The 282,624-nt window shown below is 36.2% G+C and overlaps 1 protein-coding gene across 1 annotated transcript; it reads right to left on the reverse strand.

The window, feature by feature from the left end:
- Nucleotides 1–2,499: 2,499 nt before the first annotated feature.
- On the reverse strand, nucleotides 2,500–230,507 carry TRDN (triadin; the record flags this gene model as incomplete). The annotated part of the gene is made up of 37 exons (XM_079781157.1): nucleotides 2,500–2,639; nucleotides 5,553–5,591; nucleotides 7,712–7,750; nucleotides 12,764–12,787; nucleotides 15,144–15,170; nucleotides 18,182–18,202; nucleotides 19,224–19,268; nucleotides 21,271–21,288; nucleotides 23,004–23,051; nucleotides 24,786–24,833; nucleotides 26,474–26,503; nucleotides 29,588–29,617; nucleotides 30,198–30,224; nucleotides 40,818–40,856; nucleotides 51,116–51,166; nucleotides 55,740–55,790; nucleotides 68,737–68,784; nucleotides 75,640–75,687; nucleotides 78,471–78,497; nucleotides 80,754–80,780; nucleotides 80,905–80,937; nucleotides 82,834–82,851; nucleotides 83,573–83,602; nucleotides 93,967–93,996; nucleotides 96,130–96,183; nucleotides 139,616–139,675; nucleotides 140,490–140,549; nucleotides 155,315–155,392; nucleotides 176,330–176,389; nucleotides 183,291–183,473; nucleotides 188,409–188,468; nucleotides 190,571–190,624; nucleotides 201,717–201,776; nucleotides 214,933–214,965; nucleotides 216,015–216,179; nucleotides 230,082–230,291; nucleotides 230,489–230,507. 37 exons carry the CDS (start codon nucleotides 230,505–230,507, stop codon nucleotides 2,500–2,502), a joined length of 2,034 nt encoding a protein of 677 aa, XP_079637283.1.
- Between the last annotated feature and the right edge of the window lie 52,117 nt (nucleotides 230,508–282,624).

Consider the following 282,624-nt stretch of genomic DNA (forward strand, 5'->3'; position numbering starts at 1 on the left):
TTCAGCCTGGAGATGCTGGCCTATGGTCATGTTTGGATTCTGATCCAACAAACACTTGTGGATAGTTGATCAAATCATCCCCCTCTCTTCCCCGCCCCCCGGCACCTTCTGTCTTGATAACTGAATATAACTAACACAATTATTAAATGCTTACATATTCATGAGCAATGTGACATGAATTATGAGAGTTTTGACCAACCATTTATCTTTTTCTTTTAAAAAATGTAAACCACGAACTTGAAAGAACCAATAATAGTTTATTGGGTGGAACCATACAAACAGATGAGAATTTAGTGAATATTTTTCAAGTGCTATCATCATTGTAACTCTAAGCAGATAAGCCTTAACAATTATTATTAACAATTAATCCTAATTGGTTTGTCTCAATTCTAGTTGCAATAAGTTATCATATTTTACTTTTATCAAATAGTTCTCATAATGAAAGTGAAAGAAACAATAATATAATGTAGAAAAGCTCATTTCACTCAAAGGGAAAACATCCAAAATATTATTTTAGAAATTAATTTTGATGTCATATTCATTATAAGATATTTTATCAGTGTCCACAGTACGTCTGTGTATCAGGTTGGTTGTCCTGAAATCCTTACTTTACACATTGGAAAACAAGAGTAGTGTGTTTCATAAATTTCCAAGTTCACACCTTGTGTCAGGATAACACCGGTAATAGAATTCATATCTGATATTTTTCTTATACAGCCCAGTGTTCGAGACACTAAGTACTCAATAAAAAAAAAATAGTCATTGAATAGAAGAACTAATGAACAAATCATTATGTTCTATAAAATAAAATAAACTATCATATGTGCTATTTCTTTTACTCACTAAATCAGAGAAGCTGGAGGAGCAGTTGAGCAATAAACTCTATGCATTGTCCTACCACAAGTGTTTACTGCTACATGTAGGGGCTTTGTGAGCTGGTACCGTCTGGTCAGTCCTGACAGGACACCTTTCCAGGCCCCCGTAAGGAGTGTCATTAATCTTGGTTCATTGTAATCAGCTTTTGTGGTGTGAGTTAGGTCCACCAGCATGTGGCCAAGACCAACTTCTTTCACAAAAGTCACTGAAAATCCATTACTAATAATGAAGATGTTATTGATGTCCTAGCCTAATGATATTTTAGTAAGACGGTGTTCTAAATCTTGGAATTAAAGAACTTAGTTTGTTGCAGTCCTTGAAAAGAAATCATTTGGCTAGTATCGGCTCTGGCTCCCTCACCATACGGTAAGTAGAATGCTAGAAAAAATAACTCAATTTATTTCCTGAGTTAATTTGCCATAAGTTGAGTTGCAACTGTAAACATGAAAAGATCACAGTAGCATGACTTCTATCATTATTAGAAAAATGTGATAAAGAACACAACTGCGTATATCACTGGGAGACAAAAGATGGCAAAGCCACAGCAGTCATGCCCAATGATGTGTCGTCAAGTAAGTTAAAGACTGTCATTCATTTCATTGGCACTGATAACCAATCCCCTAAAAAGCAAGTAAGACATCTCATGAGGCACTTATGTTTAAAATGTATTCCTTCAACTTTGATGACATTCATAGTTTTCCTTCTGGAGAAAGGAAAGCTATTTAACTCCACAGAAGGATCCTATTCAAGTGCAATGAAAAGACTTTTGCATCTGTCATCCAAATGTAGTGATTGATGTAAAATTTCACCCAGGTGATATTTTTCATTAGAGCACAGTCTGGAGAAATCTGAAAATTCTACATCTCATTTGCTTGTATTTTACACAAATCATTCACCAGACCTGCCTGTATTTCCACTAGAGTGAATGTCCTAAATACAATTCAAGATAAAGAATGTCCTAATTACAATCTTAGAGATAAAGATTTATCAAACATCTATATTCCTTCTTGTCGTGTCTAAACTTCAGAGATATTCTGAGCTCGAAAAGAGCGTCACAAGAAACTGATAGTACTCTTTGGTGCAACTGTAACCCGGTCTTAGAGCATAGTTACAACTAAAATAGAAACAGACATAAATACAGAGAAACTATTACACATCAACTTCTTGGTAAATTGAGTTTAGATACCCATGATGCAAAGGAGTAGCTTTTATATAAGTTCCTGTACTCCTTAAACTTAAAGCATTGTCTGTGTTTTCATGTAAAAATACCTGCCTAACTGAAGTCAGAAATTTCATTTTTTAATGGTGTCAATTACATTTAAAAGACCATTATTAAGTAAACCTTACATTAATTTGTGAACAACCCTGGGTGATGGAAGTAGAAACATATAAGCACCCAGGCCAACAAGAAACACGAATGGCCGATTTTTGAGTGCCAGATTTCAACATGTGTGCTGATTATGCAATCCTTTCACCCATTTATTTTTCTACACCAGGCAGAACAGTAAAATAGTTTCAAAGAAATTCCCCGAAATTCCTTTATTTCAGTCGCCTGTGCCAGTGTGGACAAATGGAAATTGCTATTCTCAGTCTTAAAGCACTTGCACTGGCCGCGCATGGGGCCTACTGTCCTTGTGGCTTCTGTGCCGGAGAACCCGGGGGCGCCGAGCTCTCTGCAGGGCGCTGGGCAGGAGTGACCGGAAACTGAAATCCATAGCCATTGTAACCATTCAGGTACACACACTGGAAGAAACTGATGGGGCCTGACGAACAGAGCATGATAATTAGTTAAAACAAACAGAGCGAAGGTGAGCACAACAAGGCACTGTACCACAATGTGTGTGGACATGGGTTGTGTAGCCAGGTAGCCTTGACCATGACTGGCAAGTTACCAAAACTTGGTGTCTTGGATTCCTCATGTGTCGAATTGAGACAGCAACAAAAACCTCCCAAAAAAAATATGTGGAAGTGAATAAGTAATATACATGAAGCACTTGAAATACTTCCTGGCACATAATAAGCCCTTACTGAATGGATAATAAAAATGGTCTAGCATAAACGTCTAAGTGCTTACTTCATAGACCTCTACTGATGTGTACAGCATTCAGAAAGATTGTTATGTAGGTTTCAAAACACGAGCTTATCAGTATGCAAAGTAACCGCCTTTCAAAAAGTGTTTTAATAATACCACAGAGAGCCTTGTGGCTCCTCATGTTAGATATTCCACTTGCCTGTACTCATTAGGCAATGCCTCCAGGTAGCAGCTCTGTTGTCAGAGCAGAAAGCAACCCAGGAAAGGAGTGAAAGCCGGGTGAGGCAGTGCAGATACAAGCCTGAGCTCTGGCCCAGGAGGCTGGGGCTCCCAGGCAGCAGCTTGTTCAGAGATGGCGAGGTTCGCCTCTCTTCACAGTCATGCACACCTACGGACTCCCCAGTGTTTTCCATCCTGTCCATTTGCAGGCTGTCACACAATGACAGACTTTTTTGCAGATGGCCAGGGAAGAGAATGACAATGCAAGCTAGTAGTATGGGGAATACAAGGAAGCTGGCCAAATAAAGCAAGTAGAGAATAAAGAAAAGCCTGGGTTGAAAAAAAAAAAACCTGAGGGAAGCAGCAAGAGATTATTCAAGAGATTATTATTCAGGGATTGGTGTCAACTGGCTTCAATCCTGGGTTTTCAATAATGAAAAGAGTTTGGTGAAATCTTGGAAGGAAAAAAAAAATCTGTTTCTTTCCACTTCATCTCATGCAGAATTATTTCTCATTTTGTTCTAGTACCAAACAGATGCAGTATCATACCTCATCCCCTCCCCCAAGGTTGTTGCAGCTTGGGAGAGAGACAGGTTTCTGAGAGGGATGGCATGACAGCTAGGCCTGTGTTAAGGAGGAATACGAGTACCATTGCTAAAAGTAGAAGAGTCCATCAAAGACAGTCTACCTTACAGATGAACCTTATCAGAGGTAGGTTCTATTCTAACATGTTTATTTAATCAGTGTTGAATAGGCCATTAATGAAAATATCACTATAGCTTGGCCAGTGTTGCTCAGTGGTTGAGCATCAATCTATGACCAGGAGGTCACGGTTAGATTCCTGGTTAGGGCACATGCCCGGGTTGCAGGCTTGATTCCCAGTGTGAGACTTGCGGGAGGCAGCCTATTGATGATTCGCTCATTATTGATGTTTCTAGCTCTCTCTCCCTCTCCCTTCCTCTCTGAAATAAATAAAAATATATTTAAAAAAAGAAAAAAACATCACTGTAGTTGCAAATTTTAGAGCTTATGTAAGTTGCATGAGTATCAGACTATAGGACTACTTCATAGTAAGTTGAAAATAGAAAATATTGTTTGGCTATAGTAAGTCTGCCAATTGAATTAAAATATGTAATATCATTTTACTAAAATATTGAATTGTTTATTTATTTATTTTTCATTAAATATTTTATTTTGAAATAAAAAATAAAAATAATGCAGAGGGATCCCATGTACTCTTCACCTGGTTTCCCCCAATGGTAACATCTTTGAAAAATTGTAGTGCAATATCCCAAGCAGGAAATTGACATTGATACCATCCACCTATCTTATTAAATTATGTTTTGAAATTTATTTATGAAATAAGAGATTTTAAGTGTTTATGTGATATAGCCACAAATTGTTACTAGTAGATAAACAATTAGGAAAGTGTTGCTAAATAAATCAGAAACATGCCCAGATTGACTTTATGGATTTTGCAACAATATCTAAACATATTATTAGGATTGCTTGTTTTCTTGTATTTCTCATGTCCTGATCATTTGAGGGCTTATAATGAGCATCTCTAATAGCTAAACAGAGTTTGGGACACAGTAGGCATTTAATATTTGTTCAATGAATCACATACTAACACAGAGTAGGAGGCATTTGCTAATGCAGAGGGCATTTTTATAATTTCCTGCAGAAATACATTTAAAAAGCATTGTAGACCCAGAGAACATTGACATCATTTCCTCAGATAAATGTCTATTCTTTACTTTAAAAACATTATGTAGAACAAATTCCAGTTATACCTATTTTAAAAATTGCTTCTTTTATTCTGCTCAGCAACAATTTTAATACTATATGAATCCAAAATTGCTATTCAGATGGTATTGCTTTACCAACTGAAGAAAAATGTCTAATTTGGAAGTAGAGGAATAATGAGGATCATGGGCATTGAATTTTGTAACTGCATATGAATATTGATTGCATTCTAAAATCAACGATCTCCAAAATTGAATATTAAGAGCCTATCATGTACCTAGAAAAATAAAAAAAACTTTCCATCAATGACTTATACCTACATTTTTTTGATATAAAAATGTTCAGCTTATCACTTCAGCTGTCTTTTTTTATAAAGCAGACAGTAACATATCTAAGCACAGATTCAGCCGAAGTGCTCAGGATCAGAGCTGTGGAGAAGGGTTGGCGACTAATGCCACTTTAGTCATTATTTTGTAATTCCTCCAAATCCGTGCATCTTGCCTGACACAAAAAGTAATGAGCTACTCTTTGAAGTATAAATGATCCACTCTAATGTTATTCTTCATGTACTAAAAACCTTTTTATTCTCACACTGGTCTTCAGAGAATTTAGTTTTAATTTATATGTACCATCTTTACTATAGATCCACATAACAGTTTTAATCTAATTATAAACTTACTTTTTTGCTTCTTTGTGGAAGACACATCTTCAGCTTCTTCTAGTGGATACAAAAAATAAGAACATAAATCACTTTTACGTTCACAGCTGTTATACAACAAATAAGTAGGGTTCTGAAAATGTCTAAACAGGTACATGATATGAAAGGAACTGGAATTACTTGTCCTCCTCACAATACACTCTAGGTTCTTTTTCAGATTCTGTTCAATCTTTCACTATAAAACTTAATAGGTAATAGCCAGCGATAGAAGAGGAGCTGATGAAGGAAAATAATGTAGCATGCCACAAGAAATTGTTCAAGTAGAAAACTTCCTGCCCTAGCCAGTTTGGCTCAGTGGATAGAGCGTTGGCCTGCAGACTACAGGGTCGCAGGTTCTGTTCTAGTCAAGAGCACATACCTCCTTTGCAGGCTCACTCCCCTGCCCCTGGTCCGTCGGAAGCAACCAATTGATGTGTCTCTCTCATATCTATGTTTCTCTCTCTGTGTGTCTTTCCCCCTCCCTTCCACTTTCTCTAAAAATCAATGAAAAAAAATGTCCTTGGGTGAGGATTAACAACAACAACAACAACAACAAAAATACAAATAGTAAACCTCCTGATGTGTTGGATTTTGGTGGGTGAGGGCTAGCAGACATACATTACATTCTTAAAAGAAAACATTGATGCTCAGTGTTAAAATAACACGGCCAGGGTAGAATCTGGCTATAAGATGACAATTTCAGTGAAAATAATTCTAAATTTGAGAAGGCCATAAGTTTTCAGTGATCATCCTCGCTGTGAAATAATAGCAGCAGGCCTGTATTCTGGGTCCTATCCTTTTCTTATCTGACACAAGGACTTCTTTTGCTGTTGTGACATGCATCACGTGTTTTCCTAGTGATGGATAATTTGAAGCCATTCATTTGAACCCCTTTCTCCACGTTAGAAGTTCTTAACTGGTCTCCATAGATGGGCTTTGGAGGTGGGGTTCCTGTAAAACCCTTAAAATGTTAAAATGTTAAGGTGTGAGTATATGTGTGAATGTGTGTGTTTCATCAAAAGTTAGGTTTTAGATTTTATCAAATTCTAAATGAGTTCAAGAACCTTCCTTTTCAAGGTGTGATCCGTGTACCAGTACTTGCACCATTATTTGGGAAATGGATATAAATGTAGTTCTTAGGCACCAACCCAGACTTATTTGATTTTGATAAGATTGTCAAGTGTTTCATATATAAAATAGTTTGAGAAGCAATGGTTTAGAAGTCAAAAACATATTGGGTTGTTCTTAATAATTAATTTGTTTAAAAAATCTAAAAATTCAGTACTCAAAAATATATCTTAAGACAAGTAAAAATCAGATTTCAAAATACTCAGGTATCTAATTCTCTGTGATTTTTCTCAAGGCGTTATTTTCTACACTGTTAATTCTGGGCACTGCCACAGAACTTACATTTTCATGGGAAGAACAACTCTTAGGCAAACTCTTATTGTCCACAGGCAAGTTTAAAGAAGTAGAAGAGAAAATATCTGTTCTATACAAGCCAAATTAAGAAGCCAGGAAACCCTTCAGGGAAAAAAATGCATCAAATTACTTGAAACCCTTGCAATAAAGATGAACTTTAGTCCTCAGAAGACTCCCTCAGGATCATGCATCTCGTACCAGATTTTTCTGAGGTTTGAGGCCTCCCTCCCTCCTTCCTTCCTTCCTTCCTTCCTTCCTTCCTTCCTTCCTTCCTTCCTTCCTTCCTTCCTTCCTTCCTTCCTTCCTTCTCTCCTTCCTTCACTTTTTCCTGTATGCCATTGCTGCTAGTATAGGCAAGTTATCTTAATTTTTCTTAATAAAAATATGTTAAGCTAAGATTTCAACATTTATGTGCTTTTCCTTGATAACAGCTCCTTAATCCTTGGTTATATGATAATTTTTGACATATTGCTCTTGCATCTAATAATTACTTGTAAATAAATCAGTGTCCAACTAGTAACTTCAATACATAAAGATACACACACACACACACACTCATACAATTAATAGAAAAAATGTTTTTGAAAAAACACATCCACCATATAAACATTGCTTAGGAAAAGTTAAGGGCTAGGCCAAAATTGTTAAATAAAATAGGCAGTTGAAATATTATGGTCTTGAGAAAAAACTCATAAGTGAACTTAAGATAATAAACTCACCTTCAGCTTTCTTTGAAGCTGGAACATCTTCAGAATCTTCTAGGGAGTAAACAAACCAACAAAAAAGTTTATTTTCCAGCTTTCCCAAAGAGAAAGTATTGTATTTAATGGGTTTTAAGAGTCACAGGATCTCTTAACTTATAAACTCAGCATCTAGTGTCTCTACAATCAAGAGCCTCTAGAGAAATAAGGCCACTTCTCCAACTTGGAGAACATGGGGAGAAACGAATGCCATGATGCCAGGATATGGGCAGCAGCAGCAAAGGCTGGCCAAAGCAAGGAGGGCCTGCAGTGACCCTCCCAAATGGGTCCCCCCTCCTCTGACTCCTAAATTGTCGTTCAAAATCACAGTCACTTTCGGAATCTAGAGGATTTGAGGTAAATGGATTCTCATACACAATGTAGATCAAGAGGAAAATATCCATCCATATATTTTACTAACAAACTGATATTTGATAATTGTAAAGGCAATTAAAAGACATTAGATGTTGAACTAAAGCCTAAATATATAAAGAATGAATCTTAAGATGCATTATCTATATTGCTTGGTTTTTGTGTACTCTCCTTAAAAGTACATAGTAGAATAATGTGGAAATAATTTTGGCACAGATAATTCTAACGCCATATAATTAAATGATCTTTAAATTTCCATATCAACTTTTAGCACTTGTAATGAGCTGAAAGAAGGTCAATTTTGTATTATTTACTCATGTTTTGCATACCAGCAGTTCACAAATAAATAGAAAAGAGGTCAAATAGGTCATTATGCAAATTGTCTCAAATGGGAAAGAAAGGTGACCTTTTGGAAGAAATGTTTTTATGTAAAAGAAAAAATGGGAAGTAGAAACATAATTACTAGCCTTTTTCTTCATAGCAAATTAGTAGAGTTTTAACCTGATTAGTTTTCTAAAAGACTTAAATGTAGACTTAACTCACCCAAACACTGGATTAAATGCCCAGGGGCTTAAACTGTCCAATCAGTAGATATAAATAAAGGTACAGTATAAATGGTTTTAGGATATTTTGAAGTAACTGGTACCTATATTTAAAGAATGATGTGAGAGTTGTTAGATAAGTCCAATAATATTTTAACTGTGAAATAAAAATCTGGTAATGTCTATGGAAGATGTTTACAAAATTAAAATGATGCATGGTCCTTGTACACAAGAAATGTACACTATTTTGTAGATTATAGCACACTTAAAACTAAGACACCTATCCTCTGGATCTATTTGTTACACCTGGGGAAATAAATGTGGAGAATAAAAACCTTAGCTTCTTCTCTATCCCAAATTCTAGTTGTACAGTCAAAGTGAAAATTACCCTGAAGTTTTCCTGTAATTTGCTCATATAAGAAACAGTTACTTTTCAGCTATAATAATTACAATGAGCTCTCTTTCTGGGCCATGTACTCTTTTGGGTATTTTACATATGTTTCCACTTAAGCCTCACAATAGACCTATAAAGCAGGTAGAATAATCTCCATTTTTTTTTTTAGAAAACAATGAGGTTAAAATAATTTTCTTTCAAGCAACACATTTTAAAAAGTGCTAGGAGATAGGAAGCGAATTTTCCTCAATTTCTAGACTTTTGTGATTTTAACTAAACTCTTCTATCTCTACATGCAAAGCACTTTGCTATGTGCCCTGAAAGAACCAAAATGAAACATAATGCTACCTGGAAGTAATTGGCAGTCAAGGGGAGAAAATGGGCATATACTCAAACAGATATAAGATTCTATGGACTTCAAGGTAGTATGTGACAATTGACAAAATACTAGTAAATGAGAGATGTTTTCAAGGGTGGAATAGTCACTTCCTCCTATGGAGATCAAATAAGTGTTTCTGGAATTTATACCATTGGAGATAGACTTTGAAAGTTCATTTAATTAGAGGTCATGACCCACAGGTTGAGAACCACTGCTGTAGACCCTCAGGTAAGAAATGTAAAATGTATTCTAAATTCACCAAGAATAAATATTGAACATTTATTATATAAATGGTATAATCAGTTTGAAATACTGGAAAACTTTATCAATAGAAATGAAAAGGAAGGATGAGAGATATTATTGAGAAGGTAGGCTTCAGAACAATTTGAGGTCTTATCCATAAAGGGATAGTTAGCAAGTTTGGATGAGCCCACTGAGGAAGTGCAGAAGGGTAGGAAAGAGAGCTGAGAATGGAAGGACTCAGCCTCTGGGAAAAAAGTAGCAGAATCCTAGTACTGAAAACAACAACAACAACAAAAAAAATGTCCTACATTATGGGAATCAAGAGAGGAAAACAATTCAAAAAGTGTGGGAGACAAGCAATGTTTAGCACATCCTAGTGATTGCAAACGGAGGAGAAGTGAGAAAAGGTAATTATGTTTTGTGCTTCAGAGGTCTGGGTTGAGTTTGAAGTGCCCTATTGGAGGAAAGTGTCAGGGCATAATGTTCAGGTTGCATAAAGTTGAAGCCTGAAGAGGTGAAGGCTGGTGGGAGACTTGTTTCAGAGTTGTGATTGTAGGTGAAAGCAGAGCAACAGCACAATAGCTTCAGGAAGCAAAAAGGGTCCGAAAAATTTTACATGTGAAAGTGATCTGAAGATTTTGTAGGCAAAAAAAAGGAGGAGGATTTCTCAGAGTAATAGCTTAAGGTACATGATTGAGGATCAAGGATTAGGGGAGGCAAGAAGGACTGGAGTCAAGAAAAACATGATTTTTGAAGCAGCAATGCTTCTTCTTAACATGGGAGGATAATGTTAGGTAAAATAATGGGAAAAAATAAAAAGAAATTGTAATGTGGAGAGAAGGAACATTTTAAAGAATACACATTGATGGCATAGACTGTTAATTCTATTATTATTTTATTTTTAAGATAAAATGTTCTGTGTAATGCCCAGTCTGCTCTGAATATTCTTAGCAAACATGAAAACTAAATAAAAACTTCCTAAATAATGCATGTGTATGTACCAGAAGTTGCTCTATATTTATTTCCATTAGCAGCCTATTCGGATTTGTGCAGAGTTTCAAGAAATACTCATAGGTAAACATCTGGAGCTCTGATGCACGGACAAAACGGTAACAGCATGAAGTTTGTATTCTCCGTCATTCCTCTTTCTTTAATTCCCTGCATCACTTTGTCTTTGCAGAAATACCAACAACTCCAAATTATTTTCTCAACTAATTTGCTGGGTTATGTGTAAATAATATGAGATTTTACATTCTAAGAGTTTACGTGTTTTCTCTTTTCCAAGAAGTCCTAAGGATCCACAGTAGTTCAAAACAGCAGTTGACAGCCAGATTATTTTAGCTATTAGTTATGAAAGTCATCTATGCATGCTAGGATTTAAAATAATCATGAATTTTAAAGAAAATTAACTGGTACACTGAGCAATATCCACAGAATTCTGTACCCCAGGGAATAATAAAGTATGCAGAGACCGTCCACCTTGGGAATATTGCACACAGTGAAGCAATGGTGTTCATTAAACATGTGCAATCCTTCCTGAGTGTCCTGTCACTCTGAGGATAAGACACAACTGTCTTGAGGGCAATGTCAGAGCAACTTAACATCACCCATAAATGAATGAGGACACAATGCTGAAATGAATGAGGACACAGCGCTGGTATCCAAAGACTAATAATTACACCAGTCATTTCCGCATATCAATACTCCCCCTTCCTGATCCAAATGACCTATTGTTGGTAGAGGACCTAGTCCTTCCAAAAAAACCCCCACAAGAAATGCAGGCACTAGAGTCTCGCTAGAGAATGTGGGTAGAAGGGATCAATGGCTTCAAAGCAGGAGCTATTTCGTAAACTTCCTTTAGTAAGAGACAAATAAATGACCAAAAAAATAAATAAGAAGTCTAACCCCCCAAATTATACATGTATAGAATGTTGAAAAGAGGGTTCAGAAAAATAACAATGAGGTCTGTGCTAAATTTATCTTTTTCCAGTAAACAACCCTAACCATAGTTCAAGGTACAAATTCTAGAATTACTTCCTTCATGAAGTCTGCCCCCGACTAATTTGGCGATAGGGGAAAGGTGTGGTGGAGGATAGTTTCAGAGGGCTTTACTGAGGATCAACTCTAAGTTTTGCCCTTGCATTAGTGAGACAAGTTTGTATCCTTTTAATTATTATCCTTTTTTAAAATTCCTAAAGCAAGTTCATATGGATTTTTATTTTTTGCAGAAAAAACATTTTTAGTGATATATGTAGCTTTGGGGAATTGAAATGTGACCAGTAGAAACTGAAATGTTCTGTAAATACAAAATACACACACAATTTAATACATGTCTGTATAGATACATGTGGACTTAGTATTTGTATGTATAGAGTTAAATAACATGATTAAACTTATTTATATTTTTTACTTTTAATGTGTCTAGAAAATTTTAGTTGGCTTACATGATATTGCATTAAACAATACTGACTTAAAATGATTTGTTTTTCTTAATCTGGATACATGGAAATAAAAATGATTATTTCCTGAAGTTTTGGGAACTTATAGAAAAATGTTCAGTTGTATCCTAAACATTAAGAGCCCTATCTGTATCTTAATATTTTAGAGAGTGTTTTTGAAGCTTTGTATGTTTATGCTATACAAGATTAGATCCATTCCTATGTTATTCGCAGATATACAATTATACTTAAGTTCATGAAGATTAGGAAACAACAAAACTAAACCATAATTACTTGACCTTCCATGCTGTATAGCAAATTTTTAATGATGAAAGGTTTAAAACAGAAACAAGATTATTTTCTTTCTTTCTACTTCAACCACTGAGAACATTTATATATTTGAATGCAGGTCATTAATCTTCAGACTCAAGTACATGATAAAGTATTTCTGTTACAAGCTGTCATTTCAAATGATGTAGTTTTGTGTGTGTTTTTAAGTTTTGGCATAAGTAAGATTAAAAGTTAACAAATTCTTGTCAGAGGCTTCAATATAAAATGACTCAAATTTGAAATACATTAAGAATATAAATATGTTATGAATTTCAGTTTGAAATTCATGCGGTGTACCAAAGAGAATTTTTCATCAATAGAAGTGGTACTTACTTGATACTCTTGCAGGTTTTTCTGCTAAAAAAACAAACAAAAAGGAAACAAGTTAATGCAAAGAAATTATATATCTATGAACTATGTGAAAGTTTCTAATATCTTTTTACTTTCTCCTTATTGTTAATGAAGAAATATAACTCTATTGCCTGAGAACAAAGATCTGTGAATCTCTTAATTGCTTTTATGTGAGAAATTAAAAAAAGCTATCATTGTAGGTGTCACAACATGTTTATGCTTTTTAAACACTCCTCTAAAATCAGCAGAATCTTTTTTAAATTAAATGTTTTGGCTCAACTATAATTATACCTGACTTGAGAAAATTACTTTGGATGATATAATTAATCTAAATATTTGCTTTTAAGTTTCCAAATTTCATAAAAATATATCATTGAAAATTATTTTCCTTTCAAAGGTGAATAAAGACAAATAACTACCAATTGAACTATAAAATCAAATCTTAAAAACAATATGCAAAATCAGTTTAATTTTCCATAACTATCTACTTATTAGTTTCAATGAGAGATCATAATTCTTCAAAGTAATATGGTTTTCCATTAAACTGCATGTATGTAGGACAAATATATAAAGTGAGATGATTGTCTCAAATACTATAGCAGACATTCTAAATTCTTGAAAAAGAAGAGGATTGGTAACACCTGTATTCTACCAACATTAGTCTAATTTAAAATACTGGGCTTAGAAATATTCATTTTTAAAGGAATCTGCGTTATAGAATTTACTTTGAGACTTGTAGAGTTTCTTTTAAAAAATATAATTTTATTGATTTCAGAGAGGGAGGGAGAGGGCTTGAGAGATAGAAACATCAATGATGAGAGAGACACATTGATCGGCTGCCTCCTGCACGCCCCAACTGGGGATCCAGCTGCAATCTGGGCATGTGCCCTGACCAGGAATTAAATCTTGACCTCCTGGTTCACAGGTCGACGCTCACCCACTGAGCCACCCTGGCTGGGCAAGTCTTGTAGAGTTTCTAATATAGATGTAATTCTGAAGTTTCTAAGAATTACAAATTTATAAAAATTAAGGTAATGCCAAGAGAAAGTGTTTTTAAAAACATTTCACTTGGATCCTATGTTTTCAGTGCTATTACAGCAACACACCTCATACATAAATAGCAAAATAAATAAAATAATGCAGGAAAATACTTCTGTAAAGCTAACATTTTTTTTCCTTAAAAATACTAGGTTTGGCTAAAAAGAAGGGAACTTAGAAAGGAATCAAACATTATTGAGATATAAAAACTATCTGTTGAATGAAGGAATGAATAGAAAAGTGGCCACACTCTCAAATAGTTGGGCTTGTGCTCTCTAATGTAACAATTCTTTTCTACCGTGTGTATTCATAATATAAAGGTCTTAGAAATGATGCACTCAAAGAGTGTAGTCAGAAAGGAGTATCCATCCAATGTCTGAATCCCTTGCTCAGCCCTTGAATCATAGCTTTAATGGACCACCTCCTTGGGAACAATGTGAGATCCATTTTATCTTTAGGCTGCTCTGATTGGTACAAAGCTCCCCCTTTTATTGTCACAGTGTAATAGGAGAATAAAATATGATTGAGTAGGCTTAACTGTTAAGTCTTTGGCATCATACTGACTTAGAACCAATTCCTGAGTCTACTATGTAAACACTCTGAGACATTAGTCTTCTTTTCATCACACTTGCATCACCTTTAAACTGGGCATGGTAATTGGTCCTGTACTAAGGTTTAAATGAACTTATAATAGGAAAGGATATGGCTATGTGTTTTTTATTTTTTTAAGTAATTCCTTTCTTCTCATTCTTCTTGCTGATTATCTTAAAAGATATTCACATTTTGGGAAAAGTTCCAATATGCAAATTGTGCTCCTATATCTTTCTACAAATTTGTTTTGCTCTCTTATTCTAATTTTACCCCTTAATATTACTGATAATTATATGTCTAAATTATTAATAATTTTATGTCTAAGTTATATGTCTAGAAATTTGCTGCCATTTCAAGTACACATTCTACAACCCAGCAACAGAGAACCAGTGAAAAATAAGACCCCACCTGCCACCCCATCCCAACACACACATTAGATAGAGATCTATGTTTTACTATGAATGAGAATACTTGTTCAATCAGACAGGAGTGAGATGGAAACCAATACTTAATGAGTGGCAACCAAGTATGCAATGGAAATGTTACATATGTTATTTCATTTAATACTTACAACAAGCCTTTGGGGAAGCCATTATGCCTATTCTATAGATGAGGAAACTGGGAATCTGGCAGTTAAGGAATTTTCCCAAATGTTACAGTTAGATAGAGACTCAAATTTACATACTGTTTCTACAGATCTGTAATTACCTCCCATGGAAAAGTAAATATTTACCTGCTTCTCTGACTTCTGATGTTTCCTCTTTAGAAAAGAAAAATACAATAGGGAAAAAGAGAAGAAAAAGAAAAAGAAAGAATAGTTTTTTTAATTTAAGTACCAATTTACCATCAATTGCAGATATTACTGATTGAATTCTAATAGTAATGGCAATAGAGGCATATACTCAAAATGGTAAAGAAACAAACTAATAGCTAATATTTCTAGAAACTGTAACTAGAAATCTATTTTGGAAATAGAACCATTTTATGAACAATCTTAAAGAGTCTCTTCACATATGGTAGAATTAATCTATAATAATAAAAGCGTAATATGCAAATTGACCGAATGACCAAACAGCAGAATGACCGTCTGGATGATCTTCCAAACGACCACTCTATGACACGCACTGGCGCCAGGCCAGCCAAAGCAGATGTGATGCGATTGGTCAGGGGGCCCCGCCATCGCTCCACGATTGCTCCAAAGAGGCTACCTGGCCAGCGGCACTGCAGCGGGTGGGTGGGGCCTCCCTCTGCAGGGCGATCTATCTGGGGGCCCCGTGATCGATCGCCCCACCAAGGGAGGCTCAGGCCACCAGCTAGCGACACTGTGGCGGGTGTGCAGGGCTGGCCAGCGATCACGCCCAATACCTGTTGCCTGCAGAGGGAGGCAACCGGTGGTGGGGAAGATGGGGGGCAGCACCGCACAGATGGCAAGCCGTGACAGCGGCAGGAACAGCTGCTGGCAGCCAGGGGAAGGAAAGCCCCCAATAGGCCCTGATCGCCAGCCAGGCCTAGGGACCCTACCCAAGCGTTCCGGGATTGTGAGAGGGCGCAGGCCAGGCTTAGGGACACCCCATTCTCTGCACGAATTTTGTGCACTGGGCCTTTGGTTTAAATGACTTAATTATAAATAATTACAAATTATAAATCTCTACATTACATAAACTTTTAACTTGATTTTCATATATCCATGCAAGCATACATTCATTGAATATATTTATAAAGCAACTTCATGTATAATATTTACAAAGTGCAATGGGTGGAATTGTGGGATGAAGTTGGAAAATATCACAGAAATAAAATCAGCTTATGGTGACTACAATTGAAGTAGTGAGACAGAATATAAAATGTTAGTTTTCCTTACCCTATGATATTGCAGAATCAGTCTTTCATTTTGTTTCTTATGAAAATTTATAGACTAATATTTAAAAAGTATTATGTCAGATTTTTCAAAATATCTTTCCTCACAAATCAGCTGAAGTGATAACACTTTCTGTAAACCTGATACATTTATTATCAATCTTTTTTGAATCTATTTTTAAAATTCAAGAAGAAATGATTAAAATATTTTATAATAATGAAGATAGAGAATAGTTTAATAAATAAAACAGTATTAGCAAATTATTATATTTCATATTAGCATTCTAGTTTTGACTTTCAACCTTTAATTATTATTATACTCTTCACATTAGTAGCAATAACCCAAACTAAGTAGACTAGAGATTTTCTCCAACTCAAAGGCAACATTTAATGTTTTACATTGGCATAGAATCTATTCAGAAGGAAATTGTAGCTGTATTTTTAAGAATATCTAATAACATTAAAGTTATTGTTAGTCCTTGTCATTTAAAAACTTTAGATACAACTTCTAGATACACTCTTGATTGAAATGCACATGTTTTTACCCCAGGGAAAAGTCTGGGTCACAATTTCACAGTATTAAATAAACATTTCATTTTTATAACATTGCATGACATTCAAACATTTTAAAGATTTCATAAATTGTTGCATTTTTATTGTTTGAAACCAAAATAAAACAGTAATTCTGAAATATTAAAAACAACTCACCTTTCAATTTTGAAAAAAATAAGAAAATAAAAGCTAATGTGTTAAAATTAGATAATTGAAGACAGATAATGAGTTCTGCATTTTTCTTAACCCAGTGGTGACTAGTAGAGGGAACTCCATACTGTGTTTCCTCAATACATCCTAACAAACAACTGAAAGTACATAAAAAAGAGATGTAACCACTTTTTTTCCTGCACAGGTATTATTATAGGCACCTCTCAACAATACCAGAGAGGTGTTACCCGACAGGACAGCCCCCTGAACCAATGGGAGAGGGCTGTTCCCAACCTCAATTCTTGTCTTCTCATATAAATGAATTTATACGAGAGACCTTGACTGTGTTGTGAAAAGCCAATTTATTAAAGCATGTATCTTTATTGAAGAAAAAAAGCAAAAGCAAAGCAAGCAAACCTATACATTTGGTTTTTGAAGCACAGACGAGCTCTCAGCTAATCTGAAGAGCAGGTTGGGTGGGAGGTCTGAGACGTTATACACCCTCCTGTTTAAAGGCTTCAAAATTCCTCTGCTGATTATTTGGGTGCAGATTCATTCTCAAGGTCCCTTTTTTTACTTTGTTGTGTCCTTCCCAGAATTCATGAGAGGCACCTGGCAACTTTACCTTGCTTAGCCCGGAGACTGCGGGCTTCTCTGCTTAGTAAAATGGCCCTATTTCCTTTCCCCATTCCCCCTTCCCTTCCTGCATTCTCTCACTAGGGAGGTATTTGCCTGGGTGTCCGTGCCTGGGGAAGATAATGGTTTGTTAGTTACAAGCTGGCTGCAGATTGCCCACACTGTTTGGCCTTGTTTTAACTTTCCTGTCTCAGTTTCCCTATTTGTCCGGCCTGGAATCCTGTAACAGTTTTAGCTGGCTCCAACTGTCACGTCCATATTTCCTCCTCCCTTTCACCCCTTACTCTATATGCCTAATCCTGTTTCTAACTCCTCTCAGTATAAAACAAAAATCTTTTTAGGCACTCTTTATATATCCTTGTATGGTATAATACATCTAATAAGTGCTCAATAAATACATGTTCAAGGGTTAATAAATACAATACATACAATATTATTTCTCAATCAAAATCATTTATATTGTTAATATCATAATAGCCATGGCCATTATGTACTTTTTGACTGCATGTACAACTCAAATAAATTACACATTCAAAATAATAGCAAGTTCTTACAATTCTAAAATGGTACACTTACTTAAAGTTGGTTTGGGTTTGTCTAAAAAGTAAAAAGAAAAGAAAATTAGTGATAATTTTCTACCTGTAAAATAATTTTCAGCCAGTTTTGTTTCCTATTTCTGTTTGTTCAAGTTAAAATAGGCAAAGGCTAAACTTATAATTAAAATGAGCAATAAGTAATGCATTTTTAATAATTTGTAAGTCATATTCCCAGTGAATTCCCCAAACAAGAAGTTGTAAAGCTTCAAAATATAGATTCTTCATGGTCTCTTCTTTTTTTTAAAAGTATATTTTTATTGATTTCAGAGAAAAGAGAGAGAAAGAGGGAGAAATCAGCTGCCTCCTGCACGCCCCCCCCCACTGGGGATCAAGCCCACAACCTGGGCATGTGCCCTTGACTTGAATCGAACCCAGGACCCTTCAGTCTGCAGGCCAATGCTCTATCCACTGAGCCAAACCAGCTAGGGCCATGGTCTCTTTTTTATTTTTGTAAAACCTCATCTTTGGTTTGATACAAGATGAATGCTCATTGTAATCTGAATTCCTGTTTCTGAATGGCATAAAGTGCATCTTTTATCATTGCCTTTACAGAATACATATTAATTAATATAAACTAAACTCTCCCAATCTAGTTTTTAAATAAAGATGCTGACTTTATAAAATTGTAGGAAGACTAAATAAGAGGTAGGTGAAAAATGCAAAGCTTGACCTCTTTCTCCAATATAGCTTGTCTTCTGAAGTTATTAATCAAAAGCTTTAATTATTCAGTCTTATAACTCAAGATCTATTTATTCATTAAAAAGTAGCCAACATTTGTTCATGATTGTGAAGAACTTGAAGCTTTTAAAATTAGGCCAACTAATTCATTGACATTAGGCAATACAATTGATACAACTTTTTTAGAGAGCAATGAAAAATCTATATAAATTACATTGAATATACCACTTTACTAAAAAAAATGTTACTTTAAGAAATTTTACACCAAAGATAAATTCACAAAACTAGACAAGTAGTAATAAAAGTAATGAATTAAGACAATGTAAACCAAAAGACAAAAACACCTGTTTTTATATGTGGAGATTCTTTTTCTTGATGTTCAGCTTTTTCTAGAGAGAAAGAAATAAAAATTAACTGATAATCAGTGGATTGTTTGTGTAGCAAGCTTTTATTATTTATATATTTGCAGGCTATCATTGACATGGGAAGCATGCCCCCAAAGTCATTTGCATGTAACTTGGAACACAGAAAGCATATTGCCATAGAAACACATTAAAAACAAGGTCAGGTTCATTCTCAGGGCATCCTGAAAGACAGTTGCAAAGATACTAGCCTCTTGGGGCCAGGTGGTATAAAAAGAAGAAGATAGACTATGACAAAGAGGGGAGCAAGAGGATTTTTCTTTCTTTGCTGAAGGTTGAGGCGTTCCTTGGGGATATTTTAAAGTAGATAACATTTGCTCTTGGCATATTACAAACTCCCTTTTTACCTCTCTGACTTCTTCTAGTTCCCTTCTCTCTGGGTCAGAAGCAATTTGGTGCTGGACAGATGTTTCTTGTAGAAAAGTTGACCTACACCTGCCCTATTCCAGAAAGTACCACATTTATATTTGTATTTTCCTGGACCACACATACTCTCTTCACAGGTCCAGTTAGAGGTCTCACAGATAAATGTAAAGTAAGTCTAGGGCATGACAAACTGAATCAAAATGTGTAACTGATATATCCCTCTTTGTCCTCTGAAAAATATTCGAATAAAAGAAAAAAAGAGGTCTCTCTCTTACATCAAAAGTAGAATTCCAAATGAAGCCAAGTAGGGTAAGGTATTTTGAATAAAACATAATATTCAGAAATAGAGACCATTGCCAAACATTAATTCTTTTTAATTCTTTCTTTCTAATCAGCTCCAGGATTAGTCTTCATGATATATTATTGATATTTACCCATTCTTTGCTTATCTCACTCCTGCGTTTGGAGACTCTCTAAAAGTACTGCTATTTATCCCCGACATGGATTCACCAACAGTGAAGGAAGTGGGGAGGTGTGGGACCGACATTGTCATAAGACTAAATTGGATATATGTAAATTAGGGATTGGCAGAATGATCTTCAATGAGCTTAGTTTGCAGAAATATTAATATTAAATAAGCATGCAAAATAAAAGAAAATTAAGAAGTTAATATTCAAGACTGTCATACTAATAACAACACAATAATGTAATAAATTATAGTAACAATACTATAAAATGTTCTTTCAAAATGTAAGAGGTTCTAGGATGGGAATATTTAGGCTCCATATGTTTGTAGCATATCTCCTGAACAATTTATACAGCCTCCTAACGGGCTTTACCAAATTCATCTTTGGACCTTGTTGATCCATTTTCATACAGGAGCTAGATAATATTTGACTAACTTATGCCTTCACCTAAGCTTCTGTTTCACAAATATATATAATTCAAGAACCATCATCACAATTTGATACAATCTTGGACTTATTCATGATTTTTGTAATAATAGGTAAATGTTCACGCCTTCCTGAGTCCAATAGTCAGCTTTTAAACTCCTACAACTGTATTAACCTCTGTATCACTCCTGAACAATAAAATTATTGATCATTGAAGTCCACACTCATGAGAAAATTCCATGATTTTAATATATCACATAATGTTTATAATCTTACGAATTTCTAAATACCAATGAATACCTACGATTTAATGAATGCTTCTTAAAACAAACAAATTAAAACTGTATGTGGTTCATAATACTAACAATTATATAGCATTTCCTATTTTTTGTTATTTATTTTGTATGTTTGAAAGGTGCTCATCTATCCTAACTTCTTAGTGTTATTTTATAGCCGATATGGACTCACTATTTTAATATTAATAATATCAATACAATTTCCAGATATTTCTTCTGAATAATATAGTTAACTATTAATTAGTAGTGAAAGAGAAGGATGTTAAATCAAAGCCATAACAATTACATTAATTTGTCACCTATACAGGTGTTTTAGTCTGGGGCAATGTTAAAAATATTTTTTTTAAAAAGCACATGGTTAAACTTGAAATAATCAAGCAATACTTTTCAGGTTTTATTCTTTTCATCTCTTACTTGCTGATTTAGGCTTGACTGTGGAGAATGGAGAAAAATAAATGCCATATGGATGAGTATAAACCATGGAAAAATAATTCTTTAGCATTATAGTTTTTAGATTTTCTTCTTAATCTATTCACCCTGCTAATAAAAAACTAAGACACACAAAATGTATGTAAAATTTAAAACAATCCATGCATTTGGAACACAAATACTTTGGGCTACTTTCTTTTTAATCCCCAAATACCATATACCAATAACTAAATAAGATATTCAGGAGGCAATATTAACACCTTTTGGTGAAAACTAGGGGCACATTAACTGAAATTATGAGCTTAGGCAATGATCTGAATAGAGTACAATTGTCATAAGAGGAATATGAAGTGGCCTTATGCATTTTTTTTCATGTGATAATAGCCTGTAATTTCTCTTAGTAGTTCTTTCCTCAGTTCTATTATATTTTCACTGAGAGACTGTATTTAAATCTTTATTATCATAATTATCTCAGTTGAAAGAAATTACTTCACAGACTTTTTCCTTTGGAATTGTTTTTAATAAGAGATGGGACTCTATTGATGTGTAGGATTTCTGTTTTTGGAATCAAATGGAGGAGATTCCATGTTTCAAGTTATCAGTAGGACTGAAGACACAGTTTGTTCATCCTTACAGAAAAGACTTCTAGAACTGCAAGAGTGTGTGCACTTTATTTTTCTCACATGAAAGATAAAAGGATGGACAGTCTTTCCTTTAATATTACATATTCTGCTTATCATTGTTTAGGGCAGATTTTAAAAGTTATACAACAATGTAGCTTTCTGTGGAGTTCTAATGAGAGGAAATTATTCTATATAGTGCATAAATAACAGACAATTTTTTGTGTCTTTATATTTTGAGAAAATGTGGTTTGAAGATAAGATTAAACACTTACTAATACACAATAATCAATGCATTACATGGATTTCTGCAATAATTATATGTAAACTTAGGTCAATAACATTTAAAAAAATAAAATTATGTTATTCCAGTTTTCCAGTGTTAATTTTTATTGAGTACTAGTAGCCCGTTTGCACGAAGATTCGTGCAATAGACCTTCATTCACCTGGCTGCCTGCACCAGTTTTCTGTGGGCACCAGGGACCCAGGCCTCGGCTGTGGCCACCGCCTTCTGCCTTTTTCAGGGTGGGGGCTTGGCCCCGGGCGGTGGCCTTGGGCTCGGCGCACCCAGCATCCCTGCTACCGATCGCAGGAGCCGACCCCCAGTGGTTTCCTGCGATGGTGCAGGCTCCTCGCTGGTGCCCAAGGCCGGGAAAGCCTCCGCCCCAGGCTTTCCCGGCCTTGGGCTCGGCTGCACCCAGCGTCCCTGCTAGGGATTGTAGGAGCCGACCCCCTGGTCGTTGCCTGCGAACCATGCAGGCTCCCTGCTGGTACCCAAGGCCGGGAAAGCCTCCACCCCGAGGCTTTCCCGGCCTTGGGCTCCGCCACACCCCAACGTCCCTGCAACGGTTTCCTGGTGGGCGTGGTTAGTGGGTGTGGCTTGGTTGGTGGGCGTGGCTTGGGCGTAGTGAAGGTGCGGTCAATTTGCATATTTGTCTATTATAAGGTAAGATAACTTTAGTTATTTACAAGAATTTAGAATCTTAGAATTTATGGCACTAAAAGCATACAAACGTCAGTGAAGATGTGTGTGTGTGTGTGTGTATACTCATATAACAAAAAACTGATATAGAAGAAAAATATAAAATACCTATTTACCTGTTTTTTCTATCGTGGTGGCTTTTACCTGCTTGACACCTTTTTCTTCTGTGATGGGAAAAATTTTAAATGTGTCAGTACAAATAATGACATACTTCAACCTTGATATTTTGTATTCTCTTTGAAATAACACCAATACTGAGAAAAACATAGCTGTTTCCTTAACAAAATAGAAAGTGATGTCTTTTATTTAAGTTGGATGAAAGCACAAAGAAAACTTGTCCATCTGCAGATGTCCTTAGCATCTATTTTGCCATAAGTTTTCCTATTTCAATCACCCCTCAACCTGCCCACACACTCCTTATTCCTTGTCTTTACTGTACTTCACTGTATTTGTCTATAAAAACGTATTGTTTTATAAAACATGTATCCCCTTTTCATTATTGATTTGGAATGGAAATAAGCAATTTTTTAATCTTTGTCAGGCAAGAGGCCTCCCTAGGAATCCAGGATTAGCTTGGGAACTCAAGTTTTTTTATGGTGTAGAGCTGGGACCGGACAAAAGTGGTATATTTATAGGATGTCTTCTGTTCTCTCTGTTTTCATCAACATAGTTAAATATTTGGGTCAAAGTAGAGTGATTATTACAATGATCTTATATAAAATTAAACTTTTCAAGTATTTAACATGGGGGTCAATCAGCTGGTCAAATATCCAAAAGGGAAAGCTTTATTGGGAAATAGAATTTAAAGAGTATTATTGTTGTTACTGAAATAAAAGGGGCGAGTTAGAGGATAATGCACTTGCTCACTCAAAGCCTAAAATCTCCCATTCTCTCTGTAATAACACCTCAAAATGACTGACATCAGAAACAGCGAAGAAAATAACAGATTTTCATTATTCTTTAAAAATTGTTTCTAAGGTTTTGCTTATGTTGATATACAAAGCTATTCTCTCCTTCCCACACTCCAATCCTGCTTTCTTTATTCCTATGGGTTCTGTTGTTGATGTCTCATATTTTTATAAACGTAAGCAAATAAAAGCATTCTAACTCAAACCCATTGTAAATAGATGCTTTAAAGTAAAATTTGAAAAATGTAAGCAAAAGGTTTCCTAAGATATGTTTAGAGAAAGTATGTTTTTAACTTTTAAAAGTTTCTGGACAAACCATATTCATAACATTTGGTAAATATTTTAGCATGGAATGCAGCAAAAAATTCTACAGAATAACAGGCTTAGGGCTGCCTCAAGATGAAATTATTATTTAATTAGCTTAAATTAAAACAAAGTTTCTCTTCTTAAGCAAGAACTAATTAATAAACTCATCTTGGTAACTTCTATATTTATCTTTCTGAGCAGAACACTTTGGATCTACTTTGTCCAAAATGTGAGACCAGGAATAAAAAGAAAGGAAGGGAGACGAAGATGGAGTAAGGAAGAAAGGAGGAAAGGAAGCAGGGAGAAATGTCGATTTCCTTTTCTTATTTTGGAGTCTGAGATGATCACGTTTGAAAAAGCCAATCTGAATTGCAAACATTTCCTAAGGGATGCCTTTCCCCAAACAGAAGAAATAAAAGATAATATAATGTCTAAAGCCCATTCACCTGAGTGCTGGCTATGGTGTGTTGGTGCTTAGCTAATTCTCTGATGATAAGAAAGATTAACTGGGACTGGTCAAGTCTTCAGTACAAAACACATTGTGATGATGACTAAAATGGAATGTTCCAGAATCTGGATGGCCTGAAACATGGATCCTACCTAATCACTTTAGAATTGACTCTGAGCTCTTCATTCTGCTAGAATGAAAACAATTCGATACTGCAAATACCACCTGCAAAATACCTGGTTTACCATGAGAAACAGTCTTTTCTGGTTTCACTATGTCTTGTTCTAAAAATAATTAAAAGAAAATATTTTCAGGTGTTTAGCTTTATAAACCAACATAAAGTGAATTTTCTCTGTGACTTAAACAACTGTGCCCAGGGAGAAAAACTCTTCCTAAATTTTCATTCTAGTTTACATGAAAACCTTAAAGATTTTAGCTTTAAAAAAACCATATACCAAGAATTATTATTTACACTTAAGCATCCGTAATACCCAAAGATCAGGCCATAATAAAGCATCAATACTAAAACAGAGAGTTTAAGCAATGGTTGGAATAGAGTACAATGGTAAAGTGAAGTAATGTGAAAATATATATTAGTAAACATGTTTTAAAAATGTCTTATAAAAGATTCTATAGGAGTATTATAGATAAAATTCATATATACACTGTGTATTTAAGATTTTTCAGATAAAGCTAAAAAACTTTTATTTATAAAAATAAATAATATTAAATGCAAAACTACATTATTTAACAATAATAAATAAAAATTTTAAATGGTATTAGGCCTAACTAGAAGTTTTAAATGGCTTTAGGCTTCTGGTTTTAAAAAAGGGAGGGAGGGGGAATATGCAAAATATTTCTATCTGATAATACATATTCATCTGCATAATAAATATAGTCAGAAAAATAAATCAGAAAACAATAGCTAGGCATCTATGAGCCTTGTTACATTAAATATATGTTGTTTATAAGAGCAACTAGATTCAAGCTTATAATGAGTTGCTAGGTTAAGAGCTGGTAAGAATTAAATGCGTAATAATAGTATTGTGTACATATGAGAGAGAGAGACTTAGATTCTTGAATTTGTTGATATTAAAGAATCCTGCTGTGTAATTTTTTTATAATGAAAAAATCACTTCCATAGAGCCTGAGGGTTTTTGCAACGTGCCTCAGGTAAATAGCTAGTTGGTACCAGAGCTAGGACATAACACTAAATAGCAAGGTAAACTTGGAAAGGTCACCCTGATTTTAGGTCAACGTTACTTCTAATAAAATGATTGTCAGTCTGAGACAATCTCTTTCTGTGATTTTGAGTAAATCAGGCATGGGCAGAATCCTAACTCCAACATTTATTAACTTGAAAATCTGGGAAGAATAACAATTTCTGAACTTGGTCTAATTGAATTGTTTCCACAGATGATAAATATGAGCGGTGATTGTCATGTTTCATGTCTCTCACAGTTATACGATAAATATAAAAATTATATGCTATTCCTTGACTCGTAGGAGGTATTTAATAATAATAATATATGTAATAATATTTATATAATAATAACTCTTGTGCTCTTTCCCTTTAAATCTCAGTTGTCTACCACTTTGTAATTTTATGAGTGTGGTGTGTTATCAGAAAAAGCCCACAAATTAAACATTATCATACTTAGTTTTGAAGAACACCCCCAAAAAATACCTTCTAAAAACTGGAGTCTCTGCTGAAATCCATTTAAAGCCTTATATTTTATATTTTTGCCAATGGGATATCCCCATTCTCAACTAATCCAGTGCTATAAAACCATATTGATCAATGGAGCAGAAAAAATGAGGATCAGGGAGAATGTGTAAATCTCTACTGGTAGGTGATAAGCCTCTTGTAGTTCTAAAATGAAGACAATAGCAACTCTATCAATTAAACAATAAAAAATGTTACCTGGTTTTGTTTCCTTTTTTACTTGTGGCTCTGAAGGAAAAACAAAATGCAGAAATTAAAAAAATTGAAAAAACAAACTAGAGAACAAATTCATTTTTGGAAAATTATTTTGTTTACCATAACTGAAAAAGCAAAATTGCTCTAAAAATTATTCCAGTTTCATGATAGTTTCTCAATGCTAGACTATTAAACACACAGAAGTTAGAATCATGCCATATACTAAGTTGTTGTTACTGCTAATTGATTTTAACCTGAATTTTGTTTTCTCAAGATGATTGTTGTGAAGAATAGTTCCAATGTCAGCATAAGATAAATGATTAGAGAGTTGGAAGAGTATTTTTGAAATAGATATAATTGGATACTTATGTGATTTAGAAGTTTGACAAATAGTATTATGGCTTGAATTGTGTCCTGTCAAAAGATATGTTGAGGTTCTAACCCTAGTACCCCAGAACACGACCTTATCTGGAAATAGGATTGTTGTGGATGTGATAAGTTTAGGTAAGTCAAAGTCATACTGGAGAAGCATGGACCATTAACCCAATCTGACTGATGTCCTTAAAAAGAAAAAAGAAAAGAGAAACAGGGATAGAAACACACAGAAAGAAGATGTCTAAGTCCTGATGGAGGCAGAGATTGGAGGATACTTGTACAAGCCAGGGGACAGCGAGGGTTTCTGGCAAAGATTCTCCTCTATAAGCCTCAAAAAAAGGTGGTTCTGCTGACATTTTGATTTTGGACTTGTGGCCTCTGGAACTATGTGAGAATAAAGTTTCATTGTTTTAACCTTCGCAGTTTGTGGTACTTTATTCCAGCCTTCCAAAGAAACATGATTTTAGTACCGAGAAGTGGGGTCACAAATAGCTATAAATACAGAAGTAGCTTTGAAGTTGGATAATGGGTTGAGGCTTAAAAAATTTTGAGGCACTTGATATAAAAAGCCAGCTATATTGATGTTAAAGTCTATTCTGCTGAGGACTCAGAAAGAGTTGAGTGGGGTGGGGGGGTGCGGGGGGGGGGGCGGGGCGCGGAGCTATAGAGCAAGCTTCTGTTGCTTTGAGAATGCATACCTCATCATGAACAGAATCTTGTTAGAAATAAGAATGTTAAATATACTTCTGCTGAGATCTCAGAAGGAAATGAGGAACATGTTAGTGAATACTAGAGGAAGGGTGATGTTGGTGACAAAAAACTTGCCTGAATTGTGTTCTTCTGTTGGCTAGAAGGTAGAATTTGTAAATGAAGAACATGGATATTTAGTTGAGGAAGGTTCCAAGCAAAGTGTGAAACAGTAAGCCTGATTTCTCCTTGCTGCTCAGAATAAAATGTGAAAGGGAAGATAAGTTGAGGAAGGAACTGTTAAGCAAAAAGAACTAGCATATGAAGATCTGGACAATTTTCAACCTATCTAAATTAGCGTGCATGGGGGACAGGGCCACGGGTGTGGATGGACAACATTTTGCTAAAATGGGTAAAGAATAAATGTGTGACTCATGGATCCAATCCACCATCTCATCAGAAGGCAGTGATAGCCATGTGGTGATCCAGGAAAGATCTGTGGAGGGCCTTCCTGTCCAATGGCTTGGGCCCCCCATTAACTGAAAGCAAGACTGGTCATGTTTGTGGGAATATTACATGCAGAGGCAACACAGCATGGATATAAAGGGACAGAAATGGGTTGAAATAAAGGAATAACAACTTGAAGGTCAGAACAATGGATTCAAACCTGGGCTGATGGAACCCCCTCATGCAGTGAGGGCAACCTGCCACTTAGGTGGCAAAAGAGGGAAGAGCCACTCCCCACCTGGCCCAGAGGATACAGTAGTGAGCCAAAGAGGATTTTCTCAGGCTTTGAAATCTAATGGAATTTTTCCTGTTATGTTTTGAATTTACTTGGAACCCGTGACTCCTTTTTTTTCTTTCCAATTTCTCCCTTTAGAAATGGAAATGTCTATCCTATTCCTGTCCCACTGTTTTATTTTGGAGGCAGTAATTTGTTTTCTGGTTTTATAGGTTCACATACGGAGAGGAATTGTCTGCAGGAAGAATCATACCCCGAGTTTCATGCATAACTGGTTTACATAATGAGATTTGGGACTTTGAATTGATGAAATTTTGGACTTAGAGTTGATGCTAAAATGGATGAGACTTAAGGACTGTGGAATGGGATGCATGTATTTTGCATGTGGAAGGCATACATTTGGGGAGGGCAGTGAGCAGACCTCTATGCATTGAATTGTGTCTCTCAAAAAATATGCTGGAATCCTAACACCCACTACCTCAGAATGTGACCTTATTAGGAAGTAGGGTCATTGTAAATATAATGAATTAAGAGTTTGTCATATGGGAGTGGGGTGTGACTGGTGTCATCAGAAGAAGAAAAAAGGTACAAAGATAGAGACACAAAGAGAGACGATGTCCAAGTGGTGACAGAAGCTGAGATGGGAGTGATGCTTCTTCTACAAGCCAAGGAACACCAAGGATTGCAGGCAAACACCAGAAGCCAGAAGATGCAAGGACTGATTCTTCCCCACAGGTTTCAAGAAAAACAGGGCCCTGTTGACACCTTGATTTCAGACTTCTAGCTTCTAGAACTATGAGAAAATAAGCTTCTGTTGTTTTGAGCTACCTAGTTTGTATATTTTATGATAGCGGCCATATAACCCTAATCCAGTTATAAACATGAACCAAAATTTTAACTGTTATGAGGATCTGAATTCCCTTTGTTCATTTAAAATGGTTTCTGCTGCCCGCTACAGCCCTCAGAAATGTTTATCTCACTCAGGAGCCCCCAGGAAGAGGAGAGCGAGAGCAGCTGTGTTTCTGATGAAATATTTATGATGCCTATGTCAGCACATAAAATCAGCAAAAATAGTGGTTGTGTAGGATTGAACCCAATTAGTCAACTGTTTATTTCTGAACCATATACATTTCTCAGGAGTTTTCTTTTTCCCTCTAGAAACAAGTACTATGTTTGTTTCATTTTAAAAAGTTGGTCAAAGATAAAATGTTGGTATAATATTTACCCTAGGACACAACATTTGCAAAAACATGTTATGCTATTCATTATAAACATAGAATGCAAGTATGAATTTATACATAAAATATACATACCTGGCTTCCCTTCTTTTTTTACTTGTGGCTCTGAAAATGTAGATGTACAGTAGTAACGATGGTTATATAAAATATTTATTTCCTGTACTCATGCATACAGGGGCGGGCAAAAGTGGGTTTATAGTTGTTCATATGGAAAATAATACAATAATAAATTAAAAATAAAGAATAATAAAAGAATACATTTTTGTGTACTCACAACTGTAAACCTACTTTTGTCCACCCTATTTCATTTACATATTATTCAGTTTTTTAGTATGCCATATTAATTTCCTTTTTCTTATAATAGTAGCAAATTAATACAAACACAAATAAAGGTTCTTCATTATCAATAACAAGAGTTTTTTTGAGAAAAAATAAAATGTAAGCTAAAAATTTTAATGAGGTTAATTAGGGTACTGGTTTGTACCTCCAGTGAATAAATGATGAAGGAAAATTTTAGCATAGCATATTCTCAGAAGAACACTTAGGATAATAGGCACATTTTCTTCACAAAATAATTAAGTTTTGGATTTAAGCAAAATATTCAACAATGGAATCAGAAGATGATTAAAAGCATGCATTTAAGATTTAGTTAGTTAGTTACTATTTAGTCATGCACATAACATACGTGGAGGCTTAGGCTTGACTTCTTTGCCTAGACAAAGTTAAAAAAATATTAAAGACTGAGTCACTCAATATTGAATCGTCACTGAATATGATGGAACACTATACATTTGAAAATCAAAATTAAACAAAAATCAAAATTTTGTTGTTATTCAGGACCCCAGCTATTCTTCTTTATTGAAATTTTATAAGCTATGTAATTTAATGTTCATGCCAAGTTACTATTTAAAAAATCATTTAAAAAATAAAACTCTTAGCTTAATTTTATTTCACCATTAAAAAATAATTTGTTCACAAACTCTTATGTGCAATGTAAAATTTTAATTTTATATTAAGGTAAGACAATTTTTGAGACATTATTTTTAACCCTTAATTATTCAAGATGAAAAATACCTAAGACAATTTTTAAAAAATTCTATTAATATTATCTATGTTATCTATCCCAGTATAATACATTGAAAAATAATTGCTATTGAATTTGCAATTCTTATAACTAGAAATATCATTTGCTTTTATAGCATGAGGAACCATAGTGCAGGGGTTGATAAATTTATTGTGAAAAGTCATACAGTATATATTTTTGGATTTGGGGCCTTATGATCTCTGTTGCAACTATTCAACTCTGCTGTTGTAGCATGGAAGCAGTCATAAGCAATATGTTACTGAATAGGAATGGCTGTGTTACAATAAAACTTTATTTACAGAAACTGGTGGTCAGTGCATAGGCCATTGTTTGCCAACAATTTCGCTATCCATAATCAGTTTTAATTTTTTTAAATGTCAACAAAGATTGTGACAATAAAACACACACAATCCTCCTTTGATTTTGTATTGTTTTATACTTGCCATCCCATCACTGCTCAACTCAGCATCTTAAAATTGCCATCTTTACTTGCTTTTTGTTCATTTCTTGCCCCCCATTTCATTATTAATTCACCATACTCTAGCTTCTATTCCCACCATTCTATTTATCAGTTCTCTCTGATCACCAATACTCCCCGACTTACCAACACCATATGTAAACAGAGGGATTAAGATGTACAATTGTCAGTTATAAAAACAGCCATGGGAATGTATAGTCAATAATATTGTAATAATCATGTATGGTGCCAAGTGGATACTACAATTATTGGGGTGATCACTTTATAAGTATTATATATATATACATATACATATATATGTATATATATGTGTGTATATATATATATATATATATATATATATATATATGATGAAAGAAAAGAAATGGAGGAAGTTAGATTAAATGATTTCTAAAATCTCATCCAGGTCTAAAATTATATAGTTATGTTAAATATTAATTTAAATTTAAATAGTAAATAATTTATTAGGGAGACAACATTTAAATAGGAATCAACCTGAAATATTGCAGCATTCTTTTTGGCTTTATTGCTCTTTAGTAATTCTCTTTACCAAACTCTAGATAAATATTCTGCTGTGGGGGCATGTTTAAGTCTAAAGACAGATTAACAAACCTTGTTTTTATGGCCAGTGAGTATGTTCCAAATATATCTATTTAGTACAGAGCAGATGTTGGCTGTGCTGTAGCTATACACCTTAGCCAGAAAAAAACCTATCAGGCACTTTACTTTTTAAATTGACTTGAAGATTAATGTCTAAACTTTGTGCTATGTATACTGAATAAGCAAACCATTTGGAGGAGGCAAAAAAATATGATAAGGACTTTTATAGGATGCTTGAATCAGTTACAACATCTTATTGCATTTTTCTAGATGCCATCATTATTCAGCTACATATTTTATGAGTTTTTCTAATATTTTAATTAAAATTAAAATGGACGAAATAGAAATATATGGAATACATTATAAAACTTTAAAAGAAATGTTTTTTGATCTGTATATGAATTTATGTAAACAAATGTTTCTTTTTCTCCCTTTTTTCTACAGAGGGTAGTCTCATTTAGGGACAGTCTAATTTATCAAATGTACAGTGTAAAGTCACTTGTTTAAAACAATAATGTAGTGTTATCTAATATTCAGAAATATATTTTTAGAGATTTAATAAAAATTCTGTGAAGTTTAGCATTATCTATGTAGTGCTGAAAATCAGAGAAAGAAATTACAATTAATGCTTGCAAATTACCCCTTAGTATTCTGAAAGCCATTTAGTAAGCAAAACGTGCCTCTGACAATTGGAATTAAATTTCTGGAAAACTTTTTATTTCGTGTTAAGATAGAAATGCTGTCTAGTAGATAAGAAGTAAAAGCATTGTTCACATTTTTCTTTAATTTTAAAAGCAATCGCACTCGGCAGAATGATAAGATCATTTTGGGGACGTTCTTTAATATTGAGGTCTGTGGCTAATGTGGCCGCCTACAAACATAAACCCAGTGAAACTTCTATACAGAAAGGAATTTTTCATCCTCATCGGCTTTGTATTGTGCTAAGTTTTCTAGTCACCAAACATTTTGTTAAATTTATTGAAGCTGAACTCTAATAAATTACAATGGAATTGTTTTAGTTGTTATTCAAGCATCCTTTGACCATTCTGTTCTAACAATTCCTCTGGTGCAATTATTTTACCTTTTGTCTCAAATGAATGTGGGTCTTACCCTTTGATATTCAAATGGATTACAAGTGATGTATATGAAACTGTTTAACAGTAAATGTTTGTTTTTACCATAATCAGGTATGAGATACTGAAAGATTTTATATATATACTAGAGGCCAGAAGCATGAAATTCGTGCAAGGGGGCTCGGCCCTCGCAGCCCCAGCTTTGTCCAGAAGGTCATGCGGAAGGACATCCATAAGTTTGTTCCGCTGTCTGGACCAATTAGCATATTACGCTTTTATTATTATAGAAATAGATTTCAGAGAGGAAGGGAAAGGGAGAAAGAGATAGAAACATCATGATGAGAGGGAATCATTGATCAGCTGCCTCCAGCACACCCCACACTGGGGATCGAGCCTGCAACCTGGGCATGTGCCCTGACCAGGTATCAAACTGTGACCTCCTGGTTCATAGGTTGATGCTCAATCACTGAGCCATACCAACTGGGCGAGACTGGAAGATTTTAATAGTGAACCAACAGAAAAATAGAGGAGGTTAATCTGAACCATTGCTTTAAATCCCTTTTTTATATAGAACTTGATATAGCATTGACATCACACTGTGATTATTAAACTATTCAATTATTTATTCAACAAGCATTTACTCAGCACTTAGTTATGCTAAGCACTTCAGTCCCTCAAGAGTAGTTAGCCTATAAGGTTGACCTACTATTGAAACAATTGCTATGGACGAGTTTAATTCTGGTAACAGTCATAGAAATTAGATTTGGTTGAAATGCTGTGCTAGGTGCATCTCCTTCAAAGAGCATAGGAAAGGACGTGAGTTCCAGATACCACACATATCCTTTGAAAAGTTGGGGAAGAATGGAATATAGAGATATATGGGTTTATCTCACTATTGACCTACATATTTAACTTCCTATAGAAAAATAAATACACCACAGGAAATTTAAACTTCATAAATTCCAAATTTAACCCATGACCTACTATTCTCTCCTCCAAACACATGCCCTGTGCTGGTAAATGTTATCTCAGTCCACCTATGGTTCCATCAGGGAGGCTGGTCGTCATCCCACAGTATTCTCCATGCTCTGCCATCCCTGTAACCAGAGTCCTGCTGATTATATGTCCTTAAGGAATCTGGAATACTTGACTTTTTCACTTGTACTTGATTTCCTCCTCAGTTTCTAGCTCCATTATTCAGTAAACATTAGTCTGTGATAGACATGGTGATTGACCTGTGCCTTATAGGTATACATGGCTGTCTATAGGGATACTTATGAAGTCTTTATCACCATTGCTACTTGCTAGCAATTAATCAATTTTCCATACTTCCTTTAATCCTGAAAAAGAATGAACACCTTCTTCCCTAAGAATATATAGTAGAATTTTCTAGGGATTTTTTTTGTTTGTTTGTTTCTATGGGGAGAAAAATAAAATGAAATTTTGAGATAGCAATGCCAGAGTATAAATTTATTTTATATGTTAGCTTAACTTCATTGTTCTACTTGCAACACAATTGAACATTATTTCCTGTCATTCTCATTTAGATTTTTAAAATATATGTCACTAGTTTTTTTAAAAACTCTATTATCTTTGCTCTACTGCTTCCCAAGATCTTTTAAGTAAATGTAAGACAATTTCTCTGTGTGTTCAGCTGAACACTGCTATTATATTACAAAAGAAAGAATATATCATGGTTGAATAACTTTAAGAAATATCGAGTAAAAAAATGTTTAGCTGGTTTTCTTACTATCAAACTTCCCAAATGTGTGCACATATGTGATGAACTCCAAGAGCTTTTCCCAAACTTATGTAACCTTAAAATCTTTCATGTAGCAATTATATAACTAGTCTTCTGTGCAAAACACTTTGCAAAATACAAGTGTAAGAAATGACTTACTTATACATAGGACATTCCTCCCTTTTACAGTAAGAAATAAAAACTATATTAATAATACTGCTATTGATTTATACTTATAGTTGAACTATGTAAGATTATGTGGTTTTTAAAGGAAGGACTTAGTTCAAGATTAAGTAGTATCATATGAACCACTGGAGAAATATTACTCAAGTCAACTGAAATAACAAACAAGGAGATCTATTTTTAGAAAGGAAATGGTTTGCTCTCAGTGGTAATTAAAGAGACTGAAATAATTTTAGGTGCTATAAACATAAATCCCTTATCTCTCATGTCTTTAAAATGGAATTAGTGTATGCCTACGTTTTTAGCACTTTCCCATGTATTGTTGCCTGTTAGAGATACTGTAACTCTGTAAACTGGTAAAGACAATTGCTGTTATGTCTCTGTTTGACAGACTAGAAATCATTCAACCTACAGTTTCATGAGGAGGCCAAGAACTGAGGAATGACACATCTCCCTCTCTTTACTCTGCCAAGCTGTTTTCCTAACTAAATGCATTTTCTTTTCCCTTTCAGACAAGATTTAAAATAGTCTCCAGTGTATATGAAGTATATAAGGTTTATTTTCTGGCCCCAATTCCTGAGCTCCAATCAAATACCTCAAACTATAGTAAGCATAAAACTAAGTGGGTCTTCAAACCACTAGGCTTCATTAAACTGCTCATAAGATCATCAATGACTCCATATTATACATCCCAATGAATACTTTTCAGTCTTAATCTTACTGTAAATTTATGCTAAATTTGACACTTTAACCAGCTTCCTCCTCCTTGATATTCTTTTCTCCCTAGTTTCTCTAACTTCTAAAAGAATCCCACCCCCCTTTTTTTAATTTCTGTTTTTGTTTGTTCTTTGGCTGCTCGCTTTTTAATTCCTTCAGGGTCTTCTTCTCCTCTATCCACTCCTTCAACATTAGTGTTCTTGGTTTGCTTCCTCAGTTCTTGGCTTTCTCCTTCGTCACACTCCCCTTGGCAAATGTCAATAACTCTCATCGTTTAAGCCAGAAAACCTTTGCTGGGAACTTCCAAATCTGCTACTATGTTTTCTTTCTGGGTGCCTGATAAACATACCTAAATGCATAACCTACAGGTACTTCTAATCCCAAATATCTTTCCCCACCCCACCCTAACTAGATTATAAACTCTAAGAGGGCTGGAACTTGACTGTGTTCACCAAAGTGTTTTGTACTCAGCATATAATAACTGCTCAACAAAAATATATATAAAATATATAAAAATTTACATAATGAATATAGATTTCTTTTCCTAAATGCCACCTTTTTTGAAATTCCAATCCTAATATATGACACTACTATCCACATACTTACTATTCCAAGACAGAAGCCTGGGAGTTATCTGAATGTTTATCATCCTCCCCCCAAATTATGGCAATTTTGCTCCTTAGATACTTCTTTAACAGCTCTCTTTCTTTTCTTCCTAGTAATGTTCTATAAAGATCTTCTAATAGCTAGAGTTTCAGTGCAATAGTCTCATCCTCCGGAAAACTGATTTCCTGAAGCTATTAGCATCCTTTTCATTTTCAATCTCGGTGATTAACCAAAATGAACAATTTATAATTCTAATGGAAGCTGTTATTTCATTTTGCTTAAAGACTTTCAATTGTTCCCAATTTCCTTTAGGAAAGGAAACAGCCCTTACTCAGGAAGCCATGTTTTTTTTGTTGTTGTTGCTGTTGCCCTCCAGCCTCACCTACTCCAATCCTCCGCTCACGCTCACACCCTATGCTGCAGTGGAGGTGAAATCCTTGTAGCTCCCAGTGCTCCTCTCGGTTTCCCACCTCCAGCTGTGGCTTGTGCTTTCTCTCTCTCTCCAGAACGCCCACCTGGGCTTTCTTCACCTGGCTAATCTTGACCCATTCTCTAAGACTACTCCTGCAACTTCTCCCTTGGCATTTTTCCCTGAACCAAAAGCCCAGAGAAATATAACTTTCCTCTGTGTTTGCAAACCACAATCTGTACAACTTTTCTTTTTTTGTTTGACTCATCCCTTAGCTATTTACTTAATGACCTCCACCTTGATACAATATATTTCCTGAGAGTTTAAGTTCATTATCCTTATACCCCTAAAATCCAATAGACAGCAATCATTCAAAAACATGTGTCCACTTAATTAGCCAAGTTTGTGGTAAGAGAGTAGCTTGATATTTTTCTTTCCTGAAGATAAGGGCTATAGTAGATGTCTGTGAATTCTATAGTAGTAGTTCTCAAATTTTAGTGAGCAAATTAATAACTTGGTGATCTTGCCTAGCCGGTGTGGCTCAGTGGTTGAGAGTTCCTATGAACCAGGAGGTCATAATTCAATTCCCTGTGAGGGCACATATCTGAGTTGTGCTCAATCACCAGTAGGGGGTGTGCAGGAGATATAATATAGGAGTTTAGACACTAAGTTGTTCAACAAACATGGACACTATATGATACGCTAGAGGCAAAGATCTGCAAAGACACCACGGCAGGAGAACTCATGGTGTGTGTTTATAACTAAAGAAGAGTAGTTGAAAGAGTAAGTTGCCAAGATTGGAGGCAAGGTAAATAGCTAAGATGTTTTTGTTGTGTACCTAGAGTAACAGGAAAAATACTATTAGAAAGACACCAGATAGACAAAAAATGCATAGAACTGATGATCTTATTAAAATGTTTATAAGGGGAAGGAGTAATGGTGGAAGATTGGACAATGGGAACCATGTGAAGAAATAAATCAGGGATAGTGAACCTACCACTGTTCCCTATAGATACACATTTAGGAAAAAAAAAATTTTGCAAGAAGGAAGGTAGTTGATTAGGTCATGAGTTTGTATATTTATTCAGGCAAGAGATAATGAGAACTAGAACTGGGGTCTTACCAGGAGAGAAAATAAAAGGAGAGAACAAATTTGGGAGACACATACTTGGCACCTACTTGGCCCCTGGGTTGTGAAAGAGAAGGAAAAGCTGTGAATGACTCAGAAGTTTAAGTCAATGTAACTGAATGTTGAGTCATGAATTCTATTTTTTGAGATAAGGAACAAAAGAAAAAAAAAGCAATGGAAGAGATGTTGAGTTCAATTTTAAACAAAGTGAGGTGTTGGCATTTAACCTTGTGAAGATGTTGACTAGGCAGTTAGAAAGGCAAGTATAGAACTCTGAAGAGTTTGTTTATAATTATAAATTTTTATAAATAAAAAACAAATTATTGCTTATTAGTTACTGTGTCTATTTTTGTTTTAAATTATAGTACTTCTTATAATTAAAGTCATTTGCTTCCCAAAAAGAGCACTTAGCTATTCTCCAATTACTTAATGAAATGTGTATCCTACTTATCATTTTCTTTGGGGGTTGGGGGTGTAACAAAACCACACACACAAAGGAATTTAGTGGCTAATATGCTATGTAATAAATAAATAATTATTGTAATGTTGCTCCAGTATTTAAAAACATAGTCACCTTTAGTTGTTTTATTTTTAACAGTGTGGATTTACATGATTTAGGTTTTGCCAAAAACAAAAAAGAATTTTAATTTTGAGAAATACGAGATGGTGAATGTGTCAAATATTGCCTAAGAGTCAGCATAATTTGAGCAAAAAAAAGCATCCCCGGAAAATGGCAACAATCATGCTAGTGGTCACCTTTGCAGAAAAGAATTTAGAAGACCACTCAGCAGGAGCCTCCTATTATACACTCAGCTTTAATTTAACCTACCCTCTCATTATGCCTTCAAAGCTCCGGGGAAATTTTTTCTTCATCATAATTAAGCTAATTCCCTCCATCTATAATGTGTATCCCAACACTCTCTCCTAATTAATATCTCCCTCTGGATTCCTTGCTCCTCCTCTCCCTGGACAACTCCACCCTATCACAACCACGAAAGCAGCCAACATCTCTCATTGGTTCTACTTGCTGGGATAGAATATGTTGCCGTCCTTTAACAACAAACTTCTAAAAAGTTAGTTTCCGCTGATTATGAGTAAACTCTCTTGTTAATTTCTATAAACTGGTTTCCACTTCCACCACTCTACTGGAAATGCTCCCCAAAAGGTCACAGAAAAACAGGTTTTTGTCAAATATAATGGCTTTTTCTCAGTCACCATGTCCCTTGACCTTTCTGCGACATTGTTACTGCTAACTTTTCCACTTTTTCTCCAAAGTGTTCTGCTTTGGGATGCTGATACACTGTACTTCCTGATCTTCCAGGCAACACACTTCCCTTCTCCTCACTGCTTCTTTATCTTTTCCAAGAAGCTGAATTGAACCAAATGGCAGGTATCAACTCTATTTCTTGTAACAACCCCACATGATGAATATGATGATCTTCATTCAATAAATGAGAATCCTGAAGTTCAGAAATGTGAAGTAATGTAAGGAAAGTCACATTCCTACATGTAGCAAAGAGAGTCAAATGAATGTCTTTCTAGTCTAAAGCTCGCACTGCTTCCATCACTCTTTATAATGCTCTCCCTGACGGAGTTGCTCTTACATATTCCTTAAATCCTTCTCCTGGAAGTTTTCACTGATGGCCACAGACTAGAGGAATGGCTCCTCTCTAGAATTCTAATATAATGAATTACCTTACAGACATCTTTTAGTAGTTCATGTCTACGTCCTTGATTATACTCTCTTGGATGGAAACAATCTCTTATAACTTGTTTGTAAATTTTGTAATACTAAGCACAATTCTAGACATATAGCAGTGATATTAGCATAATATATGTTTTCAATAAATTGTTGATTGATTATATCTTGTAATAAAATGTTTTATTAATGCTGAGTTTTCTCTGAGGAAGTTAGAGATCATTATAATCTCAAAATATACATAAATATTTAATATAAATGAATAATAGGAAATTTATAGCACATGTGTCACTTTTCCCATTGTATACCAGCGGTAAAATAAAGCATACACAAGGATATGCTTACTGTAAGGAGCAACGTAACGCATCTCTTATCTGATCAGCCAACTTTTACTGAGCCCAGAAAGTGTGCCAAGGACGGAGCAAGTTTTTCTATGCAGTTTTCCCATTTCTGCAGATGTATCTAAAGCTCAATTATAACTTTTGATGTAAAGTCTCAATATGTCATTTTATCTCTATCATGCATTATTTTTACAGTTTAAAATTGCTGATTTTCCCATTTATTTTTCATAAAATGCATGCTTTCAGATGATGTAAAGTCACTTAAAATGATTGTTTATTCACTCAAAATAAGAAAACACAAACAATTTCTTTTGGTATGTTGGCAGACCTTGAAGAGAAGTGATGGTAATAATCCAGGTTAATATTTAATAATATATACATGGAAAGGTGAAATAAGAGTCACTTAAATATAGGTTAAAATTTGTGGAAATGAGTATATGCAAATATTTTAAGACCAATATTAAGAATGTCTACATGTATGTAATATCACTTTTACTGTATAGGAAGATAGAGATATAGCTTTCTCTTACATATATAGATATAGACACATAAGTATCTTTCTAAAGATATAAAATATTTGGAATAGGGTTAACCCTAGAAAGATTTAGATTAATTAAATATTTTCATAATATTTTTAGTCTTCTTTTTTTTGCATTTTCCTATATTTATGATGTTTCTTCTTCTAACTTTTAACACCTATTTTAAGAGTACCCAGCTAATCTCTTGACTTCCTCACAGAGCCTGTTTTTAGAAAATCTTTAAAAAAAGTATTCCAATTTTCAAAGGAATGAACAATAGGCAAGGAATTACCTTTCCAAAAATCTGCATACTTAATTAATGGAAAAGAAATGGTTGAATCTTTTAGGTTAAACAATTTGAAACTACTGTTTTTGTGGTAAAAATAGTTGAATATAGGGGATTTCATGAGATTTGATCAATCCTAAGTTTTAGGCATTTGCCATGATCTGGCTAGAGCCTCTGAAATTTATATTATCCCCAGTAAATAAATAAGGAACACCATATGCTAACAGTTCCAGCACATTGATAAAATTATCCAAAATCTACCAGCAGAAAACATAGCATATATTTTAATTTAACCTACATGGCAGCTTATTGCTGATTACATTTAAAATATATGTGAGGGTACACCAGTATTTTTTCAATGTTTTAGGCTTCTCAAAGCTTTACCCTAATTATAAAACCAGCCTTGTTCCTAACCTTGTAAAGCTTACAAAGTGTCCTTACCTGCTTTTGATGGCTTTTCATCTTTTTTAGTTTCAGGTTCTGGGATAAAATATAACACACACACACATACAAATAAACAAACAAGGGAAAAAATAAGCATTCTATAAAAATAGTACTAAGCAGTTTAATAAGTCGATTTTATAGATTTTTCTCATCTGTTCTCAATTTCAATTACATTTACATAGTTCCATCAATATAGAATGAACATGTATTATTAGTAAATTATAAAGTAACTTAAGCGAAAGAACTTTGATTTTAAAATCCAGTTTCCCAAAAGTCTCATACTAATCAAGTAATTTGACATCTTGTCTTTAATAAGAGTCTGTTCCTTATGATTCATAAGCTATCTATGTATTTCAATTAAGAAAAGTAATAAAAACTACGCAGGAAAAAAGTATAACTTTTCTTAATTTAATCAATTTTCTATTTTCAACTGCATGCACTCAATTCATGGAGCTCCACCTGGTGGTTTATTTTATAATTTCAAACTGGTATAATTACTATTGTTTTATTAATATTTGTTATTATTAATTTTATAAAATAAATTGGCTTACATTGATTATAATGATATAAAAATTAATAAAATGAAGTACTTTTATCATTATAAGAATAATTTTTTACCTAGAAATTCTGCATTTTAACTTAATATCAATATAGGTTAAGTGCATACTTTTATAATCTATACAGATAATGCTATGACACCATCCCAACCAATGTGATAGCTGACTATGTTTCTATGTTTTCTAATCCTTCCTCTTATTTCACAACTTGCCTGGGCCTTATAATTCTATTTTATAAGAATTATAAAATGTTGTTTTGATTAATGGAAGGGTTCTGGTACATTATAATATTTCTTCCCATCAAATAGCAGAAAAACTGATCTCATGGTTGGGATATTTATTGAGTATAGACTCTGTATCAGGGATTTGGGTTTTAGCCTAATAGTCTCATTTTCTGGAGTTACAAAAATAAAACACTGTAATTAGTTTAACTGCAGAATTTCATGTAATAGAGAATTACATAGCCACTCACACCCTATTTCTTATAATACTTCAATGTGCACCCTGCAGAAAGTGACATTAGTACTGTTATTGCACTTCAGTACTCTCTGGCATATATACCTCTTGTGTTTTTATTGTATTATTTTCTAAAATATATTTGTATTGATTTCAGATAGGAAGGGAAAGGAAGAGAGAGATAGAAACATCACTGATGAGAGAGACTCATTGATTGGCTGCCTTCTGCACGCCCCACCATGGGGATAGAGCCCACAACCCGGGCATGTGCCCTGACCTTTCATATGCAGCACTGACTTTTCCGAGTTGTTGATTTTATCTGAAAACTATATTGCTGATGAGCCTCGGGAGGGTGCTTTATTAATGATAATTCAATGTCATCAACACTCTGTTATCAAGTACAACAAGCTGACCCAAACTTCAGCATGCTTGTGCTTGAGTCAGAGAGGACTATTTAATATTCCTTCCCTTTTTAAACCATGTGCATATGTTTTTGAATCTTTATGCATTCTCTATGCTTCCCTTCTTCCTACTTGACTTTCTAAATCAGAATCATCAGTATTATTTATAAACTGAGGGATCCTTCCATGCATACTAAAGGAGCAGGGTGATGGTATTTTTATGTGATTAAGCAACCTTATCCAAATTAAGGAGATGTGTTGTTGTTTGTTTTTTGTTTGTTTTTGCACTGCAGTTGGAGAAAAACAGACACAAACCAACCCAACAAAATATCCCTCAGTTCAAAATTTATTTCCTTTATTTATTAGCTAGATGTTCTAATGTGAGGCATTTGAAAGTCTAAATTTCAATTTTCCACCTTATGACATGGGGACAATGATGACTATCTAATGTATCTGTGGCTAATATTAGATTAAATAATTTCACAAGTAATTTCTGAACATTCATGTACTGATCTATATATATAAAAGCCTAAGCGACCTTTACAAACCGGTCGACTGGTCGCTATGATGATGCACTGACCACCAGGTGACAGACACTCAATGCAGGAGCTGCCCCCTGGGGGTCAGTGTGCTCCCACAGCCAGCCAACCTCCATGGGCCGGCCTGATTGGCCCCGATTGCTGGTCAGGCCAAGGGACCCCACCTGTGCATGAATTTGTGCACTGGGCCACTAGTATATAAATAATAGATATCCACTTATTGGATAAAAAATCTGGTATGCCTGGTCTAAGGAAGTGTGGGGGGCCACTTTGCTGTTCCTCCTTCCCAGCTCTTTTTCCAAGTCCAGGGAGATTTGGGAAAATAGGATTTTTGTCTTGTTTATCTTTGGAGTCTTAGTAACTAAAATATCCACAGAATATTCTACCAACACTTAAACTCATATTTGATGCAAAACAATTTAAATTGTGGTTTCAAAATGCCAGGAAAATCAAATTTATAAACTTCATGTTTAGGTGGTTTAGACCAAAATGTCAGGTGAAATTCCTGTTCCATTAAGAGTAAAACCTTACACAAGTGGAAAAGTGCATTAGAACTTACCAGACATTCAACATTGCTGTACATTATCTTCAGGTTTTTATATTTATTGTTGGGGCTATCAATTTAACTTCAGATACAAATATCCAGAGTAGCTAGGTGAATTAACTGGGTTGTAGCTGATTATTTTAAAGCGGAAGCTAGAGTCTCTAGCTACGGAGCTCAGTGCTTTTTCCATAACACATATGCACATGAGCAAACACTCCCCACACGTGTGTTCTGTGTCTGTCCCTGTCTCTTCACCTCTGATTCCCATTAGATCAACAAGGACAAATAAGTACGCTGTGTAAGCTTCTATAGCTGTAGTTCTAAAATGCCTTTGGTCTGTAAGGCAAGAGCTTCGTTTGTGACTCAGTCTTTATGCCTAAGTCCTGATTCTGCAGTCCTTCCTTGGCAAGATTCCCGTAGGAGTGTGAGGCTCCCAAAGAAAGTCTGCTGAGTGGACAATAAAAACACCAAATGAGCCAGAGGGCACTCTCACTTTGCAGCACAGAATAAATGCATACATACATTTTCCCTGCCCCATTCTGCCATCATTTCATTTTCGTGATCCTTTGTTTTTTGCATATGCTAAATACAAGGTACCATGGATCTGAGAGTGTCACTCGCCTTTATCTACTCTTTCTTTTAAGAATCGCTACATGTGCCTCATTATTCTCTCCTTCCCTGAAGCATCCAACACGAAGAGCACCCATGGAAATAAGTAAGAAATAATTGGAGGAGGCTGAACATATTGTAGGTCGCACAAAGAATAGTCAGTCAGAACAAGGTCCTGTGATGTTGTTTGAAGATGGTAAGATAGCTGGTTGGGCATATTTCAGGTAATGAGCCAGTTGACTTTAAACCATTCAATGGGTTCAGAAAGCTGTGCAAAAATCATTTGCCAAGGTTAGTAAGCACACTTTCTTTGTTGTTGTTTTTTCCTTATCAAGGGAGAGGCACTCTTTAACTAGATTCTTACCCCTTTGCCTGCACATCAGCATTCAGTTTCTTTAACTTGAAGTGAAAATAGTCAATTAAATTAATAAAGGGTCATTGGTTTAAGTATGGATAATCCTATATCAGTTTCAAAGATGTGAAAAAAGAATAAATGATTTTACATGACAAATAATACATTGACATTTTTTAAGTGAATAGAAACAATAGAAAGGCTTTTTACAACATTAAAAAAAAAAATCCCCGCAAGAAGAGAAGCCTATTAGAACAGCTGCACAAGGTATCTTGGAGTGACAAGAAAAGTGAACATCCAGGTGCCAGTGGCTCATTTTCTCCCTCTACTCTGTCTTTTTTAAATGAGAGCTTACCTGGAAAGGGTACCAACGAAGGAAGATGGGGCTTTGTACTTATCACTGTCCATGTATTTCAAATACATATTGTTGTGCATATATTATCATTGTACATTTTTTTTTGGAGAAAGGAAATAAAAACCCTCAGTGCTTGAGTACATTAATTTTTTAAAGCTAATAATTATAGAGAAAATTCTGGCAAGCTGAACTACTCTTCTTACCAACACACAACCCCTTTTTATACTGTCAACTTTGCATTTTGGCATGAGGGACACAAAAAAATGTTTTAGGCTGTAAGTTGCTGCTTAGAAGGAAAGTGCTGCTGTTACTGATACAATTTTCACTTAAACAATTATTTCAGGAAATAAGTAACCATGGATTTGTAAAGGCACATACGAACATTGTATGCTTTTGAACACTAATCTTTTTCATCGACAAATTATCTGTAACTTTCCTTCATTCCTACCAAATATAATGAAATTGTTATGAAAAAATCCTTTGATGTTAGGGTAAGTTTTGTTAATATATTCCAGTACTAAAGGAAAGTAAGATTATTTTTTGGTACTTTTAAATCTGATACTGAGTATCTAATCAAGCATAGGAACTTGGATAATCATTTCATCTTTGTGCATCAATTTCTTCATTGATAACATGATAATCATAATATTTTCTCCTTAAAATACCTCAAAGCAGAATTAAATCATGTCAAATAACTAGAAACAGGGCATACACCAAAAAAACTCCAGAAAAGTTATACAAAACTTAAAAAAACACTAATGTTGATTCTTAAATCAAGTATTCTAGATAAATATTAGATTTTAAAAACAACGTTGTGGCAAATCTGAATATTTCTTAGAGGATGACAATGTCATAAACAAAGATGATAAATGTGATTTTCAATGTTATTAAGAAAATGTAAAATATTCAGGATGGTAAATAAATATATATAAATTAACTGGGTTTGCTTATAGGAATTCTCAGTTACAAAAGACAAAATAAATCTCTGTAATATTAGTTTAGAAAATTAGAACACTACATAACATTAAAAATGAAATGTTTTAGAAACCAAAACCTTGATTGTTCTCATGTCAATCATTGGACACCAGAATATTTGTGATCACTAGTTATAGCAGCATAGGAACATTGGTTAAGTTCAGACATTAATTTTTCTCATACGATTTAGAATTTGGGGTTATATTTTACCTGTGGGTTGTATTACCATGGTTGTTGCTTTTTCTTTTTGTTCTTTCTTTCCTTTGAATTATGATTGTGTCGTTACTTTACTTCACCCCATTCTCCCTCTCGACCTCTAGTCCAGTTTTTACTTTGGTCACTCAAGTTATCTCCTCAGTGTAAGTGGGGATATTCCTGAACAAGTCACCCACCCAGCAGGGACTTCTCTCAGGTCCCTGATGAGCAGTTGAGCCTATTTCCTCCAGTTCTCCTTGTGTATGCAGTTTCCCAGTTCATTGTAGCCCAGAGAATTGCTGGCAGTAACTCTTTTTTAGTGTCTTTTCTTGAATGGGAGCTCCACTTCAGTGCGTGATTAATTGCATTGAGACTTGCTTAAAATCTCTGCTTATTGGAATGTGCATTATTGTCTTAACTAAACTCCTCATAAGCTCTGCTGCTTAAACACTTACAGCCCAGCATCCATGCAGCTTCATTCTGGCTAATTGCTTTGTGTTTCTTTTCTGTTTTTCATATACACACACATATACTGTATATGTTCCCTTTGTTTGCACTACCTATGCATTTTTAACATATCCATCTATATTTTATCTTTCATTCTAAGGATTTGGAGAAAAGATGAGGCATCTTTTGAACTATATGAATCTATAGTTCTATTTTCCCTGCAGAATGAGACTTTGAAAAGCCGTTTCTTTCCCTACCACATGATTACTGAATGAGATTTTTTGGTCATGGGACCTGACTAACATTTTTTATTTTAACTTAATATGAGATTTTAGTGTATAACCAGATTTAAGAATATAAATTTGAATATGTGTCTACTTTTATTCAATGCACTATAGATATTTGAACACACAATTTCATACAAAATGAATGAATTTAAGAGTTTTTTTAATTGAAAAGACTGATTAATTAACCAGATCATTTTTAATGTGGTGAAAAAATACATGAGATTCACTCTCATAAAAATGTTTAGATGTACATTATTTGTATCTTTAAGCACAATAATGTACAACAAATCTCTAGAATTTCATCTTGAATAATAGAAACTTTCTATCAATTGAACAGCTCTCCATTTACCCCTCTCCTATCACTTGGCAAGCATCACTACTTTCTTTTTTCTTTTTCTTTTTTTTAATTTATCTTTGTTCAACTGGTGTGGCTCAGTAGCTGAACATCGACCTATGAACCAGGAGGCCACAGTTCGATTCCCAGTCAGAACATATGCCTCGGTTGTACGCTCAATCCTCATAAGGGGGCATGCAGAAGAGGAAGGGAGGGAGAAAGAGATAGAAACATCAATGATGAGAGAGAATCATTGATCAGCTGCCTCCTGCATAGGTTGTTCTGTTGATTGTTTACTCTGCTGTGCAGAGGCTTTTCAGTTTCATGTGCCTCATAAGTCTATTCTTCTTTTTGTTATCTACACTTTCGGTGTTATATTCAAGACATCATTGCTGATGTCAATGTCATGAAGATGTTCTCCTATGTTTTCTCTGGGAATTTTACAGTTTCAGGTCTTATGTTTAAGCTATTGAGTTATGTTTTGTGTACAATGTACAATAGGGATCCAATTTTATTCTTTTGCATGTAGACATCCAATTCTCCCTATTGCATTTGTTAAAGAAACTAGGCCTTATCCATTATGTATTGGTATCCATGTAAACAATCAGTTAGCCATATATGTGTGGGCTTATTTCTGAGCTCTCTATTCTGTTCCATTTGTCTATCTGTCTTCATGCCATTACCATACTGTTTTAACTATAGCATATAATATGCTTTGAAATCAGCAAGTATGACTCCTCCAAATTTATTCTTTTTTCCAGTATTGTTTTGGCTATTTGGGGTCCTTTGTGGTTTATTATGAATTTTATTATTGTTTTTTCTCTTTCTGCAAAAAACGCCATTGGAATTTTGATAGAGATTACATTGAAAATGTAAATCACTTAGAGTGGTATGGACATTTTAATAATATTAACTTTTCTGATCCATTAACATAGGATGTCTTTCTATGTATTTGTGTCTTCTTTAATTTCTTTCATCAATGTTTTGTAATTTTCAATTTACTAGTCTTTTGTATCCTTAGTTAAGTTTATCCCTAAGTATTTCATTATTTATGATGCTATTGTAAATAAAATTGTCTTAATTTTCTTTCCAGATTGTTCATTGTTAGTGTTTAGAAATTCAACTGATTTTTGTATGTTGATTTCGTATCAATGAACTTTACTGAATTCATTTATTAATTCTAACAGTTTTTGTGTGTGGAGTCATTAGGGTTTTTTACATATGAGGTAATGTCATTTACAAACAGGGATAATTTTACTTCCTGCTTTTTTATTTGGTTGTTTTTTATTTCCTAATTTGATTTGTTTGTATTGTAACTGTTCTAATATATATTATGACATTGACCCCCTTAAAGTAAAGAAAGCCTAATGTGACAATATCTCTGATAGGTGAAAGTGAAAGTCATATTATGATTACAGTTGTTTTTTTTTTGTCAGAATAATCAAGTACTGTAATTCTTATTTAGTATTACAGACCTGAATTTGGCTTGCTTGTTTGGGGAAAAAACAATGATATTCAATTAATAAAATTTCAAGGTACATTACTAAGAGAGATCATTGTCACTTTAAATGGTAAAAATAAAAAGACTAATTAAATATCTTTATTCAATCATTTGAAGCCTCAATTTCTAAGAAAATAATAAGACAACATTAAAAATAATAGTTCTGGTCATTGCATTTAATTGAAATTTTATACAAACCATTGTCCACATATACTTTTCATTAAAAATTAGGGAGAGAATGGTACAATTATGTAAAAGTTATATAATAGTGAAATAAAATATAACTGTTAAAAATATATCTTTCAAAGTGCTCCCTTCTCCACCACCATTATCTGTGGCCATGAACTGACTGATACTAGACTTACCATCTGTTGTGCAATAACAGAAAGATAAAAGAAGAGAGAGGGAAATCTTAGTTTGATATTTTAGTGATCAAAAATTAAAATGAACACGAAGTGTTTTTAATGAAAACTTGAATTGTTTTTCATTTATATATATAGTTCAGATGCATTTCTGCTGGGGAATTTTGTTTTAACTAAACTTCCTTAATGAAAAATGTGGATGTTTATAATATTCATATCTGTTCCTTATATTTTATACTTCTGTCTTAGATTGGCAAAGGAATGATAACAACATAGTGTGATTAAATTAGTTAATGGTATCAAATGATTTCAATTTAGATTGTTATGTAAACATCCATTCCAATCAACAATTATATCCTATTGAAGTAATTTAGAGTTTCTTCAAAATAAATTAATGTATAGTCTTCACCATTAATTAATTCTTTGAATAATATAGCAACATTTCGCTACCTATTGGACATTTAACATAACATGTAATAATCCCTTTGTAAGGCAAAACATCCTAATTCACGTAACAGGATAACATAAAATTGCCCATAGCACCAAAAAACCGACTATCATTGGTGATTGTAAAAGTTAAGTTTTAAATATGATAAAACATTTCTCAAATAAAATATAGATGTAAACAGGAGACATCTGTAATACTATCAACAATAATAAAAAATAAAAATGTCTTAATATGTTTGGAGTGCACGTTGCTTTTTAAAAATTCAAGCACATATGTGGGCTTGGAAAAAAATTCATGTTGTGCATCATTAAGTGGCACTTTTGTTTAACTCAAAATTAACTGCAAAGTTAGGAAAATATGACTTCAGGGTATGGCTTTTACACATTGCTACATGAACTAATGGGGACTCTCCATACATCCTTCATTTCTATGGCTGATTCCCTGTCAGCTTTCTCATTTCCCCCATATCTCTTGAAACTCCAACATGTTTATGCAGGTTTACCAGAAGTCTAATAAAACAATGCCAATAAGTTGCCATTTTTACCACTAAAGTCCCTTTGCATTAGTGTAGGGAAAAGTCATCAAGATGTCACCACTGGTTTGACCCTTGAGATCCCCCAGAACAACTGGAAGCTCCCCATTCTCTCTCCTGTGCGTAGGAATGTGTTCCCCACTTGCCTTCCCCCAGCTAGGAGCTGTCCAAGGACACAGCCTTAGAATAATAATGTACTGATGAGACATTCTGAACTGGGTTTCTGATTAAAACTTACGAAGGCCTGCTGTGCATGTGACTGACCCCAGTTAAGGCTTCTTGTGTACATGACTGAACCTAGTTAAGGACTCTATATAGACTTTTAATATTCTGGCAGGTGGGTGGGGAAATCTACTCGTTTTGTGGTCAGCAAAGACAAGCCTTTTAAGTGAGTTCTCTTATTTACTAAACCTGCCACCTACTGATCTGGAGTGGTCTGCCTTTCTTCAGTCTCCCAGGCCCTCCAGTTACAGAGGGCCGATTTCATATCTGGTCCAGGAAGCTCCCAGCCAGGCTTGTGAAGCAACGATAATTCGTGCAGATTTCTTTTTAGAGTAAATGTAGAAACAGGCTCTATTTCTGACATTCAATGTGGTACATTTTATGGTTTCATTGGTTCACAAATATGTTCAATTTGACAACAAGGAAAATTAGGCAGTTCTGAGTATGATACTAGGCCCATAGAATGCACTGGGATTAATCTGAAACCAATTCTATGACATTGAACTTAGCATATTTACTTATGTTTTAGGGGACATAACTTTATGTATGGCATATCAGATCCACATCACTCAGAGACTAGTATAATGGGGAGACAAGAGATGCAATAAGATTCAAGAGAGCAGTATTTGATTTAGAAGATCAGAATTCTAATGTTGCCTCTGCTGGAAATTACAATAACTTTAAAAGCTTCTTTACTATTCATTTTATGTATTTATAAGATGAGAATATTGGACTACAGTTTATCTCTAAGTTTTTCCTAGCCATAAAATGTATGATTTTACTCTATTTGAACTTAAAGAATGGCAAAATATCACTGAGAAATTTTAAGTATTACTTTTCATATTAAACCCTTGGTTTCCATGGCTATTCTTAATAAGAGTCACCTTGGGATTATAAAATGTTGATCTCCTACCAGAGACAAAATCAGAAGAGCATATGCATTTTTAAAAGCTTTTCAATATTTCTGACATAGTTACTCTTCCCTTTGTTATTTCATAGTACAGTTTAGAATTTTATGATAGGAAATAAGTCTTTTGTTCTTCACTCAAAAACATACACAGGCATATGAAAGTTATAGTTTGAGAGCATTAAAAATAAATGATATATTACTGTGTTGTAAGTAACTGAATATTCAGTGGGCAGATCAATGTGTTTTCACATTTCATTATACAGTATTACCTTTTTCCTTTAGGGAAGCTGCCAACTTCACTTCTTTCCCCTTAATAGGCTCTGGAAAGAAACATTGAGCATTTATTTTCAGCCAAGATAAAAAATAATTGAGAACACATATATGATGAATTCAGTGAGCTATCATTAAAGTGAACTGTATGGCAATAATATAATGTTTTCTTTAAAAATTATTTGAATCATAAAGACACAAAGATAGAACAGTATAGAGTACAACAAGCCACTCCTTGATTATTTTTATTTAAAGTTATAGCACATGATCTCGCTCATCTAGTGGAAATAATGAACAGCATGGACTGATGAATGGGAACAGACCTGGAAACAAGGAGGCACGGATCAGACTGTCGGGCCTCGGTGGGAGGGTAGGGGAGGGTGGGGGTGGAGGGGAGAGATCAACCAAAGGACTTGTGTGCAAGCATATGAGCCTAACCAGCGGTTGGGGACAACGGGGGGGGGGGGGGGGGGGTAGGGGCATGTGTGGGGAGGGGTGTGGGATGGGAATGGGGGCATGAGGACAAGTATGTGATACCTTAATCAATAAAGAAATTTAAAAAAAGTAAATGTAAAATTTTGAATGAGTTACAATCTATTTGTTCATTAAGAGTGTAGGCATTTGGATGGATTAGAAATTATTTTATCTATAATTTTTAAAAACAGATAGCTTCAGCATCCAAAATCTCCTCTATCTGTTATAATTAGCACTCTATTAGTATATTTTTATCAGGCTATGTTTGTTTGTGTTTTTTGTTAAAATAAACAAACAATCAAATGAAAAACTCTGCATATATCATGTAAATGTGGTGTTTTAGTCATCAGACTCAAGTCAAATAAATTTCAAGAATAAGACTAAAATAAAATGAGAGATAATTTATTCTATAAACTTCCAACATCTTAAAAACATGGTCCTTGATTAAAGTAAATAAAATAAAATTTCATTTATTCTACCATGTTCAAAAACAAAGTAATTCTGATCATACCATGGGTTCCAGACATATATGTGGGCAATGTCTTAAAGAACATTATCCATCCTCAACAACCTATAGAAAAAACATAAACCCATTTTTTGCCTCCTCTCAGTATCCATTTTATTGATAAAAGTAGCTTTTAATACAGTGGGAAAGAAAGGAAGAAAAAATATATACCTTCAGCCCTTCTTTCCATTCTCACCTTATGTTTTTGGGTGGGAATTCTGGAATAGGGTGGTAGTACCGGTATGGATGTGCCACTCAATCACTTCAAATTAATTGAGTCCAGGTGATCTTGGATGGTGTCAAGAATGAATTTAGGGGTTCTATTGAAAGGGCTGTGTCCCACAAAGCAAGATTTTCTTGGTAGATAAGCTACAGCCTTAAGTATCCATGTTTGTACAATTTTTAAAAATGGCTTTGATGGAAAATAAATGTTTATGTTGCTATTTATTGTGCAAAGTATAAATAAGGCTGTTTCCCCCCTATATTCTAGCATACAAAGATGAAATCAAGAGCTATGGATTGGTTAAACACAAAAAGAAGCTTCATTAACTTTTTTTTTTTCAAGTCAATGGGGGTCATTTACTGCTTTTACATTTCCCAGCTAAACCAAAAGAATTAATAATGTATTGTGAAATGAGAAGAGGTGGTTGGGACAGATTCCCAGTGGGGTGGGAGAGGGCAATCCCTGACACTTCAGGATTCAATATTAAGCATCTATATATATAAAAGTCTAGGTGACCATTCTACCATTTGATTGGTAGCTATGATGTGCACTGACCACAAGCAGGCAGATGCTCAACGCACAGGCATGGAAACATGGAACAGACTGATGAATCTCAGAGGGAAGTGGGGAGGGGGAAGGGAAAGAAGAGTTTAACCAAAGATCTTATATGCTTACTAGAGGCCCAGTGCACAGATTCGTGCACCGGTGGGGTCCCTCGGCCTGGCCTGTGGGAATCGGGCTGAAAGTGGCAGTCCAACATCCCCTGAGGGGTCCTAGATTGTGAGAGGGCACAGGCCAGGCCAAGGGACCCCACCCATGCATGAATCCGTGCACCGGGCCTCTATGTTTATATAAATGAGTGTTTGTGTTGTGAGATGAACGCAGTTATAAAATACAAGACATATGAAGAGGAAACACCAAGAAGATTTGATTTTCTGGAGAAAGAGGAAGGGGTAAAATAACAGCTGTACTTTTACAGGGTATTTGAAGGTCATAAAACCCATCACCTTAAACTTGGCAAAAGTTCTCAGAAAATGGAAGTGACTTTTATTTCCACGTTTGCTAGTAGGAAGATGGCATCTGCTCCGGGCTGGGCCATCTCCTGCATTGACTCTCTCAGTCTCCTTTTTGACTTCAAGGGGTTTTGACCTGATTTAGCATGTCCACAGGCAGATCTGAGCAGTCTCTAATTAGCCAAGCAAGTGAGTGGATATCAAATCTGACAAAAACTGTGGAGAGAATGTTATATAAAAATTCTGCACTTCTGTATTAGAAAATCCAATGGATATATCATTGGTTTGGGTCATTTTAAAGCATTTTTAAAAATTCATCTGTCTTGTTTGTTAGGAAATAAGTTTTGGAGAACATATTTTTGCATATGTTGCTTTTACAAATATGATAGTTTCTTTGGTAGATAAGCTACAGCCTTAAGTATCCATGTCTAAGAGCCTACAGGAAGTCTTTTGAATCTTGATTATCAGAATCTGGAACATATTTATTTATTTTTTTAAAATATTTTTATAGATTTTAGAGAGAGAGAGAGAGAGAGAGAGAGACAGAGAGAGAGAGACAGAGAGAGAGAGAGGGAAAGGGAGATAGAAACATTTAGATTTTTGATAATCATAGTTGCCTGAAAGGTAGTTTTGAATTTATGCCCCAACTTTTTTTTAGATGCTTTCATATTGAATAGTAATTATACTATAGTGGAAAGAGGGGAGGCTTATATTTGAAAACTATATATATATATATATATATATATATATATATATATATATATATATGGATTTTTCTGGTAGTATGTTTCAATGACACCTTTAGTTCTCACACAATCAAGGACAATGTTTTTGTTAATTTGTCAGATAAAATGAGAGTGAAGGATGAAGAGTCTCTTACAAAGTACAGATAACCACTGCAGAAAAATAAACTAAACTCCTCTGTGGCGATTAAGGGAGGTCATCCCAATAGGACTAAGGTTATTTTTTTATATTGCATAGCCAATGTGTCTCTATCAAATAGCTTTTCAAAGTTATGTAATGATGTCTACATTCAAAAAAAAGGTTCTTTGAAGAATACAAGTACAAGAACCCTATTTTAAGGAGCAAGCAGTATCTGTGTGAAAATTAAAAGATGGACTTTAAAATCCAATAGACTTGACTTTCATTCTTGCCTTTGCCTCTCACTTCACAGTGTAACTGAGTAACTTACTTGGTCTATGCCTCAGCTTCCACATTTATAAAATTTGAGATATCCAGCACAACTTGCTGAAACAAAATGTGTAAAGTAGATTTTACCGTGCCTGGCAAAGAGCAGAGGCCCGGCTTCTGTACTTCTCCCAAACAATTCCCATTTTTTTGCCTGGCTAACTCCTCATCCTCCTCACTTGACTTTAATATAACTCCTTCAGGAAAGCCTTTTCCGAGTCCCCAGACTTAATTAGAAGATTGATTACAATCGTTTAGAGCACATTGCATATCTCCTCTGTGATTCTTATAATTTTAATGAATTATGTCATTAATACTATAAATATCAAAAGGACACAGACTATGTTTTCCTTATAATCCCAGTATCTAGGGAATATGTGTTCTTATTTCTGTGCATTAGATTTACAAAAAATAATTATTGAATGTGGTACTGATTAGTTCACATAAAAATAAGATGACTAACATAGGTCTTGATGCTTAAATAAGTAGCATTTCAATTAACTAATTAGATAAATAAGATTTTACATAAGTGTATGAATTCAGAAGAGAGGTTTAAGAGAACACTGAGAAAAATTGATGGTTTATATGGACATTATTCTTAGAAAGAGGCCTGAGATTTAGATGGACAGAGAGGAAAGTCAGTCCATTCAGAAGAGAAAATCTCAAAATTTAAATGAGAACATCATGCCTTTTCGTAGCAATAAGGAGCCTGACAAGACTAAAGCAGACAGAACATGACTAAGAGAGATTTTGGAAATAGCAGAACTTACAACTCCAATTCCCCAATTTTCCTCCCTATTCCTAGCTTTATAAACTTTGTTTCTCCAATAGTTAGCAAGTACTTGGAAGGATTGTGCACTAAATATATATTTTACGAGTGGACAGAAAGGAGAGAACCAGAGTGCATAAAGCTAAGTCCTTTCTTCGTTCTTTACTTCCCTTCTAACTTTTTTTAAAACCTTTTTATTCTTTAAGAAAAATCCTTTCTCTGTCTTTTTTCCTTAATTTTTGAAATTGTAATCAGAGCACTTTTTAGGTCATGGTGAACTATAGGAAAATATTTGAGGGACAGGTAAATAAACACAAAATTTTAAATATATAGGGGTGACGTATGGAATTTTGTCTTCCACATCTGCAAAGATGATGACTAATGTATCATGGGCCCATTCAAATATTTTTGCTAATAAATTTCTAGTGTTATGTTACATTGACTCTATTACCTTTATCTTTCAGAACTGAGGAAGTCTTCTCAGATTTTTCTTTTCTAATTTCTGCAAGAAGAATCATGAAAAGAAAATGTTACAAGGAATAATAGGGATAAAATGGTAAGTTTCTTGATGTGTTTTGCTTATTGAGGCCTAAAAATCAAAGGGGTTCTGAGTTGATATTCAAATTACAGATATATACTGGGATAGGTTGCCCATAGAAAATAAGCCCATGGATTATTATCACAAGGGGCAAATTATGATAGACACAAACAAGGTACAAATAAAATGCTATGGGCTTTGGGGAAAGAAGGTAGGGTAACAATAATAGCTAACATTGTCTATTTCCTATGTGTTATAGAAAATGTTCTCTACTGTTTTGTCATTCAACATTTACAACAACCCTGTAAGGTAGGCAGATCCTGACATTATTCTTGCTTTCCACATAAAGGAATTAATAACTTTCCCAGGTTGTGTAGCTCTTAAATAGGAGACCTGGGATTTAAACTGATGTCTCTCTCAACTCAATCACAAAGGTACTGGCTCTGGTAACTGACTGATGGGATCAGAAAGGCTTTGGCCGGTGGTACTGAGGCAGACCTTGAAAGATAGAAAGGAATTAGACCAACAGAGGTGGAGTGGAAAGGAAGACACATTTTAGAAGGACAGAAGAGAGAATAAGGAGGCCTGGGCTGGGCAGTCTGTCCATTCGGCTTTGTGAGTCACTTGTAGGCAACAGACTTCAGGGGAAGTGATGTGTGTGACTTCCTATGCTAAAAAGGCAGGAAAGGCCATGAGGCTCCCACCTGCTCCTCTGGGAACACTAGCTCCGGGGGAAGCTGGTGGTGTGTAAGTACTCTGACACCACCATGCAGCAAAGGATACAGATAGGCAGACCAGTCAACAGCCCAAGCTGAACTCCCTCCTAAGAGCTAGCATCAACTGGCAGCCATCTAGGTGAGCCAACCTGGCCATCCAGAAGTTGGTTGCTTTAGATGACTACAGCTCAAGCCAACATTTGACTGCAATCATGTGAGATTGTGCCTTTGGTGTAGTATCTAAAAAGTCATTGCCAAACCCAAGACCACCTAGATTTTCTGTTATGTTATCTTCTAGAAGTTTTATAGCTTTATGTTTAAATTATGTCTATGATCCACTTTGAGTTAATTTTTTTAGAAGAATGCAGGATCTGTGTCTAGATTCTTTTTTTTAATTATTATTTTTGCTTGTTGATGTCCACTTGATTTAGTACCACTTGTTGATAAGACTATTCTTTCTCCATTCAATTGCTTTTGCTCTTCTGTCAAAGATAAGTTGACTATATTTTGTGGGTCTATTTCTGAGCTATTTGTTCTGTCCCATCGATCTATTTATTTGTCTACTAGAGGCCCAGCACGCACAAAATCGTGTGCAAGTAGCTCGCTTCTGCTTGCCTCAGTTGACCACCCCACCCATCAACGCTAGTAGCTCGTGCTGCCCTGCCACGCCCACTGTGAGAGCCGCTGCTTGTTTGGTTGTGAGGGCATTATGGCGTGATGGCTACGGGCCTTTTATATAAGAGATTCTTTTACCAATATAACACTGTTTTGATTGTGTTGATTGCCATAGTTTTGTAGTCTTGAAGTCCAGCAGTATCAGTTTTCCGACTTCATTTTTCTCCTTTAATATTGTCTTGGCTATTTGAGTCTTTTATTTTTTCATAAAAACTTAAACTCAGTTTGTTGATATGTTTGTTGATATTCACAATATCAGTTTTCCAATATCCACTGGGATTTTTATTGTGATTGCACTGAATCTGAAAATCAATTTGGGAAGAAATGACATCTTAAATATTGTGAGTCTACCTACCCATGAACATGGAATATTTCTCAATTATTCAATTCTTTTATTTATTTCACCAGAGTTTTATAGTTTTCCTAATGTAAGTTGTATACATATTTTATTAGGTTTATATATAAATATTTCCTTCTTTTGGTGTTAATGTAAATTATATTATAATTTTAATTTTGTTCATTCTAATTTTTCATTGCTGGCATAGAGCAAAGCAATTGGCTTTTGCATATTAACCTTGTATCTTACAACCTTGCTGTAAACACCGATTAGTTCTAGGCTTTTCTTGATTCCTTAAGATTTTCTACATAGACAACCACATCATTTGTGAACAAAGACAAAGTTTTATTTCCTCCTTCAAAATTGATATAACCTTTCTTTTCTTTTCTTGTGTTAACTTGTACTTCCAGTATAATGATGATTAAATGGGATTAGAAGGGATACTCTTGCCTTGTTCTTTATCTTAGTAGAGAAGCTTCTAGTTTCTCTTTATTAAGTATGATGCTAGTTGTAGATTTTACTGTAGATATTCTTTGTCAAGTTGAGAAAGGTCCCCTCTATTCCTAGTTTGCTAAAAGATTTTATCTTGAATGGATGTTGCATTTTGTCAAATGATATTCTGTATCTACTGACATAGCTTTCATAGTTTTTCTGTGTTTCTTCCTTAGCTTGTTGATGGGATAGATTACATTAAATTTTTTTTCAAATGTTGAACCAACCTTGCATAATTAACATTAACCCCACTTGGTCAGGATGTGTAATTTTTTATACATTGTTTGAGTTGCTAATATTTTAGATTTCTGTGAACTTTTTTAGCAGTCTCTCTAACAGTACTTTTAACTTTCTGATGGAAAAGTAGATGTAAAAGAAATTTGAAATCTGAGACTCTCAGAAAGGTTTTGACTCAAGTAAAATGAAAGCTAATGCCCTTTCAACAAAACAGAGTAATTATTGATGCCAAGGAAGCATCAGCTGCACACAGGGCCCGCTATTTCCGGGCGAACCTCCCCGGTATGAACAGGCCGTTGACATCCACTGTGAGTGATAAGCTGGAGCCTCAGGAGTGTCTGTGGCATGGCAGAATAGCCACGTTCAGCAAAGTGAGCACCATCACCACGAGGTCGAACTCCACGAAGGAGGGCAAAGACCACCATTCCCCCATCTTCATGAATGAGAAAGAAGACATCTGACGTTGCATTGAAACTGAAAGGGTGTTCTGCTTCCCTGTCCACTATACCAACGTCTCCAAAATGAGCCACTTGGGGAGGCAGAGACTCTGGCCCGGTGGTGGAGCGGACAGGTCACCCACCACCTCTCGGCTCTGCTGAAGGAATACTTTGCTTGTGTGTAAGGGACATGAGGGCAACCTGAGGTGGTGACACAAAGTTAAACAAACAAACAAACAAAAAATACAACACAACACAAAGAACATGAGGATGGAGAGAAGTATCCAGAAGAGAAACAGGAATTTAAGACAAAAACCAGAGGCGGAAATACCGGAGGGCTTTGCCTTGTGAAAAGGGTGGACATCATCTCCTCATTTTTCAATGTTAATCTTTAGTCCTTTTTAAAAACAACATCAAGTTCCCTCTCCCCCTACCCTTTTGTTTTCTACTTCTTTTCAGAGGGGCTTTCTCTCTGGGGTTTTGTTTCTTGCTGTGACTGAAACAAGAGGGTTTATTGCAGCAAAAATCAATTCACAAAACATAGTAACAATACCTTGCAGAGGAAAGATAAGAGAGAAGGGAAATTCTATAGAAATGTACATATTGGTATTGGATTTTTTTTTTTTTTAAAGAAAAAGTATGTATCTTTTTGTTGTTGTCTCCAGCCTGATCAGATAGGAGCACAAGCAGGGGATGGAAAGTAGAGAGACACTCAGGAGGCAGAAACCCCTCCCAGACACTGAGTTGTCTTGCCAGCACCATTCCTGGTCACACAAAACAGAACCCAACTAGCAGCAGGGAGACCAGGACACCACACAAGACCCTTTTATACAGTATTTCAGGTGCCTACCACACAGGAAACAGTGAAGAAAACCAGTCTCTAGAAGCTGCTGTTACCTCTTGTTTATACAGTATTTCAGGTGCCTACCACACAGGAAATATGAGCTATATTTATAAAAGGTACTGTTAACTATTCTAAAACAAAAACAAAAAACTAAATAGTGTTCTTCCCATCTTTTTAAAAAAAAAACTCGATCTATTCAATAAATATTCAGTGTCTCATTTGTCCTTGGAGCTGGAAGACCAAGGTGGTTGCATGAAGTTCAGTCTTGGATGGAATGCATCTGCACCGACAGATTAAGAACAGGGATTGAGACAGGTACACAGGCTCTGGGGCCACAGCAGAAGGATTGACAAACTCTGCCTGTGGGGATGAGAAAAGACCTCACAGAAGCACTGGCATTTGTGTTGTATTCTGAAACTGGATATAAAATTTTCCATCAACGAAGACTTGAAAAGATGTCTCCAATATTAGAAACTATAAGAGCAAACCACGGAGTGTGGAATTCATGTGGCTGGGTTGCTGAGTACACAAACTGGGAGAGCAGGGAGCCAAGGGTGTCATGTCACAATGAGATCAGTGGTGAGGGAACCTGAAGTACCCTCCCAATTTTTAAACAATTGATTTTAGAGAGAGAGGGGAAGAGAGAGAACCATCAATGTAAGAGAGAAACATCGATGGGTTGCCTCTTCTATGCACCCTGATGGGAAATAGACCTTCTAACCTTTTGGTGTAGGGGAGGACACTCCAACCGACCCAACCGACTGAGCCACACAGGCTAGGGCCTAAGTTTTTAAATTTATATCCTTCCAGTGACAAGTAGTCTTTAGACGCTAAAGGTAATTTTTTTTCTGTCAATGTGTTAATTAAGAAAAGTTTGCTCATAAGGGAATATGATACATACTGAATTGACTGACAATACATAGAAAGTCATTGTCCTTTTGTTTGGAAATAGTCCAAAATTGAAACCACTAGCCCCCCACAGTGGTGTTATCACATTCTCCTGCTTCCAAAGATAATATGTTATTTTATTTTTTATAGTTTTTTTCTGTGTGGGTGTCATGGGTATAAGTTCTATATATTGTGTGTCATTATTACTGATTCTTATAATTAAATTACTATTTAGAGAATTTTCATGTCATGTAAATGGACATCCAATAGTATGCTTTATTCCAGAGATGTGCTTTTTGAAATTTAAGAAAATGCTTTAAATATTATAATTAAGTAGATTTAAATAATATTTTAAAAGATTTTTATTTTAGAATCTGAATCTTACTTTCCTGCTTATATTTCTGTACAGATTGTACTTGCAATCAGAAAAATAAGTATATTCTTCAGCATTTGGGGCAAAGTAGAAATGTTGCAGGCATGGGAGACATTTATGACAAATGAGAATTAGACAATATTAAGAATCAAAATTCCTTTAGAGATTGCTTAGCCAAATAATCTTGGTTTATAAAAGAGGCTTTTCCAGGCAAGAAACGAGCCTAATTTCACAGAATAAGTTTCTGGAAGGGTTAGATCACACCCTAAGTTTTATTTTGAAAAAACTTTATACTCTATGGTTCAAGCAGGTTAATATTTCTAATCATCATTGGCTTTCATCAGTTATTTCTTGTTCAAGTACCAACAATACAAATGCTAACTGCAAGTTAAAAAGTGTTCACCAGAATTTTCATTGCCAAGACTCTTGATAAGAATATAGATGCTTTGTATAGGTTGTCTGACCCACTATCTCTTTTTCTCACATATAAGTCAACTGAAATTAAATCCAGACTTTGCAAATGATAATGATCAAGATATTTTTAAATTTATACTTTGCTATTTCATAATTCTAAGGAAAGATATGAATTGAATTTTCATTTTTTTAAAGAATTGCTTTTCAATTAGCATATAATACATCATTCTATGAAAAATTGGGGAAGTAATTGTCAATAAGATACAATCAAATTTTATGTATAATGTTGATAAAATTTTCATGTTTATTCCTGAAATTATTTCACCTACAATTTTTAATTTTTTTTTACAACAGTAAGAAAGCAACAATGCTTTTTTTAATGCAGAGCTGGTGATTTCAATGATTTCTGTAATTTGATTTCTGGAGAATGGAGCTTCAACTCCAGTAATTTGCTCCAGAATATGACATCAAAATTGATTTTAATTAATTTTATTCAATATAGTGTATGCCAAATCTTTCTTTTTTCCTAAACAGGCCTTTGGTAGAAAATCAATTTAAAGGAAAATCAAATTAAACAAAATCAAATGAGAGGGAAACATCAATAAAAATTTTTCACGGAAAACAATCTTTATTCTGGCTACTCAGCTTTGTAACCTAGCAGCTTATAATACACTTTCTATTAAACATTTTTATTTTATTATTATTATTATTTTTTTAATATATTTTATTGATTTTTTACAGAGAGGGATAGAGAGTTAGAAACATCGATGAGAGAGAAACATCGATCAGCTGCCTCTTGCACACCCCCCACTGCGGATGTGCCCGCAACCAAGGTACATGCCCTTGACCGGAATCGAACCTGGGACCCTTCAGTCCGCAGGCCGACGCTCTATCCACTGAGCCAAACCGGTTTCGGCAATCTATTAAACATTTTTAAATGATAAAAGAGAACAAACCCAAATGTGTCTTCAGGATAATAATAGGGATGAAAGTAAATAATATAGAAAAAAGAGGCATAATTAACACCTTAATCTTGAGTTTGTGAGGAGGTGTTTTCTTGGTGAGTTCGATGATAAACACTAAAATGCGTTTCCACAGTCTTTTATATAATGTAGTGTAAAGTTGATTTCTTCTCTACAGAACAACATTTTAATCTTCAAATATCTATATCATATAATTAAAAATTATATTCACATTTCAAATTCTGGTGATAGTGATCAAAATTTTATAGGAGGAAAAGTAAGAATTGTAAGTGAATTTTCATTATGTAGAGAATGTAAATGGCCTATTACAGATTTAAGTATGTGTTAAAGAGCCATCACCTAATATTAAGATGTAGATAATAATCAAGAATACACACTTTTCATTGTTTAAAAATTATTAAATTATTTAAGGTATTGCCAAAGAAGTGTGAAGATCACATGGTAACTTTCTTCATATTGACAATTAGATTTGACTGAGCTTTAAGAAGTGGTTTATAATTGCATTCTATTAGCTTTACGTGAAGAATTTTAGAAGTTAAATCAAGACAGTTTCAGAATTATAAGACAGGTGAAGCAACAAAGCACATTTGATGTAAAGAAAGTTTGTTGCTTTTAAGAACCTTAAAGATGGGTAAACTTTCCATTAAGAAACTACTTCAATGAATCACAGATGTGAAAGAAGGCAAGCAGAGTAGGAATGACACATTGCTCCTAGGCCTGCTGTCTGTTCCAGAAATATAAGGACGCTTAAGTTAGCCCATGTGCCAATCGGTTCCTCTGACCTGAGAGTTAGTAAGGTAAATTTAGTGGTAAGAAAAGTGATCCCAGTACGAAGTGCAGGGTGAGGTTCCTGGGGTAATCTTACAGATTTAGTGTGCCATTTTTTTTTGGTCCTATAAAATGCCCAGAGTCTCTAAGAAAAGGAAGGAAAAAGAGGTCACATTAGACAGAGTAGTTATTCATTTTCATGATAATTGAAAGACAATATTTTTATGGAAACAAGGATTTGGACATTACAATTATCTCTCTGTGTGACCTGTATTTGCCTATAGCATATTTTGCATAAAATAAGAGTGATCAAGTTGCATATTAGCTTATTAGAGAAAATGGATCATTAATAACAATGAACTTTTTTAACTTTTGAATAATGGTACAATATGATTGTAGATCTCATTGCATTGCTTCCAAATCTTATCAACATCATTGGCATACATTGCTCCTTTACTAGGCTGAAATTCTCTTTAGCATTAAATGACATTCCTACCTATAAATGTTTGAAGCACATGAACCAAATGTTGCATAGCGGGAGGCAGCACACTGCACATCAATCTAACAACACAAACTTTTTTTTTTACTATGTTGCTCTGCTGTGATAGATAGGATTTAGACCTGTCTCTGTTGGGATGAGGGGAAGGGGAGAAACATGGTGAGGAAGAGGGGACTAGGAAGACATTTCCCATGCATGAGATAAATAACTGTGAGAACATTCTAAAAGTATTACGTAAAATAAGAGGAAGAAGTGAAATGTGTTAAGTGATCAAATGAGACAGTGGAGTACTGGAAAGGTTCTCTTGAGGATAGAGATCAACCAAAGGACTTATATGCATACATATAAGCCTAACCAATTGACACAGACAACAGGGCGGTGAGGGCATGAGTGGGGGATGGGGGTGGGTGGGTAATGGGGCAATAAGGACACATATGTAATACCTTAAAAGAAAACAAAAGTAAAAAACAACATATAAATAAGCAGAGTACACTCGTGTGTACAGGTGTTGCATGGGCTCCTTATGTAGACCATCTTCTCTCTGAAGCTCACTCCATGCTCTTCACACCCATTCCCCAGCGCCTAGTCTGTTGTGAGCGCTCAATAAATATTAAACAACTAAAGTGCAAACGATTGTTAAGAAGTTTGGAATTCACAGGAATCAATAGTAAATTGTTATCATTTAACATTTATTGAGAGTCAACAGCATGACTTAGTCCACATGTGCAAATAGGTTATTTTATAATCACATATTAAGCAAATGATTTAATACAACTTGTATTAACTAGATGTTCAGTTTTACTCCATTGATATTAATTATAATTTTTTTAAAAAATAATGTTGACACACCATGAAATAAGAACATTCAGCATTTAAATAAGTAAGTTTCTCTCAGGGAAACCATTACTCTTAGATATTAACACTCACTTGAAAGTATGAGCTAAAATTGCAATAGGTACACATCACAGATTCTACATAGACCAGTACAGATACAAAGAATAGAAGAATCTGGAAAAGTGGATGAGAACAAATTTACAAATCATAGAATAGCATTTGAGTTTCACCTGCTGCTGTGACAATTTAAAACACTAATACAATTATATAAGGTACTGTTGCTTACAAAATAGCATCAGAGGCAAAGAAAGACAGAAACTCTTCAGATGGACACAAATTAGCAAATTGATGAATTTAGAAACAGTTCTTAATTTAAAGCAAAATTGATGTTTTTATTACAGGAAATCACTGCATTCGATACATTTATGATCCACATTCTCCAATTTTACTCCTTACAAAATGATTACTAATTTGTTTAAATTTATTTTTTGGGGGTGTTAATAGGCACTCAATTCTATTAATGTTTTTGTTTTTTCACAAACATTTTTGTCATGCTTCCACTTAATTGAATCTGAAGTGATTTTTTAATTAAGAGGATGGAAACTATACTTAATATTTCTGTAATGAAACTTTCAGTTTAGTTTTGGGATAATGAAGTATCGGTAAGAATTCAAGTTTAGAAACTGTGTTTTTCCCTAACATCTTAGAAATGGAAGCCTTTCTAGACCAGTCTTCCCTTAAAGAAGCAAAAGCTTCTATATTCTGTTATAAGAAACATACTACTTAAAACCTCAGTTGACTAGATAATTTTGAGCTTTGGAAGGAGTAAAAGATAATCTAGGCTCAGCTTCATAATTGTAGAAATAATAAAAGTAAGGATAAGGCTTAATGTTTCTATATTTAGACTCAAATATTGCCTTCATTGGACAATTGTTTTATTTTCTCTTCCACTTTCAGCTTCAAAAAATAGTTTACAATATAATAATTGCAATTACTAAAATTTAATATTTTCTATATCTTTAACCAGATGATGACTGCACATGCAGTTTTATTTATGTAAGAGAACTATCTACAAAAATCATAACATTAATAACGTAATTAACAATGCATATATATTAATTTTTCTCTACTATTTCCACTTTCAAATAGGAGTAGTTGAAGGATCTCATCATTTGTCTTCTGGTTTCTAAAATATTGGAAATCACATTTTGATTTATTAAAACATTCTAAGTGCACAGTATTTATAGAGGCACAGTTCACTAAAGTCTGGATCACCTAATATTTCTTCCTTCAACAATTCCGCTCTCATTCACCCCACAACTATTTTTTAAACACTTACTATATGCCAGCACTGTTATTAGCTCTTAGAACAGATTCTCATAGAAGACCTAAAGTGATGTCATACACAGGCATGAATAAAAGAAAAGGAAAGATGATTTGAGAGTGATTTAATTCATTACTATTTACTTCACCTTTTCACTGTTGAACATAAGTCACTTGGAAGGAAAACATTAAAAGCAAAGAGACTCTGGGATTCCAATCTTTTAAAGTCAATTATCCTGACGGGTCTCCTTCCTTGCCCTAGTAAGTAGCAAGCCACTTCTTTAGAGTGATTATTTTGCTCCTCTGGCTCGTAACTAGCAAATATTATTAAAGATTTATTTTTCTCAGAAAAAGTGAGATTGAAAAAGCGATTTAGGAGGGCAGGTTGATTTTGAAAAGGAATATCAAATGTACATTAAATATAAGAAATTAAATAATAAGCTGAGCTTAATAAATATGATGTACTCTTTGTAGATATGCAAATATATAATGGTGAATCCTCATACAGTAACGTGTTAAAATGTTTTATCTTTGGCAGTCCTTAGTTCTTACTAAAAGGATAGTAACATTTATTGTGGAAAACATTTGCTTCTCCTGATGCTTCTAGGTAACTGCTTTCCAAATAAGGAGAAACAAGAAGAAATAAGGTGTACGTGTGTGACTATTCGGGTGTACCCCTTTAAGGTGAAGGAACTTAGAGTTTCTTAATACTCAAAAATCTATTCTCATCAATGTATGATCTTTATGAGAAAAGTAACTAAACAATGATTCATCATGAGTTAAAGATAAAATAGTTTTTTTGACTTTTGCAGAAGTTATACTAATCAAATTTCTACTTCTTATATGATATGTCTAGTTTGCTAAGTTACATAACATTAAAGTTTGTTTCATCTTTCACTATCTGAATTTCCTATAAAGTTTAATTTAATCAATATTTCACAAGTTTTTTCCAATTATAATGCAGACTAAGTCCAGAAGTTCAATGTATACAATTTTACATAGATCCCAAAGTGTAGTTGACATCCATAAAGAATTATGAAAACCGTATAGTTTTTCCCTTGCACAAGTCCATAAGTTCAGACTTAAATGAAGTAAAGTAACTCTTTATAGTGAATTTAATAGCACTTCACTGCATTGAGAACTAGTTTGAGATTATGCATACTTAGGAAGATAGCTGAAAACTACACAAGGAAAAAAGTACACAACAGTCTGAAAGCACCATCTTATGAATAAATATCAGAATACTATGATGAAATCTATAGAATGTCATTGATTTATTCTCATATAAACTCTCTCCTTTATTAAAATCACAAATATATATTTTTATACTTATTGCTAGTCATAGATATTCCATCAAAAAGTATGCAAGTTATTCAAATACTCTACTTATGATTTTTATAGTTGGAAAACATGAGGCCATTGCTTGACAATATTTAAAACTGAAATGATTTACTAAATCAATATAAAAAGCCGTTGAAATAACCTCTTAGACTTTTTACATAAGTCAAGAGCTTAAGGTCTTCATAAAATAAAAGGTATTGTTATTTAAAAATGTGAATTATGAAATCATATGAAGGAGTAAGTTCACTAAATCTCTAAAAGCCATTTTTAGTCTCCTATCAACTTGAGAAAACATGATAGAATTAATGAAAATGACACTAACTTGAAGGTTAGGAGAAATAAACAACCTGTGCTTAAATCAGTTACCTTTCAGGCACTAGCTTAATGAAAGCAATTTGATAGTTGATCTCACCTATATTAAAGCTGATATTATAAGAAAAATATACTTAAGCAAATACTGCATGTTTATCTAGGAATTTATAATTTTTCAAATCCTTTAATGTATGTTTTCTTATTTGGGCTCTACATCTTGCCAGGTAAGCAGGTCAGATATAATGAACATCAGTTTTAAAGAAGAAGTTTATGCATCAGAACCTTGTCTAAGTGAACAAGTTGAAATTCGGAGTTACTACGCATACTCCTCCACTTTATATTTCAGAGAATAAAATACTCACTTCAAAAAGAAGTTGACAGAAACATTCTCTGACATTCCTGGTAGTTCCCAGAAGCCAAAATTAATTTGAAAACATTTTCCTAATGTGATTTTTATTTAAAAAAGACCAAAGAAATAAATCCTTGAATAATTGTCTTAACTGAATCCTTAACCTTAGTTTATTTGTCTAAAATGTGAGGAATTGAAGGATATTAGAATATATTTATATATAAAATATTAAATTTCTGATATTAGAAATTTAACTGCATCTCAAATTTAAGAGGAGAAATTATTTTTACTTTACTTGACAAAAGTATTGCTAGTTGTTATTTTATTTATTAATTATAGTAAATGATAAATAATATGATATTATAACATATAAAATATGAAAGAGTTGGGGACAACTATTAAAATTAGTAGAACTCTGATATCTAACAGAAGACCTAACATCATTTTAAATGTTTTAACTCTCTCTACTATAGCATTTTTCTCAAGCATATCCTGGAGTGACATATGTATTATATAGCTGCATAAACAAAAATTAAAATGCATTATTTATAGCATTATGACAGATAAAATTAAAAATCCAAACCTCTTGGGGGAATCAGTAGCTGAAGTCATAATAGAAACTCAAATAACTTACTTCTATTGCTGCTTTTTTATCTTTGCTTTAACTGTTCTATGTTCTTTAAGCAGTAGAAATTGTTTTTGCATAAATGGAATTGTTTCATCTTTATTCTTTGAACTGGTTTTGGTGAGGTGTTGTTAAAACCACAAATCAAACTGAAAAATGTCTACCAGTTGCCCCAGAGGATCATTTCCTTATTCCCAACAATCTTCGGTGTTTTTCCTGATGTAATTAAGCAGTCTGCAGAGTTTTCCTGTTCTGAACTTATATTCCAAGTTTAATTATACAAAAGAGCAAAACCCAGATCGCTGCCCCACATTCTCCCTGGCACAGAAAAACATGGAGGACAGTGATAGGGAGCAATAGATTTAAAGCTTATTGTCTTCCGCCTGTCTGAATCCAGGGCTTTCCTCCTCATGTTGTTGTCTTTCTAAAGAAGATAATGTCAACCTCCTTCATTTTTTTTTACCTTGCTCCACTGCCTTCGTTGTTTTCTCTTCCTTCTTTCCAGGTACACCTGCAAAGCAGAGATAAAGTTTAAGTAAAAGTTCCTGATAGAAATGCTGCTTCTGCTAAAAACAAAAACAAAAACAAAACACAAAAAACCCCACATTTTTACCTATTCAGTGCCAACTATTTCTCCCAAACATGCTAGTTTTCAAAGCTTTTTCAACATTTCTTATTTCCCAATAATCCAATTGAAACCTATATTAAATCTAATCTTGTAGAATTAGAGGAGAAAAATCACTTGACTTTTTCTGACTAGCTTTTCCACACTACTTTCTACTTTATTCTTTTATACTCAGCTTTGATAAACACTAAACATGCTCTACAAAGAATTCCACTTGACAGGACAATGAGCTATTGACTTACATTCCAGGTTATTGCTGGAGTTATTTAGCATCTTAAAAATGTCAATTAGATGCGGCTTTAAATTCAAGTGTAATATAGCTGCATCAACTGACAAGACAGTGTAGTCATCCTTGAGATTTATTTAAACCTTAACTGAAGATGCAAGGAACCAAAAGAGAAATAATATTGCCATTGTAGGTGCCATTTCCTCTGAACTATGCTTTCTCTGAGACTTGTTGGTCTCAGTGGAGTAGTCACTACTTATTTATTTATACATCGAAATAGTAAAAATGATTCACACAAAATCAGTGTACCACACTGAAATAATTGATTCAAGTAAAGATCTTCAGAGGATATTACCAACTTTTAGATGAAAGATGAGTGGGGAACTGAATATTGTCATTACAGCCAAGTATCACCACACAGAGTTGCAAAGGGGAAATATGCAATTTTGAAATAAAGAAATGTGCTTGTCACCAGCCTAACTCATTGATGAAACTTGGAACCATCTTATATAATAAAAGGCCAATATGCAAATCGACCAAATGGAGGAATGACCAGTCACTATGACGCACACTGACCACCAGGGGGCAGGTGCTCAATGCAGAAACTGCCCCCTGGTGGTCAGTGCACTCCCACAGGGGGAGCATCACTGAGCCAGAAGCCCTGAGCTGGGCTCACAGCTGGTGAGAGCAGTGGCAGTAGCGGAAGCCTCTCTGGCCTCTGCAGCAGCGCTAAGGATGTCTGACTGATGGCTTAGGACATCCTCTGAGGGCTCCCGGACTGCGAGAGGGTGCAGCTGGGCTAAAGGACACCCCCCCTCCCCAAGTGCATAAATTTCATGCACCGGGCCTCTAGTCTATAATAATAAAAGTGTAATATGCTAATTAGACCAGACAGCAGAATGACCTTCTGGACAAAGCCGCGGTGGCCTGGGCCGAGGCAGAGGTGGTTAGGGGCGATCAGGCAGCCAGGCGAGCAGTTAGGGGTGATCAGGCAGGCAGGCAGAGTCATTAGGGGCGATCATGCATGCAGGCAGGGAAGTGGTTAGAAGCCTGGGGTCCCAGATTGTGAAAGGGATGTCCAACTGCTAGTGTAGGCCTGATCCTGGATAGGGGCTAAACCAACAGTTGGACATCCCCCGCGCGGTCCCGGATTGCAAGAGGGCGCAGGCCAGGCTGAGGGACCCCACCCCCCATGCACGAATTTCATGCACTGGGCCTCTAGTTTATTCATAATAGGACATACTATTTGCTTCCTAATGAAATGAACTGTGATGTATATAGTATAACCTATGAAATATTCTTGACAAAACAACTGGAATATAGGTAAGCCAAATATTTAACTTTCTTAATCAAATACAGGATATTCAGAACATTTTAAACAGCATTCTGAAGAAATAATCAGAACAATAAAAGATGTCTACAGTGTAAGTGGCCATGATCTTTTCAAAAATTTAATATGAAGAACCAGATAGATAGAGAATTGCTTTTTACAGAAAACTTGTTAAAATCACTCATTAGTTATAATAGTTCATCTGCACATTCTTTTGAATTTTTCAAGTAGATAATTTCATCTGTGAGTAATGAGTTTTATTCTTACTTTTCTATTCTTGTACCTATTATTTCTTCTTCTCATCTATTGCACTGCTGCAATAGCCAGTACAATTTGTAATAGTGGTGATAGCATACACCTTTGTCTTGTTCTAATTCTTAGGAGAAAACCTTTCCACTTTTCTCCAGTGGGTATGATATTTATTAATGGTTTTTTAAAAAATATATCTTAACAGATTAAGGAAGCTTCTTTCTACTCTAGTGATGAATTATATCAAATGCATCTACTATGATGCATTTATTTATTCCTGTGATTTTATTATTCTGGTTAATTACATTGATTTTTTTTTTTAAAGTTGCATTCCTGAAGCATGGCCAGCATGGCTCAGTGGTTGAGCATCAACCTATGAACCGGGAGATCATGATTCAATTCCCAGTCAAGGGCACATGCCCGGGTTAGAGGCTCAGTCCTCAGTGTGGGGCATTCAGGAGGCAACCAATCAATGATTCTCATCATTGATGTTTCTCTCTCTCCCTCTTCCTTCCTCTCTGAAATCAATAAAAATATATTTTAAAAATAATAAATAAATAAATTGCATTCCTAAAATAAAACCAAATTGCTTGCATTTTATCTTGCACATATATTATCTGACTTGATCTGCTCAAGTCTATGCCTTCATATTCACAAGATAAGTTAGTCTTTATATTTTGTTTCTTTTTCAGCTTCTGTTAGGTTTTAATATTAAGGTTCGAATGAGTAAATGTTTCTTATTTTCTATATCTGGAAGGTTTGGTGCAGATTGTTAATATTTCCTTAAATGTTTGAAAGAATTCACCACTGAAGCCATCGGGCTAAAATTTTCTTTGTAGAATTATAATTATGGATTCAAAATATCAGTTAAATTAAAAATTTTCAAATTTATTGAAAAAAAAAAATGTTTCCAAAAAAAGTAATGGAGAGAACCAAGATGGTGGCATAGGAAAATGCCTGTACTCCTGCCTCCCACAACCACATCAAAATTACAACTAAAATACAGAACAACCATCACCCAGAACCACCAGAAAGCTGGCTGAATGGAAGTCCTACAACTAGAGAAGTAAAGAAGAAAGCACACTGAGACTGGTAGGAGGTGTGGAGGCGCAGAATGGGCTGGCCCGGCACCCACAAGGCCGCTTTTTTAACCGGGAGGGAGATGTCTCTGCAGAGGCCACCTGGGAGGAGCAAGGGGTCCCAGCCCCACACCAGGGGTCCCATAGCTGGGAAAAGAAGTCCCCATGGCAGTAAGAACTACAGCTGTAAAAATCAGTGCAGATTGGGGCTCCGTGACACACAGGCTGATGGAGACCCAGCGGCTCCTCTTAAAAGGCCGGCACCACAAACTGAACTTACAAGCTCCCGCTTCCTCTGAGCTCCAGCACCAGGGCGAGGCTCTGGGGAATCCAGACACATACGAGGAGAAATTTGACTGTCTGGCATCGAGACAGGAACTCAGGGGTGGCTTTCTTCCAGACAGAGGTGCTAGCAGTGGTCATTATTCCCATGCTGGGACTTCCCGGTCACAGGGCTGACTGGCAGCCGTTTCTGTTTGTTCCGTCCTGGTGATTCTCTGAGATCCTGCCCCACCCAATTTACAATCCCACCCAAGCTGTGCACAGCGGCTTTTGCATATGAATGGTATGTCCTTGCTCAGGCTAAAATCCTGTCAAACAAGCTGCAGCTGGGTCTGGGAGCCCCAAACCTATCAATAAAAGGCCCAAGACCTACATCAGCAGCAGCCTGCCTTGCTTCACAGCTGGGCCTAGTCTGGGCACCTCCAAACCCGATACAAAGAGGAGGAATCTGCAGATCTCTCTGTAGCTCCTGCTGGGTAGCCCCAGCCAGTGGCTGACTTTACACCTCCCTGGAGCCCCAAGAGCCAGTGTACCAAGTGGTCAGTGTCAGACCATACCAGATTACAACTCTTCATCTCTGTAAATGACATACTCAAGGGGCAGACTCAGTGAGCACCAAAACCCCACTGAAGCAAGTCCTGCTCCAAAAGAGGAAGTTTGAAAGTGATCTAAGAAACAGATCTTAGGAGACTCTTACATCATTTTAACAAGCTTGAACTTGATTTTATGGACAACTGTGGAAAAGAAAGTTTTTGTTGTTTATGTTTTTTTTTCTCTCTCTCTTTTAAAAATATTTTTATTGATTTAGGAGAGAAAGGGAGAGGGAGAGAGAGATAGTAGCATCAATGAAGAGAGAGAATCATTTATTGGCTGCCTCTTGCACATTCCCTACTGGGGATTGAGCCCGCAACCTGGGCATGTGCCCTTGACTGGAATTGAACCGGGAACCCTTCAGTCTGTACACCAATACTCTATCTACTGAGCCAAACCAGCTAGGGAGAGAGTTTTAAATTAAGTGTGATTTATTCTGTTTTAAGACTTTGATAATTTACTTTTACTGTACTGGGAATTCTGGTAAGATGAATATTACTGAAATAAAAATAAGGAGATGAGGAAAGTGGTGAAATTGTTATAATGGTTAAAAATAAGACAATGAAGATTTGAATGCAAATTAAAGGCATGGTTATGAATAGGAGGAAATATATTCAAGGAATATTTAAGGAATAAAATCAGCAGAACTTGAAGATTCTTTGAATATTAAGTGAAGAAAAGAAAAAGAAGAATCAGTCACCCCCAGATTTCTAGTAAGGTGGAGAATGGATTGTGGTTTCACCAGTGATAATGAGTTGCAAATTGAGAAGAGAAAATTAGTTTATCCACTCATTTATGGGAGAGCATTATGCTAAGTGAAATCAGCCAGTCAGAGAAAGACAAATACCATATGTTTTCACTCATATGTGGAATTGAATGAACTAACTGAACTACCAAGCAAAATAGAGATAGATTCATAGATAGAGAGAAGGCAGATAGTGAAGGGATTGAGCAAAAAAAAGAAAAGGAAAGGAAAGGAAAGGAAAGAAAAGGAAAGAAAAGAAAAGGAAAGGAAAGGAAAGGAAAGGAAAGGAAAGGAAAGGAAAGGAAAGGAAAGGAAAGAAAAGGAAAGGAAAGGAAAGGAAAGGAAAGGAAAGAAAAGGAAAGAAAAGGAAAGGAAAGGAAAGGAAAGGAAAGGAAAGGAAAGGAAAGGAAAGGAAAGAAAAGAAAAGAAAAGAAAAGAAAAGAAAAGAAAAGAAAAGAAAAGAAAAGAAAAGAAAAGAGAGAGAGCTCATGGACATGGACAGCAGATTAAGGGAGGGGGAGGGGATTGGGTGGAAGTGGAACAGGGCATAGAGGGGATTAATGGTGATGGAAAAATAAAATAAAATGAGGCATTTAGGTTAAGAAAGGTTGAATTTGCCCTGTTGATGTGGCTCAGTGGTTGAGCATCGACCTATGAACCAGGAGGTCATGGTTCGATTCCTGATCAGGCACATGCCCTGGTTGGGGGCTCAGTCCCCAGTGGGGCGGGGGGAAGGGCATGAGGGAAGTGGTTGATCAATGATTCTCTCTCATCATTGATGTTTCTATCTGTCTCTCCCTCTCTAAAATCAATAAAATATATTTTTAAATGGTTGAATTTAAAGCTGCTTATTGGGCATTTGGACATACAAGGCTGAACTTCTCTGGGAAAAGCATTTTCATGAAGTCCTGAAATGACAACATAGAATTGGGAACAGAGTTTCAACCTTGAGAGGGGACATATTTCACAAAGAGAGGTTGCAGAATGAGAAATTCAGAGGATTAATAATGGAATCTGGGAGCATCCTACCTAATAAAATGGTAATATGCAAATTACCATCACTCTGCTATGCCCACGATTGGGCCATTGGGAGGCTGGGGGCGGGACTCAGGGTGGCCGATTGGGCTGGCAGGGGGCGGGGACTCGTGAGTCCCTGCCTCCTGGTGAGTCCCCGCCCCCCGTTCCTCCTGCCAGCCCCTAAGGCCAGCGCTGCGGGTCCTGGAAGGCATCAGTGGAGGAACTCGGTTTTCCGCCAGCACCAGTTTTCCTCTGGCCACCCGCCGATCGGAGTGCCTGCTGCCAGCGCTGGAGGAACTCAGGGTGGCCGATCGCGCTGGCAGGAGGCGCTCCGATCAGCGGGTGGCCAGAGGAAAACTGGTGCCAGCAGCCAGGTGAAGGAAGGTCTTTTGCACGAAACTTTGTGCAACGGGCTTCTAGTCAATGATAAAGGTGTAGAAAAGGGCAAAACATAAAGAAGTCAGAAAGAAATATCAGGGAATATTAGGAGAACTCAGAGACTATGTTGGCATGATAACCCAAAAGGGAGAGAAGAAACAAAATGGTAAGTGCAACTGAAAAATCTAGTAATGTGAGTGCTAGAATGGTTTTATTGGTTTAGTAAAGATAACGTCATCAGCATTAGTAAGAGCATTAATGACACAGTAGGGACAGAAGTCTCAACCTAATGGGAAATGAGAAGGGATGCTGACAAGAGAAATACATTTGAAAACTTAAATTCCAAATTTTCCAATATGTCTCTTAAATCAAAGTGTTTCCAAGTGAGCATTCCAAGGAACACATTTTAAAATCTGATATTATTCTTCCCCCAAATGTCTATTGTTCATGTAAGTTCTTCTAGTCAAAGTTTCATTTGTTTGGGCTCTAACCACCTCAGGCAGTATTTTGTAGTTGAATGCTCTCTCCAGGTGATTGGGATCCCACTGAACTTGAACAGCTACATTTCTTCAATTTTTTCAGAAACTAACTTGAAATTGAGCTGCAATTACTAGTTTTAGTTTATGGCCCCAAGGAATGAAACTATTGGCATCAGAACACTGAAGACAAAACCTTGTTAATATAGACACTATAAATCTTGTGCAAAGTGAGTTTGTTTCCACATCAAGAAATAGTGAAATCAATAAAGAGAGCTCTTTAATAAGCACTAAATGAAACATTAAGTTAGAAACCTGCACAGAAATAAGTTTTAGTCATGACACCTTTTTATTTAGGTTGTATTCACCTTTTTTAGTGGAGGCAGCACCAGCCTCTTCCTTGGCTCGATCAGTTTCTGCAAAATTCAGATATTAAAGAATGAGAAATACACCTCAGAGATGTCAGGTGGATATCTATAGTATTGCAAATCAAACAAGACTAAATTGTCCAAAAGATAAAATGTATGTGGCACCTAAGAGCAAAGCAAGCAACAGAGGGAGTCAAACTATGGAGCACGTGTATTTTTATAAACTTGTGAACTTCTTTAAGTAGCAATACAGACACTCTCTTCCAGGATTTCACAATGCAATATCAAAATTTTAGCTTATATAAGTAGTGACAATAAAGCAGGTAGCTTATTCCACAAAATACACTGGAATACTAATTTATTAGTTTATACTTACATCTAAAATGATATGAGTTATAGGAAAGAGGACTTGAAAGGCCTTCTTTGTTTGGCCTTTAATTATGGTATATCAAGAAGTATTTGACATCAATCAATTAGCTTTGCATTATAAGAGATTAGCCATAATATAACACAAATTTTATTTGAATATTGATTGCTTTGAGAGAGAGAGAGAGAGAAAAAATAGAATAAAAAAGGCCAAAATACTTTCTTGGAGCTTCTCTGAATATCTCGTGTGGAAGATAGGAAAGCTGCCTATAAGACATAATCTAAAATGCTGGTCCCAGTACAAAATGTTGTACCTCAAATCAAGGCTAATTAAAGTTGAAGTTTTCTGTCATCCATAGGAAAATAAGATATAGATCTCAAGCTTGTCTGTGTTCTTCAGTATTTTCCCTACACTGATTTTGGCTTCCTCAGGGCCTAAACAATTTCACACCACAAACTCAATCACCATTCTAGTTATTCCATTTAAGTGAGTGCTAATAATATATGACCTCTTACTCTTTCCATGGACTTGCTCTAACCCAGTCAATCTTACCTATCTTTTAAAATTCAATACCATGGAAATGCATCACAGACACACTTCATGTTCACTAAACTATGTATCGTACTTTCTCGATTGCTCTCATAATTTAAGATGATGAAATTAATATCCTGCATGTTAAAGTTATATACGCAAAACTTTGTATACCATAATATATGGGTGATTTAAGGAATTTTAAAAGTATTTGTAATGATATGCAATTTTTACCTTAGGCATTAACTTTACACACAACCTATTGTATATAGTAGCATGTAAAAATAAAAATTCCATTGTATGGTTTTTAAGGCCAAACAAATGTTTTTCCCAGAGAGGAAATGGCTGGCTACTTTGTTAGTAGAGAATTTAAACAATTATGAATTATCCCTAATTAATTTTTATCTTGAGAAATAATACTCATGTAAAGTCCAAATCTCTCAACAATATAAGGAATTGAATATGAATTCTTTTGCAACTTTTATATTGGGTTGAAGATGATTTGGCAACCTAATTTTGTGGAAACGATGCTGATCTCTTCAAAACTTGATCTGATAGTGTGTTTCGTGGATAGCAGAACTTATAAGGGTTTTTTATTGAAAATGAATATTTTTATCTACATGTTACATTTTTTATGAAGAAAATGTTCATTTCAGAGTAATCAATCTAAAGTTTTCTACTAACATTGCAAAGTTATCAGTTTTATTTTATATATATTTCTGGTAATGCATTTCTACAGACCAAGTATTAGCATCCTAAAGACTTCATAATATAAAGTTCCAATCAGATTTATATTAACTAAAATTTTTCATGAAATATAAATGGAATTTAAAGTTCATATAAACCTTCTCTTTTAAAGTCTACTATGACTATATATATATATATATATATATGAACACTTCCATGTGTAATTTTTAAAAGAAATTTTCAATAAGTTATTCAACATTACATTTTCAAATTTTCTCTGATAGATTCATAAATTATATACTATTTCAAAAACCCAGCACTAAATAAAAAAATGAATTTGTTTTATGTATCAGTACTATTTTTAATACTGAAGGAGCTCTTACTGAAAAGAAAAATATATAAACACATTATGCATACAATCCAGGTTTAACTATAAATTCCTATATAAAAAGCTTAGAGAATCTAAAAGTATATTTTTTCTAAAATTATTTTTCCCCAATTTTCTTTATTGATTAAGGTATTACATATGTGTCCATATCCCCCCATTGCCTCCCACCCCACTCCCATACATGCCCTCACCCCCCAGTGTCTTGCTTCCATTGGTTATGCTCATATGCAATTATGCCAAAATTATTTTTATTAATGACAGTCTGTTAGTTAGGTATTGAATTAAGAAATACTGACAAAATAATTAGCATTTCTCCCTAAGAGTATTTGCTACTATTGAAGCAGAAGCCATAGTATATTATAGTTTTCAGTCAATATTTACAACGCGAGGATACAGACATTAAAAGGAAAACTATGACATTACAACAGTAGTAATTAATAAAATTTGGAGGGCTTCATTTTATTAAAGACAAAATGACTTCACTGGTAGACAAATTACGTTGCCTACTGGTTTGATCAAGTGATTAATCGTTAGAAATATTAAGTCTGATGTGTTTAAGAGGCTGAAGAGATCAATTAACATTCTGCAGAAGGGGAAACAAAAATACAAAAAGGGATTATGATCTGGACAAATTAACATTTACAAATGAAAATCTATAGAGAAGTTTTAATAAGAATGAATTCACAGAAAATATAAGGTTAACTATTTATGCATGTCATTTCAACAAATTAAATGAACATAGCAAGAAATATTTGGTAAGCCAGCTTTAAAAATCAGCATTAGCATTGTCTATAACAGAAAACTTAAATGAGTAAGCTGCTAAAATAAGCTTATTTTTTAATGTTTTATTCAACATACTTGCTTTTACTTCTTTTTCACTTGGAGCTGATAAAGACAAGAAATAATGTCTAAATTAATTACACATCTACTTGTCTCTAACATATTTTTAAGGTTATTTTCATTTTTTAAATGGAAGCTAATAAAAATAGGTTTGAGGAGGAGAAAATGCAACACTGTGCCATTTCTTTGATGTACTTTATTTAAATATATGCTGCAGACCATAATTCTTTTTTTAAATTTGTATACCTTCTCCCAACACAGAATGCTCATTCATAACTTATTCATTCTGTTTTCCATTCTAAAATATCTAAGAATCTTATTGTTTTCATATACAAGCCAGTTCATTTTTCTTGAAGCCTATAAAATGGTATAAAAAACAAAGTGAATTGATAAATTAGCCAATGGTTTAAAATTTTAAAATAAAGCTAATTATTGTTAAGCTTCTACATTATCATGAACGCCTAGACTGAGCAGGTAATGATTTTAAAGAATTTGAATTATTGTATTTTGTCGGGTTCAGTATGAGACAATAATGTTTAGCTATTAAAACTCTTGAAACTGAGTCCACTCATAGTCATTCTGTTGCTTCTATATGCTTCTGTGTTGTTGCTTTGTTTTAGCTTTCTGCGTATGGGTGAATAAGTGAGAATATGTGTTATGGCCCACTTGTGGAAATGTTACCCCTGAACAAATAGTATGTTTTCTGTGAGATAAACATAAATATTCCTTTTGAAAGGATAAGTAATACCAATGTTAATATGAAGTGGTTAAATGAGCGATTATTTCATATGGTAAATTATTTGAAATTCACTCATATTTAAATGCTTTAAATAAATGTACTTATCCTACTTGATATTTCTCTTTCCAATCAATCAACCATTATCAAATGTCCACTATATGCTGACTTCAGAATGAACACTGTGGGAATTGAGATATAAAAGGCAATCCTTAACCTCTAAATTATGGTTATTTAAAGTGAAAAAAAGAAAAGGTAATATGATTATATCAGTATATTAAGTGTTTTTATAAAAGAAAGAAAATGATACTATGAGAACTAGTTTGAGAGACACATAAATGGATTTGTGTTGTCTGAGGAATATTATGAAGTTGAAGAAGATTAAGAAATATGATTTCAAATCTGTGGCAGTTTGTGGTCTATGGGACAGGTAAGAATATAGTCAAGCTATATTTGCATGGTTATTTACATAATATTAAGTAAATGCTATTTTAATTGAAATACAATAAAATAGCAGTAGTGACTAGTAGACACACAAGAAAAATCAGTGAAGTTCCTTGAGTAGAAGTTTGCCAGGCAAAATCAACAGGTTATGTTTTAAAATGAGGTCAATAAAAATTTTCAGAAATTTGCATTTATTTTCATCTGAAACCACTAGTAGGGCAAGTTCAATGCTAGAACTTTTTAGAAAAACATTCGATATCTATACTAATTGCATTTTTAGTTTGTTTTTATGTTTATTTTTCTGGTTGTCTGATTCCCAATTCAATTTTCCACTATTAGACTATAAATACATTGAGGGAAAAATCTACTCTACTCTCATTGAAATGCCAGAGTACTTAAGCAATGCCATTAAGTAACATTTGGAATAGGGAGAGAATATTTGCTTAAATGAAATATTTCATATATTTTTTAAAAAAATATTTTTACTTATTTCAGAAAGTAAGGGAGAGGGAGAGAGAGATAGAAACATCAATGATGAGAGAGAGTCATTGATTGGCTGCCTCCTGCATGCCCTACACTGGGGATTGAGCTTGCAACCCGGGCATGTGTCCTGGCTGGGAATCGAACTGAGACCTCCTGGTTCATAGGTCGATGCTCAACCACAGAGCTACACCGGTTGGGCTCAATATTTCATATTTTAAAAGCAAAGCAATACCAGACACAATCACAGACAGCATTTGGTCTTATTTTGTTTTTAGGTTTTTTTACACTAAACTGTAAAACAGTGCTTCTCAGACACTGGGGATCTTAGGAGGTCGCAGATTCTAATTCAGTCCTGGAGTGGGACCAGAGATTCTGCTTTGCTTGCAGGGTTTCAGATGGTTCTGATGCTGCAGGTTCACAGCATACATTGAGTAGCAGGAGTGTCATGTAATATTTGTCTTTCATTGTCTAAACCTTTGGTAGTGTTAACTCTATGTGAAGAAGTCGGGGTGGAGGGGAGTGAGATAGAAGAATTTCCTGCCCTTTCCTGTCATGGCCCTCACCGCCCGTCTGAGCTGCAGCATTAATAAACATTGGGCATCTGGTAGAAAGAACCCAGCAACACTGGCCTGACTCACCTGAATGTTCCTTCTTTGGTGGCTTTGCTGTATCAAACAAGACAAGAAAAAAAAGTCAACATTTCATGTTATTAGATCACAATTCAGCATTTAACTGCAAATTAAATAATATCTTGAAATTAAAAAGATAGAGGCAATTGAGAACAGTTACCTGGTTCTGTATGTTTTTCTTTCTTTTCCTGTTCTGAAACATATTATAATTATCATTATTATTATTATTCCAATGTTGTGCATCCACACTTAATTGTTTTAACACAAAGAAACATGTATGTGCTAATGCAGGACTGTGGCAAGGAATAACTGTTGTAAAAAGATGAATATTGTATATTCAGAACAAGTATTTCCTTCTACTTCCCTTCACAGAGTTCTGTCACAGAACAGCATGAAAATATTTTTGAGTTCTTTTCTTTCTTCTTTTGTTTTTTGAAAAAATTATAAGTCACAGGAATTTATAAAAATATGTACAGGAAGGTCTCACGTGCTCTTCACCCTGTGTCCCCTACCATGACATGATTTATTTTTAAACTAAGACAAAATACAGCCTCTTAAGCTGTGTTAACTAGAAAAGTAGGAACAAAATAAGAATATAGGGTTGGAGATGTATAATTGAAGTAATCTTAAAGACAAAAAAACAACACCCTAAATCAAACAAATTTAAAAATGCAACAACAATAATAAACACGTTTTGATGATAAACCAGAACAAATATGTTAATTTGAAAAGAATTAATAGTTGTTTAGAGGACAAATCTTTTTTTTTTCCTTATTACTGCCCAATTCAAAATCCATAGATCTTTCCAAAGAGGAAAGCAGTTGAGATGTAAATGAACTTCTAAGAAGGCTTCTCTATTTATTTACATCAGTGCCCTAAATGAAGATGGCCAAGAATCCTCAGCAAATCTGCAAGAAGTTTTAAATCATATAGACTGCGATGAAGTGAGGACTTTAAGAATATATATATATATATATATATATATATATATATATATATATATGTATGTATGTATAACCCTACATATAAAAATATATACGCATAATTTAATACCATTTTTTAAATCCCCAGTTATGTCTCATTTCCTGTTGGTGCAATGGCTTATAGAGTGGTTTCTGTATTCCTGTGCCAGCGCTCCTCAGCCGCTTTGCACACACATAAATCACAACCTTCTTTATAGAGAGATTGCTCCCCCTGGCTGAGCTGTAGTATAATTCCATGATTCTCTCCACAGGATATTTGTGAGCATTTTTATGACAGAGACTTTCTCAGCGTCCTGACCTTTTGCAGAACCAAGTCATGCATACATATTTTTTAAATTTGGTGTACATTTTAAACCATGCCTTGCATATTATTGGGATCTTTAAAACCTTTATATACCTAGAAATGTGATGATTTCTAATGCTAATTGAATATGGTTAAGGTAAGGTTATTTCTATTTCTTAATTATGTCCTGTTTTCTGTAGAGGAGAGTGTATGTTTGCAAAGGACATGACCTCAAGGCTTTACTGAATTGTTAGCAAACAGCTTTAGTACGGTGTGTTAAAGCAACTGCAGGTGCTGCCTAAGATATGGATCCCAAGAAATGGTATTCCACAGAGCCCAGAGTAGCACTTGTAGGAGGAAAATTCATGTTATGGACAAAATGTTATAAATCATGGGAACATGCCAAGGTATTTTAGATTACAAGAAGAAATAAATAGAAGAGAAGTTGTAAAACTGGTCTGTAAAAGAATTTCTATTCAGTCTTTGCTAAGGACAGAACTAACCAGATTATAGGGACTAAATTACACCCACAGTTTTGGTTAATGGATGTAGTTGTATTTTAGGTTAGGAGGCTATGGATGATATTATTAGATGATTACATGAGTTTTAAAAGGAATTCTAAGAATATAACATGCTTTGCAGTTCACACTTTCCCTCCCCAATCCCAGGTTGTGTATTTTTTCATCTTGATAAAAAAACAGCAAATAATTCACATGCATAAAATGTAGAAAAGGGAGACTGAAAACAGCAAGTCTACATGTGTCAGCAGGTAGTTATAGTAGTTCAGATAAAAAAACAAACGTATTTTCATGCATTTTCTTACTTTTTCCCTTGGGTTGTTCTGTTGAAAGAAAACCATTGCTCTTAAAAACTTTAAAGATAGAGTTTACTTCTCTGACACACTGACTAGACTATAATGTTGTCAACCCCTCCCTCATCCTCTTCCCTTAAATTTCACAGTGAGTGCTGCTCTGAGGTATTGCTGCTTATCATAGGTTTTTCCTTAATTTGATTGTAATATACTCTTCGACAATGAACTAACCTAGGACCAAATGCATAACCACTTTAAATAATTTATACCTTGCAGTCTTCATAACTACATGTGAACACAAAAACACATATGAATAAATACAGAAGAAACTGGTGTACTTGCTATGAGTTATGATTCGGTTCAACACAAAGAAACTATTTAGTTTCCTATTTAATGCTGGTGTATCAAAGATTAATTGAATTTATACTTTCCAGTGAAATAAATGCTTGGTACTAAGCATTGTTCAATTTTTTTTTTGTCAAGCAAATATATCTTTGAAAACAATTACTGTGAAAGGTAAACATATACAGTTTTATTTTTTTATTACTGCCAAATATTTCTCAGAGCAGTATTATCAGAAAAGACTCGACTCTTGTTTTTGTTTTTTTTTCTTTCTTTTTTTCAACCTCAGTATTTTTCCTCTCTCCTCTTTCCCATATGTATAGTTTTTTTTCTATGTTAATCCTTTAAAAAGTAAGGCTATTTGGGGGTTCATCAAATATAAGACAGAATCAGAAAATATTTCCAATACCTTGTGCAGATGTTTTTGTTTTCTTGGAATCTGAAAACACAAAGATAAATTATTGGTAAAGCAAATAAGTTCAATCAACAACTGATTAGCTCACAACAAAATGTTCATTCACCTTTAAATCATTTTCAACAAAATGGATTGATTACATGATATATTTTTAGAACTTAGGGCTTAAAGAGAAATTTTTTAAGAGGGTGAGTCTGAGAATGAGATAGGAAGTGAGAAACTTTTTGAAGTATAAAATATAAAAAAAAATAAGAAAAAATATCCATATATAATTTCCATAGAGATTACAGTGTATCTATAAAAGAAGTTAATAATATTTTCCTAGAAAGACAATAATATTTTCCTAGAAAGAAACAATATATGGTCTGTTCCCATAAAAATTAGCTGGAGTCCATGATTTTAATTTGCAATTTTTTTCATTTGTTCAATCTCAAGCAGTCCAGGTGAAATATGTTGTATTCTCTTTGAATAATCAATACATTTTCGATATAAACATTCAATTATTCCTATTGTAATAAAAAAGAACTGGTGGATGTTGGCTCACGGGTTACTAATGAACACATCATTATACTTAGTAACTGCTATTTAGTAAAGTGTATTCAGTGATCAGTAGACATCTATTTTATTTTTAGTCTTTTGGTTATTCTGCTTAGATCTGAGAAATATGTTGTTTCCAGAATATAGGCCATGAAACTACCTGTTCCTATCACTTTAAAATAAAGAGGTTTTTGAGGTCATTTAATTTAGGATGGAGGCATCTTACCTCAGATTTTTGCTTAGAATATTTTATTTCTTATACTCTGTATTCTTTCTTTTACCTCTTCTGTAACTGAATTTTGAAATTCTCCAATATTAGTGAAATTAGAATCATTACAATGAACTACAAATTGCTATTTGCAAAAAGTAAATAAACTCTTTTCTGGTTGACAATTGTATGGCTTAGAACCTAGAACAGTAGATATCCACTAACAGTTTGCAAGTTAATGGATTTGTGTGCCTTATGGTGAGATAGGTTCATAGCATGATTTTACTTCCACAAAGAAGTAATAGACCTAAAATATTGGAAGAGGACAATGAACAGCAGTCTGCTCACAAAAACTGTTAGATGGGCAACTGAGCTGTTATGTAAAAAAATGTGGCAGTATAATGAAAGTATCAACCTTCTTCCATAGAATTATAAGCTGAAAGCACATTTTAGGAAAGCAACTTGAAAAGAATCTAGAAAGCAATAAAACTGAGCATGCTTTTCATGTAATAATTCTACTTCTATATTTCCCCCCTCCAAGCCTGCATGCGTGCTGCCCAGAGGCCGGGAGCGGCTTGGGTGCCAGGCCGCCGTCAGTTTTGTTGGATTGATTTGCATACTCACTCCTGATTGGCTGGTGTGCATTGCAAAGTGACAGTCAATTTTCATGTTTTTCTTTTATTAGTGTAGATATACATGTATATAGATAGATATCAATATATACATATATGTATATATATTTTTTAATATATTTTTATTGATTTCAGGGAGAAAGGGAGAGGGATAGAGAGATAGAAACATCAATGATAAGAACCATTGGTAGGCTGCCTCCTGCACGTTTACTGGGGATTGAGCCTGCAACCTGGTCATATGCCCCAATTGGGAATCAAACTGTGACCTCCTGGTTCATAGGTTGATACTCAACCACTGAGCTACACCATGATTTTTTTAATGTCACTGTTTTACATCTCTAAATGTTTGGAATATTAAACAGTAGGGGGACTATAAAGGATACACTGTCATTAAAACGATGTTTCTTCTTTCTGAATTTCTAATTTTTCTGTAATAAGGATATGTTTCACATAAGGATAAAACAAACAAGCCTTATTTTTCAAAATGATAGGTCCTTGGAACAAAACACTTATTTATTCAGTAAACATTTCTAAACACTATTGTGTCTAAAAGTAAACACATTTTAGGCTAGACTTTATTAATATTCACCACCTTCCTTGCCAAGAAATCAATCTTTTTCTCACTATTAAGTTTCTCATCAGAAACTAATGGATTAGGCTAAATGTGCTATCTAAAACACAAGTGTTTTGCAAGCACTTTCGCATTCATTTCCTTCATGAATAATTATTCTAATCAAGTGAGTACTTTAAACATATAGAAAAATATCATATTAAATATTTTTATGTAAGAACATAATAAATATCATCTTTGTCTTATACCTAACTATATATTAACAATATATAGCCTCCACTTCTGTTTAAAGACATGAATTTCTATAGCACAGCAGCTGAAAGTCTGAAGTGGATAGTTCATTGGCCATCATGACTTTTCAATGTGTTTGGCCCCTGTATAGTGGAGCAGGATTTCTGGCTGCCCAAGAGGTCATGTGATCCTCACTGAGTATTTTTTGAGCCCAAAATGCTGCCAACATGGAAAACGCAAGCAGATCATGATGAGCCCATAGTTATTCAGGAATACAATAGAAATAAAGCTTGGGAGTAATGTTGAAACAGACAGAGAATAAGTGTGGCAGATTAGGGCAAGGTTTTTTACAAAAGCCCCATTCTCCAACTAGATGCTGGCATGAGATAGGTGTGGAAAGCTAAATACAATGTGCATATCTGTAAAATGTCTGTTGTTTTAAATTTGTTCACTTTCTTCCTACTAATAAGAATTGGTAATATATTGTACTAAATAGCAATTGTACTAAAATGAAAGAAAAAATAATATGGAGTTCAGGGTCAGGTAGGGTATAACACTTATTGAGATAAAAAGTATTTCATAAAGTTGAAATGTAAAAAATAACAAGCCATGATCTATCGAACTAGACCTTTAGAAAGTTTGCTATATTTGCATGTAAGAACAGGAAAACATAGTTAAATTAACTTAAAGTGATGTCATTAAAAAATCATCTTTTGGAGCCAACAGAGCAGCAGACTTACACAGTAAAATACTCAAGCAACCAAAAAAAAAAAATAATAATAATGCTTGCAATTGAAAGATCACATTCTGACTCTGAAGAGCTATAAGTACCAGCCTTTAATACTCATGCTATTAAACTTCATTATGCCCTCTCAGCACTCTGCCAAAACAGCTTAAAAATATCATAAAGGCTTACTTGGTGACTACACTTTCCTAAAAACCATCTGCCCAATAATCTGAACAAGCCTTTTATTAAGAACATCGAGGCCTGCAGCAGCTGTTATTCAAAAGTAGTGATGTGTTTGCAATCTGTTCAATTCATCACTCACTCAACTTTAGTAATGTACCAGGTATGGTCTATTATGTTTCATAAGTGATGCCAGAAGGAAGTGAAATACCAATTGACATTGAAGGGAAAAGTTAGCTCTCTGGTAGTCTAATAATGTTGGTAATGAAGTACCCATCTACTCTGTGAAACTTACCCAACTGACATATATGTCCAATTACAAAACCTGATATTTTGCATTGTTTTTCAGCATGATTCCTCTAGTTTGGAAGCCCTGGAACTTGAGACTAATTCTCACATGAATTTTTGCATTTTACTCTACTTCCTCTTGTTCCGGTTATGGGAAACAATAAATCTACTCTGGCTAGTTCTCAATGGAGCTGTATCTTTCAGAAGATAACCTGTGTGGGAATTCATCAAGAAGCTGAAGTTCACTGAATGAGATCGACTGAGATCTGCTAGTGCAACCTAAATAGCAGCTAGTGATCAAATACATCAGAGATGAAATTGCCAACAATTGACTATAATTTTCCAGCTTAAAATGCTCACTGGACAATAACTCCCAATAATAAAAAGGAATTTTCTTTGCCTGGATATGAAAAAATTAAGTGCCTGCTCATAATTCTTCTGGCTATTATATTTATCTTTAGTCCTACATTATTGCTTCACTCACAGAATGAATGTTTGTTGAGTGATGTGTGAAGTGAGGAAATGTTTTAATCCCTGTAGGGGATAAAAGTGAATTAAACATGGTCCCTTTACTCAAAAGCCTTAAAGTCAATCAGAATAGAAAGAAAATGAATACAAGTAATATGATGTACAAGGTGGCAAGCCATGAGTGACTGTAGGGAGTTATAGATCAACTCTGATGGGAGATTATAAGTGAAAGAGAAAGTATATGTAATTGGGAGGGTCAGACAAAAGTCTTAGAAGAAGGAGAATTTGTTTTAGACCATGTAAACATTGAATATTTACAGAGGAAAAGGAAAGGGTAAGCTCTGTTATGATAATAGCAGAAACAAAGGCAAGCTAGCACATTTTATGTGTAAAATTGAGAATGGCTTAGAATAGATGAAGTATCCATATATATAAAAGACTAAGTGACTATCTGACCCTCCAACCAGTAGCTATGACACACAATGACCACCACGGGGCAGACACTCAGCGCAGGAGCTGCCAAGCTGCAGTGACTTGGCAGCAGCGGTTCTTGGGTTCTTGGGTGAAGCACCCCAGTACCAGAGAGGGGGGAGCCTGATTCCAGGGTGCGTCAGCCAAGAACCACCCTCTCGCAATCCAGGACCCCTCGTGGGATGTTGGAGATCTGGTTTCGGCCCAATTTCCACAGGCCAGGCTGAGGGTCCCCACCTGCCAGAGGGACCCCTGCTCACTCTGCAGGTGCCCTTCTAGCTGAGGCACCACCCCAGGTGCTGCTGGCTGGGGAGGAACTGCGGGAGGTTGCCTCCAGGGCATGTCCAGCCCGTCTCACTCAGTGCCACCCTGCCGGCCACCTTCTAATTAATATCCTTTCAATGTGCATGAATCTGTGCACCGGGGCACTAGTATGATACATAAAGGAAGAAATTGGATGGGAATATAAGGTAAAAGGTGCTGTGATGGTCTTGCACATAATCCATATAGGACAAGCAGGCAAAGGTTGAATCACAGTTAAATTGAGTCTTGACAGGTAGCTTGTGATCCTTCAGGAACATAAGAGGATGGGTGGAGGGGGGGCGCGTGATGTGAGGAACTGCTGTGAGGCCATCTCCCACATGCCTCCCTATCTCTCCTGGGAGGCGGTCATGAGAGTTTTCTTCTCATCACCTCCAGGGTTCTCCTTCCTAGATCTGTTTGTAACAGAGCTGCAGACCTTAAAATCATTTGGCTGTAATATGGAATTGCCTCCTCCACAATGAAGTGTTCCTGATTTGTGTTGCATTATCTACCCTCTTTTCTATAGGTATCATCCTTTGTGGTGTGTGGAACAAGGACCATGAAGATCTGGTGTTGGAAGCCGCCCATAGTCTTCACTAGCAGAGAGGTGTTGACAAGGAACCGGAAGGCTGGAGACCTTGAGCTCTGAAAGGTCAGAGCTCTGCACCCACTGTTTAGTTGAGACAATGGTAGCTGAAGCAACTTCCACCTTTTAGTTTTATGTAAATCCTTGCTGATTGGCTATTGTTGGAATTGCCTGCCTAAGGGCTATGGGTGTATCCCAAAACCTGAATAAAAGGGATAGCAAGGCCAGAGCAAAGCGGAGTCCTTCCTCTTGAGCTGGGCTCCGGCCTGGCCCCCAATTCCCAAATTTATTTTTTCTTGTCTAGTCTCTTTCATTTGTGTGCGGCCTCCTCCAGAACCCAAACCTGAACCTGAAAACGGAACCACGCGGGACGTGCGGGGGACACTCACAATCTGGCACCTTTGGCTACTCTTGCTTTGGCTGACCAAGATTCTCTCAATCTCAGAAGGGCTCACTGTATCTTTACAGGTGGAACTATTCAGGCATGTGCATGACAGGAGGTCAAGAAGCAGACTGTAGGGAGTTGAATTGCAGGTTAAAGCCTTTGACTATCTTCTGTGGTCCGTGTGGAGTCACTGAATATTTTAAATAGATAGTGACAAAAAAAAGCAGCCAATTCAATATTTTGGAAGAAGATTTATAGGCAGTATAATTATTTAGGTCAGAGATTCCAAATTTTTTCATCTCAGGACTTCTTTAATTTCTTAACAATTTTAGAACCCCAAAGAGCTTTTATTCATGTAGGTTCTATCAATTTATGTTTATAATTTTAAAACTTAAAGATTAAAAAAGTAGATATTTATTTTTAAAATAATACACCTGTTATAACATCAATAATATTTTTAGGACAAATACACTTTCAAATATAAAAAATAATGAGATGAGTGACTTTGCTTCACAATTTTGTGACTCTCATTAATATATGGCTTACTGAGAAGTCAGTTGGATTTACATAACTGCTTTTATATTGAATCTGTTGCAATATCACACATTATGTAATCTCTGTAATAATCCAGTGCACACTCATGGGAGGATGAAACGTAAAAGGGAAATGATGACTTCATGATTTTCATAAAAATAATTTTAACTTTGCAGAACCACTGAGAGGGTCTCAGTGACCCTCAGAAGTCCTTGACCACACACATTGAGAACCCCTGATTTCAGGCATCATTTCCTTGGTTCACATGAGAAGTCTAATATCAGTGAGAGGTCACAATTAGAGGGCTGAAGGTTGTGAGTGAAGATTAGCTTTCCTAATTATTTTAGGAAGGATTAAACATAGGAGAGTTCAGGTCATTTAAAAATTCCGGAGGACTAATTGTCAGAGGCAAAGGTAAAACAGAGGTTAAAGTTTACGCCAGAATTTAAGTCTCGGTGTCTATAAGGACAGCAGGACCGTTACATAAGAGGTGATAGAGAATAAGCACATTTTAGAGAGAAAAACACAATTTTATTGGGGCAGACTTCGAGAGCCTAACGGAGAGTAAGGATAAGGTTTGCTAATCGATCATGAGGAAAGTGTCTGAATGGGGAGAAGGAGTGGTATCCAGGGGAAACCTCGATAGAGACAGGCTTGTCAAAGCAGGACCTCAGTTGAACATTTATTCAATAACGCCATTCCACTCAGGCTAAGATATAATAGTTCTGAGGCCAAAATTCCCAAGAACAGGAACATTGAGGGCAAAGCTCATGGAGCCAAGGGTCGCTCTTGTTAAGGTTTCTGCAAGAGACGCGATGAGCCAGGCTTGGGATAAAATCTGCACATGAAATTCAAATTTTCAGAGTTCACTAATGCAAGAAACCCTTTGCGGCCCGATGCACAGATCGTCTTTGATATTATGAAAGTTGTTATGCAAGTTTGTTTCTGTATTTTAAAATTCACCAGCAAAAGAACTTCTCAAGTGCATTCTAATTCAATTCTTAAAATCTTCTCGTTTTTCTCTTTCTCCAGGAAAGTTGTCAGTAATTAGTATCGTTGAACAATGTCCAAAAAGTCTGAATGTGAATAGAAATAAACTTGGTGTAAAATAAACTTAGTGTAATGTTGAAAATCCAAATTGTATCTGGTATTTGTTATAAATGTGCCTCATTTGAACAGACATATGTTCCCTGTCCCTGTGGGAAATATATCTGTGATCTTTACTGAGATGATAGAAAGGAAGAAACAGGAGCTGAGAAGCTGTTGTCTATATATTGTTGTGGAGCAAAAGCGAGTAAATGACCACTGGAGTCCAGACCAAATTAAAATTTAGGGAACCTTTTTTTAATAACCGGCCTGCTGACTGCTCTCTCCACGTAGCCCCTAGAGCAGCCCCGATCCTTGTGTCCGACCATATTTACACCCATTCACTACCTCCTGTTTTTGCAGAGCAAACAATTTTAAAACAAAGTAGTTTTTCTTAGGTAATGTCAACATGTCATTTAAACAGTCCTGGCGCCTGGTGGAGTAAGTAACTGCATCCCGTTATCAGGAAAGTTGACAGTGATCTATTTTGTAAGGCTATTTTGTTAGTTGCAGCTGGAATTTATGGCCAAGTGGACTAGGAGAAAGCATGCTCAAAGATTCCCACTCTCTAACATTGTTTCTTCTCTGCTTAACAGGAGACACATAAATAGAAATAGGAACTCACGAAACAAAATCCAATGACTGCCTAGAGTAGCTGAACATTAAGCCTATTCTCCTATTATATATTGGAAACAATAAAAATTATTGTAGATAGCTATTTTTTTCTCAAATATAATCATTTCTTGAATGATAATATTAATAAATACTCAGGGACACATGTTTTATATGTTTCACTAGATCACATGACTCTCTATAGGCAAATATTCCCAAACTCTTCCAAATATTGCATATTGAATATGGACAACTTCTAAAAAAAAAAAGATGTACATAATCCAGGAAAAATATAACAAGAAACGCTGAGCATAGCAATGAGAAATATATATAAAAAGACTAAAACTATGCAATTGTACTTTGACTATGGTTTTATATACCCCAAAGTTTTTTAATCACATATTTGAATGCCAATGAATAACAAAATAACTGTTAATATTACTCCTTTAGCTAAATAAAAAGGTAAATTCTTTTTTATTCCTAAGAAGAAGTGATGGAGGAAAGATGAACATATTTGAGGATTTACGGTGTGTCCAAAACTGTGGCAGGAACTTACTACTTCTTTTTTCTTGTAATGTCTCTGAACACTCACCACAACAGTCATCATATAAATTATATCATTTCCAAAATACACTGAAGTATTTGCTATGTGTTTATGGGGGAATTAATACTGATTTCAATCTCTTGATAACAAACACCTTAATGTGTCTTAGTTAACCTTATTATGATATTATTAGAGGCCCAATGCACGAAATTTGTGCAAGAGTAGGCTTTTCATCCCACAGCTGCTGGCACTGGCTTTCCTCCGGCACCCAGGACTCGAGCTTCCCTCACAGCCCCTGCTTCGTCTAGAAGGTCCTCTGGAAGGATGTCCAGTCTAATTAGCATATTAGGCTTTTATTATTATAAACTAGTGGCCCAGTGCATAAAATTCGTGCATATGGGTTGTGTTCCTCAGCCCAGCCTGCACCCTCTCCAATCTGGGACCCCTCGGAGGATGTCCTACCGTCGGTTGAACATCCCTCTCGCAATCCGGGACTGCTGGCTCCTAACCGCTCACCTGCCTGCCTGCTGATCTCCCCTAACCACTCTGCCTGCTGGCCTGATCACCCTCAACTGTGACCCCCTTGCAGCCTGATCACCCATAAATGCCCCCCGCCAGCCTGCTTGCCCCCAACTGCCCTCCCCTCCTGGCCTGATCATCCCTAACCGCCTCTGCCTTGGCCCCGCCACCATGGCTTTGTCCAAAAGGGCATCCGGAAGGCCTCCTGGAAGGTCTCCCAGTCTAATTAGCATATTTCCCTTTTATTAGTATAGATGGTTTTGTTCTCTTTAAACAAATGATGATCAACTAAAATATTTTCTCCCTCCCATGACTATTGACTCTTAGATCCATGTTTAACAGAAACAGAATGTGACTCCTAAGCCATGATGATTATGTAAAACTCTAATGTCACTAAATATAACACTTGCTTTCTTATTTTTTTCTCAGATTATATAAACACTAATCCTGTATAATAAAAGGGTAATATGCAAATTGACCCTAAGGGCAGAATGACTGGTTGCTATGATACGCACTGACCACCAGGGGGCAGATGCTCAATGAAGGAGCTGCCCCCTGGTGGTCAGTGCGCTCCCACAGGGGGAGCTTCGTTCAGCCACAAGCCGGGCTGACGGCTGCAAACGCAGTGGCAGTGGCGGGAGCCACTCCTGCCTCCTCGGCAGCACTAAGGATGTCTGACTGATGGGGAGCAGGCCTAAGCCGCAGTCAGACATCCCCCGAGGAATCCCGGGCTGCCAGAGGGATGTCTGACTGCAAGCTTAAGCCAGATACCCTAGGGAGAGGGTTTAAGCCAGCAGGTGGACATCCCCTAAGGGTTCCCAGACTGCAAGAGGGTGTAGGCCGGGCTGAGGGAACGACCCCCCTCCCTGCAACCCCGAGTGCACAAATTTTTGTGCACTGGGCTTCTAGTTAGAATATAATTGTCATTTTCAAAGTTAGAAATGATTGCTTATATCTACAGGTTATTTTTACTGAGAACATAAGCTTAGATTTATAAACAGTGGTGATAACTAGAGACCTTGCCTAAGTGCTGCCAGGGTGCATTAGAAACATCTCTCTAACCAGAATCCCAGTGGCTGAGATGACCTTAACATTCCCATTAGCTTGACTAAACTTAAATGGGCTTCTTCTTGACTATAGGCCCCAGACCTCCCTTTTGTTAGTGCATTTACTTTAGAAAGCTTGTATTATAAATTCTTTCTCCGTCCCTTTGAAATATAAATCTTCTACAACCAGAAATATCTTGCTCAAGACCTATGAGACATCCCCTTGAAATGTAATCATCAAAGGAGATAGTGCCCCTCTATCCCCATCTCTGTGGGAGGGTAAAAAACTTAACTTCAATAAGCAACCATCAGCAGACACAGGCTGCCTAATCACATTGGCCACCCACCCCCTACCTCGCCAACATCCTCCTTTATAGTACCTTTATACTAGCTCACCCCAGAGCTTAAACTGTTAAACTGTTCACACAAAAGGCATAGTGGAACTTTTCATAAAACATACCTTCCTTCTTTTCATCTTTTTTAGCTGCTGCTGAAATAATAGAAAGAAACTAGTATTAAACATATTAAATGACCATTCCTCAGAATATTCCTGGGAATAAGAGAATCTATTCCACGTATTCATAAATTCAGTGGATTTAACCCATACAAATCTGAAATAAGAAAATAACCTTAAAATATTATGTTATAAGTTGGTTTTTTTTATTGAGATAAAAACATAAGGCAAATATAAAATATATTGTCACATAGATAAGAAGTCAAATTAATAAGTAGGTGTTTAGCCCTACCTCTTGCCTGTACACTGTGCTTAATCGACACTTTCATCTAATTTTCTTAAAAGGACTATTCTAATAAGCTTTTGAAACGCTAGGTTACTATTCATTCAACAATAAATCATTAATTCTGAAAATAATAAGTTGAGCCTGCCTTGTCCGATGTATTTGAAATATAAAAGTGAAGAGGCTATGGTCCAAACTCAAATTTGAAATCAGTTGCCAGATTATCTCTTCAATTTCTTCCCATTGAGCTCCTCTATTATGAGGCTGAAATAATACTAACTTCCTGCCTCAAGCTATAGTTCCATTTCCACCGTGACCCTCAGAAGCCTCAGTGCAAACAGGTGGTTGTGCTTTTTATAAGAACTATATACCTCAACTGCAATGATTCCTTGAACTAGTGGTCATTTGCTTGAGGAATGCACTCTGAGCTGCATTTTCATGAATATAAAACACAAAAGTGATAATATTTGCCCTGCCTTTCTACCTTTCATAACATTTGCTACATTCTCTATCAGAACTCCTGTAAAGAAAAATCAGTTTTCTTCAACTACCTGATTATCAAAAAAAAACTAAAATCCTACATCTTTGCTCTTAACCATTTTATCAAATACTAGAGGCCCAATGCATGAAATTCGTGCAAGAGTAGGCCTTCCTTCCCCCGGCTGCCAGCACCAGCTTCCCTCTGGCACCCAGAACCAGGGCTTCCCTCTCAGCCCAGGCTTCATCCAGAAAGATGTCCGGTCTAATTAGCATATTACGCTTTTATTACTATAGATTGCTTATAAAAACATTGTTGTGTCAAGTGCCAATTAGCCAACCCATTTTGCCAATATTTACTAGGGTGATTTTGCATGTAGTTGTGTCCAGGATTAAATATGACAGCAAAATTTTGGCCAGATGCAATCAAGTCATCTGGTAAGCAGTCTGCTACGAGGGTCTTCTGCCCAGAAACGAATGTGCCATCACCTAAATGTATTTCCTTAAATGTTCGACATTGTATAATGTAGCAAAGAAGAGAAAAATAAAGATTTTTCTCCAATAAATATTTTCCCTATTTTCCCTAGGTGTGTTCTGTGAAGTTTTCAAAGATGACAAAGACAGACACTTGTACCCATTCCTTGTACTTGCATAATATCACTACTCTTGGTTTGAGCATCAAGGTCGCATAATTCATTGCATTCCATTCTCTTGAGTTGGGACACTGGAGTTAGAATAGCTTTCTCAAAGAATGTGATTGTAGATGATAGCTAAAAAATATAACAAAATTATTTTAAAGAAGTACTTTTCCCAAACTGCTGAATTGAAGCATCAATATTTTCCTGAAGGTCTCTTTAAAAACACCACTCTTATACCCCAAATATATTTGTAAATAGATTTTCTCAGGTGGGTACTAAAAACTAGGGTGATTTCTTTGTAATCATATCTGGAATCTGATTTTGCAACAGATGAAGTAATACTAATTTTTTAAAAATTCTGACAGATTTTTCTAATATGACACAAATTAGAAGGTATATTTGAAAACATTGGACACTTGTATATCATTTATAAACCTCTATATATCATATATCTGTCTACCTATCTATCAATCAACCTATGGTTCATTTTTGAAAATATAAGTAAAAGCTCAATGACTGAAACTTGGAGTCAAGATACTAATTCCTGGGCCCTTCAATGCTTCCCCTGCAAATTTGGCATTTGTCTTAGTCATGCTTTCTCCAGTTACTAAATAAATACTTGAAATGTGTACCTTCATGCAACAATGCAAAGTTTTCTATAAGAACCCAGCAGATGGTGCTGTTCGACAATAAACAGCTTTTACTTCTGTCAATAAAATGGTATGTAAGTGAAAAAAAAAAAAAAGAATTTTAAAGTGTTTTATTGCTTACCTTGTGCTGCAACTTTTATAGTCCCTTGTTTGGTTTCAGGGGCTTTCCCAGGGTCTTAGAAAGAGAAGGGGTAAATAAGTTAACAGGGAGTACTGTCAGAAATATATACAACAAAATTTTATAAAGGAAAAATTACAAAAACAAAATCAAAAATTGAAAATATCTCCCTTAGCACTCAGAATTGTTAAGAATTAAACACAATTATTAGTGGGATCACTGAGACTTAAGCTTACTGAGGCAAAAATAAAATTACTGAACCAAAGAAAAGCATAAAATAAAGTTTCCTCAAACTTTTTCACTTCCCTGTGAACTGACCATAGAACGCCTTGCATTTGTTTAGAACCTAAATTCGAAAATCTTAGAATTCTTTGTAAATTATTTTTGTATTATAAACCCTTTGAAATGCATGAAACCTTTAAGCATAAAGTGACTTTTTGAAGGTTCCTGAGTGACTAATAAGAAAATAAAGCACAGTACAACCAATTTCCAGCCTGATTCTTTGACTTAAGATGCCATTCCCTCTACTGCTATGTGGTCAGGGGCAACAAAATGTATTGCGAGAGAATGGGCAAGTTCATTTTTAATCTTTTTTCCCTCTTGTCTTAGCTTTTTCATTTTCCCCCCTTTGTTCAAAATTTTCTCTTTAAAGAAACAGAATACAAAAACAGTTGACAAGCATTTAAATATGTTATTTAATTCGCATAAGCAAAAAAATGGGAAATAAAGACTTCCAAAGCAATGGCTTGTTTCACATTTCATTAAGTAGTGATTCCTGATTGTCTTTCTTATGTTTTCAATAATTGAATTATTATTTAATATGGGAAGGAAGATTTGGTCATTTGTCTTAGATATTGACCTTGACTCATTCATTCATCACATACTTATTTAGGAGCTATTATGTGTATGTACTGGCTAGGTATAAATGTAGCAGTTGATACACATATATTCAATCTTATTTGTCATCAAATATTGATTTCAGTTAGTTTAATACAAGGTGGGGCAAAATAGGTTTACAGTTGTTTGTATGGAAAAACAAAACAATAATCTATATATATAAAAGGCTAATATGCAAAGTGTCCCTTCAGGAGTTCGAACGGGAGACCATGAGTTTGATTGCTCACTGTAACATGCACTGACCACCAGGGGGTGATGTGGAATGGAGGAAGGCCCTGACTGGCAGCTGGCAGCTGGCAGCTGGGGAAGGAAGGCCCTGGCCAGCCCTGATTGCTGGCCAGGTCTAGGGACCCTACCCATGCACAGATTTTGTGCACTGGGCCTCTAGTAAATAATAATTCAAGAATAAACTCTGTATTTCACATACTCACAACTGTAAACCTACTTTTTCCAAACTCTGTATTACAGTTCTAATTAAAGTTATAAAATAACAAGATCTCATTAGAATAATTTGGCAAAGAATCATAAGCAAAGATTCCATCTTCTTTTTGGCCTAAGAGATTCAATTTGGAACTCATTCTTTACTGTTTGTTGGTGAGAGAATTCTTCATTTGTGTCTTGACTATGATTATGAAAATGCTAATTTTTATTTAGTTTTTATATAAAAATATTATTAGATTCACATATATGATTTCTACTATTACTATGTTTATTTTCCAGATAAAATGTATTTTGCCAAAATTAAGTTTTTAGAATCCATTTTATCTATGATCTCTTTATTATTAATTTTTTTTTCTGGAGGAAAATTCCATGTCAACTATCATTCTAGTGTTTCATTTGTCACACCTAATAGATGGTCTCAATAATTAGTCAATGTTTACCTATAGATATTGAATTCATAACTAATCTATTTCTAAGCATTGCTTTAACTTTACAAGTACATGGCTAGCACTTAGTAGGTACTTAATAAATAATTGGTGAATAAAAAAGTGGATTAAAGGATAGATCTGAAATATCACCAAAACTGCCCTAAACTATTCAGGCGTTTTACTCCTTAATATCTCAATATATCAGAGAAATGTAGGGTACTTCTTTATTTAAAAAAAGATTTTACAATTAAAATCAATAAAGTGTCATAGAATTTTTATACTTGATTTTCCTCCTATCTTTTCTTTTTCCTTAATGTCTTTTTGATCACTTATCTTAACTGATTCCTCCACACCTAAGATTCTATTGGACCTCCCAGTACACACAATTGTGAATTATGGAGAGCTTTTCTGAAGGTCTTCTTACATCAATCATTTGGTTTCTCTGTCAGTTGCTTTCTCCCTCAGTGATCAGGATTCAGATCATGCCCTTGACTGATCAGCATTCCCTATTTTAGTATCTGGACAGATGACAGATGAGTCATCTCTCAGCAGAGTCAAAACTTCACTTCTCTCATCTGTATCCGTTTAGCTGTGTGCACATTGAGTGGGTATGTGGACTATTCTATTATTCTATCTGCTATGGCTTAGATTCCAGCCCTCCAAACAAAAACAAACTGACAAAAAAGCAAACAAACAAAAAACACACCACCAATCCACTAATACATACTGTTCCAGGTAAATGGTGCTATTTTAAAGGGTTGGTTCTATAGATAATGTCTACACAAAGGAATGAATTTAATGGAGATAAATCTCAGGATCATAGCAGTAAGATGTTGTTTGTCCCTCAAAATTTCATTTATTCTTTCTCTGATCTCAAGCTTTTAAGTCAGTTTATATTAATTCACAATGGCATTTTACATGGCATATTATATTTCTCAGTAGAAATGAACAATTTAAAGCCAAATGCTTTTTAAAAAATAATTCTTTATTGTTTTAAGTATTACATATAGTATTGCATATGTCTTCTCCCCGCCCCCCCCCAATTGACCTCTCCCCGACCACCCCCACCCCCCACTCCCCAGCACATGCCCTCACCCCCCTAGTGTCTGTGTCCATTGGTTATGCTTATATGCATGCATACAAGTCCTTTGGTTGATCTCCTACACCCTCCTCCCCCGATCCCCAACACCCTCCCCTGCATTCCCTCTGAAGTTTGATGGATTGTTCAATGCTTTTCTTTCTCTGGATCTATTTTTGTTCATCAGTTTATGTTGTTCATTATATTCCACAAATGAGTGAGATCATGAGATACTTATCTTTCTCTGACTGGCTTATTTCACTGAGCATAATGCTCTTCATGTGCATCCATGCTGTTGCGAATGGTAAGAGTTCCTTCTTTTTTATAGCAGTGTAGTATTCCATTGTGTATCAGGGGTCCTCAAACTTTTTAAACAGGGGGTCAGTTCACTGTCCCTCAGATTGTTGGAGGGCCGAACTATAGTTTAAAAAAAAACTATGAACAAATTCCTATGCACCCTGCACATAACTTACTTTGAAGTAAAAAAACAAAACGGCAAAAACACCCGCGTGTGGCCGGTGGGCCGTAGTTTGAGGACGCCTGGGTAGATGTACCTCAGTTTTTTAATCCATTCATCTGCTGATGGGCACTTAGTCTGTTTCCAAATCTTAGCTAATGTAAATTGTGCTGCTATGAACATAGGGGTGCATATGTCATTTCTGATTGGTGTTTCTGATTTCTTGGGATATAGTCCTAGATGTGGGATTACTGGGTCAAATGGGAGTTCCATTTTTAGTTTTTTGAGGAAACTCCATACTGTTTTCCACAGTGGCTGCACCAGTCTACATTCCCACCAGCAGTGTACGAGGGTTCCTTTTTCTCTACATCCTCTCCAGCATTTGTCCTTTGTCAATTTGTTGATGATAGCCATTCTGGCATCTCATTCTCAAAATGACAATGATTTATTTGCATCTCTTGGATGATTAGTGACTTTGAGCATGTTTTCATATGTCTCTTGACCTTCTGTATGTCCACTTTCAAAAAGTGTCTGTGCCCATTTTTTGATTGGATTGTTTATCTTCCTTTTGTTAAGATGTATGAGTTCCCTATAAATTTTGGAGATTAGGCCCTTATCGGATATAACATTGGCAAATATGTTCTCCCATGCCTTGGAATTTCTTGTTGTTTTGTTGATGGTTTCTTTTGCTGTGCAGAAACTTTTTATTTTGATGTAGTCCCATTTGTTTATTTTCTCCTTAGTTTCCATTGCCCTAGGAGCTATATTGGTAAAGATATTGTTATGACATATGTCTGATATTTTGCTGCCTATGGATTCGTCTAAAATTTTCATGGTTTCCCATCTTACATTTAAGTCCTTTATCCATCTTGAGTTTATTTTTGTGTATGGTGTAAATTGGTGGTCTAGTTTCATTTTTTTGCATATATATGTCCAATTTTCCCAACACCATTTATTGAAGAGACTGTCTTGATTCCATTGTATGCTCCTGCCTCTTGGTCAAATATTAATTGAGCATAATGGCTTGGGTCGATTTCTGGGTTCTCTGTTCTGTTCCATTGGTCTACATGTCTGTTCTTGTGCCAGTACCAGGCAGTTTTGAGAACAGTGGCTTTGTAATATAGCTTGATATCTGGTATTGTGATCCCTCCAACTTTGTTCTTCTTTCTCAAGATTGCTGCAGCTATTTGGGATGTTTTTTTATTACATATGAATTTTTTGGAGAGTTTGTTCTAGGTCTGTGAAATATGCCGTTGGTATTTTAATGGCAATTGCATTAAATCTATATATTGTCTTGGGTAGAATGGACATTTAAATGAAGTTGATTCTACCAATCCATGAACACGGTATATTCTTCAATTTGTTTGTCTTCCTCTATCTCTTTTTTCAATGTTCTATAGTTTTCTGAGTACTGGTCTTTTACCTCAAGTTTACTCCTAGGTATCTTAATTTTTTTTGTTGCAGTGGTAAATGGGATTGCTTTTTTTCTTTTAACTTTCTGTGAGTTAATTATTGGTATATACCAGTAAAAAAGTCATAGATTTCTGGGTGTTAATTTTGTATCCTGTTGCATTGTCGAATTCATTTATTAAATCTAGTAGTTTTTTCATGGAGTCTTTAGGGTTTTCTATGTACAATATCATGTCACCTGTGAATAATGGTACTTTTAATTCTTCTTTTTCCAATTTGGATGCCTTTTATTTCTTCTTGTCTGATCACTATGGCTAGCACTTCCAGTACTATGTTGAACAGGAGTGGTGAGAGTGGGCATCCCTGTCTTATTTCTATTCTTAGGGGAAATGGGTTTAGTTTTTGCCCATTGAGTATGATGTTGGCTGTAGGTTTGTCATATAGGGCTTTTATTATGTTACGGTATGATACCTCTATTCCCACTTTGCTGAGAGTTTTTATCAAGAAAGGGTGTAGGATTTTGTCAAATGTTTTTTCTGCATCCATTGATATGATTATGTGATTTTTGTCTCTCAGTTTGTTTATGTGATATATCATGTTTATTGATTTATGGATGTTGTACCATCCTTGCATCCCTGAAATATATCCCACTTGGTCATGGTTTATGATTTTTCTAATGTAATGCTGGATCTGATTTGCTAGAATTTTGTTAAGGATTTTAGCATCTATGTTCATCAGAGATATTGGCCTGTAATTCTATTTCTTTGTGGTGTCTTTATCTGTTTCTGGGATTATGGTAATGCTGGCTTCACAAAAAGACCTTGGAAGTGTTCCTTCCTCTTGAATTTTTTGGAATAGTCTGAAGAGGATAGGTTTTAGTTCTTCTTTGGATGTTTGGTAAAACTCCCCTGTGAAGATGTCTGGTCCCAGGCTTTTGTTTGCTGGAAGTTTTTTTTTTTAATTACTGCTTCAATTTCCTCCATAGCTATCGGCCTATTCAGATTTTTTGATTCTGCTTGATTGAGTTTTGGAAGCTCGTATTTTTCTAGAAATATGTCCATTCTTTCTAGGTTGACCAGTTTGTTGAATAGAGTTGCTCGTAGTATTTTTTTTACAATCCTTTGTATTTCTGTGGAGTCTGTTATTTCACCTCTTTCATTTTTTATTTTATTTGGGTCCTCTCTCTTTGCTTCTTAGTGAGCCTGGCTAGAGGTTCATCAATCTTGTTTATCCTTTCAAAGAACAAGCTCTTGGTTTTATTCATGTTTTATATTGTTTTTTTGTTGTTGGTGGTGGTTTTGTTTTTTTGTTGCTGTTGTTGTTGTTGTTTTGGTCTCTATGTTATTTATTTCTGTTCTGATCTTTATTATTTTCTTCCTTCTGCTCACTCTGGGCTTTTCTTGTTGCTCTCTTTTTAATTCTCTAAGTTGTAGAGTTAGATAATCTATTATCAGTTTTTCTTGTTTTTTGAGATAGGCCTGTAGAGCTATAAACTCCCTCTCAGCACTGCTTTCAATGTGTCCCATAGATTTTGTATTATTGTGTTTTCATTGTCATTTGTTTCCAGGATGTTTTTTATTTCTTCTTTGATCTCTTTGGTAACCCAATCATTGTTTAATAACATGCTATTTAGCCTCCAAGTGTTTGAATTCTTTTGATTGTTTTTATTGTAGTTTATTTCCAATATTATACCATTGTGGTCTGAGAAGACGCTTGATATGATTTCAATCTTCTGAATTTGAAGAGACTTTACCTGTGTCTCAATATGTGGTCTATATTGGAAAATGTGCCATGTGCACATAAGAAGAATGTATATTCTGTAGCTTTGGGGTGAAATGTTCCGAAGATGTTGATTAAGTCCATCTGACCTAAAGAGTTGTTTAGTATTGCTGTTTCTTTGCTGATTTTTTTGTCTAGAGGATTTATCCAGTGATGTCAATGGGCTATCAAAGTCCCCTACTATGATTGTTTTGCTGACAATCTCTCCCTTGATATCTGCCAGAAGTTGTTTTATGTATTTGGGTGCTTCTGCATTGGGTGTATATATGTTTACCAGTTATATCCTCTTGTTGCATAACAAGTGGCCTTCCTTATCTCTTATTATGGCCTTCACTTTGAGGTCTATTTTGTCAGATATAGTAATTGCTACCCCAGATTTTTTTTTTTTCATTTCCATTTGCCTGAAAAATATTTTTCCAACTCTTCACTTTCAGTCTGTGGGAGTCCCTTGGTCTGTGGTGGATCTCTTGTAGAAAGCATATATATGGGTCACATTTTCTTATCCGTTCAGCCACTCGATGCCTTTTGATTGGAGCATTTAGTCTATTTACATTTAAGGTTATTATTGATAGGTACTTGTTTGTAGCTATTTTTATTATTTATGCCTGTGTTCCTTCTTCCCTTTCTATTTATTCTTTTTACAACAGTCCCTTTAGCATTTCTTGCATTGCTGGCTTGGTAGTGATAAACTCCCTTAGCCTTTTTTTGTCTGTGAAGCTCCTGACTTCCCCTTCAATTTTGAATGATAGCATTGTTGGATATAGTATTCTTGGATTCAGTCCCTTGCTTTGTATCACTTTGATACTACATTCCATTCCCTTCCAGCCTGATGTGTTTCTGTTGAGAAATCATTTGATAATCTAATGGGAGATCCTTTGTAGGTAACTCTCTGTCTCTCTCTTGCAGTCTTTAAGATTCTCTCTTTGTCGTTAACATTTGCCATTGTAATTACAACATGTCTGGGCGTAGGCCTTGTTGGGTTCATCTTGTTTGGGACTCTCTGTGCTTGTGTGACGTTTTCGTCCTCAAATCAGGGAAGTTTTCTGTCATTATTTCTTCAAATAAGTTTTCTAATCCTTGTTCCTCTTTTTGTCCTTCTGGCACCCTTATTATACATATGTTACTTTGTTTCATGTTGTCCCAAATCTCCCTTAGATTTTCCTGATTTATAATTTTTTTTTGCAATTGGTGTTCAGATTGGGTGTGTTTCTTTGTCCTGTCTTCTAACTCACTAACTCAGTCCTCCACTTCCTCTATTCTACTGTTGAAATCTTCCATCATGTTTTTTATTGTAGCAATAAAATTTTTTATTTACTCTTAATCCTTACATAAGTTGTTGATTTTCTCCTCCATCTGGTTTATGAATTGTATGGCCCTTACTCTGAATTCTTTTTCTGATATATGGCATGCCTCCATTTCTTTAGTTCCTTTTATGGCGATTCCTCCTTTCCTTTGGGTTTTTTTTTCTTGTCTCCACATTTTTGCTCTCACCAAAGGGTCCAGGCTCCAAGTCATGCTGGGCCTGTGGCTGAAATGGAAGGCTTGGTGGGAAGGTCGTGAACCCTGAGAGTACCAGAGGGCACAGGTGCCTGGTTGCACAGAGCCTGTGGCTATAGTGGTGAGTCGGCAGGAGGGTTGCAAACCCTGAGAGTCACAAGAGCCTGTAGCCAGGGAGGTTGGAGTCCCAGTGTCCGTGGGTCTGCAGTTGAGGTTGCAGTTCTTTGGCCAGAGTGGCTGTAGGGTCCCAGGTGGTATCTGAGGCCAGTCTGCATGGTGGTGAGGCTGGGCTCCTAGTCACAGCAGCTCTCCTCTACAAGATGGCGTGGTTTCTGTGCCTGTGCCAGCTGCCCAGGAGTGCCCTCATTGGTGGCAGGGGCTCCCTGTCTAATAGAGCCTGGTCTGCCAGCCCCCTAAAGTCCTGTAGGATCTAACTGTCCTTCACTCACACACACATACACACACCACACATGTCCACATGCTCCCCTTTCGCTCCCTCACTCACTCACACTCTCTCCCTCACTGCTGTCCTGGCCGGCTGCCATCTTGACTCCTTGCCAGAACCAAATGCTTTTCAACAAGTCTGTCAACTTGAATCCATCCAACAAAAATATTGACTTCAAATCTATTGATAATACATACAGAGATTATCAGATGTGGCATCTGTTTGTGTATAGCATTTCAGTTTCTTTTATTTATTAAATATATTTTTATTTTCAGAAAGGAAAGGAAAGGGTGAGAGAGATAGAAACATCAATGATGACAGAGAATCATTGATCGTCTGCCTCCTGCATCCCCACATTGGGGATCAAACTGTGACCTCCTGGTTCATAGGTTGATGCTCAACCACTGAGCTATACCAGTCCAGCTAGCATTTCCCTTTTAAAAACCACATGACTTTAAGGAGGGAGTCGACCCCGAGACCAGAAATGTACAGCATTAAGAAAGCTACACCTAACATTTCATAATTGTGAAAACACATCAAATCCATACAGACAGGGGAGAAAAGGTGAAGGGATTAAGGACTACAAATTGGTCATCACAAAACAGTGCTGGGGATGTAAAGTACAGCATAGCAATATTGTAATAACTATGTATGATGCCAGGTGGGTCCTTCAAATATCAGGGGGAACACTTTGTAAAATATGTATATGATTGTTTAACCGCTATGCTGTACACCTGAAACTAATATAAAATAATATTGAATGTAAACTGTAATTAAAAAATAAATCTTTTGAAAAATAATCCATGCAGACAAATTTTCATTATAAGTTTTTTTCTGCTTCCTTTTGATTACTGCCAATTGCAAAATAAACTAAATTTTTATTAGAAAGAAATTCAAATATATAGTAGTATATCTATATATATAAAACCCTAATATGCAAATAGACCAAATGGCAGAACAACCAAACAACCGAACAACTGGTCGCTATGATGTGCACTGACCACCAGGGGCCGTGCGCGGAACATGATGGGTTTCGGCAGCAGGCGGCAGAGTGCAAACATGGTGAGCATCAGCCATGGCGAGATGGTGGAGCAGGTGGGGTGCCAGTCGCTGTCATCGGGATGAGCCTCTGGTAGTTTCTGAAAATTCTTTGCTCCCATGCGCTGCAGTCCCTCCAGGTGCTTGCACCTGCTGCCACGCCGGCCCTGCTTGTACCTGCTGCCAGCACCTGGCACTGGCCCTGATCACTCAATGCCATCAGTGGTGCAAGTGGCGGCTGCCAGCCTCGATCACCTCTCAGGGCTTCTCCACCTCCTCTGCTCCTGAGGAGCAATTGGGGCCGGCAGCTGCCTCTCACACCCGCTGCTGGTGATGGCCCCTCTTGCACGCACAGCTGGCACTGGAGCCATCGCTCATACCCACTGATCGCACCAGGCCTGCTTGCAGCTGCTGCTGGCACCGGCCCCAACTGCTCCACACCATCAATAGGTACAAGCAGGACTGATGCCATCAGCATGTGGGAGCAGTGGTGGTGGGATCAGGGCTGCCAGCAGAGAGGGGACCGGGGCACGGTGGGAGGGGCCGGGTGGGACACAGAGGATGGGCTGAGACCTGCCCCTGTGCCTACCACAGCCTCCCGGCCCACAGTTCCTTTCAAGGTGCATGAATTCGTGCACTGAGCCCCTAGTATATAAATAAAGAAGAAAGTATAATAAGCTCCATGCTCTCAACACCCATTCAACATGTATCAAGTGATGACTAGTCTTATTTACTCTGCATTACTCACAACCTGCACCGCATGTATCCCAAATGAGAATGTTATTATATCAAATGATTTTATCTTTTTCCAAGTTTTCATTTGCTAATTTTTATAGTTATATTTTAAATAAAATACAGTGATTTAAATAAAAACATAGGGTGACAAATAAATTCAACAAAACTATAATAATTCTGAAATTGATATATAATATTTTCACCTGCAAAATTAGAAACAGGATGGACCTAGATTAAAATGTCAGCATAATTCATGCAGTAATGTTTAAGCAGGAAATTATCAGAGAAGTTAGTATTTCTAGTTTCTTGAAATATGTTGTATTTATATAAACAAACTGTGATGAATCATATAAACCAAATGGTTCAGTCTCTTCTGATTTCATAGGCATGGAATGGTTTCATTTACAAAATCGAGTCTGCAAATATTTTGTTCAGGAATCAATTTTTGCATACAGCTTTAAATATTCATTTGCTATCATAACTTTTCATCTATAAGACTCTGTTTATACTTTTCATGTGAAGTCTAAATTGTTTGAGTTTTCAAATGTAGATTTCACATAACTTCATCAGCAAATGGACTGCTACACTGGGAGTACAGTATTGGTTTTGGGCAAATGGATAGCAGATGCATAATAGTTTGTAGAGAATCATACTTATATTTTAAATATTTTCTAAGTAATCCCCTACTTCTCCCAAAAGTAAATTACTGCATTTATTTATTTTTATTTTTTAATAAGTTTGGAGAGTTCATTTGGAAAAGTAACAATGAACATTCGTATCTTTCCTTCTACAAATAACAGAAAAATAAATAAGAATGATGCCCCGCAGCTAAAGGAGTCCATTAGAGAGAAAAATCTGACAGAGGTAGGTGAATGAAAACTAGCAGGTGGTCAAGTAGGTGATGGGTTCTAATGAAACAATATCCATTATCATTTCACAAATCCCAGCCCACTGGACTAGGCAGTACTGATTTCTATTTCAATGTATAATCATATTTTAATTATTTACTTATGCTACTATAACTTCTACTAATTTATAAATTCCCTGGGATCATTGACTGTTATTTATTCAACTTTATAACACTAGGATCTAGCAAAATGCTTGAGAAATCTCTGATAAACATGTAAAAAACTTATTGCCATAAAAACCTAATTATAAAAGTGATAATAAATTCAAATGACCAGTTTGAAATGAGACACTAAATTTAGAAATTTGTTTCATTTTTAAGATAATACAAAACTAATTCAAACTCTCCTTTTCTCTTTGATCACTGATCATGTATTATGCAGAAAGAGCTTTAATCTTGAATTTCAGAACTTGATTTTCACTAGAATACCATGTGGACCCAAATTGCATTTGAGAATTTTTGAAGAATTTCGTATTTCAAACACATTTCCAACTAATTTGTATTGATTAGGAAATATAGAAGTTCTATTTAAGGGTGGGATGTGGACTAATCTAGTTTATAATCATTTTCCAATTAAAAAACAGAAGCATTTTTAAAAGCCATCTCTTACTAATTCTGCAATAGTACAAGGCAGTTAGACTGTTTTAAGGTCAGAAATCTAAACATAGAAAAGATGAATGAGTTTTCAAAATCTAGAAGAGAAATTCATAGTTATTGGTTCAGCAGCTAAACTTGGAGCCAGCAATATAAAACCTCCTTGATCCCTCAAAATATATACAACCTTGCCATCCAAAGAGCTGCTAAATCAAGCTCTAAATTATTGTTTTCTAGTTTTACAAAATCCAATATTATTTTCAGATGTAGATACTCCAAAAACAGAGGAAGGTTAACATTTAAGCTAAGAGTTACTATATGCTTAAGCGCTCTTAAGCTAAGCCTCTGGTACTTGTAGTTCCAGGAAAGCATGTCTCAGGGGCATTGCTTCATTTCAGTATGATAATTACCCTATTGAGATGAAATTAATCATGAAGCAGCCTTGGGCCATCCTGTCTGACCAAGGGGACTGAGCTTGAAAGGAGGGCTTATTTGCTGCCAGATATGCAAATTGCCTAAGGTGCACAATGCAGAAATATGAATAATTTATCAAAATAATCTGTTATTGCTAGAGGTTAAAAATCTAAATAAACTAGAAGCATCATTTACAATAGGTAGCATAATATAGCTAGAATCCCACCACCCCACACACAAAATCTTCATCCCTTAAAAAATGTATTTGTTTTCGTATCTAAGTAACCTTTAACTTAATTAATATTTTATCATCCTAGAGTTTAATCCAGAAAAAATTATTATTTAATGTTTGCTAAAATAGTCCCTTGATTTTTTCCTTAATCTTTAATAACATAGATTATTCTTTCCATTCAAACAATTCCAAGCATTTTTTAATTTGAAAAAAAAATTGATGTTTTAATTAAATCTAAGAAACTATTACAGCTTCTACACATGGAATCAGCTTTTTAAATATTATTCAGAGAGAATTAAGCATAAGAAAAAAATCTGACTGGGAAAATTCAGTGAGAATATTCAAATTATAGTAAAGTACATTTCCCCTTCATGGCCTCATCTAGTTGTCTGGATAGAACGTGTAACAATGCCATGTAGCCATTTAGCAATTTAAAATTTAGATGAAAACCAAAGATTAATGTATTTCAATCATTTAAAGTTTAAATGATTAAAAGAATAAAACTTTAAGAAAAAGGAAAGTTCTGAATGAGACACAAATAATTTGGCCTTTCACTCTATATTTCTTTCTTATAATTTTGCTAGCTTACCTTGATAGTCTTCCCCTAGCATAAAATAACCACTCCCTTTATTTTATAATATATATTTTTAAAGCAAGCATTCTGACCACCAAACTAGACTGATTCTCATAGAAGAGTATATTTTCTTAGACCAACTAGGACTCAAGTAGAAAAATGACACTTTCAATGAAATAAATGTTATAATTTGGAAAAAGTTACTGACTTCCCAATATGGGTGATTTATTTTCTTAGTTAGAAGTGGTTTGGACTCTTAAAGCAAAATTTAAAGAAGTTTTTTTAAAGAATCAAGAGATTATTTGAGAAAATAAGCTGTTTCTTTTCTTAATAAGAAAACAGAATCTGACTAATTAGCCATATTTTCCAGTTAAAATTTCAGTCTTAAAAATTGAGGATTGTTGGTAGGCCCCTTAACTCACACCTTACACATGGAGTGGTTTCCTCATTAAATTTGGAACATCATCACCTAAAACTAGACCTTAAAAACACCAGCCCAAACGTTCTAACAATTTTGCTGTTGTTAATCCTCACCTGAGGTATTTTTCCCTGGGAGAGGGAGAGACAGAGAGCAACATCAATGTGAGAGAGACACATCGATTGGTTGCCTCCTGTACGCACCCTGACCAGGGCCCAGGAACCTGCAACCAAGGCACATGCCCTTGACCGGAATCAAACCTGGGACCCTTCAGTCCACAGCCCGACACTCTACCCACTGAGCCAAACCGGCTAGGACTATTCTAGCAATTAGAACACTGTCTGTGAATATTACCATTCTGTTTTTCACTTTTCTAGACAATAAGAAATACACATCCCCTTTGTATCTCATTACCCAATTTGGACATGTTATAAGCAAAGTGTAAGTGTAAGTAGAAAATAATAAGAATAATGGAAGGAAAAATTGAGAGCAGAGACTAGTTCATTCATATGTATATTCTCAGTCTCTGATACAGTTCTTGGCTCTGAGAAGGTGTCCAGTGAATGTTTTTTTGCATGAATAATGAATAATAATTAGAAGAAATGGTGATTGAAATATCACTGCTATATTCCTGAAACCAAGTGGGTAGGTAGTAAGTCTCATGAAATTGTTCAGACTCACTAATACTTTTTTGCTCCATTATACTGCAGATGTTAAAACAGAAGGTTGTTATAGTCAACCTCAAAGAGAATACAAATTTCTTATAAAAATAGCAATGTTTATAAAATGCAGATTTATTACAATGATAAATGAGAACAATTTCAAAAAAGACTGGAGCAGAAGAGTCTCACTGATGCTAATGAGAAATAAGAATAAAATTTTAAAACTTTTTTTAGAGTAACTTATGGTCAAAATAATTAGCCTTGAAATCTGAACAAATGGAATGTGCTTTTTTTTTTTTTTTCATAGAACATTGAAAGCCACTGCATTTTTGAGCAGGAAGATACACAGCAATGTTTTGAAGAGATAAAATTGTCCATGATTATCAGGAGAAAGGGTTTATCTTGGTAGCATAGAAGCCAGGCAAATTATCACTGAAATATTCTAGTTTTAGATTTGTGAGACATGTACAAAAGAGGAAAAAAAGAAGGTGTTTATTCAAATATGACAGGCTAAGGACTTAATAAGCAAAATTGATTTTAATATAACTTAATTAAAGTTTATAATATACGTTGAGTTTGAGACAATGGTGGAAACTCAAGTAAAATATTGAATAGATATTGGGGAAAATATATGCAGATGCTCAAACCATCCACATGGAGGTGTAAATTAAAATTCTGAGTGTGAGAGGTAACATTTTCCCCCCAAGGGACAAACAGAAGGCCTCAGGTTGCCATCCCACTGAGAAAAATATTAATAGGTATAAGAACAGTCCCATTTAAAGCCTCCATTTAAACTTTTGAGATTTGGTGAGTGGTTATGCAAAACTAATCATCCCGCAAGTTGCCCAAGAGAAGACTCATATGTAAAGTCCTTTGCTCATTAAACCTGCCACCTACCAATCTTCACAATCTTCAAGTTCCTGCTTTTTTCCTTGGTCTCTCTCTGCCTTCCTCCTATGGAATTCTGTTTCAGATTACACCCGGAACAACATATGCAATTCACTAATTATCTAAGCATACAGGGGATTTCATTTGTTATTTATTTCCCCTGGGATGTGTGGGGAATTATGCACTACACATTTAAGATGAAATGTCACTGAATGACTGAGTTATAGGTGACAGTCCATATTTATTCCTAATTTCAGAAATTGATGAACAATTCTTTAGCACATATTTGAGTCTTAGCTCTTAAGAGTTCAAATGATTTAATGATCAGTTCACTAATGATCTGAATAAATAAATTTGCTTCACAATGTTGACTTCCCAATAAGGGTATTTCAAGTCTTCATTCTCTCCTTTCCATCAACATTAAAGGAACTTATGTACACATTTTAGGAAAAGTCTCCAATATAAGGCATACAGATTTAAACTTAAATTGGCCTTTAAAAGGAAGCTTAGATGTTCTCTTAATAGCAAAATTACAAAGTGAGGTTGTTGAGAGTTGACATTGCTTTTGGAGCACACATTTTCACATATTGCAGCAAATGTACCCCTTTCTTTAGAGGACCATCCAATGAAGCATAATGGGTTACTTTAGCAGACGGCCCCTCACTGTGAATATTCAAAATCGACACTGATGTGCACAAATAAGCGAGTTAATATTCAATTACTAGATTAATGTGCACAGAAGCATTACAGAATGAGTTGGTAAATGCTAATACATGAAAACAATTTCCCACACACTTTGGTAAAAGGCAAGGTGCTAGTCTTCTAACAAATGGCCTAATTGAAATTTACTTTCAGAGCTATAAAGCTTCCAACTAGTTCAGTGGTCAGCAAACCGCGGCTCACGAGCCACATGCGGCTCTTTGGCCCCTTGAGTGTGGCTCTTCCACAAAATACCACGGCCTGGGTGAGTCTATTTTGAAGAAGTGGCGTTATAAGAAGTTTAAGTTTAAAATATTTGGCTCTCAAAAGAAATTTCAATCATTGTACTGTTGATATTTGGCTCTGTTGACTAATGAGTTTGCCGACCACAGAATTAGTCTATCCCCAGCATCCCACAGATGGTCTGAATTCCAAAGGACCAATTCGAAGGCAGTGGAAATGTTACAAATAGGAACTATATATATATCTCTTATATAATAAAGAGGTAATATGCAAATTGACCCTCACACCCTCGCACAAGATGGCCGCCCCAATGTGGTCAAAGATGGCTGCCCCCAGGTGGTCAAAGATGGCTGCCACAAGATGGCTGGCTGGGGAGGGTAGTTGGGGGCGACCAGGCCTGCAGGGGAGGGCAGTTGGGGGCGACCAGGCCTACAGGGGAGGGGAGTTGGGGGAAATTGGGCCAGCAGGGGAGGAATTAGGCGTCAATCAGGCTGGCAGTGGAGTGGTTAGGGGGTGATCAGGATGGCAGGCAGGCGAGCATTTGGCAGCCAGCAGTCCCGGATTGTGAGAGGGATGTCCGGCAGTCAGACATTCCCCCAAGGGTTCCCAGATTGTAGAGGGTGCAGGCTGGGCTGAGGGACACCACCCCCCCCCCCCCAGTGCACAAATTTCATGCACCGGGCCTCTAGTGTGTGTGTGTGTGTGTATATATATATATATATAATACACACACACACACACACACACACACACACACACACACACACTAGAAGGGCCTGGTGCACAAATTTGTGCACAGGTGGGGTCCCTTGGCCTGTGGGGATTGGGCCCCAGCTCATGCCCCCAGGCTCACAACCCCAGCTTGCGCCCCCAGCTTCATAGCCCCGCAGCCCCACCTGGCACCCTGCCTTGGCCTGGTGCCACCCTCTCACCTGCTCCACCATCCCACCTGCGGGATGATTGATCAGGGCCAGGGCACCCCCTACCCAGCTCCCTCAGGACCTGGAGCTGGGTGGTGACCCTACACCCTGCTGCCACCACAGGTCGTCGTCTGCAGGGCAATTGGCGAGGCGATCAGGCTCCCACTCACACCCACCTTGGCCTGGCACTGCCCAATCACCTGCTCCACCATCCTGTGCGGTCTCATTCTCATCTGGGTCCATTGGGCCTGGCAGCACCTCCACCACTGCCAGCTGCCAGCAACATGTTGCCAATGCCTGCCATGTTCTGTGCCACTCCCTGGTTGTCAGTGCACGTCATAGCAAGTGGTCAAACTCTCAGTTGATCAACTGCCCAAGGGGACAATTTGCATATTAGGCTTTTATTATATAGGATTTCAGAAACCAAAGAAGAGTTTGGAAAATCTATGTTATGAAAAAATTACAAGTAATTCTTTGTGGAACATGAAACATTGGACAAAAACTGTCTTCAAGGGCCTTTAGTTGTTTTTAGTTCTCTCCCTTGTAACTCCAGGCAGTCAGCTTTGTCTTCATGGCAGCCAGGTAATTGCAGTAATTCCAGTGACATCATCAAACATAGAAAAAGTCAGAGGAAAACATGGAACTATCTGTTTCTTGGTTCTCTGCTTTAGTAGTGAGAAAAATTTCCCAGAAGGCTTTTAACAGAATGTTAGAGGGACAACCATCTAGATCACACAATTATTCACATTTTACAAATGAAGATGAAAAAGAAAAAATGATTTAAATAACTTATGCAAAGTCACATAGCTGGTAAGTAATGGCCTGAGTCCAGAATCTGAATTCTCCACTATTATCCATGCTGACCGCTTCTTATCCTTCTAGTCGCTGGTCATAAAATGATGAAGTCACTTTCTATTGGTCTCAGTTTGGATGTTAGCACTTCTAGAAAGCTTTCCAGGACCTCAAGGTCTGAGATAGGTATCCTCTTCTGCATTTATCTAATTGATTCAGTCTTCTCCACAAATACTTCACTAGCAGTAATCAGTTAGAAGTGGCAATATCTTATCACATAGGGGTGAAGGACATAGGATCTAGAGGTACATGGCTTGGGTTCAAATCCCATTCAGACCAATTTCTACTTATGTGACACTGACAAATAATTCAAGAGCTCTGTTTCTTGATATTACCATATTTAAATATATTAATGACACTGGTTTAATATTGTTAATACATCAGTTAATGTATTGAAAATGCTTAAAAGAGGCCTTGGCAGATAGTAAGTGTTTAAGACCCATGTACCCAGTGCTATTAGTCTTGTTCATCACAGTACCATATGCACACTATTTAATCAGCAAAGTCTCTAAATTTAATCGAAACATCTCAGTATGCATAATACAAGCACTTGAATAAGAAGTTATATTTTATATCCTACTAGAGGCCCGGTGCACGAAATTCGTGCATGAGGGGGGTGTCCCTCAGCCCAGCCTGTACCCTCTGTAATCAGGGACCCCTCAAGGGATGTCTGACTACCTGTTTAGGCCTGATCCCAGTAGGATCGGGCCTAAATGGGCAGTCGGACATCCCTCTCACAATCCAGGACTGCTGGATCCCAACTGCTCGCCTGCCTGCCTTCCTGATTGCCCCTAACCACTTCTGCCTGCCAGCCTGATCACCCTCTAGCCACTCCCCTGCCAGCCTGATTGATGCCTAACTGCCCTTCCCTGCCAGCCTCATCGCCCCTAACTGCTCTCCCTGCTGGTCTGGTACCCCCCCAATTGCCCTCCCCTGCATGCCTGGGTCCCCCCAAACTGCCCTTCCATGCAAGCCTGGTCGCTCCCAACTTCCCTCCTCTGCCGGCCTGGTCACCCCTAACTGCCCTCCCCTGCAGGCCTGGTCCCCCCCCAACTGCCTCCTGCTGCCGAACAAGTCACCCCTAACTGCTCTCCCCTGCCAGCCTCATCGCCCCTAACTGCTCTCTCCTGCTGGTCTGATCCCCCCCCCAACTGCCCTCCTCTGCTGGCCTGCCCTCCCCCCCAACGGCCCTCCCCTGCAGACCTGGTCACCCCTAACTGCACTCCCCTGCAGGCCCGGTTGCCCCCAACTTCCCTCCTCTGCTAGCCTGGTCACCCCTAACTGCCCTCCCCTGCAGGCTTGATTGCCCCCAACTGCCCTCCTTTGCAGGCCTGGTCCCTCCCAACTGCCCTCCCCTTTTGGCCTCATAGCCCCCAACTGCCCTCCCTTGCAGGCCTGGTCCCTCCCAACTGCCCTCCCCTGCTGGCCATCTTGTAGGGGCCATCTTGTGTCCACATGGGGGCAGCTATCTTTGACCACATGGGGGCAGCCATCTTGTGTGTTGGAGTGACGGTCGATTTGCATATTACTCTTTTATTAGATAGGATAATATAAAAATCTATGTCTTAGAGGAGTAACATAATATTAATAAGGTATTTTGTAACCCATTATATAAATTCATTTCCATACTTTACAATCTCAGAAGTAGCCATCCACAATTCTTATTTTAATTTACATGGTAGAACACATCTTTAAGAGTAATATTCTCTGATGAGAAAAATAATTTTACAAGTGATTTATCACACTTTAAAATGGGATCCATAGAATATTAGCCTTGAAATATGCTCTTCTCCACAAAAAGAGTTTAAGGATCAAAGAACTCTGAGAAACAGTATATACAAGATATTATTTTTCTAGGATTTTACAATGACTTAACATATTCCAGACTAAAATTCAATGTTAAGAAAACTGATCTAAGCTAGCTCATTTTTTTTCTAAACATATTTGATGATAGATTTCTTATTTAATATAAAATCCATTAATGAGGAACATATATTGGGTGATACTATTATTCTTGGGAATGAAAAGAATAAATATTTCTTGCTTTTTTCCTAACACTGATTACAATAACAATACTACATAGTCACTTAGTTATTCATTCAATAGATATGTATTGAATACCTATAGCTCACTGTACCTTTATAGAATATTTATAGTTCACAAGTCTCTGTAATATATATTCTTTAATTCAGCCAGTAAGATGGAGAGTAGTCAGCAATTCAGTTTTCACAGAGCTTCAAAAGCAATGTGTATTGGAGAAAAGACCATAAATATTGTACTCAAAAAGGTTAAGCTTTGAATCCCAGTTTTGTCATTTACTGTTTTATATCCTTGAGCATGCTTAGGTTTACAAAGGCTCACATTGCTGTGAGGATTAAATGAGGTGACACATGTAAAGTACCGAGTACAATTCTTTGAACATAATAGGCACTTGCAAATATATGCTTTCTTCCTAGTCACTTTTGAATGCTAGCAGAGAAACAAATTATTCTAGTTATAGTCAGCATTTATTAATTCACCTTAATTTGAACAGAGGCATAATATTCTGTTTGCATTGTACTTAGCACTGTCAATTAAAACAGAAAAATAATTAAACAAATAAACAAAAGAAAAAAAAAACCCTGAGATCTGGTGAGAGACAATGAGATACCCAGTATTGTGTGTTATATTCCATTACAGGGGATGAAAGCTTTATTATTGGAACTCATGGAACAGTACACCTATCTATCCAGAAGGGCAGGAACGGGTGAGATTTTATGGAAATAATAACTTGATACTTTATATGAATGAAAACTTGGGTTCAGTATCAGCCTGAACTAGAACAGAAGTGGTGCAGACCAAGAGCAGTGGACAGGGGTGAGGGATAGATTTGGTAAGACAAACCTCTATGCCCACATTACACAGTAAAGCAGAACACTACACATTCCCTCCTTTGCATCAAGCACCTAGCACCAGGGCAATAACCTATTGCTTGATATACTCACAAAAATTACTAAGTAATTTTATAGTAAAAAACTAAAAGAGTGACTAAAAAAGACACAAAATGAGCCAAAACACATTATTAGCATAACTACAACACATTGTCTTTTTCACTTATTGTAGTTTCCCACTGAAACCAAAGATTTTCACTACATATTTACCACGTACCCACAATATGCTGCTAGGGTATTTATAACAGCAACAACAACCAATAAATACAGGTCAAGGGGAAAATATGTTTCTATTAATTAAAATTACAGTGATCTATGTATAACTTTGCTAAAATAATAGTGGATTACATTATTATTTCTACATATCTGAGGATCATAAATATCATTATTGAAAAAGTATCTTTGGAGGTGGATTAGATGTGTAATTAAGAGGAATAGATAAGAAATAAAATGCCAGATCTTTCTGAAGACTACATTCTCTATTTCTTTCCCTTAATGCTTCTAAATTTTACTTTAAATATATATAATTAAATGACATCCATTGACTGCCCACCTACTTCAGCATTGTCCTAGGCATCTTGAGAATTATTATACTCAATGCTAATGTAATAGAGGGCTAAATTTGACATTTTCAACCAATAGAGTGCCGGCCAATGTCGTTGGTATTTAATAAATATTGATAAATTTATAAATAACTCTTTATAAGGAAGGCTGATTTGGGTAAATAAAGTGCCCTTCAAACAACATGAGTTTGGATATTAAAAGGAGAGTCTGGGAGTGGAGACTGGAGAGAACCGAATTGCTTTTAATGACTTAGTGAGAAAGCTGAAGTCCTGGGGGCAATGTGAAAGTGAGGGGGTGAGGACTGGTGATGGGAGGAGCAAGGCAGAGAGAAGCCAGAGCGATAACTGCTGGGAACTACCTGGAAAGAGCAATGGAGAATACCCAAAGGATGCTAAATGGAGAAAGATAGTCAATACTGTATTTAATCTGTATTTGTTACCATTGTTGATGTGGTGATCTCTGCCCCTCACACACATATACACGCTACTATCCATAAGTGGCTTTTTAAAATAAATAGTGTGTGAATGGTTTATCAGTTATTCAAGAAATGTGCTGGTGAGATAAAAGGACAGGATCAAGAAGATTCACAAGCCGACGTACTAACTCAAACTACTAAGACAGAGCAGGGCTCACAGCCAGACGAGATGTTGAGCACATAAAGCGCTCGGATTTTGAGGAAAAAGAGGGAGTGCTTTGGACTTTCACGGGGTATAGGTATCTTAGAGCCTGTTTGTACCTGCTTATGAGAGCTGCTAGTTAACTTTTCAGAAATTTCTCTAGCAGGTGGGTTTCATGTTGGTATCTTCAAATGGGCCACAGTGGGATTGTTTACACCATAAAAATGAGCAAATGCTAACCCAGGGCTATCCTTTCCTCCCCAAGAGCCAGGTTACCAGCACACCATAGGATTTTACCCACCGTCTAGAAAGCCCAGGAACCCTAACATAGGAGTGGGGTGGGCGCAAAGGGAGGACACAGTGAATTTAAAGTATGGACTGTAGTGCCCAATATGGCACCACTGGCCACGTCTGGCTTTTCACACCTAATCTTAACCAAAAGGCTGAGAAGCAATACATACATCTGGCTATTCAAATAAAAAATTAAACATTCAGCGTCTTGTTAGCAGTTGTCATATTTCCAGACTTCAAAACAAACTCATGTGGCTACTGGCTAGCTTTTTAAAGAGTACAGATATGGAACATTTCCATCAACATAAAGAGCTTAATTGGACAGAGCTACTAATTTGAGAAATGTCACATTTTTCTTTGTAGGTTTCAGAATCCCCCACTTATTGTGGTGTAGTTGCCTGGTTTGGTTGTTAATACCTTTCTTTATCTCTTAATATTTATATCTGCTCATTATTGACTATATCCCTTACCAACAAACTGAACAGTTTCTAGGAGGGTTCAGCCATCGTCTTACACAATTCTGGCATGTAGTTTTTAATAACTTTCATGAATGGATATTTTGTAGTAAGAATTTTAGAATTTTAAGTTGAATAATATCAGTATTTTTTTAAAAATTAATAATAATAAGGAAAAAAATAAGAAAACCATTTTTATAATGTAGAAAAACCATAAGAAAAAATAAAGAAACAATATAATTGGGATATTAGTAACTATCTCATTTAAAAATTGACAGATTCCAGTGGGTTGGACTGCAAAAAAAATCTAAAATGTTCAATAGTTGAGTTCGAACATAGCACAATATCAATTCACTTGATATATAAGTAATATATAAAAATATGAGGGGGGGTGGGGAATGAAAAATCACATTACATAGAAAATAGCATAGGAAAAAAGGGTTTATAAAAGCAATATAAAAATCAAGAGATAATAAACAGTATTTCATGGTAGAACTTGATTTAAAGAATAAAACTTTTTAGAAAGTTTAGAACCCGAGTAATGAGAGTCTGTCTGACAGTGCTCAGCACATCCTCAGTGCTGAGGACAATGGTGGAGGTAATGGCAATCGGATAAGCATCCCAGGCTGCTGTGACAGAGGTCAGAGAGTCAGACCGGCTGAGGCGGGGAGCAGCGTGCTGAGCTGAAGCTTGGACACACCATCCTATATTTGTTCACAAAAGGTTTTTCAAAAATGTTTCAAGTGCAGAGACCTGTCTGTACCTGTACTTTCTGACATCATATCATGTCTGAAGTAATAACTTGTTGAAGAACCAGACAATATTGATTATAAAATCATCAAGAGAACTTATTTTTTGAGTATAGTACCTGATCCAAAATGACTTAGGAGTAAATATAGCACTCAGGGGGAAGCATTAATTCTTTTTGGTGAGATTAAATAGATGACTTCACAGCCTAAAGAATAAAGTAAATTCTGCAAGAATAAAGAGGTCATTGGAAGGAAAGCACTCAACACCAGAGTGGTGCTTGATATAGCCAGCTGGCAAGGAAACAGAGATCCCGGCAAGCATTCTTAAATGTGTTTCTATGTAAAATCGCTATAAATATTACTGACTTTGAAGATGCACTGGTTTATTATGATAGTAAATGTGTCACAAACCATTGACAAATCATGAATGGGCTTTCTAAAGATAAAGAAATATTCAACAGTCCCACAATTCAATCATTTTCTTCAAGGAGGACTTAGTCTAGAGATTCTCAGGAAATGGCTCGGCCCTCTTCACATCATTAGACATCTCTGCCCAGTTGAGAGTTGCCCGTTATTAAGTGTTGGTAAATATAGGTCCAAGGGATTAACTACTTGTCCTTTGTCTTCAGCCCATTGCCTCCCCTTGACTCACATATCACCACGCACCTTTAAAAATGCTTTATTACACACGCACCCAGCGTACAAAATTCACTAATCTCCCCATTTGCTATCTGATGAGAAATTCAGGTTAATTTCACATACCTGATTTGATTTGGGTGAACTCATGCTGGCTCTTTGTGATGGGCACTTCCCCTAAGACCCATAAATAATCTTTTACTAATACTTTCTGAAATATTGACTAAGTTAGCATTAAGATTTCTAGGTCCTTTGTATTCAGAGTGTTCAACATTCTAGAAACCTATTAAATGTAATTAAAACACAGAATAAGTATATAAGAAATTATCATATAGGATTAATAGGACTACTTGGAAAAACGTGTGAGTAGACAGTAAGAATTTTTATATTGCCATGGTTTACCTGAGGATCATTGAGTCATTGAGGGAGGACTTCCGTGGGCATATATTGAATATTAGCAAGCAGTTTTATTTGTTAGCTGAGCACTATGTAAAACTCAGTGTGCTAGTCAAACAACCACATTCCCACAATACTGTTACAATAAATAGAATATAATGTGGTTCTTTTCTGGATTTAAGGAGATTGAAGTCATACACTTAAGAAAGGTAGGTGGTACCTCACTGATGAGTATACATTAGATTTACTTCAATTGAACAAGAATTTATCTAATACCTGCTATATGAATGGAATTATGTATTTAGATAAAAATAACTATTTGTTGGACTAAAACAAAAAGATTGTACAAAACACAGAATAGAACCAGTCAGTATTTTAGCAAATTTTTCAATATATGCTAGGTGTATATGTACTCAATAGATACATTTACCCAGGACGATGAGTGTTACTGAAAGGTCCATTACCTTTAAGGCTACATGCTTTCAGTTTTGGAAAGAACACTCAGATATAAAATGGTGTTCATAAGTATGGCCAGCAGATGGCAGTAGCCTTTTCCTTTTCTGAAGAGAAGAATTTTATATGCAAAATTCAGTGACTACAGTGCCACTAAAGGTAAAGGGACAGAGCAAGAGGCAAATCAAACAACTTTTCTAGCCAATAGAGGGCATGGGAATGTTTTTATCATTTCTCTTAGCAATCTCTTAAGCTGATCTTACTCAGACCTCTTGACAGCTTCCCACCTAACTGGGGGCAAAACACTTTACCACCTGCACCTCACTTCTTACCACTCCCTTCTCCATCACGCCATTCCAGCCACACTGCTTTTACTGTCCCTGGACCTTTGGGGCATTCTCACTTCCTCTTTCCTGTGAATGGAACTCTTTCCACTGGTGTGTGCACAGCTCACTCCCTCACTTCATTCAAATCTCTGCTCAGATAGATACTCTGCAGAGGCCTTCCCAGGCCACCATATAGGAAATAGTATCTCCCTTACCCTCATAATTCTTCCTAGCAGCACTTTTCACTCCCAGATAGCATATTACATACTCTTTGTTGTCTGTTTTCACTAGACTGTGAAGTTCCTTAAGGGCCAGGACTTGGTGTTTTTGCAATTATGCCTTAGCACTTAGAAGAGTTACCTTGTAGTAGGACTCAATAAGTGAACTAAAAATAAATGAATGAATATATGAACGGGCATCTAGGGAGAACTAGAGAATCGTTAAATCAACATAAATCATTGGTCAAGAATGCAGATTTGCATAGCACCAATGTCATTTTCATTCTGTTTTGCATTTCCTTTTAGACTTGTTTCATAAAATTATTACATTATGATCTCTTAAAATTTGAAATTCCCTAAATTAACTGGAGGTAAGCATGTTAAACATATCTTTCAGATTCAAGTGTTATTGGATTAAACTTCTATATGTGAAATTATCATTTTATTTTTACACATTTCACTGATATTAATTTTTCTGACACCTATCATCAAACTCACAGAATGCAATTTGATTTTACTTTCAGCTGAGATAGGAATGGCTTTTGAAGTTCAGGCCCAGGGATGCAAATTATTTTTTATATTTTAATGCATGCAGGCTAGGAGCAGTGTATATAAATAACATTGTATGAGAAGTTATTTTTGTGATTGTTTTGAAGATCAGGAATATGGTCATAGGGGCTCCTTTAATGTCTATATAAAGCAGAAGCAGAAAGGTCAACCAATGAGAAGAAAGGAGATTTTTTTTCTCGTTCCCCCATGTATCTTTGCCCTTTTATACTGTAAATTGCATGGGATGGCATTTAAATGCACAATGTCAAAGGCAAAGAAAGCACTTGGCATTCAACCTATGCTAAAAGACAGCTGGCAAGGGGCACAAAGAAAAAATACTGCCCTCCTGCTTTCGATGCCAAGCTGCCTCTTGCACGTCTCCAGTTTCTCACATTACAGTTTTTGCCCTCTGGACAAAGGAGAACTAACCAGAGGGTCACTTTCCTTCCTACAGAGCAATAGCTCTAGTTCACCTCGGAGACCCATAACCCGCCTCGCTGCCTTTGTTAAGCAAAGACACCGGGGATGATGATCTGAACCACTTCAGCCCTGAAATCACGTTTCTAAGAGTGGCTATTTTTGTCCAAGGCTAATTCAACACTTTGCTTATTTCGCTCTCACAAGTAGAATTACTCATCCAGGACTGGGTAGGTGCAACACACAAATGGAAGCAGGATTCAGACACTAATAAGGACATGCTGTAATAATCCCAACCACACGCAGCTCGTCATAATGGGGAGGGTGAGTGTGACAGTCCTTTCCCTGGCTTAGGAATACAAGCCAGCTGGCAGGGAAGGGTGGAGGCTCACACTATTGTTCCCCAGCAACTCAGTAGGAAGGAGACCAAAAAGCATCAGTTTGTGCTCCCGTCATCGAATATGCCTTCAGCTGTTGTTTTACATATTGTGTGTGTGTGTGTGTGTGTGTGTGTGTGTGTGTGTTTGTGTGTGGTAGTTAAACTAAGCAGCTGACAGACACGTTATTTAATCAAGAAGTTGCTAAATGCAGCCATAAAGTTTATTTTTTTTAATTTTGAGATTTAGAGAGAGAAATGAAGGATCCTCTACCCAAGTTTTCAACCCTTCTTTTTCCCTGCTCCACCCTAAGGGATGGTGATGACATTCTTCCGTCACCGACACTGCCGCTCTAACAGCAGAGCTCAACAAAGAGAACACCCCTTCACACATGTCCACTCCCACGGAGGTGCGACTGGACTCTCATGTGCTTTGACACAGTCTCCTCTCCCCAGGCCTGAACCCGGACTTCAACAGAGAGCCACGGAGGCTATTGCAACTCCTTGGTTTGTAAAGGAAAAGCAGGAGCCTGGAGCATGAGGGACGCGCTCAGTCACGTAGCCAGTGGCAGGATTAGACCTCACTCTCAGGCTTCTGACTCCCTGCAGAGGAATCGTTTCACTGCTCACGGCCACCTCCCTTATAAGCCTTTTTGAGTACTTTCCATGCACTGAAAGTTTGTGTCCTGCCCCCCTTACCCCAGGTCATAGTTTGAAGGCCCAACTGCCAATGTGTTGGTCCTTGGAGATGGGCCTTTGTGAGGTAATGAGGGTTTGATGAGGCATGAAGGTGGAGGCCTGGTCTGATGGCATTAGTGCTTTTGTAAGATGAAGTACAGAGAGCGTTCTCTCTCCATGTGCACACACTAAGGACAGGCCACGTGAGCACATGGTAAGACGATGGCCACCGACAAGCCAGGAGGTGAAGCCTCAGAATGAATGACACCTCCGTGCCGGGCACCTTGGTATTGCATCCCATAGCCTACAGACTGTGAGAAATAACTTTCTGTTGTTAAACCACTCATGCTTTGGTATTTTGTGAAGGCAGTGCAGTTTGAGTAATACACCTGGCAGCGCAGAACCACCCAAGGACCATTAAAAAAATTTTATTTTTTATTGATTTCAGAGAGGAAGGGAGAGGGAGAGAGAGATAGAAACATCAATGATGAGAGAGAATCATTGATCGGCTGCCTCCTGCACGCCCCACACTGGGGATCAAGCCCGCAACCTGGGCATGTGCCCTGACCGGGAATCAAACCGTGACTTCCTGGTTCGTAGATAGACACTCAACCACTGAGCCAAGCCAGCTGGTGACCCCCCAAGACCATTTTAAAAACGCAGGTCTGTGGGTCACATACCAAGCCAAATGAATCATAATCTCTGAGTAGTGATAGAATCTAAATCTCTGAAAAAGCATACTTATAAAAGCTGCCTAGATGGGGTGCAATTGTCCATAGCGGCTACTTTTGAGAATGAATGGAAGTGCGATCAATAATTATACCAGCACAACAGAAGCAAACTGATATGTGTATCATCTTGACTTTGAATGATCGTGAAGCAGCCCCCACCTCTCAGTTGCTAATAACCACTGGAGCTTTGACCCTGGTTTTGGAAACAGAGATAACAGATTTCAAGTAAGGATTCCTTCTTATATAAACGTAGGGACTTTTCCTCCTGAAAATAAATGAATATGTGAACCTGTTTGCTCCTCTGTGAAATGTGGGTGGTCATTTTCATCAGTTTAACTTTGGTACCTGACTGAGTGATGGACACATTGTAAGCAGGAATGAATATTGACATGAATGATCAAATCTCAATTAAATGGGAATCCTGAAGTTTTAAGAAGTTAATACCAAAGCAAAGGGGTTGGCATATGATAGGTAGATTATTCATGTTAGTTCCTTACCCCTATGCTTTTAATGTATAAAATTACAACTATCTCAAGTGACCTAATTTCACCTGTGATGATTTTGGTTAGAAGAATTTTTTGTTAAGAGTAGTATTATGGTTACAATAAAACAAATGGTTTCCATAAAGCTTGGGGGTGACTCTCCTGTCGTGTAATCATGGTAAAGGATGACAGCTCAGAACAAGCATCCGCTCAAGTCCTTTTCCTGGTTCTACTGTTTTTGGAAGAGATGCCAGGAATTTTCTAATAGCAAAACTGTCTATTATTCTCTCAAAACAATTAACACAGAAACTTCTGAATTCAGTGAAGGTCAGAGGATTAATAGGTTTTATCTGCAATGTGTTTGAAAAGCTAATTAAGACTCCACATACAGCAGAGTAGCCTGGGAATACAATATTTCGTTTTTCTCAGCGTGACCACAGTGAGCGAAAGTGGAGAGAGAAAGGCAACCTGATGGTGGAGAACTCACTGACGGGAGGCAAAGCCTTTTTAAAGGAGACAAAACTGAAAACACCTCTCTTTTGACTGAAAATACTTCCTTTATTAAATGAGTATATTCAGCATCTGCTTTATGCTGGCATTATTTCAGGTGCTAGATATTGTGGGGACGAAAAATTCCTCTTTCCCTCCACTGTTTCTTTTCGGCTGGCCAAATAAATCTACAGGAGGCAGATTGACAAGAGAAGATCTAATTAAATCTCTTACACATGGGAGCCCCACGTACATGAGAGAGTCAGAGACCTTGCATACACGAGAAGCCCAGAGGTAGGTCAAGGGATATAAGACATCCTGATGTAGGGATAAGATACTGTGCATAGGGGACTTCAAAAGGTCCTTGCAGGATGACAAAAAGAGCAGACCTTTAGTAAACAGAAGTTTGCCCTGTTCTATATATAGGTCAAAAGAAGTTATCCATGATAATCTCTTATGAGAAAGTCCTCTAATTCAAATGTTATTAGGTAGTTGAAGGAAGGGGTTGGCAGAACGTTCTCCTGAGGCTGAAGTGAAAATCCCTTAAGCTCAAGCTATTCTGTACATCACTGAGGCACATCTTTGGGTAACTCGTTCTGCACTCCCATAATATTAAGTGTTGAACAAAACAGAGACGGTCTCTCTTATTTTTGTTTGTTTGTTTGTTTCTTTATGTGTTTTGTTGTTGTTTTTTGCCTAGAGACAAGCTGATTAACAAAAAAAAACAACAACATTCAAATTAATGAAAAAAATAATTGGAAATAGGAAAAGGGAAATTGTATTTAGGTATCCCAAAACATTAAACATGATTTAACAGCATCAACTTCAATACTAATATGGATATTTATTTATTTTTAATATCATCACGACAGAAAGAAAACTATTTTCCCCTGATTCTTTTACATTCATTCACTAACAATATTCTTCTTGTAGTTAAAAGTGAGGAGACAGCAGAGATCTCAAAATTCTCTGAGGAACTTTATCTCTTAAAAAAGCCATTTAGCCCAGCAGGTGTATCTCAGTGATTGTGTCCACCTATGAACCAGGAGGTCATGGTTCAATTCCCAGTCAGGGCACATACCTGGGTTGTGGACTCCATCCCCAGTAGAGGTGTACAGGAGGCAGCAGATTGATAATTCTCTCTCATCATTGATGTTTCTATCTCTCTCTCCCTCTCCCTTCCTCTCTCTGAAATAAAAAAAAAATATTTAAACAAAAACCCTTTTAAATACTAATATATTTTTCTCCCTTGCTCTGAATCTTGGTTGTCAGACACTGTCAGTTTCCTCTATAATGCTTTGAATGACTATCTTTTCCTGATACACCACGTTGGACCAGGCCCTCCTAACCTCTCACCAGAACTATTTTAATAGATTTAAACTCTATAATATTTATTAAAATAGCTTGCTAATCATTATTTCTCTTTGTGTTTATCTGCTGACAAAAATATAGACAGGTTAATATTTTTAAGCATATATATCTATAATAATAAAAGCATAATATGCTAATTAGACCAAACGACCTTCAGGACAACCTTCCGGATGACCTTCAGATGACCACACCATGACACCCACTGGCGCCAGGCCAGCCAAGGTGGGTGCCATCACCTCATGATCACCCCACAGAGGGAGGCCCAGGCCACTGACCAGCGGGCTGCAGCAGGTGGGCGGGGCCTCTCTCTGCTAGGGAAGCCCCGGTCCTGGGTGCCAGAGGGAAGCCAGTGCTGGCAGCCAGGGGAAGTCCTACTCTTGCATGAATTTCATGCATCGGGCCTCTAGTAAATACATAATCATGTCAATCCATTGTTTTACACCTTCAGTGGTTGTCCACCATGGAATTAAGTATAAATTACCTAGTTGTGCCCTAAAGGCTAATCATGACCAGCTACCTTTCTAATCAAGACCTGGCTTCCCCATTTCCCCCCTCACTATTCCTCAGGCCCCTGTCCAGGTTTTTCTGCATCCTCTTTCCACCTAAAATATGTTGTTCTTCTAGGTTCGGGAACTAAGCCACAGGAGTGAACAACTTACTCAGTTCGACCTATGATGACCTACCAGAATATTCCCTTGGAATTTTGAGTTACATATTATTCCTTAGGAGTCAGTATGTAAAGACAATGTAAGATTGAGGCTTATAAAAGTAATCTTGCTACAAGGTATAGAGAGATTACACAAGAATAAAAACAAGCAGTGAGCTGATGAGACATAGAAAAAGAGAAATTAAGAAAGCCATGATAACATCTTTTATTTCACCCCTTGAACTCCCAGGGAAAGTAATCCAGTACTAAATCTACTTTTTTTTTTACTAGTTTTAATGAATTCATTATGATAAATCAAAGACCTAAAATGTTCCTCACACAATACTGGGCTCGCCAAATATTTGTAAAATAATCCATGAAGTCCCTATGATCTTTATGTGAGGATTGTATTGGCAAATCCCTATTGCTCACAATATATACAAGTAGTGATATAAGGTAACATACTTGAACAAAATTGTGCAAGTTTATGTAATAAGACTTAAACCTAAAAAAAGAAGCATTTGATGTCTTCAGTACTTACTACCTAAGGCTAAGTTCTAAATTACAAACCCATCTAATTTATCCTCTGTTTATCTTAATAATGACCATTATTATAGGTTTTAAAACCTCCTGAATCTCTAATAGATACTGCAGATTATAATAGAGAAGATATGTGATTGCAAGGGGCTGTTAAGAAAAAAAAAAGCAAAAAGGTATAACGGGAATAAATTATAGATTAGCATGTAACAAAGGATACTGGGCTTTTTCTAACTACAATTACTGGAGAAGCTAATAAATGCAACAGCATTATAGGATGTTGTGTTATCTCTAATTTGTCTTGGGCTGACTCACTGTGTTTATTAATAGTTTGGAGAGATAAGCATGTTGTTAATTTTATACTCCAGCTATAAAATGCCATCTTTTCAAATTGAAAATTAAAAAAAGGAAAGCTTAAACTCTGAATAAAATTAAAAGGGTGATTTTGGTTTTGTTTTTTATTTTACTTATAAAATAAAACAAACGAGAGTCAACCCTGCATTTAGTCATAACTTTAAAAAATTACATAAACATAATGTTTTTTTTCTGGCAAGTAAGTGCTGAAATGATAAAGATACTTCCCTTTCTGAGTCTGAATATGTGCATGTGTGCGTGTGTGTGTGTGTGTATAAGAGTGTATACATTTCACTCTCAAAAGCAGGCTACCATATGACAAGCATCTATGAACAAATATGAGATAAAAATTATCTTCTTCTTAGAAGAATTCATGCAGCAAGATGAGATCCATCAAACACAAAATTCTTGATAATTTATCTACCTCCATGATTTAATTGTTTTTAAATTGCTATAACTATTCTAAACCTGTGTGGAGGTTTCATTTGGTGATGAACATTTAGGTTGCAAATGACATAATCCAAGAAGCATAAACTAATTTTGACAAACAGAGGAATTAACTAAATGATGTACCTAATGGCAGGAGGTCAGAGGGATGGTGGTTTCCAGGGGTACCTGGATCCTAGGCTTGAAATACCATTAAAACTCTGCCTTCATCCTTTTACCTGCCTCCATGTGTCAAGTATTGAAAGATTGGTGGTCACAAGAAGAGTGTAAATATAACCAACAGCATTCCTGGACTCACAGTATCTAATTTACCACCTAAGAAGAAAAAGAGATCATTTTCCTTTTTAAAAAGTCTATGGGGTGACGTTGGTTAATAGGATCATATAAGTTTTAGGTGTAGATGTCTATGATACAAAATATGTATATTGCACTGTGTTCACCACCCAAAGGCAAATCACCATATACTTGGTCAATGTCACCCCAAGAAATTTAATTAAGAAACAGTTAATGATGAAAAGAATTCTAATATTTATATATTCTTTATAAATTAAGGTCTCAATATACTTTGCAACACTATCACTCTTTTCTCTCTTTTATTCCAAAATACATGTAATTTACCAGATATAGATGGTAATATGGGAAGGAAAACTATCAATAGGTGTATAAATATGGACAGGAAATAAGTACAACCTTCAAGAAATGAGAAAGTATAACAGGAAATAGATAATGACTACATGTGAGATGTAACTCAAGAAATGTTTTTGGGGATAATTTTTTGTCAACTGATTTTTATAGCGTTCCTATTGGTCATAAAAGATGATCAAGAATTAAAGTGATCCTTATGAAAAACAAAACAAAACAAAAAGCCCAAGACTCCAGTTCAACTCTGGTCTTGTGCCCATACTCATGAGTGGAATGGTGGGTGCAAAAGTGATGATGATTTGAACCTTCATTTGACCATGTGATTAGAGTTAAAGGGGAAAGCCATTCACCAAATGAGCAGGATGGGAAGAAAAGAGAAGTACCGGAGGAAAATATTTGAACTGCCTATGGCCAGTACAATTGTTCATCAGGCAAAAATATCCGAGTTTTTAATTCATCACATTTATATAATCTACTTAACTGGATTAAAAAAAACACAAGGATACTATGTTCTTAGTACTACCAAAATATCAAACTGAATGAAACTTGTTTTTCAACTTAGTCTTTAACTCTTTCCTGCCTTATTTCCCCTTTCCGTTCCGAAATAGTTATTGTGGCCTGTTTCTTTTCTGCTGATGTCCACACAGTCATGCCTTCTTACCAAGTCTAGATCCTTTCATAGGAACCATTTTATAACAAATTTGAAGTGTGTCTTTTTAAATATATGCATTATATTTTTACAGGCTCTCTACACACAAAAAAAGAATAACTCATACATTAATTAGCTTTCTGTCTATGATTTTATTAAAACCACTTGCTACCTAAAGACCTCACACACAGATTATAGTTGTCATTTCAATAAAACTTGAGTGAAGCTAAAATTCAATTGAAACAGCAAATTAAAAATTGCACATACTTGCGAAACGCAAATGCTGAAACTACAGGTTCTATTGGAAATGGAAATTAGAAGTGTCAAGGACATGTGGTTAGAACCTCAGTTAAAGACCTTGCTGCACAAGAAATGCTGTCCCAGGGTTAACTTCCCCTATTGGTTCTTGAAGAGCCTCACTTAATCGTGGAGACCTTAGATTTTACTCTGAGTGATATGGAAGCCCCTGTAAAGGTGGAACCAGATGGTGGTAGGTAGGGTCTCTATTGGCCTGGGTACCTGAGCAGCTGTGATGAGTAGAGCCTCTTTCCCAGTATGTAGCATAAACAAGAACTAAGCTTTGTTAACGTTTCTGGGATTTTAGGGTTTTGGCTCTTGTCATTATCACAGTTACATTATGACCTTACTTGTGGACACAAGAGGTAATGGTGCCCAAACTGGGGTGGTTCTTGAAGATATTGAGAAAGCATCAACTACTAAACATACTTCAAAGGTGAAAGTGATGTGAGGAAATAAAGAAGTTAAGGGTGACTATGAAGATTTGTCTCTAAGGGAAAAAAAAAGTGTGATAATTTAATGATAGGAAGAAAAAGGTGAATATGGAAAAGACATTCTGGGGTATGTGGGGTGTGTGTGTGTGTGTGTGTGTGTGTGTGTGTGTGTGAACATTTGAGTTTGTTTTTTGTAAACAGTATTTATTTGTAATGTCTAATAGATATTTAAATGGAGATGTAGAATAAGCAAGTGGGTATATGAATGTGGAGTTTAACAAGACATCAGAGCTGTGACAGACATTTGGGGCTCATTATTATAACGATAGTATTAAAACCATGGGAAGGTACTAAGTCACATAAAAAATGAGTAAAGAGAAAGAGACATAGACTCAAGCCCTGGGTGTTTCTACTGTTAAATACCAGAAAGAAATGGAGGAAACCAGCAAAAATGTCCAACAGAGAGTAAATAGAGAGGTAAAAAAGAAAAAGTGTTGTCCAAGAGTCTGAGTGAAAAAAAAGGGATTGGCTGTCAAATGTTCTTAAGAACTAAGAATTCACGTTTGGATTTGCTAACGTGGCAGTCAGTAGTGACCTTGACAAGAGTTATGTGGGGTGAAGGCCTGAATACAGCAGACATATGAAAGAGTGGAAGAAGAGATTACATAGCTAATGAAGAGCTGAGCTCTAAAAGGCATCTGAGAAATGAGTCAGTCACCTGTGAGGGATGCACTCTTGCAGCAGGACTTTGTTTTTAAATATATAAAATATATTATAGCACACTGTATGCTGCTGGGAATACTAGCAGAAGTCAAATAAATTTGCAGAGGACAGTATTGCTGGAGAAACAGTCCTGGGAGGAAGATAGGAATAGCATATTTGCACAAGTGTACTAGGTAAGTATAAACAGTTTAACTATTGTGTTGTGTTGTGTTGTGTTGTGTTGTGTTGTATTGTATTGTATTGTATTGTATTGTATTGTATTGTATTGTATTGTATTGTTTTCAGCCATGAAGACAGAGAATATAGAGACAAATGAAGAATGTTAGTGGAGTCGGTGGTCAGAGCTGTCTTCTACTTTTTATTTTCTAAGGGAACTAAGAAGCAAAGTGTTCATCTGATAGAGAAGAAGGGTGAAAAGGTGAATGAAGGAGGATTGAAAAGGGGGAACAGTTTGAGGCAGTAGTCTCAGAAAGGGGAAAATGAACTATCAGGATTCTATTCCTAAAAGGTCATAGTATCACTAGGCAGCACCATTTCAAAAGCCTCAGCATTTTCTGGACAAATGTCCACTGAGCCCATGCTGCATGGAGGCATAGAACAACAAAAATAAGAAACAGTATACATTGGTAGAACTTTAGTGAATATACGTATTTTTAGGGAGGACCAGCCCCAAGTATTTCATCAGATTCTATTGAGAGACCTGTTTCACATGCTTAGGACCATGGTGTTATTTTTTTCCTTGTCCTTTGATGTGTTATAACTTGAGTATGCAGCTACCTCTACATCAGCACAATGCCTTTCAGGGCAATTGTTTTATCTGCCTCTGCTTCTGATGTATTTTAGCATAAGCCTTTTCATATGTTCATCTTTTTGACCTTATATTTTGAGATTAACATAGCTAACAAGATGGAGGCAGTGACTAACATAATTACTACATTTTTCCTTGAGTGAAATTATTTTTTTGGGGAAAAAAAGATTCTTTTAATTATGTAAGTATTACATATTCTCCTCCATGCCTCCTTCAATTACTTTTAACAGGCAAACTTCTTAATACATAATCGTAATTCTTCTTTTCCAGCCTGGGCATTTGTGTTGCCTGAAAGCTTTTTTTCCCTATCTTTTGCATCATAACTAATTATTAGATTGTCCTTCTTACCTTAAGCTTATTATCATTGGAGTTTTTCTACTGAGATGTCTCAAAATATTTCTTTATCCTGAGGGCAATTAGTCATTATTCCATATATAGTATGTTATGTATCTTATTTCCTTTTTATATAGAGTTCTGCGTTTATGCAGACATTAATAAAACACACTCTGATTAGATTCAGAACAATATTTTATGCTATAGTAGTCAGACAGGAGAAACAGGTTATATACACTGAACATAAACTGTGACCTCACTCCCTGGAATCAACTCTTGACTTGACTGGTTTTTTTTTTTTTTGTTTGTTTGTTTTTTCTTTCTAATAACAAATCAGCTAGGAGAATTTCATGAATGGACAAATTTGAAATCATGATAATAAAAAGGTTAATTTCAAAAGTTAAAAAAATCCAGACATTAGTTTAATCTAGCCTGATATTTAGTTTTGTAAAAATACAGTCTTATAAGTCTCCTTAACTTGGATATACTCATTCTTCTTATAGGATTTACCTCCACAAATCCCAGAGAGATACCTACCCTTTTTCTGCTTGAATACTGAAATGGCAGACTTCCCTCTCCAATTTTGTATCTCCATTCCAATCTGGCTTTAACCTGCCACCTCAGAGTAACTGCTCTTGTCTTTTTTTGCCCTCATGTCATAACTTCTAGATAACATTCACAAAGTTGATAGCTTTTTGATTCTTGAAACATCCATTTCTGAAATGTCTCTAATACCAAACCCTTTTGCTTTTCCTTTAACTTCTCTGGCAATTGCTTTCAGCCTGTCTTGCTTTATTTTCAAATATCTAATCTCTAGATGTTGAAATCCTTCAGGCCTTGACTCTATTCTACTCTCTTTTTCTTTTGACACAATCTCTCTGGGTAATCGCATCCATCCTCAGGGCATTAACCGTGATCTATATGGATTACTGTATTTATAGTTTCACTTCAGAATCTCCTCTGAGTTCCAGACCCATATATCTAGCTGTTCAGAGTGCATGGGCTGTGGAGCCACACTGTCTTGGTTAAAAGTCTGGCCCTGACTAACGGCTACTAACTGTGTGACCTTGGGCAAGTTACTTAAACTCTCTCTGTTTTAGGCCCCTCAATTTTATGTGAGGATTATAATAGTTTATTTCTTGACCTATTATAAAGATAGAATAAATGTGTACTTGTAAAGCACCTAAAATAGTACCTGATACAAAATTTAGATGAAACACCACATACACCTGAAACTTAACATACTCAAAAGTAAACTCTCAATTGTTTCCACCAAAACTCTTCCCCATTGAGGCTTCCCCATCTCAATAAATTACCTTTGCTTTTAATTGGCTTACCTCTTCTCTTCTGCCCTAACCCATTACCCAAATGAGAATATACTTGTATTGAACAAATATCTGAATATTTTTCTCCACTGCTAACCTCCTTCAAGAATTTCCCATTATACTTTTAATAAATCTAAACACCTGCACATGTCCCTGCATATTCTATATCCTGATCCTTTGTACTTGCTTTATACAAATTGCACTTATACACATTACAAACCCACACACCGTATTCACACATCACACAAAGAGGCAGACATCAGTGGCTGCATCCCTCTAATACATCACATTCCAATTTAAATGCCTATGAGAGTGAGAGAGGCCTGCTCTAAAAGCTTATCTACCTCTATAGCTCCCTACACTCACCCACTGTTTGCTATGGTTGCCGCAAATTTGTTTCCTCTATGGCCCTTACCCTAAGTTGTATTTACAGACATTATGTCCACTTCCTCACTGTGTGCCTCCCTTAGTAAACCATAAGCCCCATTAAGGAAAGACTTTTGCCCATTTATCCACCTCTGTGGACTCAGCAGCTTGGTGTACGGTAGGCATTTAGTGAATATTTTCCACAAGAATGTATGCAAGACTAAAGGAATGAGTGAACTTGTCCTTTTCTAGCAGTTTATCTCAGAAAAGTTAGTCTGGTTTTTCAGGATCTTTTTTTTTTAAAATATATTTTATTGATTTTTTACAGAGAGGAAGGGAGAGGGATAGAGAGCTAGAAACATCAATGGAAGAGAAACATCCACCAGCTGCCTCCTGCACACCCCCTACCGGGGATGTACCCGCAACCAATACATGCCCTTGACCAGAATCGAACCTGGGACCTTTCAGTCCACAAGCCGATGCTCTGTCCACTGAGCCAAACCGGTTTCGGCTCAGGATCCTTTTTAAATTTATGCTTCTATTCAAACAATTATTTTTACAGCTAATGTTGTAAAGTGTGATAATGAAATTATCATTTTACACTATTACCTGTCAGTTACTATGTTAAAGTTATCTTTATAATGAATAGGCTTGTAAACATATAGGTTGGTAATAAATTTTAGTGCAAAACATAATTTAGACTTATTACTCAAATAGGCCAATCTAAGAACAATAAATCATCTTAGTTTGGGCCTTATTTCTATACTGGTCTATATGGCCTTATTTCCACAGGTAATAATTGTTTATTATAAGAAAACACAACTTGTTAATCTTTAACCGTTATAATCTCATCAAGCACTAAGAAAAATATTTATTCATCAATATCATCTTGTGGAATGAAGAGAGGAAGAATATCCATGCCTCCTCTATCTACAGTTTAGCTAAAGGACAACATAAACTACATCAAAGTGTGACTTGCAAGTGCTATAGATTGCCAAATTTTAACCTGTTGCTTTATTGCGCCATCTTTTCAACTTTGGGGTGGGAAGGGGGGCTCAAAGACAGGTTTAGTTATCATACAATTCAGGCCTTCAAAAACCGGCTCTTATTATATGAAGCTTATATTCTAAAACATTTCTGAAAGTATCTTTATTGTAGATACCTGGATAGCTTCTATCAACTTCTATCTACCCTCCTAGTAGGAAACATTGGAATGCCAAAAACCGGTATCTTCCCAACTCGCCATATTTAATTCCACCAAATAGATGCACTTACAGGAGACTGAAAAACAGAAATGCTTTGGCAAACAAGGTAACTTTGTTGTAAGTTACTGAGACTGGCCTCAACATTTCCAGTGTCTAGTTTGTGGGTGTTGAAAGGAGGCTGTGGGGGCAGTTTTGATGAATGAAGCAGCTTCCTGACCATTGAAGTGCCATGTGCTCAATAATACATGGCGGCCCCTGCATTTTAATTCTTCTAGTCCTTCCAACAATTGTGTGTATATCCAGTTCCCCTTAGAGAAGCCCTCATGCTTGTCCTAAGTAGAGTGGTTTGTATGTCTAGCACTGAAGTCTGCTACAAACAGAGGGAGGTGTATTTTTAAAGTTTTTATTTCTTTTCTTGATTGCTTTTTTTTATGGTACTTTTCAGGCTGAAATATACCTCAAAAAATTGTAAAATAACCATATATATTTTTTCTTTTCATACAATGTTTTTTAAGTGGCAGAGTTATTTGTTTGTTAGCTTTTTCCACCACATATGATTTCAAAAATATACAAAATAAGAGATTATTATAATAAACCCTGATGCACCAATTACCCAGTTTCAACCATTATTAATTGATGGGCTGGCAATTTTACATCTTGTAAACATCATCCAACCCTCCCTAACATAGGCCATTATTAGCAAAGTGTGATTTAACAGTTTCATGAAGTAGAGGCTCATTAAATTCACAATAGAATGTAAGTCTAAGGTTTCTTTACATGTACATAATAACAAAAATAAATGTAATAAAACATAATAATATAATATAACATAAATAAATGCATGTTATATCAACATAAAAATAAAACATTAATATAATTATAATAATATATCATGATAAAATTGATACATTATATAAGCATCTGGCATATCATATGCCTTATAAATTTGCTACTATTTGGGGCTAGTGTAGTAACATCATAAGCTCTGCCATATTTCTCTGTTTTAGAAAGAAATGATATACATGCCCCCAGCTCTACAAGATTTCAGGTCATCATCATTTCAAGAAATTTTTACTACTTTCATAACAAATTTTGAACTGGCTTCTTTGAAACCATCTTGCTCTCACTAAAAACATATTGGTAGAATTATTAAACCCTAAAAATAGATAAAGTTAAAAATTCGCACTAATTAAATGTCTATTACACACACAATTTTAAGTATTTAGGGGCTAAGATTTTGTAAACAAATGATTTATGCATATTTCCATTAGGAAGTTGAACTGATTTGTAAAAGCTGGTATTTTGTCTATTCAAAAGTAAAAATTTTAAGGAAACAAAACCGGTTACAAGAAGGACAATACTACCTGAGCAGCCCTTCCCCAAGTGTGCTGAGCAATCACCCAGTTAGGGCTCTGTGTCAATGGATGAGCACCAGCTTTGTAGGAAGTGATACTGATATACTCAGTTCTCTTGTGAGTGGCACACAATTTCACTTTAACATGACTGCTGGGCTAACAATACAGGGGCATAGAAATATCATATTTTCCCATCACTCACTGCATATGAACATTTTCCCTTTCCCCTCAAAAGCTAAAAGCAAAACAACAGCCCCCTCCACACACACACCATTGAGTTTTGCCAAAAGTTTTTTTCAGATTGTGCACACATATGACAAATACTTGAAAGATTGCACATAATTCAAAACTTTCTTGTGAAAATATTTTAGTAAAAATGATGGTCTCAGAAAAATATTGTGTTTCTCTTTAGCTCTCAATCATGTAACTGTCAAAGACACTCTAACCCAAGCAACAATGAGTCTCTCAGTGTCATTGGTGTTGTTGTAATTAGCTAGTCCTATATAATAAAAGGGTAATACGCAAATTGACCAAAAGGTGGAACGACCAGTCGCTATGACACACTCTGACCATGGGGAGTGGGCCTAAGCTGGTAGTCAGACATCCCCTGAGGGCTCCTAGACTGTGAGAGGGTGCAGGCTGGGCTGAGGGAACCCCCTGAGGGCATGAATCTCGTGCAACAGGCCTCTAGTTATTAATAATAGGAAAGGAGCAAAAGGGAGGCCAGACATTGTAAGCATGGTCTTTTGGGCAGCTTCACTAAGAAGCTACAACTTTACACTCCCCAGGGAACCACTAGTCCATTCCCTACACACCACTTGGGGAAGGGGGAAGATGAGTACATGCACAGTGAGTTAGGATGAGGTAGGAATGGTGCCTGTCAGTCAAATATGGAACAGAGATCATTGGCCAGAGAGGGTGGGGCCACTACCAGCCCATGAAAGTTTGGGGATACAGAATCCCAAGACAAAGGAGTTTACTCTTTGGCTCTTAGCACTCTTGGCTCTTTGTGCTCTTGTGGCTCTCTAGCATTCACCTGTGTTCTCTCCATAGCCATGTGGCCATGTGGACCCCACAGGCAATGCACTGATGAACTGCAGCAGGGAACACAAACCAAGCTAGCTTAACGCTGGACTGGACACTGCTCCAAGATGGAAAGGCAACTCTGGGCAACAGCTTCGTTCCAGCCCTATTGAAGGCACAGCTGGACTTCTTCCCTGACATGATGAAGGGAAAAGGGACCTGGGAAACTCAAATGTAATTCCACAGAAATAAAACTTTCTGCAATATCTCACCCTCCCATGCGAGTCTCAGAAAATTCATTTTCTCATGACATCACAAGAAACCCACTCCCGCCAGCACCAGTGGGAGTGAGGAGAGCTCCCCACCTATAACATCATCATATAATCAGAACTGTGTTTCCCCTTTCATCAGGGAAATTAAGTTTTTGATAAAACAAAATGAGTAAATGTTCAAGAATGCAATAGATTCTACAATAACATCTTTAATAATAAAAATTCAAATGCAAAGCAATTGCCAATCAACTCCCAGATCCGCAAAACACCTGCCTATCTCTCACTGGGCATTTCATGCGGCACACAATCATGCAACTCATTGTTTTATGATTTTTTTTTTATCCCACTTCTAGCATGATGTCAGGGATTTTTTTGAAATTCCTATTTGGTACTAATAGACTAATCAATGTCCAGTTTGGCATCTTATAATCTCCTCTTTCAGCGTCCCTCCCCACTGGCTTTTTCCTCCACCTATGCCACTGCAATCTAAGAAGTGAAGGGCTTTCACTAATGCCATCAGCCTGGCTGCTCTCCCCAGACAATGCCTTCTCTTGAAATTTTCCCTCAACAGCTCCCTCATAAAAGTTTACCTACTGACTCATTTTCTAGGGCATTGTTTTCAGCTTATTATTATACAGTGAAGATCTAGAAATCTCATTCACTTTAAGTGTTAATAGCTGAGAGGAATTAGTCTGTTACCCCCCTAAGAGATTTGCATTTTAATAGAGGACAATTTCTTCATTACTCAAAGGAATGGAAGATCTCTAATGGTGGAATTTCAAGCATCACTGACACTAGTGGAAGAAATATTTGGGGTAAGAACACTTATCACCAAACCATAATACTTGAGATAACTACATTTTTTTTACTAGCTAGGCTTAAGTTGAACCTGGATAGAAGAAGTATTCATGTTTGAACAAGAATAAAAGCAGAACTAAATTTAAAGCAAAAATCTGAAGCTGTTGAACAGCCCTATTTTTTAATGGGATGCATTATTATCGCTCAGCTTCTTATTTTTTCTAAGTGGCATCATTATTCTATGCAGCTCTTCTCAATTTCATTATGTCTTCACCAATGTGGCCTAAAGTTCCCCTCAGCTCGAACCTTAAGACAGGCTTGGTCCTGACCTTAGACCGTTGACCTCCCTTGTCTTGGAGCATTTAATGAAGGAAAGTTGTACTTTAAAATTCTTTATTTGTTCCTTTGAGATATAAATCTTTTTTAAAAACATCTTTCCAGTTTTGCAACCCAGGAATGATTTTCTCAGGGACCTGGAGTCATTCCCTTGAAATGTAATCATCAAGAAAGATAGCACCTCTATTTCCCAGTTTTTGTGGGAGGGTAAGAACCTAACTCTTTTGGGTGCCTTGCTCTGAGTTGTAACACTGCATTCCTGTCATGAAGATAAGGGAAAGTTTACTTTTCCTTTGAGCAAAGCCAATTAGCAAACTCAGATGGCCTCCAATGACCCCATCCCATTTCAGCTCTCAAAACCTCCCTTGATTTTTGTTTCAGTGAAATTGAGTTCAGTATAAGATTTGGTCTCTTGCCCCTATTGCAATAGCTTTGAATAAAGTCTTCCTTGCCTGTATAACTTTGTATAGTGTAATTTTTATCTGTACATGGATAGATTTAAGTACCTATATCCAATTTGCTTACTTTGCCCAAAGATTCAAACATCGTGAAGCAAACATCCCTGAAAATAATATGACAAAGGAAACAGAGGAAGTGCAATACCTTTTTTTTTCATATCAATGGCAGTTTCCTTCTCAGTTTTCTTTTTGCCATCTTCTTTTTCTGGTAGTAAAATGAGAAAATTAAAAGCCTTTTCCTGTATAATTTTTATGTATGGGGGCACACATGACTACCGATAAGGTACATCTAATTCATCTTGTAAGTCAGAGCCATAAGTCATGTCAAATATGAATGAACTGGCATCTCATAACAGAATAGTGACTTTGGTGTGCTTTCTCTTCAGGAAGGGAGCACATTTTTGCTAAGGTCAACAAAATCTATCATGACAGAAGAAATATTAAAAAGCATTACTAATTAAAAATATAGTACGCCTCAATAGTTTCCCCAAAGAATTTAAAAAGGAATATACTGAATGTTCCCCGGGCTACCAGGCCCCTGGAAACATGTCAGAAAGTCAGAAATGGCTGAGGCTCACTTGGGACCTCAGACGCACTATATGAAAACAACCTAACCTAAAAAGAACAAAACATAGCAAACTAATCAACCAGTTTCCTCCCTACACATTCAATAATGTGCTCTTTTGAAAGACAATTTTTATTAAACAGAATGGATTAAATAGTAGTCATATTCACATAAAGTATCAGGTAAAAATCTGAATTAGAATTGAACAGTTATTCCTAAGGTGGGGGGGGGGGGATCAGTAAGAGTTTTAAAAATGTGTTTAAGTTTAAATTTTCTTTTAAAAAGTTTATCAATTTCAACTTTATTTGGCATATTTATAAGTCTCAAGTGTGTTTGTTAATAACAAAAATGAAATTATTAAGGGATTTGTTTCCTAAAAAACAATAGCTTTGTCAGTAGCGTTATAAATGGATACTAATCGATTTATGTGTTGGACAGTTTTTAAATTTCTTACCTTTCTTTTTTGTTTCAGAAGTCACTTTCTTCTCAGCTTTCTTCTTTTCCCCTTCTTTTTCTAGAGAAGAAATTAAAAATAGTTTCTTTACAACAATTTAGAAAAGCTAAGATTGGAATGAAGGATTACTGTTCAGTCAATTCTGCCTCCAGATAGCTTTGTGACTTAGAGCAAGTGATTTAATCTCACTGAGCCTTATTTTCCTCATTTGTAAGATAACAACACCTCCCTCAAAGTTAGATAATGTTTACAAGGCACTAGGCGCAGGGCCTGGTTCATAGTAAATGCATAAAACTGCAGGCCGCTAATATTGCTTACAGCTAATAAACAAGATAGCTTGAGCTTCCTGAGCTAAACAATTGTGGAGGGCCTAAAGTGAAATAGTAATACATGAAATTACAACCTATTTTTCTGAGGAAAGATACACGCGAGCTAAACGAATCACTTTTGTTGCCTTTTCCTATGTCCAGTTTCATTACAAAGAATAAACCAAGCCATTAGCGATGCCTCGTTTGGGTTAACTGTTTTTCAGATCTGCCTCTTGTCAGTGGCATTCGGAGCTGGTGACACTTATCTGGCAGTGTGCTGGGGACATAACTTCCACTGCCCTCTCTGGGTGGTTGCATCAGCAAGGGTGCTCAGACTGTTTTTTGCACCCAGAGGTTGCAGTGAATCTAGACACTGCATAGAACAGTATGTGTTCCCTGCGGACTTCAAGGAAGATTTCCGTTTCAGAGATCTGAGGAAGCCTTGTTCTGAGGGGCCGATGGAACTTCAAATGCCCAGCCATAGTCATGGAACAACTGGACATCCCTGGACGTTTTTCTGGTAAGTGCACTCATTTCAAATAACACAGCTCTGTAGCAGTGTCAGAGTTGTGAAAACGCAATACTCAGTTCTCTTAGGTTTGAGGCGGCTACAGGGACAGTGCATGTCAGCAAGAAACTGATTTTTATCTTCAATTAGTAGCGTGATTCACCTTACAGTTGCAATATTTTTCCCTTTGTCATTTGTCTCTCAAGTATAGATGCTAGGCATTCCAAGATTTCCGTTACCCAGAACTAGTGTGAGATGATTCCTCTGCTGAAGAAATTCCAGGAGCAGCTCTGGCGTGAATGCTTAAGCTGCCTCCTAATGACTGCATCTTATTAAACACTGGAATTTTAATTCATTCCCTTTGGTGTCCCCCCCTTTTTTTTTACCGACAAGATCAAAGACAGCACTTTCTTTCAGTGTTAGAAGTATAATTTATAAAGAACGTTTCGTGACTCCTACAGACGCGTTGGTGTGGAAGGGAGAAGCGCGTTCACACTCTGTCCAAGTCGTCGGCAGCGCCCCATCCCAGAGCATCCGACCAGAAGGCGAAAGCCAAGAAGTCAAATTTGGATAGTTCCAGAGTTAGAAATAAACCAATTAAAATGTACTGCCATTCCTGAGAGCTTCATACATATTAAATATGGAAATGGTGTTTAAAATCCTGAATAAAGATTCTCTTGATTTAAGTAGTATTACTTTCAGCTTCTCTGGGAAAAGGTTATGGAGCCAAGGCATTTTCCATCTTACTAAAATAAACACATGTGCCAGATCATTGGACTAGCATTTGCTAAACACCGCCGTCTGATGGCAGGGACCAGAAAAGGGTTAATTAACATACAGAGCACTTATAAATACGCTTAGCCTGTATCAAAAATCCATGCCATGGTCACCATAAAATCACAGCTCAGTACCCACGTCTCTATGATTCATAATGGAGATGAATGAATATTTCACCTAAAAGTTTGTGACAAGTAGTCATTCTTATAGTGACTTCGGAATAAAAGTAGATGTTTGAGGCCATAAGATGGAAGACATTCTTTTCATTTTTTTTAAAAGAGAATGCTCTTGGGCAATAAACTCTACCTTTAAATGAATATATCTGGGGTTTTATTGGGGTGACACTGTATTCCTGCCTCAGTTCCTATTGAATTAATGCTTCCATTATACACTCTGCCTGTGATTATGACCATACACTGTGAGAGTCATGAATAAGAGCAGAAGTCCACAAAAAGCAGGTATAAATAATATACTTTAATAACATTTTTTATGAAGTAGACCTTTAAGCTGTCATTACGGGGCGTACTTGATTCACGGCGAATTCATTTAAAACATCAACTTCTGAAGATGCTGCATTTCGTCAAGCACTATTGTCTCTATTCCCTAGGTGACTTGGCAGCAGTGGAATTTGGTTTTTCATTTATAAAAGACACAGTAATTTAATTATACCCTGCTTGGATATAAAAATAAACCATGTGTCTTTTATGGAACCTCTCTGTCCCCTGACATTTTTTTTTCCTCAGCAGTGAATACTCTTCCCTTTCCATCCACCTATGCACCCGCTCATCAATTTCCTTTCTCCCCTTCCTCCAATTTTTGCTGTTTTGTTTCTAACAAGCTAGAGAAGAGTCAGAACAGTTAATATCATAGGTTTGCAGAGGATCTGCAATTAAGAGCGTCGATAGAATGTGAACTTATCAGCACATTGCCTTTCTTTGGCAAAAAGTGTCAGAAACCCTGATATGATGGCTCTAAGGGGCAGGGATGACAGGAAAGCTTGGTTGAGAGAGAAATCTTCTCCAAAATGGGCAGCTCAGAGCCACAAATATGTTATTAGATTCCGCATAAATTAACATCAGATGAAATAAAAATTAAAAGGCTCACTTTTTACTTTCTAAGCCCTTACAATGGGCTTTTCTCTTGCTTTTAAATGTTTTCTTTTTATGCCATCTCAAAGCCAGAGAATGCACAATAGTTAATTATAATTGTAAAGCTTTCTAAGATGCTTGTTCCTAGCAAATGGAGAAAACAAATGCAAATGTCTCATTTTCATCTTGTGTTTTGTTCCTCCCTCTTTGCATTTCTAGTGTAGAGATTATCCACATTTTACATGTCAGATGGGTGCTTTTCTTTTAATCCTCTGTGGCCAGGCATGATCTATTTTTGGTCCTAATTAAGTAAACAGAGACATATTTCTTTCCTAACAATGCATTCCAACAGACCTTGTCACTGTCACCTTGTTTCTCTAGAGTGGCAGAGATTGGCGCTTGGAATCCCACTCACTACCATGATCATGGAAAATTTCCCATAAACCGATAAGCTCAACCACAGCAGTGGTTGTAGAGTTCTTCGTTGTTATCTACAGAGGGCCATGGCCCTTGTTAGGTTGGGTGTGACACTGGTCATGTGCTGCGACACACTGAATTTCATTTTCCTCACTTGAACAATGGGGCTAATAAAACCTACCCTGCTGGCTTGTTGTGAAGAATGGAGAAACTGAGCTAAAGTGCCTGGCCCAGAGTGCATGTTCAAAAAAAGCAACAATGATAGCTATTACTATATTTTAGAAAAAAATAAAGATATGACTAGAGCATATTTAAATGAGTAGAGCATATTTAAATCTCTCTTTACCTTTTCATTTATTCACTCTCCAAATGAAACATGTGCCATTTTGCATTTCCTTCCTAATTTTGCTGGGAACAGTTAACTTAAAAAGCTTTAGAGTTGTAAATAGCTATTGTATATTCTCTGCCTGTTATGACTTAAAATTTTTAAAGGTAGAGACAAGTCCATTTTTAAGCCTTAAAATGAATATATGCATATATTCATGTATATTTGAATATGTATGCATGTATATATAACGTTAGGTGTGAATAAGGATCAGAAAAAAACTTAAAGCTTGGTTTATAGAATTGGGGCATGAGAAGGTGGGAGGTGATATTGCTTTTTTTTTCGTAGAGTTTTTTTTAAATATATTTTTATTTATTTCAAAGAGGAAGGGAGAGGGAGAGATAGAAACATCAATGATGAGAGAGAATCATTGATTGGCTGCCTCCTGCACACCCCACATTGGGGATGGAGTCCACAACCCAGGCATATAATCTGATGAGGAATTGAACCATGACCTCCTGGTTCATAGGTCTATCCTCAACCACTGAGCAACACTGGCACATTTTTTTTTAAGGTGGAACATGGGTAAATATTTCCAAATGGGTAAGAATTAAAAAGATTTTTGAAAATAAAAAGTAGAAGAACCTTAGTCCTTTGGGGAGAAGAATTTTCTGGCAGAGAAAACAAATATCTGCCAACACCTTGAAATGAGAACATTCTAGATATGTTCAAAGAGGAGCCTGGGGACCATGTGGCTGGAACGAAGGTGCAGAAGGAGAGTGGTAAGAAATGTGGCCAGAGATGGACCAAGGCCAATCCCAGAGAATTGTGTTATTCATTGTGTGAATTTTTCATTTTACTGTAAGATAGAAGACCACTGAGAAAGTTCAAGCAAAGAAATTATGTGATGATGAGTTCTATTTTAAGAGGAAGTTTAGCTGTTGCTGGGTGGTGGGAAGTGCCCCATTGGATTTTGAGATCGTATTATAAGGAAGAAGACTAAGAAAGCAAAATAATTCAGTACAAACATTCTTTCCCCTTTCCTCTTTTGTTCCATAAAAGTTTCCTCTAAATTTTATTTGGGACTCTTGAACTGTGGAACGATGGTAGGAGTACTTCCCTTAACTTGCAATCAGGTTACTCTGACAGCAAAGCACTCTAACTTAAGGACTTCACTTGAGTTATCTAGCATAACTAAGCTGGCCTTTCAGAACCCAAGTTCATTGTCTTTGCCTTGACTTTTCCTTTAGTGATAACTGAATTATTCTTAGAAGCCAGCTCTTCTCACTATCCACTATTTAACAACAAACGTCCCACAACCAGCAATTCTATAACACCTTTCAGTGATTACCCAGAGACTTTTATATAAATAGTTTATTTCCTGCATCAATAAATGCTTATTTAGCTTCATGTCAAACCCCTTGCCAGGGTCTAGAGTTTAAAAGATTCCTTTTAGGAACTCCAGGTAAGAGAATAGGAAGTGAGAAAGTTTACAATTACAATAAGGACTTTGTGTTTAAGGAACCCCATAGAAAGTCCCAAATCAAAGAAGGCCAAGTGAAAGTATGAACGCTACTCCTAGAGGAAGGACCACAGACAGAGAATGACATAGACTGAGCCAGGGTATGAAAGACATGGGTTTTTATTATAATTACAGTAGAACCTCAAATAATGTCATTTTGTTATATGAAATTTTGTTTTAATATTGATGGGATGTCATAGGACATTAACTCTTGGTTATATCAATAAGCCAATGGTAAAATTGGTTTTGTTATACATTGTTTCACTCAAAGTCACAGAACCTATCAACAATGTTAAGTCAGGATTTATTATATTCCACTGTTAGAGCTGTGTTATCTTAGGCAATTTACTTGGTTCCTCTGATCATCTCTGTAAAATGATGTAAACCATACTAACCATCTGGAGTTATTTTGAGGGTTAAATGTGATTGTTTAAAAGAAAAGTAGCATACATTTTCCCCATGATCAGAAGCCTCATATGTCTACTTATTTGTCTTATTTTCAAATCCCCAAGCTCCATTCCTCCCCCATCCTCCAGCTGACATAATGAGCTTACTGCTCCTCTACGCAATTGTTTTAGCTGCTCTGTGCAGTCTGTGAGGAGGTATAAGAGATTTAGTTGTATGTATAAGACCCTGCATATGACTCCAGTCCTGTATTAAAAATTATATAGTTTCACATATACTGACTAATGTAATTAATGCAATTACCTTATTACCTTCTATAGATACAAAGTAAAAACAATAATAAAAAATAATGGTTTACTATACATAGAAGGGAAATTTCTTGGTAGAAGATAATGATAATAACAGTGACTAATGATTGAATGCCTAACTGTGATAGAAAATGTGCCATACACACACACACACACACACACACAAACACACACACACACATATCCTATATAATAAAAGCTTAATATGCTAAGTGTCTGGACGTCTGGTTGTCCGTTCAACCAATCAAAGTGTAATATGCTAATGATATGCTAAGGCCACTCAACTGCTTGCTATGACGTGGTCAACCAGTCTCTATGATGTGCACTGACAACCAGGGGGCAGTCGCTCTGACTGGTAGGTTAGCTTGCTGCTGGGGTCCGGCTGATTGGAACTGAGTGAGATGGGCAGGACATGCCCTGGAGCCCTCCTGTGGCCCACCTGGCTGGCCAACCTCCTGTGCCCTCCCCGGCCCCTTGTGCACTGGTGGGGTCCCTTGGCCTCACCTGTGCCCTCTCTCAATCCAGGACCTCTCAGGAGATATTGGAGAGCCAGTTTTGGCCCGATCCTGTAGGCCAGGCTAGGGACCCCACTGGTGCACGAATTCATGCACTGGGCCTCTAGTATATTCATATATATATGAATGATTTCATTTTCATCTTAGCAATGTTCTAACTTAAATAGGTACTAAAAGTAGTTTGGTTAGTATATTTTACCAAAAATTATAACTGAAGGTCAATTTCATTAAAAAATCTCTGACAGATACAAGTTTATTTCACCATAAAACAAAGAAAAATATTATATTGGCTGAAAGTTCAATAAAATTTATTGTGTCATAGAGTTAATGGAATAAGGACTGGGCCAAATTTCTATTTTATTGTTTTATGCTTTTTGCTTCCCAGGATATATCTCACTGAAGAGCTAAGGTGATAAAGTTTGGGGTTTAATAGAATTGTAAATAAAGCATTACTAGCTCCAGCAAAGCATTGTCCTCAGATGCATGCTATGGTAAGAAATTATCTTATAATAAGTTTCTTATAATGCTCCTTTATCCTCTGAACAAATCTTACCAACATACTCTTTATGGCCCCATGCAGAGCTTATGATTTTATTGCATAGCTTTGCCTTGTTCATATTTCATCTGTCTCTAACTTTGCAGCCTTTATGATCTGTACAACTCACTTTTGTACTTCAGTAAATAATGCTTCATAGTAATAACTACCACAGGGAACATGCTCATTTGCCCCAGGTTTGACATCTCTGGCCATGATGATACCCTACACATCTATAGAAGCTATTTAACCACAATGCAAAGCCATGGAGTCTTCACTCTGCTCTTAAGGTAGCTTTTTATCAACCCACCACCCTGAAAAAAATAAGCTTGAAATCTCTGGGTGTGAAAGCAGATTGAGACTTAAGAACCATTTAAGTTCATTCCTCCACAATTTACAGGTGAATAAATGGAGGCTCAAGGATTCAATTAATTTTTCCAGGATTATACAACCAGTTAGTGTCACTGCTGGGATTCTAAGCTGGATTCTTAGTCTTTTCTCTAGAGTTCTTTGCCTACACTTGTGTGATGGTATTTGTAGTATTATTTATAATTGCAGTACTAAGTTAATGCCAGTTATACATTTATACAAGATGATAGGAAATACAGTATTTATTTACCTTACTATATTTGGATTTATTCAGGCAAATAATACATTTGTAATGAAATATTAAATGTAATTTAAGTATACAATATATACTTAATAAGGGATCACTTAATTTCTTTCTTCCACATCTTTGCCATAATAGACAAGCTGTGGCAATCTATACTAAATGTGAATGGCAGTCTTCAATTCTTCAGAGATCAATGGCAATACAAATATGATGTTGGGGGTGGAGAGGATTTTTTTTTTTTTTGAGTAGGTGAAAGACAAACATCTTGTGGCATTGTTGATTAAATATATGTAATAGGACCATATCTGGTAATTATGCTTATGCAAAGATTTTATGAACCAGTGCTTATTTTTTCTTGGTGTGATTGGGAAAGAGATGGAAAATGTTGCTCAAAGCTGTCCCACTCAACCACTGAGGATTTTGAGGGCAGTAAAAATACAGTTCTGAAAAACATTTGATGATAAAACAGCTCTCATGCTAAGAGTTAAAGCCACCCATAATTTACATATATAAAAGTCTAATATGCTAAGTTTCTGACCGTTCAATTGACCGTTTGGTCAACCACTCGACCAGTCGCTATGACGCACACTGACCACCGGGGGGCAGGCAATCTGACCAGTAGGTTAGCTTGCTGCTGAGGTCCAGCCAATCTGGACTGGGCGAGATGGGCCAGACATGCCCTGGAGCCAACTTTCCACAGTCCCTCCCCAGCCTCTAAAATATTTCTTCTAATTAATTTTCTTTCAATGTGCACAAATTTGTGCACTGGGCCTCTAGTATTAATATAATTAGGTACCATTTGATGTGGTGGGGGAGGGGAACTCACATAGATCTGCTCTAATTGTGGAATGAATGAATAACTACATAGACTTTTTGAACCTGCAGGCCTTTCAACCCCAATAAGAGGTCCCAATAGTCGTGGGAATTAGTTCTGTCACAAAATTCAATACTTTTTTTTAAAAAGAGCACGAGAATTAATATTATATTGAAGGTCCATATTGCAGTCAGTTCCAGTTAAGTTGTGCCCATAATTAAATGCAAATAGACAAAAATGACTGAAATGATTGCGCGAGGTAGTCATTATATAAAGATCTTTTTTAATGCGATGGTAGTATTCTTTCTCTGGTTAAATATTCTAAAATATTATAGTAGAAGTCAAAGGAAACAACTTATTTAATACACAGTTTGTCTTTATATCCAACAATTCGAAGCAATAATGCTGCATTATGATGTGCAAAGCATGTGATGTGGGAGAGGAGTGAAATCCTAGGAAGGGAGAAACACAACTTCAAGGCGTTGGATAAATGTCCTGACATAAGAAGGGCCCTGATATTTCGCAAAATGAAGTGAGTGCTATTGGAGACGTATTTTATTCAGTTCCATGAAAACACAAAACGATCTTTTAAGGGCTTCACAGATGCATAGAGTATTTTCATCCATAACAAGGTCCGTGACATTTTTTAGATTTCTACTGATAAAATCCTAAATCGTTTCCAATTTCCTGTGAGCAAATTTAATATATAAGCGCTACTTTTTAAAACATTAACATGCAAAGTACCTTTATACTTCTACATTTTGACCTGTTAGAACTGTATTTCTCAAATCAAATAGCATATTTTAGTGCCACATGGAAGTTCCTTCTCGTGTAATGCCATTTTCTTGCAACTTGGTCCTAAGGAAGTTCCAGACAAAAATAGTGCATCAAGACTGTGCATAATTAGCCTCACTAAAAACAGCTTGATTAATACTAAATATGTCCTAGTTCCTAATCAATTATGTTAATGGAGTCGCAGGCAGAACATCTGCAGGCCCCGACAAAGCCTATGATCTCAGCATCGCCTGATAACGCGGACTCCTTGGAAAGATGCTCAGAGCCAGCATCCTCAGTGCACCGACTCTACTTCTTTATGAAGTAAAAGTGAATTCTAGCAAAAGCCTTGTGATTCTGCAGCACTGCTATGTTGCTAACTTACACATGGTATTGTGTTCCAGGATAAAATATCAAATTAAATTACTCTTTAAATATAACAGTAGGATCTCAGTGTCCCACTTAACAACTGACACACCCCCTTGCCAAGTGACAGACTGATAGGCAAAATGTGTGCTGCTTTGTCTTTTATGAACCTCTGCTAGAAGATAAACTGGAGTCAAACACTTGAATAATCTGACTTTCAAAATCTGCCTTAAATTGGAGAATTAGAGTCCCTTGATTTATGTCCACCTCAAAACAACAACAGAATTAGAATCCGATGAAACTTAAGGTGACATTATTATTTATAGGCTATCTCTTGTCCTGTGAACATTTGGCAGTGAGATAGTCACTTGTCAGTTTTGTGTCACATTTTCCTGAGTCACATAAGCTATCATAGTCCAAACTAGAGGCTCAGGGCATGAAAATTCATACACTCAGGGGGTCCCTCAGCCCAGCCTGCACCCTTTTGCAGTCTAGGACCCCTTGAGGGATGTCCACCTGCCAGCTTAAGCCTGCTCCCTGGGGATCAGGCCTAAGCTGGCAGTCAGACATCCCTCTGGCAGCCCAGGAGCCCACAGGGAATGGGCCTAAGCTGCAGTCAGACACCCTTAGTGCTGCCAAGGAGGTGGGAGAGGCTCCCACCACCACTGCTGCGCTCGCAGCCGTCAGCCCGGCTTGTGGCTGAGCGGACTTCCCCCTGTGGGAGCGCACTGACCACCAGGGGGAAGCTCCTGCATTGAGCATCTGCCCATGGTGGTCAGTGCGAGTCATAGTGACCGGTCGTTCTTGGTTGTTTGCCATTAGGGTCAATTTGCATATTACCGTTTTATTATATAGGATGCCTAGAAAATATAACTCTGTTCTCTCTCTCTTTCTCTCTCTCTCTCTGTCTCTTTCCTCTCTCTCTCTCTGACTGATTGTTTAATTTTTTTAACAAATAATTTGCTTACTAGCTAGATAAATGATACACAATAGTAGCCAGTGATAAGCTTACTCAGAGGTTTGTTGTTTTATCACCTTCAGTATAAACTGAGTTATATTTGATTCCAGTTAAGAATAATTTTTAAATAGTTAAGTTCTATCAATTGTAAGCATGTACAGAAGCTTATGCAAGTTCAGAAATTATGCTGACAGAAAGAAAAAAGGCACAATCACTGATTACTCAAAAAATATTTAAACAACTCTAATAGTATGAGGTAAACATTTCAGCTGCTTTGCTTATATATTAATTAAGCTTAAAGTTTATCAAGTGCTATTGACTGAATTGTGTTGTCCTCCAAATTCATATCTTGAAGGCCTAACCTCCATGTGACTGTGTGAGAGAACCTTTTGGAGCCGATTAAGATCAAATGAGATCCTAAGGGTGGAGCCCGGATCCTATAGAATCCGTGTCCTTTAGCAAGAGGAGACAGCAGAGCTCTCTCTCTCTAACATGTGAAAACACAGCAAGAAGGTCATCTGCAAGCCAGGAAGTAGGTTCACTCTAGAGCCCGACCATGATGGCACCCTGACTTTGCACTCCCGTCCTCCAGAACTTCGTGAAAACAAATTTCTGTTGTTTAAGCCACCCAGCCCGTGGTATTTTGTTATGGTGCCCATGCATACTAAGACACCAAGGTTGATCAGACATTTTTAGAAATTATTATATCAAGAGGAAATTGTCTTCACATAATTGTCACACGCACAAAATCTGGAGCCATGTGAGTGAATGAACGAAGGAGGTGTGAGAGCTGATGGAGATAGGGGGAAAAACAATAAGCACGAGACCTGTGGGGACCAAATAAAATGTGCCTGTAGCCAAATTGAATGGGAGAGAAAATTTTCGAACCCTGGACTAGATCTGGACTGTTTTCTAAATATTCAAGAAGCATTGTTGATTTGGGGTCTTGGAATGAAACATTACATGAACTGTACATTACATTACGCTCTTTAATTATCAAATTATTTTTTTCATATTGGAATTTATATAGTACTGATTTACAAATTGTATGGGGTTTTTATTTAAAATTTATAAATGCTAATTTATTCAATTCATGTAGATGGCCAAATCAAAATATTTTACATACTATTTAATAGGTTGCTATAATTTACAAGTATAATGTAACCTTTCCCCCACTCCCCATGGTATTTCTCTTGCTATCTAGTGAGCCTTTCTAGAATGCCTAGGTACTTGGCCTGAAAACTTTGTTTTTCCCCCAGACAACCAGCAGTTAAAATTCTTTCACATATGGCATTCCAGTAAGTCTAAAAAATATTTGGCCAATCATAGGTTATTCAAATAACTAATACTAAGTTAAAAGCATTTTTAGAAATATTAAATTGCTCTCCACTTCTCTCTTAAATACTCTAGGGGTTTGCTACTCAGATGTGGTCCAGGACCAGCCGCACCAGCAATACTTGGGAGGTTGGTAAATATGAAGAGTCTCAGTCCCCACCCCAGACCTACCAAACCAGAATCTGCATTTTTACAAGACCCCAAGGTATTTATGTGCACATGACATTTTGAGAAGCATTATTAGGGTACTCTTGACTGGCATCAGAACATGATCTTTCTATCAAAACACCGCGTGAAGTTTAAAGCACAAAACTTTGTCTCCATTTTCCAAAACTTGTTGATGACTCAGAAGACATGAACATCTAATCTTAAAGCTTCAATGTGTGCATAGTAATATAACAGAAAGTTCTCTGGGCATGGGGCTTGAATCTCATTTCTGCTATTTATTAATATAGCATAGATAAATAAACAAATCCCATGGCTACATTTGTTAATTTTTAATAATAATGTTTACTTCATAGCATTTTGGAATATCAAATGTAAAATGCATATGGGTATAGCAAACATAATATTCTGAATAAATGTGAGTTGAAGAGAACATACCCATGAGTTAGGCAAGTCTTGGTCAGGATCTGGCCAGACAAATGCATAGAACATGCTGGCGTCAGAACATAACCCTAGGAAAACTTTACCTGCCCAACTACTCAAATCCTTCCCTGGCTATTGAATGTGTCAAATGTAAATGTGCAACCAAAAGTAATTCTATTTCAATGGCCCATGGGGAAGTCATGTCCCAGACTGAACCCATCACCTTCCTGCTCCTCATCACGGACTATTTTATTTCAACGGCATTCCATCTTAGTTAATGGCACTATTGTCCACCTGTATAACTAATTCAGAAAGCCTGGAGTCATTCTAATTCCTTCTTCTACCTCAGCACCTGTATCCAATCTGATACTTAGATCCATCGATATTCTTTCCAGATCTCTTGCTGATCCATCTCATTTTCTACACCCACTACACCACTGTTTAGTTTAGGATTTACAATTTATTTGGACTAATCTTTTCCCAGGAACCTACAATCAATCTTATACCACCAATCTACCTTGTAAGATGACAGTGGAATTGATCTTTCAAAACAAACATGTCTATTACATCCATGAGAAATTTCCAATTGTCTAGAGACAAAAATAAAAATCTCTTAGCTGAGGAGGCAATATATGTGCTTGTATATGCACAAACTGTCTCTGGAAGGAACTAACATTGGTTGGCTGTAAGAACTGTGTAGCGGATGAATAGGGTCAGGAAGAAAACTTTTCACCCTACATTGTTTTTGCAACTTTTACATTTGGGACCATGTAAATGTATCAAAATTTTAAAAGAAAAAAATATCCCTCAGCTGAGTGAAATAGCATGATGTTCAAGGATTTGCAAAATAAAGTGCAATCAGAATTTTAAAAAAAGAAAGAATAAAAAGGAAGAAAAGAGTCAGAATAAAAAATGTTGGTAAATTTACCTGCAGGATGAGTGTATTTGAGATTTGTTTTACTATTTATGTTTTATAATAAAAAATAACCCCCAGTCTTGCCTATACAAGGTAGTACATGATCTGCCCTCTGCATATCTTTCTAGAAGCTCTCCCAAACTCCCTCCATGACTTCTTTTTTCTCTCCATGATGAACTACTTATACTTCTCTGGACCAAACTCTGTTCTTACTCATCTCCATGCCTTTATTTATACCAGTGTTTTTAATGGTAATGCTCTTACCTTCCTTACCTACTGATGAACACCTCTTCTTGGGACTTCAATTTCTCAGTCATCTCTACAGAGAAACCTTTCCTGGGGTCCTCCCCACTGCTTCCTCACAGAGCTATGTCCGCCCTTCTCTAATCTTCCACAGTACTTTGTACTCTCTTACTTTTTGGTTCATATCACAATGTGGGAATCAGCACACCTCTTAGAACCAACAACCAGGCCCCTCTTGGAGTCTCTGTGCTTTACAGGGCTCTCTGGGCCCCCTCCAGCTATTCCCTGCCCTGGGTCTAAGAGTCTGGGGGGAAAACAGGCTGTAGCCACCTGGAGTCTCTTCTCTCTTACACTCCAGATCCCAGGACCCTGAATTTTTCCCTCAAAAGCTCCTACTCTGATGCCAGTGGATTCATGGGCCTCTTCCTGAATGAATCCTTATAAGTTTGGTCACTCTAGTTTCAAGGGGTGATCAAAGCCAAAAGGTATCTGTTGGGCAGAGTGGACAGAACTTGGACAAGCAGGTTAGTATCCAGGTGTGTACACGGGTCCCTTTCAGTGTGTGACAGAGCTAGGGTGGAAAGGGGGAGACCTCCATTTTTCTCTTGCAAAAAGTTAGTGGTGCATTTGGCTTTAATTACTTGTGTTTTATATTGGGATCCTCTTTAACTACTTTTAATTTTATATTTGTAAACTAAGTCTTGGTAGGATAGTGACTATTTTCTATTAATGTCTGAATTCCTAGTACTTTGGACAATATCTGACATTATCCCATTGATTGGAATTTATTAAAGAATAATCGAATAAGTAAATGAAGACTTAAATGAATTATATTACATTTCTAGCATGTTTGTTTCTGATATAATATTCCCATCCTCTAATTTTGCTGATTTTCATCACATTTCAAAGAATAAATTATTAGTGGAAGTTTGCTAATTTCATAAAGCTCATACAAACACACACACACACACACACACACACACACACACACACACACATACAATTTCATCCTCATAATAACTCTATTAGATTAGGGTTATTCTTGTTCCATTTTAGGGATGACAAACTCATGAACAGTGAATTTAAGTAACTTTCCAAATTTGCACGTCTAGTAAGGGGTAGAATTCAGATTCAAACCCAGAAACTCTGGCACCAGAGTTGTAAGATACTGAATTAATCAAGTTGTGATAAAACTGCAAACACTGAAAGGCATATACCTATCCATTTGTCCCTATACTTTCTGGTTGATTTTTAGGGTGCAAAGCTGGGCATCCTTTTAGAAGTTGGGGTTACAGGATAGAATCTTAAGAGGAAAATTAGGTTTTCTAAAAAGGAATAAACTGTAATTTAAGGAAAAATAAATTGTAGCTATGTAGTATATAGACAAAAGAAAAATTACTTGAGAAAACATGAATTTAGTTGTTGCTGGTATTATTTTTTGTTTTGTTTCTCTACATTCTAGTTTATCTACAATATAGAAGATGTTTGGAAAAACTAAATAAATACTTGCCTTCAGGAGCAGGTGAGGCTGGAGTGGTTCTGGAAGCTTGTTCTGTTGGTAGCAGAGGTGGTATGGCTGGGCTTTGTCCTGTGCACACAATCAGAAGTGGGTATTGAAAAAAAGTATTAACAGATTTAATATCCACAACTAAAATAGCCTGATCTTCCTCCAGCATGCATAATTCATAAACGGAAATATAAATCCATATTATTATGCAATAGGCAAATTGTTATTAGCTGAGATCTTTAAGTAGATACAGACACAAATGCAGCTATCTTCAGAGCCATTTCTGAATATATTACTTTTCATAAAAGTATACACAACGTTAAATATATTTACTGGACTTCATTAATGAAAAACCTACATGCAATCAAATAAAGTAATTTATTTTCAATATGCACTTAAATTATAAAACCTAAAATCACAGAAGCTGAGAGGAATCACCATGTTTTCATTTAAGTCAAATTTTTCAAATGATATAAAAGAAGCTTAAAATTCATAGGCCTTTTGATGTTGAACAGGTACATTTTCTCCTGCCAAAATAAATGACCTGAAATAAAGTAAATAATGGGCCAAAGGAAAAATATATTCAGTTTTGTAGATGCTTGAAATGCTCCCTCAAGTCTCTCAGCTTATTATGAACTGTATAAAAATCTACAATCATTTCTGAATGCTTCCTTATCCCAAGTGATTTCTTTAATTAACCAAAACCACCCGGCCCATGAACTGTAAACATTAACTAACATATGATTCCATATGAAATGCTTGCAAGATGTTTTATCATTAATTTTCATTTTATGAACTCCTGCTGTGTGGTACGTTTTCATCTGGGAATCGATGTGGGCATATGCACCTTCTAAAATCTCACTGACAACTAGATATTATCAAATGTCAGCAGACCTGCCTGCTTACTGGAAGTTTTCCTTTTTTAGAATTCATCAAAATTACTTCGCTCTGGTGAATTGTAGATGAGCAAGCGGAGCAATCCGAGTTGCACACACCACACTCTGTTGTGGTGAGAAGGGCAGAATTCCAGGCCGAGCCCCTCAAGCCAAGGAGAGGTTAGTCTCCTTTCATTACATGGGTTTCTTCTAGTTATTAGAGTGAATTGGTAGATTCTTGAGTATGTTAAAGCATGTATAAAATCAAAACATACTGTTTCATAACATGTAGGCTGTATACCTAAAAAGTACTAATCCATATTATTATTAAACTTACTAGTGGCCCGGTGCACGAAATTTGTGCATGGGGCGGGGGTTGTCCCTCAGCCCGGCCTGCACCCTCTCCAATCTGGGACCCCTCGGGGGATGTCCAACTGCCCCTCGCAATCCGGGACCGCAGGCTCCTAACCGCTCACCTCCCTTCTTGCCTGATTGGCCCTAACCACTCTGCCTTCCAGCCTGATTAAACTCAACTGCCCCCCCTTCCAGTCTGATCACCCCTAACTGCCTGCCCCTGCCAGACTGATTGCCCCCAACTGCCCCCCCTTCTGGCCTGCTCACCCTCAACTGCCCCACCCTGCTGGCCTGCTCCCCCCTGCTGGCCTGCTCACCCCCAGCTGCCCCCCACTGCTGGCCTGCTTGCCCCCAACTGCCCCTCCCACCGGCCTGATCTCCCTCAACTGCCCCCCGACCCCTGCCGGCTTGCTTGCCCCCAACTGCCCTCCCCTGCCAGCCTGTTTGCCCCTAACCGCCTTTGCCTCAGCCCTACCACCACGGCTTTGTCCTGAAGGACGTCTGGAAGGTCTCCCGGTCTAATTAGTATATTACCCTTTCATTAGTATTGATTTCCTCACCAGCACAAAGATTTGATAGAAACATAATGCAACTAGGAAGTTCTTTTGTTAGCAAGCAAAGAAAAGGTAAGGCTGAGTACTCTAAAAAAAGTTTGCTCCACCTTTTCCTCCCCAGCTAACATTTACAGTGCTTATTGTGTGCCTGGGACAGTCTCAAATAGTGGCATGCCAGTCTTCGCAAAATTCTTAGGGTATAATTTTCATTTTACAGTTTGAAAACTGAGACAAACGGGGATTTAGGGCATTCAACTCCTAAGAAGTGGGACTGGATTTCTGGATTTCCATACGCTCTGGATCTGAGGTGTTTCAAGTTGTTTTCTGACTAAGGCGAGCAAAGCATCATCCCGTGTTAGGGGTCCATGCCTGCCCTGGGAAAGCACAGAGGAGTGAGGTTTCCCTCTGCTCCCACCTGCTTTGTAAGTCACAGGGACATACACATGGAAAGATTTGCTCCCAAATCTTGCTTGAGAGCTGTTTTTGAAAAAATATTACCAAGGTAGAATGTCTTTTGTAATTGTTAAAATCTAGGGGAGTCTAGATTTGGGGAAGAGTCAATTACATGACCAAAGCTTAAAATACAAGTGGCCATGAGTATAATTCCATTGTTTCTAAATACTCAGGCTTTCAAAAATACTTTCATAGAGTGGTGCTTGTTCAACCTAAGCTGTTTTCACCTCTATCAGAATCTTCCATAAATAGCAGTGAGTATATAATCATAATCTTTTACAGTCGATACAGTCTTTAGGAATTAATTCAAAATATACAAAATTTTTTCTCTGGAAAAGTATTCATAATATGTATTATAAAATATTCTTAGATTTTCCTGGAGGAGATATACATCACTATTTTTGCTTTTTAATTAGCACTTATCATGCATCAGCACTGAAGAACCATTAAACATCAACCCTGCCTTAAAGAAGTTCCCAATCTACTGGCCAAAACAGACTCACAGACACATCCTTATAATGCAGTGTGGTGGTGGGAAGCAATATATAGAGAGAAGACATTGTGGACAGATTCCTGAGATTCATTGGAATGTGCATTTAACGGCGGCCTAAATGGAGTTTGCCAGGAAAGAAGTTGGTGGGGGGGAAGGGGGAGGGCAGGAGAGGAATGGATTCCAGACAGTGAGAATCTGGTAATAAAAAAGCCAAAATATGTAGAATTATTAAAACAAACAAAATGGTATTTTTTTGTCATAAAGTACAATATCCAGTTTCTATCAGAAATTCTCTCCAACTGTAATGGACTGTATTATGCTCTCCAGCGTGGCTGACTGTATTATTGTGAGGCAGTAGATGCAGTGGGGAGGAGGAGTCACAACAAGAAGAGAAAGAAAAAGGCAGATGGCAGTGACAGGCAGCTCTTTAGGGGAATGATTAGCTCTGGACAAGTTCTTGTTGTGCTGTGAGGCACCAAAACAAATCGGGCATGCCATACTTGAGCAAGATGCATGACTTTAGTACAGACTTATCGAAAAGTATTTATTTACATTCAAATAATGTCAGAAAATACTATTGGAGTTAGGGATCATTTAGCTCTATTAATGATTATATTACATATAATATACAATAATATGTAATAAATTATATCAATAGAACATTATATTGATAGAATTTTATAATAAAAGCAATATTTAGTATAAAGTCTTTGTGCTTGGAACCACATGGCTATAAGTGAGCATTTTGGCTCCATCACTTGTAATCTGTGTGAGCTTGAAAATCCCCTGAATTTTCCAAACATCAATTTATGAAATGAGGATTTTTTAGGGTCATTATGAGGATTAAGTGATAAAACAGCCAACACATAATAAATACTCCAAGTATTAGTTCATTTCCCAATGATGTATTTACAGTTTATAGCCCATCTATTCTCACAAGAGGACTTGAAATAAACTTCTGAAGAAAACAAAGACATAACAGATAAAATTAAAAATGACAAAATAGCACAACTCATTTACAGGAAAGATGATTATAATTTTATTAGGAGTATGTTCCTTTGGAAATCCTGGGGATTGTTACTCTCTGAAGGAAATATTTAAGTTGTTGACATTTACATTGGGGCTCTAAAGGTGTCCTTCATTTTACAAGCTATTACCCGGCAATCCCTCTGACATTCAAGCATAGTGAATTGGCTTTATTTTTGTTCCTTGAATGATTTTTGCTGGATTATTTCCATAAACTTGAATGACATGTTTATAAGTAGCCAATATTTTATTGTTCTGAATTCTTTCTGATAGAAGTGAATTTGATTCTTTGGGTTTAGTAAAATTTTATGGGGGATAGTTTACAGTGTGCATTCCTTCTAATGATCTAAATTACTTGATATTTCTTTATTTTGCTAGAAATAATGAATGGGATTACTCAGCATCTCAATTCATGTGGGCAGCTGCGAGCTGAATTCAGATTGCATGAGGTAAAATGCAATTCTATACTAAAGTTTAATTTGTCTAGTTTCTTCAGTAAAGAAGATTTCCAGGTTAAAAATCATATCTAGATAACTGAATCAACCCCTTACATCTTGAAACAAATGTTGAGGATACTTTTTCCTCTAATACTCGATATTTCATCCCTTAGGTCACCATTGCATTTTTAGAGGTACTGAGTACATCAGAAAACTATAAATTCTTTGAAAGGCCTTTGAACTGCAAGCAATGAATGGCGATGGATCCTGTGATGGAGAAGGTTACACTCTAGTAAGTGATCATAGAGTTAAAATCCATTTAAATTAAAAAATATATGCAAATTGTGAAATCACTATAACTTCTTATCTAAATTTTTTCTTTCAGTTTCATAGAAGGCATTTGTAAATCTATGATTAAAGGTAAAATGGGAAGATATGAATTTAGTAAGAAAATGATATTGCATTACTTTTATGCATTGGAACAGAGACTATTTTTATAACATATGGAATACTATTTTTAATATTTAAAATCTAATAAATACCTAAATTAAATGAAAATATGGCTTTATATATTAGGCTGAGACATGTGATTGTGTTACAATAAGGACACCTTGACTTTTAAGTTTCCTTACCGAGAGTCTTTTTTTCTTGCTTTGTATAGACAGTGTTCTAAGGGCCAACTACAAAATGGAGGGAGTGATTTGAGGTATCAACCACTCCTCCCTATCTTATCCCATCTATCCCAGGTTTGCAAATTTCCATATGAAAAGATAATCTCACCTATAAGGAAACATCTGAGGAAGTTCAGGCATTTGTATTAGGTGGGTGTATCAAGGAGGTTTTCACTGTAATCATAAGCATCTTCATCTTAATCATAAGCATCTTCATCTTTGTGGGTTGCTAAATTCTACACATGCACTTTGCATTCCTTGCACTCAGTATAGTGGAGGGGACAGACAGTAAACAGGAAATTATTACTTAAGTCTCAGCTGTTTCAAGGCAAACTAAGAACAATAGTGCCTGATCCAGCCTAGTTATGGTAAGTGTTATGGACATAACAGTAGAAATAAAATCACTGAAGGACCACAGGGAAGATAGAGAAATACGTTGTTACAGAGCTTACATTACAGATGGAGGAGACAGGTGATGAGCAAGACAGACCATTTTAGACCTCGTACAGGTAGAAACATGAAAGCAGAGTGGTGAGGCAGAGGAGGCTGGGAAGGAAGATCATGCTCTGGATTGTGAAGAGCAGGGCTTCCACACAGCAGGATTGGACTAAATGCAGGGTGTCCCCAAAGTGTATACACACACATTGAATAATTATAAAGGCAGTATTTACTAAAACATATTTCATTTTCAAAATTGAGCTGCCAGCTGTTAAGTGTGTAAACATTTTTAGGGGGACACCCTGTATACGGAGCTTTGTGAGAATTAGGAAAACACGCCCTCTCTGGGTGTGTGCAGTTCACTGAGGCAATTTTTGGCCAAGAGGACTTGCCTCGGGCGAAGCTAAGAGGCAACTCTTCGCCTGGGCAGCTGCCGCCCCAGTCCCAGGCAAGCTGTCTCCAGGAAAGGAATGGAGTATGGGGCCTTTTGTGTAAGCAGACAAACTGCACAAGTGCATAATGTATGAAGGGCCCACTCTCACAGAGGGGCACACTTGAGCTCTGACTTGAATGAGAAAGAGCAAACCACAGGACAATCTCTAATGAAAGGATTGCTGACAGGGAAAAGCAAGTCAAAAAGCCTAAACTAGGAACCAGCCCAGCTTGCTTGAAGGTCAGAGGGGCTAGAGAGCAGAGACAGGGTCCTATCACAGCATTCTAGGTGGTTCCGCTATGTCTGGAACAGCCTTTGGGCCAGTGTTCTAAGGCCAATGGTAAGCTTGTAAAGGGTTTAGTATGATCTATGGGCTTTTTAAAAATATGACTGGCTTTTGTGTGAACAAAAATAATGCTTGTAAAGAAAAGGGTATGAGAGACAGTAGGATATCAGTTGGAGATTTTTGCAATAAACCAGATAAGAGATGATGTGGGCTTAGACTGGGTGGGTTTCAGTGGAGATTTAGTCATTCGTGCAATAAATATTTGTAGAGTGCCTGCTAGCACTCGATACTTCCCTAGGACATGGAGTTATAGCTGTGAACAGTACAGACAAAATCACCTTATTCATGGAGCTGAGATCCTATTAAAAGGAACAAAACATATCAACTAAATAAGTAAAATGGAAATAAGTACCCTATTTTAAAATGTACCAAGGAAGAGTAATAAGAAATGCTATTCAGAATAATAGGTGGCAATTTTAAATATATGGTCAATGAAAAACATAGAAATCTTAGATAGGTGGATTAAGTCAGAGTACATTTTGACTTAAACCCAGTAGGACTTTTAAATGAATTTGATGTGGGAAGAGAGAGAAAGAAATCAAGGATGCACAATTTAACTTGAACATCTGGAAGCAAATGAGAAGTCTATACCCAGAAAAGGGCAGCAAATTTTTCATTTACCCATCTAGATACTGTGTATGGACTAATGGCTTCATTGTTTTGTCACTTGAATTATGAGTTTTCAGTTTTGCCAGAAGACTTATATAGAGCACACTGAAGAAGAGGACACAATTACTTCATTGGGTTATTCTAATAATATATTTTAATAGTTATTAATTCTCATATTTTTGATGATTTTATAAAGTTTTAAGCAAATGGATTATTTAGTGTAAATTGGCTATGTGACCCTAATAAAACACCAAAACTTCAACTTTTTAGATCAAAGACCATCCTCCAGGCCAAAATGTTTCTACTAGAAAGAATTCTTTGCTTCCTGTAAAAAGCTTCCCTAATATTTCCATGTGTTATTATATATTTGCATATTCACTTTGATGGAAAGCAAGGACAAGTAGCCAAATACATATTTCATACATCCTTTTGATTAAAAATGATAAAGGTAACATTTCTGTTTTTTCCCCTTCATCTTCAATTTATGAACTAGAAAAAATTTCATGGAATAGTCAACTCAAAAAAGAAAATAAGATTCATTCAAGATCATACCATTGTTCCATTTATTCTTGCACCTCGATTATGACAGAATATCTGATGTTTAGAATTTAACAAAAATAGATGCATCAAATCATAATTATAGAGTTTGGGGATGTAGAAGAAACATTTGAAATAAGTTATTTCAAAGTCCTAATGTTTTAGATGAAAAAGAAAAAATAGGTCTCTACAAAGATAAGTGGCTAACCCAATGTTTTGCTTGGAGAACAGAACCATTTTTGGACTTCATTTTGTTTTTCTATCTATTGAATACCTATTTAGAAAGTTAATATAAATGACAATTATTTTACCTATTACGACAAATGACTCATAATCATTGGAAGACCTGTAAATATTCATTTCCTAACATACAAAGTTATATAGCTTTCTTCAGTAGTCATGTTTTATTTAACATTAATTAGATGCTGAATTAACTTCAAGCAACCCATCAAAGAGGCTCAGTACATTAAGACAAATTTCCTTATTACTTGACCTCATTGTCACAATTCTAAATACACTGTCAACTGGTATGTTTTCAAAACTTTCAGAATTACTAATTCTTCTTTCCTCAAATATATATTTTTTCTAGTTATCTGAACAATATCTCTTTCAACTCTATAGCAAATCATATTTGTACACAGGGTGAGGTCTGGAGGAGACAGTGAAGATGGAATATGCAGACAAATAGGTAATATTTTTCTTTTAGTACAAAGGTCAAAGTTGGTAGAAAAAAAGATTTATAAGACATATTAGATGGATTAATTTTTCCATTAAAAAATAAAAATAAAAACTATCTCATGTACTTAAAATGTAGATGTCCTACTTGCCATGGAGTCATCCAGTGAAACGTTAAATATCTGCAGGATTGCAAATTCTCATCATTTGAAAAACAGTGTTGCTTCTCTTTTATACAGGGGTATAAAATAAAATCAATTAGACACTTTTCAGCCACCCATTGAGCTATTTTCACACACCACTCCGCACTGGGCAAAGGGAAGGGATTTTGCAACTGTCCTACCCTTTGTTTCCACCTGTGGGAAAATTTATTTCCTTTTTCTTTTTTTAAAAATTGTCTCTGACCCATGAAAATATTCTGTGTTCATAAGCTACTCAAAAAGACACAAAAAGCCTAAGGAAGAAGCATAGAGCCAATTAATAGGGGACCTTCTGTGTTTTGAAATATACCTCAGGAAGAAAAAAAATGACTTGATGTTTTGTTTTAGGGGGACTTTTACTCTACTGGGTTCTTTAATAAACATGACAAAACTCCACACCTTTTCAATTACAGGCATAGGACATAAATTTAATATTTCAATGCTTGCACTTAATAGATAAAGGATAAAATGGGAACATGATAATAATTACTATTTAATAGGCTTAAAGCCACAATTAAATTTACAAATATATTATCACTTGAATGACACATTTGAAAGTCATCCAACTTCGCTTCCTGTTTTAAATTGTAAGTAATTAATATTAGTTTGGCATTTAAAACAATACACACTGCTTATCCAGTGTCTGCCAGGAGGCTATTTATAATTATACAAAAAATAATCCTCTGGGAGGAATCATTATTAATGTAATTATTGTCATGCATCACAGAAAATAGAAAAGGTTTACATCTTATGAAACTGGCATATAGAGAAAATATTAAATCATCAGTTTGTTTTTCATAGGATGTTTTAATATGACAATTTTGTCCTTTTCCTATCTATTTTCCCTCACTTTCTATATGAGATTACAATTGCTACAATGACTCATGTCACTAAACACATGCTTATTACCTAAACACTGTGGACAGTTTCAATAGAAAGTGGTTTGTAAGTGACAATTTTTCCTTCAGGAAAGCAGCATATCAATCATAAAGCAGAAATATTGACTAGTGAGGATGTGAGAGATATAGAAATAATTAAGAGTAAATGACAAAGGACAGACATGCAGTATAATGAGGTCCAATTTGAAAGGACACACAGTTGGCTAGATGACATCTATGTTGTGAGATGTTACTTTGTTCAGTTTTTACTGTATATTGATTTCTCAGTCAGTATTATTATTTTTTTGAAATACTTTTATTGATTTCAGAGAGGAAAGGAGAGGGAGAGAGAGAGAGAGAGAAACATCAATGATGAGAGACAATTATTGATTGGCTGCCTCCTGCACATCCCCCACTGGGGATTGAGCCCATAACCTGGGCATGTGCCCTGACCGGGAATCGAATCACGACCTCCTGGTTCATAGGTTGATGCTCAACCACTAAGCCACACTGGCCGGGCTCACTTGGTATTATTAATTTTAAAAAGTGCATCAAATTATATCACTATATACTTTTCCCTGTTGGGGTGAAAAAAAATCACCACCTAAATAGGAAAAAATGCTGAACTCATTGTAAAGAGTGAATAATAACAATGATAAGAAAGCTGATGATAAGCATTGACAAAATACTAGCACTACACCGTTATGAAGCCTGTCCTGACCTCTGTGCCCCTCTCCTCTCTAGACATATATAGTGAGTAAAATCTGCATCATATGATTTAGTACTTAATTAGTACCTTCTCCCATTTTCTCCCCTAGTTTCTTTATAGTGTTCATTGTTTTATTGTAATCATCTTTGCCTAGATTATTACCTCATTCTGCTTAGAAACTCATGTTATAACCACTAGCATTGAGTACATACTAGGGATTCAGTGACTGTTGGAAATTAATTAAATGACCTTGAGTATACCAACCTGATGTTGATGAAGATATAAATAACCAAAATGTATTGTCTTCAAATGTGAGAGAGTTATTATATTATTGCTGCAACATAGAACGTTTTAGAAAACCAAAATGTGAAATATATTGGGCTAGAACAGTAGTCATAAAACTCATCAAATTACTGAGCAACTTGTTGAACAGTTTACAGATGGTAACATTAATGTTAATGCAAAATCCATTATTGCAATCTTGCACAAATATCCTATATAGGAAAAAAGCTATAGATAAGAAATATTTGTTTATCAAAGAGGTCTCTTTGAAAGTAGTTATATCACACTATTTAGTTTACAATTGGTTATACAAAATAGGCATGAAGAGTACTTATTTCCATGTTTATAATAAGGTATTTATTTGAATGGTTAGAAATTCCTAGAATCTCTGTCCTTTATCTACTAGGTTCAACCAAATGAACCTTAGAATAGCACTTGGGGAATACATTCACATAATTACTAGAATGCTTTTTAAATCTGCACTCTTGCATATAAAGTGACAGATAAGATTATTATAAGACATAACACATTAATAAATAACACCTAATTAGTTTGATAATTCTTTGATTAAGACTTAATTTTCCTTGCTTCTCATAAAGTAATTCAAATTACTCTGTATTATTTGTTCCTTTTCAGACTATTTCAGAATGTGCTTTGACTAGTCCCAGTAGGTTACCTGAGAAGAAATTTATTCTTGTCTGATAGCAGGCCCATGCCATTAAAGTGACAAGGCTAGACCAAAACAACACTTTAATGAAAGCCCCCTCCCAGCAAAGATATCCCTCTAGAATCTGACACCTCTTTCAAAAGGGTAGGAGACAAAATCCTGAGAATGTGAGTAAACAAATGAAACCTTAGGTCTTCATTTTGTTTCCTTTAATGGGCACAGAGAAAGTAAAATCATATCAACATTCTATTACGGGGAGAGAAGTCTTATTTACTAGCTTTCTCCCCAGGCCCAAAGCCCTTTATCACATGAAGCATACACAGAGTGGTATCAACATGGGAGGAATCACAGCCACTCAGAAGTGCTTGGATCTATTTCTGTGTACATTCCAGCTATTTATAGTAACTAGAATGTTTAATGGATTGATTGAGACAAATAGAAAATCGGCTACATTTATCTTGAGCAGCTTTCACAGACTTCAAATAATCAGAAGGCAACTTTCATGGGGGCATGCCAAACCCAGGAACGAGGCACGCCTGTAGTTAAGGGTAGCCTCTCTCTCCTTTTTGCTGTCACTCTGTCTAATTCTGTATGCTGCCTGCAGTGTGTGATGCACACAGCAACCCCAGCTCTGTTAATTCTGAGCCTCTGTCTCTAGAGATAGTGCCAGTAACTCCTTTAAGAATCTTTATAAAAGGCCTATTTACAATGCTTAGAAACCTGCCAGCTTTTTAAATAACAAGATTATTTCTAGGAATGAATAAAGAGGGATGCTCTGGGATGATCATCAATAAATTGTTTTCTGTGAGATAAATATTATACATCATGAATTCAATTTAATAAACACATCATGTATCTGGCAAAGTATGAGTCAGTAGGGATTTAAAGGCAAGTGCTTCTGGAAGGTATGTATAAGGCAGAAAGGCAAAACTTGTTAGGGAGAGAACGATAATGATATACAGTAATGAAATCAGAAAGATATAGAGTGGTGGGTAGAAAAATGACAATTTTGCTATATCTAGGCACTCCACTACCCCATCACCACTATAAACTTAAATAGGACTTATTATGCTTGCCCTAGTCAGGTAGTGTTTTAAGTATATGTGTGATGTGTGTGTGTGTGCGTGTGTGTGTGTGTGTGTGTGTGTGTGAGATCATGCACATGAATTAACCCATACATTAACCCTATAAATTAATGTCTATTATCTCATTTTGGAGAAGTCAGCACCATCCCTATTTGCTAATTGCTGTATCTATAGAATCTAGCATAGTTCTTAGAACTCACCCAGAATACACATAAACCAAAGTCATCACATGTATGTAATGCAGGATGTTTTTATAAGATCTTCAACATAACATGATAAATTATTTAATTATTATCCACATCTAATAGATGCTAGAACCAAGGCTAAAGGACATCAGGTGGCTAGAATGGGCAAAATTGGTCTGATATATTATTTTTTTTGAGGTGGCTCTAAAAAAATGTTTTCCTCTTCCTAACAAAGTTCTACTTGCAACAACTCTTAGGTGTTCACTTAGTACTCAGAGAGCTGTGGATGCTAAAGAGCACTTTGACCACTGGCTCATGGATGCTGTGACCCTATCACCCTCATTCCACAGAGGAGGACATGGAGGCCTAAAGAGACTGATTCTCTTGACTATGTCATATTCAAGCAAGGGGTAGGACCTCCATTTGAAGCCATGCAGCCCGGGTCCAGAGTCTGTGCGCCTCAGCACCTGCTCTCACTGCCTGAAATGGCCATGCATTGGGTGAAAATAAAACAATGCAAAACAACAGAAACCAGCCAGATCGGAAAGGCAGCTCTTGTTCTATTTCAGGTTACAAACAGGTCCGATCCTGGTGCTTTCCATATGACACTGTGGTTTTAACAAATTGTCACACATATTTCACTGCTTTCATTTATGTCTAGACCTCACTTAAACTTCTACTATGTGTATGAACTTAAAGTGTCAAAACAGTGTGTAGCACTTTGAGTTGCAACACTAATTTCCTAAGTCATTATAGACTGGTCCCATCACCACCTACGTGAACAATGGCTTAGGAAGCCTGCCCTTCCTTCCCCCGCCATGTCTCAGGCTCATCAGCTTTAGCGATATTGCACAAGCTGTATCCCTTTTCCAATCACCTAAGCAGAATGTTGCCTGATCACGCTCTCAAATGTTGGTGTCGTGTCATTGTTCTATTTAAAATCCTTCAAAGTCTCTTCCACGCCAAATACCAGCTTTGCCTGATTGAGAAAGTGTCTGTAATCTGTCACCACTAACTTATCATGTCTTATTTCCCAATGTTTTCTAATCTTAATGTATCCTCTTGCCAGTCTGACATCTTCCCTGTCATATAAACACATCAGTTTTATATGCACTTGCCGTGTCATGTCCCATTCATTTTCTCTTTCACTCATATACAAAGCAAGCCCTATACAGTATATTCTTTACCACATAGGCAACTATTATCCATCTTTCAAGTTCTAGATGCATGTTATCTCCCCTAATGTCAGGAATCACAGGTGTCTCTCCTCTGAAACTTGTAACAGTTAGTGTGTGTATTATCCATTCTAACTCAAGTTTAAATTTTTTCTATTATTTACTAGTTTCTTTTTTCCATTCAAAAAAATCATCCACTCAATTTGTTAAAGTTAAGCATCATCTTTCAGCATTCTTATTTCTTTACTATGCTGAGCCGAGCCTGCGGCCTGTGGCTGCTGAGTGTGAAGCTATTCAGTATTTGTACACGGACTTATTTCACTCACTCCTCTGGTCAACCCCATCTCCACCACTGACCTCTCCCTGAAACTCAATTATCAGTACACCTGCTTCAGAGTTTGCTGTGAGATTTAAATGAGCAAGGTGCATGAAAATACTTGGTATTAACTTTGGTATTTAATCGGTGCTTAAGAAATAATGTTTAGATGGGAATCTTCACAAATTCCCCTATGCAACTGAATACTATCTGTGACTTTAAGAACAGGTGATGAGTTCAAAGTCTCCTACTTCTTCAGCCCCACCTACTCCATTGAGTTTGACCCACTCCTTTCTTCACTCCCTATTTAGGTCATCAATTTGATTTTTCAGGCCAACAATCTCTGAATAATCTTTTATTTTCCTCTCCTTTGGTATCTGTAATAATAAATTTCATGATTCTATATCTGTGACATATTTGAACGCATCATAATCCTCTCCATCCCACCTCACAAGATCAATTATGTTTCTCTTTCCAGGTCCTCTGAATGCCAATCAAAGTGAACCACTTGTGGTTTCCCGTCTATGGCTGGGAAGCAGGGAGGTTTGATCGTATTCCTGAAGACTCTAGAATTGGGCAGGCCTGGGTTTGAATCCCCAGGGTATGAGGAAACTAACTCTCTATGCCTCTTCTATAAGACAGACATGGTAATACACCCCTCCCAATATTTTATAAGAATACAATAAGATTATTTAAGAACCTAGCAGAGTAAGCACTCAACAACTGGTAGTCACAAAATAACACTTCAAGAGACTGTGATTCTTTGCCTTCATTAATATCTCTTCAGCCGTATATGTTTCTATTTTTAATTTCACATAAGCATATCTTACCTATGTCTCAAGACTCATTTCAATTTTTACTTTTTCCATAAGATCTCCTCTGATACTTCACACTAGAAAAACTATAGTTTTGATACCATTGTAATTAGCTGGTTATTAATAATAGAAGAGGAGCAAAGAGAAGGCCAGATATTATAGGCATGTCATTTGGGCAGCTTCACCAGGAAGCCACAACTTTATATTCCAGAAGGGTCCAAGGAAGGGAAAATAGACACATAAAGTTGGAGGGGACTAGGAAGGTGCTTGCTGTCAATCACACCTGGGACAGAGATGGTTGCCGAGAATGGGCATGGTCACTGTATGGCTCTGAAGATTTGGGATGCATAACCCTGAACAAAGAAGTTGGCTCTCGTGTGCTCTTGGCTCTCTTGGGACATGTGTGACTCTGGGCTTGTGGGGCTTTTTTGCTCCTGCTTCCCTGCATTTGCCCACATGGCCCACAGCCATGTGGACCCCAGATGCAATGGACTAATGGACTGCAACTAGCCAATGCTGTACTTGACCCTGCTCCAACATCGAATGGAAACTTTAGCCACTGGCTTTGCTTTTAGCTTTTCTGAAATCCCAGCTATACTTCTTCTATGACTGGACTAAGGGAAATGGGGCTTTGGATGTAATTCCACAGAAATAAAGCTTTCTAACATATCTCATCCTCTTGTGGGGCTCTGGAAATTTTTATCCAGCGATACCCCAAGAACCCAATCTCACTAGCAATGGGGAGAAGATGGGGCATGTTTTTCTCTGATAACAGTTTTGTTGTAGTAAACTTCCATAGTAAAAGAAAGCAAAGAATTGTGGGGGGAGGAATTATACATATATTATTTTATTTTGTAATTTTAAAAACTTTAAGAATTAAACTTTATGAAGAAACCGAGACTCAATGATTAAAACTAAAAATGCACAGACAGAGAATTTAAATCCTGGCTTGTATGACCCCACGTTATGTTCTCTTGGTTTTCAGTATGCTATCAGGGTCCATAGGAGCCAATTATTTTTTGAGTTTCTTTTTTCAACCAATTGTAATTATTTGTAGAGACTGATATGTCTTATCTTGTTTTTTTCTTATAGGTCTTCCAAGGAACAAAGAAAAACATTACTTATTTTTTAACCATAATAAAATGTATTCTCTCTTGTAATCACCATGTGGCACCATTAAGCAATTTAAAAAATCCAGGACCCATTATAAAATCTTCATGATCTACTTTACCTATACCTTGAAAATTTTCTATTTTATAAACTTAGGATTTATTTTATTATTACTCATCAATTCTTCCCAACAATGCCAAAAAAGACTAAAATAATAAAAATGAAATAATGATGAATTGTCTAGAAGGATGATGCAACTGTAAAATTGTAATTTAAGTCAGTATTATCTCATGTGTTGTCCCACATGTTAAGTATTGCATCATCATTGAAGAAGGCATAACAGAAGCTTGAAGACATTTATACTTTTAGTTTCACTGAACACAGTTTAGAATTTAGAATTTTTTTCCCATCCATAACCACAAAGAGAAGAAAATTGACAGAGGAAGTAGTTCAGTTATTAGATAAATCAGAAAATGAATGCAAAAAAGACTAATAACAGGATGCTAAACTTTAATGATTAGGGAAATTGAAAATGCTCATTCAAGTGAAATCTCATTTCATGAATCTTCAAATTACGATGTATTTTCTCAAATTCAAGAATCAAGTGAGCAATACATTTCAAAGAACAAAACAGGAAATATGGCATCTTCATTTGGTTAGTTCTTCAATCGGAATGACTTTATCATGGAATATTTTGTGGCAAGAATATGAACCATCTAATTTTGTTAGAAGGGTATGTACAGTGCTCTTTCACCTCTTATAAATTCAGTGTGCCAAAATTTATGGTTTTTAAGTATACAAATGCTGAAGAAATGTGAAGACAGGAATCAGAAGGCATTTGCTAATGTATAAATAAAAAAATCATTGGATTTATCATTCTAATTAATGTTTACAAATTTAAATATGAAAAGTTTGCACATATGAAATAAAAATGACATATTTTTTCAACAAAATAATGAGCCATCAAAGATTTCAAAAATCAACTGTTGCATTTTGATGATGTAATTAATAATATACTAGAACCTAGTAAATATGAGTTTGAAATCTGGAAGTAGTATCTATAAATAAATACAGTGCAATTTTATTCATGATGGCTGATGAGCAGTCAGTTTTTTTTCTGAAAATGTTTCCAATTTGGAGTATTAGGAAATTAATGAAATAAACATTTAGCTTTGCTATGCTTAAGTTCTTATGAAAATTTTGCTATTCTTTTATTATTACTTCTGTAACAATTTTCAAATGGTTTAAAATATTTGAAAAACAACAACATTAAGAAGTCCAAGTAGTATTTGAAGATCACTATTTATTCCTAGTATACTGAGATTAGCATGTACATTTTCTGAGCCTCTATTGTATACTTATCAAGTTACCCTTAGTTATAAAATTATTTATGACATCATATCTTTTCTGGACTATCAACTTGCTGAAGAAATTCAACAAATACCATTGAGTATGCATCAAAACTCCCAACTCTTTTGTTTTGTGAAAATAAATGGATGTTTGGAACTAAAGTGAGTATACGTTTACGATGCAGTCTTTTTTGGAGGAGAGGAAAGTATGGCTGAATTGTACTTAATCTTCTCCAATACAGCCAATTGAGTTTTGAAATTCATTGAATTACACCGTTAAATAACAGTTCATATAATGCAATTACATTTGTCCTCTGATCAGCAGGATCAAACCAGAAATTCAGTTATATACCACTGAATTTTAAGAAAAGGATCTTAATAAAATGAGAGCACTAACATTCCTAGAGGCTCTTTCTAGCTATGGAATTGGAATACAGGCTGCCAACGAATTAGAATATAGGCTGCCAACGAATACCTTACTATAGTCAGAGAAAATTCTGATAAGTGAATACCTTCAATTTTAAGAGGCATAGAAAATGGAATAAATTATCTTGACGTGAATTCTTGGCTCAAGTCAAAGTGAGATAGTAGTTAGAATTTCAATGGTGGGATAACTTATAAGGAATAAAGGTTAACTTGTATTGAACTTTAATCATAATGGTTACAGAGATGAAAAGCTGAAAAAAGTGGTAAAATTACTAAGCCAAAGCACACTAACCCTGGATCTTGTACTTGCCATTTAAATTGATTTCTTTATTTAGAGTTAATATGAAGAGATCTGTGAGCCATGTGATTTCTTACTTATAGAAATTTGTTGACTTGGTTGACTCTGTCCAGTGATGCATGCAATTCATTTGAGCCATGTGGAAGTTGATGAATAGGAAATATGAAAATGCCTAACAACATCGTGATTTTTTAAAAATAACCTACCTAAATAAAAATGGATAAAAACCAAACAAAAACAAACAAACAAAAAAACCCTCCAAAAACTGTTGATATGGTTGCAACTGTTGTTATAGCTTTCACTTAAGAAAAATGTACATAGCGTCAAAAAAGAACATTAGAGTTACTGGAATGTTGATAAAAAGAAATCAGCTTTGAAAATCTAAAATAATTTATCTTGACCATCTGTACTATTAATTTCTAAAAACTAAAACTAAATTACACACACACACACACACACACACAAACTCATGAACTGAGTCTCAGTATTGCAACTAATGTCTGTCTTGACCAATTTTAATACTTCTCTTATAAGATAATGACAACTAGAGTACATTAGGCCTAAGGTAAAAAGTAGGAGTTACCAGCTTCAAAACAGCCACGATATGATGACAGGATCTCTCTCTCTCTCTCTCTCTCTCTCTCTCTCTCTCTCTCTCTCTTTCGCTCTCGCTCCGACTCTTATTCTCTCTCACTCTTGTTCTTTCTAGCTCTCCTTTCCCCTCTCCTCCCTAAGATAGATTATTGACTATTAAAAATAAACTCATCATATAACATTGACCATCTACAAAATCAAGAGATCTAATAGTGGGGTTGTTAGGTCATTAAAAGACAGCAAAAAGAGAGTATTTCTGGAGTGGGGATTTCTTCAAGTGTCCACAATATCCCTAAAGTATACATTTAATATATATCTACTCCAATTGCCATATGATCCCATTTGAGTAGCATATGCTCACTTTCTAGATTTAAGGCTTTTTTTCTTATTTTTTCAACTTAATATGGAGTGAGTCAGTACAAGATAATTTTAGATACAATAAAATGATATGATCCTTATACATTATGCTAGTTTATTAAAATAATCCCTGTAATTGAGGTGGGGATTGTTACAATAGAGAATCAGAAAGAACAATTCAGTTCATCTTCAGGTATATAGACAAAAATCTTAGCTAAAAAATAAAATTAACTCTATCATAGAAATATTTTATTTAATAGAATAAAAGCTGAAACTTGGGACTTAACATCACGGTGTCAGCATACTTTATTAATAAGATTTGGGGTTTATTTAATCACCACACAGGGCTATGTTTTTTAGAGAGAAGAAGGGGGGGAGAGAGAGAGAGACGAGAGAGAAAGAGAGAGAGAGAGAGAGAGAGAGAGAGAGAGAGAGAGAGAGAGAGAGAGTTGAGAGATGAACATTGAGTGGTTGCCTCCTGTCATGCTCCCTGACCGAGGAATCAAATCCGTAAGGGAGGATGCTCCAACCAACTGAACCAGCTGGTCAGAGCTTAATAAGGTTTTTCAAATTTGAACTGTAACTTGGACTATTTTTGAGGGTGTGACAATATTATGCAAAGGAAATACTGTATCCCAGAGGGAAAAATCAAATTATAGTTTTAAAAACTCATTACCAGTCATTAATAATGAACTCTAGCTAAACAATAACAGGTGTTCCACTAATCACAAACAGAAACAGATGGAAGCACAAATGTTTTCTAAATAGTGGATACGTGCAGAGCAATAAACTTGGCAGGAATTGTTTTATTCTCCAATTGTCAGTCAGAGTCAAAGTCTTATCACTTGCATTTTCTCAAATTAATAAGCCCAGATTAAATCTTACTTCTCATTTCTTATTTTTCAAAATACAAGCCATATTTTGTGCTTACTAACTCTATCTTGTGTATTATCTCACTAACAAAGACAATATTATTCATCTTCCTCCTGTACATTTATGAAGATTTACATTATTTGTTACATGAAACAACAAGCATGCTATACCATACAGGTTTTCCTTCTCCAGATTCTTCCATTCCATGCCTCACCTCACAAGAAATACTGATCTACATGTTCTTTAATTTCGCATACATTACAGCAACAAACCTTCAAAAGTATCAATGTACGTAAATGAAATAAATTAAGAAGGCAATTGGAAAGTCAATGAATGGTTTTAGGAAATCTATAACAATTCAGAATTATTTTCAGGAGTTAGGATATTACATAGTAGTACTATAGATCTGAACTCATGGCTTTTCAAAGAATGTTCACATATGACTTTAGAAGGGCTCTCCCTGTATTGTTCATAACTAAATTCTCCTTAACTTTTGTAGAGATGGTTTTATTGTTCCTTCTAACTGTAATCTGTTGTTAAATTTTCAGAAAGAAATGATTGGCAGCATGACTATTAAGCTGTTAGTATCTCTTACTGAAATGGGCAGCAAACCTGTCATCTAAAAGTGAATTAATGGTGTTTATAGACCGGTACTTGTCAATGTTGAGAAGTTCCCTTTATTGGGACCCTCACCCAGATAGGCAGAGATAAAATGAATGAATTAAAGAATACAGTTATAGTAGCATTTTGTTGTACATCTACTAGATGCTTTGTCAACAATTCTGCAAGGTTGTTACTGTGATCGCAATTTAAAATGTATGAACACTAAAGATCAGGTGGAATTCAATGATTTGTTCAAGGTCCAATGTTAGAAAAGGAGGGTGTTTTCCACAAAAACACTTGAGAAACCAAGATATAGGTTTTTTTAAAAATAGTCTGCTTCAATTATGCTAAGGTATATTAGCTCCTTCCTTAATAATACCAACTTCGGAGAAATGTTTCCCCAAACATTAATATGGTACCATGGTAAGTCTCCTTTGACTTGGGGTGGTGAAAACACAATACAATGTACAGATGATGTATTATAGAATTGTAGAGCTGAAACATACAAATTTTTTAACCAATGTCACACCAATATATTGAATAAATAAGTTTTAAAAAGACATAGCACAAGCAACCAAGTTATTCCTTCTTAATTAAGATGTTAATAAAGAATCCCTTGTTACACTCTGGGTAACAAGGATAGAAGAGATGATAGGTAAATTTTTTTAAGTAAAAATATACTTCCTCATCACATTAACTAATAACTCCAAGGTTGACTGTCTCCTTCAGTAGTTCTCTGGAGCAACTAAGCCAAGTTCACATGTAAGTGAGAAAATCAGTTTTGGGAAAAAAAGAATTAATATTTAAAATGTGATTGATTTTAATATGAATTTTGTGCACTACTAAATAAAAATGGATAGTTTCATTGTTGGAGGTCTTTTATTCTAAATTTACCACAAATAAAACAAGATGATTCACCTCTTCCCTCCAAGATATTATTAAAGATATTAGCATTTTTGTATATGAAGATATTAGTAATTTTTAGTTCTCAGCTGACTTCATTTATAATAGGCCATGCAGTAATACATAGTAAAATTAAAGGTCCTAATGCAAGTTATTACTTTTTTTATGGTTTTAGTCTAGATCTACACATGCATTATGCAATATAAAAAAGGAAATACACTTTAGTACATAAAAAAGCTGACTAGAAACAAAGACTATTAAAACAGACAAGTATAAGATTTGTTTGGAATACCTGGTTTTAAATCCCCATGGACAAACATGTCAATCATATATCGACAGAATGCATACTGATCTGACAAGAGTAGAAAGAAAAAAGAACAATGAAAAAATGTCATCAACACCTTTCTTTTTTCTAAGGAGACATGGTTTAACAAAACAAACAAAATAGCTCAATTCTATTTTAGTTACTACAATTCTGTGAAGGAATAATTTGCACTTATATGAACACGCTGGGGGATAAAAAGACATAATAAAAATACTGTTCCATTTATTCTATACAAAAAGAATAACTTAAAAAAATTGAAACAGACTAGTTTAGGGTATCATTATAGTGGTTGTTTTTTTAAAATCAAAACCTCTTTGATTAATTTTATTACAGAAACCATCATATTAAAGCAATCTTTCTCATTGTCCATGTTCTCAAAAATGAAACAGAAGTTTTACAAGAGGAAATTGTTTTCAACTTGGAATGTTTTACCAAATATCCACTCCCAGTCCTTCTGCTAATTGTCCAAATGGAGCACCAGAGTGGTTTCTGGAAAAGGCAAGCAGGAGAGCGAACCCCTTTGCAATCTGTGAGGGGTCCTCTGCATGGAAATGCTCTTCATTTAGGAGTCAATCAGGAAGGACAGACTTACAGTCCCAAATAATATCACTGTTAATCTAATTAATTCAGTGATTTTTATTACAAGGGCATTTTATAATCTTGAATGGTCTATAGCAGCGTTCTCAAACTACGGCCCGCGGGCCACATGCAGGTATTTTTGCCATTTTGTTTTTTTACTTCAAAATAAGATATGTGCAGTGTGCATAGGAATTTGTTCATAGTTTTTTTTAAACTATAGTCCAGCCCTCCAATGGTCTGAGGGACAGTGAACTGGCCCCCTGTTTAAAAAGTTTGAGGACCCCTGGTCTATAGCCTATAGAAGAAGTAATAGAGAGAAAAGCACAGGATTTGAGAATTTGGAGCAGACTTTGTTTAAACGATTTTAGAAGTTTGTTTTCTATTCCTTCTAAATCAAATACATTGCACTGAACTTTAAATTCTCACGAAAGTTTAGATTCTGATGAGGTCATTCCGACCCAAATCTCAGTTGATGAATCATTCTACAAGTTTCACCATATCTTCTTTCAAGTTTGCATATTGTGAAATGAATCTTGTTCAAGATGATTTACATGTCATGTTTCTAAACAGGCATCTTATCCAACAAATCCAAAGGCAGCTTTAGGACCAAGAGAGTTTATTGAATATATACAACATGAAACATCCTTAAGTGCTCTAAATTATGTATAGCAAGCATGAAATAATAAAACTTGTTACTATATAAATACACATATAAAGATTTTTGTAAACCTCATTCTTTTTAAAGTATTAACAGTATTGAGTATTTCATTTTATTATGAATCTACCAAATCTTTTAAAAAATAATAAATATAATTATTGCAGCTGTAGAAATATAAATGTTGTTAATATCTAAATATGAATAGGCCAAAATTATTAGGTGTCAAAAATCTGCATGTATTTTGACTGTTGTATTGGAGCACACTTTCACACAGGTGAGGTGTGGAGGGGGAGGGAGGCTAGTTGTCAGATCAGTTCAGGAATCTGTTTGCTCCTGGACTCACTGAGAGTAATGGCTGAGCTTTCAGAGCCCAGGACCTGGAAACCCTCTGGTACAGAAGGGAAGTAAGATTAAGGTAGAGAGCATTTCTCTTTTCTGGACATAACTTTTTCCTGAGAAAAATTCCACCATGGGCAATTTGGCTCTAAGATACAGCTAAAGCTTATTTCCTTTAAATAGTACATCTGAGGTTGGGCAAGTGTGGGCTTCCTGAAATGATCGCTTCACCCTTTGTTGCAGTAGCGGAAGTGACTGGAATCTTTTTAGATGTGTCCTTCCTGCAACTCAGAAGTAGTTCTCTAAGGGCAATATCTATATTGAAAAGATGGAAAATTTGTTCCAATCAGATTTCTGGGTCCCATCACCCCAAACATTATAATTCCATGGGTCTGGACGCAAGGAATATACATTTTTTAGCAAACCACTCAGAAGAGTCTAACTAGACCACACTTCGAAAATCACTGATCTAAAATCTCTCAAATTCGTTTTCACAATGATTTCTAGTGACATTACAGCTTTTGCAGCACAATGGAGAATGTGAGTATGTCCTACGTTTAGAGTGGAGGAGCTACTTGGAATGTGAAGGACTCAACAACCCTCATAAATGAAATACTGCTCTCTGCTCCAAGCTGCGGTGGGATGTAGAAGAGTGTACTGAAATAGCTAAGTCTTTATGCTTCAAAGTTTTTCCTTTTGGTGACAGTGTAATGTGAAAAGCCAAATGTTAAATTATTACCCAAGTAAAGTGCTTATACAGTATTTATTATACCAAATATTTTCTGGATCCAAAAGTCATTCATTTAATTAAGGCACCAATAGTCCTATGAGCTTCAAGTTTGAAAAAGAAAATCACTTATACATTCTATGTTTATTTTTTAATCAAGAAAATTATTTGAGTTACAAAACTTAGGTGGTTTCTGTAATATTTAAATGTTGTTATGATCCTGCCTTCTAATGGCACCAACATATCAATAGGAACATGAGAAATATATTTTTAGAATACTTTAAATTAGACATTTTCAATATTTTAAATTAGGATGCCTATTTCCGCCTGTCCTCGGTGTTAAACTTTTTAACAATATGAGAATTCTAGGCAATTATATTTGGGGCAGTCCCCAGTGTATCTCCTTCACCTGTCTCAGGATAGAGCAAAACCAAGATCTTTCAACTCTGAAAGATTTATTTTATACAAATGTTTTTAAACACAACTCAAATTTTAAATAGAAATTTTTTTTTTTCCTAGAGAAAACCTGAACTGTCTATCATTCCAACTTTAAAGTTAGTCATTAATATTCACACAAGTTAATTTCACATTTGGTCACTACTTTTTTTTTTTTTTTTCTCTAATGAATATCCTTCTAGGGATAACACACACTGCCCATTTGTTTCTCTCCTTGATTCTCAGGGAGCAATGATGGGTGTCACTCAGCTGCTGCCTTGTCGAGTTCCCTGCAGAGTGGCAACTGAGAGAAAATGCGTTCTGGGTGCAGAATGTCAACAGAAAGAAAAATTTTAAAAACTCTAATGAGGATGGGCACATGTGCTTTGTGCTCTATAACAGATTCACATTAGCTATACTTTGTCTTCCTGTCACAAATATTTAGATAGTCGTTAAAAAAGGAAAGAAGGAAAAAAGGAAGGGAGGGAGGGAGGAAAGGTGGGAGGGAGGGAGGGTGGTAGGGAGGGAAAGAATGAGCAAACAGTGGGGAGGTTTGATCTTTCCTTCCCAGCAGATTTGCCACAGACTATCAGAAAATCAGAGAGCAATGCTTGCTCATGTCAACCCTTCTTACCCTACTTTAAATAGGTTAAGATTGGTACATAAAAAGTAGATTTTACCACACTAGTTTGTGGTAGGTATGTACATACTTATGAATCGTATTCCCAATCTTTAAGTAGGAATATATTGCTTATATATTTTATAGTAAGAATAACTACAAATGAATATACAGGTATATGCATGTATATTATACAGGGGTAGGCAAAGTTATGTTTACAGTCATGAGTATGCAAAACTCAGAGTTTATTCTTGTATTATTATTTATTACTGTTTTGTTTATTTGTATTACAACTATCAACCCACTTTTGCCCACCCTGTATAATTAAATAATTGTCAATAAGTGTGTGTACTCCATGTAAAAATATCTTTCCAGTGAGTAAAAGACCTGTGGGCCCTATTTATTAAAAAAGAATTATTTAGAAGTTTGTATGAAAAGAATAACTCAAATTAATTAGGCCTAATTTAAGCTAAGGAAATAAATATTCCCTTGCCCAAAAGAGAACTATCTCAACAATTTTACTAAATCAGCAGTTCCGGAATTTCAAAATCAAAGCCACTTCACAGATTATTTAAAAAGCACTGTCTGTTATGTTTACTTAAAACCATTATGTGATTAGTTTTTATAAACAAATGCTTTTAAATTTTTGCTTAATTAAAAAACACACACATTTATGTGTCTGACCAGGTGTTAGAAGTTAAAGTTTTGATGACTTACCTAATGAAACATTTATTTAATTGATGGTAGCAGGTCTCAATAAGGGGCTTAACTTTAGCAAATGCACTTGTTTAGCTGATAAAATAATATTTGTGGTTTTGTTTCTAACTTTAAGTAAAATTTGAATATTCTTTTAATAGATAAGTAGCTCTTCAATAAAAACAGTACAATGAGCCCTAACCGGTTTGGCTCAGTGGATAGAGCACCCGCCTGCAGATTCAAGGGTCCCAAGTTCGATTCCGGTCAAGGGCATGTGCCTTGGTTGCGGGCACATCCCCAGTGTGGGGTACGCAGGAGGCAGCTGATTGATGTTTCTCTCTCATCGATGTTTCTAACTCTCTCTCCCTCTTCCTTCCTTTCTGTAAAAAATCAATAAAAATATATTTAAAAATAAACAAAAAAAAACCAGTAGAATGAAAGTGAAAATGGTAATATAATGTTATATTTAATAATCCTTTTTATTGATAGAAATAAAATACAGGTGACCAGGAAAATAAATATTATTTGAAAATGTTCTAGGGATATGTCTCCATCAATAATATACGCCCCTGCCCTGTTGGTGTGGCTCAATGGTTGAGCATTGACCAGGAGGTCACAGTTCAATTCCTGGTCAGGGCACATGCCTGGGTTTTGGGCTTGATCCCCAGTAGTGGGGCGTGCAGGAGGCAGCCAATTAGTGATTCTCTCTCATCATTGATGTTCCTTTATCTTTTTCCCTCTCCCTTTCTCTCTGAAATCAATAACAATAAATAATAATCCTATATAATAAAAGGGTAATATGCAATCAGAGCCCCAATCAGAGTGGGCTGGCTGGACCCCACCAGTGCATGAATTTGTGCACCTGGCCTCTAGTAATAATATATGCTTCATCCAAAAACCAAATATGCTAAAAATGAACATTAAAAGTGTATTCATGTTTCTAGTTAAGTTCCTAGCTAGATACTTTGTATGTTTCAGCAGATTATTTTCTTTTTTAAAGGGCAATCTAAAATTTAAAGTATTTTAGGGGATTGATAATCATTGTAAATAAACATATAATGAGTTAGAAGATTAATTTTCCTGTTTCTTATCACAGTAAAATAATCTATTCAAAATATTTTATCTGTATTTACTATGTATTTTTTGTACCCAAATTATTTCAAAAATAACATATAGTTTTAAGAGGGGCAATACTTAATATTTTAAATTAAATATATATATATATATATATATATATATATATATATATATATATATTATATTATATTTAAAACTGAAAAAGGGTTTTAGGGCTCCAAAGTTTGAACTCCACTCATATCTTAAAATATTACATTGTAATAAATGAAAATTACCTAAATTAATAATTATGTGCCCTAACCAGTTTGGCTCCATGGATAGAGCGTCAGCCTGTGGACTGAAGGGTCCCAAATTTGATTCCAGTCAAGGGTACATGCCCGGGTTGGGAGCTTGATCCCCAGTAGGGAGAGCGCAGGAGGCAGCCAACCAATGATTCGCTCTCATCATCGATGTTTCTATCTCTCTCCTTCTCTCCCTTCCTCTCTGAAGTCAATAAAAATATATATATATTTAAAAATTATGTGGATAACTAAAACAGAAATTATTTTTTAACTTTTACCTTTTATTCCTTTCCTTCTTTTCCCTTTAAATTTTTATATAAATCAAAGCTTATAAATATTGCTTATAAATTCAGGGGAAACGTGGTTTAAAAGTAAATGCAAGAATAGATTGCAAAAACAAATATATATCTCACTTACATGTGGAATCTAAAAAAAGTGTGGAATGCAAATTTTTATATCTTACACCTTATAATGGGAAAAATATTTTCAATTTCACCATTCAAATACCTTAGTAAGAAAGTTGTAAAATATTTTAATGAAAATATCCCAGTAGCCACTTCTTAATTTTAGTCCTCAAATAAAATTATTCAAAACTATTGGAGTACAGAGAAATATTATTTTGCAATACTCCTGAGAAACCTGTGCAGGAATAGTCTCTACAGAGCAGATCCCACATGCTGTAGGGGGAATCTCCGGTTGTGTAGCAGTTGGAGCCAGGAATGGACTTAGGGAAGGACAGATTCAACAAGGGACAGAAATGTGAGTCAATAGGCCCTCAGCTGCCCTCTTAAAACTCCATAATTTTACCTTTACATAGCACCTTTCCATAAAGAATTTCAGGTGTATATTTCACCTCCATTTAAATGCTTTACTAGTATTTCTATCAGTAGGGATGTAAGTTTAACATCAATCTCGCTGAAGAACCACACAATATGTCAGATAAAGAGCTTTTCAAAGTCATACACTTAGTCACAGAAGCTGGCAAAGAAACCTGAGAGTTCTCCCAAATTTTTCTGCCTATCAAATTAAATGAATTTAATAAGTTAATGTATATTCTAAATTATATGCTCATACAGAGGCAACAGAAATGTATGAATAGTTTTTCTATATAATTGAACATATACCCCTTAAACTACTCCTTAAGAATTATTATTTTTCTTGGACTGTTTTTCTCCAAAGAGTAAAACACATACAATGTATGTTCCACATCTTAATAGAACTCTCTTATGTTAAGAATTCAACATTTATCACCAACCTTTAAATAACTTTAGATACTAACTCAAATCCTCTTTTAAGAACACTTCAAAGTGCATCTTTAGATATGTAGACACATTTGAGTATTTCTAGAAATAAATTTTAATTTCCAATTTATTATATTTCTTTCCAGGTGTATTTACTTATACAAATCTTTTTCCCCATTTGATGTCTGATCTCAGTCTTTTTCAGATTTTAATTTCACTGTATCTGCTTCTTGCCCAATATTCTCTTACAACCTCCAGCCTCCTTGTCTGAATGTTTACCTTTCTGTTCATGCTTGGACACAGCTACGGCCTCTTTCTCATCCTTCCCTTTGGGCTTAGGTGATGTTTTCTGTACTTCTTTTCCTTTTGCAGCTGATTGCTTCACTTTCTCCTGCTTCCCACCTTTCGGTTCCTTCTTAGTCTTTACTTCAGTCTTTTCTTTAGTCTTAGTTTTCTTCTCTTCTGTATGGGTTTTTAAAAAGTTGGTTTATTTTTGTTCACTTACCAACACAGCATTTCATATTTCACTGGTTGTTAAGAACAATTTAAAAATAAAGAGAAAAGAAAAAAAAACAATAGAAAAATAGTATCTCTGAGATAGGTACTTGACACAAATATCATTATCTGACTTTTACAGAGTTTAGGAAGTGCCATGTTAGAGTAGTAAAACAAATGAAATGTTGGACTCTTTCTTAATTTGCACATGAACACATTATTTTTTAAGTAGTTAGGAACTTAGTATATCAAGGAGGTATTGCAAATGTGCAGGGGATGTGTATACAGGCATGTTCAATGAAAGGCAATGTTCAAACCAAAAAGCCCAATAAAAGAGATCATGCCCTAACTGGTTTGGCTCAGTGGATAGAGCATTGGCCTGCGGACTGAAGGGTCACAGGTTCGATTCTGACCAAGGGCATGTGCCTTGGTTGTGGACACATCCCCAGTAGGGGATGTACAGGAGGCAGCTGATTGATGTTTCTCTCTCATCGATGTTTCTAACTCTCTATCCCTCTCCCTTCCTCTCTGTAAAAAAAAATATCAATAAAATATACATTTTTTTAAAAAGAGATCATACACAAAAATAAACTCAAAATGGATAAAGGACTTAAATGTAAGATAGGAAACCATAAAAATACTAGAGGAATCCACAGACAGCAAAATCTCAGATATATGCAGAAGCAATATCTTTACCAATACAGATCCTAGGGCAATGGAAACTAAAGATAAAATAAACAAATGGGACTACATCAAAATAAAAAGCTTCTGCACAGCAAAAGAAACCATCAACAAAACAACAAGAAAGCCCACTGCATGGGAGAACATATTTGCCAATGTTATCACCGATAAGGGTTTAATCTCCAACATTTACAGGGAACTCATACAACTTAACAAAAGGAGGATAAACAACCCAATCAAAAAATTGGCAATGGACCTAAATAGATACTTTTCTAAAGAAGACAGAAGGAAGGCCAAGAGGCATATGAAAACATGCTCAAAGTCACTAATCATCCGAGAGATGCAAATCAAAATGACAATGAGTTACCATCTCACAACCGTCAGAATGGCTATCATCAACAAATCAACAAATGACAAGTGCTGGTGAGGATGAGAAGAAAAAGGAACCTTCTTGCACTGCTGGTGGGAATGCAGACTGGTGCAGCCACTGTAGAGAACAGTATGGAGTTTCCTCAAAAAACTAAAGATGGAACTCCCATTTAACCCAGTGATCCCACTTCTAGGAATATATCCCAAGAAACTAGAAACTACCAATCAGAAAGGATATATGCACCCCTATGTTCATAGCAGAACAATTTACAATAGCTAGGATTTGGAATCAGCCTAAGTGCCCATCGGCAGATGAGTGGATTAAAAAACTTTGGTACATCTGCACAATGGAATACCATGCTGCTGTAAAAAGGAAGGAACTCCTACCATTTGCAACAGCATGGATGGAGCTGGAGAGCATTATGCTAAGTGAAATAAGTCAGTTTCAGAAAGGTAAATATCACATGATCTCACTCATTTGTGGATTATAATGAACAAGATAAACTGATGAACAAAAATAGATCCAGAGACAGAGAAGCATCGATCAGATGCTCAAACCTCAGAGGGAAGGTAGGGGTAAGGAGGAGAGATCAACCAAAGGACTTGTATGCATGCATATAAGCATAACCAATGGACGCAGACAATAGGGGATGAGGGTGAGGGCAGGATTGAGGGGGCGATGGGGGGATAAGGACACATTTGTAATATCTTAATCAATAAAGGGGGGGAAAGAGAGAGAGATCAGATAATTTTGTTTCATAACTGATTATCTTAAAAGTCATTCAAGAGACTGAACTGTCAACATAACATTTTTTAAAGATAACTATTGGGAATATAAATGTAAAATTACTTGCAATGATGATGACTAAAAGGGATAAAACAATAAAATTCATTAAAGGATGACTCAGACATTCAGTTTTTAGTAACTTGACTTTAAAGAGACCTAAAGAGAGCAGGAATTAACATATTGGCTCCTGCAAATCTTAAGTCAGAAATAATAATTATATTGACTTATAAAGCACTTAAATGTATCTCAGTAAACAGAAAGGGCTACAAATTAGAATATGTATGAATATATATTAATTATAATATATATACACATATTTTATATACAAACATAGTTTTAATTTGCTATTATATGTGTCTGGAGGAAGAAAACTGGGAATGTGAAATAATCATTCTGTGAATCTTTCAATTATTTTTTAAAGAGCACACATTTGTAAAAAATTGTTTATAATAGATACAGCATATTGGACATCATTTATTATAAGGGATCATACATAATCACTAGACATAAAAATAAGTCTACTACAATGTAATTTATCAATGTAATGGCTAGCTTTTATTGTCATTCATGTTGAAGAATTTGATGAAAATATTATAATCAAGTTTCTTGACTTTAGTACACTAAACAATGATTTGAAATTAAGACAAAATAATATTGTGAGGTCCAGTGAAGAATAAAGAGAAGAATGGAAATGATAATGCCTGATATTTACAAAACCAGAATGGTTTGGGGCATTTAATTTTCTTAAATGGACCAACATCTCTCAGAGCTCCATTCCTCGGAAACTTTACAGGGAGATGCTGATACTGTGTTAGGAACAGGGGATATTCCTATGATCAAATAGATTTGAAATCACAAAGTTAAACCAGTTTCTTTAAAACTTCCCAATGCTGAAGTGTCTTGAGCATTTTCAAGGAAGGGAGTTACACCATGCACTGTTTTCCAAAGTTACTTGACCATTAAAAATCTCATTGAAAATCACTCAACTGCCCCACAAACTTCTAATGTCTTTGTGGCTCCTGTGACTATATTCATTTGGAGATTTTCTTCTACTCCCTTTAAACCATTTCTAAATCTCCTTTGTTAGTTTATGCTCTTTCCAACCACAGACTCATTTCAATGACTGAAACCATCAGCTCTCTGCAAATCACTTTAAATCAACATCATTCTAGAAGCCCACACCAAACATTCATTAGTTTCTGCCTGGGGAGAAAGTTCCACTCAGACGGCCAACAGCACCTGAGACATATAACTCATATATATTCACCCAACAAGTCTTGCCAGAGAGCTCATCGTGACCTGGGCTCAGAGCTAGTTTCTGGAGCTCTAATGATTAGCAGGATAATCTTATCTGAAGCATGTTTAGAAGAGCATTTAAAACCTTGCGATATCTGGCCCCATCCTATCTCTCTTCGCATAACATTTTCCCAACAGTTTCTTCCTTCACTGGACTGCTTTCTTTTTCTTGAATATCTCATGTATTTTCCACATGTCAAACATTGCCACGAGGCATTCTCTTTATTTCCCATGTTTTCCCCATATATGAATTCCCTTGTGTTAAATTCATATGCAACAAGTGGCGCTGCCACTAATATTAATCATTAGTTCACCTGAGCTTCAACCAAATGGCATATGCAATGGAGAACCAAAATGAGAATCAGACTTTCTTTCATCCATCTTAACTTCAATAAAATGATATTTGGTTATCTCATTGAAAAATTTAGTAAAATATATATGTCTCAAATACCCAATTATTTGACATTACATAAATAAACACATTAAATTTTGAAAACAGATTACGATTTTCATCTAAATGATTCATTCATCCCTTGAAAATGCTGCATTGAAGTTTCTAAACTATGATGATCACACAAAACCTATATTTTAATAGTTCATATTGAACTATCAATTAAATTTTGTATTTTCCTACTATCAAACCACTGGTAGACAAATTTGGCATAGTATAAGTTGATACATGCAATCCTCCCAAATAGTTTACATTAATTGTGTATTTGATTTTTGGGGGTTTAGTATTAAGAACTTGGGGCTTCGATGGTTAAAATATTAATCAAAATGTATGATTTACTTTTTCTTCTTAAAAAACAATCCTGAATTAAAATCTTCTAAAAATCAAACTCAATGTGTAATACTGGCCAAAAGCTGTAAACCTTATTGTCATAGTAACAAATTACCTAAAACATGTCATTGAAACAACATTCATTTAATATCTCCTGGTTTCCATGGTTCAAAAGTATTGGCACCATGTGGCTCAATTACATTCTCTTTTTAGTGTCCACAAGGCTAAAATCAAGTTATTAATAGAGTGGCATATCTTACTAGAGGCTCTGGGAGGAATGGGCTTTCATACTCATTCATTGTGTTGCAGAATTTTTCTCACACTTTCCATGTGGCCTCCTCAATTTTCTTATCTAAAGGATGTTTAGGAGAGCAACAAAGGTCAAGTTCTTCTGACACTTCAAATCTTTCTCTTTTGCCTCTTCTCTAAGGTTTTTAAAAGTTCATGAAATTACATTGAGGTCACTTAGATAATACAGGAAAATTTCTGTATTTTATATGAATTTTAACTACTTTTGCAAACTCCTTTCTGTTATATAGTGTAACATAGTCACTGGGATGACATCAAGGGATGAAAGGCATGGGGTCAAAATTCTGCCTACCACATAGGAAAGTTCTTTATTCTCCTCTCAAATTTTGAGGTGCTCAATTGTTTTATGTATTCAGGTTTTTTAAAAATTTTTTAAAATATGTATTCAGTTTTATTACTCTTTAAATATTAAATTTAAAATGTAAGGCCAGGGGGGTGAGGGCAAGTGTGGGTGTGGGGTGGGGGGTAATGGTAAGATATGTACACATATAATACCTCAATAAAAAATTTAAAAAATAAAAAAATAAAAAATAAAATAAAAAAAAAATAAAATCTAAGGCCAAATTAGTGTTTTATGTAAAGGAAACTGTGAATGCTTACAATCATCCAGCTGTTACCCAAAATGTAAACTTTAACAGAAAAATAATTCAGTTATGAAAATAATCAAGAGAAAAGTTACCTTTTGCCATTGTCTTTGTTTCTGGTTTTTCTTTTTTCTCAACTTTTTCCTTGTGAGTTGCTTAAACAGAAAATTTTAGATTAGTACACACTTTTAATAGATTTTAAAACCAAGTTTTCTCTTTACCTCAGTCTTATAACCAACAAAATAATGAACTATTTCAAAGATTTATGACTTTAATGAGCCTAACTCAGAAATAAAGAGCTACCAATGTAATAATATCTGAATAGACTCCAATTTTAAAGACTTGGAGTTAAGACTGAGATAGCATTTTGGATGCTAGTCTCAATCTCATTTTTACTATTCCCAACAGATTAAGTTTTAAAGACAAACTGAGAGAGAACAACTTTATAAGAATTTGTTGAAAGATATATCATTTTATCAGGCAGAAGTACTACCTTTAGGATTAATAAAAAGAAATATTTAAATCAGGACTAGAGCTTTGATTAAGCTCAGTATTTCTGGACAAGGCCACCACTGAATAATAGGTTTCACTGCATGGGACTGTCTTATGCTTTGGCAAGATGTTTAGCTTCTCTGGTCGCTGCTTCCCAAATGCTCTCCACTCCGATGACGCTTTGATCACCAAAACTTTTTCCAAATACTTTCAAGGGACCGCACCTTTCGTAGATTACTATCCATAAAAATTAATCATATAAAACTACTAAGTACAACTTTTTAATTGAATAGTATTAAACATGATACCTGAAACATACCTTCGCATTGTCTATGTAATAAATTAATAAGACAATATGAATTTATATTATTAACTTAAATTATATTTACACAGACTGGTAAAACCTTGTGTCTCAGAAAGTTTAAGTAAAGGAGTTTTGAGAAGTCCAATAGCATGTGCAGCTTATTTTTGTAGTTTAAATACATTAAAGTGTATGGTTTGGTAGTTTCCCAAATCACCATACATTCCTCAATATTTACATACTACTTATTGAAGAAAATAATGAGAATTAAGTATATCATAGAAAATTAAATAATAACATAGATTCCTAAATATCATAAAGGATTATAGCTAAGGGAATGTTTCAGATAACAAGATAATTCAGCAGTCTATGCGTGCCGTGGATCCATAAATCATCTGAAGTCTAACCCAAATATCCTAGGCATAATCCATTTTAAAACACAAGCAAAAAAGTAACTGAGAATTTTATTTCACATCATATATTAAAATGGATTTTTGATGAATTAAAGTGAAATGTGAGAGTTTTTTAAACTTGGGTAAAATATTATTAACTATTGATTTAATCTATGGAAAAAGATTTAAAAGCAGAAATATCAAAAGTAATATTAACCTATTCAGCTGCATGCAAACTTAGAAATATAAACACACATACTCACACATATCTATTCCAACAGACAGACACCCTTACATTAACTACAAAACTGAAAAAAAAATATTTGAAAAGTGACAGACCAAGGCTATATACCCAAATGACATGCACACATATTATCAGGAGAAATAGGTAATCAGTACTTGTAGTTACACCAGAAATACAAATTGCTAAAGTTCATACTTAACTCCTTGAATCTATAGATAACAAGCAGTTAAAGTGAAAAAATATCTCTATTTAAATGCAGTTTTTTTAAGAGAATGAGGAAAGTATGTATTTACTGATATTGAAAGTTCTCTAGATAATATTGATAAATTATAAAAGTCAGAATTGAGGACATGCTAAATTTTGTGTGGAAAAATATGGAGAAACAATAAATTATATTGTCTTACAAATTCATGATGAAGCTCTGAAAGACATACATAAAACTTATAAAAGTATTTTTACTATGTATATGTGTAGGTAGGATGGAATAGGAACCTGGAGGGTGGGAACAAGACAGGAAGCTTTTAACAATGTATCTTTATGCATTAAATAATGAATCTGCCTTGCATATTCTAAACAAATAAATAAGACAAAAAATAAAAATTTAAAAAGTCTGGTCTAATAGGTAATCGAAGTATGCAATAGAGTTCAAGGGTCTTAAGCATTTCATTTTCTTCAACCCAGAAATTAGTCTTTTTAGATTCAATTATAATAAAATTGTCATAATATAAATAAAAACATAAATTTATGATAATCTAAAATCTGATGTAAAGAAGAGGCCAAACAGGAAGGAACCAATGTCTAAAAACAGCAGTAAGAAAAACACTATACCTTTCTTTTCAGGTTTTTCTTTTTCTTTTACTTTGTCTTTTTCTCTGTGGGTAACTGGAAAGAAACAGACAATACTTTTTATTAAAGTAAACAGAATAAATGATGAGATGATTACAAAGCAGTCTTTGATGTCAAAAACTTACTTTCTGCCTTTAGAAACCTTTCTTTAACTGACATGAGGTTTTACAGAGAGGTTTAATCATTAAGTTAATTATAGATTTATTTACTTCTATTTTTACTTTATAACAAAACTAGGTCTAATTGCAAAGATAAGATCACCCCTCAGCTTTTCCAAATTTTCAAGTTTAATTTAATTAAATGAAAAAGTTTTAAAATTTCTTATGCCATGTATCAAAGGAGTCCGGCTCAATACTAGAGAAATGCCAAAAATATGAGCATAAAAATTCAGGAGATAATCAAGCAAAGTATAACCAACCTAAATAGTACATGTTAATCTTCTACAGAAACAATTCATAATGAAAGTTTTTGAAAATATAGTGAGATGAGACTAGGATGACACCAAATCCCTCCAAAGTAAACAAAATGTAATTTAATATGAACTGTGATCCAATTAATTAATATAGTCAGGCTCCAACTTAAGACATAATCTTACCCCACAATGTAATCATACATCTTATTAATGGCACCTCCAATTATCTAAGCTAGAAACATGGAACTCACCTAGGATTTGTCTTTTATTTCCATTTTGTTCATTTACCAAACTCTTTCATACCTGTTTAATATCCCTCTTACCCATCTTCTTTTATCCAATATTACATTTTCTGCCAATCATTTATTTACACAGAAATATAGAAAGAGCATCTGCCAAGTACTAAAGACCCTGCTAGACAAGACAGACTCCATGATGTCAACAAGCTAACGGATGATGGATGCTAAACAAATAATTATACAGATAGTTAATTGAAGTTAGTATAGCTGCTATGAAGAATATATATATTCCTGGTGGCATGTCAATGTGCACAATGAGACCCAATCTAGTCTGTGTGTATGGAGAAGGCCCCTTGGTAGAATTGACATCTACAGATACAAAAGATGAGAAGAAATTAAGCTAGTAAGGGAGTGGAAGGAAAAAGAAGAGACAATTTCAAAAGTTGAAGTAGGATGTCCTTCTTAGGTATATGATTACACATATGCTATATAATAAAAGCCTAATATGCTAAGTGTCCAGTCGTCCATTCAACAATCAAAGCATAATATGCTAATGATATGCTAAGGCCGCTCAACCACTTGCTATGACATGCACTGACCACCAGGGAGCAGATGCTCTGACCATTAGGTTAGCTGGGGTCCGGCTGATCCAGACTGAGCAAGATGGGCCAGACACACCCTGGAGCCCTCCTGTGGTCACTCTCTGGCCCTGATCGAGCACTGGTGGGGTCCTTTGGCCTGGCCTGCACCCTCTCGCAATCCAGGACCCCTCAGGGGATGTCGGAGACCCAGTTTTGGCCCAATCCCGCAGGCCAGGCTGAGGGACCTCACTGGTGCACAAATTCATGCACCGGGCCTCTAGTTATTACAATATCCTGACTAGTCCCTTGAACCTTTAGGTTTAGTTTTTATGTTCTCAGAGTAACCTTGATAACATGAATATCTGATTATACCATTGACCAGTTAAAAGATTATGTCCCTCATTGCTTAGCATGGTATCTGTCACATAGTAGGTGCTATATCCCCTTGAACTTTACATCCCATTATAACAAAACTCTTGGAGTTCCACAAGCTCACCCCGTGCCCTGTTAATGCCTTTGCATCTCCCCACTGCTCGTCTTTTACCTGGAATTTCCACACCCCCATGCCTTCATCTCTATGAAATGTTTTTTGACCTCTACTTATTTTATACACCAACTATACCATGTGCATAATTCTATTTTAGCAAATAAACAATAATACTGCAATTGTTCATGTATCTGACAACCCAGTAGGTGAAGTCTCTTTAGGGACTACTGTGTATTATTTTATTTTTGCATCTGTGCCTCATCATATGGTGTCTGTCACATAGTGGACTCCTAATAGATATTTTTGAATAAGTGAAATCCCTAAGTATTACAAGAAGAGTTATTTTCATCTTCCAGTACAATTCTATTCATAGATGATGTGGTATAGATATAATAAGTATGGTTTGCTTCCATCATAAACAATTTTTACAATGTGTTAAAAATTTCTTAACTAATTAAAAGCCAGTGAGGAACAAAAGAAAAATACATCCTAGAACATTATTTTTTTCTTTCCACATTCAATGATTCTTTGAGGTGTTTCTGAGTTACTAAATGCAATATAGCTATCTGACAAAATAAGGAGAGGACATCAGTATTCACACATGGCCACAAATAGCTTAGTTCAGTTTCTTTGGATGACTATTAATTAAGCTGAAAAAAAAACACAAAATAAAATCTTGGCAAAAACAAAGCCTCTTTTAAAGTTTCTCTAGGGGAAACCTAGTTTGTGTGAGATAAGCCGTGCTTTCGGAACCCTGATTGGCACGGCCCCCAGGAGAACACCGAATCTGCGTCTCTCCTCTGCGAAGGATCAGACCTCTCCCACCCCGGACAGCTGGCTGTCCACAGCACTAAAGGATTTTCTGGTTGACGTGTGCCCGGGTGCAAATGGGAGCATTCACACAAAATCGGAAGAGCGACCGAGCTGCATTCAGACTCAAAGCAGCATCTGAATGCCTCTTTTCTCTCACCCTGTGGGAGAATCTGGTTCCTCGCAGTCTAAGTTTTGATTTGCAGACACAATCCTGTATGCTGGCATTTCATTAGCCCCCTCAGAAATGGCACCGTCAGAGTGTTCTGAAGCAGCTGGATTCTGTGCTCTAGGGGAGCTGTTCAACATGGCAGACAGCCACTAAATCTTCTTGGACAGAAACTTCACACTTTGGCAAGACTGAGCTCAAATACCAAGTTTTGAAAAGTCTTTCATCAAAACAATGCAATCATCAATGAGACTGCCTTAATGATCGCTCCAAAATAAAAAAATCATTTGCTCTGGTGATTGCATTTCCTTGTACATCTCTTTACTTACAACCCCCAACTAGAAGTTTGCATGGGGGAGAAGAAAAAGGTAGCCTCTTTTCTGTCACCAGATCTGTTTGGCAGGTGACATCTTAGCGAGGCCAGTTTTAGCTCAGGGTAAAATAAGCTGGTTGCACCTGCTGGAGCTTAATTTGTTTGTCATCCTTATTTACAAGAAACAAAAGTCCCTTCGGTAGGCAGATAATTAAAAACAAATGGAGTCCACCAGTTGGAATGGCCCTGATGTTTGGCACCCGAGTTGGCATGGCCCTGCTGTTTCTGCACTTGCCCAGATTCTGACCTTTCCCTGACCAGAACATTCGGCTCAACTCAACTCTGAAGTGTGTCTCTCAAACTTCCCCATATGGTCCCTCTCCAGCACTCTGCAAGCTGTGCTCTGTGCTTCCACAGCGCTCGGCTCGGGCAACCTGCCAGTCAGGCTCTGTGTCCTTTTCTGAAGTGTATCCGAGCTCACAGTGCTCCTGACCTTGAGGCTCTTATCCAGCAAAGCCTTCCTAGGGGCCCAGCCGTAGGCACGCAGGGCCAGATTGTCAGAGCCCTCTGCTGATCTCTCTGCTCTTAGTTCAAAAATCAAAAGTTTTGGTGTCAAATTTTTTTTTTTAGGTTTTATTTTGTATAGACTACTATATTCTTCAGTGGATGGTTAGCAAATAAATTTAATGAACCAAAACTGGAATTCATACTTGACCTCAGAGCTACTGTATGGGATGAGTTTTGAGTGCTCAAATCAAAACAAATCAGATGGAAAAGCAAGTGATCATTATATCTTCATATTATAAAAGACTTCGGGGAACATGGTTAGCTGTAATAGATTTTGCTGATTTTTCTTTTAATTAATTTCACTGCTTCTCAGCTTTCTGGTGTTTATCTTGTAGAAGCTATTAGCACTGAAGTGGTCTACAAATTTTAAGTATGTCAAATTTTCAAACAGCTTCATAACTTTCATATATATCCATGCTTGCATTCATCATTTTTTTTTTAATGAAAGAAGAGCAGGATACAAATTCACTTTAAACCCCTTTAAAAATTCTGCTTTAGCCACCACTAAACAAAAATGCCAGATATACCTTTGGTTAGTGTATATGTCTCTGCGTGCGTTTTACGTTTTTTTATAACTGATTAGTACAATTTCCATTCTGTGCTCAGGCAAAATGATCTACACACTTTAAGCAATATGTAATGATGTATTCCTGAGTACAGAAACTTTTCAGATTGTATTATTCATTCCTGCTACGGGAAGGATTTATCATTTTAAATTTAATATAAGCACCCCACTTTAGAGCTGGTTGGAATCAGGAAGGTCAATTAGCCTGAATCTCTTTGTCCCTGGAGAAGAAAATACAGGCTCATAAGAGTCCCTTGAAGAATAGACTAGAAATATAGTTATCAGAGAGCTAAACTAGCATTCTTCTCCCAAAACTAGGCTGCCTTGTACATCCCAGAATTATAAACTTGTTCTATGAGCCAAAGTGTGGTGATTGGATTCTCTAAGCATGTTATCTACCATCTAGCCTATAATACCATACACACATCTTTTCCATAATAAAATTACATTCATTTATGTATTATTAAAGTGACGATTAGGCAAATTACCCAAAATTAAAAAGCTCATCTGATACATATACGTTAAATCACAAAACATAAATTTAAATTCCAAAATAGGAGATTTACTCTGAAATCTGGTTTAATCGTATGGGTAACTTCCCCTTCACCCAGGGCTACAGAGCCTGTCAGAACCTAATCACGTCCTCCTAAGGGAACAGTCACTATGGAGGTGACACACAGCTTTGTGTAGTCTTCTGTTCTCATTTCCCAGGTTTATTTTGCACTGTTGCCAGAGAGGAAAAGAAAATATATTTTGTACTTTAATGAGTCAATTATATACAGCTGAGAGAAGGCAAAAGGCAAAGTTTATACAAGCTGACTAAACTAATTTGTGGGCTTTGAAAGCATTTTTATAAAGGGCTACATGATATTTAGATGCATTTTAATGTCCTGCATATTTTGGCTTTTGAACCACAATCTTCAGCAAAATTCTATGCCAGCTTATGATTCCTGCCATGTAATTGATTCCCAGAAACCACTCTAAACCAATCAGCATTATTTTTATATAAATTACCGCTTTTTAAAAATGGAACAGCCTAGCCGGTGTGGCTCAGTGGTTGAGCGTCAACCTATGAACCAGGAGGTGACAGTTCGATTCCTGGTCCAGGCGCATGCCTGGGTTGTTGGCTCGATCCCTGGTCAGGGGCGTGCAGGAGGCAGCCGGTCAATGATTCTCTCTCATCATTGATGTTTCTCTCTCTCTCTCTCTCTCTCTCTCTCTCTCTCTCCCTTGCCTCTCTGAAATCAATAAAAATATATACTTTTTAAAAATGGAACCATTCTGTAAAGTACATGATTTTCTAACCACCATGCTGTACATCTGAAACTAATACAGAATATTATTGAATATAAATTACAATTGAAAAATAAACATGTATAGGTAAATAAAAAATATATAAAATGTTCCTTTGACTTTGCGCATATGGTAACTGCTATGGGTTGAATGTGTCACCTCAAACAGATGTGACCTTGGTTCGTCTTCAGAGGTAATTAGCTTGAAATGCAGTCACTAGGGTGGGACTTAATGCATGACTGATGTTCTTACGAAAATGGGAAATTTGGACAGAAACAGATATGTGCAGGGAGGAGAGACAGAGACACGAGGAGAACAGCATTTGAAGATAAAAGCAGAGATCAGAGTGATCCATCTACAAGCCAAAGATTGCCAGCCAACCACCAGAAAGCTGGGAGAAGCGTGAAGAGATTCTCCCTTACAGTCCCCTGAGAAAATCAACCCTGCTGAGACCTCGACTTTGGCTATCAATTGATGGTTTGCAAATTAATTTAATTAACCTCTATCACTGATAATAAAGTTATGTTATTTTAAGCCACTCAGTTTTTTAAAAATATTTCTTTATATTTATTTCAGGAAGGGAGAGGGAGAAAGAGATAGAAACATCAATGATGAGAGGGAATCATTGATTGGCATCCTGCATGCCTGGTACTGGGGACTGAGCCTGCAAATCCAGCATGTGCCCTTGACCGGAATCGAAACTGGGACCCTATAGTCTGTAGGCCGATGCTCTATCCACTGAGCAAATCCAGCTGGGGCTAGCCACTCAGCTTTTGATGCTTTGTTACAACAGCCCTACGAAAGGCCTGAATCTCAACCTTCCCATGCCTCTAAGGCCCTACCAGAAAACTACAGTCAAACCTACTCTGCAACCAAGATAGCCAGTTACCTCCTCAACCACGATCTCTCCTCCAGGACATCTCTTTGTGGAGTTATACCACCTGATGGTATAACTCTGTATTTGCTTTTCTGGATTTCTCATTGAACTGAGTCTGATTACTCTAACTTTTTAGGGCTCTGTATAATGTCTGGCACAAAGTAAGTGCTGTAAATAAATTAATGTGTATTTATCATGTGATGGCTATGGCCAGTTTTTCCATGTACAACATGTGCCTTCCAGGGTACCCCCCTTTCCCTTGGCTGGCTCACTCTGATGCTGACCACATGCCATCCGTCAGCACACACTTCTGCCATGTGAACTTTCTCACCATTTCTGAGGTCAGTTTGGCACCTGAACACGGGACAATCCAGGTGGTAGAGCAGAAGCATACTGTTCTGAGTCCTAAAAGGCCCTCCTTTTGTCTAGGAGACATCATGGACAAGGTTCTCTTATTTCGGTATGTGTTTTCTACCAGGTTCTAGTCTTTTTTGGTTTGTTCTGTTCTATGAGTAAATTGAAATGCTTAATGGTTAAATAGAAGCCTAAATGTTATCTGAAAACAACAAGAAAATTTGCAATTGCAAATAAACAAAACAATATGCAATTAAAAACACACACAACTAAATGGAGAAAAATAATGTTAGTATTTATCTCTGGATAATTACATTGTGGTTCCTTTGCTTTGTTTTTTTGTTTTGTTTTCAAAATTGCCCAAATTAATCTGTATTACTTTAATCTATATCATTATATTATAAATTTTATTGTGGGTGTTTCCTAATTGCATCTTACAGATTGTTTTGTTCTAATATGAAACTCACTATCACATACTTCAATTGCTGTTGACCACATAAATTTGACATTAGAGTGGTCCAATTAAAGCTGAATAAAACAGAAATCTCAAAGGTAAAATTGCTCATAGGAATTAAATACAGCTTAACAAAATAGAGAAAATGGATACTTAATTAATTCATTATTTCAACATTACTGAGTGTGTTTCATATGTTGGGTAGTTTGCCAGATGTTAAAAAATTAATTTGATATTAATACACATTCAGAGCTGGTAGGAATCTGAGAGACCACTGAGTCTGAAGTTCTTTGTTCATAGACAAGGAAACAGAATAATAGGAGTAAATGCTAGGGTTGACCTAGAACATATATGAAGACAAACATACTTTTTGCCCTCAGTCAGTTAGGTCAAGATAACCACAATTAAAATTTGTGTCAAGCCCTAGCTAGTTTGGCTCAGTGGATAGAGCATCGGCCTGGAGACTAAAGGGACCCGGGGTTCGATTCTGGTCAAGGGCACATGCCCCAGTTGCAGGCTTGATCCCCAGTACAGGGCATGCAGGAGGCAGCCGATCAATGATTTTTCTCTCATCATTGATATTTCTATCTCTTTCTCCCTCTCCCTTCTCTCTGAAATCAATAAAAGAAAACATTTTTTTAAAATTGTGTCAAAATGCTTAAAGGGTAAAGGCAGAGGTGTAACAGTACCATGGAGAAAGGGTCTCTGCCCCAGATTAAGGGACAGCAAAGAAGGCCAATTAAAGAAACTTACATTCTATCTGAAAACCAAAGTAATGAGCAGAAGCCTGCCAAGTGACTACACAGGAATGGCCAGATGGCCAGAGAGAACTGTATACAAAAGCCCAGAGTTATGAGACAGCGGCAGTGCCTACTTAGAGACTGCCCAACAATTCAGCCTGTCTAAGGCAGAGAGGAGGCCAGTGGTCTGGAGTGGCATGGGGAAGCAGGAGGAGATCTGAGAGTGAAGGGGAGTTGATGAGTAGGTTGCAGAGGAGGGAGGGTATGTGTTCAAGTGCACAAAGCTGGGAATGTGTGGGGCTGCCAGTGATCATATGAGAAGGGCTTTATATGCGCCGGCAGAATATGTGGCTTTATCTCTAAGGCTCTGTGATGGCAACAGACAGATTTAAGTCTGTGAGTAGCATGAATTGCCTGGATTTTAGAGGTTAATGCAGAGAAATCAGTGAAGGAGCGACTGTCATAATCTGATTGAGAGACTGATTGTTGAGGAGATAGCAGTGGAAGAGGAGAAGTAGGAATAGACCATGTTATTAGTTCAACACAAGGTCACAAGTATATACACTATTCTGATCATAAAGTAAGTTACCACCTCCTTTATGTGGGCAAAAATAACAATATATGAACGTTAATTAACATCTTAGAGCTTAAACCTTAAAGCCAAAATAGGTGCTCATTGCCAGGTTAAAAATTAAAGGGCTTACTCTTGAGCTTCGTAAAACTGTTCCTTTTGTTCCCTAACAAAAAATATCAAACAAAATAAATAGATGGACAAAATAGGAATAAAAGTTACCTTGGCCTCATGAATTAAAAATCACTTAAATAATGTAAATGACTATAAAAATCACCTAATTTTACATGAAAAAGGGTCAGAATTGAAACATTAATTCTTTGATACTTTAAAAATAAATGAGTTAGCATATAACATGAAATTATTTTGGAAATGTGTGTTCTCTGGGATTCATATTCTTTTGTTTTCTGCTTTCCAGTAGATGAGTAAATCACCTAAGTATAGGATTTCATGGCTTTCCCAATAACTTCACACTCTTAAAACCTTTAAAATTGTATATAAGTCCCTTGAAGTAGGAAAAAATAGAGACAATAGGATGGCATGTAACTTCTGTCATCACCAACATTTTTATCTCCCTCCAAAATACACCAGCTTCAGCATAATGGATCTTTATAGACCCAGATATTTGCTGGTTTGTCTGTAATCATTGCAGGCTACTAACTACTTGAATATACTGTATCTTTTCTTTCAATCGTTCAAAATGCCTTGATAACAATTAAATTTCTAATGATCTATCACATCTAACTGTAACTATTATGGAATGTGGCATATATAAAAACATATATTTATCTACATATGGGAACAGTTATAAAACCACATTTACTTTCTCCCTGAACAGCTTGGGACTAAAAAAAAAGTAGGCATTATTCTACCTGGATGAGGAAACGAAGCAGTAAAACAAAATATTGTGTTACTACTCACACAGAAAAACTGTGGAGAAAAAGAAACTATCTGTGAAGCCCATTTCAGTGTTGAACAGCTGAAGTTTCAGGATATATATTCAGGTATTAATCTCTAGCCAAGCCTTTGAGAAAGTTATTTTAAACCTCAGCCAAATTCACTGTTTTAATTATGCAAAACTCTCTCGTTTAATAAACCCACTCTACAGCCCACTGCTCAAAGTCTTTAACAGCAGGATTCTAATAGAGCCAGGTCCAAAATGGAAATGGTGCCATCTGCATCCCCCCATCCGCTCCGGCAGCACTGCTATTAAATTAATCGTACAGTCTGCAGGATAAAACAGCAGAGACCCCACTGGTGTGGAACCAGTTGAGTTTCTGTTTAACCCCCAGCAGATAGAAATGCAGAGCCAGCTCAGTCACGGCTAGTCAATCTGTACCTAAGAGCTGTGTCCAATTTCCCTGACCAACGGAATTAAGAACCAAAAAAGGAAAGGGAAAAGTAAGAAGACATTAGTTCCCTAGCTACAAATATAAATAGGTTTCAATTGAGTAAGCTTCAATGTCCCTGATTGTATAAGAATTGGCTGGCCAGTATGAAATGAATTCAAACAATAGGATTAAAGATAGAATGCCTGCAGAATGATTCCAGGTCTTCACAACAGGAAGTACATGAAGCATATCTTTTTAAAATGACATTTTAAGTATAGATTCACATATTGGTATAATTTTAGATTAATTATTACTTCTATTATTTGAAACTGTACTATTTTGCAACTTTGATATTTACTACAGGTAATTTTGCATTATCCAGTTTTGACATAATATATATTAGACAACATTCAATTTTTATCCCTCCAAACTTTTTTTACTTTCTGTCTGTATCACACTATAATAGTAATTATGTTTTCTTTCTGCCCTAGCAAAAATTAAAATGGTCAGTTTCACCCAAAACTCATGTGAAACTGACCATTGAGGAGAACTAGACATATTTAGAATATGTTTTTTGCTTTCTATGTTTCTTTAAAGTTATATGACTCCATGGGTCACCTCCCCACAAACACACACACACAAAAATTAGGCTTGTAAAATGAGCAAGACATTGCTGGTCATGCAGCACTGTAGTTACTGGATTCAGTTCACTTGAAAGGAATATTAATCATCATGCCTCACCTTCCATCTACCACTTAAGGCTTTGTAAGAAAGTTGTAAGGCCTTGCAGTACACATTGAGGTAATGTAATTTCTACACTAAATATTTTAAAGGTATTGCATGGAATAAAAAATTCAAGGTTAAGATAAATTGAACCTTCACTTATTATAGTATACTAGAGGCCCAGTGCACAAATTCGTGCACTGGTAAGGTCCAGCTGGCCTTCACTGATGGGAGCCAATGGCAGGCTGGCTGAGACAGGGGCCAAGGGGGGGCGGGGCTAGCAGGGAGAGGGGTCACAGGCGTTCTGATCATTCCGCCTTTCAATTTGCATATTACCCTTTTGTTATATAGGATTATTAAAAATTTTGCTAATAAGTAAAAAATATGATTGTGGTACTATCTTAGTAAATATCAGATGTAAATAATTTAAAGATTATTATACATTTTGAAGTTACTTCTATTCCAATCATTAAATATTATTTCTATATGTGTGCCTGAAGTTAAATGAGAAGTAAAGGTACTTATTTAAACACTATCAAAAATTAAAACAAAGAACACTAAATATGAAAACTTCCCTTCCTCATATAAATGTGTATTATACACTAAATAAAAATTAGAATAAACACAAAATTAAACATTTACCTTTAGTTTGAAGTTTCCTTTCAGGTTTCTCCTCTTTTTCAGTTTTTTCTTTGCGTATTTCTAAGGGAAGATAGAATTTATAATTTAAAAAGTCTTTTTGAAAATGTGCAAAATATGAACCATAGTTATGACTACATAGCTATTAACCATGATGCCTAAATCATTATATCTAACAATAACAAGTTATAGATGCCTAAAAGGATTTTATAACATATTGCTACAAAAAATTACTCATTTATTGAAATAAAGAAAAAATGTGAATTACCTCAGATTAGAGTTATTTGAAAAAGCTTAAAAACTTACATCAATGGAAATATATTGTCACTGTTTAGAGTGTGAAAATTGATCCCAAAGTACAATTATGTTTTATATCAGCTATTTTCTTTTAAAAAATATATATATTTTTATTGATTTCAGAGAGGACAGGAGAGGGAGCAAGAGATAGAAACATCAATGAGAGAGAATCACTGATTGGCTGCCTCATGGAAGCCCCACACTGGGGATGAAACCTGCAACCCGGGCATGTGCCCTGACTGGCAATTGAACCGTGACCTTCTGGTTCATAGGTTGATGTTCAAACACTGTGCTACTCTGGACAGGCTGTTTTATATCAGTTACTCTCCATACAAATTAAGAATACTTAGTAAGAATGTCACTTAGATTTAGGAAGATTTAGTTTTTACATATTAAATTAAGAATTTGTGAAATGAACTATAACAACTATCTCATAAAATATGTATATATCAGAAGCAGTGACTCTAAGCTATATTTATAATCAGAATTTGGTATTTAATTTAACCAATAATCACTGTAAGCAGATATGACCCGTTTCATAAAATGAGTTAGTTGTTACATTTTTCTAAACATCAGGTTTTAAGAAATATATATAATTTGCTGCTAGCTTTAGTATCTATGCATTGCAAGGGTTAGAAAATGAAGTTAATTCTGAATTTGCAGTTAATTTGGATAGATATAATTTGAGATTAGAGTTTGCAAATATGATTACTACCTCTGAAAAGTGACTTAATCTTAAATTCCATGGTTTTTCTTAAGAAAATGCTAATGAGGTTTACTTATTTAATTATCACAACTTTATCCCACAGATGCTCTGACATGGTGCTAATTACTGTATATATTTTAATCTCTCCATTTGTAAATTAGATTTTAAATTTTGGTAAATTTTCTATAAGTTTAAAATCAAGACTAACCATAAGGAAATCCTAAATATCTTCAGAAAAGACAGTTACTGATTCCTGTTCTCCTGTTAAGGAGGTAATCACCACTGTGAAGATTTCCTTCCCTCATTTTTCCTCATTAATTCAACATCGGACTATGCAGGGCCACTGCTCTACCCTCATTCCATCCCTGACTTTGAATATGGAAATAGAGATACAAAAGAGTTAAGATACTCACATCTCTTTAAAAACACAATTCACTAAGGTGCCAGGAAAGATCTCCACAGGGCACAGGAAACATTCATCTTCCTTGATTTCTCATGTGTGTTTTTTTTTTGTGTTGTTTTTTTTTTTCAATTTCTTCCTTATATGTCTACAGAACCTACTTCAAAGCAGGGTTTGTCATCTTAGCATCATTGACTTCTTGGGTTGAGTGGATCATTTGGAATGCAGTGGGTCTATTCTGTGCACTCATGGCATTTAGCAGCATCTCTGGCCTCTATGAACTAGATGGCTATAGTTTAATCCCTAGTCATAACCATGAAAAATGCCTTTAGACATTGCCAAGTGACCCTGTAGGGCAAAATGATCTCCAAGAATATATTGAGATGGCTCAGAATTATATTCCTTTTGCTTACCCTTTTGCGTTTGGGTTCTATAGTATTTTCATAATTATGTAACAAAAATAGTGTTGCACTGTAATATGTCATATAGCGTTACATGTGTGGAAACTTTTGATCAATGTTTTAAGAAATGTATTGTGTTTACAAAGGCATAATAAAATTTCATCTTACAGATGATAGGCAAAAAAAGCTAACAGTAAACACACACACACACACACACACACAGAGAACTTGTATCTTCAGAACAGTTCTAAAGACACAAGACAATCAGCCTCATTACTGTTTATCACCATCAAGACTTACACTGTCCAATGCAGTAAGCACTAGACACATGTGCATATTAAGGACATGATATGTGGTTAGTCCAAATTGAGATATGATATAAAGATAAGTACACACTGGATTATGAAGACTTACTGTAAAGAAGAATGTAAAATAGTTCATTAATAGGTTTATATTAATTATAGATTGTAATGATATAATGTTGGATATAATGAGGTGATGGTTTTAAATTTATATGTCATCTTGGCTAAATTACTATGCCAAGTCATTGAAATGAACACTACTCTAAGAGTTGCTGCGAAGGTGTTTTGCAGATGTAATCAAAATCCCTAATCCATTGATGTTAACTAAGAAAACAATTCTGGATCATCTGGTGGGCTTGTCTGATTCCATTGGGAGGCCTTGCAAACAGACCTGAGGTTTCTGAGGGAAAGGGAAGAAATTCTCTCTGTGGCTATGTTTTTGGTCCCTGAACGTGGGCTCAAGTTTTCCCATGACCTTCCCTTCCTGACTTACATAGCCAGTCCCCACAATCATATAGGACAGCTCCTCGTAATGAATGTCTCAATATAAAATATATTAGCAAAATTTCCTACTGGTTCTGCTTCTCTGGGTGAGCGAGCCCTGATATCCTTATTGGAGTAAATATGTTATTAAAATTAATTTTTATAATTATTTTTACTTTTTCAATGTGGCTCCTTAAAATTTTTAAATTACATATGTGGCTCACAATTTATTACTATTGATGGCATTGGTCTAGTCCTATGGGTAGGCAAATGATCTTTTTTAAAATCTAAAGTCATCTACAGGGTTAAATATTTTACAAGTGAATTGAAAAACTAAACTTAGAATGTCCCCCTGCCAATACTACCCTGCTTCCTTCCTCCTATTCTAACCAACAAGGGCTGTGGAGAAGATTGGCTCCTTGTATAACTTAGGCCAAAAAAAAAGCAGTATATTGTCAAAGACAGAATGAGTGGTCTTTGGGCATGCTAAGGGAGTCACCTTAAGAGATGATTTCTTACTCCATGTAGTGATGAATTTTAATACAGAAAAGGTATGAAATATTATAAATTAAAATGTTACATGAAATGCTACATTCATTGTGAAATGAGAGGCCTTAAAATGGTCATTTAGAATAATATTTTTCCTTTAGAGGTAGGGGTATGTGTGTGTTTGTGTTCCACATGCATCTGTTAGCCCATCAGAAGAATAAAAGAGATTCCGGAAATCACACAGGAGGATTAGACTTGAGTTAGAATCTCTGCAGGATTAGGTGCTAAGGACATCCTGCCTGGAAATCCTTCACAGCCCCCCAGCCTGTCTTATTTTGGGGAAATACACTGCTTGGACAGGGTGGTACTCTATGGGGCCAGATCGGCTGTGTTGGTGCATGTCAGTGTTTCCTGCAAGGTAGGTGGAAGCTTGTGCATGAGGAAACTCTATAGTTAATAGAGTAAACACAACCCAGTTGTGTAACTCAGACCAATTTCAAAGATAAATCCCCATTTTTTTTCTGATGCTGCACTTTAGCCTAATCCAAACCAGGACAACCCAATGATCTGAGCATATCCACTCAGAGTTTTTGCAAGTAGGGGTTATAGATTAGCATACACACACACACACACACACACACACACACACACACACACACACATATCTCTACAGCTCAGAATAAGCAGAAATATGACGACTTATATGAGCATTTATTTGCAAGAACATCATGAACTGATTTTTTAACTGATGTTCCTTTGAAGACCCTTAGTACTTCTATGGCGGCAAGCGTAGACAAGCACAGCTAACCTTGTAAAGGCATACACACACCTCCATTCTTTTCTCATAAAATACAAAAGAAATTCATTTCTGATGATTCAAACTTAAGGATAAATTAAATGCCTCTGCATCTTGTATTGCCAAATTGCATTTTCTTTGCGGATTGGATTCCATCACTACTGTCACCGTGTGTGGCTATCAGATGTCTGAAGAATCCAGTAAAGCCTCTACACAATGTGCCAGTTCTCTCTCCACACACTTCAGCCAGGAAATGATGACCATCCAGGCACCTGTCCAAATGAGTACAACATGCTACCAATTTAGACTTCACAAGGATATTTTCCTCATAAGCAGCTGATGCCTGCTTTGTTACTCTCAATGGATCTTGTCAACTAAGAGCCACTTGTATAAGAACACAAAATTAAATTTTAAAGATTTAAATTGGTAAAGTAGAAATTTATTGCTCTATGGTTTTCAGCAAACTTCAAAGAAAAATCCTTCTATTATATTAATACTAGTGTCTAGTTACTTAATAGTGTCCATAGACAGATGACTGCTTCCACTGTGTGTAAAATGACAGCAATGTATAACAGCAAAAAAACCTGCATTTAACATCATGACAGTCTTTAAGAACAGTGCACTTGGACATGAACCAATCCCGGACACAGGGACCAAGAAGAAAGTCAAAGCAGTCACTATTTATCTCCAGATATGTGTGCTTTGCAATTAGGTTAGAGACCTATAAGTCTCAGCATCCGGTCCTGGTTAGAATCATAAGCCATTTTGGTACCAGTAAAGCTTCAATATTGTATTGTGGCTTACAAGGTCCAAGATTCCCTTGGTGGCTCAAATTAGAATGCTTAGGTATAATGCAGAATTTTCCGGTCTCCTAGTGAATGCTGCACATTCCACGGGGAACACACAATTACTCCATAGACCAGCGATTTTCAATTGGTGTGCCGCAAGAATTTTTAAAACATGCAATACCTGACTATTTAGTCAGGGGCACTGACCTCTTTTACCTTAGATTGTCAAATAAAAAAAGTGACAACAGCCAACACAAAAATAGCGGTCTGGTGTGAATGAATCAAAATTATACCTTTTTTTTTTGTCAGATCGGCAAAAAATATAATATATTTTTCAGTGTGCAGCAGAATTTTCGTAATTAGTTTATGTGTGCCATGAGATGAGAAAGGTTGAAAATCGCTGCAATAGACAAAATCTTTAAAATGTCTCCAAATTAGAAGTGACGATTTGTTTTATTAGCTTGGTTCTCCTTCGTCTTCTTTAGGCATTTAATTCTATCAAAATGTGTTCATCTAAGCTCTCTGTCTCCCATGATGCCAATAGTAATCAGGGACCAACAGATTTTCCCAAGACTCTCTGAGATCAACTTTTTCATATGTAACCTGGGAAAAGAGGCTATGGGTACTAAAAATGAAAAGAATGCCAGTGATAGCATTCAATGGGACCAAAATTAGTGAAACTAGGTTGCTCTAATGATTCTGAAGAATAATTTTATTTTGTAGTGAAGTCTTTCTGAGTTCTTTTGTTATACTACATGCATTTTGCTTGTGATAAGTAGTTTCTATCTACTTACAATCATAACAAAGCTTATTGTTGAGTAGGTAGTTTATAATTTTGTTTAAGACTTACGTGGCCAATTTAAAGCAATTTTTCTCTATCTGTATGATACATTGTTAATAAATAAAAATATTATGAATCTAGATTTTTAAATGACAGTCTCAAAAAGTTGAAGGGGTAATCTCTGTCACCAAGGCAACCATCCTGATTCTTTTAGATGACAACCCAGTTTATTAAATTATTATGAGGGTTGTGAATTTCAAAGAATGCCTTTTATCATTATGTTTTCTATATATATCTCACAAGCACCAGACAATATAAAATGCCCACTTACATTTTTTTCTAATTTTAATATTGAAAATTCAAATTATTTATTCATTTGAACATATCTCTATTTGCAAGATTCTGCCACTTGTGATTAGTATACAAAAGTTTAATTATGATAAATAACCAAGCAAACCTTTTCATCTTTTTAGTAACTAATAGGAAATATTATGGGGGTCTCTTTTTGTTGAATTCTCACTATTTTAGATAAATATACCAAATGATGTATAAGTCTTTGTATTTTTCCATGATTTTCTGATGATTTTTCTGTTGGTAAACAAAAATTCTGAAGAAAGTACACTACTGGCCAACTATTACTGAAGGAAATAAAGAGAAATATTTTCTCCCCCTCAAAGCACCTTGTGTTTGTGATTCAGTGGGCATACACGTCGGATATAGTGATAGACAAATAAAATATTGAGGACAGTTTTCTTCAGTAATGTTGAATGCCATAAACATAAAAATAGTTTGGATCTTTATTTTGTTAGGTTTGATTCTTTGGTAAATGTCATAAAATAAAATAAAATTTAAAATAAAGATAACACCTATTCCATTTCATTTTTACCATTAATTTAGTCATCTCACACTAATCCATTTTTTCTTTGAATTTTGTTTTCTCAATTATAAAATGAGATGCTATTTCCCACATGTCCATAAATGAGACAGATGTGGAAATGATTACATATGATACCATTTAGGAGATAATCACTAGTGGAGTTTACAGATTTGGATAAGGTTTTGACAGTGTCAGTATTTGAGCTTCATATTGGATGATATACTAGACAGGATCAATGTGGCTGCACATCAGAATCATCTGGGGAGATTTTAAAATCTATTCCTGAGCTGGAGTCCAAACTTAATCAATTACTGTAGTCTCTCATGGTGAGGAACCTTTTAGAGCTCTCCAATTTCAATCAGCTCTCAGGTGGTTTTAGAACCACAGTCAGAATACTGTCTAGACTGATGTTTCTCAAATTTTAATGTGCATATGAGTCGCCTGGGGAATCTTCTTAACATGCAGATTCTGATTCAGTTGGTCTAGAAGGAGCCTGGTTCTGCATTTCTAAATCACTCTCAGAAGATGCTAATGTGGCTGTTCCATGGAGCACGTTTGAGTTGTGATACAAATCAGGGAGAGTCAAATACACTGGTTTTGCTGAAATACTTGGGGAAAAGCATAGTCTTCTCTCCTGAGTTGCTAAAGGAAAAAAATTTATATATATATATATATATATATATATATATATATATATATATATATGCCTCAAACTTCTGGTGATCATAATTGCCATGGAGAGGATAACCTGACTGAGAATTAAACAAGTGAAACACATTAACAAGGCAAGGTCAGGAGCAAAGAGAGAGGGGGGTGGGGTTTACTAATGACATTAAAAAACCTGTATCTAGATATCTTTGAGCCAGTTTTACTTTTGTATTTTTCACTTATTTGAAGTAATCCTATATAATAAAGAGGTAATATGCAAATTGACCATCATGCCCTCACAAGATGGCTGCCTACGACCAGGCGGCGGGGGGGCAGTAAGTGAGGGAAGACAAAACGACTGAACAAGCAGGCTGTGTGGGGCGACCAGGCTGGCAGGGAGGTTAGTGAGGGATGACCAAACAACTGAACAAGCAGGCTGCATGGGGTGATAAGGACAGCAGGGGGGTTAATGAGGAATGACCAAACAACTGAATAATCAGGCTGTGTGGGACAACCAGGCTGGTGGGGGGGCAGTAAGGGGAGGACCAGGCCTGCAGGGGGGTAGTGCAGTTGGGGGCAACCAGGCCAGCAGGGGGGGTTGGGGGCGATTAGGCTGGCAGGGGGGCCAGTGAGGGGTGACTAGGCTCGCAGGGGGGCAGTTGGGGGTGACCAGGCTGGTGGGGGTGGGCAGTTAGGAGCGACAAGGCCAGCAGGGAGGGGGCAGTTGGGGGCAACCTGGCCAGCAGCAGGGGGCAGTAAGGGGTGATCAAGCCAGCATGCAGAGGCAGTGAGGGGCAATCAGGCCGGCGGTGGGGGGGGGGGGGGCAGTTAGGGGTGACCAGGCAGGCAGGCAGGTGAGTGATTAGGAACCAGCAGTCCAGGATTGTGAGAGGGATGTCCAACTGCTGGTTTAGGCCTAATCGGGCCTAAACCGGCAGTTAGACATCCCCCAAGGGGTCCTGAATTAGAGAGGGTGCAGGCTGGGCTGAGGGGACCCCACCCCCCATGCACAAATTTCAGGTACCAGGCCTCTAGTAAAGTATATTTTCCACCAGGCCAATTTGAAATGGATTTTGGTCTTTTGTGGACAAAATAATTCTAATTAAGACATCATTTGAATTTGATACACAGAGTTGAGAACCACTGATAACTTTTCTGTTTTGATTTTTAAAAATATATTTTTATTGCTTTCAGAGAGAGGAAGGGAGAGGGAGAGAGAAATAGAAACATCAATGATGAGAGAGAATCATTGATTGGCTGTCTCCTGCACACCCACTACTGGGGATGGAGGCCAAAACCCAAGCATGTGTCCTGACTGGGAATCAAACCATGACTTGGTTCATAGGCCTAAGCTCAACCACTGAGCCACACCGACTTGGCTCTGTTTTGATTTTTTAAAACTTATTTTTCAACCAGTTTTTCTAAATGAAAATACATCATCTGGAACAGGGTGCACATTAAGCCATCTGCATTCAACCTGCACCTTAGTCTATCATGATTTGGGGAAAAGAAACATACAGAGCCAGAGAGAAAAAGAGTCTGGAATACAATGGACTTGACAGCTTTCCATTCATATACACCTCAATTACGTATCCAGTTTTACTTACATAAGAATGTAGCAGCACTGAGATTATTCTTGCTCTAACAAGAACGACTTAGAATGGTTGGGCCTGTGTTGAGTTGTCTCAGACAGCCTTTTCATTCCCCATGAGGCTGGTGCCAAAATCTGATCTCTGGCTTTCTTTGGCCTGTTCCTTCGGGCTCTGGTCTTACCCACTGTTCTTTTCATCATCCTGGTTCTAGTTTCCTTGCCTTGATGGAGACAAACTCTTTTTTTTTAGCAGCACATGGTACTCAAGTTGCCTGACACGGTGGGTCCAGAACTCACAACAGCTGCAACTACTTGGGAAGTGCATTTCTGGATCATTCACCATATTTCCATTTACTTCTGCTTCCTCAGCCTTTTCATCCTAATGCACACCTCCAAGCCCACTGTCTGTTCTCTCTGGGCTTGGTTACCCGGTCACCACTGATCTGATCAATACTGAGAAAGACAGAGTTTAAAGCACAGAGTTCCGTCTGAGCTTGGGGGCAGTATACAACAGTGCAGCTATGAAGCTGAGCTCTGATTGAGACTTATTTAAAGAGGTCCAAAAATAAATGTACCTTCTTAACAATGTTACTGTGACCTACCTAGTAACCAATATTCTGAGGCTATGAATTTTAACAAGTTTAGTTACCTTTCCATTCTCCCTCCTTTTCTCCCCATATTTTTTCAGGCACTTAATGTCCAGCCTGGTCTAAGTTGCTGAAGCTGCCAGCAAAGATGGATGCAATGAAATCTGTGGCACGGGAACTTGTCCATCTATCTTACTCACGGTGACTCGATGCAATCTTCTCAATGGCCTAATCCTAAAGTCTTGAATATTTATGATGCTCAAATTTCCTGGCTCTTCCTTATTCACCCTGACTGCAAAGAGCTATTGTGGATTTCAATAAAGTGAGAAAAATACACAATGAAGGAACTGAGTTTAAATTTACTGGGCTCTTTTTGACCTGAGAAGCTTTAGGGCAATTTAAAAACACAACTATAAGGAGGATGTAATTTGTTTTGCTCTAAGTAGAGAAGAGACTCTTCCTCTGCTGTTGACATGCATCAGGTACAATCTTACAGAAATATCAGTCATCATATGTGGTCCTGTTCAAACTTAATGACAGTCCCTATTTCAAAGAGCAAGTACACATTTAACAATTTAAGTGCATTTAAATAAAAATGCTTCATATAAACACCAGCAATTGAATGAACAACAAAAGCCTGATAATTTAGTTAATATAACTTAGCTAAATATTATTCAATATATCTGAATGGGAAAGAATATTAATGAAGATGTTAATAAATAATAATTTAGATGAATAAAGATCAAATGTTTCTGAGACTATCATTCCAGATTACAAAATAAAACTTTAAACCACAATATTTAAACCTGAAAATGTATAAAATAATTCACCTTAAAATAAGTATAAGCTTATAATATCACTTCTCTAGTAATAACATTAAAAAATGCTTTCATTTTTTATTTTTTAAAATATACTTGTATTGATTTTAGAAAGGAAGGAAGAAGGAGAGAGAAACATCAATGATGAGAGAGAATCATCCATCACTTGCCTCCTGCCTGCTGCCCCCGCCGCCCCCCCCCGCCAACACACACACACACACACACACACACTGGGGATTGAGCTTGCATCTCCAGCATGTGCCCTGACCGGGAACCAAACTGTGACCTCCTGGTTCATAGGTCGACACTCAACCACTGAGCCATGCTGGTCAGGTGAAATCTATTTTCTTTAGTCCACTTCAACTAATGTTTATAATTACATAGCGTTTGTACCCAAGGTAGGATACATAAGATGTTTCCTTAAATGTTCATTTTCTCATGTACCTTTGTAAATAATATCACTAAAAATATATATATTCACATGACTTCTGCTCCTAGTATTCTTCAAGAAGATATTTGTATACATGGTTTTAAACACATACTAGTATATCCCTTAGACTATTTTAACTAATAAGCCTTACTGACATTTTTTTTAAAAGTACCCTAAATAACTATTTAATGGTTTTTTTTTTCTGTTGATTTGAGGAATCAAGGCAATACCTTAAGAAACAATAATTAAATAGCTTTGTGGGAATTTGCAATTTATGTTAATCATTACATGAAACTTAATTTTAAAATATTCCCACAGGAAAATTCAAGTAAAAAAAAAAAAAAGAAGGACAGATTCTTTATTAAATACTAGGTATTGACTCATGGAGAATATTATATTTTTATAGAATTTAATTTATGTATAAGTAAGAAATCATTATATATTTGTTTGTTTTTCTCTTCCAATTGCAATAGACATATACACAAACAGTTACTTCCAGATAATGACTAGTAACTGATTAGCTTAAAGTTTGGCTTTGTTCTAGGCACTATTCATTAAAGATCAGATATAAAAAGACTATGTTTCTTACCTCAAAAGACTAATAAACTAATCTAGAATCTTTAACCTAAATGTAATGGCTAAAGTCTTTCTAGACTTCTTGAGTTCTCATCTTGGATTTGTGAGTCAGGAAACCTGTCTTTCCTCCTCTCCATAGCTTCATGACCACTTTCATTTTTGGATGGCTTTGTCACAGTTGTGTTTCACTGGTTTAGCTCTCTCTGGTTGGTTAAATTAATATTTTCAAAATTAACATACACTGAGTGGATTTTACCCCACACAGTGAGGTGATTATCATCTGCTCAAGCAAGGCTGAAGCTCCAAATGTGGATCCCACTGTTTGTATCCAGTGTTCTAGGGAAGATAGCAATAGAAGCCAGCAAGACCTCCTCTAAAGTAAATATTCCCAAGATATCGCTGCTAAACGTGGGTAGCAATAACTAAAACATTGTTATGGTGTCAAGTCTGGTTTATGTGTTGGCATTTTCTCAGTCACACTAAAAGTACCTGAGGATAGTGTTCCTTACGCCGTATTTTCCCTTGCAGACATAATTCCGACTCTTTCCTGTAGGAATCTCTGCCCTTCTGAGGCTCTTACTTCATAATTATACCATTTTTTCCTAGCCTTACTGTGCCCATCTTTTGAATTTGTGAGCATCTCATTCAGCATAAGGATCTAGATATTCCTGCAAGGAATTCTGATATACCACATCCAAGCATACCCAGGTAACTGTACTTCTTTAGGATCCTACACGATACATACTAACTGAATATGCTTGTGCCTCCAAGATTATTATCCTCAACACTATCTCAGCCACCATGTCCCACCATGTTTTTATTTTTACTACCTAAAAATAAAAACAATTCAATCTATATAGTATATATAAAAGGCTAAGTGCCTGTCCAGTTGCTATGACATGCACTGACCACCAGGAGACAGATGCTTAATGCTGGAGCTGCCATGATGCGCAATGGCCATTTGAAAATAAATGGTACCATGGACCTGGCACTGACAAACCATCACTTGACTTTCCCTAAGTGGGACACAGGCCCCGGCACCACCCCGGAGTGATACCCCACCAAATCATAGCCAACGCTGCCGAGATCCCATGGCGCAAAATGCGGGCCACAGCCCCGCCCAGCACAGAAAAGGTCGGTGTGGGTGCCGTGTAATGATGTCATGTAGCAATGCCCGGCTTCCTATCCCTAGCGACTAGCCCCGTTGGAGTTTCTTCAGCCCAGGGACACGACTTGCTTTATAGCCAGATGCAAACATTTTATAGGTCAAAAAATGTTTGTGAGGCGTTTTCCTGTGCCTCATCATCTCATTTGATCCTCACAGAAGTCCTGGAGTATGTAGATAGGAGACTTTGTAGAATCCTATTGTCTTTTCATTAGCAAGACAACAAAGATTTAGAAAGTTTAGAAACTTGACCCTGCTGAAAAGTAGTAAGACATGGTGGAACTTGAAAATGCCTTCAGGTTTTCTCACTGTGCAGAACATAGTCAAACACTGCTACAGTTAAGTATTTTACCCTTTGTTCTCCCTGCGTAATCTACAACAATAATCTGCTTCGTGTTGATATTTACTGCTGGGTTGCTGACAATTACCTGAAAGAGAAGTTGGGGTGCTTCACTGGGCTGGAAAAAGTTTAGCTAAATCAGAAAGCAGGTCTAATTAAGCAAGTTTATTCTATGGCTATGGTATCACCAATCGCATGCATGTGTTTCAATCTGTCATTGTTGATCATGAATTTGGTTGACACTTCTATTATAGAGAAAGGGCGAATAGCGATATTAAAATATTTCTTCTAATTAATTTCCTTTCAATATGCACCAATCTGTGCACCAGGACACTGGTAATAAAATAAGAATACAAATTTAGAATCAATAAATCTGGCCATGTGGAGAATAAAGAACATGGGTAATCTTCTTGGGGCGTTTCCAAGACTACAGAATTCAGCCCCCATTCCCACAATCCCAATTCACATTGGTCTGTGTGTTAGATGGATTCACACATCTATTGAAGAAGGCATCAATTAAATAATCAGCTGAAAAACAGTGGGGTCAGTTTCACTGGAAAGAATTGAGTATTTCTTTTCCTAACTATAAATCTTGATCTAATCATTAAATACTCTATATTAAAAATAAATTAAGGCTAAAACTCAAGTAAAGTATATTTAAGTTATGCTGAAGATCAATATTACCACAGAGAAAGATTTTAGTTTCAAAAGTGAAAAAAAAAAACACAAAAAAAAACCACCAACCTTTTTTTTTCAAGGGAGGCTCTTCTATTTCTCCTAAACCAAGACAGAAAATAATAAATTAGAAAATCTTTTAACATAGCATAATATTGCTTCTCTATTTTCCCATTTTATTTTTTTGTTTTTAAAAAACATATATTTGTTTTGACAATAAAAGTCCTTATATTATTTTGTTTTCAAAATTCCAGTTTTTAAATAGAAACTTTGTTTAAATACATTAATTAGACATAGTTCTACTTTTATGAGTTCAATAAAATTGTGGCAGTGATCCAAATTATATATCATAGTTCGTATATCATGTTAATTTCAGTTCTCTATTGTTCTTCTCCACCTCTCACTGGGGCCAAATACAAATTCAGACAAAGTCATATAAAGGGCTAAAATAATAGGAGCTTTCCTGGTAGTCAAGGCTGAATACATGATGACTAAGGTTGTCCTTAAAATTTTACTAAAATGCAGAATCAAACTGCTTTGTCTTTTCACATCTATTCAATAGTAATTTATGTGTAATTTGAGTTTATTTATTTTTATTTATTAATATATGAGTACATATATTAGTTGCATAATTGTCGTAAAATTTAGAATGTGTCCCTCTATTCTACGCCTCCATTTAATTCAATAAATTTACTTTTGATTGTGATTTTAATAGAATTTGACTAAGAACATGACTTTTGTGCATAAAACATTTATATGTATATTTAGTTTTACAGTTACTTCAGCTTTTCTAAGGATAAACTTGCGAAACAGCTATTACTTTCCTCCGAGAAACACATAAATGTTTCTATTGTGGGTTTATAGTAGCACAAAATAAGACCTTCTACTATAATGCTACTTTGATGGTAGCATTTACTATTGACATATTTGCCATAATTGCATATAAACTATAAGGTGAAAACCAAATGAGACACATTTACTGCATTTGGCATTCTGTTGATTCTCTATGAGCACTCAGAAGTACTAGTATATTCATTTTGGTTTATATAGATTGACCCAAGTTCTCATTTTTGCTTAAATGTAAGCAAACCCCTGGGATGGATATCTAAAATTGGTCCCAGCAGTTAAATATGTCTCTTTGCTCTTTGTACCTGTATCAGTGTCCTCGTCCCCATCATCATCTTCTTCTTCATCACCCTCAGACGAGATGATGTCAGACAACAAAGAAAAGAAGCCATAGACCCAGTCCGTAGTTTCCTCCACTGCATGATGTACGAATTTTAGAGGATCTGAGCCAATCTTGGAAATAGAGCTTGCTAAAAGTAATTTTAAAAGAAGAAAATTTTACAGTAATTCCCCAAAAAACTAAGAAAAACTTTTCCAGATTTGTTCTTTTGACTAAATTAATACATCAATTTTATGAACTTAAATGATCTCTTGGCTACATTTTTTTTCTCAGAAATATAAGTTGCATTTTTTTTTTTTAGTAAGCACATGTATTCAATTAAAAAGAAACATTATTGGGTAACTGTGGTTCAAACACTATGGGGTAACCAAGAATGAAGCTGCCCTTGAGAAATTTTAATCTAAATAAAAGTTTAACATGGGAAAAATTAGAAATATATTAAAATAATGTATAGTTATGTTATCTAAATTGCAATATATATTCTAAGTTATGGATGGTCAGGAACAGATGAAATCATGGTTGGCCCATATTGTACTGAAAAACATCATGGTAAAGAAGACTTTAAATATTCAGATAAGCTCTAAGTTCCAGGTTGACTTAAGTAGCTGTGACTAAAATAAGACTGATAGGTCCATTTATTATCATTTGTGATACAGTAAGAAAAATATGGAATTGTCAAGGTAGTGATCATATTGAGCTCTGGTTAGATTCAATTTCTTTACCCTTGTTAGATATCCAATAACAAAAAATAAAAAGTCTTTGAACTTCTAATAACTTTAATGGATAAATTAGAAAACAAATGAAGTCCACAAATTTGTCCTTTTCTTTTATCCTAGGAGATATAAAGCATTTGCAGAATGAGCGATTAAATAATAAAAAATCCAAGCAATTAGGCATTTTAGGTATTTTCAAAATATTATTCTTCTCATTCAAATTATAAGAAAACTTATCTCAAGGGGTAAGAACAGTGTTTAAGATCTGATTGAAGAGGTGGTCTACCCAGAAACATAGTATGCATTGCACCTGATTTTTCATCAACCTGTAATTAAATTTTAGATTTATGTTTTCCTTAATTTAAAAAACTACTTTAGTTTTTCAGACATCATTTTTTCTCTTTGATATTTTAAGAGACCAGAATTATACCAGCATATTATATTATCTAAAGGTTAAGTACTTCAAAATTAGTCTTTAACTCTGATTGTGATAGGAAGTCACGGAAAGAGGAATGAAGTGATTTTACTCATGTAATGTCTTTTGCTGTGTTGAGTATTGGAAGAATTCCAGGTTGGAAATAGGAAGATCAGAAAGGAGCCCAATGAAGTAATCTAGCAGAAAAATTACCATAATTTCTATCAGGGTTTTAACAGTGTGTGGGATGAGATGTGATTGGATTCTGAATGTATTTAAAAGATAGAATTAATAGTATAGACTGACAGTTTGCCTGTAGGGTGTGAAAAAGAAGGATACAGGATAACTTTACAGTTTTTGGTATAAGAAACCAGAACAATGGAAATGCCATTTACTAAAATGGGAAGAACTGGAGAGAAGCAGCAGGGATTTTAGGGGGAGCATATATGTAGTTGAGTTTCAGACTTGTCAAACTTGAGTTGCCTTTTATACATCTATATGTCATATTGTATAGCTCACTATGATCTACAAAAGGGAAGTCCTCGCGGAAGATAGAAACTTGGGAGTTCGACAGAGAAATAGAAGATATTGAAAGACATGACAGAGAGTATATGCAGGAATGCTTCAATGTTTAGAATATAGGAATAAGTCAGAGAAGGAGAGATGAACAGGGAAGGAGGGAGGGAGGGAGGGAGGGAGGGAGGAAGAGAGAGAGAGAGAGAGAGAGAGAGAGAGAGAGAGAGAGAGAGAGAAGAGGGGGAATTGAAACACAGAAAAAAAGAGCATAATGTACTAGCTGTACTAGATAGATATGAAGTGAAGAATTGTTTTGAGGATGAATGATCACTGACAAATGTAGCTGATAGGTCAAGTGAGAGTGACTTTTAGCTTTAATGATGATGTCACTGGCAATCCCAAAGGACAGTTTCAGTGGGATGCATTCAAGACCAAATGGGAAGAATCTAGAGGCAGTAATTACATTTTACTGTAAAGTAAATGGCAGAAATTTGGAAATGGTTGAAGGAGGACTGGAATCATAATGAGTTTTCTGTTGTTGGTACTGTTAAAGAAGGAAATAATCTTCCATTTTTATGCTGATGGGTAAGATTCCACAGAGAGGGGGGAAATGATAGGAGAGAGAAGATTTCTGGGGAAATTTTAAATTTTATGTTCTATTTGAGGAGATTCACAACCCATTCAAGGATGACAAGTTATAAAATGCTGGCCTCAGAGAAACCTATCTCCAGGATTCAGCGTCACTGTAACTTTACTCTTTCTTTGGTCTTTATTTTGCTACATTCTGGACAGTTTCGTGTGAGCAAGGTATAGTAGTCTGAATGGATAGATTAAATCTCAGAGAAAGGAAATGAATGGATTTTATCATTGCAACTGAGAATTTTAAAAGAATTATATATACGGAACTGGATTGTACTGACATCATTAAAGACATTTTAGCCCTAGTATATTTTATATCTAATGGAAGAATACTGCAAATGGGGTTTTTATGATCTGAATAGATTGAGACCATTTATCCATTGCTGTTCTTTCTAAGTGTTCACTGAGGAACATAACAATAAAATCCAACAACATAGGCATCTGTTTAATTATCCCTATGCTTAAATGTATTATATAAACTCTGTAGACATATATATATATAAAATATATATATATATATTTTGCCTGGTTTTAAAATAGTCAAATTAGGCTACTTTTATGAAGTCAATGTTGCTGGCTTGAGATCAACTTCTGATTTTTAGCCACTCAGACAACAACTTTAAAAAATGATATATATGGACTAGATATAGACATAGACATAGATATAGATATTGAATAAGATAGCAGTCTTCAAGTTAATCCTTATTCCTTCCCTCAGACATCCAAATCATTTCAAAGGGAATAATATACAATGCAACTAAACCTTTTATTAATGTCTTCCTTTTTAAGAGTACTCAGATAACTTTACTTTCTTACCTCTTCTGTTTCCATGAGTTAATTACATATATCACAGTGAGGATCCTTAGATAACAACAGTAGGTAACACTTATAAAGTGCATATTACCTGCAAGATATCACTCTAAGAACTTTACAAATATTAACTCACTTTTTCCTTTCAATAATCCAATTTGGTAGCTATATTATTTTATCTCTATATTAAATATAGAAACAATGAGACACAGAGTATTTAAATAATATGGCTAAGGTTACACAGCTAGTAAATGATGGAGTCTGATTTTGTACCCTCCAGAGCATGATTTTTAGCTATTATGTTATACTGCTATCAAACAAACAATAACATGAATTCACAATTGTTTCTAGAATAGGATGTTGGATGGGAGATTCTTGGTTTGCTTGCTGTTAAAAGGGTAAAAAAGTTGTGGCATGGAGTCAGAGAACCTGGAGCTGCTGTAGCCACGTTATACCCACACGAACTGTAGCTGGATCACTAAGAAAGGCAAAGGTTAAAAATGAAAGAACTTGAGTTCATGACATTGGTGAGGCATTGAATTATCCAATGTTGGAATAATCACCTGCTTCCAGCACTTCTATTATATGAGATAAGAAATGTTTCTCAGTGTTCAAGTACTCTTAATAGTATCTTCTTCTATTTCTCACAGAAATATATACCACCAGATGCAGGGGAAACTGCTTTAGGCTCCTTAAGATCAGTAATTGGATTCTTGACACTCATAAAAGAGTGCCAAGAGAAGCAAGAAAAAGTTTAAAGTTAAATAAGATTTTTATTTGTTCTCTGTCCTTGAAGCCACACGTTATAGATTCTGAAGTTTCTAAATATACTAGGGAAATTAAATTAGTCATTTTTTCTACTTTCCTTCCAAAGAACCAATTCCATGGTTTCACCATTATCTTTGACCATCAGCCTTACGTTCTTCAAGCTATATTTGACTCTTCTTTATCTTTCATATCTAGAGCAACTTCAGCAAACGATGGTTACAAGCATGGGCTCTGAGCTCAGATTGATAGCATTCAAGCTCAAGCCTCCCTCCTTGGGCAGTGCCAAACCATATTGGAACCAGAAACAAAAAGAAAAATTGGTAAAAATGATCCTGTCTTCATTTAAAAGCTTTGATATTTTGTAATCACAGTTGTTTGCATTAATTTTGAATTGTTAAATATTGCATTAAAATATCATTTATTTTAATTGATGAATTTTCTATAACTCTTAAATTTTACATGCAAGGTAAGTTTTTTACCCACCTCAGTCTAGTCCTGGTGCTTCTCCAACTAATAGCTGTGTGATGATCAGAAAATCAGCTTTTGCCATGTTTATACAATTCATCGAGACCTCTGCTTTTTCCAAAGTCACTAAGCTAAATCAAGACCACAACGCCTCATGCCAATTATTTCTATATTCAGCCTGCTCATAATCCAATTTATAACATGCTGAGTTCTGACGAACAATGTTATATAGTGGGGCGGGGGGGGGGGGGGAATCTCAAAGCACGCTGTGCTTCCGTTTGCTGAACTGTAAATGACAATAAGAGTAATAATACCTCACAAGGCGTTATGAGTATTATATGAAATAGTACATATAAATCACATACCACAGTGCCTGGTAATTAATCAATGTCAATGTGAAGAAATAAGCAAGATTGTCTTTGAATCTAAAATAATCCAGAGGCTCTTCCAAATTTGCTAGCCGGGGCTGGCAGCTTCCCCTTCCCTCAGCATCAGGCTCAGTGTATGATCTCACCTTCTCTCAGTCTCCAAATACTATAGGACTGCCGTTTCCAGTATCCTCTTGGGTGTGTGGCACTTTAATTCTGACTGTATGGTATCCATTCTCAAATAAGTTATTCTCCCCCACTCGCCCCCAGCTATAACGCTGCCCTCCTGCTTTCCTTATCAAACTAAAGAGCAACTAAGAGAAGGGTCTCTAGATTTGCCCGTCTGCATCTGTCTGAGCCACTACATGGAATGGCAGGAGAAAAGGGGTCTCGGTCATCTTCTGATTCTGCTCAGGAGTCTCTGCCTGCACCGGAAGATACTTATTGAGCACAGAGAAGTAAATTCCCACAAGGCAACACAGCTACTAAATGGTGGAGCCAGTATTCTAACCCACTGTTCTAGCCCCCAGAGCCTGCATTCAACTACTTTGGATCTTGTCTTGAAAGTCATGTATTTGTTTTTCTTGTTTTGTGTTTTGCTCACTTGTTTATTTGTTTTTGATTGCTATATATGCTTAGCAAATACTTTTTGTTTAGATCATACAAATTCTATTAAATGTTATGTGTCAGGCAGTGAGCAGGGAGATAGACATATTGAGATGAATAAGACTATTTTTACCTTTGTGATACTTATGGCCTAATCAGGGAGACAGAAGTTTAAAAAGTATTATAAATGTAAAGCCTATCACTATCAATGTCATTATAAACTAATATTTTATGAAGTAATGCTATGCACATTACTCAACATTCAGAGTGTAAAACAATTCTACCACCCTTCCCTTTATTTAATCATTTATGCATCATTATTTTACATTAACATTGATTCAAATGTTTATTGAGCTCATATGTATAAGCACTAGAAAAAATCAAGTGAATGAAATAGATAAAGCTATTCACTATTCTTTTTACAAACCTAGCAGGTCAGTGAAGAAAGATATTAAATAAATAATCAGACCCAATTAAATATATACAACTTGGAATAAATGCTATGAGTAAAAAGTAAAAAATATAATGAGGAATTATGATAGAGTGACGTGATTTTTATTGAAAGTTCAGGAATGATTCTTTTTAAGGAAATTAATTTAAGCATAGCACTGAAAGATGTATAACAGCTGGTCTATCAAAAAGTGAGTATTAACATATGCTATGATTTATAATTGCGGATATAGATGGATATAATTATAAATCCCAATATAAGCTCTCATTTGCTAAGGTTTAAGCAAGTGATCTAGAGCATTGGTATCATATTTTTAGGCTTTTTGACCTCGAATTGACAACCAGCAAAAAACCTGGGGTCCAACACAGAATTATCAACTTTTGATTTTATAAATAAGTAAATAAGTAACATTAAGAAACAGTGACAAAAACAATCTTTGTCGTTTTATCATAATTTCAAAAGAGACTTTTAAGACCAAAATGCAGGAACAATAGAATTAATAACATTTCTTTAAAATGAAAAAATTCTTTTCTTCCCTCCCCTCTTGTGTCATGAAGAATCAACCAACTTTGATTAAGGTCTGGGAATCATTGGACTACAGAGCCTCCTGCTTCCCCGAGATATTTATAAACAGATTGGAACTGTGTAATGAGATGCATTTTCTTAAGTTTAGTGACCAAAAGGACCAAACAGTCCTGGAACATTGAACAGAAAATGTGGAATATGAGATAAGACTTGAATCAGAATGAGAAGCACACAAAACGTTAAATATTCTTGAAAACTCAGTATACATGAGAACTGATGAAGTCTAAAATGGTGCATGTAGTGTCTCAGTATTCCAAGTCTCCTGAAATGTAATAACATATTCATACATATACAGTCACACAGACATCTCTATAAACACACACACAGATACCTATAAAAAATACATATATACATACCTGTTAAATGTTCAATTTACACATTGTGATTGACTTTGGGTCTTACCTGAATCATTTTACCCCTCTAAACTTAGTCTGACAAACAGTGCACCTGCTTAACTGGGCTAAGTGCCAGGGGAAAAGAATCAGGGAAATTAATTTCCAAGAGCAGTAGATAAATGGCACACCTCATTAGAAAATCTATTTAAAAGGCACATCAGGAGCTGTCTGCTAGACTTTCATAAGAAATTGATGCTTCCTACCATCATGTCCTTGCTGGCTCTCTTCTCAAATTACTGATCTTACTTCCTGGTAATAAGATTCAAATTCTAGTTACATTTAATGAGTGCCTCCTATGTGCCAGGCACATATGTTTTACATAGATTAGCTTATCTAATTCTTACGGAAATAAGTATGTTTTGTGGAATGCATGCAAAAATTATCAAATGTTGTTTGAGACCACCTGGTATTGCCATATAATGATTTTTTCCCTTCTTATGAATGAGGATGCTAATAAATTATGACCCTCATTCTTAGGCAAGAAGAGCCAAGAGTTACTGCTTTTTTTTCTTGTACATTCTGACCTAGAGGGAAATCAGAACATCCACTAATGCCTACATTTATGATCATTTCTCTTGAAATCCTATTTGTTTGTATGTATTGCTTAGAGAAAAAGTTGTCTCTGTGTAAATAAAGCAAAGAAGTTGTAAGGAATTTCAACCAAATCCCACAAATTTTGGTCCTGAAAGAGTTATTAAATTCTTGGGGCACCCCTGTGATTTCCGGAAGGGCTTCCTGGCTGGTTTGCAGAAATTCGGGGCCAAGACCTCTAGCAACCTTTGTGACCCCCTAGCCTCAATTACTAAAAAAGTAAGGTTGTCTTTCCTCTTCCCTCCACACCTCCTATCACCCTTAACTTGGAGTTTCTGAAGACATTCATCTTCCAGGAGAGAACTAAATGCAGGGTGGATAATATCTGGGCAATGAGGCATCTTGCTTTGTGCCTGTGGTCCTGAAATAAATATTAATAGCTATTCATTTCACTTTCACCGGTATCTCTGTCTTGGATGATAAATTATAGTCATCCTACATGGTAGCTTTGCATGCTGTCAAATCACTAAGCCGGAACTACATGTCCCAGAATTCCTTTACAAGTACTTTCCAGGTAAGTTGTGCACAAGAGAAATTTGTATGAGTTTTGGGAGGTAAAAAGGAAGTACTAAGCCATTGTTTATTTTCTGAAGGTTGATGTAGGGCAGGTGCTGTTGCAGCTCAAGCACATTATCTCCGATATGCTGGCTGACCCTGACATGCGGCAACAGACCTCAGCGTGTCAGCCAGTTGTTACTGGACCGCCTCATCCAGCATCTCCAAATCCTGGCCAGGTGTTTGTGCAGATTCCTTGGTGAAGGCACCAATTTATCCTGCAGCTCACCCACATCATCGTGATTTGAGGTGGTGTGAGTCAAACAAGGGTTCCATTTTGTCCTTGTCAGTTCCGGTTTGTCCATAGTTGTCCCTATTCTATTTCTATTTCTGCCCTTCCCAATGACGGGGTTCAGCACACCCTATCCTAAAATTTGGCACCTTGGCATACTGAATTTATTCAACTGAAGGAATTTGAGGAACGGCAGATACTAGAAGGACTTTCTGATCTTCCCTTAAAGCAGGTCATAAAACTACTTCATGGAAAGGAGCATCATTACTTCCCAAAACCAGAGGAATTGAATGAACAGGCCTTGCTGTTTGCCCCAATTTACAACACTTAGCTCCTAACTCTTTTGTCCTATCACATTTCCCCACCACTTTTCACTCTTCATCAAACTTAGGATATAAATGTTTAGGTTTAACTGCTTCTCAAGACCTTTCTTTCCTTATGAAGGCCCCAGCGTCACATAAAACATATGTCAAATCAATTGGAATGCGTTTTCTCTTTTGTTAAAGGGACCCCAGCCCAAAATTTAGAAGGGTAGAAGAGAAAGATATTCTTCCTTTCCTACACCAATTTGCTCCTTGCTGACTTCCAACCCAGCCCGGACACATTGCAAATGCCTTCAAAAGTCATATAATAAGTCCCCTATTCTGTATCACTCATAGTGATTCTACTTAGAGCAAACTCTGACAGATATACCACAGTGTTGGTTGAATACACTTCGGACATTATACTTAATAAAAAATGAAGGGTGGGTAAAATCTGTTTTCTAGTATCTGTTTTGGTGTCCTATAATTTGTCTTATTTGATAACGAGAATCAAAGTCACAAATTTTGCAAACCAGAAAGCAAGGTGCTATCTGCATTTCACAGACAAGGAAATGCAAGTCCCTAGTCATGTTATCTTGTAGGTTTTAGAGCTGGGGAGTGAACCCAAGATTTCTGAAAGAAGCACTTAAACGCCAATACCACAAATGCCTCATAAGCAAATTATGTACAGGTAAGTCAGATCAAATTCAGAAAAGAAGGAATTGTGAACGCTGCTCAGTACTGATGAAAAAATATTTTATTTCCCTATGAACAGTTTTTATTATCTTCAAAGCCTTTACCTACTTTTCTAAAGTGCCAGAGAGTCATAGAGCTCAAGGACAGCTGCCTTTACTGTTTGGCCTTCAGAGGTATTTCCAGTGTGCTTCCTTCTACCACTAGCCTTGCGTTTTAAGCATTTGCAAAACGTATTTCAAAGATTGTTATATAGAAAAGATTCATCATCATAACAATATTAATTCCTAGTAAATGTTTGAAATGCATCAATTAAAACACGATGGAATACTAATGCTGCTGTAAAAAAGAAGGAATTCTTACCATTTGCAACAGCATGGATAGAACTGGAGACCATTATGCTAAGCGAAATAAGCCAATCAAAAAAAGATAAATATCACATGATCTCACTCATATGTGGGATATAATGATCAACATAATTTGATGAACAGGAATAGATCGATCTAGAGACAAATGGCAGGGGAAGGGAGGGTTAGAGAGCAACCAAAGGACTTGTATGCATGCATATTAGCATAACCAATGGAAACAGACACGGGGGCGGTGGGGGCTTGCCCGGGGTGGGAATGGCTGAGGGGCGGGGAGGGCAGGGTCAAGCAGGGAAAAAGGAGACATATGTAAAAATTTAGAGATAAATAAATAAAATAATAATAATATTCAAAACATAAGAGTAACTTTTACATTTTGAAACTCTTGAAGCAAATGATTTTATTTCTGTGAAAAATCAACATAAAAAAGGCAGGTTTGAATTTGCTAAATAGAGCAAAGAAATTAGAATTGCAATATGAATGGATGTGTCCCATCCAACCAACCAAAGATTAATATGAGTTTTTTGTACTACAATTATACAAATGCTTTGAACTTATATTCTTTGGGTTCTAGAAATTGATCATTCAAAATTCAATTATCTAAAACTATTTGAACTTCTTATTTGAAGAATTTGTACATTTCCCTTACAAAATTTCAGCTTTGTAAATTTTTCTTTCATTACAAATCCATTGGTAAATATTTACTTTCCTAGATTTGGCCTCATGAGTTATCTTACCACATCACCTTTTTGTTTGAACCTATCATAATTGCAGTATCTTTTTGTCAACTCGAGTATTGGATGGCATACCATGTATGTAAGCATTTATCTAAAGGTGTATAACTTAGCAAAGTAATTTTCTGAAGGTGAAATATGGGGTAGTCAGCCTCCCAAATGGCCCCCAATGATGCTATGCTGGTACTTACACCCTTGCACAGTCTCTTCAAACATTAATTGTGTAACCAAAAGGATTTTGTAGGGGAAAATGTGTGTGATTTTAAGCTTAGGGCCTAAGAGGCATTGTGGTGTCTACCTTGCTCTCTCTTGAATCATTCATTCTGGAGGAAGCAGCTGCCATGTTGTGAGGACACACGAGCATTAATGGGCAGCCAAGTGGGGCATCTTGCCAATGGCTCTAAAACCTCAGAAATCATTCAGCCCCAACAAATATCTTCACTGAAACCTCAAGGCATACCCTAAGCCAGAACCACCCTGTGAGCCATTCCCAAATTCCTGACCCACAGAAAGAGTGTAAAATAAAAAGCAGTTATTGTTCTTTTATACCACTTACTTTTGAGGTAATTTCTCATGTCACTATAGATAACATTACAAAACATAACAAACAGCATTTCATCTTATAAGCATTTTATTATTTTTACAATCTAATTTTATCAAACTTAATAATTTTTAAAGTTGTTCAAAACTGTCTGACTGGCTGAAATGACGTTTTTATGGCATATTGTTTCTTCATAATATAAAAAGTTGTTTCAAAATCCAAATGTCAGGATCATTCATTCCTTTAAGCAACGTGTAGCAGAACACCCACTGTGTGACAGGCACTCATATACAGAGATATATAAGACCGTCTCTTCCTTGGATAGGTTTACGTTTCTGAGTGAGATAGGTAAGTGAACAGATCCCTATAATACAATGTGTTAACTGATTTAATACAAGTGTCCGTAAGATATGAAGGAACGAAAACATGGTACAGAGGATTCTTCTTAGGATGTCTGAGAATGTTTCATAAAAAAAAGGGTGAATAGAATTTCTCTAGATAGAAGATTGAGGAATGAGTCTCTACTAGTGAAATTCATATTTATACAGTGTTTGTGATAAACTAGGTTTTGTTCTAAGTACTTTAAATATATTCACTTATATACTTTTCTTAATCTTTTTACACAGGTACCATTATAATCCCTGCTTTATAGGTGATGAAACAGACAGAGAGAGGCTGAGTGACTTTTCCAATATCCCACAGCTAGAAAGTGGTAAGGTCTGGATTTAATACCAGGGAAATCCAACACCAGAGTTCATATTCTTAACTATTTTAATACACTTTCGGCTGTCTCAGTGGGGCTGGGAGAGAGGAACAGTATAGACAGAGGCACTGAGCAGTGAGAGTACATTTTTCTAGAGAAAGTAGTTATATGACTGGAAAACAAGATGCATGAGCTGAATTACAGGAAGAAAATGAAGAACTAAGCCAAGGATTTAGTCAATATCATGTCAAGGAACTTGCACTTAGGCAATAGGAAATAGTTGATGAAAGTTATGTGTTATGAGGATACCTTTGGAGCAATGTTAAAGGGGAGAGACTGGATGAGGGAGACAAGAAGAAACTGCATTAACACCCCGAAAAGAGAACCAAGGTCTGAAGTGTAGTAAAGGAGAAGGGAGCATAAGTATGAGACACGGAGTAGCCGCCATGGAGCATGGTGACTAATCGGATGCCACACAGATTTAAGAGATGACGTGCAGGTTTCTTTTTATAAGGAATGGATAGTGGGTTAGGTCATTAATAAATATAGAAAGCTGGAGGGGGAGACCTCAGATAGGAGATGTGCTTAAAAAAACACTTCTTAAAAAAATAAATGAAGTTGTAGTAATACAGAGGCTATTTTTTCCCTATCACATGAAATGCCAATCACATAGGCATTATCCATAGCACCTAATTACAGTGGTCCAAGGGTCTTCTACAGTGGATTAAAAGTGTGATTTTTCACTTAAGTAATCTAACCTGGAAGACTAATAAGTAGCTGCTCATTCTATGTAATTAAGAACAAATTGCATTCAACAGAAATTTCTGTAATACACTTTTAAATTATTAACTTTACAAATATTAGATTCACATGCAGTTCTTAACATGTACTGTAAGCATTAAAGAACTATATTTTATTATCATATTTGGTTCTAAAATTTAAATGAATGAAAGCTTAAGAAAGGAAAGAAAAGATGAAATGTTACAGTTAATATAGGCTCAAGGGAAATAAAATCTTCTAGAGTAATGTAATTAATTGTTTTTCATTTAAAATTCTAGGTCAGAATTTTATATTATGGGCAGTTCCAGTGTGTATTCTTTTAAGAGTTTAAATTCCACAATATAACAAAATTACAGCCTACTTAGAGCAGAGGTTCATGGCTTTGGGTGAATAGCCTTTTTTGCTCAGGTTGACACCATGGACATATCTCTAGCTGCTAGCTGATGCTTGCTTTAGCCCAGCTACCAATGTTGCAGGTGGGCAGGGTCATCTCAGTTATACCTCCACACCAGTAAACCCAAATGACAGAATTTTACAACTTTGCAAATGTATATTTGTATTTCTTTTAACAGCCATTTTCTGGCACATATAATAAATTCTTGATAAGTAATTGTTTAATGCATAAAAGGCTATAATGAAAAATAGAGGGTCTTTGAAGATATAGAATGCAACTTACAGAGATTATAGCTTCTGGATCCTACTGATTCATCTACTACTGAGGAAGGGAAAATGGGGATGGGGGGTGAGCAGTACAAATATGAATAAGTGCTCTAATAGATTAATGAAATGTTTTTCCTTGTGGTAAAAAGTGATAAGCAAAAACTCATTCACCTGTTTATTTATTATTTATCGAATGCCTGAGTAATTCCTTCATCAAGGAATGCACTGTCAATATAGTGTATCAGTGAGAAAATAAATTTTAAAAATATAAAAAAGACTTTTAACAAAGAGATGAATGATATACTCAGAGATTGAATTGTCATAATGAAAATTTATCTTCACTTGTGTTTTTCCTATTTTACTGCAAAACACATGGACACTCAAGATATAATATCTCATTATAAGCCATTCTGGGAAAACCCTTTTAACACTATTTTCAAGAACTCAAAATAGGATATTTTGATGGGAGGAGCAAAGACTATGTCTGAAAAGGAAGCTTAAAGCCACATGGTAGGGGTGGGGGGGGGGGCTTAAAAATACTTTACACTCTTTTCTATTTGTCCAAAAGCTTTTCATTTTCACCCAGCTGTTGTGGTTCAGTGGTTGACCCATGAGCTAAGAGGTCCATGGTTTGATTCCTGGTCAGGGTATATGCCCAGGTTGTGGGCTCGATCCCCAGTGAGGGGGATGGTGCAGGAACACCCAATTGATGTTTCTCTCCCATAGATGTTACTATCTCTATTCCTCTCCCTTCTTCTCTCTCTAAAATCAACAAAAGCTCTTCATTTTGTTTTATATTACTTACTGTAAAATCCACAAATTATCTTTTATTAATGGTTGATAAAGTTCCAGTTCCAAAACTAAGAACACCCAACCTTTTTAACCATTATATTCATGAGATTGTAACATTCAGCCTTGTTCAGCTCTACAAATGAGAAAATCTATTTCATTTGAAATCAATGAGTATACCAGTCATAGAAGGAGAATAGAAGGGAAAAAAAAAGAAACTAGACTTTGGTGACCTAAAAGCACATTTGTTTGGGGTGCTTTATTTATCACATTAAGATGGGGTGAAGAGAAACAAAGCCAGAACTGGGGAGAACAATTTTTCTATTCATTAAAAAGCCAAATTTCATGGATCTTACCTGAAAAGTTTTTATAATCCACTAAATCAAACATCACAACGGCAACAGCTGACCACGTGATGATCAGAGCAATAACGAGCAGCCAGGCTGCCGGGGAGCTGAACGTGGTCACAATGTCTTCTGTGACTGTCCTCTTCAGTACTTTTCCAGGGGACTTGGGCACGGATCCATTCTTGTTGTCGATAACAGTTGTAGTGGTGGATGCATTTCCTAAGCAAGCATTCAGAAAGGAGAATTACAATTTAGAAATTCACATCAAATGTTAATGACAAAAAACAACAACATAGGTTATGCAAATACAGTATATGTAAGTGGCTTATATCATTTTCTCTAGTAGAACACACCTCTTTAGTGGCAGGACCATACCTCGCTGTCCACTGCCACATCACCTCTTCCTCAGCATTCACCTTCCTGCCTGAAACCCATATGCCCTTAGAATCAGCATGCCTTGTCTCCCAAGTTCCATAAATGCTGCCATCAAGGTCACAGACCTTACCATCATCTTGAATTCATTTTTGCTTTTCCCTTACCATCTCCAAAACCACTACATTGTGGGAAATGGGCATTTTTTAGTCAAGGTACTTTTTAAAACCCTTTTTCTTTATTTAGGCTCCTATGCCAGTTCTGAATGCAAGCAAAAGCATCTCCTCTGGGAGAGAAACAAAATCAGTAATAAAATAGTTTAAATGGATGAAATTCCTTCTAGATATCCTGGTTTAACGGCATACCTGACCCTTTTATTGAGACCATTCATTTTTATTTGTAAAGGGGCACAGAAGATCTAAGAGAACGATGTGGGAAAATCTTAAATATAGTAACCTTTTTATTCCTGCTTTCAAGAGTCTACATGTTCCTGAGAGAAAATTTTAAACATATAAAAAATAGATAAATAGGTAAAATAAGTAGGCGATCCTTTATAATCTCCCCACCCAAGAACAAGCAATACAACTATCCTATCTAATAAAAGGGCAATATGCAAATTAACCATCACTCCATCACAAAGATGGCAGCACCCATAGCCACAAGATGACGGCGCCCAGTCTTCTCAGCCCCGCTGGGGTCCCCTAGTCCCAGGGGGAGGGGGGGGAGGCCACTGAGAGCAGGCAGCATTTCGCCCCTGGCCATGGATGGGCCTCTGGGCAGTAGGCGCGGAGTGGCCAGGCCCCGCAGAGAGCTACTGGCACACGGATTCGTGTGCAGGGCTACTAGTTTTTTGATAAAATGATAAATCTAAGCCCATATTTTTAAAAGATTAAAAGGCTGATATGGAACATCAGTATTAAAATTATTTAATTAAGATTTTTAAATGACTTTAGGTAAAAATTTGCAATCGTGACAATGAATCTCCTTTCTTTTCCGAAAAACTACGTGAATATATATCCCAAGTTCATGAACTCAATTTGGTTGAAATGACAGCAGGATGGAAAAATACCTTTGAAAACAGATTTTACAGACTGTACTTGAGATGGTGCTCCAAGAAGGAAAAATTAGAAAGAACTCATATCATATCCTCTCATTGATTTTTGTGCCAAATTCCCATCACTTCTAATGGCAGTTCTGAAAATGGATGAATGATAGGAGTGCTTTGAAATGTGATTTAAGACCCAAGTGGGGCTGCAAGTGAATCAAACCTTTGCAATAGTGATTTGCAAGAGAATAAGTGAATTATAAGTGTTTAAGAGAGGCCCACCTGAAAGTTGATATGTTGCTAACTAATCTCCAGTTTTTTAACTTCTGGAAGGCTTCCTACTACCGCTATATGGAGAACACTGGGAGAACTGCTTTTGCACTTCAGATTCACTTCAGTGTACTGTGTATTTGAGAGTATTTCTGCAGACAATATGGTACACACCTGCTTGGTATCTTGAAACTGAAAGAATAAATTTACAGAGATTTGATAGAAATTAGCTGAATCCTTGTCACATTTTTAAAAATTAGAAAAAAATATATATATATATACACACATATGTGTATGAATTTCAAATTTCATTTTACCTTCTAATTCTGCCAAAACAATTGTTACAATATTTTAAATAGTTGAAAATAATATGGTAAATTATTATTTTTTTTTATATCTTCTTTGTCTTCACATCCTCATAATTTCACTTAGGAATTAATGAAGACTCAAAGGTGACAAAAGTATATTTTGAGTATCAAATTCAACACCTCAAGCACTGTGAAACTTATCTTGCTTACAGAAAATATGTGTTGCCTTTGTTATGAAAACACATGAAGTTGTACTTTTCATGTTCCATTCAAATTTACTACAGAAGCCACAGAGCCAAGAGGAATAAAATCGAGGAGAAATAAATTGCCTCCTCTGACAGCTGGTCAAGATAAATGCAAAGAACAGTGCGCAATCTGAGATTACTTAATATTTGAGAAGCCCTTTGAAGATGACAAGAGCTAGTTATAGATTTGGCGGAAAAACACGGGAGGTAAATACTACTGAGCAATTTGACAAGGACCTCGCTTCTTGAAAGTTGGTGTCTCAGAACAGGAGTAGAGCAGCTAGGCTACGTAACAGTACTTTCCATCCCTGCATTTTAATTCCATTGCTTCGCATTTTGTACAAATAATTTTGATTGCCAGGAAGCCAGAATCAGCTTCAAAAGAAGTGGGGATCTGGCTGCAAGGCCTCGTGAGTCCGTCCATAAAGTAAAGTGGATGGCTCGTGCAGTGGTTCCAAAGACCAGCTTCACAGTCACCTTATGCCTGGAAGGATAAATCATATGCCTCCTGGAAGAAGTCACTTAACCTCATCATGCCTTATTAATCAGAGGAGGAAACTGCCAAGTGCATTTGCCCATTATTATTCCTACGGGATACTGGCAATACAATCTCTTCCAGGATGTTCAAGGAGAACACTTATGTTCTAGAATGGTATAAATAAAGTACTCTATCCTCATTACATAAAAGCATTAATTCTGAAGTGTACATTTCACTAGGTGATGTGGTTTCTGGAATACTTAACCAGTATATTTTTTCTCCAACAATTAGAGAACAAAGGAGAGAGAGTATGTGCTATCATGATATTATAAAAATATATTGTATTCCAAAATTGTGTTAAGAATCTAATTCCCAATTATAAGTAAGAATAATATTTGATATATTTTTAAAGTATGCCAAAAAAGTGCATGTAAAATAAAAATGTTGGAGAAACTATATCAAAGATCTTTTGGCAAATGTAGTTGAAAAGTAAAAAAATCTATCTTTTAACTTATGTATTTTACCATCCTAGTTTTTGCAGAATGTGTACATATCATCTGTTACAATTAAATTATTTTTTCTACAAGTTTATATAAACTGAATGAAAACAGATTTTGAGAAGCAAGAAGTACCATAGTAATTTATAAAAATAAATAATCCTACATATTCTATCAGATAGATAGATGATAGATAGATAGATAGATAGATAGAACGTGAAAATAACCTAGAGTAATTTTTAGAAAAATACTGATTCAAGGCACATAAAAACAAAACAAAACAACAGAAACACTACTCACTTTCAAGGTAAACAGTGCTTTGTCTCAAAGCAGAAACTGGTCTCTTGCCAATTTTAATAAAAGCTCTAAATTGTCACCTTTTCTTCCTTATTCTGTGGGATGTGATCATTGTAATATTTCATAGAATGATTTGGCCACCTAATCCACCTGCTGAGGTGAAGAGTTATACAGTTATTTTGTACACTAGAGGCCCGGTGCACGAATTCGTAAACGGGTGGGGTCCGGCCGGCCTGCCCCAATGGGGGCCCATCAGTCTGGGCCAGGGGGGGGCAGAGGGGCTGTGGGCAGTTGGCCGGATGGCCCTGCCCCCAATCAGGGTGTTGGGGCCGATCAGGGGCCTGGCCAGCCAGAGGGTGGAGCGGGGGAAGCGATCAGGGCCCAGATCAGGCCAGTTGGCTACCGCAGTGTTTGTCATAGCCACCAGTCCTTCCGGTCGTTCTGGTCATTCCGCCATTCCAATCACTGGGCTTTTAAATATATAGATTATTTAGCACTCCAGTCTGTCCACCCACTCCCTGCACTCTTCCAGCATGTGGTTGTTTTTTTTCTAGCGGTGAGACTAGAAAATGAAAACACTGCCCTAACCCCCCGCCATAGGAATGAGTGTTTAAGCCTCATCACTCACATCACTCCCTCTTGCCTATGACAGTGAAGTGCAGGGAAATCAGAGACCACCACATTTTTGTGGAAGTATTGGAGGACACTCCCTTTCTACAAGGGTTGCTAACCTGGTGGGGTCCTCCAGTGCCCCTCTAGCCCACCAGCCGGATGGTGTGCTGCAGCACAGAAAGTGGCAGGGTCCAGATACCACTGGAGAGGTTCATGGAGCCAGCTGTGTTTAGTCAAGTTTATTTCTGGACTTTCCAATTATATGAGAGTATACCAACTGCTTTGATTTGGCTGTACTTGCATTACCAGCCATCACAAGTTCTGAGTGACCCTCTTGCTCCTGCGTGGAAGGAAAATAATTATTTTACTTCATCTGTTGTATCATAAGGAGTGATCGGCCAGAATGATTAAAATATACAGCTTCTTTTAAAAATTCTTTTCATTTTAGAAAGAAAATATCAAATCTCACTCTTGTTTCTTTAGTGGCTGCATTGACATGGTTCTATATGAAAGATGTTTGGGGTACGCAAGGTGAGTTGCCGACATTGAGGTGCTGTTCCGAGGAAGAACTTGCTCTTGCTCTGGGTGAATGAGAGGCAGGACCTCCCTCCCTGGGCAGTGGTCCCTGTGACCTGCTAGCCCACTCTCCAATAGTCCTCACTGCAAAGTAATGGATGTCCTTTCTTGTATTCGTTCCTGTAAGCCCAGTTTCCCCGACTTTTTTAACTCATTTTCCACTTAGTAGTTATTCCCCATTCAGATACCAGTTTTCCAACAAATAGCAAATGAATTTAAAGGTCAAAAGCAATTAAGAGTGCATATTGGAGGATACTAGAATTAATTTTTGAAACAAAATGTATTGAATTTCTAACATATTACAAATAAGATACATTGCTTTACCAATCTAAAGTGGGCACGTATTTCTTATGATTTTTTCTTTATTAAAAAGATAGTTTTATTAAAACTCCACTGTTACAATCCAACTCCTCTTTCAAAAATCACCTCAAATGCCAACTTTATAATGCTATTTCCTTGATATTTTAATTTTTTTTAATTTTTGGTAATTCTTTATTGTTGAAAGTATTACATATGTCTACTTTTTTCCCTCATTGACCCCCTCCCTCTCCGCCCCAGGCCTTCAGCACCCTATTGTCTGTGTCCATGGGCTATACATATATGCATACAAGGTCTTTGGTTACTACCTCCCACCCACCCACCCTCCCCCGCCTTCCCTGTGATATCTTTTTTAAATGAACACTATTGTTCTTACCTGTAACACTTTTTGATAATACAATGGTACAGATAAAATGATTCTGACTTTCATGTAGCCCTTTGTTTGGTTTTCAATAATGTTCCATGTTGGAAGCAAGTCATCTATTCTTTGATAGCACTTAGCAAAATAAACACTTATTTTACACACTGAAGCCAAAGAAACACTTATTATAATGTGAAAAATTTCTAAGTTTTGTTAAAAGAAATCAGCTAAAAAAAAGTGTTGTGTTGAATGACCTCAATATTTCTGCATATAGAAGGATGTACCTAGTAACATTTAACCAGAGAGAAAAATGAAATATAAAACAAAATATATTTTTCTGACATGAAAAAATATTGAGATGAGAGCTATGTTACTGATGTAAAAGCATATCTGTTCAAGTACATCTCATAAGTAGTGGGAAGTTTAACTGGTCAAAATAAGGCCACAACACAGTAGGGTAGAGAAAAGGATATGCCATCCCTTGACTGAAAAAAAGCATATATTTGCTAAATAATGTCAATAATTTAGCTGAGGCATTTATTTCTAATGAAACAATTAAAACTAGCATCTCAGATGTTATTTAGGTTGTTTAATCTCTAAAGGTTTAAAAAAATCTCTAACTGGGAGAGGTTTCTACAACCAGATTAGGCTGAGTCAATGTATAGATGGATAAGAGTGCTGACAATAAACTTACAAATGTGTGATGGTGCATTGTCTTAGTCAGCTGGACCTGCCATAAACAATATACCACAGACTAGGGGTCTCCAATGACAGAAATTTATTTTTTCATAATTCTGGAGGCTGGAAGTCTCACATCAGAGTGCCAGTATGCTGGATTCTGGTAAGGACTCTCTGACTTGCAGATGGTTACCTTCTCATTGTGGCCACACATGGCAGAGAGAGAGAGAGAGCTAGCAAGCTTCCTGCCATCTCAGTTTACCTTCATGACCTCATTTAAACTTAATTATCTCCCAAAGTCCCTATTTCACAAGTACTATCACAATTGGAATTAGGGTTTTAACATATGAAATTGGGAGGACATAGTTCAATTCATAGAATGCATATTTATATTGGATTATTTTAAAAGGGTTCAAAATAATATTATTGTATTGAGCTAAAAACCACAACTATGTTAATAGAGTTATATCTTTCATGTTAAAAAAATAATAATGTAAACCATGACCATGGTCCCTTTTCAGTACATATAGTTTAGGGATGGACATTTATCAACAAGACCCATGAGATGACTCTTTTATGACAATGATTTTGACAGATTCAATTTTTTTTTAAAGAAAATAATCCAGTCTCACTGCATGAACCCAGGAAGACTCATGCAAGAAAATAAGCCACTTTAGGGTCTGTCTGATTTTTATGACATTGAAGTTTGGAGATGGAATCTACAGAAAATCAATGTCTATGAAGATTCAGATTCAGGCAAATAGAAGTTAGATTCTGCTTTCTAGCAAATATAATACATATAGGACAGACATAAGATTCATGAACTAATTTTAGTATCATTGAAAATTAGTTTTCTAGTATTTTTGTATGGGTTGATACATTTTTGTTCTGGACCAAATATGCATACATGAAATCCTTCACCTAGCCCCAGTGGTCCTCCTACTAAATTTCCCCATTGACACTGATTCACAAACCCACTGAAATAGAAAAGACTTGAGTAATGACATGTTATTTCTTTTGGGGAAAAAAAATACTAAACTGATTACTTCAATATCATTAGATTTCCATGATTTGTTGATTCTAATGGGTTTTTTCACTTTCTTCCTTAAGAATTAATCATCGCCTGCTACTTTACCCCACATGGAGTCATAATCCTACTATTGTGGTATCAATATAGTTTCTACTTTATTTTCATTAAGAAAGCATGACAGTCCACCCCCAAAAAACACACACAACATATTCCTATTTTTTCATGTAAATGTATTCAGCAATAATAAGGACCTCATGTAAAGCATCTGATTAAAATTCTACTCATAAAATGATGGGTTTGTCACATTGCCATCGGCTACTTCCAGGAAATTTAAGAAAATGCAGGAACTAAGACCTAATTTTTTAATTTTAATTTGCTCTCTGGATAACTTTTTGGGAAAATGTTGTACGAATCAACCTAGTTTTTAAATATGTTTCAGTGTACAGAAAACTAGCTCTGTATTTTCTTTTTATAAGGAAATTTCCACTCATTTGTTGGGAAAGCTGTGGTAATTCAAATATTTAATATTTTTCATATGTACATGGACATGAACAAGGAAGTTTGAGAGTGCCTAACTGTAAAGAAGTGACATAGGACTAATTTTATTGAATACTCCAGGGGCTTTTGAAATAAAATTACAATGAAATATTCTATTTTTGTGCATCTTTAATTATTAGTGATATGAATTGACACTTTATATAGTTACTCCAGAATTAATGCTATTGTCATCACTGGATTGAAACAGATCCATTAATTTTTTATATCTAATAAAGTAAAATATTTAAGCATTTTAGTAAGGAAAAAATATGTATTCAGAATTGGAAACCATTGTAATAGGATATTGTTATATTTTGTTTAACTTGAACCAACCTAAATCTTCATTAAGCTATTTGTTTGAAACAGATCAGAATAGTATAGCACAAAGCTTCATCTTTCTAAATTGAGTTCACATATCTCAGAAAGAGAATACACATATTGCATGAAGAAAATGCAGCCAGAAATGTAGGGAGAGAGATAAGATTTCCTGTGGGGTTTTTAAAAATCATTTATCCTATAAGGGAAAGGGTAGCTTCCTGTGCCTTTTAAAGGACTTTTAAATGAGCATGAAGCTCTTTTATGCATTTCTGAAAAGAACATTAAGAAATCCATGCCCATATTTTAAAAATGCAAGCAATTAGGTAAACACAAATAATACTTTACACAAATCTTTCTTTCGAAGGAGCTCAGAGAGTTTTAGAAACAGCTGAGAAAGCAGCACACATCAATAGAGCCAGCAAGTATTCTATTCCTCTTTGATATAAAATGAGGAGTTGAAGAGAACAGTTTTCTGTAGTCTACTCATTATGAGAGTTTTCAAAGTACTGTGTATTGCTTAGTTGCTAACATTTTCATTCACTGAATTGTTTATCTAAATAGACCTAAAGGTGGCCTTAAATTTTATGTGAGAAAGATGCCACTCATTGGCAACTAATAAAAGGACCTAATTTTCCACTTATTCCTCACTCCTTGAGGTGCTGAGGATATACTTTCATCTCCAGAATACTCAATAAAATGACTGCTCTTCTGCCCAGTAAAAATTGCCTCGTGAAGGGGCTAGATGAGAAAAGTTCGCTCATCATGTCTTTTTTGTTTATATCTTTGCTTTTTAAAAATGTTCTGTATCAGAACTGTAATTGCCCAGATAAAAAGCCTTTTACTACTTAGCATTTATTGGGAGGTGAACTCAACTTTGATGCTCCTGCTACAGACTGGGAGATAGGAGCCAAGTCCCTCAGAGGCAGCGCAGGGTCGTCTCTAGGAGTTGGGATGGTTGGTATTACAGGGAACAGTGAAATCCCCTATCATTTCAAAGAGCTTCTATGAATAGGATTTTACCATTGACGGGCCCATATTTCTGACATTTAGATTGCTCAGAACAGTTATTTCTATGGAGTGAGCATTTTCATAAGCTTTATTTGATTAAGCTTATTCAAGCATTACAACTGCATTAGCATCACCAAGCCACAGCAGATTCTGTAAAATAAGCTTTATAAAATTGTGGTTGTCCTAAAGCATGTATTTTTAGAGACCACTAAGCAGCCTACCCTTGAGTAACATAGCTCTATGGTTACACTCTGTAAGATGTTCGCCACCCAATGTCTATTCCTGTCTTAGAAGATAAATGAGAAACATTTTAGGAATCATTTTTCTTGCATTTAAAAATCACTTTCCTTTTTCATTTGAAACAAAAGGGAAATACATTCAATATTCAAATTTGTATGTTAAACTCTTTGGTTCGATATTAGAGGAGGTTCTTTAAAGATACCATCAATTCTTTTCCATATCTAAGTTCTGATTAAATATGCCTCTTGTAAAAGATTCCACATATCATAAGAAGAATCAGATCATTAAAAAATTTGAAGGCAGTTTTCAGAAGAAAATTGTAATTGTTACTATCCTAGGCCCCAAAATGATCATAATTATATTGCTTTAGGCTTACATGGCATCTCTGCTCCAGGGTAACTAAAAATTATCACACGAGCCATAATTATGCTTATAAAGGAATATGCCCTGTAGCAAAATCCTAGGTATAAATTTTATATATATATATATATATATATATATATATATATATATATATGTGTGTGTGTGTGTGTGTGTGTGTATTTTAAAGTACATATGTGCACATAAACACACAAACACATAAACAGTAGGTTAGTGAGGCACATGTCACAACCTATTTTCATGAAATAATAGAATACCAACATTTAAAGTAACTGCAATTAGGTCAGATATTTAACACAGCTACTTGTCCAAATTATTCATTCTTTCACTAAATTGGTTTATCAGATTCTTTTAACCAGGAATTTAACATTTAAATAATCCTATTTTGTAGCTTTATTAATTTATAAACTATAATGTAAAGACCACATATTTTTTTGCCAAAGGAATCAACATTTATGAATGTTTTGTTTTCAGAGAAAATTTTATTACAGGTTGTAGCTTTTGTATGATTTAATTACATGTCATAAAAAACTGAAGATTGCTAAATTTAAATATTTACAATAAAAACCTGTCTCTAAAGGAAATCTGCTTCCTTCACTTATCCCAGAACCACAAAAATTCTCTGTAAAAATTAAGAAATGCCTAAAATATGAATGTAATTAAACAGAATGAAATCCTGGCTGTAGTATTTGTTGATTGATCCTAAGAAAACATACGCAACAAAATCTTCTATCCTCAGCACTTATAATGCAGGGATCATTTTACAGCTAATGTGAAATATCAAGATTTGAACAAATATGTTAATATTTAGATAATGTATATTTAGTATTAAAATAATCAAGCATTTGAATTTTTTAATCAAACCTAGAGAATTCTCAGTTGCCAAATGATCAAATCTCATTCTCTAGCAAGAAGGCCTGATGGATGAAATAAAAATAAATAAACAAAACGAAGTCTAGAAGATGGTTCAAGCCAAGAATATGCCTCTGTGACATAGAAACATTAGGGTAGACTATCTGTATCAACTGCAATTGCTTATTCATAAAATAATGACCATGTTTGAATCCATGGACTCCATAGTACCACTGAAATGTATGGTATAGCAACACAGCAACATTTCTTGGTGTCCTACAAATTGTTTCACATGAAACTGAGAGTAATTTATGAAATCTAAGTCTTAATTATGAACATTTTAACAAAATCACATTAATTTATTCCATTGTTTATTTGTACTTTTCATAGATCTTCTGAATAAAAGTTTTTTTAAAAACTCATTATTCTTCTAGTGTCCCCTATTAAGGAGTATTTTATTACTTTTCATATGGTACTTTCTAGACTCACATTCTCCTCAGATTCTGTGACCTAGAGCAAGCTATTAGTGAATGCGGCAAAACTAATTTACCCTGCAATGGATCTTGATGAAAGACTGAATAACGTCTAACTGAACTTTCCATAAATAGATTTGCAAACCTAAATGAGAAATTAAAAAGTAGTCAAGTATTCTTTTTATCTTCTCTTAAAGGTGGCTTTGGTTCTTCTGAAGGAAAGAGTAATCAGAAAAGGTCTTGCCAGATTATTTTAAAGACATTAAGAATATGTCACAGGTTAATAGCAAAAATTGGGGGATAGGGAGGTACACTGGGAGCTGGAGGAGGGCTGGTTGACAGACTTCCTGGGTGTCACCTAATCTGTTTTTAAGCCAATCCATCTCTGGAAATGTAAATCAGGATTGCCCCACCCTCCTACAAAGACCAAGACCAAGTGAATGTGAAAGCATGTGATATTCTTCATGGAAAACTATAGTGCTCAGTAAGCACCAGTAAGGGACTCAATCTGCCTGCCAGTAAAGACGTGGGTGAGGGAATGCAGGTGACACAAAACCAACAGCTCTTTTAACTGTCACCTCCACCTTTGAGGCTCTGTTATCTACCAAGACTCAACTGTAGCAGTGACAACAACCACCAGCATAAAGTTTGCCACCAAGTCTTAGGCAACCCCAGCTTTCCTCACTCATCCCTTCAAATGAGATAATCCAGTAAACCCCAAATCTCTATTAGACCCGGGACCCATTGTGTCCTCTTACTCCTCTGTGGGTGTGAGTTGTCTGCAGCCTAATTCTGAAACAACTTCAACACACTGTCCATCTAGCTCCTTACTCCCTCTTAAGGATTCAGTTTTACTGAAACATAGCCAGATCCTTTCATTTATGTATTGCCTTTTGTCTGCTGTCTATGTTTTCCTGCCACAGTAGCAGAGTTGAGCAGTTGCAACCTAGACCATGTGCCCCACTACATCGAAAGTATTTATTCTCTCTGGTCCTTTACAGAAAATGTTTGCCAATGCTGCTCTTTGAGTTTAGGGAGAGTAACCGACAAAGCAGGAATTTATATATATTATTTATTAAATAATGTTTAATGTTTATTAAAATGCATTTCACTTTCAAAACAGTGATCAGCTGTTAAAAAGTATATACCTTTATTTGAGACATAAGCTAGCATTTTATAAATATTAATTAGGTATAGGGGAGCCATATGGCATGGTGATATAAAACCTTCCATGCTTTCATAATCAATTGGTCTAGATGGGTTTAGATGGGACAGTTCTGGGATTGATTCCTGGCTTTGTTCCTCATTAGCAACTTCACTTCAGTGTTCATCTATAAAATCAAAATCATTAAAATTATCTTATAGGGTTATTTTGAGGATTGAAGTATTTAGCACAGTTTCAGGCATAACTAACTCCTTTCCCTCTATTGCCAACCTTCCCAGTTTATTGTTAACAGTGATAAATATTTTTCCATATAAATATTACTTATTAAAATGTCTCTATAAGGTGGAGGGATTACTTCAGCTACATCATTCAATTCTTTTTGCTCTGAACATGGAATTCTGAAGTGATGAGATTACATCACTTTTTCATGTATATGATAACTGTCTTCATTTCTTTGAAGACATTTTACATGGCAAAGTACACAACTGGTGTTCAACTCATTCATAACCACCATTATAAAAAAGCCAAGAGATGTAAACAATTCAGAAATGTATTTCTCCAACCAATGTTCAGAATGCCTAGTGGGAAAATCATGCATTTTCATTCATATGAAAAACTCATGGTGTTTTTAATGCATTCACCACCAATTACAAAAAGCATAGTAATGCTATTTTTGTTCATCTCTTGTGCAATTTAATGTTATTCTTTATTTTAAACAGGAATTGGGTCCAAAATAATTTTTTTTCATAAGGTGGTTATTTGGAGTACAAATGTATTTCTCCATTTTAATTAAACAATGTTTTGAAGGTTCGTTATGATCTCAGTATGCCCATCAAAACTTTTTTCAATATTATGCAGCTGAATTGTTATACAAATAAAACTGTAGACATTCTCATACTTTATGTGTTTGTATATTATCTCTGCAAGGGACAGGAGCAAGTCCTAGTCAGCTCAAGCCTCAGCCAGCTCTTTCAGGAATCCTTCGATATAAACACCACCAGGGTGTTTTAAATGTCCCTCTTGGACACTTCCAGATCACCCTCTTTGCATATGTATCTTGGACCTACCATAGTGTATTACAATTGCTTATTTATCTCTCTGGATTTCCCACTAGAATGTAAGCTCTTTGAAGCTTTTCATCCTTATTTGTATGTTTCTGGTGCCCAGCACAATGACTCACCCTAAATAAATGTTATAGAATTAGTGTGCTGAGCAGAATATCGAATGCTTTTTGGTGCTTTTGATGAAGCAGTTATTCCAAATACATGTGCTGTGCTACACAAAGCACAGAATGAACCTTCCGTGCTTTGTGTAGTCTCGGGCAGTTGTTACAAGGACACATTTTAAAAAATATATTTTTATTTTTTCAGAGAGGGAGAGAGAGAGAGAAACATCAATGATGAGAGAGAATCATTGATAGGCTGCCTCCTGCACACCGCCTACTAGGGATCGAGCCCGCAATAGAACTGTGACCTCCTGGTTCATAGATCGATGTTCAACCACTGGGCCACACTGGCCAGGCACAAGGACACATTTTACATCCTCCCCTTTATCAGCAGATTATCACAGCATGTGGAGCCTTGCTAGCACGTAAAGCAATAGTGCTCTCCCTCCCCCTCCACCCCCTGAGGGTCTGCATGTGGGACACCACTGAATCTCAGCCATTGCCTTCAGCTCCCCTGAAGGAGGGAAGTGGGAATGCTGGTGTGTTCTTCCGGGAATGGCACCTGGGTTGAGTATGCAAAGGGAAGGGATTTAGGATCAGACAAGGATGGACAAAACCTAAGTGAGTCAACAATGCGGTGAATGGCTGAAAGATCCTGGCAGCAGGGGCTACAGAAAGGGGTAGCAGGCTTTGCTATGGGAAAATGGGAGAGAGATGGAGACAAAGTTTGGGATGGCAGGAGTTATGGGAGCTGATTTTAGTTTTTCTGGGTCCTAAGTCTTACTCCAGTAGAGATATGGAGGGATGGAAAGAAAATTGAGAGCTCTATGTTAAAAATATTAACCAGCCCTAGCCATTTTGGCTCAGTGGATAGAGCATTGATCTACAGACTGAAGGGTCCCAGGTTCAACTCCAGTCAAGGGCACGTAACTCAAGTTGCAGGCTGGATCCCCTGGCCCTGGTTGGGGCGCTTGTGGGAAGCAACCAGTCACTTTGTCTCTCTCACATCGATGTTTCTCTTTCGCTGTCTCTACCACTCCCTTCCACTCTCTTTAAAAATCAATGGAAAAATATCTTTGGGTTAGGATTAACTATATATCTGTATCTCTATATCTATATCTATATCTATATCTATATCTATATCTATATCTATCTATATCTACATATAACTCTGGTTATGGGTGATGGAAGAAGAGAACTAAGGAATGAAACAACCACCATCATATTTACAGATAATTGTAAGTATAGTTGGGAGGTGTTCCTGGCACAGGACTAACTTTATTGTCCCTCTTTGCTTTCTAATTTCAACTCTGGAGAGCAGGATTCATAGTTCAGCACACTTGCATCCATTGCATACTACTGTATGTATTTATGGCTCTTTATAAAATTTTTAAAGACTAAAATAATTTATTATTCATAATGTACTTACCAGTTGAATAACTGAACACAAGTGAAAATATTTTTAAATTAAAAAAGTGCTGTATCAACCTGATTTCTTAACCTTTCCTCACTCCCTCTGCCAACCATATATGACAATATTTGAATTAGTATACAAAACTGGCTGAAAAGGATTATGTGAAGTATAGCATGATCAAATTTGAGATGATGAACATTAAATATTTGTAAAGACTGAATACTAAATTGATCAACTCTTATGAAAAACATAATGCTTTACCTTAAAACTGGTTAAAGCAACCCATAGTGATATGCCATCATCTACCTTTTTGCTCATCCTGGCTGCATGTCTAGCCACCTGGATTCAAGAATAAAGTCGCAGCCTTTATTGTCACTTGAAAAGCAGGTTTCATGTTTCATGGCAGGAACTATATTTCTTCAACACTGAATCAAGTGTAACTGAGAATCAAAGCATGGGTGGTCTTGGCCAAAGCCCCAGCTACTCCAAATGCCTGATCTGTGCTCATCAGTAGAAGGTGTCTCTTCTAAGCAATCACAAGGACACCAGAGATCAGGCCTCCTTAACTAAAAAACATCCCAGATTCTGTCTCGCCTCCTTGACCAGGCATCTCTCTGCAGGGCACAATATTTGCCAATCCCAGTCTTAATCTATATGGACTGGAGAACGTTAGGTTTGCAGGAAACAATTAATTCAAACGTTTTTGTTTGTTCACTAAGCTAACGAACAAACAAAATCACACATTTGTGTAATATTTCAGTGTTTGTAAAACTGAAACTGAAGTTCACATATGTTGTATCAAATGACCTTTTGAGGTAGGCTAGGCAGCTAATCCCATTTTCACTTTAGAGAAAACTGATGTTTAAAGAGATTATGGGATAAGTACTGGAAAATAATCCTGCCAAGACTAACACCCACAGTGGTAGACTTATCAATTCAATCAGCTGGAACTAGAGCACCAAGAATAAGGCAAATACCTACTGAGGTATTTACCCTATCTCTATCCAAATACAGGAGAAGGAATAAAGGCTCTGCTGACGAAACTGAGCTCCATACAAATCACAATACTTACCATAAATTCACTCTTCCCTGCACTTACAAAGGTAAATTTTGGAAAAGCAGTTTTCAAAACAAGACTCTCTTTTCCATATGCCCTATGGACTAGCAACCACAGCCCAGGATAAAATCGCAATAGAGCAACAGAGGCAAAATATAATCATTGCTCTATTACCCCATAACAATGACTTCATTTCATTACGTTAGCCAAGGGACAGTGACTATATTTAAAATCATATGCAATTTAGATTTATAAAATTATACAGCATTATGAAATTTAAATTTTGACTTTAGGATGTATTATTCAATTTAGCATCAGTTCTTATTTAAATTTCAGATATTTAGATCTCAGCTCTTTGTTATTCCAAAGGATAATGTATAACAATGGATAGATCATGGGTCTATTGAAATCCAATCATAATTATAATGCTATTCATTTTGACGTTTTCTTTTTCTTTATGGTGGTTTTTGAACAGACTCAGCACAAAAGAAATAAGAAAGGCATTATTAAAAAGAAGCATGCTTGTGTTTCTGGCCAAGCTTGGTTTTTCATGAATTGTAAACATATTCTAAACTAAGACCACTGACACACAATTGAAATTGGAAATGAGCAGCCTGATTTAGTCTTATCTGAGATGCCATTAGGACAAATGTAAACACTTGCTTTTGTCTTCCAATCAAACTCAATCCACATCTTATTTTTTTAATATATTTTTATTGATTTCAGAGAAGAAAGGAGAAATAGAAACATCAATGATGAGAAAGAATCATTGATTGGCTGCCTCCTACATGCCCACACTGGGGATCGAGCCCTTAACCTAGGCATGTGCCGTGCTTAGGAATGGAACCATAACCTCCTGGTTTATAGGTCGATGCTCAACTACTGAGCCATGCCACATCTTATTTTTTTTTTTACTTGAACTTCAGTATAATAAAATTTGTTTAGAGTCATTTTCATTCCTTTCAGGATTTATTTATCTCTTTATGACTGCTTTCTTTCTATATTGAGGTTTGCCATGATTTATCAAGCTATCTTATTTTGATATTATATTGGGTTTATTTTACCCACAGCTGAACATTGTAATATGAGCTCTATTTATTCACTCATATATTCAATTATTTTCCCAATATTTATGAAGTTACTCATTCATCAAATAATTACTGAGTATTTACCTTGTTCCAGGCATTGTTCTATGTTACGAGAATGAAAATGATGGACCTAGATTGTGCTCCCCCTAATTTTTAAAGATTTGAGATTCTTTATACTTTTCCTATTACTATTGTCCATTTTCTACAGATCCTGAACCTTTTGCTGAGATGGTAACTGGAAATTCTCTTGTATATTTACTTTGTAACATTTTTTAAAAACATTGGATATTTTCAGAAATCTCTACCATAAAGCATGCATTTCTAAAAGTACCATTATGTTGAACTGAAGTTATTGGCTCAAATGCACTACTTGTCTCAAATGCATCAACTGCAATAATGTACATACTCCTACCGACATTCTTCTATATATTGTTAGAAAAACAAGTCTAGAATTGATATTGTTATCAAAAGAAGTAACACTGCATCTATCTGAAATAAATTGCTGAGTTCTCAGAAGATTGATAAAGCAAAATTCACCACTGAGTGGTTATCAGAATTTTGTCCTTTTTTATTCATTTCATAAATGTATATTGAACATTTACCGTGACAGTCAAGTGCTGGAGATAAAATCAGACAAGATCTGTTTCTAACCTCCAGGAGCTTAGAGACTCTTGAGGAAGACAGACATGGAAACAATAATCGCAGCATTGTTCGCTAATCGTGTGAAGATGTCTTGTACCGGCCACTGTGAGAACTCAGTGTGAGCAGGACTCCTAAACCAGGCAGAAGGACAGTATGTGTAAAAGCTTAGAGCATGAAAGGGGACTATATTCCTTTGCACCACAGGCAAAGGCACCTGCAGCAAAATGGAAGAGATAGCTAGGCCGAAAACACATCTATAATGTCCTTGACAGCTGAAATGAGAAGTTGGAAAATATAACAAATAACATGGCAAAGCAGAGCTCAGTTTTACACAGAAGGAGCTTGATCATACTTGCATGTTTTAAAGTTTATTTAAATAGGAGGGCACAGGAGATGAGAAACTAAATTTAAGAATTCTGTAGGAATCCAAGTTTCTGTGATAACAAGCTGAACACTGGGAATGGCATGAAAAATGGAGAAAGGGATAAAATGAAGAAATAGTCAGGAAATAGTATCTGCAGGTTTTCAATGATCCTATATAATAAAAGGGTATTATGCAAATTGACCCTAACAACAAAACAACCAGAACGACTGCTTGACCAATCACTATGAGTTGCACTGACCACCTCTTGGTCCCTTTCCCCAGCCAGCAGGCTCCAATCGCCCAATGGCGAATGGGGAACTGGGAGTGGGATGGCAGGTGGGGGAGGCGGGGAGCGGGGCCGGCTGCCAGCAGCCAGGGAAGATGGCCCTGATTGCAGACCAGGCCTAGGGACTGAACCCATGTACGAATTTTGTGTGCCAGGCCTCTAGTTTGATGATACTATGGGTGATATCATGATTAGTTGGCGGGGAAGGTCAATGACTTGATAATTAGAGTTTTAGCTACAAAAAGTAAGTAGATGGTGCCATTTACCAAGACAGAACATTGAGAAAAAGAAGCAGGTTTGCTGGGGAAAATAATGCATTTATATTCACAAAAATAGTTGGATATTTATTTGGTCTGTTAATTTTTAACATTTACACACACACTTACCTGCAGACATATATTTTCACTGCATGGATAAGGGATGTGACTTGGGTATCATTGTTGACTATATACATGAAGATTTATTAGCTTACAAAATAAATATTTAATCTGAGCAGTAAGATGTCATCACTGACTCTCATAACAAAGTAACTAGATAGTAAGTTGCTTTCTATTCCAGCTTCATTCAAAATCTGTATTTGTCAAGATACAGATTTTAATAATTATATTAAAGCTATATATATACTTGGATAAAACTCAGAATATATTATAGAAGAATAAGGTTATATTTTAGTAAAATGCATAAAGTAATTGATATAATACATTAGATATATAAGACTGTTAATACAATTTAAGACCATTTCACCATTGTTTGAGACTTTATCCTGATTAAAACCTTTATTGCATATTTGAAAGACCCTAAAATACAAGATCCAACTAAGTCATACCCAGACTCCAGACACACAGAAACTGAGGTAATAAATATGTGTTATTTTAAGTGACTTAGTTTGTGGTCATATTGTTACCTAGCAATAGAAAAATAATACAAGGTGTTCACTAAGCTGAATTAACCCTGGAAAGACCTTATTTACCTTTGCTATTTGTACAAGTTCTTTGAGCTGGAAGGAATAATTAAATTGTTTAAGAATTTCAGAATTCTTAATAAATATAAAAATGAGATTAGTATGTGAAAAAATTGAAAAATAAAAACTCAATGAGTAATAAGCTTTTACTGTAAATTGTAAATCTGAAAAATTCAAATACCAGTAATTTTAGAATAACCAAGAGAATCAATCAGACTGGGTAGAACAAACCTTACACTCTAGTCACAAAATAAAGAGGGGGGGGAACAATTGTCCCCACTTACTCTGTGAAAGGCAGGGGGCATTGCAAACTTTACTATATGAGTAAATAAAAATAAATATTTTATGTATTATTGATTGTATGTATGTATGATTCATACAGACACCCATAGCAATGTATGATTTTTCAGAGCTCCCATAATGTTATTTGATCAACATAAGAGAAAATAAATAAATGAATATTTATATTGTCCTAGTATTTGTCAGGCAATTTGGGGCACTTTCAGACATACATGCTATGAACTGTGATTATAACCTTTCTATTATAGATAAGGAAACCGCATTTCAGAAAGTTAATGTGAAAAAGTCACACTTTGATTTCAGGGGAGGGCAGGAGTTCAAATCTCTGACTATCGGACCATATATAGTTTTTTCATCAAACGTTCTCAATACACAGAGCTGGTAGTTAGCCAGTAATCACAGGCACAGAATCAAAGCTGATATTCCTTCTGATTGGTTTGGGTGGGTTTTTTGTTTCTTTCTTTCTTATCAGTCAGTGCCTTCACTTTACTAGTTAATAAATGTTTTAAATATCACATCTACTCAAAATACACTATTATTTAAAATATTCAGGTTAGAAATTAATATAATTAAAAGTTTGGAAAAAATAATGTACAGCATATGGAAAAACATTTTTTTCTATCGGTCTTTCAACCTGTTAAGTAAAAAGACAAGAACAAGTTAAGATTAGCATTCTAGAAGACAAGCAATAAAGAGAATGGTGAGTCCTATTTCAAGTTTGAAAATAAAAGTGGAAATTGTGTTAAATCTTGATAGGAAAGATTTAGATAAAGACAGCTTGACATAAGTATTGTTAGACACATAGTTTTCTAAGGAAAACATTGAGTATATTTGCATGAAAATATTTAACCCAGCATTGTGAATCTTTCACTTTAAAAAGGCTCATATACACTCTTTCAAATATGTCAACTACAAATAATGAAAATTTCTTTCTCCTGGTCCTCTCTCAGATATCTTTGTTGATGAATATTAAAGGGAGATTTTTTTTTAGAAAGAAAAGCATACAACAGCAGAGCAAAATTATGTGGTGAGAAACCATAAATCTATAATATTTGTATAGCATTTGTACAGTATAAATTCATATAAATAAAGTGCACATAACTGACTTAAAGTGCACATAACGTAAAATATGAATGTAAAGTTTTTTATCTTAATAAATATTGAGTTCCTAAAACATATGAGATACTTATAAAGCAAAAAAATATTATTAGGTAACTGTATCACAAAAAGTTATAATATTATTAGAGATATTCTTCGATAAATGTAATTAAAATTATTTTTAAGTATTTTAAATATAACAGTAGCTTAAGGTCAACAGCTAGTAATGGTATTTTATTCTAGAACAATTTTGCAAGTTGTCTTATTTTTTCTAAATTTATACTTCAGATATCTTTGAATTAATATTACAAAGGTCAATATAAAGTTATCTAAAACATAGACTAACTATTGTTTCATGGTAACATTCTAATGTTCTTCGAATGGTGGGGAGCTTGAAGAAGGATCAGTGATTCATACATACTTAGACCAATGTCTCCCACACTTTGATGTGCATATGAATCACTTGGGAATTTTGTTAGAAGACGGATTCTGATTCAGTGGGTTTGGGGTGATGCCTGAGAATGTGCAGTTGTAACAAGCTCCCAGATGATGAGGATGCAGCTAGTACATGGACCACACTTTGAGTGAAAAGGTCCTAGAGCATTTTAAGGGATGCTTAGAGGAAGATTCTGCTTTTGCTTTTAGTTTCTAATTTTTAGCAACTCTTGAAATGAATAAACCTCAAACAGATCATGTTTAGCTGACATGACTGTGGCTTTCATGAAAATAATCTCTGACCTGATTTTTTTTTAAACTGCAGTGGTGTCAACTTTTTATTAATAGGCTCTTATCCAGCAGAAAATGTCCGTAGCTTCCTGGTGTGTAGAAACCTAGGAGGGTGAAGGACACCAATTTTAATAAAGGGCAGGTTTCCTGGCTTAAAGAATCCTTTTAAGGGTGTACACTATGCTCTAGCCGGTTTAGCTCAGTGGACTGAAGGGTCTCAGGTTCCATTCGGGTCAAGGGCACATACCTCGGTTGCAGGCTCCTCCCCAACCTCACCCTGGTTGGGGCACATGCAGGAAGCAACCAATCGATGTGTTTCTCTCACATTGATATTTATCTCTGTCTTTCCCTTTCTCTTCCACTGTCTCTAAAAAACAATGGAAAAATATTTTCGGGTGGAGATTTTAAAAAATTAAAATAAAGACATTCACTTTATAATCATCTAGACAGTGTGGACAATATGTATTCGATATGCAACTGTTATTGATTATAGAACAATTCACAATTTGTGTTTCAGAAATGCTCATAGACTTGTATGAAAACAGATTAATCATACTGGTAGAGATATTAAGAAGGATTAAATACTGCACAAACTACAGCTTCCTTTCTTAAGATTTATAATTATCTTTTGGTGGAAATACAAACCAAAATGAAGTGTCTCTTTAAATTTTCTAGTTACCAGGGGGACATGTTACTAGAAAACTCCATTTATTGGAGGGAAATTCAGCATATAATTTTACATAGAGAACAACCTTGTCATTAATCCATTATTAATTGTCCTAATAATAAGCTCTATGACCTTGAAAAAGGAACTCCTTTTTAGCCTCAGTTTTCTTATATACAAGGAAGCCATATTCATTTTATTTAAAGAGTGATTTATGTAAAATATTTTGTGGAAAATAAATTTGCAATTCTTCTATGTCAATTTTATATGAGCCTTCTGAAAATTTGTCTCTTGGTACATAAGAGAGATTTATAGTAACCAGATAGGCCCTGGTATATTAGTTTTCTAATGCTGCCATGACAAATTACCACAAACTCAGTGGCTTACAATATCACAAACTTATTTACTATCTTACAGTTCTGTGATTCAGAAATCCAGTATGGGTTTCAAGGAGCTCTAGGGGAGAACTGGTCTCCTTGCTCTTTCCAGCTTCCACAGGCTACTGTATTCTTGAACTCATGGCCTTTTCTCTATATTTTATTTTATTATTGATTTCAGAAAAGAAGGGAGAAGGAAAGTTAGAAACATCAGTGATGAGAGGGAATAATTAATTGACTGCCTCTTACATGCCCCCAACTGGGGACGGAGCCTGCAACCTGGGGCATGTCCCAACTGGGAATGGAACCTTGACCTCCTGGTTCATTAAGCTGATGATCAACCACGGAGCAATACCAGACAGCCCTTTTCTCCATCTTTAAAGCCAGTAGTGGCTGATCAAGTGATATCACATCTTCCACTAACCACAGTGAGGACGGTTCTCCACCTTTAAGGACTTCTTTGATTAGAATAGACCCATTCATATAATACAGGATAATCTCTCTACCTCCAGGCCCTTAATTTAATCACATCCGAAAATTCCCTTTTGCATTAAAAAATATCACATTTACAGGTTCTGGGGATTGATATATGGATATCTTTGGGGGCCATTATTATGCAAACCAAACAAATATTTTCTCTACTCTTTATCAATAGACACTGTGTGAACACTTCTCTATGCAAAATGTTGTCTAGGCCTGTTCAGCAGAACAAAGTACTGTGCGGTGTTCTTACATGTTGAAAGTTGCTTCAATTCGCTGGCCCACAGCCAGGGCATCTTTTAAGAATAATAATCAAATATAATGTCCACTCACATTTGGAAAACGTCCAAATGGGTTAGTAATTGAGAATCTCTAATGCCTGGTCTAAATGTTAATTTTTGAGCTACTGCCTATACAGTCTCAGATAAGGGTCATTATATACTGGGGATTACTTCTTTATCTCTAAGTAGTCCTTATTCATTCTCTTCCTGTTCCCTACAATACCTAGTTTATGTACCTCATGGGGCTAGGTGGATTTCTTCTGAAAAAGAAGCTGGAGTATTTCAGTAGATAGTCACTGAGGTCACCTTTTGTCCGTGTACAGTTTTGTCCATGCTATCCAATTTGATTGATGTATGTTCTCCATGCTGAATGTACCTTTTTAGCACAGAGCATAGTGTCATAAAATAAATATACATTGATAATAGAACCATATAATATTAAATTAAAAGAGGAGGGATGATCATCGCCAATTTAAAAAAATGCAATGATAAATGAATTTCGACATTCTTACAATGAAATACTGTACAGAAAGAAAAATATCAAACTACTGCTACATACAATGAAATAGGTGAGTCTTATAGAGTATTGAATCAATGCATCAAGGTATAAAATAATACATACTCTGTGGTTCCAAAGAGAGAGAGAGAACAAACTTGGAAGAACTAAGCTATATGGTTTGTAGATGTGGAAGTCATAAAACTGTAATGCAAAGCAAGAAGATTGTTATCTAAAAAGTCAGAATAATTATTCCCTGTGGGGAAGGTTTAGAGAAGGGGAGTCTTGATTAGGAAGCAAAACTGAAGTGAGAGTCCGTTGGTGGGTGGGCAGATGGAAATATGCTTCAAAGGTGATGGAAATCTTGTTTCTTGATTTGGGTGTGGGTTATGTTTAGTAAATTATATATAAACTAGTGTTCCCCTTGCAGGAAGAATCCTGCAATAGGGTTTCCTGCTGCACTCTACCCCACCCTGCCTTCTCCGCCAGCCCGCCTGCTCTCCTTCCTTCTCCCCTGGCCCTGCCTCCGCTCCTCCCTTCTCCTCCCCCAGCTTGCTTGCTTCTCCACAGCTTTGCTCCCTTCTGCAGCTCTTGGCTTCTTTCTACGCTGTCTTGATATGCAAATTAACTGCCATCTTGGTTGGGGTAATTTGCATACTTATCCTGATTGGTTGGTGGGCGTGGCTTGGGCATAGCGAAGGTTGGTCAATTTGCATATTTGTCTATTATTAGGTAGGATATATGTGATGTATGCAACTTTCATTGCCTTTATTTTATGAAAATAACATAGAAAAAATAAAAACATTTTAAAAACTATGATGACTTGCTCTGGCTGGGTAGCTCAGTTTGTTAGAGTGTCATCCTAACACACCAAGGTTGTAGGTTCAATTCCCAGTTAGGGCACATACAAGACTCAACCAGTGAATGCACAAATAAGTAGAATAACAAATCTCTCTCTCTCTCTCTCTCTCTCTCTCTCTCTCTCTCTCTCCTCTTCTCTCTCTCTCTCTTCTCTCTCTCTCTCTCTCTCTCTCTGTCTCTCCCCTTCTCTCTCTCTCTCAAAACTAATAAAAGTAAAAACTGTGATGACCCATTATACATTTCTTTTAACACTGAACTGATAAGATGGCTGGTCTCTTGAAAATAAAAAATTGCCATGATTATCTAATTCATTTTTCATGTGTAAATAGAGCACTTGTGGATTTTGGCTTCTAGGTAGGTCAGTGTTATCTAACAACTTAATTTTAAGTGAATCCCTACATGATTAGCAAACACATTTGTCATTTTGGTAGTGACTCAAAGGATTAAAAGAAAACAAACATTGGAGATGCTCTAAATGGACATGTAGAGTTCAACATGTCCCAATATAGGGTGAGTATCAAGTAAAGAAATGTAATCCACACTCCAGTTTATTACTTAGCTTCTATAAAACGATGTGAGGCAATTTTGCAAAGTCCTGCCTTTCAGTTTACCCATCAGAGCTGCTTCCACCTGTGCCTCTCCTCAAATTATGCTGTCGTGTCAACTTATTAGCTCAAGTACACAAAAATAAGCCATCACCTTTCACTGGTTTTTCTCAAGGGGGAATCATGTCATTTCATTTACTTGTGAATCGCTTTGCCCCAAATTTCCTTAAAATTATTGTCTTTTTTTTTCTTTCTACTATAGAATTATAAATAGCAAATCAAAGCAGCCAGACATAATTACATTTCAGTAAATATTATATTCGATTCCAGAAAACTCTAATCACTGGACTAGATGGCTATAATTAATATACTGACTCTTAGTTGGTAACTGACAGGAGGATTTTAAAAAGACATTCCCACTTATAGAAATCCCTTACTTTTACTTAAAAAGAATCTTCTGTTTAAGATTAGAAGATAACTAAGCCAGAAGTTTCTCATAGTTGAGCATAGTTGGTCATTAACTGGGATGTAGGTTAGCATCCCTTTAGGAAAATGTGTGGGATTGAGGAGTCAAAATTGAGGTGATAGGTGTACTGCATGTGAATTATCCTGCAATGTCTAGAAAGACCTTTCTGACAAATTCTCCTGCCCCAAATGCCAATAAAATGTGTCTTCTCTACCTTTGATTCCTCAACATATAGCATGAGGCCAAGATATAAATTTAGTGAAAACATATCAAATAACTATTTGTTAAATAAATTAACCTAGAACTTTCAGGATCTCGGGGTGTTGATGAAATTGAATTATTTGCATTTCCTTTCTGTTGCTGTCCTTTTACTTAGAAATATCCCTCAAGTTCTAACTTAAGTTTTAATTCTTTATGAGAATCACTCATCAACCAAGTTCATCTATTTTCCCCTTCCTATATTTCTCTGATAATCACATCTCACAACAGTTTATTTATTTGTTACATATCAGCCCATTCTTTAGTTGTTTCATGTGTGTAAATGTCTACTTTAGACTTCAGTGGTGAGAAACCAAGGATTCTATCTCACAATTTTTATACATAACTAGAGGCCCGATGCATGAAAATTCGTGCAAGAATAGGCCTTCCTTCCCCTGGCTGCCGGCATCGGCTTCCCTCCTCCGGCCCGGCCAGCAGGCACCCGGGACCGGGGCTGCTTCCCTCCGGCCCCAACTATGTCCAGAATGACGTCTGGAAGGACGTACTGAATGACATCTGGAAGGATGTCCGGAATAACTTCCGATCTAATTAGCATATTACCCTTTTATTATTATAGATTTTAATTGTTACTTCTTTTAGGAAACTTGGAACTTCTTAGGAAACAGCCTTGTATCATATAGTTATTTATGGAATTATTTCATTTCTCCTGAGGACTACATTTGTATATATTTCACATTTCAAGGACATCTTGATAAGACCACTAGTCTGTAATACTGGTTCTCATAGTAAGAACTTAGAACAACACTGACCATAGAGTTAGTTTTTATTTAAAAACCAATTTCTCATTATTAATGTGAAGAAGCTTATTTATTGAGTACCTATCTGACTATTATATCATCATTTCTTATTTTTTATATTTTTATTGATTTCAGAGAAGGAGGGAGAGGAAAAGAGAGATAGAAATATCAATGATGAGAGAGAATCATTGATTGGCTGCCTCCTGCATGCCCCACACAGGGGATCAGCCCACAACCAGAGCATATGCCCTGATCTGGAATGGAACTGTGACCTCCTGGTTCATAGACTGACACTCAACCACTGAGCCATACCAGTCGGGCTCATTTCTTTATGCATTAGAAGTGGTGCTCCATAAATACAACTTAAGCTTAAAATAGAGTATTTGGGAATAAAAAGCAGCAATGGAAATACAAATAATGGGAAAACTCTATAGGTGGGGGAGGGGAAAACCTAGAGATCACAATAAACAACCAATTCAAAATAAATGAGGACTGTAAGACAGCCAACCTTTTCAACATTATAGCAATAGGAAGCCTTAATAATAGAGTATTTAAACCAGGATTTTTACCCAGGGAACCCTGTACCTTGATCATTTGAGGACTTCATCCCACAGACCTATCCCCTACAACCTATCTCTTTTTTCTTCATTTCTACATTGATCCAACCTACTCCTAATCTCCTTATTCTTTGTCCAGTCATTTACCTTCCCAACAATGGCATGTGCAATGCAGATTAACAGAGTCAATGATGGGGTATTCTTTATCATTCTAAAACTATTTTCAGTGAGTTTCAATGTGTTCACTAATTATAAAATTTATGAATGATAGCATGACTTTATTCAACTAAATTAAACACCCACCATTCTTAAATCCAACTGTAGTCATATGTTTTTAAATCTGTACAGTTTTAATTTTCCTGGTCTTTTTTTTTTCTTGTTTTTCAATCTACTATATTAGAGTCAGAGACCTTGTGTTATTCATCTTCATGTCCCCATTGTCTGGCATTCAGCCTAGTACATAATAGGTGCTAAAATATTGATTACAACTGAAACTCTGACATGACCTCCTGCTTTATAAGTCTAGGTTGGCAATTAATACCATAGAATCTAAAATTTTGTCATATTTCAAATGGACTTACTTTATTTGCTTTTCTCTAAACGCAGCATCTAATACTTCTGCAGATTTATATTCACAAACTTGTTTTTCTTTACCATACTAAGATAACTGAAAGATTCTATAGTATACTCTTTTCCTCCCAGGCAATTGTACACAAGTCAAATAGGAATAACCAGGGACAAAAATAATAGCTCCAGCACTGAAGGTCAAAGACGCAACACTTGGTATTTACCATTTCTGCCTTGACATTGTATCAAATGTCTACCACAGAAATTCTTTTAATCACATGATGATTTTATTTTAAAAGGTCACAATAAATTTTTTTCCAGGGAAACCTTGCTAAAAATGTATTTTGAAAGTTTAAATAAGTGGGAGCTGATTTTCTCACATCCAATGTGCTAAGACCTTTTTAAAACTAAGTTCTAAATATTAAGCGCTTTTTCTTTCTTTCATGTGTCTCAACATTTCAGTAACCCGTGGTGGAGAGAGAACAATGCAGCAAAGGAGTATCGAAGGTAAGACCAGTCCATTGCAATGAGCTGTAGCCTCCTGCCTTCTGAATAAAAGCAGATTCCCCTTATAAAAAGCAGGCTGCTGAATAGAAATGAAGTTTGTTCTTATAGGTTACAACATTGTGTCTTTGACGTTTTTTAAGTGAAGACCACATGCCCCAGCTCTGTCATAGCTACCAAACTAGAAAATACTTAAGCCATATATATTTAAATGTGATGTTTCAGTACATTGTGAGATGGGCTCTGTGGTTTATGAGGAAACAGCTCATTTACACACCAAAGGATCTCTCAAAATCACAAATTCTGGGTGCCTTTGCTTGCTTCAGCAAAGAGGTGTGGAAGGTTTGATGTTTAGAGAGCATGATTTGTACACAGAGAAGGAGAACTTTACTCATTACACATATGCCAACAATATTCTTTTTAACTTCCTTTGAAGATGGAAAAATACTATATTTTTGTGTTAGGAAGTTCATCTATCTTTGAGTAACCCTCACTTGGGGCAATACATGTTTATGTGACACTCAAGTAAACATTTCCTAACAGAAATTGTGCACTTCACTCAGATTATCCACAGGAAATCAGAATTGAGGATAGCAAAAAACTTAACTTTCACAAATCTTCCTATAACTTGAAGATGAACAAACCTAAACTCTATAAACTTGTGATAACTGTAAGATATTAATGCATAGTTACCAAATAAAGGTTTTCACCTCATTTACAGGTTTAAAATTGTATTTCTAAACATATTATTTTTTTATTTGAAGGAAGAAAATAAAATACTGTTTTAAACTCCATGACTGTAAAACCAAAAGCTTAACAGAAAAATCTTAGCCATCTATGCATTCTCTTTTCAAATTGATATATATTCAACCCAAAGGTCAATGTAGACGATTTAAAACTTGCTTACTTGCACCATTTTATGTTTCTCTCATATTAAATATTGTTAACTGATTAAAAATTAATGCAAACAGTATTGGAGGCTTTAAATCTCTAAGTATTCCTATGCCCTTGGAATAACTGAATAGGCTCAATTCATTTTGCATTGTAAAAGTAGCATGATTTTTAAATTATAGTCACAATGATGACCAAAAATAAATAAGAAAAAACAAAAAGCACTTAAGGTGGCAAACAGAACATTTTCCTTGGGTACTGTGTGCGGTGCGGGGGTGGGGGGGGCGGGGGTTGTGGGGGGGGTGAAGAGTCACTATTACAAATAAAAAAAGCTACAACAAAAAGATTCTTAATGGAACCCAGCTAGGACTGATATATTTTCTGTTCACTTTCACTGCAGATTTTGCACCACGGATGCTTTGCACAATTAAAACAATGTAAACTTAATTTTACCAACTGGCCAGATCTTATAAAAAGTTGAAAAAATTTTCTGGCCATGTGACACACAATTAACCAAGATTCACCCACTAGTTTCCAGCCTGGCCCCAATGAGGCTCCCCCATCCTCCCCAGACCGCATGTGGTTAAGTAGTAGGCTAATGCTTAAACCCAGATTTCTGACTTGAAACCCCACACACTTTCTACTCTGTCACACTGCCTTTAATTATTTTAATGCTGCCTTCTCTCAGCTCTGCATTACTTTTTCTCTCTGGTTTTCAATGAACTCTATCACCCACTGATTTTCACAATCTGCTTTCTTCACTTTTTCTAAATTCAACTTGAACAGTACAGAAGGTCAAGTAGTTTTAGTCAGACTGATCAGGTTTATGTGATATCTGCCTTCTAGCTTTTCAGAGTTTCTGTGATATTTAAAAGAGATATTCATGTAAGACCTTGGCCCTTAATACCCTGTCAATACAGAGATGTTTTGGACCATAGTGTTTCTTAGAATTATTTTACTTGCATCATAGTGGCTCCTTAGGTTTTTAAGTTCTTAGGTTTTCACATGGACCATCTCAAAATAATCTGTTACTAATTACTGTTACTGATAATTTGGGAAAAATTATATAAAACTAACCTCCAGATTCCCACATTATGACTATATTTAAAAATTGGCATTTCCTTGTCTGCTGTTACAAATATAATGTACATTTCTGGACTCTTCTAATATTAGTATATTTGTTTTCCATTTCAATAACAACAGACTGTTCACTTTAGAGAGTAATTTGCACTTATAAATAAACTAGAGGCCCGGTGCATGTATTTGTGCACAAGTGGGGACCCTCAGCCTGGCCTGCAGGATTGGACCGAAACCAGCTCTCCAACATCCCCTAAGGAAGGGGTCCCGGATTTTGAGAGGATGCAGGCCAGGCTGAGGGACCCCACCGGTGCACAATCATGGCTGGGAAGGGAAGCAGGAGTTTGGCCGGCCAGGGAGGGACTGCAGGAGGGCTCTAATGCATGTCCAGCCCATCTCGCTCAGTCCCGATAGGCCGGACCCCAGTAGCAAGCTAACCTATCAGTCAGAGCATCTGCCCCCTGGTGATCAGTGCATGTCATAGTGAGCAGTTGAGTGGCCTTAGCATATCATTAGCATATTACGCTTTGATTGGTTGAATGGACAACCGGACGACTGGATACTTAGCATATTAGGCTTTTATTATATAGGATTTGGTGGTCAGTGAATTCACTTACCAATGTGTGTGTGTGTGTGTGTGTGTGTGTGTGTGTGTGTGTGTGTGTGTATTACAAAAATGTATTCCTATTAATTTATTTACTTTACTAAAAGCATTAGCTCTGTTTTTCTTTCTAATTCTTTATTAAGGAGAGGCTTGAATATTCACAAAAGTAGACAGAATATTGTAACTAAACCCCAAGTATCCATCACCAGTCAAAATATAATCAACTCATGGCCAATTCTATACCCACAATCCTACCTACATTCCTCTCTAGCATATTACATAGAAGTACATTTCAAACATTTTACCAGCTCATCAGTATATATTTGAATATGATCTTCAAATATGTATTAAAGCACAACCATGATATGCTTATTCCACTAAAAATATAATAATTTACTAATATCTAATGTCCAAAGTGTGTCAAATTTCCAATTATTTCATTATAATTTTTTAAGGTTCTTTGAATTATGGTCCAATAATCATACACATTGTAATGAGTTGCTCTATTTTTATATCTTTTAAGCTATAAGATTTTTGGCATCTCTTTTTGTTCCTAATAACTTATTTGAAGGAACTGGTTTGTTTGTACTGTAGAGGTTCCTATACTCTGGATTTTGTTGACTTCATGTTATGGTACAGTTTATAGCATATTCTGCGCCCCTCTGTTTCTTGAAAATTGGAGGCTATATTTTTTATTGTTGTTCTTTTCTTTTTCTCTCCTTTTTTATTTTTTTTATTTTGTTAGTCCTCACTATCATTTTACTGGTTGGTTAGGTTTTGCCCTATATTTTGCCAAACAGCTTGCCTTATTGTGGTTTCCAGACTTTTATCCAAGGGTCTTTGCATTTTCCTCTAGTGGTACATAATAGTAAAAGAATTCTAACCTTGCATTTAAATGGCCTGTACACACATATTTTCCTTTAACTGTGCTTCTTACCATCATGATTCTCCTCCAAATACACTGGCTTATTAATTTTGACTTTAAAATGTGTTCCTGCATCTAAAAATGATATTCTGTGGTCTATTGCTTTTCGTGGAAAGGAGAACATACCCAGAAGTAATTAGACTTGAACCTAGTGCTTTATTCTCTTTCTCCTCCTCCCACCCACAAGTCATCTCCACTTAGGCCAGAGTAGCTGCTCTTGGTTTTGGTCAGATAAATACAGATATGTAAGTTGGATCTCTTTCTTCTTTTAATTTTACTATTTTTGCCGTAACCGGTTTGGCTCAGTGGATAGAGCGTCGGCCTGCAGACAGAAGGGTCCCAGGTTCGATTCCGGTCAAGTGCATGTACCTTGGTTGTGGGCACATCCCCAGTGGTGGTGTGCAGGAGGCAGCTGATTGATGTTTCTCTCTCATCGATGTTTCTAGCTCTCTGTCCCTCTCCCTTCCTCTCTGTAAAAAAATCAATAAAATATATATTTTAAAAATTTTACTATTTGTTGCTGTAAATGATATAACTTCTGTACATAGTTGTTAAGTAGTTTAGCTATGAATTATTGATCTTTTTCCTTGAGAGAAACAATGGCTCCTCATGTGCTACAGGTTCTGTCAAAGCAGTGCATTGTGTAAAATAAAAACCCTCTCATAGGTTTGATAAAGCAGTGAAATATGCTTGAATAGTAAGAAAAGAATTTCATACACAGTACAATAACCCTTCTCCTGAATCATGAAATTATGTAATAGTTTAGAAGTTGAGAGAATGACATAACTTACAACTTTAAAAAAAAGAATTTTTCTCAACTAAGTGTTCTAGTAATGCTAAGTTAAATATTTATTCATGCACGGGGATGTGTGTCCCTCAGCCCAGCCTGCACCCTCTCCAATCTGGGACCCCTCAAGGGATGTCCAACTGCCCATTTAGGCCTGAACCTACAGGGATCAGGCATAAACGGGCAGTTGGACATCCATCTCACAATCTAGGACTGCTGGCTCCCAACTGCTCACCTGCCTGCCTTCCTGATTGTCCCTAACCGCTTCTGCCTGCCAGCCTGATCACCCCCTAAAGACTCCCCTGCCAGCCTGATTGATGCCTAACTGCTCTCCTGCCAGCCTATTTGCCTCTAACTGCCCTCCCCTGCAAGCCTGGTCCCACCCAACTGCTCTCCCCTGCAGGCCTGGTTCCCCTCGCAACTGCCCTTCCCTGCAGGCCCAGTTGCCCCCAAATTCCCTCCTCTGCCAGCCTGATCACCCGTAACTGCCCTCCCCTGTAGGCTTGATCGCCCCCATTGCCCTCCCTTACAGGCCTGGTCTCTCCCACTGCCCTCCTCTGCTGGCCATCTTGTGGTGGCCATCTTGTGTCCACATGGGAGCAGCCGTCTTTGACCACATGGGGGCAGCCATCTTGTGTGTTAGAGTGATGGTCAATTTGCATATTACTCTTTTATTCGATAGGATATAGGATTTCTACCAACAGGAATCCATTATGTAAATATTTTATTTCTTGCTATTTTGGAGGTCTTTAGACCAAATAAGCACAATTATATAAATATTATTGTAAACAATAATTTTTTTATGTATTAGTTAACTGGCAATTTGAAAACATTACATATTTTTTCAACTTTTTTTTCAAAAATCTACATCTTTTTAACAAAGCTATTAATAATTAAATGTCATTTTATTAACAAATTACTCAAAATATATTTTGCATAATGATACATACTGTCAAATAGATGCTGACATTGGTAGTTGAAAATTCATATGGACCTCAGGAGGGAAACTAACTTTGGCACTTGTCTAGGAATAACTGAGCCTCTGCAAAGAAGACAGAAGGTTATTTATAGTGTTAAAACTTAGTGCTGTTTGAGTCTGATCCAGTCTGTGCCGGCGCTAACCTACCCAAAGTAGCATTGGCCAAACCAGAACAGGGACCTAGTGTGGGCCCCTATCAACCTCCAAATTAATATCAGGCTAACTATTAGTATCACACAGCAAGAGGAAGTATTCAACATGACTTTGGGATCAGAGATGTGGTTGTGAGTCCTAGCTACATCATATCTAGCTATGTGAATTCAGGCAAATTTCTAGCCTCTCTAAACCTCAGGTTCCTATTCTATAAATAGCAATAATTAAGTCTCTCTCTCTCATTTGGTTGTCCTGAGGATTAAATGATCATAAAGCAAGCTTAACACTTTGCTTGACATATGTCTTCTGAATAAATCTGAAGTGTTATTATCATTGTAATTATAATTATCTTTATTAATTTATCAAGGCCAGAATCAAAAGATGTTGTTTGCCTAAAGTCCTTTGGTGTTCAACTTGGTCCTAGTTCTGGTTACTCTATTGCTCTGTTCCTGAAAGACAATTCCATACCTTGCATTACTTCCTTTCGTTTGTCAGATGAACTCATCCAGCTTGGAACATGCAGTGGAAATCTACGTGAAGAATTGGGTAAGGTTTAGAGACATGCCCTGCATTACGGTTGAATAAGCTCTGGGCTACGCCAAAGGAGACACGACGTGTATCCTCAGACCTCCTGTAATTATTAATGAACATGGAGAGTCATATGACTGTACAAACCTCAGTTTTTCAAAATTTGAGGTGAGGACAGTGAACTAGAACTCTGTAAGGGGCTACTGAGCTCTGACTTTCTTAAGTGCTACGATGTGTTTGCTTGCTCTGTGATAAGCGGATCAGAAGAGTAATAAGTAGATGTCATAGGCTACTAATGCAGTGTTTACATTTCAGTAATGTGTCCAAAAGTGGTGCAAAAGAAATATAGCAGGTGAGAGGAAAGAATATTCCAGGTTGTACCAAGGCCCTGTAGAAAAGCACACCTCTAAAAGAAGGCTAGATGAGATGCAAAAGGTGAGAATCATGAAGACAAGACGAAAAGTGTCTAGAAGCAGTGTGCAAGAAACTTTAGATCACCACTGAGAAGGACTGAAGTGCTAACCTTAAAAGTTAAGCTCTGATTTAGCAGTCTAATTATCATTCGAGAAATATGACTAATAAATCATTCCAGAAAATGATAAGAGCACATAATTGATGTTCAGACGACATAGGTCCTATGAACTGCTAAAGCCAGGGAGTAGGAAATGACCATCACCCAGGAACTAGGTGGCATTTTTGCATTTTTAATTTATTTCTAATTCAATGATTTTTAATGGGTGACTCCAGGAGGTCTTCCAAGAACACTAAACTCTCCCACAGGGAGAACATAGAAAAGTTCTATTTCATATTGAAGAATTCTCCTGTAAAATGTCTTATCAATTAAGTGCAAAGGTCTACAGAGCATAATCTGCAGACAAGCCAAAAATGTTTTGGCCAAGTGACCTCCTGATTTAGCTGGCAGTCCTGTGCAGAGGTAGAGAAATATATTCATAGGTATCTTAGCAACTTGTGCAGGGCTAAGCAAGAAGTTTTTATAGACAGCACTCTTTAAGACAAACCAAAGGCTGTATGACTCAGAATATCTAAGGAATAGGAAAAAATGCTGTTTATATATAGTTAGCAAATTCTCAACTAAAATGGGTGAAGCGTAAACCTGATATCCTTTTACAGAAAAGAGAAAACCCAAACTAGATTTCAGGGAACTAGCTTCTAATCTTGGCAATACTGTGGTCTTGAGCAAGTCACCCAACATCTGAGCTACCGTTTCTATTTCTGCCAAAAAGAGATAATAATGCTGACTTAATTGAATTGTGTGAGGTTTAAATAAGTAAATACACATAAAGTCCTGAGTAATTGTTTTTGTTAATTTGGGGTATCAGACTAAATGTCTCAATGGAAAGTACAAGTAAGATATTTCTCCTTATCAATACAGAAAATCTCCAACTCTGAAGTCACTGTGTGTCCATCGAACTATCTGTCCGCAGAGCCAAAACCTCAGGTTCTATTTTTCAGTTGTCTGATTAAAAACAAACCAACACAGCATTCAACTTGGAAGCTTTGAGAGCACCACCTGTCTGATTTTCTTACAGCTGTCAGAAGCAAATTTTAGATCCACCTCCCAAATTTTTATACCAACTAGAACCGGATTGTGTCTGTGTTCAACATGCCTTGTTGTTTTAAAGGGACTTTTTATCTTAAGATATAAAAAGACATTTGTATATTTACATCTAAACATACATTTTACATGTAATACATATGTAAAACAATTACTACCGTGGTGAAATAATTAAACATTATATGCTTTACTTATAGCATGCACCTTTTCAGAATAAGTATTGAAATGAAATATTTGTTTTAATATAAAGACAGAATCCATCATTTAGGGGGAAAAGAAACATGAGTGACTAAAAAGAATCAGAATACAGCCAGTTTTAAATTGCTTTATTTTGGAAATCACATTGATCTGTAGTGATTTTCTGTAATTCCAAACCTTGTCTCTAGTAAAATATTAAAAAAAAAAATTTGAGGGAGAACTTATTTCTTGAGTTGTATACAAATCTGTATGTATGTGTATTTATATACTCTAGTTAGAAAGGAAAAATAAACTAAGATCTCTATTTTAAAATATCAGTAGGCAAAATGCTCAAATTCATTTTTCTAAGTTAAAACACAAAATACAACATTTTAAGTTCATTGTGGTCTCCATGCTTGCAAGCCTTGTATTTTTGCTAGGTGAGATAGCAGCTATGTTACACGGCCACGGCTATTTATAGAGGTGTGGGTGACACTAGTAACTAGTGGGGCCTTTGGCACAGCAGAAAAGTTTCCACATGCAAAATTTCCGAGAAACCTCTTCCCAGTCCCCCAACACACAGATCTGCCCGCCTCTCAGCTCCCAAATCCACTTCTCTGATCCCGTATGGCGTCACCTGATCAAAGTAATAAACTAAAAACAACATTTTAAATCGGCACATTGTCAACTTCTACTTTGTATTCTAGCTGATACTATTGGAAAATGGTAGCAGTACCTTCGGCAGTGATCTCAGTCATGGTGGTTCCAGAGAGGAAAAGGCAGGCCAAAAGTCCTGGTCTAGTGGCACTTTGCAGAATACTTTCGGATTCGAGAACTCTGCTGGGGGCGTTCTGGGTGAAGAGTGAGGGCCCTTGGATTTCCTGGCTGTTCCTGCTGCTCCTTTGTTGTCTTCTTGAACTTGTCTCTTCTCTGCAGAGTTCTCCCCCTGGAAACAACCTGAGCCCTTTCCAAGCAGCACTTGTGGCTCAGGCAGAAGTATCAGCTTCGAATAAAAATAGCCTCATCTCCCTAGGACTCTTCAGTACTTTTTTTTTTTTGGCACTGGGAAACACACACACACACACACACACACACACACACACACACACACACACACCAGCTCCCCAGCCCCAAATAGAGATAGGCAATAAAAAAAATAAAAAATAAATAAATAATGAAAGAAGGAAAAGGGGACTAAAAAGTATTGCTTAATTCCTCGCAGTTTTCCTAAGATAATTACAGTTCTTGGGGTCTACATCTGAAAACATGAAATAAAGAGTTGAAAGTAATCTTATCCATGATAACTCAGATTTATTCTTAGTGCCCTTAATGCTCAGAACATTCCTCTTCCCCTTATTTGGTGTGGGGAGGGTCCTGCAATGTCTAGCAGAGGCAAAGGGGTGGGTAGTCTTAAGTCATTTTCTCCACCTTGACTCCCTATTAGTCTAAATCCACTGAGCAAGTGCAGTTATTTATATAGGGCTACACTTAAAGTTGCAACTATTAAATCCTGAAGCTTCCTTGTAGGAGACTAAGACTATCCAAACACTAGTCAGTAAGAAATATGTAATATGAACTTATATTAACATTTGAGAACAGATGAATTACTCAATTTTTTGTTCACTTTAATATCTTACTAAAAACAAAGTATCTGAACTTATGTATGCAATAAAAGAAAGGGAAGGTGGCACAAAGTTTAGAAATCTATTTAGTAAAAGATTTCAGCTTTTCTCTACCTCAACTTTAAGAAAAATAAAATAAAATAATGATCATAGTTGCTAACAATTAGCCAGATTGGCTGATTAGCATTTCATCTTTCTACTCCTAGCCAAGTGTTAATGAGCAGAGGAATATTCAATGGTTGGTGGTTGGTAGGAGAAGGAGAATCAAAGGGCACTGATAATCACAAATTCTAGGCAATTTGTGAATAATCAAGGCCTGACTTTCCTTACCTTTTATTTTAGTCTTATATTCAACCTAACAAATGTTTGTAGTTTAAACTTTTAGCCTTAACTTTCTGCCTTTGGTTGTCAGAATCTCTTGAATTTGTATGGTATCTTAGAGATCATAAAGAAAAGTCACGGGTGTTATTTTAATATTGGAGATTCCGAAAAGCACTGCACAAGGAAGGTATTTCCATAGACAATGACCTCCTCCATCCATGTCAGCAGTTCTGTATTTGCTGCCCAATTCCTTGCACACTAGAGAGTGTTCATATACCAGCCCAATAAAAACATAATTAAGTAAACATTCTCAACTCGCAAAAGAGGAAGTAATTCCAGTTACATTCATGATTTTATATAAGATCCTACACTCACCACTGGGCTTGGAGGCTTTTGATGCTAAGTCTGACACCTTGCCCACGAGGAAAGACTTTATTGCAGACACTACCATTTGCAGGGGAAAGGCCCACCAGGAGCTGAGAAGACACAAGCTCCTCCCAGCATCCTCATGGAAACATGGGTTGGTGTCCACTTTCTATGGGGGGAAGGACGTAGCCTAAAAGCAGAACTCTACTCACTTGGCCCCCAAGAGCATCTCTATTCATCTCCACAGTGCTTCCATTTTAAGAAAAGATAGTGCTTTCCATATCCATTTGTCAGAAACTTTCGTAGTCTTTCACTGCAGTTAACTGAAGAGTTAATAATTTCTATGTAACTCATTATGAATTTACATGGGTCAGAGCCTAAATAGAATTAGCTAACTCAGAGGGGAAAACGTACACACACACACACACACACACACACACACACACACACACACACAATCTCAAACTCTTATTTAATCAAAGTTGAAATAAGACTACAGAGCAAGAAAACTAAATCCCCAGTATTTGATGGTACTCTTAAATTCCCAATCACTAATTTCATGTTATACATACTAGAAAAAAAAAAAGAAGAGTAAAACAGTATTCTAACCAATAAACATGTTTGCAGGGAAATAAGTTTTTTAAAACACATCTGTTGGATGGGTTGAAAATCTTATTAGATGTTAAGAAATCGGTATGTTTCTCATCTTGGAACGTTATCAGAACTCTTTCAAGTTCTTTTAAACTCAATTCATAAGACATACCTTTGAGTTTCAAATGTAATTCTGTGAAGCTTTTCAAAACCAAGCAATTGACATTCTTCTAAGGATATACACCGCACACTTCCATATTCAAAGAATAAAACATTAGGAAAAAATAAATTTGCCTTTCTTCACTTTTTTTGTCTTTATTTTTAAGAGGTAGTCATTTTGAAGAGACCTCTTCCAGTTCATTGCGCTCTTTCAACATGACCCGAAAGTAATGCTTCTCTCTTCTCAATAACAGCTATGATGTACTCTCATATGTTCCATTTCTGTAAGATTGGCACTGGTAGACTTATATTGGTTTTGCATACAGGAATAACTGTATGTGAAACTGTGGGTCCTTATGACTATGATTAAATTTACCATTGAATCCTAGCTCTAGAAATCACCTGTCGTATATATATATACATATATATATATATATATATATATATATATATATATATATATATATATTCCTAAGAGATCTAGCCTTTCCCCTAGATGATCAGCAAACTCAGAGGCAGCAGACAATAGCCCGGACCTGACTAATAATCACAAGGTCTGAACCTCTGGCAGGCTAAAGATAGCATCTTGACCTAAGTTATGTTTCAGCTCCTCAGATCTAAGGTGAAACCACCCGCTGGCTACCTCCTCATGAGACCAGACAAAGGGTTGTAGGACAAGAATTCAGAGCTACCCTCAAGATCTAAAGAAATGAATTACCCCTACCTCTCCAATCAGCTTGCAGTAGGACGCTGAAGCCCCTAACCCATGGTGTCCTGCAATTTTGCCCTATATAATCTGTAACCTACACACCAGCCATCAGGATCTTCCAGCATTGCGCATTAGCTTACCATTCATAATAAAATAGCCAATATCTCTCCAGTGCAATTCTCATTGTCTAGTGCTTGGCTCTGCCAGCGCTCGGTGGACGAACTCTTTCTGCTCGATAACATATGCATACAAAAACAACTGTTCTTGCCATTATTAACTGACTAAGTCTGTACAAGCCGATGGTAAATCTTGATTGTTTGTTCTCCTATTAAATGTTTTATTAAGTCCAGCTCCCTCTCCAACATGTTTATACTGATCATTACTCCTTGTGAGTTTTACCAGGTGTTCTAAATATTCAAGTTAGTAGACAAAAATATTCATCCTTAGAGCAATTTTATTGTATTTTTTATTGATTTTAGAGGGAGAGAGACATCAATGTGAGAGAAAAACATTGATTGGTTGCCTTCCTGCTGGCACCCCAGTGGGGAATTGAATCTGCCACCATTTGGTGCTCAGGAAAATGCCCCAACCAACTGGGCCACCCACCAGGGAACGTAAAGCAATTTTTAAAAAGCTGGCTGCTCTATCAGTTATTACCAGAGACTAACGATCAGGAAAATGTCTACTGCACTTGGCTATGAGCGAGATACTTCACCTACATTAAATTTAAGAATATAAAAGGTTCAGGAGGCAAGCAGAGAAGTTTTGATGATTTTTGGTTTTCACTAGAAAATCATAAAATAAAACAATAATTTTTAAAACAATTTTAAGATAGAGTAATGAAAAGGACATACTTCGGAGTAAATAGCTACCTACTATGAGTCTCTGTTTCTCAAGGACTGGAGGTAGCTGAGAGAAAATAAAATTTTAAGATTACTTCTCAAGATCTTTTGTTTCTCAATGTACAGACACAAACAGCTTACATCTGATTAACTTATACATAAATTGGTGGTAAATAAAGAAATTGAAAAAAAAACATTTTGTATAATATTATACAATTAGATTGCAAGTAAATATGTGGATTATCTAATTGGGATAGAAAGTGCTCCTGCCTTGGTCTGTGTGGCTCAGTTGGTTAAGCATTGTCCTGTGCACCAAAAAGATATGGGTTCAATTCCCAGTCAGGCAACCAGTGGATCTCTCTATCTCTCTCTCTTTCTTTCTCTCTCTTCCTCTTCCTCTAGATTAAAAAAAAATCAATAAAAACATATTTATCAAAAGTGCTCTTTACTTGGATCTTAAAATAATAATAACCATCAACTCTTGTGTGAGCTTAAGTTTTCAGGTTTATTTTAATGAACACAAAGATAAATAATTAATGGGAATGAACTGGAGAAAAGGGGGAGAGGTTGGGGACAGAATATTAAAAATATAAGAAAATTTTATATTTGAGCTAAGTGCAAGCTACTGTTCTACGCCTTGGTTGAAGTAACCTACCAGGAGAGATATACAAAAGAAAAATGCTTTGCTTTTAGCCCTATAGGTGAAGAAAAACTTGGCAAAAGCAAATTGATAGAGAAAAAATAATATTGGCTTTTTAAACTTTAGAATGAAGATATTTAGAAGAAAATAGAAACATTGAAAGTGAACCCGAGGGCCATTTGATTGTATTTGCTTTCATCTGACCTGGAAATCTCATCACATGACCTAGAAATTCCTCTGAAGTTTACTTGATAAACTTAGTCTTCAGAATCACAAGAAAAGCCTCAATTGAACTATTAGTTCATTAATCGCATTTCATCTCAGCACTGCTGTCGAGTTCATTTTCAATTGTTTTGTGTTCTACTTGTGTCCTGGAAAATCTCATTCTGTCCTCATTACTTTAAGTGGCCAGTTCTCATTTCTTTAACCAAAGTGTGAAAGTCCTTCCATAGGTTTGGCTTACCATCTGATTATTTAGAAATTGTGTAATCCAGCTCGTTTCAAATGACAGAAGGCATTCCAGTGCAATTAAAAACTTTCCTCTCTTTAACTCTGACTCATGAATACCTGAGTCTCCAATATCAGGCTTCTTTGCTCACACACATTTGGCATTGTCAAACATTCTCTTAGAAATCTGCCTACGTCAATCCAGTCTTCAGTAACAAAGGCAATGACGCCCCTTCCATTTTAGAGATTCCATTCTCTAAGGAGCTGGCTTCTGTCCACTCCCTCTGTCCTCTTTACAAGGATCTGCAAATCCTGCAGTAGGTGGCCCCTGTGGAGTCCACAATTTACATCACTGCTTTCTGCTCTGAAGTCTATCAGATATGAACTGTTGTAGTCCTAGTTGCTATCCCAAAGCAATTTATCATTTATACTTTTTAAATTTTTCTTACAAAAGCATGAAGACTTTTCTTATAAAAATACCTGTTGATAAGTTCTTAGATACAAATTTCTTCTCAAAAAATAATTTAAATGGGCATTTTAATGTCCTCATTTTGTTCTAACATTTTGATGTTTAGACTATCAACCATGTAATCTGCTGTATCTCGTATATCATTTAATGAATACCACCTAGAGTCACTAACTTTGTGAGCTTACTTAAAAATAAGAAAATAACTTACAATCATTAATTCCATTGCTCAGTAAATATATTAGTTTTTTACTCTGCCATCACCACCAGGCTACTTTCTAGGGATACCAAAATGAATGAAGATTTTGCCTCCATAGTCTGGTAGGAGAGTAAATACCATATACCAAACACTATAATGCGATAAGTTCTGGGGCAGAGTAAACAACATGACTGGGTGACAGAAAAGGAGATGTAATGCAACAAGAAAAGCTTTAAGAGGAAGAAAATACTGGAGTTGGGTCTTAAAACATAAGAAGTTATTTAAATAAATAGTCCATTGAGGGCATACTTCCCAAGTGGAGAAAACAACTCAGAAAAAATTATAAAGATTTAAACATAATTAACTTGAACTAGTTCAGGGTATTTGGGAGGAAGCCATAGAAGAAGAAACAGGAGAATAAAAAAGAGCCAGAGACTGAATGAAGTATTTTATAAGGCATACTAAGGTATTTGGACTTAACTCCCATAGAAGGTAACATTGAAGTGTTTTAACAAAGAACATAAAATGATCAAATTCACCTTTTAGAAATACTGGACTTAGCAAAGTAATCCTCACACTTTCCTTAAGACAATTCAAGGGAGCCTCAGAAATAGAAGCCAGGTTATAGAATGTGGGGTAAATGAGAGATCACAAAATGAAAAGAGTAGTAAAATACACTTCAACGGAACTTATATGAAAAGCAAAGGAGAATGGATGGAGGATCAGAGGGGACACAGAGTAAAGCAGGAGAATTTTTTAAAGATCAAAAAATTTATACTATAAGGGAAGAAATACAGGAATGAGAGAGAAATAAGAACTATAGAGAAAGCTTTAAGCAGATTAAAGAGTGAAATTAAAAATCATGTGGAGAGTACATTTAAAGACAAATAAAATTCTTAATAAAGTGAAAAGAATTAAGATTGAACCCTAGTTGGTTTGGCTCAGTGGATAGAGTGTCAGCCTGCGGACTAAAGGGTCCCGGGTTCAATTCCAGTCAAGGGCACATGCCCGGGTTGTGGGCTCGATCTTGTGCAGGAGGCAGCCAATCAATGATACTCTCTTATCATTGATGTTTCTATCTCTATCTCCCTCTCCCTTCCTCTCTGAAATCAATAAAAATATACTTTAGAAATGATTGGGACATATGAATACTTTTTGAGTTGGAAAAGGGGAAAATTAAAGGAATTCATGCCTGATGGCATCATTTTCTCTCTGAGTCAATGGTATCTGCTGAGAAAGGCAGGATTGGAGGCTAGAATGACATCTTGACGAGAGTTCTGAAGATTTCAAAAAAAAGCTGCAGAGGCAGAGAGAGTGGCAGCTTCTTAAGAATTGCAGAGTTTCACCGAGGGGCCAGGTGGGTTTGGAAAACATACGTTTATAGCAGCAAATCTAGATTTATATTAGCTAGGGTAATAATAAATTTTTAAGAAGCAAAAACAAAAAGACCTCCAGCAAAATAAAGCTTACATCCTTCTCAAGTTTACAATCCAGGGGGGTGTTCCAGGTTAGTGGGCAGCTAGGCTCCACAGGGTCATTTAGAGCTTCAGGATAACGGCGGTTCTCCCATCTTTATGTGACTTGCAACGTTGTTCTTGTTATTGCCACTGCAGCCAGCCAAAGGGGGCAAGGCTTGCGAGGCTGTGTGGCTCAGGCCTGGAAGTGACATGGAGCACTGCTGCTTCTATCCCATGATGCGATGTTGGCCATGCTCTACTTAACTGCAAGGCTGTAGAATTGGGGGTGCAGTGACACTGTACTAAAACACTATCACTAGGGAGGAAATCACCACAGGAGTACTTTTGAGTTCTCCATAGCCATGTTAATAGATTGAGTATTGGAGCAGAGAAGTAGCTAGTTGAGCTGAAATCTCTGGGCATGTGCAAACTTGAAGAAAAGTTTTAGCTAAAGTTTAAGCAAGGCAAGGGTATGGGGAAAGCAGAGCAGAGATGGCAGTTTTGGAGAAAATACATAATCTAAACACTTTTATTTAAAATACTGACTATGCATTATAGTTTATATTTATAAACCAATCCTTTGGCATTCAGAATATGGATTACCCTCAACCTCGAAGCACATGATGAGTTATGACATACCCTGAGTATTCATGTGAATGAATAACAAAAATATACCTACCAAGAATTAAATCATTTCAAATGATTGGATATCAGAGCATTTGACTTACATTTGTATAAGCACTTTTAAAGCATTTGTTTATCCAAAGCTTCTCTCTCTTTTGCTCTCGGTTTATTTAGGGAGGGAAGTGTACTACCTCCTGAATGTAACCCTGCAGAGTATTTCATCAATTCAAATTAAAGATGTATTTTACAGTTGTCACTGATATACGGCTTTGAGAATATGAACTGCTGTATAAATGTTAAATGTTCCCATCCTCATGAAAATCACATTTCACCTCAGAGCCGTATCTGGTTTTGTTATTCATTATTCATTTGAAGTCAGGTTTCTCCATTTTCAATATTATAATTAATTTGAATACTATTAAATGTTGTCACAACTGGCAGCTTGTCGGCTTTTCCTTAGCCTCCTGAGGTATACTCACTCTCATTTTAGATACCTTATTTTTATTCTTAATCTCCCTCAAAACAGAACCATTTGGTCTGTGTCTCTAAAAATGACATTTAACAAAATAGATCTGTTCCTCTTTCCTCACTCCTTACCCTTTTGTTTAATAGGAGTTATTTTCTGTCTCACACGCCCCCAAAAGTGCCAGCCTAACTACCTGAAAGCCAATGCATGTAAGATTTGCATTAGGAAAAAAGTATGTGTTTTGTCAACTTTACATCCTACATAGAAATCATCGTCTCTAAGTTTAGAATAGAATTCCAAACCCATATAAGTGGTATTTCATGCTGGGAACAAATTGGACTTGTGAAAGGCACCAAAGATATAAATTTATGCTGTCTTTGCATGGTCAATAAGTGGAATAGATGGTTGGATTTCAAGAATAACGTAGAAAGTTCCCTCATTCCAAATGTATCACCCAGTAGGGAAGGATGTTATATACAAATCAAAGGCTCAGTCCTATCATTTAGAAATTGAATGTGAAGTTTTTCTATAAAAGGCAAACATCTGGAACACAAAATCAAGTTCACAATTGAATGGCATATACCCACTTTTTCAAGGATTGTGTTCTTTGCAGACACCACTTATTTATCACAGCATCCTCTCCCACAAGGTGGGATACAGTCTAGAAACCCTCTCCAACACAGCGTTCCCTGCAGTTTATTCCAGTTGGCCCTGATGATGAATTTACTTGCATGAGATTGGGAAGGAAGTCAGAAGGATGGATTGAGAGAGCTGAGACCCCACTGAAAGGACAAACAGGAGCATTTCCAATGCTAAACTTCATGAAACTCTAAATTTGGTGCAGGGGCTGCTGTTTCCCTCTGTACATGAGTGCTCAGCGTTATAATCTGCAGAGACAATCAATTCCGACAATTCACTATTTCATTGAAACTATAAAAATCAGCAGTTACTTCAGCTGGTTCAAATTAGGATATATAATTTTGTTTTTCCTTTGGAGATGTTGTGGATTACAGACACTTTTGATTTAGTCTCTGATTACATTTACATTCTACTGGATTACTCTAACAACATCACACTTCTTTTAACTAAAAACTTAAAGCAAAGGGAAAAATGTTATTATAAGAAAACAATTATTAAGCACCTATTTAAATGTGGAGCACTTATTTCAAAGTGTAATTAGTTTAGAAGTACCTGGGTCATGCATGTGTATAGTTTAAAGATCTGAGAATTAGTTAAAACATGTTATAGAGGAGAGAACTAAGAATTGAAAAGGCTAACTTGTCCACATTTACATGAATTATTATTGGAGATCTTGAACTAGAAGCCACTTGTCCTGATTCTCAGCCCACTATTCTTGACATTACTCTTTGTTGGGTTATTGTTTTTATCCAATCTTTAGGGATTTGAAAAAGAACCCCATTTATCATAAACCCCAATTCTCTTCTGTCTATTCTGAATCTTAAACAGAGATGGATAGTTTTACATGTCTTTGAATTCAGGGATGCAAACAATACTACCAGTACTTTCTCCATTTTCCAGCTCTGTTCTTATCTATATATTGACTTCATTCTCTCCTATTTTATAAAGACATTTTCTGTATAGAGGGGCAAGTTATGGGCATGGCTATAGATAGCCCCAGGTTCATTCTGATTAATCAAGATTATGACCCCCAGATGAAAGAGAGAATTGTCCTTTTCCAATGACTATATATAAAAATTATAGGGATGGATCCTTATTGGTCTGGCTTAAATCACAAACACATCAATGAATCTCTGTGACCAGGAGAATGAGGCACTTTGGCCCAAGCCAATCTCTTGTGGCCTGAGTGGCTCAGTACAATGACTGGCAGCCTTTCCAGAAGTTTCCACAATAAGGGGGGTTGAGGGGGCACAGAAGAGGAGCAAGAAGCAATAGCCCAAAGAGCAGGATGCTATTTTCACAAGATGATAAAAGGTGTACAAAGCTGACCAAGATATGCTTCCTCTTAATTCTGCATATGAGTGCAAACACTCACACACACACACACTTTCTATCTATATATAATGTCCTGTCCTACCAGCACACAGTTATCCCACATACACTTAGAAACACACTCACCTCCTCCCTAAAGAAAAAATCATGTCAGTTGATTCATCTCTGAGTGATGAGCAATACTTTTGATCTGGTATATGTATATTTTGCATATGTATGTATATATATTTATTCTAATCTGAACCTAGAGTTAAATGATAAATTGAAATAATCTATACTCAATGCTATATAATAAAAGAGTAATATGCAAATTGACCATACCTCTGATACACCTACAAGCCACGCCCACCAGCCAATTAGGAGCAAGTATGCAAATTAACCCAACCAAGATGGCTGCGGCACGGAGAGATCAGGAGGCTTGGGTTTCCCCAGCAATGGAGGAAGCCACGCTTTCCGCCTGCCCTGGCCAGCCCAGGCCTCCACTCAAGGCTACAAAGTTTCAATTGTAGAAGATAAATCCAAGATACCAGGGCCTCTGCTTGGGTCGCTGGGGGGCATGGCCAGCCTGCAAACCACCACAGGCCCCTCACTCAGGCTGCCCCATGCCCCAAGGGAACCCCCACCCTGATCTGGGACACCCTTCAGGGCAAACCAGCTGGCCCCCACCAGTGCACCAGGCCTCTATCCTATCTAATTCTATCTAATAAAAGACTAATATGCAAATTGACCATCACTCCAACACACAAGATGGCTGTCCCCATGTGGTCAAAGATGATTGCCCCCATGTGGACACAAGATGGCTGCCACAAATGGCCAGCAGGGGAGGGCAGTTGGGAGGGACCAGATCTGCAAGGGAGGGCAGTTGGGGACGATTAAGCCTGCAGAGGAGGGCAGTTAGGGGTGACCAGGCTGGCAGAGGAGGGAAGTTGGGGGCAACCGGGCCTGCAGGGAAGGGCAGTTGGGAGGGACCCAGGCCTGCAGGGGAGGGCAGTTAAGAGTGACCAGGCCTGCAGGGGAGAGAAGTTAGGGGTGACCAGGCCTGCAGGGGAGGGCAGTTAGGAGCAATCAGGCTGGCAGGAAAGTAGTTCGGCATCAATCAGGCTGGCAGGGGAGTGGTTAGGGGGTGATCAGGCTGGCAAGCAGAAGCGGTTAGGGGTAATCAGGAAGGTAGGCAGGCGAGCAGTTGGGAGCCAGCAGTCCTAGATTGTGAGAGGGAATAAATATATATACATAACATCCTATAGGCTGTATAAGTATCCCTTATTTTACTAATCAGGAACCTGTGGGACAGAGGAATGTAGTTCTTTTCCCAAGGTCACCCAACTGGCCCAAGGCAAAGTCTAGAGTTCAAACCCAGTTCCCACTGTAAGCCATTCTCTTCGGGGTGGAATGATGCTTCACCTGTCCATTTGGAATAGTAGCAAACGCAGTCAGGTTTTGACAGTCAGCCCTCTCCCTTGATATTACTCTGATTCCTTCCAGTGTACATCACATGTTTGTAGTGATTATTGTTTTCAGAGGGGAGATAAAATTGAAAGCATAATAGGGAAATCAATATAATTTGAGATCTCATCAGAGCTTCAAGAAGCCTCTTTTTGCTTGAGTGTGATTCCCATGGTATGGTATATGCTACGAAGCCAAGAAAATATGCTATTCTCCTAGTCAAATGATTCTGTCTCACTACCATAATTCATGCTACTCTGGCACTCCTCAGAAGGTTAGACTCAGTAAACTTAATATTTGATATAGTTGAGTAAAAAAAGTAAAGATATTTTATTAATTAAAAAATTATATCACAGCATGTTGCTGGATTCTAAAAGCAGCCTAGAAAACTATGAAAAATTTGATGCCCTTTTGTAAGGATAAGGGCTTAGGAAGTGATTATATGACCTCAAATTTTATTTGCCTTCTGAAATACCAACTCATTCACCAAATGTCATCAATTAGACTGTTGTCTTCTTATAAAGCAAGCTCAGTCTAATCCAGAAAAACAAGTCAGAGAATCAGTTTGGTAAAAGTGCACAAAGCAGCTTAAATCTCAAAGGTGGGTCAAAAATTAATGACTCTTAGTTCCCCTAAGGTACAAAGTTTGCTTGGAGAATAGGAAAAAAAAAACCAGAAAAAAATTAGTGAGTTAAATAATTCCAATGAATATTAATGAGAGATGGGCCCTTTTCAGGCAGAGTTTTGTAGATAGAAACGAAACATTTTGTGATGAGGTGCATTTCAATAAACAGTTATTTATAGACATGGGAAAATGAGTTCTGCTGAATGTCAATCCTTCTTAAACTGTGACAATGTCCGTGTGTTTGTTTGTTTGTTTTTTCAGACAAGTCAAACTTTTTGAGAAATAAGACTTGCTATATAGGCTGCCAATAAATCTCACTAGAACATGAAAATTTTCATTAAACAACCACTTTTGAATATCTTTCCTCAATAGCCGGTTTAATGGCTTCACAGAACTATTACTCGGAGTTCCTGAAACTTCAAAATTGCCTTTAACTACTTAGCCATCCTATTTTCTATTTATATCAAACCATGGCATAAAGTATCACTGGGAAAAATGTATTTTGCAGGAATGCTCTGTATATGACAATGATGGAAGTCAAGCTGAGAAAGTAGAACTGAAAAGCTGAGCTGGAACCCTCAGCAATGATCTAGGAGGATGACAATAGAGTTCAGGTAAGGCTCAGGGTATCAACCACAGTAGGGAAAATTAGACTTCAATGTTTTAAAGAGCCTTTGTGAAAATGTCACATTTTTTTATTCTAAAGTCACAGTATTTTATTCTAAACTCAAATTAGCAACCTGCGAAGCAAATATTTCTGAGGCTCATCTTGAAATTTTTAGAATGAAAAGGAATAGACAAATGTCAGGTCCAAATTTTAGAATAATTTTTGTGATATTCACTTGGAGCCCAAAGCCTTTCAATTCACCTCATCCTCATTATTATTATTTATTTATTTTTTTGTAACAAAAGGAGTTATTTTTGACTGTTAGTGTTTCCATGCAACCATCTTTGACTGTTAGAGCCAGAGATGCATCTGTCAGAGCTGTCAATAGCTTTCTGTGTTTGGGATTTCAGCCTTTCATCTGAACACATAAATGTACAGCTTTTGTGCTTGGCACTCTTGTTTCTTCGTGAGCATAAATGCAAAAGAAACTGAGCTAAGAACGGCAGCTACAACTCTTCTGGCAAAAAAAAAAAAAAAGTAATGCAGAAAAAGGCCAATGTTTAAAAGAGGGGAAATGGGGCATTAGAGGTTTGGTGACTCTAGCAATATGTTTCTCCCTTCCGAATTGTTACTCATTACTGTCAATCACCACCCTATCCTTAGAACTCTGGATCCTGTCCTTTGCATTTTCAAATGCAAATGAAAAAAAACACACATATCCCTTTTCAATCCAATCTTCAGGTTCATTTTAATTAATTTTTTTCTGCATTGGAATCTAAGTAAATGCAAGCAAGCAATAGGGGGTATTCACCTAGTTGTAGTTCAAGGAATGAAAGCTCAAACCTTTCAAGGAGACATGGCAATTTGGCCTGAATGTCAGGAGACTGCAGTGAGCTAGAGAGCACTCTTTAAAGGAAATGGGTATGGCCACTGGGGCATACAAGTAGATTCCATCAAGAACCAACCATCCTATGAAGAGAACAATGAAATTCTCCATTCCCTCCATAGATTCTTCTTCCTTCAACCCACGGTAATCGAGTTCTATTCTGGTACTATACTAGGTCTGGGGATCTACTCATGTGGTGTCCCAGCTTCAAAGAGATTCTGGCCTGTGAAAGAGCACTAGCCTTGTTCACGCCTGGGAGGCAGGGAATCTATTAATATAATCATATAGCAGAGTCTGTTTTGAGAAGCAATAAAAAAAAAAACTGCAAGAAGCTTTGTCTTTTAGCTGCTTCCTTTTGAAGGCTCTCAAGGACCTGGCACTTCACATGCTGACGAAATGAGAGAGGTTAACTTGTGAAAACACATGAGCCCTCTTACCTCCCATAAACTAATGCACCAATGATCAAACCAGGTCACTGTCTGGTTCAAACCCCGCAATGATTTCACAATTGGAATAAAATCCAAATGTCTTCCATGCCTACAAGGCCCTATATGACACAGCCCTGAATACCTCTCCGAACTCCTCTTTTCATCCCTCTGATCAATGCTGCTGTCAGGAGAGCCTCAGTTCTGCCTGCTCATATGCCTGGCTTGTTCTCCTGCCAAGATACCAGTATGTTCTTCTGGCTTGGAAATCTCTTTCTCCAGGTCCTTGTGCCGCTGCCTTCTCCTCGCCATTCAAGCCTCACTTCGCAATTCTCTAAATGAAAGCGATGCCCTCTCCTCCCCTCGCCCTGGATTTGTTAGTCTGCCCCTTTTCTCCTTTGACGGCTGCTAGCATTTACCTGGACCTGAAATTAGGTCCTGTTTGTATGTTTATTTAATATCTCATAATCCTGCAGGCTCTCTGTCTCCTTCACTTGTCTGTTCCAAGAGCCTCAAGTTTTCTGCTGTAGACTCTCAGAAAGTGACTCGGAACCCATTGGATAACAACCGTTCTTTCAAGCTGTGAGGGGTTCTTGTTGCTTTCATCTAAAGGATTCCAGGTGGAAACAATTCTACTTTGGAGAAGAAAGGTCTACTTTTAAAGAAATATGTAAAAAAATAATTTCATTTTGCTAGCAATTTCAAAAATTCTATTTTAAACTCTGTTAACAAAAAATTAAAAATAATATACCTGAAGCTAACTTGGGGGTTTGTCTGTTAGCAAGTTCTCATCAAGGGAAGTCCCAGGTACATGTTTTGTGTTTTGTAGCCTTCAATACTCACCGGCCATCTCCCTTGTTTTAGAAGCAGCAACCCCATTTCATTTAGGGGGCTTTGCCCCAAAGCCATCTGTGCCCTGTTCTCTTCTGGCATGGAGGACAGCTAACCAAAGCCAGGACAATTGGCACCTCAGTTCTGGGACTTCAGCTCTTGTTTGGAGAGACACAAGCATATTAAAAAAAGGTTAGAGCAAATTCATTCTAACCACAGTCAGAGTTCATGAGTTTATGCACTGGCATAAAAATGTTAGGGAATTACTGTCAGAATTAATAGACTTTGTGTCACTATAATGCTAAGCATGTACTCAATGCCTGACCATTAATTAGATAGCCTTCAGGAAAATGAACTGCTCCAAAAAGAAAATAGTAACAAGACAGAAAAGTGGAGAAATAATTAACAAATCCCAAGTTTCAGGACATTTTAAAGTGTTAAATGTTACCTGCCAATTGACATTTTATTTCAAGAACACTGGAAAAGCCATTATGCAAACAGATGTTCTGATGTGGCAAATATGTAAAAAGTTATTAGGTAACAAGAGGAAGCTTTTCTCGAACTCGAATTACTTGTTAACATTAATGGACAAATTAAAATAATTTACGTACTACTTTTACAGTTTCACTTTCTGATATTATATTGTTCCTCTTATGCTCATACCCATAGCTTTACCTGAGCTATTCTTCTAGTTCCACCCAATGCAAACACAACTATCTCCCTGTTTTGCAACACATAAAGTTATTTCCAAAAGTCATAATGCTGTAATGAATATCTTTGAGCAAAAAGCATCTGCATTTCAAATTAGTCTCTTAGGGGAGATTACCAGAAATAGAATTACAAGGTCAAATAATGTAAATATTTTATTATTCTTGAAAACTATTGCCAAAAAATTTTCTAAATGTGTTGTCTTAAATGATATTCTGATAAGTAGGAGAAGGCTTTATCTCATGACACATTTGCTGTCATTGAGTTTTCACAATAAAAAAAATAATCATAGCTAACTTGCTTGGAAAAAAATAAAGAGAAAAATGCGTTTTAGTTTATATCTTTAAAGAATAATTAGTGATTATTTCTTTCATTATGTAACTGTTTTTTCCTCGGGTTATCTATTTATGTTTTTTAACTATGGCTTATTTCTTAATATATTTCTCATTTGGAATAAAATTATCTGAACTCCTA

The sequence above is a fragment of the Cnephaeus nilssonii genome (genome assembly GCF_951640355.1).
Source record: "Cnephaeus nilssonii genome assembly, chromosome: 9".
Taxonomy (NCBI): domain Eukaryota; kingdom Metazoa; phylum Chordata; class Mammalia; order Chiroptera; family Vespertilionidae; genus Cnephaeus; species Cnephaeus nilssonii.